At 41.6% G+C, this 288,358-nt stretch overlaps 1 protein-coding gene and 1 long non-coding RNA gene across 2 annotated transcripts; both read right to left on the bottom strand.

Annotated features, from left to right (window-relative positions):
* Window positions 1–52,451: 52,451 nt before the first annotated feature.
* CTDP1 (CTD phosphatase subunit 1) lies at window positions 52,452–240,194 on the bottom strand. Its single transcript, XM_014606698.3, has 13 exons — window positions 239,680–240,194; window positions 225,680–225,763; window positions 222,546–222,639; window positions 221,032–221,160; window positions 219,388–219,538; window positions 206,722–206,812; window positions 204,123–204,289; window positions 199,263–200,360; window positions 184,491–184,632; window positions 182,239–182,469; window positions 169,686–169,851; window positions 118,428–118,603; window positions 52,452–53,487 (listed from the first exon to the last, which is right to left on the bottom strand). Exons 1-13 carry the CDS (start codon window positions 239,991–239,993, stop codon window positions 53,346–53,348), a joined length of 2,985 nt encoding a protein of 994 aa, XP_014462184.2. The 5' UTR covers window positions 239,994–240,194; the 3' UTR covers window positions 52,452–53,345.
* An 8,545-nt stretch (window positions 240,195–248,739) lies between these two features.
* LOC109283812 (uncharacterized) lies at window positions 248,740–267,816 on the bottom strand. The gene is made up of 2 exons (XR_002091078.2): window positions 266,421–267,816; window positions 248,740–259,487 (listed from the first exon to the last, which is right to left on the bottom strand). It is a non-coding gene; the product is annotated as an uncharacterized LOC109283812 (long non-coding RNA).
* Window positions 267,817–288,358: the final 20,542 nt, after the last annotated feature.

Below are 288,358 nucleotides of genomic sequence, written 5' to 3'. Positions count from 1 at the left end.
TGATGGCCTTGTTACACTGCCAGTTCATTTTCATCTTGGAGTCAATTATGACTCCAAGATCCCTCACTGCCTCCGAGCTGCTGAGAAGGACACTCCCCAACCTATAGGTGTGCTGGGGGTTCCTCCTTCCCAGGTGGAGTACCTTACGTTTATTTTTATTAAATTGCATCCTATTTCTCTCTGCCCAGTGATCCAACCTATCCAAGTCGGCCTGAATCTGCTCCCTGCCCCCTGGTGTACTAACTTTGCCCCATAACTTGGCATCATCAACAAACTTGGAGAGGGTGCTCTCCACGCCCTCGTCCAAATTGCTGATGAAGATATTGAACAATATCGGTCCAAGGACCGAACCCTGCGGGACCCCACTGCCCACCTCCCTCCAGGCCGAGAAGGAACCGTCCACCACCATCATCTCTGTTGTGTTGTTCCTTTTGCTGCTGTATTCTCTTTCCAGATAACAACAGAATGGCATCAGTTCTTATTTAATTCCACATGATTGGCTGGACCAAGAAAAAATAAATTTACAATTATTTTGATTGGGGGGGGTGGGGAAGAATGCAGTTCCCTCCCAGGCAGCTCTGATAGTTCAAATGTCTGACTGGTAATCTCCAGTTTGTCTGCTACTAAACAAATGGCACATTCTACAATCTCCAGTTCAGGTCTCTATGACATCAAACAACTCATATCAGAGTCTAATGACTGGAAAGACAGACTTATTCCTTGAGCTCCCATGCCACCACATAAGGGCTCTTTCACAAGGGACTTACAATTCAGCTATCCTGAGCATCAGAGAAAAAAAACCCAAAGATGAAATTTAAAGAGATTCATATTTAGGCTAAAAAAACCTGACCTCGGTACCTTGGAGGACTGAGGCAGCCATGCAAATACTTACAGAGCAAAAGTGTATGGGAGAGAGAGAGAAAGAGAGAGAGGAATATATTTACATGGGATAGTCTATCATGTAATTTATTCCTGAAATATGGTCAACTCAGCTGGGGAAGCAGTAAAAGCATTTTAAACAGGTGGCTGCTTATTTTTATCTGTCAATTTAAAAATATGCACACAGAACCTCTTTTTTAAATATTCACTTCAACTTACAACAGAATCGCCACCCAGTAGCATTGAATACGCACACATAGGAAACAAATTAACTCAGTATATCACTGGCAAAAAACAAAACAAAGCTTCTTTACCTTGTGCTCAAAAAAAAAAAAAAAAAGGCTCTCAGCCTTTCCCCACAAACCCATTAAGAATGTATATGCAAATGATAAAGCAAAAGCTTATGTTTAAGGCACGCCAGTCCACATTAGTTTATTCATGATACAAAATCATACTCTTTATGATCCTTTGATGAAAATAAACATTTTTATTTGTGCAAAAATGTAGTAGGTTCTTCTGCAAAAAAGTAGATTCTTCTTACATACATGTGGCAGACCATTGCCTATCAAATAAGGAACAGCCATTATAGTACACTGCACACAGTTATCTGAACAAAGGACAGTGGGACAGTGTGCCTAATGAGGTGATCTTAGCAAATTTATTTAGAAGCAAGCAAGTCTGGAGTACTGAGTTCACAGAAATTGAGGCTGCAGGAGCACATTTCTCTTTTCCTCCTCACTTCTTAGCTTAGGTAGCCCAGGTGGCACCTACTCCAAAACCGTTCCACTTATCATATTCTTGGTGTCAGAAACTATTTATGACTGTAGAGGATATGTAGCAATGTAGTTCTGATTGGCCACAGCTAGGTTGGGCTGTGAGAAACCTGGGTTTGTATCCATCTGTATTCATATCCTGTGTGAACCTGGACAAGTGACTTGGGGAGAACTTTTATAAAAACATTTGTAATCCATCCTTTCACTCTGGACCCTCCAAGCCGTTGTCCCTCAGACTCACATCTGGCAAGAACAGATTAATTCCACTGTGGTAGCCAGACACATAAGAGATAGGTGGGATGGTGGTGAGCACAGCAACACCCAAGTCCCTTTCTGCGTCCAGCCCCAAGTCACTTGCCCAGATTCACACAGGATATGAATACAGATGGACATAAACCCAGGTCTCTCACAGCCCAACCTAGCACTCTGCCTACTGAACCTTCCAAACTTCTACCTACTGAGAGCTTAACCAAATTGCTAAATATTATATTTGTGTTTTAACTTGGGACCTTCTTGATCCGTCTGATCCCTCTTCGAATCTTGCTACATTCTTGGCTGTGATGACATCTGCAGGCAATGAATTCCACAGTCCAGCTGGTAGCGTGGGAAAAAAAGGATGGTCCATTATTCCATTATGATCAGGTATTGAGCATCTGACCTAACACTTGTCTTCTGAGGTACTCCTTCAGTTTGACAGTTTTGGGGAGTAATGTCACTGACTTATTTTTGAGACTGTTTAGTGATAAATAGATTTCTATGTGGGACAGAATAAATGACTCAGAGGCTCAGTACTGATGAGAGAAAGCATTGACTGGAATCATCTAAACAATGGCATACGTGAAATGAATTAGCACTCTGAGTTGAGGAGGTAATGGACAGGTGTGCAAACAGCAAAATGCCATTGTGACAATTGACACTAGCCTGGTTCAGCAGAGAGACCAACATGCCAGAAAACCTCTATGAAGAAATGAAGTGACAATTGAGGTTGAGGCATTTGAGGAGTCAAGACAGCTGGGAAAAGCATTGACTTTGGTGGTGGTAATCAAAAATGCATGGGGCAAGATGAGTTCCAGGCTTTTAGTGAGAAGACCTGGGATTCTTCCAGATTAAAAAAGGAAGAGCTCATTTTAATCATAATGTAATGTTACCATTCTCATGCAGAGCCTGAATTATCAGGGAGTCTGCCGGTAGGAAAACACATTTGCAGACAGAAGAATATACAATCCAGGAAAGGTCATCAAAAATATAAACCAAATACCTGAAGAGATGGTTGTTGTGTAAAACCCTGAGTTCTCACTGAAAAATAAGGTACGTATTAAACATAAAATGGAAAGTAACCCTCATCCATAAGGAACCTGATCCACTTATAAATTTATCTATGTATCATAAATTCCAAATTATGCATGTGGAGAACTTTACATGGACAAAATAATAGTAAAGTTTGAGGTAAAATTGTCATGAAGCTTTAAACAGTGATGTAAAATTGAGATAACATTTGTACATAAGAAAACTGGTAATTCAGAAGCAATTGAATATGAACAACACAAGGTGGAACACAAGGTGGTTCATTTTTTCTGAATTAAACTTAGTTTATTTAAAAAACAAAGAAAAGGTCACCCTTTTATAAACAGATTTCCCTACATTGTACTCCTATCTCTAGCCCTTGGGCCACATCCGCAGTGGTCACAGAAAGTATATTAGCACCTTTCTTTCAAGGACTGCATTTAACTACGGTTCACTAGCAGAGCGATGATGACAAGATATCCATATTGTTTAGACAATGCTGAAGGGCTGTTGGCATAAGCACAGAGATAGCATATTGATTCAAGGAAATGAAAGGATAATATTTTTAAAGCCGAATTCACCCCAAAAGGTGTTAAATAGCCAACAAGAAGAGACAGGTCCTCAAAGAGCAGTACTTAATAATTAGGTCAATACTTTATCTGAAAAAAAGTATTCTGAAAAAGGTCAATACTTTATCTGAAAAAAGCAGCTCAGCTACTTCTGAGCTAAGAATTTGCTTTGAATTAGGAAGAGTCAGGAACAGGCAAAAGCCAATTGCCAAGTTGTTTAGGATCCCTTCTGGATTCCTTGATGTAGTTTTCAACATAATTATCATTGCCAGAGAAGCTGATCTAACAAACTGACTATTAATTAAAAAAGTTGTTGAATTGCAGTCATGAGATTTACAAAAGTGTCTTGGGAAACAGAAGCTGCCGAAATGTTTCTGATTAGATAACTCTGTCGAGCAGAGAAAAAAGCAGGCTGTATAAGTTGTCGACGTGTTGAAGGGATAGATATTTCTTGCAAAGACCCACATGCATTTCTTGGGGCTCACAGAAGCTGACAAGCACTGCCTTTGTTGGGCACTAGCTGCATCTGAATTTAGAAGAATTTCAAATCTGAATCAGACAAGAGACTAGGAGGTTCACACATTGCCACCTAGAAACTATTTCAACTAGGTTATGGAAACAGAAGAAAAATATTCTTGACTGTGGCCCTGAGAAGTGCATCAGAACTTCTGTCCTCCTGGAGTTAGGCTGCTGCCCTACTTTTAGTAACCGTGTTTCTACTTCTTTTCTTTTTCTGCTGTTTAAATGTGCTTTGGTTTTCAAAAGAGGGACATATATTGGGAGGAGAATGAAGCATCCAGAATAAAGAGGGTGAGATGTTGCAGACATGTATCTTAAGCTGTCCTATAAAGCAGATCAGTTGCATCCATTATACTGTACTGAGTTGCTAACAAAGCTTAGCACAGGGACACCATTCTATTAGGTTTATACAACATGTAAGTAGTGCACTTGCTTTAAATAATGTCTTTCAAACTAAAGAGGCTGGGCCTATTCAGTTTAGAAAGGAGACGCTTGAGGGGGGGACATGATTAGAGTTTATAAAATAATAAATGGTGAGGAGAAAGTACATAGGGATTTATTATTTTCTCTCTCTCACAATACAGGAACTAGGGGTCACAAAATGCAACGTAGGTAGCAAGTTTAAAACTAACAAAAGAAGGCCTTTTTCACAGCGTATAATTAAAGTGTGGAGCTCATTGCCACTAGATGTTGTGGAAGCAGACAGTTTAGCCAGATTTAAAAAGGGACTGGACAAATTCTTGGAGGAAAGGGGCATCAGTAGCTCCTGAGCATGAGATTTAGGGGTACAGCCTCAGAACTTCCTACAGTTTAAATGCTGGAGACTGCAAATGAGAGAGAAACAGTAGAAAAAACCCTGGTCACTCTCCCTTTCAGCATACACGCTCTGCCACCATGTGACACAAGATACTGGGCAAGATGGACCAAGGGTCTGACCCAGTAAATGGCTGTTCTTATGTTGTCATGTATGTTTAGTGTGTAACATCATTCTATTTTGCAAGCAGTTTTGATGTTGGTGCACTCAGTGTTCCACATGACTTGAGAATTAACTTAGCACAGGCATCATTTGCATCATCATCCTCCCTATGCTGCACTGTCTCTGATGTGCAGGAAGCACAAGGTGCTGGGTAATTCCCTTTGTATTCCATTCCTGTTCCCTTTACCAAGATATACTTAATTTGTGCAGTATACATTAGTGATCTTGACTGGGATGAATGGATGTGCAGTGTTTTATGCAGATTCTTGTCCAGTAAGGCTCCACTATATTTTCAGTTTCCCTCTTCAATGAAATTGAGATAGTGTTTCCACATGTGGTGAGGAAAGCAGAAGGATGTAACAATGAACTTGGAAATTCTCCTCAGACAAAATGCTTTTATTAAACACACATTGTTAAAGTTATCATAAATATCTTGTGGAAATGCTTTTAAACATGGTTATATTTTAAAATACTGCTTTAATTATTTTAAAGTATAAATGCTTCAGGGCAGGGCTCACACTTTCTTTTGTGTTTTACTGTATTAGGCATAGTAAAATATAATGAAAATAAATGCACAACGAACCAGGATGGTAATAATCCTGTGCATTTGTTTGAAGGAATGTCCTTAATTCTTCTCATATATATTTACTTTTTAAATCTAATAGAAGTCAATAACTGTCTTCTGAAAGCCTTCACTGGACTTTGGATCAGGACCAGACTCATTGGACTGCAATATTCATTAAACTATAATTGGCCTCCATATCATTAGTGCAGGTTAAAAAAGTTCCACTTGCCTAAAGACATAACAACTCATCAGTTCACAATTCTGGAGTGTGATGTGGATACTCATTATTATGGAAGAAGCAGCAGCACTAAGTTGTTTCGCTGGCAAAATTATGCTTTATTATTTAATGTGCTCTCTGGAGCAGAAAATATATGCTAAAATAACTACAGATATGTTCTTTGTCAGTATAATCCAGATAATCAAATGTAATTATGGACTAAAACACACACACTTACACTAATGGCTGTTTATTACCAAGTATTTTGGTCCATATTAGTGATCATGGGCCACTAAAACTATAATCTTTTAGATTTCACTCTTTAGACTAATTTCAGTCATTTTTGGCACTGTGGCTAGGGACAAAAGATGCACAAAAACTGGTTTAAGTGATTGGAAACTGGTTGAAATCTGTAACAGAACAGAAGTTCAGTGCACATAAACCACTTTCAAAATGACCAAATCCAGTTTAAGATAAACCTGGCTCGATGTAGTATCAGACTTAACTGATTTAGGTCAAACTGATTTATGGAACTTCTGTCCCAGACTCATTCCTGGTTCAAGTTAAATCACAGTCCCCCAGCATCCCAGGATGCTTTGCAGCCTGGGGTTATGCTGCCTGCTTCAGGATGCAGAGGGAAATTCTCCTGCTCCTCCACAGCCAGTTTTACCTTAGCTGATGTGAGTCTAAGGCAAAACTAATGCAGGGAAGCAGAGGAATTTCCCTTCTCTACCTCAGCTATCCCTGTGACTCCAGCAGCTAAAGCAAGGGGTTGGTGTTGGGGCAGGGAATAATTCCCCTCAGCTCCCTGGAGCTGCCTGGGCTGAGGAACCCAGGCTGGAAAAAACTTCCTGAGGGGGGAGGCTCCCCAAGGTGGGCCAGCACCCAGACAGGAGGCTTCTTAATCCACTGTTGGGGCACAGCAGGGGTTTGGAGACACTTGGCTGGGCTGGCAATGGGCAGCAGGCTGGGAGACATGTTCTAGCATCCCCTGCCTACTGGCCTGAGTCAGTGCAGACCTCCCCCTGCCTTTCTTTATTGAAAACTGAATGCCAGTTCAGTTGGTTATTGGTTCAGCTATGCAGCTTAGAAGAAGTTGCCTAGATTGAATAGATTCAGCCTCAAGCCTTTTGACTGTCTGTACTTACCCTATGCATTTTTGCTCGGGGATCTGATTTCACAGATCTGCTGTGTTTTAGAAATGCTCACTATACCTGTAGGGTCTACAAAACCTTAATATTCATCTATTTTTGAGAGGAGAGATCACTTTGCATCAGGCCCTTACAAAAAACATATTTTTCTATTGGTGTTTGCATAAGCAATATTGCATCACTATGAAATTATTAATAAGGAACTTAAATTAATGATGAATAAAAAATGGTTGATAATGAACTCCTGCTTAGAAAATATGCCTTCAATAAGGAAAATAAAAAAATTAAACCTGGACAATTAAAAAGGGAGGGGGAAACCTTATGAAAAGGAATACTGATAAAAGACTGGTGTGTAAATTCTCCATGAATCTGAACATATACAAAATCAATCAATCAGAGTAAATTTGATAAGTTAGTATAAAGTTACATATATATGGATGCTAAGAATGTGGTTAACTTCACACTGGGCACATCTACACATGTAATTAATGTGACTGAATATACTACGGCTCAATTGGAGTCAGACTAAACTAATCCCGACGTCGCTGTCTACATATGTGTTTAAGTGCTGTCAGATACCATTTGTATCCAGCAGCGCAGTAAATTAGTCTGCTGTGCCCTAATTCCTGTGCATGTGTAGACTGTGATGCTTTACTGAACAGCAAATTAGTGTATCATGCAGTAAAGGGATTTGTGTAGACACACCCACTAAAATCAATAGAAAGACTTCTCTTAACATCAAAAGAGTTGAACGGGGCTCTAAGAGTATTAGTAAAGAATCTTTACACTATTATTTATTAGGGGTGTGTGAAGTAGGCAGTATTCGATTCAGATTTGCTCAATTTGGGGGACAGTGATTCAATTCACTGATTCGAATCACTGTCCCAATTTGATTCAGCTGAATCTGAAGATTCAATTCTGATTCAAAGAATCAGTGATTCATAGATATAGGGTCGGAAGGGACCTTGCAGATCTTCTAGTCCAACCCCGCCCTGGGCAGGAGAGAAAACTGGGCTCAAATGACCCAGCTAAGTAATAGTCAAGCCTCCTCTTAAAGACCCCCAAGGCAGGAGCCAGCACCACTTCCCTTGGAAGTTGGTTCCAGATCCTAGCCGCCCCGATTGTGAAGTAGGGCCTTCTAATATCTAGTCTGAACCTACTCTCTAACAACTTATGGCCGTTATTCTTTGTTACTCCGGGAGGCGCTTCAAGGAAGAAGGTCTCTCCCATTCCCCGCTGGTCCACCCTAGTAAGTTTATAGATGGCCACCAGGTCCCCTCTCAGCCTTCTCTTGTGAAGGCCATAGACACAGCTTTATATGTTTTTTCTACATACCTCTAGGTACCAGGCACAGCTCGTAAACGCTGAGATGGTGGGGGCAATGGAGCATCCCATGGGAGTGTGGGGGACCCCCCTCTGCCTCTCTGGCTCAGTGATCAGCCATAGGGGAACCCCGGGTGACCCCCCAGACCCAGGAGGCACCAGTTGCTGAGTTGGGGGCGGGGGGAGGGTCCCTCTCATACTCTGTGGTGGACCCAGAAGCAGATCGGAATTGCTTCTGGTCCACTTCTGGGTCTGCTGCCAAGTGTGCAGGGGACCCCCCCCTTTCCCCCATGCTCCCATGGAACGCTTCATCCGCCTCACCATCTCAGCATTCACAAGCCATGCCTGATACCTTAAGGTACGTAGAAAAAACATATACAGCTGTGTCTATTGCCAAATCTCTCCGAATTGATTTGGAGGGTTCCCATTTGATTCGGAGAGTTTAAAGGGTCTCTTGATTCAATTCAGATTCAGAGATTTGGCCACCAAATTGGGCCAAATCTCCTCCAAATTGAATCAGTGACTGAAGCTTCGCACAGCGCTACTACTTAACTGTTTTAATTTTGGAAAACTCAGGGCTTGCCAAAAGATTAAGGAAAAACAAATACAGTACTGGATTTTTAGAAAAAGAAAGAGCAATTCTCATAAATCCTATTTCCATCCCCAGTAAAAGAACAAATAATAGACAAACCGGAACTCATTATTTTAACAGCTTAGTGTCACCAGTGACAAACTTGGAGACCATGTTAAGTAATTTGAGGCTACAACTACAAAAGCAGAAAGTGCTGCTATAGTGAGAAGGAAGTACTCTGAGTGAGTTTAGTGTCTGCAATCACCAGCAGTAATGGAAGTAAAATGTTAAGCAATAAAACAGGGGAATCTTGAAAAATTGAAGTGAATGAGACAAATGACTCTTTTCCTTCCATTTTAAGATGGTGAGTTTCAGCTGTCATTGAGCTTTTCTCCAGATTTAATATCAGAAGTATAGAGAAAATAGAAGGAATTGGCTCTTCCTTAAAATGATTTTGAAGAAGAAAACAGCTCAGTACAGAATTCGCAATAGAGGGCAGAATGGACTACGCTGATTGTATGCTACCCGTATCTCCACTCATGAATCTGGGCAGCCCTGTGGCTTCACTGTAGTCCTAAATTACAGAAGCCTCCAAGTTCTGCCTGAGGGGCTGGAGCACTGCTCAAGACATCCATGCCGCATACTGTGAGCCTGCTCTGACATGACAGTCCATTTCTAATGCACCTCTCATGCTAAGGGGTAGGATAAAACTCTTGTAGGACCAGCCTTATGGCTGCCTTCCACAATTCCTGTATCACAGTTATCTCACTTCTACAAGGTCAAGACTCCTATTGACATTACTGGGACCAGTTTGTCATCTTGTAGTGTGAGGTTCTCAGAAGTGTTCAGCATTGGACAGACTCTAGGCTCTCACTTAAGTCAATGGCAGCTTTCCCACTGACTTAACTGGAAGAAGAGAAGGGCCAATTATCAAGTGTTTCTGGACACCCCAGCCATACATTTCTGTATGGAAGGAAGGAAATGGGATTCAACTGGGGGAAAAACACAAGCAGATGTAATTCACATGAGAAAAGAAAAGGACCGACAAACATCTACAGTGGAAGGAACCTCAAAAGAAGTAATGTTGAAAGATATTTAGGAGTGACAAGGGACTGCAAATTAATTTGCAGTACATAAACATGTGCATGTAATGCAATAGAGCAAAAACATTTAGGGCATCATATGAGAGTTGGATGTTAAGTTCCTTTCTGTGCAGTGATTGTGTAATCACATCTGAAATTGTTTGTTCATTTCTGAGTATACTAATGAAAAATGATAGTTTGGAGAAGAATAGTAATACAGCAGATTGGAAGAACTGACTATCAAGGAAAGATTAAAAGGCTTAAACAGATATATTTAGCCTCAGTGATTACAAGGGATAGGTGAATAATGGAATAATCTTTAAATATCTGAAAATCATAAATGCTGTAGTGAAAGAGGAATTATTTAGCAAATTCAAACAGAACACCAAGTTAGCAGGGATTGGATGAAGCTGGGGAAGGAAACACAAAGGGTAAATGTCAGGAACATTTTCCTGCTGGTAAACTGATAGCCTGTAGAACATGACGGAAGACGCACTTAAAATAAATGGGCAAAACTCTAAAAATCATGCAAGAGAAAATAATATTGCATTGGTGGGGACATGGACTTCTTTATCCAAATTGCTCTTTTCCATCTCTAGATTCCATGAATACAACAGAAATTGGATAGATGAGAGAGTCACAAAGCAACCGGCCCCAAAATGTTAACAGGAATTTTGCTTAGAAAACGTCCATATACAGGTTTCCTCATCCACCCACTTGTAAATGATTCTTTCAGGGATGAACTGGCTTCCCCAGAACTGTACCAGGGCACAGACAATGCAGGGGGCAGGGCTATCTGCCATGGTGTCAATGGTGAAGCTGTGGCCAGCTGCTGCTGGGGCAGCAGCTATTTTTGCACCCCTTTCTCTCCCCACCAAAAAGAAGGCACCCAAGGTTTCTGACCCAGCTATACTCCCTCAGGTACTCTTCTGGCCATTAGAAAATTTTGACTCAGAAGGCATCCAGTATCTGATGAGTAAGCAGTCCTGTGGCATGTGTGGACCTTGGGTTCTCAATACAAAGGACAACTATTCTACAATCTGCACTGGAAAACCTCTGCCTCTTTGCACTCCAATTTCTTCAGGCCTACAGGAAATAATGAATGCTAATGCAAAAATACTAAGTTGTTCATGTGGGCCACCCACATTGTAGTAACCAAAACCAATGGGTTGTCATCTCCTTGATGTGGCTAAACCATAACCTAAAGGAGACATTGTGTTCTGGTATCTGCACAATACACTTTGTTTTTTGTTTAACTTATAGACTTGGGCATTTTAAAGTCAAACCGTCCAACAGATGCCAATAGGATCTGTAAGTGTGGGAAATACAAGAGCTCTAGTCTAAAACAATGTTAACTTTGAATGAGAAACTATAATTATGCAATTATAGAAATGACCCTGCTTTTATGTAGAATAGCTGCTTTATGTTCCGTTTCACAAAGAAAAGATGAGGGCAGTGGATCAGGATTGAGTTTCAAAATGAGGGTACTAAAACTGGCAACATGGCTCAATGCACTGGTATTACTGAACTCGGAAAATGTTTATTTAACTCCCGTCATTAATGACTGGTGAACATTTAAGCCAGGGAGAATAAACAGTTATTGCTGGGGTAGTATCCAGCTCATCCAGCTTTCTGGTCCAGGAGAACATTTTCCTAGGAATTTTTCAAATGAAGTTTTATGTTTCTCTAGACATTTCAGCACCTGCAGTATGATAATGAACACATGACTATGATGCTCATTGGCATAGATAGACATACACCATGTACAACATGCCACAACACAACTTTCGATTCCTGGGACAATTTTTCGGTGGCCATTGGAAAGTTTATTATGTTATTCATTAAGCCCTTTAATAACACACCACTGGCTCTCGCCGACTAACTGCACCTGCTGTGTTAATGACCATATTGTGTACAACAGTATATGTACTTTGGGAAATTATGCATATAATGTGGGCAGGAGGGCAATTGATTAGACAGTTTAAATTACTGGTTTATACGCTTGCTACCATTAGGAAGTCAATATTATTGAGTGAAAATCTTGAAATATCATCTTATGAGGAAACTTGCTTTCAATGAGATTTAAAGAAGCAGTGAAAAGTAAAGCGAATAGGTGGGGAAACAGCATTTCCATAAAACTTTTTGATACTCAGATCAGTCATGCTATGCTTGCAAGTGGATATTTTCCATTTTAAGTTATTCCAAACCAGCAGTTATATATAGTATAACTAAATGGCTTTTAGATTTGTCAGTTGAATGAAATAAAAAGCGATGACCTTTCAGTATATTTTCTAGAGATAGGCTGAATCCAAATCCAAACACCCCTCAAATGCTGGAGGATTTAGATCTGATAGAAATATTAGCTAGATAGTGAAGGACGAGATTAGATATTTGTGGAGGAGGGCAACATAAAAAGACATTTCTTCTAGTGCTGTTACATTGTGCATAATAATGATAATAACTATGGAAAGAATGTACAGTCTTAAAGGGAAGAACGACTAATGGGAAAGAAGACCAGTACAAAGGAACAAATAGGATTTGAAGGACATTTTCAAGAGGATACTGCAAAAGGAATTGTTACAAAGAGCAGCCACTTGACCTAATACTAGTCTAAGATGTGAGTTAGATAGAAGTAAGGAAACATGCAGAGAAAACAACCAGGTGAAACGTGAAACTAAACAAAACGTTTTCATGTAGGGATCAATGAACTTGAGGAAGGCACTCCAAAGGGCAGCTGATTAAAGTAACTAGCCAACTGTAACCATAAGTTAAAAGTAAATAGACAGAAAGGCCAATGCAATATTGAGCTGAATCGTATTATTCAACTGGGAAAAAGACAACACTTACACAGTGCCACCTTTAAGCTCTTTATAGATTTGCCTTTGCAAGTGGATAGTGAATGGATATTATGACTACCACAGACATGGTAATTTGGAAGGGTTAGTCGAATGTTGGCCATTGATTCCATTAGTATCAGTCCTGCAATTCTGTTTTAATTTTCAGGCCTTTTGTTAACAGAAACATGCTGATGAACTAGGAGAAAGATGAACTGCAGAAGCTATGACGGGGGGTATTTTAAGGGAAGACAAAGGGCATGTCTATGTCATGTCTGACAATGTTGGAACGTGTTGCCATGAAAACACACAGGGCGCATCCACACATGCAGGCACATGTGCTTGCAGCAGTTCAAATAGGAGCAGCACAAATTTGAGCTGGGGATTTTTGCCTGAGCGCATGTGCCTGGACATGCACTTTGGTGTGGGGCAAGTTGTGCAACTTGGGGCAAAATAACCCTGCCCAGATCCTCCTGGATCTGCAGCCAAGGGGGGCTAGAGCCTGGGGCCAGCACCTGTGCTGGCCCCAGCAGTCTGAAAACCTGCCCTGTGCAAACCCCAGCAGTATAAAGAACTGCCTTGGGCAAGCAGCTCAGGGCTCCTTGCTCTCAGAAGCTTCTGGGGCCCAGCCAATTGGTATCTGGGGCCACTACCCCTTGTGCCAGTGGGACTGCTGAAGCAGCCCTAACTAAGAGCCCCCTGCACTTCTTACCCACTGCAGCAGTCTGGCAGTGGGGGCTGCTGCCTGGCTATGACCTGCTGCCACCTGCAACAGCATGTAGCCCCAAGGCTGCATGCCTGCCAGATCTGGATGGGGACTGCACAGCCACAGCAGAAGCATCTGCACCTCTGGGCCAGCTGCCAGTGGGCTGTGGCTACACATTTGGCCTTTGTGCGGTACTTCTGCCATGTGTGCTGCCACCCTACCATCTGGGCAGCTATCACCTGGAAGATGATGTTCTTAGTGTGGTGGCCTGCTTTGAACTGTCAAAGCATGTCTTCCTGGTCTTAAGTGGCCAGGAGGTGAGCCACCTCCAGCAGGGTCCCAGGTGCCAGCCCTGAGCAGGCTCCTCTGCTTGGGTCCTGCCACTTGCCTCACTAGCAGGAATTCTGGTGTTCCCTATTTAAAAACTGCAAAATCTCTGATAAAAAAGCCCAAATTTACTATTTAAAATACCCCCAAATCCATGTTCTTCCATAATTAAAACAAAAGATCACTATATATACAGAGAGAGAGAGAGAGAGAGATTGATCAGTTGGGCAATGTTTTATTGATACATTTACAATTTTAAAGCAATACGGAATCCTACCAATGTCCCACCATCATCATCATCAAATACATTCTAAATATCTGTTTTGATGTTTGCATTTCGTTTCCTTATCATACAAGAATTAGAGCTCCCCCTGATTCCTTCACTAACCAGGATGTCGGGACAGTTGCCCCTGGAGCCACAGCTGTTGCCAGCAGGTCTCAATCTGTCTGGCAGCTGGACATGCCAGGTGTGTGTTGGGGGGATGTGGGGTTTGCAGAAGGGGGGTAGAAAGGGTGTGGGGGGATGTGGGGGGATTGTAGGGGGACTGTGGGTGTGGAGGGACTGTGTGGAGTGGGTCACTCAGGAGGGGTGGGTACCCTGCCCCCCCACAAAGGATGCAGTTGCCCCACACAGCACATGGATTGCCCCCCCCCCACACAGGCCCACATCTCCCCTTACAGAGGCATAGCCCCCCTTGCAGGGCTCACAGCTCCCACCACAGGGCTCACATGTACCCCCCCCCCCCGACAGCAGCACCAGCCATCAGGGTGCTCAGGGCCCTCCTGGCAAAGCCCCCCTGCAGCGTGGGGCAGCATGACTCAACCCTGGCCACCTGGCACCCAGCACTGTCTGTGCCAAATCATGTGGGCCCAACCCAGCTCAGCATGGGATGTGTGCCTTCGGGCAGCTCCAGGCCACTTGGGCTGTCACCTGGGGCCCCACACTGCTTGTGGGGACTGCGTGTCATGCGGGGCTGGGTCCTGCATGCACAGAACTGGTCCAGCCCAATGGCATGTGGGGCCTGTGTATTCAGGGCCCAGGCCAGCATGACACGTGGTCCACACAAGTGACGCAGGGCCTCAGGTGACAGCCCAAGTAGCCCAGAGATGCTCGAAGGCGCGTGGCCCCACGCCGAGCTGGGCCAGGCCTGCGTGATATGGCACAAGCAGTGCTGGGTGCCAGGCAGCCAGGGCCAAACCATACTACCCTGCACCACAGGAGGGCTTTGTCAAGAGGGCCCCCAAGTGCCCTGATGGATGCTGCTGCTGTGGGGGGGGGGGGGGGGGAGGGCTGTGGTCTGTGGGGGGGGCAGGTGACAGAACCACCCCTCCCAAGCAGCCTCCCACACACCCACAGTCTACTGCATCCCCACAGCCTCCTTGCTCCAGTCTCCCTCACCCCCAGTCCCTTCTTACCTCAGGCAGAGCCAGGGTCCATGCAGGCTACACCACTCCAGACTGCCTCATACACGGAGGCAGTGTGTTTTAGCACCGGGGCAGGGGCAGCCACAGAGATGCTCTGGCTGGCTACCAGAGTGTCTCTTTGGAGGACTCAAGTCTCCGGTTGCCTTGGGGCATGGTCCTGGATTGTGCCCTGCCCCGCTTTTTTTGGGGGTGGGGTGGGGAGGTTGATACCTGGATAACCTGCTTTGAGCTGTGGCAAGAGGCATGTGTGGGGTTATCTGGACACACCCACAATGTCCACTTACTCCTGTTCCATGTACATGACAAGCCAAAAATCTTCATGAAGCCCCTTGATGCATGTCCAGTGCTGCTCTCAGGCCCCCACTCTCAGGTCCACTCATGAGAATGGCATTGGGTGTGTGCAATACTGCTCTGACTGCAAGTACCAGACATTTTTTAACATACAGTACCTACAGAGTAGAAGCAAGTTGGCAGGATGTGTTTTCATCATAATGCTCCTGAGCACTTTCTGATGGGACAGAGATGCCCAAGGAAAGCCTCAGTTTTGTTAAAGGGTTTATCACAACAACGTGCTTCACCTTTGAAGAGTGTAAGCACCAGGGGAGGAAGAGGAGCTATTTGATATCATGTAGGGAGAAATCATTAGAGGTAATGTGGTGAAATTAAGAAAGGAAAAATACAGGTCAAAGGTTCCTGATGCTCCTGGCACACATTTATTTAAGGGCACCATGGGATCTGATCTCTGACTGCAGCAATCACATCTCCTGCTAGGTCACATGTATGTGGCAGGAGGTATGATTTTGGGATCAGGTCCAAATCATACCCTTTCTATCATGACCCCAGGCTCTCTCTGCACTGGCAGGTTGAAAGGTGAGTGCCCACCACGCAGTGTGACCTGGTGTGGTCCCGAGCCTAACAATTAGCTAACTGTTGGTCCCACTCCTGGGACTGCATCGTGGCCATTCTGAGACCCTAGTGCATTTGGGGGCCAGAACTGACAATCAGCTGACTTCTGGCCCTGGGTCTCAGGCAGCTCAAACATGCCACTTGTTCAATTTAAGGCACCAAGCAAGACAGCCATAAAGAAGTTCTACACTATATGTGGCATATTTTTATGGCAGGTTTGCCATTATAAACTGAGTGCATGTGTAGCAGCCTTGCCATTCACACTGCATTTATCACCTTGGTTGTGACATAAATGTAACATGTAGAGGGGCTCCAAGAGAGGGACATTGGGCTGTGGAATGGTCCAAGTACATAGCTCACTTTCCATCATTTAGGATTCCTTAGACTAGGCGTTAGGTAATGTATTACAGGGAATAATGCTGCAGCAAGTGAGAGATGGGCTGGATGAATGAATTAATTTATCCCTGGCTGCTGTAACAGCTATTTGGAGTCCATTAGACCATATGACTGATGGGAACTGGTGGCAACCTCAGACATTTAGGATCTTATTTGCCTGAACTCAAACTTTGCATGTGTGCAGCTTTACACAAAGACCAGGACATCCTTACTCTGTCCCTGATGCCTGTGTGCATGGGCATTAGTGCTGGTAAAGTGCATATGCAAAACTGTGTGAACACATGAGGGCTGCTCACATTTATATTACCTGTAGCATGGAAGAACATACATCACTCTAGGGAGCTAAGCTGTACTATTGGGGGATGAACTAATGAGTCATTTCCATCTCTAACGTCTACGAGGTACTTAAAAATAGAATTACAAGCTACCAGGGAGTACAGCTGTTGTTAGGTAGCTGCAGGTTGGCTTTAAAAGCTTTCTTTTGGGCAGTAATGTTTTTATTAGTCAAAATGGTAAGAAAGGCAGTAAGCTAATCTATCTAGTTACTTATATGGCCTCCAGCACTGTAGTATCTGGGCACCAAAATAGAAACAATAATAACAATTTCTCCTTTTCTTTCCAGCCTAGAGAAGCAATAGCTTTGTGTGTGTGTGTGTGTGTGTGTGCGTGTGCGCATGTGTGTGTAACACAGAGAAATGCAAACCAATGAAAACAGTTTAATAAGTTATGGATTATGAAAATAATTTGTTTTTAGTTCCAAACATGGGAGGTCCATGATCACCCTCACCTCCTCATCTACAGAATTCTCTAGCATGGACTGCCCAGCCCTTAGGACTATTCTACCACCTACTTCTTCCACTACCTTGCAATTTCTTGGATACAGCAACCTAAAGCTGCACTGCAAGACCAGGGCTATGAAAAGGGAGGCAATCATTTAAGTAGTGAGGGCCAGCCTCAAGGAAAGCTAATAGCGAGGGAGAAACCTCGCATAAGAATCTGGACTCATACTGTCAACAGCCAGGAATCTCCCTACTATATATAAAAACAGCTCAGGTGCTGCGTGCTGACACACGAGGCTTTTTTCAAAATATAAAGGGCAAAGCCTGGTCCTACTGATATCATAGGAATTTTGTCATTGACTCCAGTGGGACTAGTATTTCACTGACAGCGTGTTAGACACAGAAGACAAAGTTTGCAAATCCAGATGCCCAAAGATGTGCTCTACACAAACACCTCCCGATTTTGCTGTGCAGTGGTCCACAGAGAAGTAGGTTGGCACGCTAGGAGCTGCAGATGCTCAACACCTCTGTGAATCCAGCCAGTTGTAGAGATGAATTGGGCAGCTTCTCTTTAGACACAAGGTTGGGGAAAATTGGCCATACCTTTTAGCCAATTGTCTTTGCAACTTCTGTGTCCTGTACAAGTGAGAACCAGAGTTCTGGTTTTAGCTAACATTATTGCACAGGACTTGGTATATGCAAAAATGCATTAAAAACAAACAAGAGAAAGCTTGTTTAGGTGAACCATGACGAGCCATTGCTGTTCTATGGACCTGCCTTGGCACCTGCTAATCAGAAGTTGCTGCAGCAGGCTAAGCTTTCTAATTACCAGGGCTCTCTTGGGCACTTGCCTCTGGGACCTATACCAATAAAATAACAATGAGAGTTACTGCAAGATGCAACTTCTCCTCATGTGTTCCTGGAATAGCTACCATTGTACATTAAACATATTTACAGCTACTTACCAAAGAGCCAAGTGCTGGGAAATAAGCTGTGGGTTTTAAAGCCAAGACTGCTGCAGAACAATCCCTGAAAAAGGCTTTGTAAAGGGAACATCAGGCAGGCTTTCTGCCTGGTGCACACAGTGCCTCTTAGAAATGATCTGTCTGCATCAAAAAAACAAAGCAACTCAAACTCATCAGTGTTATTCAGAGCCTTTATGGTCTACAGAGGAACCAAGATGTTGCTTTGACTAAGCAGCCCGAGGGAAAATGATTTGCCTTTCTTTGTAACTGCCTGGCCAAAATCCCTTCATGTCCTCTATTGTTTGCATTACTGGCTTTTCTGTCTATCCACTTATTAGGCCTGCCAGCTCTTTTATATTTTTCTAAACTCTTCCTATACCAATTTGAGAACTGATAGGCCTGAAATCTGGATAGGCAACAGAGCCAGCCCTGCAAACAACAGAGCTCATTCTAAGAAGGCATCATCTCAAAAGGCTTTGAAGCACGTACCATAATGGGATAATTAATGTTTGTGTCTCACAAAAGATGCTGGTCCACCTCCTGGCAAGGCAGGCCTCATGATAACATCTCTACATTTAGGCCACACAGGTAAAATGACATCATTTCTCATTCCCAGCTTACATCTAGAATTGGGAAAATATTTTAGTTCATTATGAACGTCAATAATTATTTACAAGGCTCTGTAAATGCACAAGAGAGAAAATTTGCTAAACATATAAGGCTGTAAACAGGCATCTCCTTTGACCTGGGACTGATTGTCCCGGGGTTTAATTCTGACCAAAACAGCTGTATGTACCAAGCTGGGCCAAGCCACATGGCTGCTTTTCTGCCAGTAGGGAGCCAGGGAGAGCACACATCTGATATGCTTGTCCCTGAAATGAATCATAATTAAAGTTAAATGAGATACAGTTAGCTTGCAGATGCACACAGCATTACCCCAAAGGGTTAGCCCATTTTATCCAGCCCACTTCACAGGTACTTGAAGAGGGAAAATGGGTATGAACCTCTGTAGGATCCAGGGACAAATGGCTTTCTTCTGGGAGAAATGCAATAATCTGATAGAACTTCAGGCCGAAGGAGCTCAGGTTTGGAAAATGCCATAACAGAGACTAACAAAAATGTCAGAGAGGAGTGAGGAGGGAAGAATAATACTGGCACTTACAGCACTAGATCAGGCCTCAGAAAGCTTGGGTTCTCTTCTTCTGCCATATATTTCCTGAGTAGTCTCACACAAGTTCCTTAGGCCCTGATCCACAAAGGTATTCAGGTGTAAAACTCCCACGCAAATCATTCACTGATTTCAATTGGAGTTGGACGCCTAAGTAGGAGACAAGGTACAAAACCCACCTAAGTCCGTTGATCACTTGAGTTTCTGTAGTAGTAGCTCATAACAAGCAGAGTTGGCACCTGGGGCAAACCCTGTGGGGGGTGGGCAGCAGAGGTGCAGGTAGGTTGTGACTGCATGTGCCCGGAGCATGGTTTTGAGATTTGGGGGAGTGTGTGGTTTCAAAAGCGAGTCAAAATGGGGGGCATGTGGGTTCTGAGAGCGGGGATGATGAGAGGCAGCAGCCTAACCCATGCCAGGAACTCCTACGCAGTCCTGGCTGAGCTGCTGCTGCCACGTGTGCTTTACATGCCCTGCCTCTTGGTCTTAAAGCAGCAGCAGCTGCCATCATCTCTGCTGTCACTGCCAAGGACAGTTCTGGAGTTCCCAGCATGGGAATGCTGTTGGGGTACACACGCTACAGGAATCAGGGGTGATTCAGGTGCCCCTCCTAGCTAGGGCCTGGGGTGGGTGTCTTTCTCACCCACCCCTACTTATGCTACTGTTCAGTAGCCAACAGCACCCAAGCAAGTGAAATGGTTACTACCATATCTGGCTGAAGGGACTCAGCAGCCCAAATGATCAAGTGCCATTTACAGCTGCGTCAAATGTAGGAATCAGTGATGTACAAACTTGTGCTCCTGGAGCCTCACAAAATCTTTATCAGTCTGCCACGGTGCCACCACCTGAACAGGAGTTAAGCACCTAAATGTCTTTGTGGATCTTGGTCTAAGGAACTTGTCTGAGACCACAGGAAGCAAGTCCCAGCCTCACATGAGTGTTGGGAAGTTTATTCCTTAACGATTCCTAATCACTCTGTGACTAGGAAGGCAAGTGCCATGGAGGAGCTTAGGCATGCCATCTTAGCAGGGATACCCTGTGAGAGATGGAAGGTGCTTACTGCAGAACAACAGACAGGCTGTTCTAAGCAGAGAGGGCAGCATGAATGATGCTGCAGATGTAACAAGGTGCTCTCACTCATGGATCATTGCATTAGGAGTTTCAAGTGTGTGTATACACTCAAAAGCTTTGTCTGGTCTTGATCTTTAGCAAATTAAAATGGCTGCTGAAAAAATTAAAATCAATTATGCAGTTCAAAGTTACTCTCTAAATTAATCCAATTATGCTGCAACTATCTTTGCATAATGCTTAGAAGATAGGAACTGATTGTTAGAGCAGTGGTTTGATGAATTAGCTGACAATGACATTAATCCACAACACTGGAAGATGCTATTACAATGATAAGTAAGAGAATGGGAGGAAGAAGAGAAAACATTCTATTATTTATCCTTCAAGTGCTGCATATCACCTCATCATTAGAGGATAATGCATTAAAACTAACCAAATACATTAGTGACTCTAGACCTCAATAAGAAAGAAGAAGAAACTTAACGTTCTTAAAGAAGGATTCTTCCCAACACTATTATTATAAAAGTATAGCTCTTAATCATTCTACAGTAGTTTTCTGGAACAACCGGCCCACACAATCTCCCTGCCTCCGTCAGGCAGGCTGCTAAAAACCTATTTTTATGTTTTCAAAATTTAGGTTCAGATCAACTTAATACAATAACTGAACTTCAGAGCATGTGCATTTTTCAATACAGTTGGCCAAGTTCTTAAAAGGACCTCTTATTTTGGGCCTGAAACAATACAGGAATTGCAGAAACAAACAATATTTAATGTCTAGCTTTCTGGTTATAGGTGCAAACAGACAGCTGTCTGAGATGTGTTGATGTAGAAAAGAGCCACCCACATGATCAAGGGCCTGGGGGATAGGCCCTATGAGGAAAGACTTTGGGATCTGGGTTTGTTCAGTCTGAACAAAGACAACTGAGGGCTGAGACTTGATAGCCACTTACAAGTATGTCAGGGGTGAACACCAGGATCTAGGGCAGCAACTCTTCAGAAAGGCACCCCTTGGGAGGACGAGGTCCAATGGGCACAAGCTAGTCAAGGAAAAGTTTAGGCTAGACATAATGAAAAACTTCTTTTCTGTCTGAGTAACTAGAATCTGGAAAACTCTCCCAAGCAGAGGTGGTGCAGTCACCACTGGTGTTCAAGAGGAGACTGGACAAGCACCTTATTGAGCTTGTTTGAGCCCAACTACCTCCTGCCCATGACAGGGGACTGGACTAGATGATCTTACAGGTCCCTTCCGGTCCTTCCATTCTATGATGCCCCCATTAAGAATTTGTAACTGTACTGAACAAGGGATTAGAAATTAAAGGATATTTTAAGGTAGTGTTAGAGTGATGTAGCTGTGATGGTCCAGGAATTATGCAAGAAGCAAGGATTTCTTAAGGTGATATATTTTATTGTATTCACTACGTAGTTGATCCAATAAAAGATATCACCCTAAAAAATCCTTGTCTCTAGAATATTTTAAAGCATTTGGCTGAATACGTCTTATTAATGAATGTTAAGTGGAAACAACATAGTTACTCAATTTCTTTTGATAAATTCTGCTTGGAGCCTGTATTTTGAATATTTTACTTTTCCCTCTTGAAGCAAAAACACATAAGGTGTTCATGAACTTTGCTAGAACTACGGTCAGTGCTCTCTGGTAAATTTAGAGAACCTCACAGACATCAAAGGTGGTTTAGAGCATATATAGTACACACATATAAGACCTTTGATATTGTGGTCTTATATAGCTTCCTTGTTTTTTACTGCACTTAACATTAGTGCTCTCATTAAAATTACATGCAATTATCTTTCAGATTCTGTCTTTCAGAAAAATGATGCACATTTAGTATCCCTCCAACAATCAACTTTGTGCGTCTTAAATAATGTAAAGATCATATTTATAAGATTCTGTGCTCTGCAGCTATTTGGATGGAATTTTTGAGGCAGGATGCTCACACTTCAAGACTGGAAGATTGTTCCCAATATGACAGCCCACATACTGTACAGAAACCTTTTCTTTCAATTGTGTCAAAGAAATTGAGATTTCACAAAAGAACTGAGGGATTCTCATTACAGCTAAATAAAAGAAACTTGTCAAAAACATGTAGGTTTGCTTATTAATGGGGGATTTGGAGTTCTAACAAAAGTATAAATAAAGAATGATTACTTACAGTAATCCTGTTTGCTGTAGGTCGGTCTTCTCCCATCCTACCTGGTAAGAACAAGGAGTGATAGCAATACAAGTCCACCTACCATGAGGCAAAGAGAAGATGGGGCAGACCACTTCCTTTTGCTCCTCTTCTATCTTGTTTTCTAGCTCTTAAAAGAGAGGGAAGGAAAAGTAAGGAAGTGATAAAAAGATAAAGAAAAGACGAAAGAGGAAAGCAATGGAGAGATATAGGGCTATCCCCTCTATTTCAAAGACTGTTTTCTATGCCGACAGCTCCACTTCCAATCTGTAGTTTGACAGAAGTCCTTTTGGAAACAGGGTCTGAACGTTCCATCGTTTGGAGATATTTGGATGCAAGGGTTTAGTTCAGACCCATCTCTAACATTGGATTTTTTGGGTAGAAAGTTAAGCAGTATTGCTGACCACAAGAATTCAGACACAAGTAAAGCCCCTAGAAATAATGAATTGGCTTAAAATAATCAAGTCTTTAAAGAAAAAATAAATAAACACAACCCCCCTCCCCCCCCCACACCCAAAAAACAAACCCCATTTGGAAGGTTCTTTTATTTGCTTTCTAGATGTTGAGCCCTTAGGGTGCAGTACAGTCAAGTTCTTGAGCACTTCACTACAACCAGAAGGCTTACAAAGACAATGTACTTTGTTTAAATCAATGTTGAAATTCTTACTTAATAGTCACTTGGTTTTGGGAGCTCCACAGCAAATATTAGCAGAGCTGGCAGTGTTGGGATTGTACATTTAGTATATATCATAACAGGTTGTATAGAAGATAAATTATACAAATACAAATTATACTAATTACTTATAAATCTCCAAAGAAACCAATGTACTGATTACCATAAAACAAACAAATAAAAGAATTAAGCCCTTAGTACCATATTAATAGGCTTTGAGCAAGTAAGAAATGCATGTCTTTATACTCTCAAGGTTCCCAAGTGTAGCCTGCTTTCATAATGGCTCAAAAGAGGATTCTAAATTACTTATGAATTTGATTTTTTTCCAGGAAATGGTATGTAACTTCTTTCAAAGATGCCAAGGAGAACAACCCAAGCTGGAATAAAATTGTCCTAGTTCATTTGATGTAAGTAGGTCTATGACAGTTTACACCAGTTGAGTATCTGTCTTCTTGATATGGCTGCTTGTAGATGTTAAAAAAACCAAACAAGCTACACTTTACCAAAAGAAGCAGCAGGCCGGTTTGACCTGGCTCCGCAGTGTCTGTATACATTGGGCACTTCAGTGGGGATTTTTGGCACTTTTATCTAAAGCTGATTCAGTCAGCTATTAGATAAAAGCACCAAAAAAGCTCCACTAAAGCACCCCGCTAAAGCACAGACATTGGGCAAGCTGGGTCCCACTAACGCAATGCCTTTTCTGGGCACGTGATGGGCTCGGCATGAGAGTGCACCGAGTTTCAAGTAAAGTGCCATTTTGGGTTTGTTGTTTTTTTTTTAACATCTGTCAGCCTTAAAAGTTTAGAATCCTGTTAACCCACAAGCAAGGAATGCTCTATGTTCCTCATGGAGTTTTACAGTGTAGCTGCAGATAAACTATTGTTAATGCTACAGGAATTAACAGCTTAGAAGTGTATTTGAAATGCTATTGATAAAACTCAACAAGTGACATTTAGACGCAACAAGTAAAAAAATTAAGTAATCTAGAATAATATTAAAATAAAGACTGAGTTGGGATTAGAATACGGGCACATTAGTCCACATCACTTACTGACATAGGAAGAAAGTATCATGAGCTCCTTCGGACAAGGAAATTGAAAACTCTTTGTTCTTCTGTTACAAGGATATAAAATAGAGATGCTGCCATCTTGTTAAGTCACTTTAAGTGCAAGTAGAGTCCAGTACCATTCCACATGGGAAGCATTTTCCATTTCTGTTCTCTGCAAAAAAATGTGCAGAGCTGAATGCAATTATATATTGTCTGCATCATAAATTATAGAGTGCATTGGAGAGCATACACACACACGGTGTGTAACAAGGCCAAGGGATCATTGCTTTTGGAATGTTAACTTTTACATTTTCTGACCCTTGGTAATTTTAACCTTGCAGCCTTCATGTTGCAATAATACAGTGTGGGTGGGGGTTTTCTTTCATTAATATTAATATCGCAACATACCTGCAGGCTACATCCTGAAAAGGATTATCCAGTGTGCTTCTCTAAGAACCAGTTTAGTTTGGCTAAGAGATAACTAAGTTAGGGGCATTGTATACAAACATATGAAAGGTGTTACAACAAAGAAAGAAAAGAATCATTCAATGCTGAAATATAATACAGTAAATATAATGGGCATTATTCATAGATTGTAAGGCAAAGGAAAATATGAAGTATTCATTAATTTGTTCCTTGTCACTTGTATCTACTCCAGGCACTGCATGGTCATTAATGTCCTACACTCAGAATTCTACAGCACATGCTATTTTTTAAAAAAGATGTTTTTTAGCTAGCAACATATCATTTGATGAGCGATTAGCAATTACAACTTTTAGCATCTAAATTACACATCATGCTGCTTTCTTCATCAGGTGCAGTGGCGGAGAGATTTGGAAGGAAATCTCTAATTATTATGGTAAAGATGTAATAGCGTTTCTTAGGTTGCCTCTGTGCAGGACATTTGCTCTATTTCTTGAAGAGAACAGCGAGTGCTTGGGTAAACATGTTTTCACTAAAACATTTGACAAATAACTGTTTCTTTGGTACATCTCACAGCCTTAGCCGTTTGCCCTTCTTCAGTTTAATTCTCAAACAAAGCAATGACCCACCAATACAGGAAAAGATGGCCCACTCTATAAGCTTCTACAATGTGAAGGACATCTATGCTCATCCTTCCCTTACTCCTGAAGGATACTAACTATGTAATATAGTGTCATCTATATAATGGAGTCTTAGTAACCCAACTGGGTATGATATGGGAAAATACAACCTTTATTTCAGACTTCACACAAAAAGGTGATCTTTGCTTCCACATTTAAGACAATTCTTACAGCAAAACCAATAAAAAACCACTGTTAATTAATTGCGGTGAAGTATGGCTAGAAGCACATGTAGTTTGACATATTGTATTGAAGTAATGGGCTATTTAAAGAATTGTTTTGCGCTACGTAAACATGCAAGCTAAATACATATTGGAGGCTATTCTTTTCATCTTTGAACAGTTAAATGGCTTCCATATTATTGAGTGGGTTTCTAGTCTGTTTTTTAACCCTGCAGCTTGTTTCAGTTATTGGTTTAGATGTCTGTGTCTTGCTTACTGAGCTTTAAAATGGATAGAAAGAAAATGTAAAGCAGTTCAAAGAACAGAACGTTCTAAAAAAGAATTGCCCTGCACGAAGAACAAAAAGAATCAGCATATAAGGAATGCTGCAACACTCTGCAAAATCAAGCTGAAATTACATTTCAACCACTACAAAAGAATAGGATTGCAGTATTTGGACTTCAATTGTTTTGGACATCTCTGGCAGATGTACAGCTATGGTTCAGGTACATATTCAGGCCAACTGCTGTTTTCTAGGACAGCAACCCAAGTCACAGCCAAAAAGGGTGTTAGTTGAATGAACTTGTGTTAGTGTGCTAGCACAAAATTTCTGCATAAGTGGATGCCACAGCGGGGTTTCCTTTGAGATCTAAGGTGGAGCATAAGAGCTTAGGCTAGGAAGGAGAAATTGTACCAACAAGCTGCGGGCCCCCTGGCTATTTGTTGTTAAGTGTCAAGGAAACTAAAGTTTTATTGTGGTTGGAAAAGCAAGAGTAGGAGACAATTGTTACAACATTTTGCAACCAGGTACATACTGAACCCTCCAAGAATCAAATACATCCAATTAATTACATCAGTGAACTTACCAAGGGCCATTTATTATGGCACTAAATGACACATTGAATGTCTGTGTCCTGAAAAGGTCATATACATCCTCTGTGGAAGATCTGACCTGAAAAATAAAAACTTTCCAGACTTCACATTGCATGCTTTCTGCTAACAGTTCCAGTGCTTGGTCTGAAGGAAACATGCTGAGGAGGAGGCTGATGCCTACAGGCTTTTGCTGCTGACAGCTGATCAACAGGGAAGGTAGGTTTTATGTTGGTATGAGCAGCTTGCCTCTTGTTAAAGAGTGACAATATACAAAATCTGGCAGACAAGGTAGTCAAATGTTCTTGGTCACTTAGAGATGCTGGCCTTATTTAATTCAGTGGGAGTGCAGGGTCCTTAGCTCTTCTCAGGATCATGACCTTGGCTAGTATTTTTTTCCCCTGAGCACTGACATTCCATTGTCATTCAACTTTTAAGAGTCACTGCTGAAAGTTTCTAAACAGGGGAATAGAAAAATACCTGTTACAGAAAAATCCTATAAAACTGAATGGAAATTGATACTTGAAAGCATATACAATTTATCAGCGTTTCACTGTTAAACTTATAACATTTTATAGTAGGGTTAGAGATAAATCGAACAATTATTTTCTTTCTGTGTTGTATAACACCTCTCGTTTGTAGACAATGCCACTTATTTAGTTATTACTTAGCCAAACTAAACTGGTGCTTGGAGAAGCACACTGAATAACGCTTTTCAGGATGTAGCCTGCAGTTATGTTGAGATTTAACATTAATGAAAGAAAACACACACACATATTACTGCCATGTGCAGGTTGTAAAGTTGAAACTACCAAGGGTTAGAAAATGCAAGTTAGTAGAGCTAAAGTTAGACAAGCTTTTGAGTACAAAGCCTTTTTCTACAAGTCTCTGAAAGTGATCTTCAGGTTCAGGTGATCTGAAGAAAGCTTTGCGTATGAAAGCTTGTTTAACTTTATCCTAACTATGCAGTTGGTCCAATTCTAAAGGGTATAATCCAAAAAAACCCCTTGCCTCTTGTATAAGTTTTTATAGTAATTTATCTCAAAGCCTGCTAATTTCTTTTGATTCTGATTTGTCTTTTCTTTTCAATTTTATAGGAAACTTCCATGAAGTAGTATTTGAATATGACAAAATATAGTGGGATGGGGTATAGTTTATGATCTACCCAAAAATGATCTATAGAAAATATTAGAAATTGACTAAGTGGAATATGGTCCTAAAAGACAGCCATACTACTCACCAAGAACTTATCTGTCATTCTCTTTTTCCACCTTATTCACAGAGTGACATGAGGACAGGCAGTAGGCAGGCATATGAATGGAGGAAGACTTTTTTCTGTGCTCCTTGTAGACCTTTGATATCTCTTAAATGGTAGCGCTTGACACATTCTGGATGTCTGGCCTGAGAATATGTCATTGATACATAATCTGTGACCAATCAGGTAACAGTTCCATGGCAGTTTTGCCCTGAAGACAGCTTTCAAAGCCTACTAGGTGTCACAACCCAATGATTTTGGTGCCTCGGCACGATGGAACTTTCCCGCCACATGAGAGCCTCTTGCACAGCAAAGGTTTTTCTGCTGCAACAGAAAACCCTGGTGCACGAGAGTTCCCGCCATTTGAATGCAAATTTGTGTCCCGCTATTGGGCAGTTCTAAATTATTCCTACGTGGCGGCTAGTAATTGGCTTGCTAGCCGTTTAAAATTTCATGTGACTTCCGCCCAAGTCGGAGAACTTTGAGCACGCTGCAGAGTGCCTCTAAGGAGATTTGACTTGCGGCCAAGCTAATCGATAGACTGATCACCTATCAATTCTTCTCCCCATCGCCGAGTGCAATCCTTCGACGTACCCTTTCCCTGCCGGCTTAATTTGTGGACGGATTCGCTGGCCTGAGCCTTGCCAGCTGGAACAACTCTTGGAGTTGTTTAAGTGACCGAACCACCTGCGTCGCAGCTACAAGTGGCGTAAGTAAAGTTTTTGCAACCAATGAGCTTTGTCTGCCTCTCCATTCACCAGCCCGCCCAGCGACCGAGTAATTTCCAAATCACCTCGAGTCGGCTCTGGCTGTCCGAGACATGGCGACGAGGATGGGATCTAAGGGCACGGTGATGGAGATGAACCTAATTGAGTGCTGCCCTTGGCGCACCGGGATTCGCCGCGTAGAGAATGCAAACGATCTATGGGCGCATATCGCTTACCACCAGGTGGTAGAAGGGGATGAAAGAAATATTAATGGCTACTTCTCCGTAAAGAAAGAAGAAGCAGTCGTAAAAGAATGGAGAACTAAGCTATCCCTTGGGGAGTTCGGGTGCATAATGGGGAGCGATTGGGTCTATTATCGACCCCCGGAGGAAACATCAGCCATATCCCTAGCCGGGGTGAAGGCGCGGAAGGCAGAGAAGCTGACCCACGCTCAGGAGTTTGCTCAATGCACCCGATACTTAAGGGAAGGAGGGGAACGCACCCCCACGGACTGGTTCAACTGTCCGGATTTGGTGCCTGGGTCGCGGGGCCATGAGCTCCTCGTTCAGCTCCAGGAGGACCTGGAAACCAAGGGCCGTCACGTGCCCAAATGGGGTTTAACTAAAAGGAAGAAGGGAAAGATGATGAATGTGCTGTTCCGTACAGTAGCGGGTCTACTAAGGGAATATGCAAATTTGGAGGCTCAGATGCATACGGCGGGTAAGGAGTCGCTGGAGCGGACAGCACAGGGCTCCAGAGCGACGCTTATCAATAGCGCTGGCCGCATGATGCCGCTGATAGAAAATGGCGCCGAAAGAAACGCGAGCCATCCGGGGAACCCGGAAAAGAGGGGCAGGGCTTTGGAAGACCCAGCGGGGATCCACCTAGCGACTCCGCCCCCTGAGGTGACATTGTTCCCAACGGCCCCGCCTCCTTGCCACGGGGAGGGGGCAATGGGAGGAGGGATGTATCCAATGCTCCAGCATGAAGAATTTAACTCTCTCTCTGCTGCAGCTCATCCAATAGCTGTGATGAAGCGTGTTGCGGATGAAGAAGGTACTAAGCGTACCACTGTTATCTCTCGCACACGCACCCGACCAGAAATTCAGGAACTTTGCAGAGAATCTAAAATAAAACCAGAAGAAACTTTGGCCATGTGGTTGGGACGATTAATAGTGGAGTTTGGATCTGACATTTTAGACAGGGAAGAAGCGAGTGCCCTGACTCGACAAGCGGCGTGGAGCGGAGGGTGCGCTACTGATTTGAATGTGGTCATGGACAGTGCCCACTGGCCCATCCCACTCCCGGCGCTTGTAGTGGGACGGGTAACCCACAAATTTCACACCTGGCATGAGGGTCGCCCGCAGAAGGCCACTGCGGAGCAACTCGTCTTAGCCATAATTGGAGTATCATATCTTTCATGGAGCCCAAGAGCGAATCCAATGGGGCTAACAGCAGCCCAACGCAAAGAGAGATGGGCTCATCGCCACCTATCGGACCCCGGGGCAATTCCAATGCCCCTGGAAGCTATAGACGTCTGTGTAGAGGTATACGGAGGAGCAAAAGCTGTTACGCTCCGACTCTTTTTGAGTCCGATGGCGGGTCAGCCAGTGGGAAATCTTTTAGGCCATCTCCCACGACTGCAGGCACTCATGAAGCAAGGTGAAGAAACTTCTGATGAGATAAGAGACCGATCTTCAGCATACCCAGTTGAAACACCGAAACCAAGACGTCAAGAATTTACCCCCCGGCGAGAGCTATGGTGGTCACCTCCAAGAACCCCGAAGGAAAGAACCCTGAAGGAAAGAAATATGTTTGGTTTTCTTCTCGCCCGCTCCGGACTTACAAAGTCTCATTTGCGAGTTTTGGGAGAAAGAACCCAATGTCGTCTGGCCGAAGCATTAGGATTCAAATTCGAAGACCCACCAAAAAACGAATAATGGCCGTTGGCTCTGCCGGCGGCCTTCTCCAACTCAAACCTGACCCCACTGACCCTTGTCCTTATGCCGAACTTACTGTTTACAACCCTACCGATCCAGATGACCAACAACAAGTATTTTTCCTTCTCGATACTGGAGCTCAAGTCAATGTGATTACCTCAACGATACCTCACCAGAAGACCACCAAAACGATCCAGGTACAAGGGCTTAACGCTATTTCAGTCACCACAAAGGTCAAATTCTCAGTCCAAAGCCACCGATACCCCCTAGAGGCTGTCCTAGGGGGCATCAACATTCTAGGAATCCCGGGGATAAGAGCGCTTGACCTTAAAGAACAAGTGCTACAAGCCTTACCCATTATTATCCCAGAGCAGGATTGGCATCGACCAACGCTTTGTAACACCTCCACCTGGCGATATCGACCAATCCCAACCAAGGGTCCCCTAAAAAAGTCCCTTACTGACCTCCTGCGGCAACTCGAGCAACGAGGCTGTATTAAAACCATAACTGCCAGCACCTACCTGTCATCAGGATGGGGAGTCGCGAAACCTGGAAAGCCTAACGAAGCCCGGCTAGTCGTAGACTATAGAGAGGTCAACAAAAGATGTCAAGTACTTCAACAACCTAATCCTTCTACTCTGCCACAATGCATGTTCGAGATGGCACAATTCCAGCAAAGTAAGTGGGTCGGAGTCACGCTGGATTTGAAAAACATGTTCTTTTCCATCCCGATAACTGACCCGGAAGGAATACTAAATATATGCATTGATGGCACTATGTACAGATGGACGGTTTGCCCGCAGGGGTATCGCAACGCTCTGTCACTAGCTACTGGTGCCATGACTAATACCCTGAAAAATTTTCAAACCTCGCACTCTCTTTCCCCAGAGGAGGAATTAAGAATCTGGAGTTATGTTGATGACATTGCTATCATGGGTCGTAATAGTTCCGTAGTTACTAGTATAGTCAACCAACTAGTCGCTCACCTTCAAAGTAAGGGATGGACGATCAACGAGGAAAAGTCATGCCTACATCCTGTAGATGACATCACGTTCCTTGGCACCCGATACATCGGTTCCATCTGCCACGGAATCTCACATGATGGTCCTAACATCGATCCATTAAAAACATCCCTCCCTGTTACTAAGAGGCATTTTCAACAGCTTTTGGATCGTTTAAATTGGTACCGGCATTATGTTGAACCCAATGATTTGGTGCTCCTCACTAAGTTGCAGCGACAGATCCGTGACAAATCCTGAAAATCCACGCCCTGGACGAAAGGAGATCAGCGGAACCTGCTTCGCCTTCTAGCCACAGTTAAAAACACACAGCTCCATGCCATCGATCTGGGTGAGTCATTAACCGTAACCCTTGGGTTCGCCACAAACTACATATGGGCTGTCGTGCACAACCCTCACGATGAGCTAGTATACACTGCCCACAAGACGCTTCAAGCGGCACAACATCAATATGGAGCTGTAGGAAAAATCCTCCTAGCTGAACAACTGGTGGAGCCATTAGCAAGGGGGCATGGAACGTTACGCGCTCCTGGTGCCACATTGTTACCCTTGCTGGATGCAGAAAAAGTCGACCCGCATTTTCAGGGGGAGCCTAAAACATGGAATACATTAGTGCTTACCCACCATTACAACTGGCACTGTTGGAAGTTAGAAGATATGATGCCTAATCCCAGCCCAGAAGATGAAGAAACGGTCCCTACATTGTATGGAACTTCTGCCCCGACATGGATGGCCTCAGATGGAACCTCCCGACATGGCGGAGGCTATGGGTATTATTGCAAGGCTTGTCACGATAGGGAAATATTTCAAGCCAACCCAGATGACAATTCAGCCCAAAAATGTGAGTTGTTAGGATTCCTCAAGGTACTAGAACATTGTCCGACACATCATGACGATACGCTCCCCCCGTTCCAATCATCGCAATCGATTCGCAGTACATTTATAAAATTCTTACTGGTACAGCCTTTCCAACCGAAAATTTGAATAATTGGCAAGACATCTGGAAAACATTAACCAAATTTGCATGACTCCCGTTGGTTAGGCACACTAAGTCCCACCGTCCGGATACTGATCCAGTACATGAGGTCATTGATAAGCTCTTATAAGATCCACTCCAGACCGACGTAGTTTTGCCCGTCACATCTATCTCTGGTCCTGAAGTAAATCCATTCCTCGTGTGGCTTCACGAAAATTGGGGTCACCCAGGACCATGAGCTTGCCATCAACGTTGGTGCCGAACCATTATGGAGCCGGCCTCATACGGAGTTCGGCGCGATTGGGGAAAGGTAGCTCAGGCCTTGAGATATGTGCTAAAGAGAAGTGCCATAGAACTAAGCATCAGCTCGGAGCTTTCGACTTTTCACAGTTCCAAGCAGGAAAAGTCTGGCAGGTAGATCTGCTAGGACCCTTCCCAGGGTCTAAGCTGCCAAATAAAGGATTAGTCGTTGTTGACTTGGGAACAAGACAGTTACAAGTTATCCCCTTACGAAAAAGCAATGCCACTGCTGTTATTTCTGCCTTAACTGCTGTATTTGCCACCTGGCAACCTCCTCATGAGATTCAGTCTGATGGGGGACCCCCATTTAACTCTAACGCCCTAGACAAATTTGCTCATCTTCACAATGTAGCATGGCATCTCCATCTGCCGTACCACCAGCAGTCCAACGGCGTTGTAGAAAGACATATAGGCCTGTACAAAGAGCAACTTTGCCTCAGAGGAGGAGGGACGTTTAAAAACTGGACCAAATTCAATCATGATGTTCTCATCTCACTGAACACCGCTAAACCGTTATGGGACGAAGCTAATGTCCAGAAACCCCCACCTTGGGAACCCAAGTTCCAGCCAGATGAGTTAGTGTGGATCTCAATACCGCACCCCCATCAGTCTCATCCACAGGTTCACAAAGGAACAGTTCAACGGTCGGGACAGTATCTTAATACCTATTTTGTCCAATTAGAGGAAAAGCCCGATCGTCCCCCTATTATCGTTCATCACAACTGGATGACTTGCTGTTCCAACGTTCACCCAGTATCCTTACAGTGAATTCAATTATAAGTCTCTTTTGTTTTGTTTTGTTGCTGCTTCCTTTCTTTACAGGCCTAACTTCAGCAAAGCAGTAATCTACAGCCGCTCAATTGTGAGATCCGTCGGGCACCAAACTGTGGTTCCTTCGAGTCAACGGAGTGACGGCTATAAAGGAGACACCGAGGCAGCAAATGTCCATCGGCCCAGAACTTGCTCTGGCGCTGCTCCTCTCTCATTTTTGCTAAGTATTTTAATTGGCATTGTCTATTGTAGGAGAAGACGGATGTCCCATGGTGACTATTTCATTATGCACTAACTAATAAATGAGGGGAGTCCCAAGCAGATGTTCTCCAATCAGACGATGATTAATAGTTGTTGTTATATGTTTAAGTTATTGTATTTTATAGTTTGTTAAAAGACCGGTCTGTAAAATTGTTTGTTTGTGTATATATGTTGGTTGCTTAAGCTCCGTCAGGTCAGTGAATCCTGAAACAAAAATTCCTTATAACGTGCTCACGTGTCTAAAATTCCAGTTGTGCCGTCGGCAAGGGAGCATGTCACAATCCAATGATTTTGGTGCCTCGGCATGATGGAATTTTCCCGCCACATGAGAGCCTCTTGCACAGCAAAGGTTTTTCTGCTGCAACAGAAAACCCTGGTGCAAGAGAGTTCCCGCCATTTGAATGCAAATTTGTGTCCCGCTATTGGGCAGTTCTAAATTATTCCTACGTGGCGGCTAGTAATTGGCTTGCTAGCCGTTTAAAATTTCATGCGACTTCCGCCCAAGTCGGAGAACTTTGAGCACGCTGCAGAGTGCTTCTAAGGAGATTTGACTTGCGGCCAAGCTAATCGATAGACTGATCACCTATCGATTCTTCTTCCCGTCGCCGAGCGCAATCCTTCGACATACCCTTTCCCTGCCGGCTTAATTTGTGGACGGATTTGCTGGCCTGAGCTTTGCCAGCTGGAACAACTCTTGGAGTTGTTTAAGCGACCGAACCACCTGCGTCGCGGCTACAAGTGGCGTAAGTAAAGTTTTTGCAACCAATAAGCTTTGTCTGCCTCTCCATTCACCAGCCCACCCAGCGACCGAGTAATTTCCAAATCACCTCGAGTCGGCTCTGGCCGTCCGAGACACTAGGGTCATCTAAATGTTCTGAATTCTTGGGAATAAGTTGCATATAAAACACAAGGATTTCTTTTATTGGATCAACTATATAGTTGGGATAGTTATACAAGTTTGCCTCATATCATTTCAGGATAATCATGGCTACAACACTACTCTTACGTTACCATAACATGAAAGATATCAAAATACAGCCTGCCATGGAAAATTCACAACCTAAACAAAAAAGAAACAGGGCTACACAGCAACATCTTCCTACAGCTGTTTTTCACTATGCTCTCCTTGGCTTGTTCTGGTCAGATCTGATACAGAATGTCTTGCATTCACAAGTTTGTCTAACTCTATCCCAACTATACAGTTGGTCCAATAAAAGATATCACCCTAAGAAATCCTTGCATCTTGCATAATTTATGGATCATGACTACAATATCACTGTTACACTACCATGTAAGCACAATACATGATCATAAACTAATATATGAAGATATCTGTAGTGTAAAGAAATGGGTTTAGGAAAGAGAGGGATGAATAATGGTTTCATCAAAGAAAGCCTTCTTTGCCATCACTGGCTAAGTACCAAACTTATTTCTATGCAGTCACAATGTAATTTGGTCAGGTTAATACTTGGCTTAAAACAGCAGGGGCCAACTTTTTGGCAGGAGTGCCACAAATTGGTCTTGAACCCTCCCTGAGTGCCACTCAGATTCCCTTCCTCTGCTTGATCTGCTTCTCTGCTTTCTACTTCCTGCTTTTGCTCCCCACCCAATTCCCTGTGCTGCTTTCTGCTCCCTGTCCTATTTGTCATTGTGGTGGCTGTCTGTTCTCTGATCTCTTACATGCCACACACACAGGTTGCCCATGCCACTTGTGGCACCTATGCTGCTGGTTGGCTACCCCTGGTCTAACATATGGTCTAAACAGAAACTATGGATTCTCATAGAAACATGGAAAATGAGGGTTGGAAGGGACCTCAGGAGGTCATCTAGTCCAACCCCCTGCTCAAAGCAGGACTATCCCCAACTAAATTATCCCAGCCAAGGCTTTGTCTAGCTGGGTCTTAAAAACCTCCAAGGATGGAGATTCTACAACCTCTCTGGGTAACCTGTTCCGGTGTTTTACTACCCTCTTCATGAGAAAGTTTTTCCTAATATCTAACCTAAACTTCCTTGCTGAAACTTGGGACCATTGCTCCTTGTCTCCACTGAGAACAGTCCAGCTCCATCCTCTTTGGAACCACACTTTCAGATTCATATAGATGTTAGGGGCTGGAAGGGACCTTACAAGATCATCAGGTCCAGCCCCCCTACACTTGGGCAGGAAAGACTGCTGGGGTCACATGATCCCAGCAAGGTGGGCATCAAGACACTTTTTGAAGATCGCCAGTGTAGGTGACTGTACCACTTCTGGGGGGAGTCTGTTCCAGACCCTCAGCATTCAAATTGTAAAGAAATTTTTCCTTATGTCCAATCTGAAGCAATCTTCAATTAGTTTGTGCCCATTGTTTCTTGTCTTTCCCTGGGATGCCTTGGTGAACAGATGCTCCTCTCAGCCCTGACATATGCCCCTAATATACTTAGAGCCAGTCATCTCACCATAGAAGGCAATTAGGTTGGTCAGACATGACTTGCCCTTGGTGAATCCATGCTGACTGTTCCTAATCACCTTCTTTTCCCACCTCCCCCCCCCCCCCCCCCGAGTGCTTAGAAATGGATTCCTTGAGGACCTGCTCCATGATTTTTCCAGTGACAGAGGTAAGGCTGATCAGTCTGTAGTTCCCTGGATCCTCCTTTTTTCCTTTCTTAAATATGGGCACTATATTTGCTCTTTTCCAAACATCTGGGACTTCTACCAATCACCATGAATTTTCAAAGATGATGGTCAGTGGCACTGCAAGCACATCGGCCAACTCCCTCAGTACCCTTGGGTGCATCCTGTCTGGTTGCAGGATTTGTATATGTCCAGTGTTTCTGCTAGATATATGTGCAGTTATCAGCTATCTTTCTTGGTAGGGATGTTGGAAACTTATGAGAAAATTTTGTTAATTTTTCCTAGAGGTGTCTGTATTGTCCTAGACCCCTTCAAGAGGATTACTCCTTCGTATTACAAGTGCTTATGCCCCCCTTATTAGAGAAGATAAGGTTTTTCTTCTGTCGTCTTTTTGGCCATGACAGCTTCCTACAAGGGAAAGATGGATTACATATAAAACATGCCTGGCAACAGTTATATGCATGATACCCTCATTAGGAAAACTTAAGGATGTGGTTTGTGCCTTTTTTCTTAAAACTGTTTTGGACTTTCATATCTTGCACAGGGAAAGAAAGATGTTTGTGAACAAACAGGAATGGACTCCAGAGTCTTGAGCGAGTCCTTGAGAAAACTGTTTCCTGAAGAACTGAACATCACTTTTGTGGTAGGGGAAACTTTCTCATTGTGTTAGAGGAGAAGAGTTAACCCTTGTGGTCCAGATCCTGCATCGCTTACTTACCCAAGTCCAAGAGCAGTAGGAGCTTGAATTTGATGCAGTAACCTACTGAGTGCTTGTGCAGTGAGCCAGGGTCAGGTCTGATGTGCTTGCATTATTCTGTGCTGCTGAGCCACACTGCCATATTCTGTATCAGTTATAGGTCTCTCCGCTCCAGTTTTCATGCTTGTATGCATGTCTGTATTACTATGAAGGCAAGGTAGATTTACACCTTGTAGAATGACTAAATCAGAGATGTACAGCATGAGCTATCATGAACCTGAGCTCACTTCATCAGATGCTGTGAAAGGACATACACAGAGCAGTGTATCAGAGAGTGATTTGAATACGAAAGGGAAAGGAGGGAGGGGGAAGCAGTGCTGGGAGAGGAAAACACATTCATCCATAGAGACAAAGGGGTAAAAAAACCCCAACTCATTCAGGTGATGGAATCAGTGCTTTGGCTTCTTTGACCATGGGGTGATGTTCCAAGAAGGATTGCTAGGAAAAGATGGGATCCACCTGAGGAAGAGAGGGAAGAACATCTTCATAGTCAAGCTCACTAACCTAGCGAGGAGGGCTTTAAATTAGGTTCACTGGGGGATGGAGACCAAAGCCCTGAGGTAAGTGGGAAAGTGGGTGACCTGAAGGAAGCACAAGCAGGAGCAGGTGCAGGGAGGCATTTTCATTCTTCCTGAGAAATCAGGGCAATTGGCTAGTTACCTAAGGTGCCTGTATGGCATGGAGCCTGGGAAAAAAATCAAATGCATAAAGTCTGGGGAAAAAACAGGAAGAAATGGAAGTCCTTGCACAATCTCAGAACTATGATGTTATGAGTACTGTCATGGATGTGTACAAACTGTTCAGGAAGGACAGGCAGAAGAGAAGAGGAGGAGGGGTTTTACTTTATGTAAAAGAACCAGATGATTGCTCAGAGCTCCAGTATGAAACTGGAGATAGGCCTGTTGAGAGTCTCTTCGTTAGCATCAGAGAGGAGAGCAACAAGGGTGATGTCATGGTGGGGGTCTGCTATAGACCACCAAACTAGAAGGATGTGGTGGATGAAACTTTCTTCAAACAGCTAGTGGAAGTTTCCCGATCATAGGCCCTGGTTCTCAGGGGGAACGTCAATCACCCTGACATCTGCTGGGAGGACAACACAGAAGGGCACAGACAATCCAGGAAGTTTTTAGAGAGTGTAGATGACAACTTCCTGGTGCAACTGCTGGAGGAACAAGCCAACTAGGGGTCATGCTCTTCTTCACCTGCTGCTCACAAACAGGGAAGAATTGGTGGGGAATGTAGTAGTGGATGGCAACTTGGGCAGCAACAACCACAAGATAATCTAGCTCAGGATCCTGAGGAAAGGAAGAAAGGAGAGGAGCAGAATGTAGATCCTGGACTTCAGAAAAGCAGACTTTGACTCACTTAGGGAACTCATAGGCAGGATCCCCTGGGAAGCCAGTCTGAAGGGGGAGAGGAGTCCAGGAGAGCTGGCTGTACTTTAAAGAAGCCTTACTGAGAGTGTAGGAACAAACCATCCAGATGCTCAGGAAGACTAGCAAGTATGGCAGACCAGCTTGGCTGAGCAGGAAACTCTTCAGTGAGCTAAATCACAAGAAGGAAGCTTATAAGAAGTATAAACTTGGATGAACAACTAGGGAGGAGTATAAGAGTTTGCTTGGGCATGCAGGGATGAAGTCAGGAAGGCCAAAATGCAATTGGAGTTGCAGTTAGCAAGGGATGTGAAGGGTAACAAGAAGGATTTCTACAAGTATGTCAGCAACAAGAGGAAAATCAGGAAAAGTGTGGGTCTCCCTTACTGAATAGGGAGGCAATCTAGTGACAGAGGATGCAGGAAAGGCTGAAATACTGGCTTTTTCACCTCAGTCTTCACAGGTAAGGTCAGCTCCCAGACTGCTTCACCTGGCAACACAATTTGGGGAGGAGGTGAGCAGCCCTCAGTGGTGAAAGAATAGGTTAGGGACTATTTAGAAAAACTGGATACAAGTTTCCAACATCCCTACCAAGAAAGATAGCTGATAATGCTAATGGGTGGACTTCCAGGGGGACAGATCCCAAAGTCACTTTTGGAAGTTTTCCAGAGAAAATCCAGGAGGTCTTGCAGCGAACAGGAACGAAACTGACAACAGGTAGGAACAGGCATATGCTCTGGATTGTTTACTTCCGTTCATTCAGCATTTCCCATCCCAGAAGAAAAGCCTTTCATGCTACTCTGGAAGGCTCTTGCTGGTGGAACGACAAAAGAGCAGAGCAGACATCTTTCTTGATCTTTTTTTCCTAGCATCTGAATTCAAGAAGGAAAATTGCATGATGTGCACTTATCACAAAGCTGATCACTCTGCTTGTGCCACTTCTCCTTTCCCTCACCTATACCTCTCCTTTTTAAGTATTTATTTTTGTATTTCTTAGAGGGAAGAGAGAAATGGTGTCTCCTGACCACAAGCTTTTCAGGCAGTGACTCTGTCTGCATATTAGCTCTTGTCCCGATTGGCATTTTGGGCATTATTGTAACAGACCATAAGAAATAATAATTAATGATAATGAGTGACAGAAGAGAAAGTAGTAGTTTAGTTCCCAACCTTAACCCCAAGGGAAAAATGCCAGTGCACAGGACCCAAATAACTGGGTGAAAAAGCAAGAGACTTTGGACAAGGTCAAAGCAAACTAGAGTCCATTGCTGGCAACTCTAGTTGGAGGCAAACGTGTGAAAGAGTTGCAAATTGAAATTCCTTCTCTTAGAGTTCTAGAGGTGACTGAATTGCTTTTCCTATAAAGATACTTAGTGAGGGAGCACCAGGCTGCTTGTGACAGTTAAGAACTCCCAAATGTGGGGGATGAGAATGATAATCTACAATATGAACAGAATTACACTATTTCTCGGTTCTGAGAAACATGTCCCTTGGGTAGAGTAGAAAGAGGTGATGGTAGTAAGAAAACTTCACTGTGGGATGTGGTTACATGACACAAAGTGAAAAAAGAGCAAGAGAAAATTAGTTACCAAGTAACAGGAAGGCATGCACCATGGCTCAAGATCAGACGTCCTCAAAACCAATGGACTTGATTTGGAAAAGGGAAAGAAAAAGGATTTAGGAAACTCCACAGCGGTGGGGAAGGAGGAGTGATGGTATTTCATCTTGAGCACAGGAAACTTTCCACTTTGCACAAACCTATGTGCTGCTTACAGGTTTCACACTGAAGCAGACAGAGAAGTAAACATATTTTACAGTTTTATTACACCCATATTACTAGCAGGTGGGCCAATGTTTGAGCTACAAATATTTCTACATTAAAATTTCTGGTTTTAGATATTTATTTCAAGCATTTCATAAACAAACATTTAAACATGTTTATATTTTAAATGCTTCACATATATTAATACAGTATTTTGGTATTAAACATGAACTAATGGCTTGTGACATCTTTTACCACTTTCCATGTTAAGTTTTCAGCTATAAGACCCACCTCCTTAAATGGACAGCTGTCCATACTGATTCATCTAACACAGCCTTTCATCCTAATAAAACCAGGCAGAGCTCAAAACACTTTAGAGACAGATCTAAGCTAGTGTCAGTTTTAATGCTTGAAGACACCTATGCTACAGACTGCACTTCTACAAAAGAAACTTGAGATTTTTCTTCTTCAGCAAATGATGTTGCCATATGACAGAGAGAAATTTGAGGCCCACTCCACGTACGCACAGAACCTGCTAGCAAAAGCACTTCTCACTTCTCAGCCTTGCTACACTGAGAACAGAGGAAAGTTCAAGGGTCATCTGAGACCCTCTTCATTATATGCTACAGAATTTAGATGCCTATGCAACAGTCTGTACCATACCCTTGATTTTTTATCATAGAGGTTTTATTTACAAGCAGTGCTTTAAAAAAAAGGAAGAAGCCAGAAGTCTTAACATGAACCATCTCTATCCTCTCCTCCTTATTGCTGGGAAAGTTGTCAGAGCTTAAGAAGGCTATCTCCCCTTGTGGTAGGAGGAAATGTCTCGTTAGAGAAGACACATGTCAAAGTGAGAGCCTAATAGGGCAATATGTTCTGTAGCTGCATTTTGTGGCCACTTCTGTGCCTAATACCATTAGATGAAATAGCACTGCATGGTCAGTTTAGTTTATATAATCTAAGCAGATTTTTTTTGTACATTAACATTAAGAGTGCACCTTCCTGGCAGCTCATTGAGGAGCTAATGCACTGAAGTAGGTCAAGAAGATAATTTGTTTTTCCTCACTTAGGCTGGTCATAGGGCTGTGAAATTATATTTAGAACAGTAAATTAAGGCATACGGGTCATATTTTTGTAAAGAATTGAAAAAGCCATTTCATAAAACACATTAGTTGCCTTTCTAGGATGCTTCCTGTACCTTGAAAAAGGCAGATGTTAATGGAAATGAGTGACAGCTTCATATATCAGAAGCCTTATATATGCAGTGTAGCCAGGACATTTTAGTCATCTTCTAAATGTTCAGTTTTCAGCACAAAAATGTCTGGTGAGACCAGTTTATTAGAAATGGCTATATATATGACCACGAGACTATTTTCAAGCAGGAGAAAAGAAAGGACAGGTGCCTACTAGATTTCCTTGAGAGAGGAAGGAGGTTGGTACCTCTGGAAAAATGTATTACAGGCAGCTCTCAACTTATGACAGTTCAAGTTAGGACAAACTGCAGTTTCAACGTTTAGAAATTGACAGCTGGGGTTCAAAGTTCTGACCTGGGTTTCAACTTTACGATGCTGGAGGCAGGTCTGTCAGTGGAAGGGGAGGGGGAAGGGAAGGGCCATGGGGGGGAGTGGGGGGCAGATCAGGGCTCCTGCCATGAGGGAGTGGCTGGGGCTGGGACAAAGGCTGCCCAGCCAGGGCTGTGCCAGGTTCTGCAACCGGGGGCTATGGGCGGTGAGAGAAGCCGAGACTCATCGGATTGCTTCCCCGGCTGCCCCGCTGGGGAGAGGCAGGCAGAGCTGGGCAGCTGTGGGAGAGGCCACAGCCGCCCAGCTCTGCCCGCCTTGCTCTGGCAGGGGAAGCCGGGGGAGCAGCCGAGCGAGCCATGACAGCAGCTGTGGCCGCCCAGCTTTCATAGATTTCATAGACATTAGGGCTGGAAGGGACCTCGGAAGATCATCGAGTCCAGCCCCCCGCCCAAAGGACAGGACGTCAGCTGGGGTCATAGGATCCCAGCAAGATAAGCATCCAGTTTCATCTTGAAGGTGTTCAATGAAGGCGCTTGAACAACCTCCGGCGGCAGGCTGTTCCAGACCTTGGGGGCTCGGACAGTAAAGAAATTCTTATGTCCAGCCTGAAACGATCTTGTAGTAGTTTGTGACCATTCGTCCTCGTCATCCCTTGGGGCGCTCTGGTGAACAAACGTTCCCCCAGATACTGGTGATCACCCCTGATAAACTTGTAGGTGGCCATCAGATCACCCCTGAGCCTGCGCTTTTCCAGGCTAAAGAGCCCCAGGGCTCTCAGCCTGCCATCGTAGGGTCTGCTTCCCTGACCTCTGATCATGCGCATGGCTCTTCTCTGGACTCTCTCAAGCTTCTCCACATCCTTTTTGAATTGTGGAGCCCAAAACTGGACGCAGTACTCCAGCTGCGGCCTCACTAAGGCCGAGTACAGGGGGAGAATGACGTCCCGGGATTTGCTTGAGAAGCATCTATGGATGCAAGCCAGCGTTTTGGTCGCTTTACTAGCCGCAGCATCGCATTGCAGGCTCATGTTCATCTTGTGGTCAATGATGACCCCCAAGTCTCTTTCTTCCATAGTGCTAACCAACATAGCACTGCCGAGCCTATAAGGATGCTGCGGGTTTTTCTTCCCAAGGTGGAGAACCTTGCATTTATCGGCATTGAACACCATCAGATTTTCATCCGCCCACTTGTTGAGCCTGTCCAGGTCAGCCTGGATCACCCGCCTGTCTTCTGGCGTGGATGCTTTGCCCCAAAGTTTGGTGTCATCGGCGAACTTGGCCAGTCCGCTTCTGACTCCAGTGTCCACATCGTTAATGAAGATGTTGAACAGTATGGGTCCAAGGACAGAGCCCTGGGGGACCCCACTGGTCACAGGACACCACGATGAGTGACTTCCATCAATTACTACCCTCTGGGTCCGACCCCGGAGCCAATTTTCCAGCCAGTGGATTGTGGGGGACCCAAGGCGACAATTGGCCAGTTTCTCCAAGAGACTATCATGGGACACCAGATCAAAGGCTTTTTTGAAGTCAAGATATATGACATTAATCTCATCGACTCCTGGAAAGACTCCAGCCAAGAACCCTTCAAAAAGTTCAACCAAGAGCCCATCAAAAAGTCCAGCAAAGTCACCTCAAAGAAGTCCTTCCAAATAAATGTTTGCTATTTATAATATAAATACATATAGACAAGTAATATAGCTACAATTATTTATTTTATATAATTGAGTACTGTACAAAATTCTGGGTTATTTTTGGTGAAAATAGGGTATCGGGCCTTGGTTGAGGAACCAATCTCCCATTTATAACATTGTTCCCTATGGGAAAATCGGTTTTGAGTTACGTTTCAACTTAAGATGCGGTTTTCAGGAACCAATCGTGTTGCAAGTCTAAGCGCTGCCTGTGCTTGTAGCCCAAAGCTCTGAAAGTATTCAGGATATGACAGCTATCTGACTCTGAATGTATTATGTCAAAGTAAAAGTATTCTATGATGTTAAGAGTAGTCTCTCATTTGGTAGAGCTGTCTGGCTTTGACTTTATTTGTATACTGTGAATCCAAATTTGGGGGGCCACATCGACATGATTACAAGGTAACATGTGGGTATTACAGTTAATTTCTTCCATTATTTACAACAGTGCAAATTAAAAGCAGAATTGGGCCTTTAGAGAAAAACATCTAACAAGCTAATAAATAGACAGACGAATATTAAAGAATGCATCTGGTACACAGTGTAATATTAAATATTGAAGGGGGAAGCAGGACCAATTCATGAATGGATCAAAGCAGCGTGCTCATGGACCAAAGCAGCGCGCTCATGGATCGCTACACCTTAGAGGAAACATTGAAGGGCAATCATACCGAAGAGCTTTTCATATTTGGCACATACAGAAATCACTTTACTTACTAGTCAGACAGGAGGTAGAGAAGGATGGCCCCTTACAGATTACTGTTTTTAACCAGTTTAACCAGTTAGTCTCAAAGGCTCAAAGGTGCTACCCTGCTTTGCCTTCTGCCAGACTTCAGACCAACATGATTAACTACCTCTCTCTACTTACTAGTAAGAAGCATATGCTTTCCAGTGGAATTTGGCATCCATCTAACTGTTCACACTAAGACTAAGTAGAGAAATTACACATAAACCAGTATAAGTGATTGGAAACTGGTGTAAACCTGTAACAGAACAGAAGTTCAATGCGCATAGACTGGTTTATAAATGATGGAACCCAGTCTAAGATAGACCTGTATGGATGTAGTATCAGATTTAATCAGTTTAGGTTAGACCAGTCTATTAAACTTCTGTTCCAGATCCACTCCTGACTCAACTTAGGTCACTGTTCTTCAGCATCCCAGGATCCTTTGCCTTGCAGGCCCCCCCTCCATGCTAATTTGCTCCAGCCCAGCTTTGGGGCCAGTTCCACTACCCAAGGCAGCAAAACCTCTGCTCCCCAGCCCTGAATCCTGCCTGAACCTGCCAGCTGGGCCAAGCAGTGGGGAGGGGAGAGGGTCTGGGAACAAATGCCCCCACCCCGCCCTGCCCTTGCAGATCCAGCCAAAACAGCTGGGGGAGGGACACGAGGCGGGGGCTTCCCCTCTGCCCCTGACTGACCCAGCGCAGCTTCTGTTCCCAGCTCTGCCCCCACCAGTTGTTAGTGGCTGGGGGTGAAGAGTGGGGAAAAGATGGCAAGGACACAACAATAAAACAGAGAACCCTGTGGACCACTTTAGGCACCCACCTGCATTCTCAAACACACACAGAGGGTTGTTAAGCCTCTATACTGTACCAACTTCCCTATTAGATTCAAGGGACACCAAAGAGTTAAATCCCCTTGGGAAATTGGCCTACTGCCCAGCCCCAACCAGAGGTGCAAACACTACCAATGAAAACTTCACACGCACAACTGTAAAGTTAACAAGAGTATATTATGACAAGAAACAACTACAACAAAGTACTATATCAACAGTGTTATAAACACTATACAGAAAATATACAGTTAAAAACCCCAACACCAGTCTGTCACTCTAAAGAGCTGACAGGCAGAGGAGGCCTGCTCTGCAGCCTCACACCCCTGGGGATTTCTATGCTGGTTTCTCACACGCATGTGGGTACTAAGCACCTCAGAAAAGGAGTAGGTGATACTTTACTTACCCGACCGACGTGATGTGATGACACAGGTGAGTGGCTGGCAAGTGCTCAGGACCCTCCTGTCATTGCTCCTGAACACTGTCCCACAAATGCTGTTCTCACTCGTTCAACAACAAGCTCTGGGTTCCAAACAACCAACACAACTCAAACGCTAAGTCAATTGAACGCTAGTTATACTCGCACACGCAGTCACACACACTGATCAGAGGGGGAGAGCAGGAGATGAAGCAAGTCTCAGTGAGCTCCAAATCTGTCAACAATGACCTCAAAAAGCCACCCTGACCCCTACACTGGACAGGCTTTATAATGTCCAAATCACGCCATCTGTCAATCATGTGGAGATCCACTCAATAATCTCTCATCAATATCAATCAAAGTCAAACACAGCTAGGCCCATACAAATCAAACTATTACAACAACCCATAATGACTCATTAGCCTAACAGTCCTAACTGCCATGTTCCCCTGGCTACCAAACAAGCAAGCTGGCCTTCAAACAAACAATCACTGTGCATGCTCAGCTCTTAAAAGCAGGTCATGACATCATTAAGGTTAGGAATTCAGATGTCCTAGAAGACTCCAACCTTTAGTATCCTACGCATACGTAACCACACCAGGGCTCCACTGTCTACAGGGGGGGCATATAGGGGGAAGAGGAGAAAGTGGAGGGGTGGGGAAGAGGTCTCCGCTCCCCCCCCTTCCCTCTCTGCCTGCTTTGGGCTACCTGCTGGCTGAGCCGGGAGCCAAAGCTGGGCAGAAGGGTTCTGGTCTGACAGAGCTAAAGCCTCCATTCCCTCCCACTTCCCCCTTTTCTCCAAGGACTAATGGGGGAAGAGTCTGTAGTAACAGCAGGGGGTTGGGGGGCACGTGCCTGATAGCCAATCACAGATGGCCCCTGTTCGGCTGTACTCAGCTGCTCTCGGAGGTTCTGGCATGCTGGGAGGCAAGAGTGCCCTCTACTTTCTGACCTCAGCCAGTGCAGGCATCTGCCTGCCTCCCCCTACTGAAGGGCAAACACATATTCCCTTTGCTCCCAATCCAATCTATACAGCTAAGAGAAATCCGTGTAGATTGAACTGATTCTTCTCAAGTCTTTTTGAATGTTTGTACTTAGCCTAAGAGAAGACATTTTTTAGCAGTTACACAAAAATATCCTTACTTTTGTTCACTGGACCTACTTACATTTAGACTGGGTTCTAGCAGGTGCATTCAACATAGCAGTCAGAAAGCAGATTCATCTGGTTAAGATTTACCATATTTACTAGAATACAAGATGGCCTTAAATATAAGAATATAACTCCCCAATAATTAGATTCTATATATTGAAAATTTATAAATTTATAATTTTCCAAGTATGGAATCTAATTATTGGAGGTTTGCCTTGAATTTGTCCCTTTCCCACTGCTACAACACGAAAAAATGAACCCGGGGGAGTCAGGCAGCCACTTACCCTCTGCCCCTCCAATTTCTTACAACTGCAGTGCCTTCTCCCTGCTTTACTGTCAGACCCAGCTTTCCCTGACCAAGTGGAAGTGAGGGGCAAATTTGAAATACTGACTTTGAAATAAACATGCCTGTAGCAAGTTAATTAATCCAGAATTAAGGCATTTTACCTTTTTGAATCTGCTGCAAGTTTTAGCACATGTACTCCATAAACAAAACTTTAAGCAGCACTTTTGCCATCATCATTGGCAGCCATTTGTCTCGGGAGACCATGGAGGTTGCACCTTTGGTGGGTTACCAGACACCACTACAGACTCTCCCTCAAGTTGTACACACAAACTCAGTTGAGCTTGTACTGGCATGTTGAGTACCATTTTGTCTTGCCTGCCTCTGGCACCTCTTCTCTAGCTCTTCATTGACCCTCTCCATTTCAAAGCAAAGTAGGCCCTGTTTCACAGTGGTTTCTACTTGCAGCAGTCCGAAGCAATTGATTCCTGGCGTCGGCAATCAATGCACACCTCGCAAAGGTCTTTCTTGCAGATGTCAACAAAACGGAGTTTGGGCTGTCCAAGTCAATGTTTACCAGTGGCCAGCTCACCGTAGAGTATATCCTTGGGGATTCTGCCATACAATTGACATGTTCTAACCACCAGAGGCATCTGTCTCAGAAGCACAAATGTACTGGGTACCTTGGCCCATTACAGAACAGCAGTGTCGGAGATTTTGTCATTCCATGTTATGCCTAGGATATGGTGGAGACATCGAAGATGGAAACTGTTCAGTTTTCTTATTCCTTAGCATAAGGAGCCCATGTTTTGCTGCAGTACAACAGAGAGCTAAGTATGGCACTTTTGTACCTACTTATATATAGTCTGAACTATGCATTAGTTTAAAGCCACAAGGCTCATGGTTTACCTTATAGCAAATTGGGCTGGGCCCCAGTGGAGTCAACAGCATTTCGAGCGATTGTGGGCCCATAGCTCAGAATGTGTGTGTACTCCAGATACCCATCACAAAAGATCCATGTACTACTTAGCCCCTGACTCATGACTGGAACTGGGTATTGTCACAAGTCCAGAGATCCTCTAAAAATGTATATGCAGATGAGGTGCAGGGCAACCTGGTCCACCTCTACCTCATGGAGGGCGGGGCCACTATAATTATATGCAACAGGCTGAGAAGGGGGACAGAGGGATTCTGGGTAAACTGTCTGGGGCTCTTTTTGGTGATGTCAGACATTTAAGGCTGATGGAGAAACAGCAATAATTGGAAATGGGAAAAAGGTGCAGCTCAGTTGGGGGAGCGAAGAGGAAGTGTAAATGTATTCAGTGTAGTGGCTCACCATGACCTGAAAGGGTTGGTGCTGAGGGGGACTGCATGCAATAGGCACTATCATATATCTTGTTCAGCTAGGCTGGTGCAGCCTATCTTAGTAGTAAGTTTCCATCAATATGTTTGCCCAGTATGGACCATGTGTTTTACAGTCATGTTCAGGGTTGGCTACAGCCTTATTGTTGGTTTCCATTACTGAGCACATGCTGCTTTGGCCAGCAGTTTAATCAGAGGCAATGTATTTAATGAGGTTTCCTTATATGGGATTATAAGGTGAGGGGCTCCTCCTATGCTGATTGGGGAGGGCGGGGGAGGAAATCTTGTCTTCTATTCAAATAATACAGTAGGTTTATGATATCTGCACATTCTCAGAAGACAACACCATTTTAGACTGTTGTAACTAGTTTTAGTGTGGTAAAACAACTCTAACATCATGGCACACCTAGAACTAAAGGGAAGTGTATGAATATCAAAGTTGACAAGTCTTTTTTTTTAAGTAAAAATATTGTGCTTTAAAAATTACAAGATATACTTTTGGAATAAGATTCCAGGGGTATAACCCAAAAAGCTAAAGCCCTGCTTAACTACAGGAAACGCTTCCTTCACAAATCTAACAATGAAAGTTAAAAATTATTCTGAAGAAAATAACCTCCCATTTCCAGACAAATTAGTTACTGATGATTTGTAGATACTTTTTCTATACAATCCAGGTGATGTAAAGGAGCATTCAGTGTTTTCCAAACATTGCTTTATTGGACAGGTCATGTTAGACTTCATGTATATGGCAATTGCATAATTGAGCATTTCTCTGAACAGGATATTGGTGGAAGTGATTATCACACAGCAAACATCTTTCAAAGAAACCTTTAAGATTGTTCATAAAAAAAATTTTGATACTTCCCATCATTAATAATGTCCTTGGCATCTTGCACTGAAAATGTAACATTAATATATCCAACAATTCCCCAACATTGCTTTTTCTTTGCTTGTGACATCCTCTGCTGTTCTGTAAATAATGAAACTCTGGAAAGTAGCTTTTTTCCTGTCAAAGATCTGTTGATTCTTATGAATACCTTCACCTAGCAAAATGAATACTTTTGCATTAAAAAGTACTACCTTGTATCCATGACAGCCAGACTGATGTCCTCTTTATCTTCTAAGTTTTAAAGGAGCTTATTTCCATTACAAAAGACATTCCCAATTGTTAACAACTGCAAATAAATCATTGCTTCATGGCTAGTTCATCAATTACTCCCTTAGCACGATTTAGTTGAATAAAGGTCAGTCAAAGAGATGCACATTTGTTACCTGATGGTGCAACATCCAAAGCATCAAAGCAAAGGCCCATTTTATCCTCCAAATTCAGGACTGTCTATCTTTCTCTTCCATGTCTTCTGGCTCTGGGTCATGCAGGGAAGAGCTGTCCATTTTGAGAGGGAAGCACTTCCTTCTTAAAAGACTATAAATACAATTGTATTACAACAACTCCTTTTTCAGAGTGATTCAGTCTAGTCACCTCTATGGTAAAAAAAGCCTCTTGAAAAAGACATTAGGACAGGGGTGTTAATCCCTGGCCTGCTGGCCACATCTGGCCCAGGGGCTGCCCATGAGTAGGTGGGGAGTCCTGTTGCCCTGTGTGCTAGATTGGGTGTAAAGCATGGGGCACGATCCTGATACATGGGGCTGGGTGGAGACAGGCCCAATCCAGGCACATGGGTGTGACACATGGATGAAGCCTGGCATATAGGATCTGATTTGGCCCACAGATCAAATCTGAGCCATTCATTTGACTTGTGAGGTCAAAGCATTTAGCATTGCTGCATTAGATGACTCCCATATGGTCGGGAAGTCCTTAATCCATAGCATCAGGAAGAATTTTCTCAAAGGTGATCTTTCCCTTTAATCAAGGATATGGCATCAGTTGTGGGTTCATCCCCATATCAGAACTACACTCTAGAGATACTCTAGCTAAATAATCACAAAGGCCATGTGGCTTGAAGCTTACTTCCACTCATTAAAAAAAATACTACAGCACCAGAGGGAAAGGAGAAGAGATTATGATGACTGAGTGAAAGCCCCAAATTATTACAAGCAGATTTTGGAGCAGTAGAGGGCATAATAGGGCAGATCAGTGATGCAAACTCAATTCAGGAATGCACTATTTGGAGTATGTATGAAAGACAATGCAGGGCCTTTAAATTTATGAGAGCTATGGAGATAGAGCAGTTATTCCTTCCAGTTATGGCAGCCTTAAACTAAGGATGTAACACCCGTGATGCTGTCTTTAACTTTGTTCCTTCTTTTCTTTAATTTAAAATCGAAGCAACTCATACTGGAAAAATATGGTTTTAAGCTCTGTGTATGGAGAAATATCTAGTTTTTATTTTGTGCCTGTCGATTTACTGTGGGTACCATGGGTGGCCACAGAATCAGCCTCTGTATCCTAGTGAAGCTGAACAGTTCTGAAGGTAAGTGGGGTATAGCATGCTTGACTACAGCATCTAATGATAAGCTTTCTTCAAATTCTATTTTTAGTTTTCCTCTTCCCATTCAAAGCCATTATATATCAATGTTAGTAGTGGTAATAATTAATACATCACTAAGACAATACTCTGGTCTGGGTCTCTGACAACTTTCTGATGCAGGCTAATGGATGGAGGGGACAGTTTCAAATTACTTTATGGAAAAAAAATCTTGAGTTCTGCTGACTTTCAGATTTGTTAGAATAGTTACATTTTAAATGATATTTTGGTTATTGTCCTGATCTTCTTAATCTGTACTGGCCCATGAAGATTTCGACAACCATGCCACGGACTACCAACAGGCAACAGAATTACATTTTTTGGAAACCAAACAATGGTGAAAAACAGCCGGTCAAAAAAAGAGGTAAGTTACAGAGGCATGCTCCTCTCTTTCCCACTTCCTCCCACAAGTTGTCTGTAGCACATGAAACACTGAGAATAACTGTGACAGAGGATAACAAAAAATTTAAAACATTGTGGGGATGTGACAGAAAAATAATTCCCAAGTATGTTACATTATTTTAGTAAAAGGTTTGAAATTAGGGACTGGAGATCACTATCTGCAGCAAAAGTTACTCAGAAAATGCATGAATCTGGCTTCTAAAAAACTAGGGTTGAGAAAAGAAATCCCTAGGGTTTTTTTGTTTTTTTTAAATAAAAGCCTTGCGTCTTATATCAAATTGATCTCTTTCAGTGCCACTTCCATATACTATTTACAGTTCCTTCAAGTTAATTTCCCTTTGCTATCAAGCACAGCAAAACCTGTGGTCAAATGGAGATGTCAGTCCTGTATTAGAGCAAACACAACACAGCAAACTCTTCAGCAATGTCAGTAATGCTCAATTTTTAAATAAAGGAAACTGAACAGACAATCTGTTCTGGAGCTGATGCTAAAATAATACTACGTGGATAACAACTAGTACAACTCCCATCACAAGGTGCAAATTTTTCAATTCAGTACATACTCTTTAAGAGGTTAAACAACTAAACCTGACACAGCTGCTAAAAGTTCATCTTTGACATACGGTAGCAGGCAGTTTTTGTCTGGGTTACTAGGCTGATGAATATCAATGTATTCAGTCTGAAATCCAACAATTAGATACCTGAAAGCAAATAGTAGAATCCAAGTGTTATTTCATTTTAACACAGTTCTTATCATTTGGCTGCAGTGCCTTGCATATACCTAATCAACATAAGATTTTGCATTGCAAAAAATGTATTTTTTCCCTAGTCCAAAAAAATCAGAATAAAACATAACTAAAATTATTTCCTCTTTTCTTAGATGCTACTTAATGCTTTTGGCTTCTTCAAATAAATTTGAATGTATGTATTCTACTATGCATTATATTATCTGCACCTTGGATACAACTTATTTTCTATATTCTTCATGAATCTTAGCAAAAATAACATTGCATTTTAAAATAATATTGCATTTTTTAAAGCAAAGAATAATATAAAACGCTCATTTTTAGACTTGACCCAAGTCAAGTCTTTTGGTCAAGTTGTTTTGTAATTGCTCTGTATTTGCCTGCTTGACTAATATTACAAGGTGCGGCACACTGTAAGACAGGATATTTGAAACCTTCAAAAAAAGTCTGAAGTTTTGCTGCTGTTTCTGATTATATGTATAATTATTTTATAGAGAGTAAGGCAAAGCTTAGGAAGTGAGTTGTTTTGTGTTTGATAGAAACAGCTGAATTACTCTAATCTATTTTTATAACCCATGAAAATGAAAACGATTTACAAAATGAATTTTTATTAAATGAAAGAAAATCTGTTTTGTGGGTCAAATATGAAATAGAATATACAAAAACTTTACATCAAATATCTTTTCAAAGAAATTAAATGCTATCTAGAATGAAGTAGCACTCATTCCTTCCAAAAACAACACAGATGGGTGAATAAGCTTCTTATGGCAGTACAGGATCACACAGTATGCTGTGCTAAAATTCCAGGTTACAGAGAGGCAAAGTTAATCTAAACAGTCTCCCTAAAGAACCCAACTAGTTCACAAAGTAACTTAAAAACATGACATTAGATCATTATGTATTCTCTTAGAAGAAAGTAACAGGTAGGTCAAGGTCAAGTGCAGAGTTCACAATGCTTGCATATCACATTCTCTCTTCCTATACAAATATAAATTGTTCTTTATTTAAAAAATCCTTTATATTTGATAGTATTTAATTGTGGAAAAAAAAAGGATGACCACATCATTAGGTTCCACTGTATTATCTACCCAATTCCATCTCCTTTTATCTCCTTTTTTTTTGAAGCCTGTTACTCCTAAACCACACATTTCAGTATTTTTTAAAAAGTTGTATGTTTAAATCATAAACCTTTGTATTATCATCCAGTATATGAAGGTTTTGCAGAGCTCATGTCTTTGGCATAGCACACCAAGTCCCCTTTAATACTTTTCCTTTTTAAAAAAGTATATTTTCCTTTAGTAAAACACCTTAAAAACATCTATTTTCTGATTCTGTAAAATAACACGTCACCTCTTGGGTTGCTTAGCAAAATATACACACACGTATTTTGGAAAAACATTGAGTACTGATATAAGGGGCTCATCTGAAGTCTGATCTGTTAGGAAGAGTAAAACATAATGACAAATCCCCACTGTTAGATGACTGTCACATGAAGTCATTCAATTCAGCTTCAAGTGCTGCTGCCATTTCATCTGCCTCTGAACTGCTTCCTTCCTCATCTTCATTGCTGGACTCTTTACTAGATTCACTAGCAGCATCATCTTCATCCAGTTTGCGCTTGTGACCTCTGTAAGTGAGGAAAGAGATAGCATACATAAACAATATGATCTGATTGTCCAGTAGCACAGGTAGTTATTTTCCAAAAAGAGAAAGAATGCAGCTTAAGGTTTTTGAAGCTTTTTCAGATCTGGAAAAAGATGCAAAACACTTGCTTCCCAACAGAACTAACATAAACTTATCTAATCTTGTAATCGCCATTATACAGTGCAAGCTGTGGCTTTGTAAATCTGCACTACTGTTAATTTATTATTCCCACTTTTCTGAAAAAGAAAACAAAAACAAGTGTGAAGGGCTTTCTGAAATTTTTCTGGTAGCTTCTTTTCCTCTTTAGCTGGAAACAAATCCATCAGCTGAATGCTACTAATAAAATAGTATAAAGGCAACTTTTCAGGGCAAGTTCTGTCTTAATATTAATTTTTGCAACATCTAAATATCTCCTTTTTATAGCAATTACATTTGAACTGATGAGGAAAATTAAAATCTGCAATATATTAATAAGGAAGCAAAAATAAGTAGAATGGAATTATATTAGTTTGTTCCTCACTAGGAAACAGAGCAGCAGGTATAAATAAAATGGCAACAAACAAGAATGATATTTGAACTGTCAAAAGAGTGGGGAGATGATAAAAAAAATGAGCAACAGTGATAAACCTAAAGGTTTTGCCATACCTGACAGTATTCCTGTACCCTTCTAATATGAATTGTATTTAGATATGGAGCCAGATGGGATGGACCTATTAACCTCTCCTTTCAAATTTCTAAAGCAGGATTACATACCTGCTTTTGTGGTTTCACATCTGATCTACAAGTGAAAAAAAGCATGTTTTTCCTGTTTCTATTCAGCTACCACTTAAAGAAAGGCCACAGAAATCTTGCAGAGAAAGATTTCTGCCACTTAATAACCAACTCTTTTTTAACTGTCTTTATGTTTCACTAACTAAGCTAAGCTTTTGCTGTCTGCTAGTTGCTCCTGGTCTCTCCCTTCCTGTTTCAAACCCCTGGAGACTTTTTAGTAATTTTCCAAATCATATGTTCATCCATGGAAACCAGTCTACAGCAGCAGATAGGGCTTCTGCTTTAGTTAAGCAGAAAAAGGGAGGGCAAGTAAGTTGAAAATTAGGCTATGTCTCTGCTCCATGTAGCCATAACTCTGGCAAAACCTTTTTCTTCCCCTTCATTCTGTCTGTCAAAACAAGGTGTGTATTTACTATAGGGTATGTTGTATGCAAGAAGCTACAGGATGACTGCTTAAAGACAGCAAATACTTTTAAAGAGAAAAAACAGCCATACTCTAGAAAAATAACTAATGACTGATAGACTATTTATAAATCCTCAGTTACTAAATAAAAAGAAAACATCCTTAAACAGACAAGGTGACGGTCTATTAATATGACAGTTCAAGCATTCCTTTGGGAATAGTAGTAAACACGCAAAAAGAAAACCCACTACAATTTTTAATTTTCCTTGTTTGTGGGAGGAACTGTGCTTTTCAGAGGATGAAGGTACACAGCTGGGATGGCAAGACATATACTAGCTCTGAAATGCTATGGTTGATATTGGGTATATATCTCAGAGGAAAAATTCTGACAGTCTTTAATAAATAACTTCGATCCAAAATCTTGCAAATTTCTTTCTTTAACAGAGTCCCTGGAAGGTAGGCATGTCTGAACTCTCCAAACTACTATCCCTCTGTCCAAAGGGTGAACATGTACACTGCCCCAGTGGGATTTTCCTTTCCCTAACTTTGTGTACAAGCAGCTCTCTCTTGTGGGGGAGATATCTAGTCTGAGGCCTCTGCATGAAAATAAATGTTGCCAATTTTTTGTTTAGGGGTTGATAATCAGATCTACCCGTTTGCTGTTGAACTTTCTAGCGAGGCATTATGTCAGAGAGGACTCACTGACAATTGCCTAACTTATAAACTTGCATGCTTCCCAGCAGGCTGACCTGTTTCTTCCTGTTATGTGCAGAGGTCACTGTCTGCTTGGATTAGTACTGCTGGTCTGCACATCAAACTTCTGAGTCTCTCTAGAGAATTTTCAGGAAGGTGAAGTGCATCATCCACTCCTAAAAGAATCACGTTCATGGGTATGAAAGCTCTCCAAGGTTTTACTGGCATGTGTATGCAATATTTGAAATGGTGAACAGTCCCAGGTAGTGTTGGATTGATGCTGTAGCTGAGACAGTCCAGGAAACATGCAAGAGGCAAGGATTTGTGGGGGGTGCTATCTTTTATTAGGCCAACTGTATAGTTTGGAGAGATCATAGGTATATCCTTCCTATAAGCCTGCTTAAAGAAAAATCTACTTTGCCATTTCTTGCAGAAGGGTACCTTGTACCAAAAGCTTGTCTAAGCTTATCTTTCTTAGCTATGCAGCTGGTCTGAAAAAAAGGTATCACCCAAAAATATCCTTGCTTCTCAGATAGTACTAGGATGTTTAATATTTTACTTTTCAGTAAAAAGGTAAAAGGGCATTGGAAAATAATTTTAACTGTACATTTCAAAAACATACTAATCCTAGCAAAGGTTCAATTGAACTTACGCAGCTAATCAGGTTTGTGTGGTTAAAAACACACCAATTTCTGCAGCCAGTGGCACACAATGGAACAATGTAGCTTGTATCATCCTTGGCTGCCTTTGAGTCCTAAACCCAAAAGACCAGCTGGGTTCTGGATGGGTGGACTGGGGTGGCCTTTGGTGAAAGTCCAGAAAGGCCTCACTAACATCTCTGAATCCACAGCAAGACGATTCATTGCTCTGCCACCATACCCTGATAACAGACTATGGTGCAATCATTTTGTACATGTAGGCCTAACAGAGATCCAGATCAATTAAACCACTCATCTGTATTTCAAATTAACTATTCATTCTTATTTATAAGGGGGATTTTATACTACAGCTGCTCTTACTGCAGCTTTCCCTTGGGCAAAGAAGCCTTAAGTCCTGTAAAGACCAGATATTTTGATTTGACGGGGCTTTTATCTGAGAGTAGTTTGGTGACCTTTGAAGCACGCCATTTGTTTTTTTTTCCTGATGAGACCAAAAGCCCTCCATTAGCAGTACTGCTGCAGCCACAACACCTGTTACCTGACTAAGAAGCGAAAAATCTGCTTTCCATTGCTGGTAGTGAAACAGGGAGTCATGCTGAAGAGCTCAGGTGCTTGCTGGGGTCTTTGGGGTCTAAACTGCAAATACAATGAAATGGAACAAGGCAACAAAGCTTTGCTAGGTACTGGCCTGAATGTTTTGCTCTTGTATGTAACCTCAGGTGTGGGTGGGAGGGAAAGGAGATTCAATATACTAAATGCAGCCTAACATTAAATTGAAAGGGATTTCTCAAACATATAGTATATAGAGATCATTAATACATTAGCCCCAACCCAAATGAGGAAGCACTCTAGCTAAAAATCCCCGTTAGAAATCTTTGAACATTTCCATTAAAAACTGCAAACATGGGCAATTAGAGTTTTACTTGCCCACTTCATGCCGATTTCAGCCTTTGAAAGCAGAGCTGTCCATTCCCCATTAGTAATACCCATTAGTTGGGCAAAATGACTTATAGAATTAGGTATTCTTTTTAGCACTCATATAGAAAGGTAAGTCACATCAATAATCTTTTAATTCTGAAACTGAAATATACCAGAAAAATCCCATAAAATACACAACTATAAAAAGTTGAGGGAAAAAAAATGGAAACTAAAATCTAAATAAAGAAAGCTATTACAAGGAAAAGACATGGAGGGCGAAGGCAGCACAGTAGTTAGCATTTAAATAAAAAGCTTGTGTACTTTCTTAGCAGTGCTTAAAATAATAGTGAGTACAGCAGTATTTACAATTATAAGTATAGGGAATGCCAGCTGAAAGTGGTAATAGCCTACCTTTTAGAAAAATAAAATAAGAAACATTTAAAAAGCAATCACTGTATATGTATCCTACCCTTGAGATTTGCAAATGCTGCAGTAAAGGAGCTAGCAAGACAAAAAAGCTTTTAGAACCAGCACATAATGCCAGGGTTTGGAATGCACCTGAACCAACAGTAGGGATCCTGGGGAAGAAGCATTTGTGGAGAACAGGCACCTCAATGCCAGTTACATTTTTCTAAAGGTAGGCAAGTATTCATCTGTCATATGATCAATTGATCGAAAAAAGTGGGGAAATGACCACACATGAGAATATCTTAGACTTCTAATTTAAAGACAGCAATCATCTACTGACTAAGTTTCAATGAGGAAAGATCTTAATCTCAATTCTAAAATAATGCAGATGTATAACTAGGGATCTACTTAAATCATGTTTTCGTGATTTTTATGGAAACCACAAAAAATGGCATTGGTCACAATTTCCCAGGAAATCAACCAAAAAAACAAACCTTAATAAAAATAAATGCTGGCTCCTCAGTGGGAGCCAGCAGTCCTTGATGCCACTGTGACCCAGCCTTGCAACCTGCCTGAAAGGGGGAGGCACGAAGGGCAGCCAGCAATCAAGATGATGGTTTTCCCCTTGTCCTTCCTCCCTCGGGGGCCTCTCTAACAATCGGCCCGGAGGGGTGGGGTCACTGCAAAATGACTACAAAATTGGCTCTTTGGGCTATGACCAAACCTGAAAATTTCTTTCTATTGCCAGTGGTTAGGTAGGTCCCTATGTATAACCCTCATAATGGATGGATCCATAATACTCTATAATTAATTAGAGAACACTGTTCTAGGCTACAAATGACTTTTCATTCAACTTTAAGGGACACTGCTGACACTTCTTCCTCCCTCTCAGCTGCACTGAATTGTTTTGATGGAAATCTGGAAGATTAAATGCTATATATTCTGCCTATTCTTATTCTGATGAAAAGCATAGAATGACAGCTCCACTAACCAAGATTTGAAAACCTCCTCACTCACTGGTGGGGAGAGGGGAGAAGACAACCACAGCTAACTATCAGTATACAACATGATTATATTGCAGGCCCAGTTCACTAATATTGTGACTGGATCGTGGTGGGGGCTGCCATTTTCATAGCCAGATCACGGTGTTGTCCCCACCCCCATGCTGCCTGGCTGGCTGAGGGGTGCAGGTTTAGGGCCAGGTTTAATTGCAGCAGCAGAGGCCTTACTCCCAAGGCCTCTAATCACTGCTGAAAAGACCATACCCCCATCCAGCAGCTCAGGAGAGGTGGGGGGAAAGGGGTTGCAAAACGGAAAGAGGGAGAAAAGGGCTTGGGGATGGGTAGGGGAGGAGCTGTTTGCTCCTCTGGGTGTGAAAACTGGGGTGCAGGGGGATTGGGAGTGCCTGGGGGCTGCTTTGGCAGGCTGCCCTTGCACCAGGTAGGGCTATTTTCTCCTCTAGGCAGGAAAACTGGGGTGCTGGGGGTAGAGGGAGGCCAGGCAGCCCCAACCCCCCTGTGCCCCCAGTTTTCTCATCTGGAGTAGCAAACAGCCCCTCCACTACCCATCCCCAAACTCTTTCCTTCCCTTGTTCCTTTTGCAACCCCCTGGACCCCTCCCCTGGGCTGCTAGGCTTTTGCTGCTGGCTGGGGAATGCGTTGCACAACCTGCAGCAGCTATTTTTTTTTGCAATGAAATTTCACCATTTGTCTGCTTGGGGAACTCCCCAGCAAGCAGCCATACCATGGCATTTTGTCGCAAATCACATTTTTTGTGAAAAATAACTTAATTTTGTGATTTTCATGAAAAATGAGAAATCACTATTTAAACCAGTCCCTACTCACAGGGTTCCATGGACCAGCCCCAGCCCATGGACTGTGTTTTTGACACCCCTGGGTTAAATGATGTATTACATTTGACAATCCACATGTAACAGTTTCAGTAATTGCAATTTAAACCAGGCCCTATATCAATCTTCTGCTACAACGTAGGAAAACTTCCTTTTAAGAATGTGCATTGTTTTCATTAAGATACAAATACCTTTCAGAATTTGTACACTGTAAACTTCAGCTTCACACCTATTCAAAAACATTTAAATTAGCAGCAGGAAATTAAACAAAGAGCTAGCTTGGGTAGAGGAAAGAGACGGAGAACATCAGTAAATTAATGCTGCATTTTATACTTGCAAATTTAGAGGACAGAGGTAACAACATTCAAATCATTTACCATCCCTTAGAGATAAGAAGCATATTCCCAGGAGAGAACAATCTATTAGCATAACAAGCAATTTAAAAGTATATTTTCTTCATAATTTTGTGATCACACCTTATTTCCAGTTTCTGTGCTATAATCTAATATGCTTTAAACCACCAGTAGGGTTCCTGCTTAATGACATTTTGACAAAGAAAGTATATCAGCTTTATGTAGGTAACTTAATTTTACTGTTAATAAATAACTTAAGCATATGCAAATATTTTCCTACATTGTAAGTTAATATGTAGTCCACAAGACTGGACTTAATTTGAACTCAAAAGACTGCCCCACACCATGAAAACACACAGTTCATATTTGATTCATCTTCATCTTGAATGCTTATCTTATGTAACAATCACTCATAACTGTAGACCCAGTTTGTGGTTTCACACAATAACTTGCTTTCTTATGCTCCATTTTGCATCTAAGCATCTGAAGCTGTAATTCTCAAGTTAAGAAAGTAATTTGTGGTATCAACTCAAGAAAACAATTCTCTTCTTTCTGCACTAGAAATGAGAAAACTTCAAAGGAACTTTATAGATGTCCAAGACATTAAAATGGATATTTAAAACAATTATCAATAACTAAACTATATTAAAAGTAACGCATCTGGAAGTAAACATGTCTTGTTAGTGTCTGGGAAAGTCTAACCTATGAAAAAGCAATATATTCATTTGAATTTTAAAAGGAGAGAGAGAAACATGGTAAATTTGTCTCCTCTACTGCTTCCATCATACATCTTCAATGAGCTATTCCAGTTTCCCTCAGGGCCACTAAGTTCCAAATGGTCAGTTAGCCTCATGGTTCTCTGATAATCGTATTTGTGCCTATGGTCACCGCTTCTCTACAGAGCCACACTGGGGCTCCATGCTGGAAAGTGTACCCTTCCATGGTCGAAGTGTTGTTTCTGGCTGCCTTTCCAAATGAGATATGGCATCATGCTAAGCATGAAGCAGAGCAAGTCTCTTAATATAGGCATAAGAAAGGCAGAAACGGACTTTATACCAGCAAGAAGGGTACATTGGAACTGGCTTCCTTCTAGAAGTCAATCCTGCCCTTTTCTTTTAGCTACACATGGGCATTCAGTTCTCCTCCTAAAAAACCTTCTGTAACTGATAAAAATGGCTGATTCCAATGGTAAACAATTTAGGCCTAGCCAGGGTCCTAAACTGCTGATGTTTGAGGGAGATATGCATAATGACCAAGTCTCCCTCCTTGCAAAAGGAGAATATGGGCATATTTCACTTGCATTAACCAACTAGATTTGCCATGGATAGGAACACATACATCATTACCTTAGAGTAGTGGTTCTCAACCTTTGGCACCTTACATACTCCCTGCTGATTGATGCAGCAAAAGTGAAACCGGAAGTCCCACTGTGGCACTTCCAGTTTCGCCGCTACGAGCTGACTTCCGCTTTTTCCTTCTGGACCATGGCCCGGGGCAAAGCAGCCTGCATGGGGCCTCCCTCCCCATCCCCTGGCACACTGACACTGGGGAGTGAAAGCCCTGGCGCACTGGACATGACAGGAGGGGCGGTGGCTGGAAGTTCTGGCCCAAGCAGACAAAGATGCCTCCAAGCAGCCGGGGGGTGGGGGTGCCAAACTCAAATTGCAGCACCCACATACCCCCTGCCTGGGTCTCACGTACCCCCAGAGGTATGTGTACTACTGGTTGAGAAACACTGCCTTAGAACACCTGATGTACTGTATGTTTATACCCTTAGCTTACCTCTTGGTAACTTGTTTTGGTGACCAAACCTTGAATTATGATTACTAGATACTTTTTTGTTCTAAAGTAATAACCTCTAGGATAAATATAAGTATACTGACTCTGCTGACAAGGGACCATAGATTATTAAGATAATTTAAAAACCAAGAATCCATTTGTCAAAGATTATACAAGGTGATGGGATGCAGCCTATAGATACTGGCTTTCAGTTCTGCATGGACCACATTTAGTATCTGCATACTGCATTACACATTTGCTAAGAATGAAAAACAAGGGAACACAAAGTATATGTGAGAGCGACAGTGTGTAGGGAAGAAAGGGCAGGGGAGACGAGAGAGAGCGAGATTAGTGAGTTAAACAAATAATAACAAGGTTCAATCGGATTTAAATCCTTTAAAATGATTTAAAAGTGTAAATGAAATACAATCTAGAACATACTTAACAGTGGAACAAGAAACCCCAACCTCACCATTTTTATTATTGCTACATTGATTTAAAGAATCATTTTCAGCAACAGAAGGCAATGGAAATAATGGGGAAAAAAAATCGAGTACTTGTTAATAATAATAATACTATTATTGTAGTGCTTTTATTTATAGTTGCTGTTCGCAGAAAATAGATGAAGTTGGAAATATTTATTTGTTATACTTTCCATTGATTGAAAAGCAGATTGTCAGATCTGCTTTGCATCAAAATAACTTCCTACTGAGACAGGCTCTGTTATTATTAAGTGAAGTGTCAGTTAAGTAAAGAAGGAGCAACAAGTACTTTCACCCACTCTTTTGAATACTTGCTTTAAAAAAATTATCTTCAGCAAAATATTTATCTAACACAGAATTATTCACAGAAGTTTCCCTTAAAAGTAAACTTTAGCTATCAACAGGAAAATGACAGTTTAATGAACAGTTAACTTCTAAATCTGCATAAACTGACCTGTTTTCCAGTAACTTCTAAAACTGCTTAGATATTATTTATATGTTGCTTTAATTTTTATAAGGCTGCTGCTTGTGCAAATAACACAGAAGAAGTCGATAGATTAAATGGATTTAGCTTTCCATAGTAATCAGCATGCATCTTCTGCATCTGAAATCAGAACAGTTTTTGGTTCCACCTGACAGTCAGAATCCTTGACTGCTCCCTTACCAACATACCCTTTTACCATTCTCAAGCTTAACCTCTCCCCCTTTCAAACTGAGCAATAGGGCTGTGTGAAGCTTTGGGCACTGATTCAATTCTGTCTGATTCAGCAGCCGAATCTCTGAATCCAAATTGAATCAGGAGACCAATAAAAAGGTCTGAATTGATTTGAAGCTCTCTGAATTGATTTGGAAAAGATTCGGAGAGCTTTGGAGAGATTTGGGCAGTCCCTGCTCGCTGCAGCAGGGAGCTGGACCCAGACTCCATGTCAGTAAGTAGGGAGCGGGGCCGGGAGGCTGGAGGAAGGGGGGGTGGGGAGGGACCATGGGGGGGACCCCTGCCAGGCCTCATCCCCTGCCTGCTCCCCCAGCCCCCCTGACCCATGCCTGCTCTCTTAGCCCTGTCAATGGCTGCCCCGCCTGGCCCCAGTGTCCCAGTTCTTTTTTTTTTTTTTTTTTTTAAAAGAAAGCCCCACACTCACCAGCTGCTGCAGCAGCTGTTGGGGCCTCTGGGGTCTTGTGACAGAGCCCCCCCCCATGCAGCGTGCAGCAGCAGGTATTGCCTTCTTCCCCCACCTGGCAGGAGCCGGTGAGTGTGGGCCTTTTAAATTAAGTGCCGGGATGCTGGGGCCGTGCAGGGCAGACATGGGGGGTGGGGTGGCTGAGACAGCGGGCAGGAATTGGGGCTTGTGGAATCACTGAATCGAATCACTGTTCCCCGAACTGGCCTAATTCAAAGTGAATACTAACTGCTTTCCACAGGCCTACTGAGCACGACACTTGCTAGACTATTACTGAAAATTCAATGGAGAGATTCAATTACTGTCTTCCAGAAGCCATTTGCAGACTTTCACTCAGTTTATTTTCTTGTTTAAAACAATAAAGTTACTTGGATTGTACTAATGTAAGCATTAACATAAAAAAATCATAGTCTTACTCTAAAATGGAAGCTGTGTTGTTCAGCTTAATTTTGCAGCTGTGGAAAGTAACTAGGAGCTGTGTAGTGGCTATGGATAACTTAATCCTGTTCAAGTAGGGAAATCCCAAGTAGGCCCAACATATCCAAAGCCTTTGTTGTTTTCAAGGCAGTTTAACAGAATTCACCATAGAGATGGTTTAATAAACTGTACCAGCCTGCACAATAGAAGTGCTTAACGGATCTGAAAAGGAGTTGGCAACTGATCTGCAACTGTCCTCCTCCAGGACACAGATGGACCATCAGGAAATGGAGAGAGAATTGTACAGCTGCAAACCCTCCAAAAGAACGGTTGTCTGTGGCAGCTCCATAGGAATTACTGTAATCCCAGAACTGTAGCATCATGCAAGAGAACTTGAAAGTGCAGGACATTCACAGCCTTGTAGTTAAATTTATTTTCATGAGCTTGTTACCCTCGATCAATTACAAAGGCCTGGATCATAGGGGTGTTATGAATCTATTCTGTTGTTTTACTCTACCAATCTGAAGATCAGCTCGACTAGTGTAAGGCTCTCTGGTACGTTAGTCAGGGGTTTCCAGATGGCTCATATTCACAGAGCAGAGTAAAAGATTTGCTCCTTAATGTCTCTGAAAAGCAAGGGACTGATATTGGTGACTGATCCTTCTTCCCAATGCATCCACCCATCAGACACTTAAAACCCAGGAACAGGAGTGTCACATTCCTCATACTACCCTAGTCATGCTCCTGAACTCTGATTTGGAAGGAATGCTTCTGTCTCTAGGTTCTTTTAGCAAATTTGTCCACAAAAGAGTGAATAATGATAGTAAGGTTTGTGATGTGACCCCAGTTCAGTAGGAAATTGAGAGATAACCAAAACTCATTTGGATAGGCCAGGCATTACAATATGGGCATTAAATCACTACTGAACTAGCATGGATTGCAACTGATGAACTAAGAAAATATTATCTCACATCTCATTACAAATTCCCCATGGCAAGATGCTTGGCTAACTGGGTTAAAGAGGGAGGATGAAATGATTGTTGACTGCAAATGCCATTAGTATCAACAATTTTTGTAAGACAGGCAAGAAAATTAGGCTTTCAAGTAGGTCTGCTAGAGTTCTCAGTTACATTTCCTTGACATGAGATAATTGGCAATGCCTTTCATATACGCTTACTAAAATGTTTGGTGATTATCTATTCTAATACTAACACAGACATGGTAACTTTCAATAAAGGAAAAAAACCCACCATATTTTTCACATTTTTTGTCTTATAAGCTTAACCAGCAATTCCCGCAGGACTATAGAATGACATACAAAGAATACTTATTGTAGACTACCAGCATCCTGAAACTAATCCTAGAGTTAGATCTATGCTATTAAGTCTCTCTGTTTTGCATGTTTTAACATACTTTAGAAAAAGGCTAATTTGTCAGAAACACTTTAATTCTAATTGACAGAGCGCATGTATCTATTTTAAATAGCAAAATGATCAAATTATTTTTCTTGTAGTTGTGCTTAAATGAATTCATCCAGGATAGCTGGCTTAAAACTTTGTAGGAACTGTAGCCTGCTCTAACATTAAAAAAATGTTTCTGTTGAAAGCTTTATAACATATTATTTTAATAACAGCATTATGGGTTTTCTAATACAAATTCTAACATAACTAAACTGAACAAAACATGTTAAGTCAGCAAGTTAGTTTATTAAGTCTGTTGTTCACAAAAACCAGAAAATATATAAAAGTTCATAAATTAATGCACCATATAGCTGCAATATTACAAAATTTAACCCAAATTTTCCCCTTTGTAAATGTAAACTGTCAAGAAATCTGAATCAATAAAAGTGTTCCCATACTGTAGAATAACCACAGTGAAAATGGTCATTCCTAAATAATTAGATATCCACCTGTCTGAAAACTGAACACTACAAGACTATTGTCTTTCATTTTCTAACATAGAACAGCAATAAGTAAACCAAGCAGTATCAAGTAATTTACATCTCTAAACTGATCAGTTCCTATTATTTGCCCTTTATTTACTTCTTGCAAAAATCCATGCTACTAACAATTAACATGTTTATATATGTTTACAACATTTTTAAAGTTGAAAATGTTCCTTTAAAGGAAAATGCAAAAATAACAAATTTAGACCACAACACAATCACTCAAAATATTTTGTAGGACATCAACAAAAAAAAAGAAATCCTTTTCAGTACCCAGAGCTCCACACTGCTCATCTGATATTTTCATAATAGAAAAATCTGGGATACATTTAGACATTTAATCTTTTTTATCCTACTTTATATAAACACATACAAAGATCTATTCACCTTATCTGTACACACACCCATTCCTCCCAAGCTGTTCTTTTTGAATGGATGTCCCTTGGTGGCACAAGCTAATGTTCAGACAAAAATGCATGGCAACCAGTCTGCCAATTTTTCCTTTAAAGCCTACAACTGACATACTCTGCCTTAACTCATTTCAGATGGTCTTACCCCATACCTTTAGCTTACAATTTTAGTGTAGCAATGTCAGCATTCAGATTTATTTGCCCTGCATGAAGCATTTTTCAGTTGTCAGAGACAATGAAAAGAATAACATTCCATGCTTATTTCTAATTGTCTATGAGCTGGAGTTTCAAAAGCAACGTGTAGCTTTAAAAAGTAACTTACAACAATTTTAAAATTATAAATGTGGTATAAGAAAGGTATAATGACCAAATTTAAATTTTGAAAGAATACTTGAAGACAGCGGAGTGGTGAAACAAAAAGAATGACCTTTTCCCGGAGATCATATGGAAAGAGGTAAATGGAGCCTAAAGGCACAGACAGAAGTGACAGATTTTGTCTGTGAAAGTGCTCTACAGCCCTGACCAAACACAAGTGCATGGTTGCACAGTGCTTGAAAAGGGCCTGATCCCACTACAATCTGAATCCTTATTGCATGAGGGTTCAAATGAAGATGCTCTGAAATGAAGCACCTTCATTAATGTCTACCTGCATGTGCTGGGAGCTGGGCTGATGCAACTGAGCCCTGCTCCTAGTGCTGTCTTAAGAATAACAGGGAGGGAAGAGAGTTGAGGGAGTTCAGCCTGAATTTTTTTCAGCCAGAGCTGGAGGGTGGGGCACATGGACTGGAGTTCCCATGAGTTCCCAACAGCGAATGTCTGTTGGGTCCGGGGGATTACTGTAACTCATAGCACTTTGCAGGAAGCACTATGAGTTACAGCAGGGAGCTGCACTTCTGTCTGTGCCTTAATGATCCCACTAAAACTGCACTGCAAGTATTGTGTCGGTTAGAAAGTTTCTCTAAGAAAGCATAAAAGAGTATAGTCTACATCAGTGATTCTCAACATTTTCAGGCTTAAGACACCCCTTAAAATGCTAGCTCTTAGTTTCACTCATTTTTTGAGTGCAGGAAAATAATAGGGCAATTCTTCTGTTGCAAAGAATTCAGGAAGACCACAACAAGGTTTCTGACACTAAGGATTTCTATTTGAAATGTCAGGGTTTATTTTATGAATCATGTGTTTCCTGTGAGGCACCCATAGCACCTTGGATGAGAATCACTGGTCTACAGTGTTAAGGTCCAGAGCTACAAAGCACTGTAGGACTAAAATCTTAATATCAGTCTCTCAGAGGTTTTTGCTCCTATTGTCTAGGTGTTGAGAAAATTGAAAGAGAAAATTAATTAGGTATGGCAATAGCTGGATAAGTAATTTAGCTTCAAATACATTTGAAGAACTAAAGTGGCGTCCACTAAAATTAGCTACATAACTATTTTGTGGATTTCATAAAAAGCTGCATAATGGGGAAGAGATTCTGTGCATTTGGAAATGGAAAATATTTTGTAGGTTGGTAGTGCTTTTCAGCTTGATGTCTAATCTCTTCCCTCTCGCCTCTCCCTTTGTAACTTCCAAGAAGAATGGTAGTCTGCTATAAACAAAATTATTACAGGTTTCCAAATTCCATCCAGATATACATTCACTGCTGTGGACAAACATCTTTGGTTTCCAATATTCCTATGCCACTTCTATAATTTAAAAGTCTTTTTGAAGGTTTACATCCAGACAAGCACAGCAAGCACTATCACATCTTTCCAAGTACTGTTCCTGGACTCGCAGGCTGTCTTGTTTTTCCACTCTAACAAAGACTGAATATTAAGTGTCCTTGCTAGCTGAGTTAACTTGAATCTCTCTCCCTTTGCATTCTGAGAAACAGGATTAACTTGTTTAATAATGACCTCTCAAGTTTATGTTCAAACAGGCTTTAAAACAGACAATAATGAAAGGCCTCTGGATTTCAATAAGGTTAATAGGTTTACTATTATTTTTCTTAACTCTGGTACTCTGGAAGATTAGAGTTGTCTGTTAATAATAATGAGTAATGAAACCTTGTAATCAATCATCACTGGTACTTCATTTGTTAAAGAATCTAGCTTCACCATCATTACTATCTTAACTACATACTATTTGAATTGCGTCTTTTCATTTCATTTTCTTCAGCAGTAGTGTTGTCAAAATATTTTTCTCTTCATTGCCACTCTCATGCACCACAGGTAAAACTTAACTGTATCACACATATATTGATTCAAATGAGAAAGAATAAAGTTTGCACTGATTTAAATCATTTTCCAAATTGTGATTTACTTGTTGAGTATCTCTTTGAGTATAAAATATATGACCTGCATTAAGGACCCTCACAGGACTTAAAGATGTTCTGCTCCTTCATTGAAAAGCTGAACTTTAGGGGAAACAAATCTTAAATCTGGAACACTCCTACTTTGTAGCTACCCAGAGAATGAAAAGTTGATTAATTTCTCAGTTGACAGAAAAAAAACCAAAGCATTCCGCCCCGTATTGCTCTACAAACTATTTTTGACTGGAGCCTCAAAATCATATCTCTGGCTGCTTTGACTCTTCTGTGTTTTGGCAAACTTTAATTACAACTTTTGTAACCTTAAGATAATAGTAGGAACACCTTGAAATGCAAAGATAATTTGAAAGAGCTAGGCAAATACATTCAAAGTAACATATATCTCAATATATCATGAGCAATGTAGACAAGGAGAATGAAAGCAATGCTTTTGAGAGCTTCACTTATGTCAGAGGGCATTGTTGCCTCAATGTGGTTTACTGTTAAACCACAGGTAACTGCTCAGAGGAAAAAGTAGATTATCTTTTGAACATGATGATGTTAAATCCTTACTATCTGAAAAATGAAATAATTGCCGAATCATATTTCCCTTTTTATCTCCCAGCTTCAGATAAAGTAAATACTGAATTTATTTCTTTTCTCATTTCCATAACTGTGCTTGAGCTACTTTGTAAACCAAAGATGCTCAACCTGCATATGTATGCTAAATAATTAGCTGTTAGAGATTGTTCTTTAAGTCACCCACACTGTTTAGAGGATTTAGTCAAGTTCATAAATTATAAATTTTTACTGGATTTTCCATTATCTTGTCATTATTTTGATGTATTCTTGAGGATTAATTGCCAATATATGAAACGTACAGAAAAACCATGATGTTCCTAGCATACTCATTCACTGACAGTAGTAACCTTTTAAGTAATAACCTTGCCTCAGAAGTACAAGATATGGAATTTGTTTAAACTTTATGAAGTATGATGAACAATACAAAGCATGTGATTAATGCTTGTAGGGAATTCTCCAGCCAAGCAGGGAGGTATGCTCTAGCACCCTCCCCCTCCCCCACCAGCTTCTGGCCTGGGCCACTGCAGGCATATGACTGGATGCCCAGAATCAACAGTGAATGTCTGCTCACTTGCTCATTGGTTCAATCTATGCAGTTTAGACTAACCAGCAAAGACTGAATCAACTCAGTCTTGGGCTCTTCGACTGTATGTAACCTAAGAGACCGATACCTTGTACTACTAAATGCAACTCAATCAAATTAGTCAACCCTAAAAAGACTTTGCCAATGTAACTACATTACATTCACTGATATACATCAAAAGGAATGATATACATTAAAAGGAATTTTTTTGCTGGCATAGTTAAACTACCTACATGATAAGGATTGATATAATCAAAAGGACTCATTTGCTTGCATAAAGCTGCATTACACAGGAAAGAAGGGTTTGCAGCAGGGTATGTTGGTTAGAGTTATGTTCCCCCTTCTGGACTTGCAGGTATACATGGGGAGGCATTCTTCAGCACGTGTATCTGCAAGCCAGAGGTGGAGGAGGAGGGAATGACAATGACTCTCACTCAATGCTACATTATAAGCAGCTTACAATATATGTGTCATGTCGCTGGACAACAGTATGTTATACATGAAAAAACTGAACTACTTAATTTAGCAGAAAAGGCAGGCAAAAGAAACAGAAAACAGATGGTTAATCTTATCAGATTGTGCTCTGAAATTATTTCAAATTTCCAGCTTGATCCTTTCTAGAAAACAAAACAACTCCCCCCCCAAAAAGGACATCGCTACTATGAATCATCATTCCAGGAAGTTGTTTTTCCTGCATGTGCTGTATGTGTTCTAGCATATCTTACTTTGACCAGAATCCTCAAAAGTATGGTGGAAAGAAATATAGAAACACTTCAGAAAGTCTAGGTATATGGTTTAGCACACTAGCTACAAATCAAAGCAAGGCCAAAAAATGAAAAATCGTTTAAAGAACCCAGGACATTTTTAGCAATGTCAATACTGCTCTGTCAAACAAGTTAGAAGGAGGTGGTGTTCCTCCTGTAGTTAAAATTGAGACTTGCATATTCGTAATGTAGCCAAGTAATGAAGAGAGACATCTATCTGATATAACTTGATCTTCCTACAATGTTAATGCTAAATACTATGCATAGTTTATAATAGAATTCTATGGCAATTGTTTGTCTTGTTTCTATTAAATTTTCCATGAAAAAGGCTATGTTTTGATATTTTTTGGCAGACAAAGCAAGGTCATATAAATGCTATTGTCTGCCCGTTACGAGACTTCAAAATATTCCCTTAAAAAGGGGGCACATGTTTCTTGCAGCATTACTTGAGAGAAGCAGGCTAGATTATTCACACTCAAGGAGCTCAGCTTGGGAGAAACTGCTGTCCATGCTCTCCCAATGCAATGGACCCCTCTAGTCAACTACAGAACTCTCTCCTGCAACTGCAAGTGTGCTACTTTTGGTGTAAGATTTTTAGGTGTGCTGGGTAAGGGAAAGCCTCTTAACATAACTGATGTCTTCTTAAAGAAGACACTTCCAACACTTTCCAAGCATGTGCCAGAGACAGACTTGGTCTAGCTTCAGCGTGCTCTTCCATGTGTATAAAGGGACTGTAAAGCTACCTTACCAAGGCAGATGCAGCTTGTCCTGCAAAGGGTACAGCTAACCGAATCAAGAGCTCTTGAAGCAGGTGCCATCATTTATGGGACATGCAACTAAAGCAGTGATGTTCTTCTGTTTCTTCAAGGATGGCCTAAGTCATAAGAAAGCTAATTTCATTTTCCTACCCAGATCCTGCCCCAAATTTAGCTTGGTTGGACTGACAGCATGCATCCAATATACTCAGATTCATAAAAACCATAAGATGGATAAGTCTCATCATTTTATAGGTGAAGAACTCATTTTAGCTCAAGCTGGATAGCAGTACCATACATAGCAACTATCATCTACATCTTCTGATTTTTAGGCCCATGTCAGTCTTCATACTTAAGATGAGATTAACCAGTTAATAACACCTTAGATAGTAACCTGGCCACAGGTTCAGGAAACTAATGATGCAGTAAAACAGGAAATAAGCCATAAAATTATTATACAAAATATGTGCAATCATTTTGTGGCTGGTTCCCACTGCACCTTAAGTTGAACACATGGCAGGGTCCCCACCATTTTGGGCTTAATGTTAGCTGCATAGTGAGGTCCCAGGACTGGCCCAAGTGTGGTCCCAAGGCTGGGACCCATAAACAGGTGATCCCACTAATTCACTGGGCACCCAGCTTTCTACTTGCTAGTGCAGAGAGAACCCAGGATCATGGTAAGTAGTCATTAACATCACTGGCAATCCCTTGCAGTAGAGCATGATCGTCTTTCCACAATTGTTTTATCTGTGGATCTGAAGATGGCTGATGAGGCCTATCCAGGACTGACAAACTCTGTTGCAGCTTAGGCACACGTATCTCTGCAGGGTGGATGGCTATGGGCTCTTGGGTCGGTCCACAACATGCTGTTTCTGCCACTCCAGTTTTTCCATCTCCAGTTGTCATCATAAGGTTTCAAAATAATGAGATCCTTGCAAAAGACTCTTCCTCCATTTGTGGCAGTCCTGGGTGATAGTCTTCCACAAGTTGATATTGATGTTACATTTTTAAAGTTGGCCTTGAAGACTCCTTGAAGCACTTTTTCTGCCCTCCTCTTGACCATGCAGCTTGATTGAGCTGGGAGAATAAAGCTTGCTTTGGGAGTCTAGAGCCAGACATCCAGACGATGCGACTGGCTCAGCCAAGTTGATATCAGATGATCATCGCCTCGATGCTCGTGGTGCTTGCTTGCAAAAGGATGCTAATGTTGGTGTGTTTTTCTCCTTTACAGGAAAAAATCCATGATATCCCCCCTTAAAGGAGAAAATCCACATTTTTCCATGGGAACCAGAAAACCCAGATCTCTGGTTATCACCAGCTAGCTCACAGCACAAAAGATAATAATGCTGCCACTATTATGTGCAATAATTTTGGGGCTGGCTCCCATTGCACCTTAAAGTGAACACATGGCAAGGTCCCCACCATTTTGGGCTTAATGTTAGCTGCATAGTGAAGCCCCAGGACTGGCCCAAGTGTGATCCACAGTCTACAAAGGGGCTGCTTGAGGCTGGAGGTGGTGGAAACAGAAGGAGAACCAGAGGCAAGTGGCACCACATGCATGTGCACGCACGCACGCATGCGCACACACACACGCGCACACACGGCCAGCAATACAGCCAAGCAGTGTGGTGGAGAGCAACTCCTGTAGCTCCCTGCAGGTAAGTCTACGAGGGGACATAGGTGGCACATGGGGGACAGAGAAACAGGTGATGTGTGGGGGGACACAATGGGGGACACAACTTGTGGGGAGATTGAGGGGATGGCAGTAGCTCATGCCAAGCCTGCATGGCGAGTGAGGGAGTGGGGTGGGGTTGGTGTTTGGAAACTGGGGCTGGGGGCACTATCAAGCTGGGGCAGTGGACAGTGCCTGGGGTGCAGGACCAGAACAGGTAGGTAAGTGTGGCCACAAGGCCTGGCCGGAGAGCAGGATGAAGCCACAAATGACTTGTCCTTGGGGGAGGTGGGGCGGGGGAGGCTCAGTGCTGCTGCGAGCACCATACTGCCACGGCTGTCAAGGTGAGGCATTGTGACAGCAGCATGGTGTTGTGCTCCCCAGACTGCAGCAGTGGGCAGGAGGTACCTCACCTTGGTGGCCAGGGTGGTACAGTGCTCCCGGTGGCGGCAGCACTGAGTCTCCTCACCCCACTCCACCCTCCCATGCTGGGTCCCGCCTGCTGGGCTGTAGAGGCAGCCCCTGCCTGGTGCTGGTCTGGTCAGGCTCCAGCTCATGCCCTGCTGTGGGTGTAGAAATCTGGGGGGGAAAAGGGGCATGTCCCCCATACCCTCCCAATGCATAACCTATGGTGTTGCCCATGCCCACACAACCCTTGCACCACACACTGGGGGGCTGGGGCCAGAGGGCATCAGGTCAGGAGTGAGAGGCAACAGCATGGGCAGGGGCAGGGCATTGGCATATCAGGACTGCTCAGCACCACAAAACAGTGGGGGCGGGGGAGGGGGAAACTGAAGCTGGACCCATGTCCTGGTAAGTACAGGGGGAAGACAGAGCTCTGATTTTCCATTATATATAAACCAAAATCAAATGCCAAAATATATAGGTATTTAGAAATTATTTTATTATAATGATTGAGGCACTGGTAAGCTTCCAAATTGCTTTAAAATTGTAAATATATCAATAAAACTTTGTGTTTGGCTGATAGACAGACAGAGGCATTTCATTTTAATTGGGGAAAAACATGGGTCTTGGGGGGGAGGGGGGGTTCAATTAGTGAATTCTGGTTGTTTTTTTTTTAAAACAAAGAAAACCAGGATCCCTGCTGATAATGAAGCTCATTTGATGTGATGCACGATTCAATCTGGACTGGAAACATGAGTAAAACAGTTAAATTCATGTACCTTTTTTCAACAGATTTGTGTGTTGTAAATTCCTGATCAGTCTTTCTTTTGTTTGCTCTTTTGGTCAAATGTGTTTATTAAGACTAAGAATTCCAATAAGACACATTTATACAGGATTTTTCCGGCATGTTGACACAAACAATTCATGCAGCATGCTGGACAGAGTTCTGCATTGTTTCCTGGGAGTTCTGTTCCTAGATTCTCAGCAGCCTGTCTTGTCATCTGCTTTTCTCTTGGGGATCCACAGTTTCCTGGGTCAACTGCTAAGGGCAGGCCACTAAGTAAACTGGTCAGCTGCAGACCTCAGGGCTGCTAGGGTCCATGCCCTTAGGGCAACTTATTAGGTGGATGGTCTGAAAACTTGCACTGCATTCCTGTTTAAACTAGTGCGAAAATTTGGCTTTCATTCCAAATCCGCAAACCAAATTTCAAAATAGGCAACCACAAAATTCTTTTCCTGACCCAGTTCTAGTGCTTGAATTATATCAAGGAGTAATGGAAACAAAAGTTGAAAGCTACTTTCCATTGTGAATTTTATTTACTAGAAATACATTACTTGTGTAAGATTTTGGAAAGGGCCGTCTGATAATTGAACAAGGTTACTCCTTTTTCAGATATACAAGGAAACCTCTCTTAAAAAATAATTCTGTTCCACATATTTCTTCTAGTTGCAATCACAAAATCAGCAGGGCCTAAAATTTTATGAGAATCCTCAATCTGTTGTGAAACTGAGGTGGCTACATCAGACCATGGAAGACAGAAGCAGCTGATTTTCATCTTCACTTCACACGTGTGCGCACACCAATAATTGAAACATTGGATCTCACAGACATTCATTCTGGCATGGCAAGACCATTATGACTCAATCAGGTGCCAGTAAATTGTGTTCTGAGTATAAGATGCAAAAGACAAGTTCCACAGAGAAGGAATGAAAGCTTTTTAAAGTACTGTATACCTTTCACCTCCCCAAAAAGCAGCTAGAGAGAAAGAAAGGAGTCAGCTGTTCTTTTCAAGGCTTTTATAAAATACTACTGAAACATAATTAAAGATTTAACACCAAGTATTTCTTCTGGTCTTACCATACCAGCATGAATGGTGGTATGTCATGCAGCTAGCTATGTATTCACACCTTTCATAGTGCTCTGTTTCTGCTGGCACTTGTTGAATTGACCCCCAGAATTCCTAGTTTATCACACTGGCTGTTTTGCACAGAGCTGAAGATCGACTTTGTGACTACAATTTGTAAAAAAAAAATGAAAATCAATTCTTTGGCCATGGAACTACATAAAACCAGGCCTCTTAGAATGCTACAGCAGATGTTCAGAGGTTAGCTACTACTGCTAAATATTCTTAAAATGCTGTTGCAAAGAACTCTGAATAAAAGCAAAATACCACCTCATATTATCAATATTTCAAAACCTCATGACCTCTGTTTTGCTATTAAAATGCACCTAGTCTTTTAAAGACTGTTCTGGCTGTTCTGCAGGGTTTTTTGTTTGTTTGTTTGTTTTAAATCAGCAATACTGGCTAAATATGTTCATTGAGAGACAGAGATACCCAGGAGATGAACATGTATTGCTTCTTAGCTGTTGTCCCTTCTCTAGCGATTATTGTTCTTCAACCAAAACTAAATTTAAATGACATCTACAATTTTTTCAGTGTTTGCTAACTATAGCTTGAAATATCTGATACTCTCCTTTCATAAATATTGTAGCATTTTAATGGACATGAACCTGAAGGAAAAAAAAGGCAAAGTAGCCCCAAATATTTTGTACAAAAAACTTTCCTGCCCAGATTTTTTTTTAGTGTCCATGAACTATAAAAGTACTGTGGCTTAAAAGATAAAGAGAAAAAGAATGTTAAATAGCTAATCTTCATTATTTGCTGGTTTTTACTTGAATTTATCAGATTTTAGAGACAAAAAACATTCCTTCACGAATTACACTAGAAGAATGTGAAGGGTGGAAAGTTAAGAAATGCCTAAGTTAAAACTGCAGGGCCAAGCTTAAGGGTGTCCTCTCACAGGATCATTGCGACCTCTCTACATACTAGGACTTACAACTTTTATGACAAGTACTTCTGAGGACATAATAAGGTTGACAGAATCTGTGACATGCCAGGGTGCACTCACATATTTAAGGGTGTTCTTCAGCCCCAAACCCCTCTCCATTGTCTGCTTCTTGGACGCAGAAAAGGCTGAGATGCACCAAATAGGCCAAATCTGTGGCCCAGGGTGCCTGAGCTGCAACCGGCTTCCCCAGGCTTTGCCAGCTCTTTGCAGAGGGGTTTTGCTAGCTCAGATAAGCATAACCCTTTTGTCTGGCTCATGCAAGAAATTATAGGATTCCTTTGAGTAGAGGCCAGTGTCTACAGTCAGATGCTCTGAAATCACACTCACAGCCAATCAGGTTATACAAAAGAGCATACAGGTATATGTAAACAAGAGAAATCATAAGACTCAGTAACTGTACGCTGAAACAGACAGATGTTCTGCTACCACAGCTGGGCAGAAAGCCGACAAGAGCTGGGTCCAAGTTTAGGGGATTTTGGCAACAGCCCCCACATAAAAATCTAGCAAAATATCACCTTTACTGGGGGTCCTACAAGAACCAACTTTCCTACTCACAAGCAGTTTGGATACTGATAGTATATAAATATTTATTAAATGTGAAAGAGGGAATAACTAAACCTGAGCAAACATAACACCTATAAAATACCCTGACTATTAAATACCTCAAAAATACAAAGTGACAGCCCAAACAACAGAAGAAAATTCCCAAATAACAACCATAAACACCCAGTCCTCTGGGTCTTTTGGTGCAAATTTCTTTCTGGGAACTTCCCCCACCCAGAAGATTGCCACCTTGCCCAGTAAAATGGGGGAAGAGGTGGCTCTCTTCAGTTCACTGAGAAAAATCTCGACTTGCTGGCTTCTGCTTGCCGTCGCCGCTGTTGGGGCAGGCAGTAGGACCGGCCAGGGTGAGCCAGAGGTGTGCCGTCTCATGCTGCTTTCTGGCTTGCTGCCTCTTGCTACCATGGGACGCTGCCTCTGCCACGGTGCGGCAGCATGCCGCCTGCCACCTTCTGAAGTTTTATCTCTGCTGTTGTTTGTCATCAGCACCGCTGGGGTTGGTGGTAGAGCACTGTCTGCTGCTCAGGCACCCCGCCTAGATTCCAGCTCTGGGTCTAATGGAGACAGCTCTCCCCGTCTCTCACCAGTGAGGGTTTACCAGGCTCTGTGAGACTGCCCTCAAAGGGGACTCCACTCTCGGGTCTTTTTGGGCTCTCCAGTCACAGCCCTGGAGCTTTCCCAGCTTGGCCTCTCAGGGGGCCCCCACCCCTCCCCTCTCAGGGAGCTTTCTGACTCTGCAAACCTGGGGCTCGCTGAAACATGGTGGGATCCAATGCACGACTGGGCGGTGAACATCAAGGGCTATAGGCTGTACAGAAGGGATAAAAAAAGGGAGGAAAGGCGGGGGTGTGGCACTTTATGTCAAAGAACAATTCACATTCTCAACAAGCAGCACTGGGTCAGAGGAGAGGCAGACTGAAGGGCTCTGGATCAGAATACAGGGGGGTCGCGGAGAAAGGGACTTAACGGTGGGGGTCTACTACAGACCACCCAACCAGGGAGAAGAGCTAGACTGGGAATTCTCAGGTCAGCTCGCGGAGGCAGTTAAGTCAAAGGATGTGGTCATCACAGGTGACCTAAACTATCCAGACATTTGCTGGGAGGAGCAGTCAGCCAGGTCTGACTGCTCACGTAGGTTCCTAGCTGTGTTACAGGACCTCCATCTAACCCAGGAGGTGCACGGTCCCACCAGGGGAAATGCCTCATTAAACCTGGTCCTGGCCACAAGCGATGACCTGGTGAGGGGACTGTGGGTGCTCGATCACCTGGGTGATAGCAATCATCGCCTATTGGAATTCACCATCCAGCACAGGGTGGCAAAGGCCTGCAGCAAGACAGCAGCCCTGGACTTCAGGAGGGCGGATTTCATTGAGCTAAGGAGACTAGTCGGGGAGGCACTGAGGTCCCGGAGGGGTGGGGAGTTGGGAGTCCAAGAAGAGTGATCGTTCCTGAAGAAGATGATCCTCCAAGTCCAAAGGGTGGCAATCCCAACACTGATCAAAGGGGGCAAGAGTGCTCAAGAGCCCCCATGGCTCACCAAAAGCATCCAGGAACATCTCAAAGTTAAGAAGGAGGCGTACACTCAATGGAAGGGAGGAGCCATTACCAGGGAGGACTATACCTCTATTGCTCGGGGCTGTAGGGGGGCTGGTAGGAAGGCCAAGGTGGAGATGGAACTGGGACTAGCAACCCGGATCAAGGATAACAAGAAATCCTTTTTTAAATACATGGGGGGTAAAAAGAAGGTTCCAGGTAACGTGGGGCCTCTGCAGGACACACTAGGAAATCTGGTGGTCTCACCAGATGACAAAGCTAATCTATTTAACAATTTCTTTGCCTCCATTTTTCTGAGCAGGGACCAGGTCATCCCCCTCACCAGGATCCCCAATGGTCCCAGGGGAGGCGCAGCCAGGCCCAGGGTCAGAGTGGACCTAGTCAGGGAACTTCTGGAGGGACTGGATGTGTTCAAGTCAGCAGGTCCTGACGATCTCCACTCCAGAGTGCTGAGGGAATTAGCAGAGGTCATTGCGGGACCCCTGGCACAGCTTTACGAGCACTCGTGGTGCTCCGGCAAGGTGGCAGAGGACTGGAAAAGGGCCAATGTGGTCCCCATTTTCAAAAAAGGGAGGAAGTTGGACCCAGAAAATTATAGGCCTGTTAGTCATACCTTGGTCATGGGGAAGCTCTTAAGAGAAAATTATCCAGGTGCACATCTGCGAGGGGCAAGCAGGGGAGTGTATGCTTAGGTGCAACCAACATGGGTTCATTAGAGGAAGGTCCTGTCAGACCAACCTGATGGCCTTCTATGGCCAGGTCACAAAATCCTTGGACGGAGGTGTCGCGGTGGACTTTAGGAAGGCCTTCAACACCGTCTCTCACCCCATTCTCGTTAAAAAATTAGGAGATTGTGGTGTCAATGCCTCCACAGTCAGATGGGTCACCATTTGGCTGGAGGGCCGCACCCAGAGAGTGGTGGTGGACGGGTCATTTTCGACTTGGAGGGATGTGGGCAGTGGGGTCCCCCAAGGCTCAGTGCTCGGGCCCGCACTGTTCAACATCTTCATCAGTGACTTGGGCGAGGGGGTGAAAAGCACCTTGTTCAAATTCGCAGATGACACTAAGATGTGGGGAGAAGTGGGCACGCTAGAAGGGAGGGACAGGCTGCAATTGGATCTGGACAGGTTACAGGGGTGGGCGGATGAGAATAAGATGGGATTCAATACTGACAAGTGCAGGGTACTGCACCTAGGGAGAAAGAACCAGCAGCATACCTACAGGCTGGGGAACTCCCTTCTCGTCAGCACAGAGGCAGAAAAGGATCTTGGAGTCATTATAGACTCCAAGATGAACATAGGCTGCCAATGTGGGTATGCAGTCAGGAAGGCTAACTGTACCCTGTCATGCATCCACAGATGCATCATGAGCAGGTCCAAGGAGGTGATCCTCCCCCGCTATATGACATTGGTCAGGTCAGAGTTGGAGTACTGCGTCCAGTTCTGGGCACTGCACTTCAGGAGGAATGTACACAACATGGAGAGGGTCCAGAGGAGGGCCACTTGCATGATCAGGGGACAGCAGGGCAGGCCCTACAAGGAGACGTTACGTGACCTGAACCTGTTCAGCCTCCACAAAAGAAGGCTGAGAAGGGATCTGGTGGCCACCTATAAACTGGCCAAGGGAGACCAGCAGGCAATGGGAGAGTCCCTGTTCCCCTGAGCACTACTGGGAGTAACATGGAATAACAGCTGTAAGTTGACCGAGAGTAGATTCAGGCTAGATATCAGGAGGCACTACTTCACTGTCAGGGCGGCTAGGATCTGGAACCAACTTCTAAGGGAAGTGGTGCTCGCTCTTACCCTGGGGGTCTTCAAAAGGAGGCTAGAAGGACACCTTACCGGGGTTGTTTGATCCCAGCATGCTTTCCTGCCATGGCAGGGGGTCGGACTTGATGATCTGCTCAGGTCCCTTCTGACCCTATCAGCTATGAAACTATGAAACTAATGAGGAATGAAAATCTGGTGAACAGAGCTCTAGTACCAGAGCACATGACCAAAAACATACATATGTTTTTATATCTATACAGGGTTACACAGATGTGAAAAACAATCATACAAAAGAAACTATTAAAGCTATCATCTTACCCATGTACCTTATTCCTCAAAAATGAAGCTTCTACCTCTGCCCCTCTGTCAGTTTCCTGCAAGTCAGGCTGTCAGCACAGCTAGGGGACTAAGGCATTCAAAATTTCTTGGATTTTTAGACAATCATTCGTCTTTCCAGGCATGCCTTAAGTATGTAATCTGATCTGCTCATTTACATTTTCCCTATCCTGTTCTGGAGAGTATGTATATATTATGCATATAACCTTCTCCCCCCTGTAGGCATCCAACTGACAGGCCAGCTGTGATTCCTGATCCGATTATATTTAGGTAATGTTTACATCCTTTTAACCAACAAGGTTACTAATCCCTTATCAGGGGTTTAGGTTGTAGCCGTAGATGCTTCCTCAGCCTGATGAAGGGTGTTTATGCCTGAAAGCTTGCTAAGAAGTATTTTTCCAACTATGTGAGTTGGTCTAATAAAAGATATTGGATTTGCACAAAGAACCATGTCTGCCTAATCCCTTATCAGAGAGATACAGTCTCTCATTCCTAATACTACTGGGTAGGAGACTATTTTCCCACTAACACCTTTTCCCTTTGAAATGTAAACCCCCATTATCTGTGAGGGTCTTGACTAATTCACATGCCTCAGCATAAGTCCACAGTGGCCCATCTGGCTGGCCGTAAAGACATCAGTGGCTACTCCCTGGATGTATGAATAGTATTACCAGGAGGGTAACACTTATATCACTACTATAACTGCCCTATACTCGGTATTCTATAAACACATAAAAATACACTCACATCACATACCGTAGTTCATACAAATATAACAATGGTAGAATTAAACACAGAGTGCTAGGAAGTGGTATGTGAGTGCACTGAGTGCTGGAAAGCAGGGATGTGGAGGGATACAGGATGCTGCTGGCACCCTACCTTCTAAACCTGCACCAGAGGCTAGTGTGCCACTTGCTTCACCCCCCATATACTACTGGCTCTAGATTCACACAGTGCTTCTAAAAACTGAAGGCAAAATGTACAATCTGAACAAGAAACCAAAATTAAAGCAGTTATTAACAACTAGCTTGACTGTACTCCTCAACTAGCTCTGTTTTCTGAAGATGAAATGGTTCAACCCATTGTAGGGCACCTGTGAACTTAAACTTGATAAAGAATAAAACATTTTTTCATTTTAGCATTCCTAGGAGGACACATTTATTTCAATGGAAATATTTTTGATTTTGCATATATACAAAGTAAAACTCAAAAAGACATGAAAATAAGAAAAGATGACTGTTTTTAAAAAAAAATCTAGCAGGTTAGAAAATGTAAATCAGATTTGAAGGCATAAGACATCTATTGCCTTTCTGTATTGAATAAATCAGGTGAAGCTTATTTCTGTGAGTTCCTCATGGACTCAAAAGTCTCTTCATTACCTACCATATGGGAGCAAATTAAGCAGGAAAATAATTTTCATGAAGAGATGGCATATTAATTTTCATTTGGGATTAAACCATTTTTCTGAAAAACAATAATCAAAAGCAAGGCTTTTTTATAATATGGCTGTCTCTTGTGATGGGCTACCTAATAATTTGAAATGTGTACTTTCTAATTTATATGTGGAGCTGAATTTTTACCTCAGAGGGATCTTTTTATCATAATCATTATTATAATACAACTTATCTCTAAGGAGCTAATGTTCCTCAGACATCTAATTTAGTCATTTGTGTTAGGAGTCTGACTTGCTTCTTGGAGCAATGTGTTTATAAAAAAGGTACAAAACTATGGAAAATAGTAATATAATCTATTTAGTAGTATCATCTAATAGTAATATCATCAAAACATTTACGCTCCTAAAAACACACCTATTTAAAAAATAGCTCTTGGCACCATCTCATTTATCCAAGCATTTATACAGGTTTAAAAAAAATAAATTGGAACAGTATACAGGCTTCTCTCCTCCTCAAACTCATCCGTCTCCCACAGAAAGCCCCTAGGACAAAACACACCTACCTTCCTATGCATCACAGTTTAAATACAGCAACTAGAATTTGTATCACAAATAAGAATCAACCTGTAATATTGAAGAGCTAAGAATTAAAAACAAAACAAAACAAAACAAAACAAAAACAATTTAAAGTGTTCACTGCTCTTTTCAGCTAAAATTCACTAAAACACTTCGGCGAAAATTCCTGGAGCATTAGGTTAAGTTCTAATTTTTTAGGTTGTAAATTTAATTTACCATTGATAATAGAAATAAATCGTTTAGCAAAAAAATGCATATTTATTTTACCTGGATTATATAAAAGCAAACCGTTTTTAATTATAGGAAACTCATTAAACCAAGATTAGCATAATTAAGCAATTGTGCAAAAATGATTGCCAAAATAATTTAACTTTACATTTTCAGTCATATCTATTTAAATTTCCTTGAATTCAAGTGAATAAATACTAATAATAAATAGATATGGCTGACTAAATAAAGTTGATGGCCTCCTTTGCATTTCTTCCAAGTCATTTTAATTCAGTCTGCCTATGAAATAATTCATATTCTTTCAGAAGTATGTCTTTTCTCTTCATTAGCGTGACTTCACAAGGAACATTATATATTCGATAAGAAATAGGAAAACTGAGGCGTGGTACACAGATGGAAGGCATACTGCACATAAGCAAAAAACCTGTTTAAAACCTGTTTTTCTAGAATAAATGATTTGATACATTTTTAAACAATGCCAAGGTACATGCACATATCTAGGACACTATTACTGTGTGTAAAAAAAAGGCTCTAAGGCTATTGGATAGCAGGGAATGCTTTGATACAAACCTTTTGGTAGATGTATAAATATTAAGAGGCTCCTGAATGGTTTTAGTCTATAAAACACTATGTTGCTACTAAGCTCCCTCTAATAAAACAAAAATTCTACAAAAACTATAGGAGCTGCATTAATATTTTGGAATGAGGGAAATGTTGCATGTGTGAAATTTCTCTTTTCTTAAGAATTCTCTAATGTTTCAAGTTATACTGCTCTTTTCCTAAATACTGTATTTCTCATACAACTTGCCTCTGAATAATATGCACTTTATTTTTGAAAGGCAGAATGAAGGGAAAAAAAGATCTTTCCTTGCAATAAGTTAACTGAGTAGCAGCAGCAGCTAGGGAGTGGATCCTGTTCACTGTTCTGTTCCCCCTGGGTCACTGAAGATTTTACTGCGTTTCAGCCAGCAAGTGGCAGTCCTGCTCTTACTACTGTATCTTCTTGCATATAACATGCATTCCAACTTATATCAGCTGTGAGGTTTTTTTTTTGTTTTTTTTTAAAGAAAAAATATATAGGCTGTATGTACAAAAAATATGGTACTTTCCTTCAAGTGGAACAGATTTAAAAAAAACCTAATTAAAATGTTGAAATTTCAAGCAAAGTAATTTAAATAGGATTGTAACCTTTATATAGATGTTATATTACTGTCAAGTACCCTGCACCCAATATTTCAAAGGAGATTGAACTGTAGCAATGCAAATAATATCTGCATTAGGTTTGGCACTAGTTCACTTATACTGCTGGTTACGGAATTTGAAAACTAACTTACTTCTACGCTTACTCTTTAATTCAAAACTACATTCTAGTGCTGAAATGACATTTTTTTCCTGTTTTAAAAACTTAAATTGACCTTTTCAGACCATACAATCTTAAAAACAGTTTAAGTGTACACAATTTGCAAAACCAACAAATAATCACAGTTTACATACTAAACAGCCACACACCAAGGCCAATATTTCTACAACAGAACCCTTTACAGAAAAGCATGAAAAGACTGTTCATTTGTTAATATTTATCATCCTAACCAATTAGATACCTATAAACTTTTAGGACAAGTACAGACATTAGAGGGCATTAGGGGGAAGTTGAATAGGTTCAGAATGGCTGCCCAATATCAGGTAAGTCAGAATGGGTGAGTTAGAGGGGGGAGGGGAAGGCTGGAGGTCTAGCAGGTTGAAGCGGATCAGGGGTCTGCTGAAGGATGGGGGGGAAGTGCAACCCATGTGGGGGGGAGGCAGGCATGATCCGTGATGAAGTGGGGGGCAGGCATGACCTGTGTGGAGTGGGGGTGGGAAGCAACCTGCAGGTGGGGAGGATACAGGCGCAACCCACAGCATTTTGCTGGGGTTCAAAGGTGTCTGGCAGGATCAGGAGGGTTCATGGGGTCCATGGAGGGACTTGGGGGGGGGGAAATCAGGAGCTACTTTTAGTCCCCTGATCCCTGCCAGTGAACCTACACCCCCATCCCTCCCGCCCCCTCCATCCAACAGGACTGACTTGCTCAGCTCCAGCAGCGGCAAAAGCTGAAAAAAGCAGCTGCACCTGGGAGCAGCTTGTGGGACGGGGGTTGAGAGGGCTGGCTGGTCTGGGGAGGGGTGGGGGGGAAGCAAGGGTCTGGGGGGTACAAAACATAGCCCAGTGTGGGAGGAGGGGAGGATGAAAAGAGCAGCCCCAGGGCTAGGAAAATCCAGGCCCTGATGCTAGCCCTGGGGTTGACCAGGGAAAGTGTACAGAAGTTCCATACACTGGTTTGACCTAAACAGAATAAAGTTTGATACTACATACATCCAGGTTTATCTTAAACTGGGTTCTGCAATTTTTAGATTGGTTTCAGGTGCATGGAACTTTTGTACAGTTACAGGTTTTGACTGACTGCCAGTCACTGAGACTGGGTCTGTAAGTGCACGGTTGGCTAAGTTTAAAATTGGGTGGCCATTTTGAACCCAATTTAACCTTCCCAAATGTCTGTACTTTGCCTTATAAGGCATGATTTCACACTTTCAATCATTCAGCTGATCAGCATCTGAAGTACAACTCTAAAAGGGCAGAGAGCTGGAGGGCAATCATTCCAAGGGGTAACCCTTCATCAGATCTGTCGCTCCTTTCCCAATACCCTCCACAAATTCACAGTCCCAGTCTGTGTTCAGCTTGTCCCTGCCTCCCCAAGATCTTCCAGGCTCATCCTCTGATCTGAACCATCTTCCTCTCCAGATCAATCACTCTCAGGTCCTTATAATCAGTTCCCAGTCTCCCTCCTTACTCCTAGTTGCAACCTGCTCGCCCTGCCAGTGTCACTCTCTCCAACTCCATGTTCCAATTAAGATCAAATGAGTATAAAATGGTTATGAATATAAAAGGTGAAAATAAGGAGATTCTAACCATCAGAGCAGGAAGGTTCTGGGACAGAAGGAAGAATGGGAACACCCTGAATGCTCTTAGGACAGATCTTTATGACTTCATGAAAGAGATTATATGACACAGTTGTCTGCGATAACTCAGAACTTTGAATTGGAAAGGGAGTTCCCAAGTTAATATTCCTTATTGCTTTCCCTCCTCTGTCCACTTTTCAAATTTGAAATAAAGTATGAATTTTGTATGTTTCCTTTGAGTGCCAGCAAGTAGATGACAACATTTAAGACTCTTTCTGCTCTTAGTTGCAGCATCCAGTCCCAGCATTTCTAGGATCAGCAATTACAGTAAAAGTCCTTGCGAGTCTTTGTAGCCACACATTCAGTCACTCTATGGGAACAATAAATGCATAATCTAATCATGCACAGGAACTACAAGGGGATGGAATCTTTTAAGATTTTTGTCTATTAAAATTTGTGTAGTTTTCTGTGCATATGCAAAAACTGCAAATATTGTAAATTGTCCAGATACTTTTGGAATTTGGGCAAATTTCAGAGACACTAAAAAAGGAAAAAAAATCCCTGGCAAAAATCTTACTAAAAATTATATATAAAGCATTGTAAAGAAAAAGTTTCTTAACATAATATTTCCCCATGGAACTGTTCTCTGAAATGGATGGACCACTTTGCCTGGTCATTTTGCCCTCTCCTTCCCCCACCCCGAAAAAAAAAGTGAAAAAGTTCAGCCTGGATACTTAATCTGTCAGAGTTGTATTCAACTGAAAATGAGATCTTATAACTGGAATTGTCCAGGAACATTGACAGGTGGGGCTACAAACTGCCTAAAAATAGCAAGGAAACCACCTCTCAGAATCTATTTTGTTCACCTGACAATCATTTACCAGTATAGCAAAATGTTTTGTAATATTTAGTAAAAATAAGAAAGTCTTACTAATATAATGGCTTGGTAAAATATTCTGCCACTGAAAATTTACAGAAGAGATGGGTGAGCATGATGAGTTTGGGACAAATTATGGGATATGGAAATTAGTAAGGTAGAAATCAGTGTGCGCATCTACACATGCCCCTATGGTGCTGTTGTTACTATGTAGTCATTTAGTACTTCCTTTTTAAAGTACTAAACAATGGTGCAGTAACAGCTCACACTGCACTGTGCCAGTGGTGCACTGTTATTTTTAGCTGCTACGTCACTGTAGCAACATGCTAGAGCGAGGGAGTGCATTTGCTACAGTGACATAGCTGCGCGTGGCATCACAGTTTGTGCCCACTCCACTGATGCCATGTTGCCATACCACTTTGCTACATAGCATCACATGTACATGTGCCCATTATTAATGATACCAAAAATTACTCAAATGTTTTCAAACTGACTTAATTCTTCATAGTTTAACTTGATACAGAAAGAACAAGAATCTAGGGATATAAAAGTTTAAAGTGAAAATTGGATTTCAAATGAAAACTTGAGTGATTAATTTCCCTTGCTAAATGAATATTTACCAAAGTGTTTATTATCAATAGAAACTGGGACGTAAGGATATTCATTGTTGTTTCTAATGCATATGATAATATGAACTCAAAGCAAAAAAAGTCAAGTATGACTTAATCCTGCAAACACTTCAGCATCTGTGTTTGCAAATGCAGAATAGGGCCACACTAGACAATAAAGGAAAGGATAAACTTTAGACTATTAAAATTATTTTTTTCACTCAGAGTTTAAGAGTAAAATATTAAGAAAAACAGGAGGTCAAAGATTTGGGTTTCTGAAATGACAATGCTTTACTCTATCTAATAGCATTTTTCTGCTTTTCCCCTTTCAGTCATTTTTCAATTAAATAATATTTAATAAAATAATCCCCACCTTAATGTAAGAAATGCTATCATATATTGTTAATTGAAGCAATCTGATATATTTCTGACTTTTTGAACTCAGCATCTAAACAAGCTATATAATGTTCCTCAGACCAAACTACATGGTTAAAATTACATTAGGACTATTTTAAAGACTTAGCCATGTGTGGAAAAGACTTACCTGATAAGGAGCAGAGGCGGCGGGACGCCACATCGGAAGATGAAAGTGGCGAAAGGGAAACTGCAGCGGGCAGAGACGCTGCGAGAAAATACAAAAAGGAAAAAAACCGGCCGAGCCCAAAGGAGCTGGGATTGGCACCCTCATCGGTGTAAGCATGCTTTATAACAGCGTGCCGGGACTGATTGGGCAGCCAGAACTCCAGATCCAAGATAAAAAGCCCAAGGCGGAAGACAAGCAGGGGGGACCAGAAGTGGTGTCCCCAGCTGGCCTGGAGGGGCCAGAGAACACAAGCAGTCCCAGTGAGGGAACCTGGTGGTTACCCCAGGAAGGGGTCTCCACAAGAGCGCAGGGCCGGACAGTGCCTGAGGATTTGTTTACAGGGCCAACGAGGACTGAGCAAGTCGGTAGCAGAGACTGGAGCCCGGCAGGACTCAGCGGAGCCAGGATACAGACGAGACAGATGGATGGCAAGTACCAAGCCTGGGGCTGAAGTGACCCATTGGGGGATGGACCGGTGTTGAAGCCGGATGTGTAACTGGAAAGGAAGAAGGCCAGGGGAAATGCTCGGATAGTAACATCGCCCATACCCGGTGGCCATCATATTCCAGGAACCCAAGCACCAAGAAAGCACAGGACATTAGCCTCAACAACGCAAGTGACAACATTGTGGTTGGCGTTAGGCAGGGTGTAGGGTAGGCGGAGCCTCACAAAGGCGCAACAGCGGGAACGACTGAGGGGAGATGCCAAGGGGAGTCGGGACCAAACATTGCCCTCCCAATCTAAAGGCAACCAAAGACGTAGTAGGAGAGGCCCTCCGGTGAACCAACCTGAAGTTGTTCCAATAACCAAGCTGTTCATCCCTAAGAATAATGGCGAGGCTCAAGAGAAATCCCCATATGCGACGCACCAGAGAGAGACGCAGAAGACTACACCAAGGTTACTGAAGAAGAGGGAAAGTGAGAGGGAGAAAAAAACCCCGTTACTTCTATATTAATGCTCATTTGCTGGTTCCACATATATTTTCATTTTCAAATCTTAAAATGAAATTATGAGAGCCAGGAGGAATGAATTTTGTATACATCCTTGAAGAATCTATTTTCTTCCTGAATGAGACTACTCTGTACAAAGTCTGTATGTTTAAACTTTTGCTTATGAAAAAAGCAGCCACTATAAATCAGAGGCTTGTCAATAAAATGGTATCTAGTAAAAACAAGCTTTATTAAAATTTTTACTATAAAGCCACTAAAAACACTAGTTTCACTCACTTTACAAAATAGAATACTTTACAGACACAACTATGCTAAAAAGCTGGATAGGCTATGTTATCAATAGGGGTGTACCCAATTCATGGAGGCTGCCTTTATATTTTGTGGTTCAGGCACAGTGTCAGGTGCAATTTGTGTGGTAGAGTGCAGCAGTGCTCTCCCCTCCCCCAATCTCTGATTGGCCAAGGGGCCCCAGAAGTCTCACCCCTCCCTGGAGACTGACAGACAGCCATCTGTCAATCTCCGAGGAGGGGTAGGAATTCCAGGGCCCCTTGATCAATCAGAGGTGTGCAGGCCCTCCTGCCCCTCCGGGGAGGGGTGGGAGTTCCAGGACCCCTTGGCCAGAGGGGTGTGTGGGGGGTGGGGGGGTGGGCAGGGGGCACCGCACTTTGCCACCCCCCCCTCCCCCCCGGTGCTTCAGGATGTCAGGGCTTTCTGTCATTTTGTTTTTTGCAGATCTCTCTCTTTTTTTCTTCTGGGTTGCTGCTGCTTTTTGCGCTTTTTTGTGGGGGCCAGAATTTTTTTACAGGGTACCCACCAAATTTGCAGTTTCCACAAAAACTGAGCAATCATGATTTTGGTAGGTCCCTAGTTATAAATGTAATTGCTCTGTACAATACATTATAGCCCTGATTCAGCAACAAAGCAGCCAATTTTGCCTTTGACTTCAAAGGGTCAAATATCCAGTGCAATATTGCCTAAGCAAAGGTCTAAGAATGAAAAGAATGCTATTTTGTGAGAGTATATAAATCAGAAGTTAAGAGTATTTGAATTGACTGATTTAATACCAGTGGAGGGGCTAACCTTTTTTGGCAGGCGTGCCACAAATTAGCTCTACACCCTCCCCAAGTGCCACTCCAATCCCTTTCCTCTGTCCAACATGCTGCTCTGCTTTCTTCTCCCTATCCTGTGCTCCCTGGATAATCCGATGCTCTGCTTTCTGTTCTATCTACCACTGTGCTGCTTATCCCCTCCATGGCCTGTTATGTGGTGCGGACAAAGGCTGTCTGTGACACTTGATGCATCTATACTGCAGGTTTGCCACCCCTGCTCTACACCACAGAACAAGACAAGCCAGGCAAAATGCAGGGTAAAAAATACATGGGTTTAATAGGCTCTGTACACATTAACACACAACTTTGTCTGTAAGCGTATGTGAATTTTACCTGTTTCAATTTCAGTGTATCCTCATTCCCCCATCTCTTTTCAGTTTGGTTCCCCTTCCTTCTACAAAAGCTACTAGGATCTTCTTGTGCGACTTGCAGGGAATTAGTATGCAGTGGTTTTTCTTGAAGTAATGACTTGCAAATGGTGCCAGGCACAAATTTTCCAGGAAATTTGCACAGAACTGAGTAACAAGCTAGGAATGACTTGTTCATAAGCCTGGTATTTGGAGCCTTTTTTGAAAGAAAGGTTTAAGAAATACACAGAACAGTTCCCATACATGATGGGCAAAAAGTTGAACTGGTTAGCTGTAGGGCGAAGTAATTAGGAGACGGAAAACCAAGTGGGATACTGTTAATGCATTTCATATATAATTATCTTAAACATTAAATATCAAGCAGCTACATGAATCAGTCTTAAAGGATAAAAAGAGATTCAGAAAGATTTAAATAAAATACAAAAACATCATCTTTGGAATGAGTGAAATAACATCAAAAGGAATGTGAAGGGGGAAAAAAGGCGCAAGATATTCAACAGGAATTAGGGCCTACAAAATGGGTTCAGAAATATATGCTTTCACAACTCCTCAAGCACCTCAACTTAAAGCTAAAGAGAATGTGCTCCCAAAGCAGGTTACTGCATTAAACAGTATAATCTTCCCAACCAAGCTTGGTTTTTTTTTCTGTTTTTGTTTAAAATTAAATAATGATGTGTGTCTAGGAAGAAAACTTTCTAGAACAAAACCAGATACCAACAGAAGTGAGCAATGAACTAAAAACAGACAAAGGAACATTCCCAAAAAATGAAGAGGTTGTGGCTGGGTGGGATATTTGGCATCAGAAATTAATACGGTTAACTGTTAATTCTCTTAGCTAAATTCACTAAATCTATCGTGACATAAAACAAATATTTACAATGAATGCTACTGAAAGTAAATTTTTCAAAGGTAGGTTTCTTTGTGAAAAAGTAAAAAATCTTAGGCTGAAAAAGAAAACAAAAATCCTTTGGTTCTTTTCCTCAGAAAGATTTATTTTCCTTCAACCTGATTAACCCATTTGTATTCACAATTAAGTCTTTAAAACATCCTTTTGATTTTGTTACAAGGCAATACACTACAACTGAAAGATAGATTACTATTAACACTGTCCCTTATTTTTCCAAGATTCAAAGGAAGAACCAAAAAAAGTAATTTTTCTTTAACAAAATGACCTGAAGCAGTGGAGACCAAACAATAAATAAAGTCTATTTTTGGTTTCTACCCTCTATACAGCTTTGTACTCTTCCCTCCCCTTATGTGCCCAACAAAAATACATACATAGCTACTGTCTGTAGATGGCAGTTTCCACAGATAATGTAAAATTAATGCTGACTCTCCCCATTTTGGTTTTTATAAACAATAATTTCTTTCAAAATGTTTCTTTGATAAGGCAACTTCTAAGAAAGGGTGTTTTAGTCTTTAATAAAATTAAGAATAACTAAGATGCACTTTTCTTTAGTATTATTCAACAAAATCCAATGCAGCTTAACCTGACTGCAATAAGAAAAGAATTCCTACTCATTGCCACACTAGTATAATATTTCCACTATTATTAAAATGAGACTGAAGGGCTGGTATGTACAGCCTATAACATTCAAAATGCTGAGCATAACAAAGAACGCTAAATGAGAAGTGTAAGTACAGTGGAAATCCTCTCCATTTAGGCATGAATAAAATTTTATAGTGCTTCACCAGTAAGACGTTACTAAGACAGCTGCAATTTCCCAACGTTGGCATTTAAGGCAAAACTAAAAACGCATGAAGATATACTGCAGTGTCCAACCTGACACACTTACTAAACAAGCCATTTCTCATCTTGGGTATTGAGCGTGTCATGACTTTCATTTATTCTCCTGTGCATTTCCCTTGGGTGCAGTCGACTACAAAACTGTCATGTCAATAATGGTGACATCTTAAGAATCAGAGCATCCTTGCAACTTTAATGCTCTTTGCAGTGACTCAAATTTGTTGGACAACATTTTTAGAAGTATCATGGTGCTTTTCAAGATGTTGAAATATTTAAACTCGAAAATGTCCGTCAACTGCTGAACAACCCCCCTTATTTCCACTAATATTTTAAATTGGTGGAAATTTCCACAAGATTTTCTTATCTGGAATTTGAGAGTCATGTCTTAATGCAAATAATTTTTAAAATCAGCAGAAATTAGAAAGGTCTAGCTGGCAGCATTTTGCAGACCCATAAGAAGGGATAACTTTAGAAAATGCATAATATAACCACGCTTGCTAAATGCCCTGTACAGTCTTAGATGAGAACACAGCATGAAAAAAGCTTCAAAATTATGTTTATGAACAGATTATGCATCCAGCACCTTGAAATGGGTTAATCTGTCATTTTTAGTGGTGATGTATAACGAAGAACCAAGATGGCTTTCGACAAACTAAGTGGCTTTTATATTGTTCAATGCAGCAACAAAATTATTGTTTTTGTTCTCTTCCCTCCTTCCCATTTTGGGATTGTGCATGGAGAACGACAAATACTTGGGCCTGGTTTTTAAGAGAAGACATAAGAAGGGAACACAAAGTTTAATTGGGAACTCCCTGTTTACAAAGGGAAGTCAGTTAAAAGTGATAATCAGCAATTTAAAATACATTAAACAAAGCAGTTTTTACACAAAAGGTTCTCACTCTCTCAAGATGCTGCTGTAGCATAGAACTTTGAAGAAAACAAAGAAATAGACATTTAAATAGATAAGAACCTTCACATGAAAGCAGAACATAAAATTCACAAGCCATCATGCTTAAGGTCGTAAACCAAACAATGAAATTAGAGATTAAGAAGAAACTCTCTTTCAGTTAGACTTCTAAGAGAACAGGTCCTGTACACATAAATTAAGTACACAGTCAAAAAGTCTGAGGCTGAATTGATTCAATCTTCTCAGGTTAGTCTAAACTGTGTAGATTGGACCAATAAGCAAGTGAACAGACATTCACTTTTGATTCTGGAAATGCAATCAATTGCCTGCAGTGACCCAGGCCAGAAGCTGGGGGGTGCTAGAGCAAGCCTCCCTGCTCAGTTGGAACAGACAGTTTGGGCCGAGGGGTTTGCGAGGAAGATGCAAAACATCCTGGGATGCTGGGACTGAGTTAACTTGAATCTGGAGGGGCTGACAGGAGTTCACTAAACCTATTTAACCTAAATCAGTGAAGTCTGCTGTGACATCCATGCAGGTTTATCTTAAACCAGTTTTTGGCCATTTGGAAAGAGGTTTAGTACACTGAACTTCTGCTGTGTTATAGATTTGAACCAGTTCTGATCACTGATACCAGATTATGTGCAATTTCTGTCCCTAGCCATACTCTACTAGTAAAGCAGGGATGACAAACTCATCTGGCCCCATGGGCCCACAGCCCACCCCTGCACACTGCATCCAGTACATGCCCTGGAATAGTTGGAGTGGGGGCCATGTGCAGCATGGCACCCACTTGGCTCCTCCACGGCTGTGCTGTATGTGGCAGCCACTCCACAACTCTGGGGCCATGCTGTGTGCACTGCTCTGGTGCCATGCTCGATTCTGTGATTGTTCCAGGACATACTGCTGGTCTGACATGGAGCCGACGTGCTGGAATGGGAAGCATGTGCAGCAGCATGTTTCCGGAGTGGCTGGAGTGGGCACTGCACGTAGTGTGTGGGGCCATCTAGCGCACCCTGCATGCTGCTTGTGGGTCAACTCCATGATCCACATGCAACACCAGGGGCTAGATGATAGGGCTCCTTGGGCTGCATCCCAATAATAAAACTTCTGAAGTGTTCTATGCCAAGCTAATCCAGTTTTTGTGTCTTCCTTGAATCACTTTTTTCTGACCTGCAATGTGTGTGTTAATCTCTATGCTCTCACATTATAAAACATTTCTAATTACAAGAATTCCATTTAAGAAACTGAAGCAAATTCCAATTAACAGTCAAGCTCAACAGCATCAATGCCTAAGGGTACATTTGAAATCTGGCCACAAACATGTTTTCTGAACATTACTACAAAGATTACAAAGGAAGAAAAAAAAATAACATTTGGTCCAAACTAATCTAGTTTTTATGAGGCAAAAGTTCCGAAAGAAAAAGCCACAAATGCTATACCTATATTTTATACGTAAACAGATGCTCTTTCCAGTTTAACATGAAGAACACTGTATTAGAACAGGAAGGAGAGGTGACATGGTTAGCTTGTATCTTTGATGTGACACTCATTGATGCAATGTGGATCAGCATCTGTAGGATGACAGCACAAAGTATTTGTCCTAATTATCACAAATACTAACTACACTTTGTTTTTTAACATAAGATACTATATATGTACCTGAATTGTATTTTAACATGGTAACATAACTGAATTCTAGTTTATACAGGACACAAATATTTGTGGAACGTAATTTGTAACATCTACATTATACTTGTATTAATACACATACACGCTAATCAACATATGTTAATACATAGCTAAGAATTAACTTGTAGAAGTATGATAAATCTAAAAAGTAAACTAGATTAAAATGTGTTAAATTATTTTATACTACAAATGCATCAACATCAAAAACAGAGTCATGTTGTGTGTTAATTTTAGGTGGCTTCTGGAGCTCTTAAACCTGGATTGTCCACACAAAACCAGGTAAAACTAGTCTGAAGCACCCTTTAGGCATTTAAAGTTACACCACTCCATGCCAGGTTTCTCTCTGTTCTGTGCTACCAAACTTGTGTTCCATTGATGTGTGGCCACTTCCCAGAGACAAGCTGTCTAAGTTTCAGTCCTCCAGCATCCCAGGATAGTGTCCCTCCCCAACCTCCTGCTCTGTGTAGGCAAAATTTCCACTCCTTGAATTCTACCTGAAAATTTCTCATGGCACAGATGTTGGTTGACCAGATCTCGAGGCACAGACCAGTCTGGAGGGGGAGGGGGAGGGGGAGGAAACAAGGTAGGTGGCCAGACTGGATCCTTGAGAGCTGGGGTTTCCTTCCTAGGGCAGGGCAGCAACTCCCCAAAAGTGCCTCCCCTCACTGTTCCCAGCCACCCTGAGAAGCATGACTAACACCCCCAGTCCCCCAATCCCAATTTATCAAAACATGAGACGTTCTTTAACTTACGTCCTCTTTATTTCTTTGATTTTTTAAAAACTTTTTATTTTATCCTTCAGTGGCTGACTTCCTTCATTTCGCCACATATACCCCATCCCCACTGCCTTTCAACCTCCCATTTCATGACCCACTCCCACATAGGTGTCAACTTTGTTTTCTGCAGGTGGGTGCTTAAACATCTGCAAATGTGGCTCTGTGGGTGCTAAGTACCTGCTAATTTTTTTCAGTGGGTGCTTAAGCCCCAGAGCACCCATGAATTGGTGCTTATGCATCCCCATTCCATTAACTCTCCACCTCCCACTACAGCCAGTTCCCCCCCTCCCCCCCCCCCCCATCTCTCCAACCCACCTGCAACTAGAGCAGGGACAGAAGTCCATCATGGCTCACCAGCTCTAGTGGCAAGTCACAGCTGTGCAGGTCAAGGACACTCAGAGAAGGTTTTAAGCTTTAATGTGCAACTGCTATAAACTTGAACTAGCAGTACTACGGATCAACATCTGAGCAGCAAAAAGTGCAAGGTGTAATAAGGCCCTCAGAGCAGTCAAGTCCAGGGAAAAGAAAATCCCAAGTAATTAAGGCTGCAGAAGCAAGCATTTGAAAATTCTGCAAATGCCAGAATTACAGATGTACATGAAAAATTATTTAGTCTCTCTGTGTGTATACACTATAATTTAATTACATATTCTGCTTTTCTATGCAGATGAGTTAACGAGCCAATTATGATGGGTAGGAGGTGTATGAGGTAAGGGGCTAGATGAAGTAAAAGGAGTTTCTTAGGATAAAGGTAGCAGCACAGCTGGATGCTCTCTCTCTGGCCTGGCCCCACTGTTTCCATCTGATGCCTGCTAAATTCCTTAAATCCAGCTTTTCAAAGTGTGCACTGCCTATCAAAATCCCTACTCTGAATCAGGAAGAATGGATCTGAAATTGGATCTCCCAGTCTTAGGCAAAAGTCTTAACCACTCAATTGCATGGTGTTTCAGGGAAACACCCTTTCCATTTTTCATTGTGGACCTATTTCACTTTGTATAAATTAAAATACTTCACTGGTCACAGAGAATGAGATAGAGTGACTCTACATACTTAGTCTCTACTAAGTAAATATGCATTGCAATTATAGCCTGCATGTAGCCGGGCAGATTTTCACATGGACAAAAAACAAAACAAAACAAAAAAAACCCCGATATATTCCTGACACAAAGGTTACTCTACCAAAATTTGAGTGCTTGCTTCAAAAGCACAGGTGAGCTCAAGTTTTCCAAAGAAAAAACATAAGTTTTTAAAAATATATATTTTAAAACAAAAGAACTTTTATCTCAGAAATGGCTGAGCTGTTTTAACTTATTTTTTCCACAAAACATTTATGTGATGAGTATCTACTTGGTAGGGAAGGGGTGAGGGTGGGAAACCAAACCAAACCAAACCCCCCAAAACCAGCACAAGCTGTTACATTTTTCAAAGCTATGAGCAACTAAAACCAGGGTCATATAAAGTTGCCCGGCACTTCTCTTTAATGCTGTGCCTATTAAAATAGGCATCTAAAAGGTCATTTCTGCAAAGACAAATGCCTTCAGCCAACATGATTAATTAACTTCAGGAGTCTCACTTTTGCCTATTTTTCCTTTTTAGGCCTTGAAGGCTCGCTAGGTCTAAAAGGTGTTGTTATAAAACAAGTACCTGAGTACTGATGTGTTTTGATTTATAGCTGGAAAAGCTTTTTTTTTTTTTTTTTTTTTTAGGTCCAGCTAGGACAATGTTTTAAGACACTTTTCCCAAGCAAAAAGAATCACTGATGAACTACTTTCCACAATTCTACAATAATTGTGCTTTTCACACCTTGTAGAAGACAATCTGGCACATTGGCAAAAGACCACATTATACACCCCAGAAAAGCTATTCTAAACAGCCTGATATAGTTTAATAGTCAAGAGGAGTTACTTGTGACACTAAATAAAGCTATTTAGAAATGCTACTCTGAGTACTACACAGCTAAAAAGTCCATGTGTAGGGGAAGATTAGCACACACTGCAGTGAACAGATCTGAGAACTGCAGTTTAGTTTTATATATGCACGTTTCTCCTTATTTAAAGATCGTGCAGTAAGAAAATATATTTTAATACCAACTGTTGATTTCTTATAAATTGGTTCTTTTCATTATATAATCTTTATGCATTTAACAGTCACCCCTGCTGTTTCTCTCACATATTTAACCCTCTGGCACCAGGATCTTCAATTTTCTGGTTGGCAATGAGTGCAAATTGGTAAATTTGATAGGACTCAAAAGATTTCCCTCTGATCTTACTGAGGATACAGCATCTTGGAGCAGAACCCCAGACTTATCTTTTATAGGAACAAATGGATTAATTTAAAAGACTTCAAAAAGTTTAAAACAGTGCCAAAAGCCAGCATTAAATCCTTTATGTAGAGATACTGGGTAAAAGGAGAACTTCTAAAAAGGGTATTTGTAAATGGTAAGTATTGTAATATTTACAGTGCATACTAATTCAAATGTGATAGCTTTCTTAATTAAAGCTAAGTATTTATGCAAATCATGTTGCACTTTGAGAGCCCCTTCCCATCCAAAAGTCCCCCAAGATTGTTTTCAAAGAGAAGTGACATTAAAATTCTGCAGAACAGCTTGATCATGTGAAAACAGCAAGATGTGCTGCCAACTGGAACACTTATCTTCAGAAGCTGATCCTGGATTTCAGTCTGGAATATGTCACTACTGCCTCTGGAAAAAAACCTAACCAAAGCTGCTTATAATTCTTTTTATATTTCTTATGTACTCTATGTACAAAGAACATAGTTCACTTCCAAACCATCAGTAATGTGAGGCACTAGTCATTTTAGAGCTGTCTGCCCCATCTGCTGCAATTCTTGTGAATTATGCTTAATATCAGGAAGATATTCTATAACCAAACAACAAAACAAGAATCTCTCCCAATGTTGGGTACTTTATGCAATATGGGAGGAGCCTGGGGCAGGGGGGAGGGGAAGAGTAAGCAGGGAATAAAAATATTCAGTTCTTCAGATCTCAGTATCATTTTGATTAGTCACTTAAAAGTCACACCATTGTTTCAGGAGTACTGGTACAAGACCTACAGGCCTAAATTCAACAGTTGCCATTTCCCAACATTTTCCACGTACGATTATCCAAATTACTCCAGTTTCCTATACTTATCATAGTAGGAGTTGGGACAACTCAGTGGCAACTTTCCACCACAAAAACAAAAACACTTCTCTACTATGACAAAATCTATTTTCTTCTCTTAAGCTGGTGAAACCTCTAATGCTTTCACCTATTTTAAAAATCATAGCCTACTAATGTTAAAGAAACAGGATTTTAAATACCATCACAGACATAAGTATTATTCCAGACTGGCCTTTTTGAAAGGTTCATCAACTATAATAGTGATGAATGATGACCTGTATCTTTTGAAGTATTTAACACTGAAGAAAGTTTTCAAATCTGTGTAGGAAATTGATAAAAAGGACTGTAAACTTAAAGTTATAAGTGATCACAGTAAATCCATTAATGCATCTAACTTTTGAAAACACCATCATCTTACCCTTAGACCTGAGCCACAGAAAAGCCATGGAAGGGAGGATCCACCCACTTTTTACATTAACTGTTTTTCAGATACTAACAGGGTAGAACAGAATTTTATTCCAGCATCTATGTTCACTTATGTGGTTAACAGGTGGAGTTAATAGGCAATCCAAAAAATGCACTACTGATTACACCAGCCACTATATATTTTCACTTGCAATAATGGATTCAGCATCCAATGCTCGTGCTTTCCATCCACCACGTACAATTAACCCTGAACTAAGCATTCATGCTGAAACCAAAGAGGACATGTAAAAAAATTAAATGCGAACTACCACCCTCAGCTCTCTGTAGAGCTCTTACATTGTGTAAAGCTGCAGAACTGAGCAAGTTTTGATTTGTATTGTTTCCATGACATGAAGGCAGACCTACTGCTATGCACTGAAGAACACCTCGAGGAATACCCAAATCCTCAAAATAAAATCATATTGGGCATGTCTATACTACGCTTTAGCTCTGCATGCTGTGCTTGCTCTGTGTATGACTAATCTCCTGAAACAGAAGTAATGTAAATATATTTTTGTGGTCCTAGATGTGTGCCAACTAACTCTCTAAGGAGAACGAGTGCATGTGCTTACGGATGCCCAGAGTGACACTGAAGTTTACTTCTGTTTCCCAAAGTATCATATTTTCTGGTGTATGAGATGCAGCCCCTAAAACATGGTCTAAAACTAAGGTGAATTTTTTATACACCAAAGCTATGTACAGAGGGAACACAGAAAAGGGCAAGGTCAAAATATGTATGCCATTTTTGTTTATTGTGAAATTATAGTATATATGGAAATTCTCAAATTGGAAATCTTCCAAGTAAAAAACATCCAATTAAAAAATTCCAGCAGAATCAGTACATGGAAATTGAAGTCCACAGTAGAAAATTAACTGTTTGAAGAAGATAATACATATATTTTTATACTGCATTAGCCATCTGATACTTCTTTGATAACATGATTATTTATTAAAGGAAAAAAATACTTCTGCACATACACAATTCCCACACATTTTATCTGGAATCCATGCATCTGAGAAGGGTAAGAAACCCCTGCCAGTACTGTAATAAGTTAAAAACTGAATTAGAGTTGCCTACATGTGAACTGAAATACTGCCTCAATTCTTATTTAGAATAGGCTGAATTGTTTAAAAAAACCTAAAATTTGTACCAATCTCTAAAGACTAGTAAGCAATTTTCCTAACTGTGCAAAGTTTCAAAGAAACATCTTTCCAAGCACCACATGAAAAGCTTATGCTTCCACATAAAAGCCTATACATTAAGAAAAAAAAAAAGAGATAGTTGAAAATGCTGCGTAAAAACTACTTTGTGGTTTGGAGGCAGTTCTTTTTGAAAGTGCAGGTTTGAGAAGCCACTGGTAAACTATTTGGGAGCAACTGTAATTTTCAGCAGCTCACATATAGACTTTCAGTAAGCTTAAATTAAATCAATAGTGCATTCACACCCTTGGGGAAAAAAATGTTCACTAAAATAAAACTAAGGTTCTATTAAAGACAGTAGCGTAAGTATGGTGGGGTGATCCTTGCAACCATCCTGAGTGCTCAGTGACCAGGGAGCCAGCAAACAGGGGCTGCAAACAGGGTAAGCAGTTTGCAGGCCAGTTCATGGCCCCGGGAAGTGCCCTTCAGCTTGCCATGAGGAAGCCGGAAAAAAAGGAACCCTTTGGGGCCAATGATCGATAAACAGGCCAGCTTCCAGGTGAGTTTGTTAGGGAAGGTGTGCTTAGAAGATGAGCAGTAAGAGACAGAAGGCAGATAAAGAGACCTAGGGAAATGGCTGAAGGATGTCACAGTGCCAGACTTACTGCCACTGCATCTGCCTGCACCTGTGAGGCTTCTGTCCAGGCACGACTGCTCACCATCAACACTTCCATCCTGGTCTAATTTTGGCATTGTGGGAACTGTGGCCTGAAGGTTCCTTCCAGTGACAGCCAGGTCAGGGAGTGTCTGCGGTGTGAGTGGTACCTCCTGGTGGTATGTCTCAGAGAATAGGCAAGAGAACTGCAGGAGGAGGTGGCGAGGCTCCAAAGCATCCTTCGCCATGAGTTAATTGATTCAATGCTGGAGGAGACCTCCGGGACTATGGAGGAAGAAATCCCAGAGGCAGTGCTCGAGAAGAGAGAGGACATGGATCCAACCAAGAGGGTGGAAGCTGGAGGCTTGTGACTTCTGGCAGCAAGCAGAAATTATCACCTCCACCTGCATGGTTTGTCTGCAGAAAAGATATGTAGCCCTAGCAGCAGAGGCAGAAGCACACTTCGTTGGTGGAGGAAGATGTGCCAGGCCTCACAGTGAGGTAAGGAGAATTGAGACAACCACCACCAAGAAGAAGTGATGGGTGGTGGTGGTTGGAGACTCCCTTCTACCGGAGATGAAGGGAGCCATCTGTTGACCTGACCTGTTGTCTTGAGAGGTCTGCTGCTTGCAAGGAGCCCAGATCAGAGATGTCATGGACAGATGCTACCTCTGACCACTACCCCATGCTGCTCATTCATGTGGGCACCAATGATACTGCCAGGGGAGAACCTGAGCATATCAAAAGTGACTACTGGGTTCTGGGTGCAAGGGTGAGGGGATCTGGGGCTCAGGCTATGTTCCTGTCAATCCTTCCAGTCAAGGTAAAGGGCCCAGGCAGGAGCAGGTACATGGCACGTTCTTCCGAGAAGGATTGCTGGGAAGGGATGGGATCCACCTGATGAAGTGAGGGAAAATGGTCTTTGCAGATAGGCTCACTAACCTAGTGAGGAGGGCTTTAAGCTAGTTGTGCCAGGGATGTATAAACTTGGATGAATAACTAGGGAAGAGTATAAGAGTTTGCTTGGGCATGTAGAGATGAAGTCAGGAAGGCCAAAGTGCAATTAAAGTTGCAGTTAGCAAGGGACCTGAAGAGTAACAAGAAGGGTTTCTACAAGTACAAGTCAGTCGCATCATACGTGCATTTAACTTGCGCGAATTCAACTATACGCGGGCTGGGAGGGGGGGCAGGGCTTGAGTCTGCACGCGGCGCTGCCGCTTACCTGGAGGCCTGGCCACCACCATTTGTGCCTGCAACTTCATTTATCCCCATAGAGAGTTGGGAAAATGTCACTTTAGGGTGGGATACAGAAACTAAATTTTTTACATCCCATAAATGACTGTTTTGTTGGGTTTTTTATTTGTTTTTAATAATTAGCAGAGGTATAACTAGGAATTCTGGAGCACTGAACAATGGTTTGGGAAGAGGTTGCAAGTGTCAGAGAGTTAAACTTTCCTATGAGCAGGCCACTTTGCTTCTCTAAATTAGCACCAGAGCTAGTGCCTGCCTACCTACACTGTTTATGCTATTGACAATTAATCCTGGAACTCACAAGAGAGACACCACTCTAGCTTTAATTCTAAACACTGTCCCAGATTAAGGCCAAGGTTTAACTGTTGTATAGCTACTCTTGTAGCAGTGATCACAAAATAATCAGGTCTGATACCCTTGCAGGAAGGAAAAACAAAAGAAATCTACCATCTCAGCATTTAACTTCAGAAATGGGAACTACACAAAAATAAGAATTTTAGAAAGAATTACAAGAAGGCTAAAGACTTGCAGGTGGCAAGGGAGGGGGGCATTTAAAAATACCATAATCGAAATATAAATTATATACATATAGAAGATAAAGAAAAAGCAAACAGACCAAGAAAGATCCAACATAGTTAAATAGTAAAAGTGATTTTGTTACTAAAGACAAAAGGATGTCATTCAAGAAATGGAAGTCATGCTTGAGCAAGTAAAAACAGAAGAGTAAACACTCTGGCAAGCTAAATCCAAATCCATAAGGCAAGCCAAAAAAAAGTTAGAAAAGGAATTTGCTGAAGACATCAAGCGCAATTATTTTTTTTTTTAATGTACATTAGAAGCAGGAAGCCTGCCAGGGATTCAGCGGAGCTGCTGGACAATCAAGGAACAACAAGAGTATTCAAGGAGGATAAGGAAATTGCAGAGAAGCTATATAACATCTGTGTATTGATTTTCACCATGGAAGATGTTAGGGAGATTTCCATACTGATGCTGCTCCTTCTAATGGAATTCTCTCACATTAATTTGGTATAGGTCTCAAATTAAGGTGTCAGTAGAAGAGTTTATAGAGGAAACTGATAAATTAGACAGTGGCAATTCAGTAGTACCAGATGGTATTCGTCCAAGAATCCTGAAGAAGCTCCAAAAGAAATTACTGGCTCTAGTAAGTAACCTATCATTTAAAACAGGCTCTGTGCTGGAGGGTAGCCAATGTAAGGCCAATCTTTAAAAAGGGCTGCAGAGGGGATCCAGAGAACTACAGATCAGTGAATGTAACTCCTGTTCTGGGCAAGCAGGTAGACTGCCTAATAAGCAAAACTGTCCATCACATACTAGGACTGGGAAAGAGTTGACGTGGATTTTGTAAATGGAGGTTACAGCTCACAAATCTACTAGAATTTTTTGAAGATGTCAACAAGCGTCTGGGTGGTCTAACTGATATATAGTGTAGCTGGCCTTCCAAAATGCTTTTGACAAAGTCCCACACCAATGGCTCTTACTGAAATTAGGCCATCATGGAATAAGAGGCAGAGTCTTACTTGTGGATCAGTAACTGGCTAAATTGGAAGCAAAGAGTAGGTATTTAGTCTCTCTCAATGAAGCAGTGGGGTACCCCAAGGGTCTGTGCTATTTAAAATACCTATGAATTATTTGGAAAAGGGCTGGGGGGCAAGGATGACTAGTGAAGCCCCCAAAGTTTGTGGATGGTTAAAATTATTCAGTGTCGTAAAAAAAAAAGCTGACCTTAAAGAACTGCAGAAGGATTTCATAAAATTGAATAAATGGACAACAAAATGGAAATGACTTTTCATGTTTGAAAGTGTAAAAGTGAAACAGAAGGCAGGGCAGAGTGGCACTTTAGTGAGAAGTGATGCACATGAGGAAACTTGAGATGCGTCCACAAAATGATAGCTTGTATTTTAGCTGTTCCTTCTCCAGAAAAGATAGCTGGGAATTACTGTCTTCAGAAAACTGTACACAACAACCCAGTGTTCAGCAGTAGTCAGAAAGGCAAATAGAACACTAGGAATTAAGAAGGACATAGAAAACAAAATAGAAAAAGTGTCATTATGCCACTGTATAAACCCATGATTTGAATACTGACTGCAGTTCTAGGGTCCCCCGGATTCCTTCCAAAAGGAGGAAATGGAAGCCAAAAAGATGCATAGAAGGGTAATAGGGATAATCAGCAGCCTACAGAAGCTTCCATACAAGGAGAGACTAAATAGGCTGGGACTCTTCCACTTAGAGAAAAGATGATTGAGGAGGGATGTGACAGAGATCTACACATTAATGAATTGTATGGGAAAAGTAGATAGGAATTTATTTATTTACCATCTCTCAATACAAGAACAAAGGGACATACAATCTAATTTCTAGGGAGTGGCTGAAAAAACAGAAGGAAGTTCTTTTTAACACAACATGCAATTAATTTGTGCAATTCACTGCCACAAGATAGAGAGACAAGCAGCTACACCAAGTTTGAGAGGATTATATAAATTCATGCAGGATAGGTCCATCAGTGGATATTAGACATATTGGTAAGGCTACTACATCCAAGTTAAGACTTCCTAGGTCTCTAAATGCTAGAAGCAGCAATGAAGAGGGCCAGGAGAGAGGTCAGTTTGCATAGGACTCTTATAAATACTGGCCCCCTTAGCATCTGCTCTCTGCTTCGATAGACCTGTGGCTTAACCCTGCATGACATTTCTTATTATTGTATAATAAGCTTATCTGCAAAAGGAATCTAAAAAGGTATATATATTTTTAAAGGAATTCTGAAAGAAACTGAGTTAAAAGTGCATTGTATAAAGCCTTTACATATTTCCAAAAAAGTGTCAGCAATCTCATTTTTGAGGTTTTAAGCTACACTTGTCTCCTACACATATACCCCTCTTCCTGAGAGCACTAAAACTCTGTTATGCCACTACTCACCAAGAGGAATCAGCATTTTAATTACGCTAGCTTTCTTATACATACCAGATTTTTTTTTAAAGTTACAGCTAAAAAAAAAACTCTTGAGTAACAATCCGGACTTGAAGAAATAGTGAAACTTTGAGGATATTTTGAACATAAAGAAGTTTTACAGATGTTTTTTAGTCAACAAATAAAATAGTTTAGTTTAAGCAAGATGAAAGTTTTATTCTGTGCAGAATTCCAGAGATTGAACCCCTTTTGGAAAGAAGATGTATTTGTTACTCTGTAGACAGAAATTTAGTAAATGTAAGACTGAAATATTTGAAGAAATCATTGAGCAACTTCAACTTTGGTATGTGAAAAGGAAGGAAGTATTTTTTTGGAAGAAAGAAAATAATTTTAAATTTTATATTTAAAGTTTTAGAGGTAACTCAGAGGAAATTAAAATGATCCTTTTTATCTTTATACTTTAGAGTTTACCTGTGTATTCCTAAATCAAAGATTGACATAAAAATGAAGTATGCATAGTTACTTTCTCAATAAAACTCCCTCAACAGGTGTCTGGAATGGGCATTTCATAGCTGCCCTCTAGCATGATTTTATACAAAAAACTTGTTTTTAAAAGACTTGTGGGGAAAATGTGCTTCTCCCCCCCCCAAACTGTTCGCCTATAAAGGAAGCTTTAATTTCTGAAAGGCAAGAAGCATTAGCACAGGACTGGCTATTATTGCTAGTGATGCAGCTTTCTTCTGGACAGCTAAGTCTGTAATATAAGAGCGGAACTCTTATTTTATGACCAGGAAGTACCACAAAAGATTAGGATGCATCTTGTTTCCTATGCAGTGAAATATATTCATTGACCACAAAATATCCTAATAAAATGTTGTAACTTCACCAAAAATGACTAATATCAGAAGCTGCTTTTCAGGACTCTGCACTACACTTCCTCAAAATGGCTCAGAAAACATAATTATTAATTGACCCGAAGAAGAATGCACTGCATTTGAAAGCTTGACTAAGTCTATCTCAAATATGCAGTTGGTTCAATAAAAAGGTATCACCCACAAAAATCTTTGCCTTTCACACTATTACATTTTGCTGCTTCTAAATGATACCAATATTATTTTTAAACACCTGCTGGAAACAAGGCTAGATAGTGCCCCTGTTGAGGCACTAGACAGTGCCCCTAGGCTGATCAAAGAAAGTGATCAGCCTAGTAGCCCTTCTTTGCTTTTCTTCCAGTTGGAGTTCATCTCTCTTGAATATGAGCGATCAGAATTGTACACAGTATTCCAGATGAAGTCACCCCAGTACCTATATAATGGTATTAATATGTCCCTACTACGACAGGGAAGACATTGATCAATGCATTCCCAGATCACATTTGCTTTTTTCCCCCCCTCAACCTACTTGTTGCTCTGTGGCCAACTAGTATTTCAAATCCTTCTGCTTCTATATAGTTCCCCACTGATTAATTCTAAGCTTATAGTAGGAATTCTTATTAGTCTCCAAATATACAACTTTGCATTTTTTACTATTTCATCCCAGTTCTGTTATTCCTGTCCTCAAGTTCCAGAGGCATTCTCTATATGATGTTCTTTGCAAGGTCTAGATCAGGCGGACTTTTGGCAATTCTTTATTGATCCAATTTTTGGTAATTCTTTAAGTGCTGCTAGCAAGTCCCTTTTCTATTCCATATAGATTCTCTGCCTACTTCCAATATCTTCCCTGAGGTGGTCATTCATTCACTTAGCCCTTCCCTGTATGACTCCCCCCCCCCGCTTGTTTGACAGTTAGTCTGATAGTTTTGGCACCTTTAGCTGGGCACCTCCGAGGCAATTACAAGTCTCTCCTATATACAAAGTCCCAAAGTTCTTCAGTCCAGTTGATTTGGCTAATTCCCTTAAGTCAAAGTTTGCCCATTTGAAATCAAGAACCCCAATGATAGGGGTAACTTCATTTATCATCCAATGGAATTTAAACTGAATCAGATCACAACTACATTTAAGGTTATTTTCTATGGCCAGCTCTCCTTTGAAGTCCTCATTACTAACCAACAAATTAACTAATTAACTAAACAAAGTCTAAAACATCATCATTTCTTATTGATCCAACAACTATTTGGTGGGAAAAAAAATCTGTTTACAGTCACATCCAGGATTCTCTGAGAAGCTTGTGTCTCCTACAAGAATGAAATCTGAGCAGAATTGACCTTTAATATTGCAGAAATTTCTACATTACATATCTAAATCTGATGCTGGTTCTAGACTAGACTCCCAGCACTACCCCAATAAAACTTCTCTGACTAAAGTGAGTTAGAATCAGAATATTTTATCCATATTATTTCTTCTTATTTCCTTACTGTCTGCTGCATCGTTAACAAATAATGTCACCCTCTCTCTTTCCCCGTTTTTGCTCTTTCTTGAACAGTACCAGACACAACTACGCTTGTATGCCAGTCCCAATGCTTGTCTACCCTAGTTTTGTTACCCTCAAAATAATCCTAGTGCATTATCTCCAGAACCTCCACATCCTGCACCATCAGTTTAAGTTCTTCCATTTAGTTGCCAAAGCTCCTTGAATTAGCATCCTAATATTTCAACTACTTAAGACCACACTCAGCTCCTTACTGAGATTTATGCAGACCTTTTATTACCTCACACACACCTTTTTATCAATATTAATACTTTCTCCTTGCTGTCCATTCCTCCAGCCAATGTTTTTTTTATTCAGTGGCATATCCTTGTTTACCTGATCTTCCTCACAGTATGAACTAAAATTACTTTGAGAACTTACTGATGTACAAAATAGCATTCAATACATTTTGCCCTTGCATGGATTCTAGAGTATGTAAATTTGAAGTTCACACTGGGTACAAGATATGTCAAACTAAGATAAATAATGCTGGCATTACCCATCCACTTAATTCTCACTGTAGACAAATAAATGGCAGGAATTGCTTCGGCTTTAAAAATAAAACAAAGCACTCATTTACCATGTAAACAAAACATCAAATCAGTCTACTACTTAGATATTTCCTGTTAATAAATTCATCAACTGAAGCCAAACAGTCATCTGTTGCCTCTACAGTGGAAAAAAGGTCATAATTAAATGTATACTACTCTCTTGAAAAGCTTTTTCATATAAGATTCCATTAATCATTGCCAATGCTTACTGAAAGTACCTTTGGATTTTTATAATTTATAATAAGTTATGCAAAAATTACAGTAACAAGCAATGCAGGATGTCTTTGGTACATTAACCATGTACTTCATTATCACTCATTGAATGGAAACATTTACTAGACACATTTGGGGTTCAATCCATCTCCTACTGAAAGCCTGTGGTAAAACTCCACTTCTGTGGAAGCTGGATCTGGTCTCTTACTCCAACTTCTCTCTTTTTTTTTTTTTAAAGTGAAATAACTGGAAAGAAAAATGCAGGAAGAATGCAACCAACAAAGAAAAATAAATATTTATGAACAAATATTCAGTTTGTATCTAGCTTAAAAAAAGATGATAAACAGCTGTTGTTCAAATTTATCCTTTTAAAGTATCTCATGCACATCATGACCTCATATGGCTGAACAAATGTAGAGGAGTATTATAATGACCAGGTTTTTCCAGTGATTGATTTCTATGTTATCTATTATACAGTACAGAGTCCAACTTCACTTTTCAGTGTGTGTAGGCAGATAGTAGTTCTTTTAATTGAAAAGCTGCCTATAGATAAAGGCCAGCATTTTATAAAGTTGCAGAGAGCACTATGATTTTTAAAGGATTCTCTAGACATGCAGAACATAGCACAGTCTACACCATATCTTGAATAAGTCATAAAAGAATGTGAAACACAAAAAATACTATTTTTCAGCTCTTAAAACTGACAGGCATGTTTGGAAAGCTATTATTTTCACAAAAGTTTGCCACCATTTATTGGAATTTAGACTTGATTTTATTTAAAAGTAAGTACTTGTAGAGAATTTTTGAATTAAGCTTCTAAATTTCTGCCAAACTCAATAAATTGAATATTTTAAAGTTAAAAAGCAGACAGTAGAAGGTGCATATACAATTATTCCTTAAAAAATGTATTAGATTCTGTAGCCAAAAATGAACACCCAGTGCAACAGCCCAGGTCAGCATCTCACCATGGTTTTCTACATATTTCATTATTGGAAGCACTGAGCTGTTAAACAAGAGTACACGCTTTGTAGTGCACAATAACAGTATGTTGGGTTATATTATCTGAAACAGAAGCATTGTTCTCTACTGCAGGTTTTCCACATCTTACTTCTCTAGGTATTTTTAGATAACTTGAATTGGGCTTTTTCTACATTACAATTAGGCAAGAATGATGCTATAATTACCAATACTACACTTTACGTAGCGAGGCAAGTGCCAAATGCTCTTATGTGCTATCCTTTATTTTTAGTACCTACAGCATCCTAGTACAATATTATTTATTATACAATCATAGAAAATTAGAATTGGAAGGGACCCCAGGAAGTCATCTAATCCAAACCCCTCTTCAAAGTAGGACCACCACCAACTAGATCATCGTAACCAAGAATTTGTCTAGCCGGGTCTTAAAAGCCAACAAGGATGGAGATTCCACAGCCTGTCTGGGTAAAGTAGGTGTTCCAGTGCTTTACTATCCTCCTAGAGAGAGTTTCTCCTAATATCTAATGTAAACCTTCATCACTGCAACTCAAGACAATTGCTCCTTTGTTCTGTCATGTGCCACCACTGAAAACAAGCCAGGTTCATCCTCTTTTGAACCCTACTTCAGGTAGTTGAAGGCTGCTATTAAATCCTCCCTCAGTTTTTTCTTCTGCAGACTAAATAAATGCAGTTCCCTCAGCCTCTCCTCAGAAGTCATGTGCCCCAGCTCCCTCACTATTTTTGTCACTTTCCACTGGACTCTCTTCAATTTGTTCACATCCTTTCTGTAGTGACGGCCCCAAAATTGAACGTGGTACTCCAGATGTGGCCTCACCAGTGCTGAATAGAAAGGAATAATCACTTCTCTTGATCTGCTGGCAGCACTCCTACCAAATGCAGATCAGCATGCTGTTAGCATTTCACAACAAGGGCATACGGTCAGATTCTTTTTATTGTCCATGGTAACCTCCAGGTCCATTTCTGCAGAGTTGCTGCTTAGCCACTCAGTCTCCAGCCTCTACTAGTACATGGGATTGTTTCATCCTAAGTGCAGAACTTTGGACTTGTCCTCAGGAGATTTCTTCTGGTCGAATCCTCCAATTTGTTGAAGTCTCTCTGAATACTAGGCCTAACCTTCAATGTATCTACTACTCTCCCTATCTTCGTGCCATCCGCAAGCTTGCTGAGGGTGTACTCCATGCTATCTTCCAGGTTGCTGATGAAGATGTTGATCTAAACTGGTCCCAGGACTGACCCTTGGTGTCACTTAATACCAACTGCCAACTAGACATTGAGCCATTGATTACTACCCTTTGAGCTCAATGATCCAGCCAGTTTTCTATCTACCTGTAACAGGTCCACACCCCAGGAATGGCTGTGATACTCCTGGTGGCTGTATGGTTCCTGCTCTGCTGTCTCCAAGGTACCCTTTGCTTTTGTCTGCCCTGCCTTGATATTCTTAACAGATATACAACGGGAACCTGCCCACAGGTCTTAGAGACAGTCTTGGTCTATTTTTCTGCCCCCCCCGACCCTGCTAATCCCAAACAGTCCTTCTCGTTAGGTCAGCCTTGCTGGCACACACGTGCCCCAGGGCACCCATCATCTTATGGGCTATTCACGGCCTCCAACCTCCCCTAAAACCATGCCCATACCTCACAGATGTTGCTAGTTCTTTATACCAGGGGGGACTAGGCCCTTATCTCCTCTCCTGTAATTCAGATCTCTGTAGCCCTATTAATCTCTGTCCCTCTTGGGCTCTAGGCCCTTTCTACTCTCAGCCTCCTCTAGAGGTGTGGGTTCACTGGCCCCGTTTAGTCTCTGTTCCTCTTGGGCTCTGAGCCCCTGGCCCTTGCTACTCTCAGCATCCTCTAGGGCTGTGGGCTCAGTGGCCCTGTTGATTCTCTGCCCCTCTTGGGCTGTAGGCACACTAGCCTCATCTATTCACTGGCCTTCTTGGGCTTTGTGCTCACTGGCTTGCTCACTCTCTGCTGTATTTGAGCACTGCTGGGACCCTCACATAACCCTAACAGTCCCAAACCCAAACTGCTGGTCAAAACTCAAACAAAACATAAGCACCCTGGCTCTAAAAAAACCCAAACCAAGCTGTATAACAAGCTTCTCCCCTGCTCTGGTTCCTATTCCCCTTGCAGCAAGCATTCAGTGCCTTACTGGATTATCTGAGCATTCCAGCAGTCAGCTGAGCCCCTTACTGCAGCTTTCCATGGCAGGAGCTCTTTACTCTGTAGCTAGCAGGGCAAGACTGCCTGCCCCATCCCATCATGTGACTCTGCAGACACTCACAGGAGTTTCCCTTCTGTGCTTGATGACATCTGCTCTCCCCCTAGTAGGATTTAGCCCAAGCTGTTTGCAGCCCACTGCTTCTAGGCTGTCTCCCTGCCTGCCTTCGTTCATTTTATTGTTCTGCCTCCATTGCTTGGGTGAGTTACTTTCCCAGGTTTAGCCTCTAACAATGATTTGCAGTCTGTCTGTTCACCAGCAGCCAGTTCATTAACAGCTAGCTTTTGCCAGTCCTCTCTGATTCAGCATATCCTGCTACACTTTCTCCTTAATGTAACAGGAGCCTTCTGGCTCCCTGTTAGTCCACATTCCAGTCCATTCATCCAACCCATAGTTCCTTATCTTGCTTGCAATAATGTTGTGGGAGACTGTATTAAAAGCCTGGCTACAGTCCAGGTATATCATGTCCACTGCTCTCCCTACATCCACAGAGCCAGTCATCTTGTCATAGAAGGCAATCAGGTACATCAGGCATTGCTTCCCCTTGGTAAATCCATGCTAACTGTTTCTAGTCACCTTCTCCCCAAAGGGCTTAGAAATGGATTCCTTGAGGACTTGCTCCATGATTTCTACAGGGTCTCAAGTCAAAAGCTGTCTCCTGGAGTGGATACCTATATGACTTTGCATGTTCAAAAAGCCAAAGCCAACTTCATTTACTAATGCAAGAGAGATCATTCAAAAATCTAATTTTAATTTACTTAATTTACAATTGGTTGCTATCCACTTGATGTTCATTTTGGGGATGCTAATGCATCTAGAGCTCATCTTCCAAGTTTTTTTTAAATGTATATATACAATGGAAAGGATGCCAAAGTGTTATCTAGTACTCTGGGGTCAAATCTCAACTTTAACAGAGATGCAGATAGAAAGACTACAGGATGTAGTTCAAGTAAGGTTGGGTAGGTTAGATATTAAGAAAAATCTTCTCACTAGAAGGGTAGTAAAACACTGGAACAGGTTACCCAGATAGGCGGTAGAATCCCCATTCTTGGAAGCTTTTAAAACCTGGCTAGACACAGCTATGGCTGGGATGATCTAGGTGGGGATGGCCCTGCTTTGGGCAGGGGCTTAAACTAGATGACTGCCTGAGGTTCCTTCCAACCCTAATTTCCTATGATTCTATGATTTGACCGGTCAAATAAAATTTTGGTCAACTGACTAGTCAAGTATCGGACATAAACTGTAAAAATTTGCCAATAGGTCCAAATAATACACAGAAAAAGCACAAATTTTCCATTAAATGTATTAAAAAAAAATTTAAATATCATAATTCTACTAGGGAAACTACAAAAGATGTGGCGTTTCTTGTAAAATTGCTATAATCTTTGACCAGTCAAAAAACATGCAGTGGTCAACTGATAATATTTGACAGGTCAATTGACCAGCTTGCCAACCCTAGGTTCAAGAGGTATCTGTAGGCAAACTGCTCTGTAACAGTGATCATAATATAAACACATTCAACATTTTAGCATGAGGGAGTTCATGCTGAAAAAATTCATCATGCTGACATTGAGCTTTAGACAAGGAAATCGTATAAATTGAAGAAGTTATAAAGAAGTTAAAAGAAGCAGTCAAAAATGTAAATGGCCTGGAGCCTGTTTAAAAGCACCATACTAGAAGCTCAACAGAAGTGTATACTGCAAATCAAAAAGGGTACAGCATACAACCCAATAAAATCCCTGGATTGTTTAATAACAGCATTAAGGAGTTTATAAAAGCTAAAAAGTTATCTATCATTCAAAAAGTGGAAGGCATGCCCTAATGAAGAAAATAGGAAAGTACACTCTGGCAGATCAAATGCAAAAACATAATAGGGCAGGCCAAGAAAGAATTTGAGGAATGTTTTATAAAAGAGAGACTAAACAATAAGATTTAAAAAAAATACAAACAGAAAGCCAGCCAGAGAATCAGTGGGACCATCTGATGACCCAGGTGTAAAAGGTGGCCATAGCAAAGAAGCCAAATTAATTCTTTCCAAGTGTCTTTACTACAGAGGATATTTGGGAAATTCCCACAACAGATCATTTCTTCCCAGGAGATGGATCTAAAGGGTTAAATCAAATTGAAGTGACAATAAAGGACTTTTGAGAACAAAATCAATAAATTCAACATTTGTAAGTCAATGAGGCAAGTCCATGAGTTCTGAAGGAACTAAAATATGTAATTGCAGAACTGCTGGCAATAGTACATAAGCTGTTGTTACAAAGAGCCTCTGTGCCATAATGCTGGAGAGTTGCCATCATTAACACCCATTTTCAAGAAGGGCCCCAGAGGTGATTCTTGGAACTACAGACCAGTGTGTGTCACTTCTATCCCTGGCAAATTGATAGAATCCATCATAAAGAATAAAAAAAAAAAAAAAAAAAAAAAAAAAATCAGCAGTCACACAGGCTACCTCTACATGTTACAGGTATTGCGTAATTAACTGGTTAACTGCATAATTACTTTGAGACCAGCTACATGTGCAAAATACTTATCACACCATAAAAAGTGGCACGAGGGCTGAGGCATGAGGGTCGTGTGGCTGGAATCTGTGACTGGGGTGAGGGCCGGCTGCGGCTCTGGGCCGGGGCTGTGCCAGGCTCTTCCCAGCGGAGGTGAGGGCTGGGCCAGGCTGTGTTTGGGGCGGGTGGCAGCAGAACTGGGAGGGAGGGTTACGGCGGGAGGGGGAAGGGGGTGCTGCAGCCCCCCCCCCAAATTCACCGCAGCCCCCCCAACCTCCCCTCCCAGTGCTACTGCCCCCCACCCCAAGCGTAGTCCTGCCCCAGCCTGTAGCTGACCCTCACTTCATACGAAGATCCTGGGCATGCAGCCCCCACACCCTCCCGGGGTGCATGCAGGGCAGGAGCCACCACCCCTTTCATGCACTGGGCACCCCCCGGACAAGCCACTCACAGCTCCATCCTGTGCCTTGATCTGCCCCCCCATGGCCCTTCCCCCACAGACTTATGTGCAGGACACACACACACACACAGCTCCCCCAAATATTTTTTTCTTTCTCCGCCTACATATTCGGTTTTAAATTTGCATGCATAACAGGGTCTTGCCTGTTGCTAGGAGCTCTGTCACCTGATGAGGCTCCCAGCTGCAAGGGTGTACCATGCCCAGCTGGGGCTGGAAGTCCCACAAATGAGGGGACTCTTGGCCTCAGCAGTTGTCAATTCTGGGTCCTGGTTAGAAAAGGTACACAGCGGGGTAGTCAAGATGAGGGGTATGTATGGAGCAGCTGCCATATCAGAAGCGACTCAAAAGTCTAGGACTTTTCAGTTTGGAAAGGAGAGGACTGAGAGGAGATATGATTCAGGTCTATAACATCATATAGGGTTCTGAATTAAATGAATAGGGAACTGTTATTCACACATCCCAGAACACAGGAACAAGCGGGCACCTACTGGAATTAAGAGAAGGTAGGTTTAAAACAAAGAAGAGGAATTACTTTTAAACATTACAAAGTTAACTTGTAGATCTCACTGCTGCAGGAGGTTATAGAAGCAGATTGCATAAAGCAGGTACATTAGGTTGGAAAGTAATTTAAACTTGAACCATACTGCCTTAATTTAGACACTTATTGCATTAAGCAGTCATTTAAGTGGTTTTTATTTAGTTGTAACAAAAAACTACCACAGTTGATTTGTTCTTAAATGATGTTCACTATTTAACTCATTGTGCATTATGATCATAATCTACACAAAAAACTAATGTATTCAGGGCATTATTTCAATGTTTTTCTAGTTTTAATGAGAAATACAAACCCACTGATTCTAGCCACCAGCCAACTCATTCTCGAGTATCAGAAAAGATGCATCTATCTGATCTTTAATTTTTGTATTTATTAGTGGTGCATAAAGATATAATTTATAGCATATAAAAGCTTAATGTAGAACTTAACCTGTTTGGGAAGACATTCTATTGCCAGCAATAAAGTTTTTAAGTATTGCAATTGGTCTCCATTAATTAAAAGTCAGCTATCATCTTCACTTGAGTTTCTCTCAAGATTATGTTAGTGGTAATATGGTACAAAATCTGATAAAACCATTTTGAAATGGCTGTTGATTTCTTAAGCCAACTGTGTTTAGAACACCATGTTGATGACAAGCTTTTGGAGAAGGGGACTGTATTTTTGTTTTGTGTTTATACATAGTGCAACACATTCAAGTCAGTGACCCCAAAGATTGCTACTGAGCTCCTGAAATTTCTAACCACCTCATCTAACTGAAATGTGGTTAAGTTCTTCTCCAGTACAGTAAAACTCAGGGTCAGGAAACTTAAATATACCAAAACTAATGCCAGAAAGATTGAAACCCTGGACTCCTAAAGTACACAATCTCACACTTATTTAACCCATGGATTGTGGCTTTCAGGTCAATCTGTAGTAAAACTGACCCAGCATAGGAACTTATTATATATAAAATTATCCAGATTATTTTTAAACAGGTGGTGCAGAGCAGAAGTAACCAACCTCTGACACAGGTAGTGTGGCATGTGGCAGATTGAGGAGGGGACAAGCAGCACAGTAGCAGATAGGGCAGGGAGCAAAAATCAGAGCAGCAGATCAGTCAGGTGAAGGGGACTGGAGTGACACTTACAAAGGAAGAGAGGCTAGTTTGTTGGACACCTGCCAAAAAGGTTGGTTCCCCACTTATGGAGAGGATCCTATGGGATGACAGGACTGAAATATATACATTAATACTCATTTTAAAAACACTATTAACTGCCAAATAGTAGCAGCATAAGCTTTTAAACTGATAACTAAGATGCCTAAGGTGAAGTTCTTGTACTTATAAAATAAAATTGAAAAAGAAAGCAAATGGAAGCCCACTGAGCACTCCCATCTTATACTTTAATCTTTAGCAATTGGTGATAGAAGGTTGTTAATTCTATCATTTTTAACTTTAAGAATACTACAACCTTTGCCTTGAAGGTGATACTGTATACTTTTCTATGAATCTTCAAACTTAAAGTATGAGGTACCTTATATTTTAGAGCTATTCAACTTCAGCATCATTCCTTCAAATAGTGTTGTTATTTCATTTAAAGCAAAATTCCAGTTCATTAGCTCAGGGTTCAGCAACCCTTCAGTAATGGGGGGCTGAATCAACACAAATAGGTCAAAAGGAGGGCCAGAGTGTATAATTTATCATGGGGCTCTTCAACAGCAATGTGACAGCAGGTGGTTCCTTCACAAAGCACACATACAAGGACTACAGAACTTGCACCAACATCTTGCATCTTCTCAGTAGTGGGAAATATGCATGCAGCACCCACCAGAGTAACTTCCATCCCCCTGGGAACTGTATGGAAGAGGCTGTCTTCAGCCCTGCAGACCAAAGGTATGTTTGGGGTAGGCAGCCCCTGCTCATACACTGACTGCAGGCAGGCCCCCCCTGTACTTCAAATCACAGCAAAAGTTTCCAACCCATATGGATAGACATTTAAAAAAAAACAAACAAAAAAATAAGCAGCAGCTAAAAATGCTTGCCTGTAAAAGTCTAAAAAAATTGAACTGTCCATAAAACAACTAAGAATCTGTGAGCTTCTTTGAAGATCTGTCACAGGAAGGAGGCTGGATGCAAGTGTTGATAGACAAAAAGCAGAGCAGTGCCACCTTACGTCTGAGAAGCAACACAGCTTGGTGCCCTGCTTGGAGCTCTCCATTAGGGCTTTGTGGCCCATGGGGCCCTCCTCAGTATCCCCCTTAACATCCAGCTACATGCTGTCTCTGCAACCCATTGCCTGTAACAGCTGGTCGCAAAGAAGGCAGGCAGGGCCATGTGACCCAGGTAGTCTAAGGCACCAGGAAGGACAGGGAGGGGGTGATGCAGCCGAGAAAGCTGTACAGCTAGGTGGAAGTGGTCTGTGTCAGAACAGGGGGAGCAGGACCAGTAGAAGTAAGGTTGGTGTGTGGGCTGGGGGCAGCATGATGCAGTCCTGGGTACCAAGGTGTGGGAATAAGTAAAACATGTGTCACTAATAAAGTTTGGTTGTTAGTAAGAAGTTTACAGATTTTCATTTAAAATTTTTTCTCGAGTTGGCAACTACACCCACAGAGTGCATCCAGTTGCTGCAACTGAACATGCACAGCACTGAACTGATCACTACCCAATTGCTCTGCCAGTCCATGTCTGGTTACTGATTTACTGGAGCGTCTAATCCTAGTCCCTGCTGTTGCACTGCCACCCAGTGCCCAGCACATGAAGCTCTAGGATCTAGGAGACAGGAGCATCCTAAAGCACAGTGTACTTCTGGGTGTATGAAAGAGCTGGGGGCGGCTGCGTGTGCATTCTATAGCACATAACAGATAGCAGCTACCAGAGCAGGCACTGGGACACACGCATCAGCATGTTCTAGACCAGCCTGGCACTTGGTCATTTGACTCCAGATGCATGGAGAAACTGCGACCACAGCCACCATGGCTCTTCTACAGATCCAAAAGTGTGCTGTGCTTCAAGATGCCTCTTTCAGTCTGCTGGGTTCTAGAGCTTGGTAAGCCACTTAAAAAAGCTTGGTGGGCCAGATTTGACCTGTTGCTGCATGATGCTAATTCCTGCTTTAGGCCAGAGGTGCTCAACCCCAGGCTATGCGCCAAATTAACAAGTGGAGCCCCAGCATTCAGGCCACAGGGCTCCCCTGGGTTGGGAAATTTGGTGGCAATGGAGCAGTGGAAATTAAGAATGCCACCCCTCTCACACTGCCAAATTCCCATGCCCTGAATGGCTGGGTTGGGGCCAAATCATGCCCCCTCCCCCAGTGTGGACAGGTCCAGGCTGGGGCATACTCCCTTCCCCCTGTGGCTAGATCTAGGCTGCTCCCAACCGCACTCTGTGGCCAGACTGGACCCTACCACATCTGCCTCACGCACCAGACTGAGCCCACTGGCCAGATCCAGCCCACAGATGGATGGAGCATTGTCCAGCCAGCTTGTGGGGCAAAAAGTTGAGCACCACTGCTTTAGACAAATGCTTGAAAGCCATATTATAGATGGGCTGGAGAAGGTTAACAGCATTTTCTTAAGAATAAAATCCCATTTTGATGAATTCCTAATATAAAAATTCATTCTTAAAATTAGGTTCCACAACTATATCAGAGATGTCAGATGTAAAATAAGTGGCTCCAAAAGAAACCTATTTCAAAGAAGATCCAGAACATTCCCTATGCAGTGTGAGTGCGTCTACACGTGCCCTTACGACACTGTTGTTACTGCGCTGTCATTTAGTACTTCCTTTTGGAAGTACTAAGTGACGGTGCAGTAACAACCTATACTGTGCTGTGCCAGTGGCACATGGTTATTTTTAGCCGCTATGTTGCCATAGCAACGTGGTATAGTAAGGGAGTGCGTTGCTACGGCAACATAGCTGTGGCATCACAGTTTGTGCCTGCTGACGCTACATCGCCATAGAGTGTTGCTACGGTGACATAGCATCACATGTAGACATGCCCTGTAGGTATCAGATTTAATACTAAAACCAGTATAGAATAAGCATGGCACTTCTTTATAGCCCATTCTTTTCAGAAAGATGAGAGACTAGTCCACCTCAAGTATTTATTATCACCAGCTCTAATAATCTACATCCATCCATCCCAAAGCACCATACTTAAACACTGTTTGATTTTTCCTATTACAAAAAAAAAAAAAAAAAAAAAAAAAAAAAAAAAAAATTATATTTTCTACAGTTTAATTCAACAATTACATAAAGGTTGTTACAACCTGAGAAAAAAAAATTCTGGGATGGAATCATCAAGTGTGAAACACAGACGTCATTTACACTTCTTTTTACATTTGAAGAACTCATACCTGGGTGCACTGCCCGTTAAGCTTTCACTTGATGATGACGATGATGATCCAGGCCTCTGTTCTGCTTTCATTCCTAGAGTCTCTGTTGTATTACTCTGCGATTTCTCTCCTTCCTCTTCTGGCTTCTTTTTTTCACTGTCACTATCGTCACTGCCTTCTCCTAAGATGTCATCGACCTGCCAATTGGTCAAGAGTCAGTACGTACTCTACTCTCAGAGCCGCAGTCTTAAATATGCATTTAAAATGCCTCAATAGATTGCTTGCTCCATTTTCTTGAAAATATAAGTAGTATTAAAAAGTATCAAAAATAAAAATGAAGACCAGAGTCTTTAAAGAAGTTTCCACAACAAACACAATGTTTTGTTTAAATTAAAAATTACAGAATTATTTCTAGTTTATGTTCACTTATGTAAGGTGTATACTAACTGAAGTACCCTAAAATCAATACATTCCACTTTAAGGTTGTTGATTTTTGTTTTGAAGGAAAAAGAATAAGGATAATCAGGAAATAAACAGAAATATTTATAGGAAGTGTGCAAGTTATTGAGAAATTAAATAGACAGATGCTTTAAACTACCAGAAAATAATGAACAGTTGGTCATCTATGCAAGAAAGATACTGAAGTCTCCAGTTAACAAGCAGTTTTATCACTTCAGATAGCCCTATTTAAAATCCTAACATTAAAGAAGGGCTTTCCCAAATGACAGGAACTGTGTGAAAGGAACTGAAAATACAGAAGATACTATTCTAATGAGGTTCTGTCTACTTGCTTACTAATTAAAAAGGCAAGTGTATCAAAACATTTAGACTTTTCATTAAACAGTAGTTTGAATGTTGCTCTTAAGTTAGCATGGCATTTTATGTTTGCCTATAACACCCTTATTCATTCTAGAGGTTTGCAGCTGCAGAAACCAGTAAAACAAAACTTATGCGATGTGTTGCAAGTCACATTTTCCTTTTTGAACTACAGGTGGAGGAGGAATAGGAAAGTGTAAGTGATGATGCTACATTCAACTTTCCATTGCAACTGGTAAAAACCATGAGAAGGGAGAAAGAAGATGGGATTACTTTTGGGGGCTAAGTGGCTGGAGCTTTGTTGAACCTTAAATTTTCTCCTAACAGTAATTTGCTGTGGCAGACAGCAAAAGAGAGGGAGTAAGACCACAGTAGCTCAGGTTTATAAAGAGTCCTTTCACTTTCCAATACTTTAATCCAAAAGGCCCTATTCAGAGCTATTGTGCAAGTCACTGTTTTCTCAACCCTTTCTGACTCGAGACATGTCTGGATAAACTTGAGGCACCCCTCAAAAAGTGCCAGCTCTTGGTTTTCACTTTTTAGATTACAGAAAAATAGGAGAGCAGTTTCTTTTGTAAAGAATGCAGAAAGATCACAACTATGGATTTCTATTTGAAATCTCTGGATTTACCTTGCAAATCATGTTTGAACATCTAAACAGTGTCTGGCAAGCTGCAGCACCTTTGAAAGGATCTCAAGCCACCCCAAGGTGCTGGGACACCTTGGTTGAGACTCACTGCTGTAAGAAAACCAACAAACCTCATAAAAACACCAGTCTTGATAGGATTCTAACCCCTTTTCTCTGGTAAACCCCAGCTAGAGGAAAATTGAAAGGAAACGAACATATTCAACTCTTGATCTCTGTGGCTTGGGGAACACATCCCCTTGCCCCCATTTAGTTTTATTTCTGCTTGGGGGAAAAAAAATGTACTCGTGATGCCAGGAACAGCCGCCAAGTCTCCAGTTCGTATGAACGCAGATAAACCAATGCCATTACTATAAGTTCCAAAGGTTCCCAGCCAGTCAAACAACTGCTACAGAGTTCGGCTGTGCAGTCCCAGTTCCGAATGTCTATGAATGCTACAACCCCTTCTAACTCAAACAAGTCCACAAAAGCACAGTGGCAAAACTTACACTTGTACACAACCAAACTGGAATATGGATTTTGCAGTAGCAGAGGGCAGACTAGAAGAGAGCCACTTGCTGCTGTTAGTACATAAGTGGGTCCTTCACCAGAAAGTCAAAACTTGAAAACAGTGCTGGAAATTAACCAGCATGTTTCATGACAAAGAACGGCCATTCTTGGATTAGCACCCTGGGCCGATAAATCCCTCATTCATCCGATTATATAACATGGATTGGCATGACGAGGGAGCCGGGTTTTCCGTTTCCCACTGAACGTAGGAGTAAAACGTGGATTTCTCCCCTCACCGAGCAAAGCGTGGATTTCTCATTTTAGCAGAGAAACCTATGGATTTTGCAGCTTTGCAACAAGGCCTCCGTAGACTAGCAGAGTTCCAGCCAGCAAGGGGCTGGTCAGACAGGGAATGCCATGTGCATATACCGTACATAGCCCCAGGCAGAGCCCCAGAGGAGAGCAACTCTCATGGGTAAGTGTGGGGAGGCGGGGGGGAATTGAGGCCCTCATAGGGAGGGAGTTGGGCTGGGCCAGGCTGGGCTGAGGCTGCTGCCCAGCCAGGCAGTGTATGGGGCTTGGAGCCGCAATGTGCATCTGCAGGGTCCTGGGGGAGAGCAGGATGGGGCTGCAGGTGGCTTGTCCAGGGGGTGGGGCCAGCTCCCAACTGCTACATGCGCTCCTGGAGTGCAGGGGAGGAGCTGCACCCGCCAGATCTGTGCGCGGGGTGGGGGCAAGGCAGGATGCCTGCTGTGGGCTTGGGCTCCTGCCATGCTGTCCTACCCTGGGGCCTCCACAGCTCAGCATATGCAACCTGACACTGCAGGTAACAGCAACACTGTGCAGGAAAGCTGCTTGCTGCTGTAAGCTCTGCACCACCCTGGCAACATGTCCCCTGTGTGCGTGGGACACAACCCTGTGCTGCTGTCCCCACTGCCCCCTGTGCACAGGAGACACGTCGCCAGGGCAGCGCAGAGCTCTCAGCAGCAAGAAGCTTTCCTGTGTGGCTCCACTGTTCCCTGCAGCACCAGGGTGTGCCCACCAGGCTGCAGAGGCCCAGAGGGAAGGCAGCTGGGTGGGAGCCTGAGCTCACAGGGGGCACCTGCCCGGTGCACAGATCTGGGGTGTGCAGGTCCACCCTGACCCTTGAGAGTGCATGCAGTGGCAGGGAGCTGGCCCTATCTCTGGCCAAGGCCCCAGCAGGCAGTCCCTAGCTGGGCTATGCTATGCTCCACTGCAGCAGCTGCTGCCTTCTGTTGGGGGCAGGGGGCTGCAGACCCGGGTGCCTGACCCCATAGCCCTGGCAGATGGGGAGGCCCCGCTCTGGCAGAGCTGAGGGGGTAGGGGCTGTGGGTGGCCTTTCATTTTAATCACAGATTTTGGGGTTTTTAAATCAGAGAATTTGCAATTTTTTTTATCAGGGAAAACCAGGATCCCTGGGCATGACAAACCAGATCTCTTTGCTAACGTCTGAAAAACTGGGGGACACCATTGTATCTCCACTTGATCTGGATGTTATTTCTTCAAGTTTAATTTTTCAGGACTTCAAGGAGTATTTTAGGTCTTTTTTTTATTCTCCAACAATATAAAACTTGACCCCAAAAATCTTCTGAAAGTTTGTTTCCTGACAAGTTGTGTCCTAACTCTTGAAACTCTTTAACATATGCATAGGATGGAACATAAAAAGGAACGAACTCTTCTGAAGTCTCAAAGTACTGCTTTCTAAGATGACTAACACCAGTTCTAGGAAGTGTTGTATTTTTAATACAGTTTCAGAAAGAAGTTTTATACCAATCTGCTTGCCAATATACCAACTCTATAGATTTTCCCAATTATGGCATTAAAAGAGAAATCATTAAAGAAATGGTATTACAGAACATTTTCTTTTATGTCTCTGCAGCACACAAATGCGACTCCTTAATTTTTGGTGGAAATAAATGGGAAAATTTAGGACACAGGTGACCAAAACTCAAAAAGTAGCTTATTCCTCATACAGAACATTCTCCGTCCCTTCCAAATTGGGCCAAATACTCTACTAAAATTTTCTGTATAGAATGATTCCTCTTGCAAGTCCTAAACAGGAGATGTGAATGTTTTAAGGACAACTGCTGTGATGATCAAATCTACTGAGAGCACTTCCTGTTCCAGTTACTTATTTTAAGTGTGGCTTGTATCACTGACTTCACTGGACACAGTAAGGAGCAGCAGCAGCAGGAAAAACATGTGCTGAAGACATACAACTTACTCCTGGGCAGTAGTGACCTGTATCTTGCTGATGCCTAAAATATAGTAGATGAAAAAGTAGTCTGCAGCTCTAGAAAACAGATAGCTGAAGTATGTGCAAGAGAGCACATTTTCCCTACCTATATCCCAAATGAGCTAGATAAGGGAGAGAGGGTAAAGAGGGAAAGCAGGGCAATTTTACAAGTTATCATGGAATTAATCCAGCATGCATATCTGTCTGTATGGAAAGGAAGTGAATTAAATGCCAATTTGCCTCCTTTAGAGGTAAAAGAAACCACCCCACTTTAGAAAAAGAGATCAAGCATATCCGTCCTTTTTGGGGAAGGAGTAAGCTATGGAAGATAAAAGACGGGTTATGAGCAATAAGATTGGAGGAAGAGATTAGGAATGTCACACAAGAATTATGGCTTGTTGTATCTACCCATCCAGCAGACTGTACAGGTGGGCTGGACAGCGCTACCATAGAAGCAAGGAATGCCAGTCAGATCGATGAAAGGAAGCTCTGTGGGGCAGTTTTACCCACGAACTAAGAGTGTTCCCCCACGCTCCTACTGAGGTTATCAGATGGGAAGGAAGCATTTCTCTGTTCCACACCTATCAAACATGTTTTAGAGGATAATAATTACTTCACATTTCCTATATAAACCTCACATCTAATTTCTTCAAAATAACACGATAACTTCAGCTGTGTAGGGATGCAGCCGGGGACCTTAGGCAAAGCAAAAGTGGCTTCTGTTTGCTGCTATAATCACAATTGTGAACACATGGCTGCCAGTAGCTGCTTTTTTCCGCCACTGCCTGTTCCCAAAGTTGGCACCAGGGCAGGTTGTCCCCCCCTAGTTACACCACTGCTTTCTGGTGGTTTCTCTGGAGATGGCTCAGAAGGAAATAAAAAGTGCAGCAAGCATGCATCTAAAACAGGGATAGGCAAAATATGGCTTGCGGGCCAAATCCAGCCTGCGGAGGGTGCCCACCAATTGATTTGATCTGGCCTGTGGCTGCTCCCACAGCACTCTGCATGGGGTGAAGCTCAGCCCAGGGCAGCCTGTGCCACGCTTTAGCCCACACCCACCAGCCTGCTCCCAGCCCTGGCCAGCATGTACAGTTTCCAGCAGGGCTTCTGCTGCAGCTGCCTAGGTACTGCTCTGCTTCCCTTGCCTCCAGGAGCTCCTGCCACACTGCTCCTGGCCAGAAGTAAGCTTCAGCTGGGTGACTCCTGCCCTACCATGCGGGCCTCTAGCTGCAGTTTCCTGCTGCCTTCCACCCACTCCATCTGCTGGGTGTGGCGCAGTTGGGGAGAAGGCAGCCAGGAGCTGGAGCCAGAGCCCTGGGTGCTGGGGAGAAGCCACCCAGCTGAAGCTTCTTCCATCCTAAGTGGTGCAGCAGGAGCAGGAGAAAGAGCTGGTAGAGGCAAAGGGCGTGGAACAGCACCCAGGGGGCTGCAGGCACACTGGGAACAGCCCTGCCAGAAGTTGTATACGCTGGCTGGGACCAGGGCTGGGGTGGCAGGCACAGACTGCCCTACCTGAAAGCAGCCCTTTGTGCATGTATGTTCTGTTGCATGTGCTCCCTGCCCTCCTCTTCCCTTCCCCACCCCTGGCTGGCTCCTAGGACCTAGTGCCCAGGCAGACCACCACACATGCGTGCTACCCTGCTTCCCTCACAAGGCAGGGACCACCCTGTGATCCTGGCCTTGGTCACTGGTCTCTCTCTTGAACACTGCACCGCTTCTGCCCATGGCCCAATCACACGCAGGGAGTCCTGGCGAGTTGTTGCCAGGAGGATGCTGACCCAGCCCATAACGCGACAAAATTCCCTATGGGGCCCTCAGGTCCAAATAATAGCCCATCCTTGCTCTAAACAATCTAAAACTAAAGTAAAACTGAAGAGATCACATCCAGTGAGAACATTTAAAAAGTGTATTAGTTAAAACCCGTGACAGCCATAATTTTTTATATTTCTGCTGCTTTAGGTTTAACACGTGACAAAAAGCTAGCGTGTTCAATGTGAACAGTATCGCACTTCACCTCTTCCTTTAATAGGGTCGTTTTAATAACCTCTTAGAAATAATGTATAACCTCTTAGACATAAACCGACTGCCCATTTTTTTAGTTCACTTTCTTTGCACTTTGCTGTATGATCTTTGCATTCAAAGATTTTAGACCCTAAAGGCCAAGTCCCTGTTGTAGCCGAACAGGTGAAGAAACCATAACAACTTACTGCAACACAGCAACTATTCAGGGCAGCTAAAATGTGACCTCAAAACACCAAACAGTGTCTTCAATATGACCAGAAATAAAAACATCAGAACAAGGAGAAGATGCATGAGAGCGGAGCCTGTTAAAAGAAGGCAAAATGTGCAGTGCATAGAAGGGAAATCAGGACCTTCTGTTCTCCCAGTCTTATAGCACAAAAACGAGGACAATGTAGCAAATTCAAGAGAGATGATAGGAAAGTGCCTAACTACTGAATTCATTATTCCCAGATAATCATGGGAGCAACAAACATAATAAGATTCAAAAAAGGAATTAAACATTTATTGTAGATTCTTGTATACAGCATGCCTCAGAGTAAGATGCAAACCTTGTTTATAAAAGGTAGAATGAAGGGGGGGGGGGGGGAGAAAAATCTTTCCTTGGTATTTAGCATATTTACTCAAATATAAGATGACACCCCCCCCCCCCATCAGTATAGGGTGAAAAGCCCCACGTCTTACATTTGCATACAAGGAAACTTCATTAAATACCCTGTTTATCACTAAACTGCTGCCAAAAGCAGCATGTGCTCACTATTGGGAACCAACTAAGAAGCTGATTAAATGCAGCCAGCACTGAGCATGTCTATAAAAACACAGGGCCCATACTGAGGAAACATACTGATGGGAACTTGCCACTAAGGTAGCTTGGTGTAGCCCATTTGAACAAGATATATGACAGTACTCATTGTATCAACTCTTTTTCAGGTTATGGCAACTCTAAATGTATTCAGTTTAGTGGCTTCCTCTTCACGCCCACAGCTGAGCTGCACCTTTCTTTCCCTTTCCCAGTAATTTCCTGGTCCTTCTTAAGTGTCTGACAGATACCACCAAATGGGGCCCCAAACAGTTCACCCAGAATCCCTGTAACCCCCTTTCTCAGTTTCTTGCATATGATTAGTATGGTTCTGGCCTCCATGGGGTGCAACTGAACCAGGCTGCCTTGCACCTCACTTGCATATAAATTTCTGGAGGATCTCAGGACTTGCAACAAGAACACCTGGTTCCTGTCATGAATTTGGGGCTAATTAATTAGCATATGAATCCTTTGTAGGGGGTATCTGGAGTACACACATGCTGAGCAGTGCTGAGCTGTGGAGTCACAATACCTTGAAACACTGTTGACTCTGCTGGGGCCCAGTCCAATGAACTACATAGTAAATCATGAGCCTTTTGGCTTTGGACTAGTTTCATTCATAGAACATGCTATATTAGAAGTAGGTACAAAAATGCTGCTTAAAGTCACGGTTGTGGAGTAACTCTGCTAAAACTTGCAGCAGTTTCAAAAAAAGGTAAAAAGCTCATACTTCCGGATGAACTAAATTACTATAGGCATTATTTTCAAATTTCAAAAAAGAGTCAGTGTTTTCAAATTTGTTCCGCATTTCCACATACGCAGAGAAAGCAGGGTCTGACAGTAAAGTGGGGAAAAAGGGCTGCGGCAAGAAGTTGGGGGGCAGAGGGCAAGGGGTCCACCTGACCGCACCAGATTTATTTTCCCTGCTGTAGCAGCTGAAGAGGAATAAATTCAAGGCAATCCTTTCATAATTAGATTCTATATCTGAAAAAAAACTATTACAAATTTATAAAATTTCCACATATAGAATCTAATTATGGGGGACCATCTTATATTAAAGTAAATATGATATTTTCTTATAGTAGAAAAACGCTCCTGCTACATCATAAATTAGATCATAGTCAATAAAACTGCCTGTATAAGCCATAAAACAAAATATTAAACAAAACAAACATGCTACAAAGCATATACTACACATACTGCAAGCGTATGGCTCCAATTCAGCTTTCAAAACAGACAAAATACTGCATTTACCCAAACCTAAGATTACTTCAAATTTAAGGCAATAATTAGATTCTATACATGGAAAATTAGAAATTTGTTATGATTTTCTATGTTCAGAATCTAATTAGTGGAAAGAGATCCCCCCACCCTTTGCTCACCTCTCCCTCATCTCCCCATGCCTTCCCCCAAGCATATGCCCTTCTGCACCTTTGCCTGACCACCTACCCCTTATCCCCCATGACTATGCTTTCCAATTCCCTGCCTCTACTGACCCCTGCTTCCCCATGAAGCCTGCCTCTCCACCCCTTGCAATCTCTGTCTGTCCTGCCACTCCCTGGCCATGTCCACCTTAATGCCTGCTAAAGCTCTATTCTTTCACGGCACTTAGCAGCAGGATAGCTCCAGGCCAGGTTGTCTCCTGTCCACCTGCACCCCTGCAGCCAGAGCAGAAAGTAAGGTGGGGGGGGGATACCTGGCAGAAGGGTAACCGGGGGGGGGAGGGGAAGGAAGCAGGAGGCAGGGGAGGTCTCCTTCCCCCACCAAATGAATGATTCCAGCCCAGGTTAAAAGGCAGCTCAACTGAGCTGCTGCCTGCCCCAGACTGGAACTCAATTCCAAGATGAGGGTGCCCCCCATGCTGATTGGGGAAAAAAATCCTTGTCTTGGATTCAAGTAAACATGATAGCATCTGAACTCAACAAACCTGTTACAAAGCTAATAAAAACTGTAGCTACTAACTATATGTTCTGTTTATAATGTTATATTGCCAGTAGCCTAACACAAATGCATCTCATGGCACTTCCAAACGAACTTTTAGCTGATATTAAGCCTTTATATTAATTTATACAGTCCAATGCTTTTTGTTTATTTAGTCACCCCTATAGTGGCTGCTTTAGAAAGTGTTATCTGCCTTACATAATATAGCAAGAATGATTCAGATCAAAAAAGAAAAGTGATTCATCCCTGAAGGTTACTGCTTCAGGGCTCCCTTCAAAATGACAAATAGTACCTTTTAGTAAAGAGAATTAAAAGTCTTCTGACAATTCCTATAAGCACTTGAATACAATAGCCAAAAAATAAAAACCCAGTCAGCCAAGACAGACAAGACATTTTGTTTCTCTTTTATGAAGAAACTAGCTTCTACTTCTTCATGCACATATTTCATATTCAAACAAAATATGCAAACAAAACAGCAGTTTACTTTACAAAATCTAACAGCATACCTGAGGCTTTGCCCAAGGTTGCTTCCACAGTGCCCAACAAACCATATTAACTGGAAAAGCATCTTGCACTCTAGATTAGTTGGTCTAATAAAATATATCACATCTACTCAAAGAACCTTGCCTGCCTCTCTGCCTCTCACTCTACAGTACTTTTATAGTCAATTTGAACTGAGTGGTCTATGAGCATTTAACCAAATTAAAGAAAGAAACGTTTCAAAAACCACTACCATTGTATTAGAAGACATCAGATTTAAAAGGCATCTATTGGGAATCCTTTATAGAGAGCATACATAAACCCACTGTATTGCTATGCATCTCCTGGAAAGCCAAAATTACACATACTTTATCAGTTACATCAAACACAAAAATCACTTCATTTGGTGGGGGGAAAATTCAATTTTAGAAATAAAATTTACAAGCAATTCAGACCTCATAATATTTAAAGGAAGATTGTTTAATAAAAAAACCCAACAATCTGAGCAGAACTGAAGAGAGAAATAGTTTAGAATCATGGAGCAAAAGCAACATAAGAAAATTACTGCTTCAGTACTCTCTCTCTTTTAATAAGGTATCTTTCTACCCATTAATTCTTCACTGAAAAGAGCAGAAACCTCTTGTATTACATATAAGTTTTAAAAAGATTAATTTCTCATCAGGCCTATTAAAACCTGGCAAAATGTATGAAGTATATTATAAATAATATTTTTCTAACAATCTAAAACAAAAGAGTCATTTAGTTTGGGTGTAAAGGCAAAGACTGAAAACAGGAACTGACACTGAGTCTTCAAGAGAATGCTCTAGCCTGGTCTACACCACTAAAATAACTTGGCAAGTACAGCCAAGGACAAAGTACAATTTAGTACAAAACCTATTAGTTTTAACTACTTTTGGATGGCACTGAATACAATCTGTCCCTGGTTATATTTGCACCTAAGCCATCCATGCTCAACATCAGCTCACTGCACCTGCCAACAACAGTGTTTTACAGTACATGAGCCCAAAATGTACAAGTTCCAACCAACATATATTGTATCTCCCAAAATTGCCACTGGCACATCTCTTTAGAAATTTAACTGGATGGTCGAAAATGGCATAGATAATGTTGACATATATCAACATTTATTTCTCATATGGCTAAGTCTATCGGGAATAGATTAGCTGGCCTGCTTTGCTAAGAATCAAGCACCCTTCAACTACAATGGTAGAGTTAACTTTCAACAGGAGAAAGGTACAGGTAACAACTTATTAAATCCCTTGAAAGGGATAAATAAAATAACTAAAATAGATTTGGAGGCCAATCCATAGTTTAGTAAGTATGATTTGACCAACTGTAGTATGAACAGGCAGAAGAGAAATCAAGAAGAGGTAAATGAAAACAGAAAAAATGGGAGTATTTGGGAGTCCTATAATCCAAGGTGTTCAAGGCTGTAAATATCACGTGCAATATTCACTTCATAAGACTAGTAAATTTATGTTTATTCAACTAAGTATTATAATGAATGCAGAAAGTATATGGAATAAGGCACTTAAGTCTTGTAAGTACTTTACCACTTCTAAAGCACTTTCATTGACACCTGGATTAATACATTTTACCTTCATGCACCTGTTGACACTGCAGTTTTGCTAGAGCATCAGCATATTTGTCTTCCATTGTAAGTGAAGCACATTAATTCAGTGTGTGGCTGTACTGGCAAAAAATGCACCGGAGAATATAGGTAAGCATTCTATTGAACCCTCCTGCCACCATACAGTGTATAACTTGTGACACTTTATAGCATACTGTAGGACACTATTACCTGAGGGGAACTGTGGGAGTTTGGGTTAGGAATTGGGTTTGGAAAATCTCAATTATTATTATTATTTCTTTTGCTTAGGACCGCCAGCGAATCTTAAAATAACCCAACTATTTTCTCTGCTCCCTGCCCACCTGTATTTAGTCATCAATTTGGGGGTGAAATGGGACAGCTCAAAGTCCATGAGGAAAGTAAAAATGCAAGTGTATATTAATACCCCTTCATGAGCTTCTCTCTCTTCATCAGCAGGTTGCTTCTGGGCTCATCTATTCAACTAGATCTTTGTGAACTGTTGGCTTTCTACAGGGTCTGCATCCTTCTCATCTCCCTTTTCCACAAGCTCATCAATGGAATGTAATTTGGTGGGGATGAGGGAGGAAGGAAGTGGGGGGGAAATCCTTTCACCCAGTGCTGTAAGGTGCACACTATCTTTTGTCAAACTACTTTCAACAAACTGGCAATTTTAGGGAGCAGTGGAGAACAGGCTTCCAGTGACTTAAGCTCTTTTGAAACAAAATTTAAAAATTGTTACAAGGACAGGGTGTTATGGGTTTTTTCTAGGGAACATTTTGTGCTAGTAGGAGTAATGCAGAATCCACATAATGCCAGGCCAGGATTTTATGCAGCTGGATCAGCATAAATTCAGGATGTTATCCTATGAACCCAGAATCAAAGGACAACATATCCACAGATGCCCTGAAATAAGGCAAGCTTTATCTGTAAAACTTCATACATGCTAAAATCCTGGTCTAATACTACATATTTGATTAAGAAAAGCCATAAAAAACAGTGGTCTCCAACCTTTTTAGGTCAGAGATCACTTTTAGAATTTAAGAGGAACCTAAGATCTACCCCCCCTCCCGCAGCAAGTAAGTTTGTGGGGAGGGGAGGGGAGGAGAAAGGACTGTGGGGGTGTGTGGGGCAGATTGAGGTACCAGCCCTAGCTGCACTCCCTCCCTCACTGCTGGGGCCTCGATTGGCCCCGCCCTCCCAATGGAGGAGAGGGAGGGGCAAGCCCTGCACAGCCAGGGCAGGGGACAGAGCCGCATGCATGCGCTCAGCCCCACCCGAGCCCAGGATCAATTTCAAGAGGCTCCAGGATCCACCGGTTGGTGACCACTGCCATAAAACATACGTAAAGAGAGGTATGTGTGGAATAAGTAACACAACACCCTGCTCAAAATGATAAGTTGTGCACTCTTGGAAAATATGTAGCTATAATTGACATTGCATTTTGCCAGTCACGCCATCAACCCTTCCACCTCAAAAAGAAACAAAAGACACAGGTCAGTCATACACTACAACTTGTGAAATGTTTTTGTTCCTGGTAAACCAAATGAGAAAAGTGAAAGGTACCAAAACAAAGGAAAATTACACTGTATTTGCAGGCAGAGTTCTGTAAAAAGTGTAACTCCAACCAAACAGCCCGCAACACTATCCTACAGCAAGAGTTAAGAAGCTTGACTTCAAATATGTTTATCTTTCTGATGATTAAAGCTAACTGCAATTGTTCACACTGTGAAAAAAAATGAGAAGAGAATCCTGGGATTTTCTGATGAGGTTTCAGACCTACCAATTAGTTTCAAAGCAAGGGGACCAGAGTGAGCTAGAATTGGTCTTTTTAATGACTTGCAGCTCTAGAAGAGAAAGAGCTGGATGACTAGTCTCAAATACCAGAGTCAGACTGGTGCTTAAGAGGAGAATCTGTTTTATAGATTACTGATTGTGTAAGCTGCAATTAAAACCAACGGGTGGCATTCTTGTAGTTAATAGAGAAAGAGCTATTGCAAGCTTTAATTTGTTGTAATTTCTCTCTCCTGCCCAGTGTTCCTCCTAAGGACTATAAAAGGGGAAAAAATTACAAAAGTGAGACAAAGAAGTTACAAGTTACATACAAGTATGACAGATGCAAGTTATTTTATAGTGATGTTTTGAAAATGTCACCACATGCAGGTCCTATAATCAGTTCACAGGCTGAATTACAAAAGAAGGACAACCCAATCAAAAAGGCACTGACCTAAAAATTAAACCAGCAGCAAGGTACCTCCAACTTAGTGTATCAGTTAAGCTGGTTAATACAAGTGGCATTTTCTATCGTAACAAGTAGTTTAACTGGTCTATATTAATAAGGTGCACTGATTCTTCCAAAGAGTAACTAGAACCACTTCTAATTTAAAACTTCAAGTAACAAAGAGGCAAGAAATTGCACAATGAATCTACAGCCATCTATTAAAAGAGAAGGATTATTTTGTAGTTTTATAAAGAACAATTATGAATGGAATATCATGTAGGCTTGCAAAGTACAAGGGCAAGATACTAAGAAAGCAGTCATATGGGGAAAAATTCTTCAGGCAGGCAGAGTTAACAGTTTATTTAACATAAAAATCAAAATATTTTCAGAAAATGACTGGATTTATTCCAAAACGTGAACAGGAGATAAATATCCTCTCTCATCCCCCAGTGTGGGCTGGCTACATATACACAATATATTAACAAAACTCACCAGTTGTAGTTAATTGCTTGTCTCTAGTTATATTGTGTGACCTTTAAAATAATATGCACCCCTGCACAGCTGAAGAGACCTGATGCAAACCTAAATGTCAGTTCAATCAAAGATATGATATACCATATTTACTCAAATGCAAGACAACTTTGAATTAAAGATGACCCAACCAATAATTAGATTGTATAAGATGGACAATTAAATTCAATTAGTTCCCATGCATAGAACCTAATTATTAGAGGGCTATCTTAAATTCATCCTCCCCACCAAAGAAGTAGCAGGTTGGCAGGCGGTGGGGAAAGCAGGAAGAGGGGGGAGGGGGGCACAGCGAGATCCCTGCCTTCCCCCATGACTGCGCCCCCTGACACCTGTGCCCCCCCCCACCTACATGCCTTTCCCTGGGGCCTGCCTCCCCCCCCGCACCAGCTCTGGCTCCAGCCATGACCCAGGGCCAGAGCCTGACCAGGTGGCTTCAGCCCTGGCCAGGCGGCAGCAGCAGCTCCAGCCCGAGCCCTGGCTCCAGCCCTTGCCCCAGAAATATAGCAGCTCCCCCCATGCCATTACAGTGTCTCTACACTCCTTCCCCATATCTCCCTGACCCTGTGATCTTTTCCTATTAATTCACCTCCCCTGAAGTCTCCCCTGGGTCAGGAACAGAGTCGGAGCTGAAGCCACAGCAGCCACCTGCCCCGAATGGTACTTGAATCCAAGATGCGTTTTCTCTCCCACAACCCTACCCCACCCCACTGAATAAAAATAAATCTTCTTTTGGATTTGAGTAAATACAGTAGTACTTTATTAAACCTAGCTACTGTAAAATATGTCTATAAAATAGGAACAGTCTCAATTTTACAAACAGAGTACAAAAAACACTACATAGCTGGCTGAAAACAGCTAGTGGGAAAACACAGCAAGAGTCAGTGGGAAAATTGAGATTAGAACAGGTCCTAGATACCAGCTTTGTGCTCAATCTTTTAGCTATCTCACCTTGCCTCTTCAAGTATTAACTACATACCAGATAACAAGAAGAAACTTGCTGGAACTATTGAAGATTGCAAATAGAAAACAGTATAAGAAAACTACTTTAGGATACTCAAAAGTGAACAGATGGGAATCGGAGAAAGGGAAAGAGACAAACGTTCATCAAAAGCCAATTTGTACAATGGCTACACTGTATTACTACATTGTGAAGTGGCTCAACATACTGAAGTACTGAAATAAGGGCCTGAAATTTTGGAATAATTTATAAACCTATTAAAATGTTGACATCCTGCATCACTCAATCCCATATATTGAAAATTGGAACCCTCTAACTCAGCACCCTTCTGATGCCTTTTCCATAACCAAAAAATATTGAGGTGTTATATTTGAAGATCTTAATTCTCAGCTCCCATTTTTACTCTTTTTCACTTTCTTTCAGATTACATTAGTGGCTTTTACCTAATGTGGCTAAACAGTACACGTTTAAATTCTGATTGCCTGTATTTCAGTGGCAATGAGTTGCTTCTTTAGTAATTAAAGAACTACCAAAAAAAATCCAAGTTTAGCTTTAAACAAATCTCTTTTGCAACATAGTTTCCAAAATGCCAACCACTCAACACTAACAGTTAGTCTAACCAACCAATTGCATTATACTGAATACAAAGAAAAGCAGTGCAACTTCTCTCCGAGTCTAATCTGCATAAAACGAGCTGTTCCAAACAGGAGATTTCTGCACACCTTCAACTCTCCTATGAAATATAAACTTTCATTTCTACCTAGGAGAACAATCTTTTTACAATCTTTTCTCCTATGCCTAAAGAAGGGTGCTTGTGCCCGAAAGTTTGCAAATAAATGAAACATTTTTTTTTTGTTGCAAAAATCTAGTTGGTCTAATAAAAGGTATCACCTCTACCATGAGTTTTGATTCCTTACATAATCTATTAACACAAGGGAAAACTGCTCAGGGAAAACAGGCAACAAGCTGGCTCATTAGTAACCACATGTTAAGCAAGGCAGGGGAAATCAAACATGTGGGCCATAAAGCTGCTGTTCCCTCCAGATTGAGAGGCTCTTGGCTGGCCAGGTAATTTTGGGATGGGGCCTGATGCAGAATTCAGGACTATAGGGCCCTGATAGCAGAGGCGAGTGACATCTCTGCCATACACCCAAGACTGCCATTGCAAACCCCACTGTCTTTAACCTCAGTAGCTACTGGCCCTGTCACCTCCACTGCTTGCCTTGGCACTGCCAGGTCTGGATCCAGTCAGAGGCACGCGTTTAATCTGACATTGCTTTGTTAAGGAATAACACTATATATATACACATACATACACACACACACACACATACATACTTATTTTAAAACATATTTTCTTTTAATAATTACAATGGAACTTTAGTCTACTACTAGAAACAATGAAATTCAAAAGGCACATTTGAAATTCCATCCAGTACATTTCCATGGCTGCATTAATTAAAATCCACAAACTGAATTGCAGAAAGAGTTAAATATATTTTGGACTGAGGAAGGGGAGGGGAGGAATATGGGATGGCACAGAGAGAGGTATCAACTTTTTTTTGGGGGGGCAGTAAAAAAAAAAAAACAGTGTTCCCACTAGTAAAAGGAAACCTACATTGCTGAGTTTCACGCCCTCTCTCTGTTACAGGCCTTGTACAATTAATAGATTCATAGATGCTAGGGTTGGAAGGGACCTCAATAGATCATTGAGTCCGACCCCCTGCATAGGCAGGAAAGAGTGCTGGGTTTAGATGACCCCAGCTAGATGCCTATCTAACCTCCTCCTGAAGACCCCCAGGGTAGAGGAGAGCACCACCTCCCTTGGGAGCCCGTTCCAGACCTTGGCCACTCGAACTGTGAAGAAGTTCTTCCTAATGTCCAGTCTAAATCTGCTCTCTGCTAGCTTGTGGCCATTATTTCTTGTAACCCCCGGGGGCGCCTTGGTGAATAAAACCTCACCAATTCCTTTCTGTGCCCCCGTGATGAACTTCTAGGCAGCCACAAGGTCGCCTCTCAACCTTCTCTTGCGGAGGCTGAAGGGGTCCAGGTACCCAAGTCTCTCCTCATAGGGCTTGGCCTGCAAGCCCATAACCATACGAGTGGCCCTTCTCTGGACCCGCTCCAGGTTATCCACATCTCTCTTGAAGTGTGGCGCCCAAAATTGAACACAGTATTCTAACTGCGGTCTGACCAGTGCCCGATAGAGGGGAAGTATCACCTCCTTGGATCTGTTCGTCATGCATCTGCTGATGCATGATAAAGTGCCATTAGCTTTTCTGATGGCTTCGTCACACTGACGACTCATGTTCATCTTGGAGTCCACTAGGACTCCAAGACCCCTTTCTGCTTCCAGGCCACCAAGCAGGTCATTGCCTAGGCAGTAGGTATGCTGGACATTTTTCCTCCCTAGGTGCAGCACTTTGCATTTCTCCTTGTTGAATTGCATTCTGTTGTTTTCCGCCCATATGTCCAACCTGTCCAGGTCTGCTTGTAGTTGTTCCCTGCCCTCCGGCATGTCTACTTCTCCCCACAGTTTTGTGTCATCCGCAAACTTGGACAGAGTACACTTCACTCCCTCGTCCAAGTTTCATAGATTTCATAAGTTGCTGATGAAGACATTGAAGAGTATCGGTCCTAGGACCGAGCCCTGCGGGACTCCACTGCCCACACCCTTCCAGGTTGATACCGACCCATCCACTACGACTCTCTGGGTATGACCCTCTAGCCAATTCGCCACCCACCGGACTGTGTAGTCATCCAAGTCACAGCCTCTTAACTTGTTCACCAGTATGGGGTGGGATACCGTATCGAAGGCCTTCCTGAAGTCCAAGTATATGACGTCAACCCCTACTCCTGCGTCCAGGTGTTTTGTAACCTGGTCATAAAAAGAGACTAGATTAGTCAGGCATGATCTACCTGCTACGAACCCGTGCTGGTTTCCCTTCAGCATAATTTTTCCTGCTGGGCTCTCGCAAATGTGAGCCTTGACAATTTTTTCAAAGACTTTGCCAAGGATGGAGGTGAGACTGACTGGCCTATAGTTGCCTGGGTCCTCCTTCCTCCCCTTCCTGAAAATGGGGACCACATTGGCCCTTTTTCAGTCCTCTGGGACCTGGCCCTTGTGCCACGATTGTTCAAATATTCCCGCCAGTGGCTGCGTAACAATGTCAGCCAGTGCCTTCAGTACCCTCGGATGCAGCTCATCCGGGTCTGCTGACTTAAAGGCATCCAGTTCTTCCAAGTGACTCTGCACCATCTCAGGGTCTACGCACGGTAGTCTGGCACCCTGCTGCTGCCTCTCTACCATCCCAGTGAGAGACTTGTCTTGCCCCTCACTTAGGAACACTGAGGCAAAGAACTCATTGAGGAGTTCAGCCTTGTCCCCCCTGTCCATCACCAATTGCTTCTGCCCATTTAGTAGGGGTCCTATTCCACCCTGGGCCTTCCTTTTACTCCCTATATAGCTGAAAAACAATTTCTTGTTATCCTTAAGGATAGGTTAATTGCACAATTATAATGAGAGTGCAAAATGTGCAAAGTACCTATCACACCATAAAAAAGGTCCAAGCTATAAAGTTAGACTTTAAAAATATGTACTAACTTTATAGCTAGCTGCTATCCAGCTTTAATTTTACATGTGAGATCCCAAACACAAGAGTGCCTCATGGCCAGCTGGGACTGGGAATCCCACAGCTGAAGGGACTCTCAGCCCTCACAGCACCTGGCAGCCACAGGACACTAAGTCCTGGCAGCCGCAGGGCATGGCTGCAATCTCCCAGCCATGGGGTGGGGGGGCTCCTTGCATCCCTGTGGCTGGGATACCACAGTAGCTGTGATCTTCTAGTTGCAGGTTGCCTACCATGCATGGAATGCAGCCGGGACTGTGAATCCCCTATTTGCCAGTGCAGGGGGAGCTTAAGGTGGCAATCCCAGGCTCCCCCTATATTGGCATAAGATACAATAGGATCATATGCTGGATCTCACAATCATGTGTCCTGCCATGCACGTGGCAAGGCAGGAGGTGTGATCGTGTGGACTGCGCATTAGATCCTATCATGCCTTTACCTGCAAATGCAAAGGGGGGTGTCAGTCTCTTCTTATGGAAGATTAATTTGTCCCCAGATTAGGTCTCACCTGTAGACCTTATAATTAAAACAAAAACAAACAAAAACATTTTTAGGTAAACAGATAAAATGCTCCTATTCTTCACTATGCGTAAATCCAATACAATAAGATTTTTAAAGCAGGGTACCTCTGGAGTAGGAAACAAGGTCATTGCCTTAAATATAAAATAACAGAAAAGTAGAGCTGGAAAGGATTTCGGAAAGTCATCTAGTTCAACCACCAGCTCTAGGCAGAACTGTCCCTGTTTAGACCATCCTAAACAAATGTTTGTCTTCTCTTCTCTTAAATTTCTAAGGATTTCACAGTCTCTCCGAGTAGCTTGTTCCAATGCTTGACCACCCTCTTAGTGACAAAGTTCTTCCTAATCTCCAACCTCAATGTCTGTTGCTGCAGCTTAAAAATCAGTGCTCCAGACCTAAGTGAACTGCCTGCTTCTTTAAATAGAGAAAAGACTAAAAGTTCTCTGAACAGATACACTAGTTGATTTAGCAAGAGAGAGACTAAGAACAAGAAGAAAGACCCGAGCTTGCAAAATGAAGAGGAATAACCCACTTTTAACAGGTCACAGAATCCCAACTGCTCACAAGGGAGAAGTGACACACCAGATGGACCTCTCTCCTCTGTATGTAATAGCAAACTAGAAGTACAATCTTTAATCCATTTACAACTCAGAGTAAGTCAGGTGTATGTTCAAAATACATCACTGCATACGGACAGGATCATACATACATGTACTACTGACATCTCGTAATGTAACTGGAAATAGCTTGGTGTAGTAGAGAGCTGACGAAACCAAACCTTTTTATATCTAGGAATAACTGGTAATAATTTAACTGGTCACTTTCTCTTCCACTATAGCTCTATTGCTTCATAGAACATGCCTTTCATCATCTTTCCGTGGATCTTTTTCACTGATGACTGAAACAAGGCTGAAAACATCAGCCCATTCAAGGCAAACACACCAACCTAATGGTCCCATTACAGGCCACTAATATGTGCACCAAGCTACTGAAATCGCTTTCCCCAACAAAAGCAACACCTTACTAATTCCCAATAGAAAGGGCCACATTAGGGCACATTTGTTTCTTCAAAGCTATATAGATGGCAGTTTCCTGAACACAGAAGGCATTCTTGCTGACTCAAAAGCAACAATGTATAAATTCTGGGTGACATTTTTAATTCAACATTTTAAGGTCCCTAAAGACAAATTAACGGTCTCAAGAGACAATGAAAGAGCTCAAGTGCATCCTCCATCACAATCAGCAAAGTAGCTGTTGCAATCTCACTGTCTTCACCATTTGATTTATATGGCAAGGTGCAGCCTTGATCTGATTATAAAGCAAACTGTACAGTTAATCTTCCTTTCGTTTGTTCTTTTTTCAAAAACCAAAAAAGCCCCCAAAGCCAAAACATTTGTTACTAGCAGTAATTCTGTAACTTTACATGCTTCATTTTAAAAATTCTTGAACAAAAAAACAGTCAGGAAAAATTGGGCAAGAATACAATTTGTGCTGGACTGCCATGCACAACTGCCAGTCCCAATTTACCAGCAGGGCAAGAGTTGGCCAGGGATGCCAAAGGTAACTCACCCTGCCCTACAAAGCCTGCATGATGACTGTACTGCATCTTATGATACAGTGAATAGGATCAAAGGGGTCCCTCTCCTTCCAAAATGTTTTCTAAGAAGGCATGTATCAAGTCATCTGCCTCTTTGGCAGAAGAAAGGTGTTTCAGGAGACTGCTTTCCATGCATGGTCAAAGTTCCACTACAGTAAACATTTCCCACAATGAAAGCATCAAAATCCATGGATTCTATATGTACCAAATTGTGGGATAGACATATCTCACCCTAGCATGTCAAATACCATCATGGAAACTACATGGGTGAAACTACACTAATACCACACTCCAGAATTAATTAACACTGGGAAAAAAAGTAAAGCACAAAAAACTTGAACATGTGTAGAAGAATACTTTTCACAGAACCACAGCTTACTTTGAGGTCACAATCCTTGGGTTCAAGGGAAATCTACAAAACACCTTCAAACATTCTTTTACAATTTGGAAGTGAATTTCAATAATTTAAAATGGTAAATTCTTGTAGTTCTAATTTTGCATTGCTGACTGTCAATGGAACACAGTTGTGTGTGAAAGCAATTAAGCTTAAAACTTAAAAAGTTTCTGATCAGTTCCCATAAGTATTTAGTTACTGTAAGAGAATAGATTTTCTAATCGCTGTTTCAAAAAGGCCTAAATAATGACATGAGTAAATTAATAAATATCAAGTAATAAGCTCTTCAGGAATATGGACATCCTATCTCTGAAAGCTTAGTGTTACTTTCCACATTTTCCTTTCTTTTAAAATATCAAGGAGGAAATGTTTTACCCACCACTACTTTGACACTGGTCAGATGAGAGCACGGAAGATGTCTGCTGCTCAGTTACTACCCTTTTCAGGAATGGGGTCGTAGCTACAGCAAACCTAGCTTCTGGGAACAAGAATAAAAAGGAAAGCTGGGTTTCACAACCACCAAATGCAAGGATACTTTATCAACTTTACTGATCAACCTTAGAATAAAAATCCAGTGGCCAGATACAGAACTTAGTTAATGTAAACACAACGCAACCTTTAATAAGATTCAAAATCAAACTCTTGAATGTCAAAGTTAAAAGCTGCTTGTGCAACCTGAATTTGTTGTCCCCCCTCCCCCAGCTTGTGCATGTGCACAAAATGAATTATTGCAAGGTTCATAAAAAGGACACTAAAATTACTAATAAAAGAATGAGAGTAAATAAAGGACAATACACATTATGCTGAAGTATCCAATGCCTCCCCTTCACAGGAAAGTTTAACTGTGCCCAGATGCATAACAATTTTCACAAGGAGCCAAGCAAAAGACACCAGAACAGCAGAACAGTTTTTTCTATTTTGGTCAAGGAGCAAGTTGATACAAGCTCTAATTTTTCTTACCCATCATCTTGGAGAGATCATCACAGAAAAGGTTTGACATGCCCAGAAAAGGGCAAGCACAGTTCCTTTCTTTTAAAGAAGAAAAAGGAGGGCCAGATAAAATATAGGCCAGTCTAGTTTAGACACCTAGGGTAAGTTTTTCTTTAAAACAATCAGTTTATAAGCACCTAAAGTAGAAATCAGTGAAAAGAAAGAAACACCATGAGTTCGCTGAGGTCTAATTACATTAGCCCAAATAGACAGCTGTGAAGCACTGGACAAGATATGTTAACTTTAAGGCTTCTGGCACTGTCCTATGACATTTACATAAGAACCTAAGGAACTATGGTCTGGGTGAAATCAGCACAATGACTGGGGAACCCCCCCACACATTCAGATTAAAGAACCTTTTTTTTTTTTTTTTTTTTACATGGGGCCTTGCAAGAGACTTTTCTTGCAAAAGCCAGTTCTATTCAATATATTTAACCACTTGGATGAAGGACTGGGAGTACAATTATGAATTTACAAATAACACCATGTTGGAAGTGTTGCTAACCCTTTGGATGATATGGTTAGAATTAAAATGAACTTGCTGAAATTGATCCTGCTGGTATTTTTTTTTTTGGTTGGGGGAGAAGGAAGATGCATTTCTTTAGTTTAACAAAAGACACAGAAGGTATTATATTTAGAGAAGCAATAGCAAAAACAAGAATACAAAATGGGTAATAACTGATCATGCAGCAGCATTACAGAAAAGGATGTAGGAATCATGCAGTGGATCAAACTGGACCTTGCAACAGCATCATATTATTGAATCAAAAGCAAATTGATGGTACTCAAATGAGCAACTATTTAATATTTTGTTTTATTCTCACTGCTCACTGTAAGGTCTGAGGAATTATTTACTGGACACATTTGAAATTTTACTCTTATATCAATTTCTTATGGATCCTCCCTATAAATCCAAGTGCTTCACAAACCTCAATTTATTAATGATTAAATAATTGACTAATTTATTTTCATAAAACGCTTATGTGATGAAATGGTATTAATTCCATTAATATGGAAATCCAAGAAAGAGTAAGATCAAATATGTATTGGATGTTTGAGATGCCTGAGATCTGATTTTTCAAAACTATTAACAGTATGTGGTACTTAGTATATTCAAGCACATCTCCCACTGACTTCACATAAAGTTATAAGAGTTCAATGATTCTGCTATTCAGGTCCCAAGGTGCACTGAAATGAGGAATATGCAATCAGTGATCACTCCTCTAAAAATAAATGTAAAGCATTATAATTGCTTCTTCTTTTCACTAGTTTTGATACAGTCAACAATTTAATCAGTTTAACTTAAAACTATAAAGTTATAATATATTTTAAACTTTCTGGAATAAAGCTATGATAATAAATTTTACTAATCTGAGAGAAGGATAAGTACTCTAAAGCAGGGATGGCCAACACACAACACATGTGCCACAGGTAGCACAGGAAGCTGCTGAGGTATGTGAGCAGGAGGCAAGGCATGGGGAGGGGCAGGGGGCAGAAGTCAGGCTGCTTGTCTCATCCCCCTCCCAGCTTACCTCCCACCACCTTCCCCGGCATCTGTCTCTCACTCACCCTCAACCCCGCCAGTACTTTCCCTGATGCAGTGGTGGGGAGGACAAATTTAAGACAACCCTTCAATAATAGAGCAAGTGAGGCATCACTTCAGGGTGCAAACTGACCAGAGTGGCATTCAGGGAGAGTTGGAGCTTAACTTCTGGAACATCTGCCAAAAAGGTTTCCTACCACTGTTTGAAAAGTTAAAGGAGATTTTGCCTTCTGGGATGTTCTTGCCCACTGCACACCTATTATGAAAAAAACCAAATCTATGCCCCACACAGGAATTCTGACTCAGAGATATCAAATAAATATACCACTACACATCAAATACAAAATAAAGTCCATAGAGATGGGCATTGAATGACCGTTATTAAATATGTGCGTGTATATATATCTACATCACAGACAGGGTTGCTGTAATTTGCATCTATTTTTTATGATTTAGAATCTATTCTAGGGAGTCTGAGCAGTAGTAGGGACAGTATATTGTAAATCAGTATTGAAGTGCATCAGCAGATATGGTAGGGAAGAATACACAGCAGCTGATTATATAAATTTCTAATTTAAATCAGGGTAAGTGTTCCTTCATAGTTAGTGCTAAAAAGAAAAAGGTATCTCTTATCAAGTACTGAAATAATACATAGACTAGTTCTTCTGAAGTCACTCAGAAGAGAAAGGATAAGTTATAACAGCCTAATTCTAACATACATTATATACATTTACCCAGAAACCCGAGATACAGAAGAACCTCCACATACACAGACTTTAATGTATCCTCCAGGAGACAGGCTTTTTAGAATGACATTTGCACAATGGAGCTTAATTTTAAATTCAGCGCCAGCTTTGGTACAATAGTGCAAAGATAGCTTACATGCATTTTACTTAACAGCTTTCTCCAATTATTTTAGTGTATGGAACACAATCTTTAACACACACTTCTTTTATATGCCCTCAGAAAGCTGTAAAAACCATTAAAATCTTTAAGACTTGAACAACAGTCTTTTTGAAATGAGTATTTCAGAATCCTCTTCTCTACATTCCTAACACTGCAACAATGCACAACTTCAGCTCACTGTAGAGTGATATAAAAAAGGGAAGGTGAAACCCATGAAATACTGTTCCTCAATTTGTCTGGACTGTACACAAGCAACAGATTGAAAAAAAAATCCTGCACCAAGATTCACAGAGATTATTGTAATATTTAGACATTTGCAACCCTCGAGTCTTATATAAAAGTAACAGAAAAGCTAAAATAGAACCTTTGCAGGGATGCTACAGATTAAGATGACCAAACAACAAAAATTGTTCATTGCTACCAATATCTTTGAGATGTATTTAACTTGAAACACTAAAGACAAATCCTAGATAATTTAAGAGAAATCTAAATATCTAATCTATTATATTTAGATTTTAAAAAATTAAAAAACCATATTTAAAGCTATAGGCACCTGAACAATTTGATATACAGTTGCAAATAATCCTTGTCTTCCAGCCAAATCTATTAAGAAATAATACAGGAACAAGCTTTACTAGGCCGAAAAGAGGCTCAGCATAATCAAACTGCTTAACTGATTTTGGCCTTAAAAAAAAAGCACAAACCATAATCACAACCAAGGCAGTTTCAGCAGGGAGGAGGATGGGACACTGCCTGAAAGATACGTAGCACATCACTTTTGTATCTGGGATAAGACAAGTTCTGTTATCCAAGTCATCTTCTCATAAGCAGAACAGAAGCAGGGACATTTGGACACTTACATCGCTGAGTGTTCATAAGTCTCATGTGACACGGGCTATTATCCCTTTTTTTTTGGAACCATGTTGCAGATTTTATGCAGGGACTCCTGGGAAATGATACATTTACTGTCATTAGTAGAATCAAGTGACAGCCAAGGATAAATGACTGATTCTTTACTCCAGCAAGGATATCCTGAGCAGAACTCATTTTCTCAGCTTCAAGTTAAAAAGCATATAGTAACAGAGCAGGCTGGCCTTTTAAGGGAGCAGTCAGCCTTGTTGAAGCAGCCCGGCTTTGGAGGTTTAGATCATGAGGGAGTGTCCCATTACAAGTTTGAAGTTCCAAAGGAGAGAGCACAGAGGGGCAAAACTTTGAAGCGGTCTGCAGGCATAACACAAACTATGGCCCAAGAAGGGGCCACGCTGCAGTGCTGCGGCCAGAGCCCAAGCTTCATTAGCAGATTTGTCTGTCTGTTTGTTGTTGTTATTTGGACGACTGGCTGGGGAGCTGGCTAAGCCACCCATATGAACCAAAACAAGGAGATAGCAAATTTTATTTTTCAACAAACAAGCTAAGACAAATATTGAGAATGAAGCAAAAGTGAAGAGCAAGTCACTATTCCTAACAAGGAAGGTTGACATCTCCCGAGGCTTAAAATCCATCCTGCCTTAACCACACTTGAAGCAGCTTCAAACGAAGCATGCTGTGGACTAGAAGAAAGGACAAAAGCTGACAAAATAAATAACCACATATCAGCAGTCCTCTCTCACCTCCCTTTGCTCAGTGCCTGAAGAGAACATATCTTGGCAACTACATACTTCTTTCCTAGCTAGGGTGAGGCTGTTTTCAATGCTGCAGAACTTGCAACAAACAGCCACAACCATGTGGTCCTATACTGGAAAAAGGTTTTGTCCTATACAAAAAAAAATCTTCTATACAGACCTGAATGTGAAGGACACTCACCATAGATATGCAATTCAAACACTGAAGCATATTCTAATTATACAATCCAATAGCAATTGTCCACCTTTAAAATGAATATAAATGTATTGACAATTTGTACCAAGCAACAGCTTCTAGATATAGAAATGAATCAATTGTAGGAAGAGTCAAATGAAAATCTATTTTTCTTCAGTTTCCTTTATTATTTTGACATCTCGTTATTGCTGTTAATGACAGTCAAGGAAGTCTAGTCAAGGGGCACTGAACAGATAGATGGTCTCTACCTCTAACAGCTTACAAACTCTGTCACACAGGATGCAACAAATTGGATAAAAATGGAAAAAAGGAACTGATGCTTTATGCCTGGAGGCAGACTATATTCTGTAATACTCCAGCTGAAAAGGAAGACCTAGAACCAATTTTATCTATCTTCAGAAATACAGCAGAAATTGTTAGCTTGAAAACACCAACCTGCTTCCAAATATTAAAAAAAAATCCTCCTACTATTTATCATGAACAAATAACCAAATCCTATTCTATTAACTTTTACAAGCCTCATGATACCTACTATAATTGGACTACATCAACAAAAATCCTAATTCTTCAAAAAAGTCACAAAGAACCAGCTCTCTCACCCCACAATTCAGTCTTTGAAAATATTTCACTCTACCTTTATACACCTATAAACACCAGTGTTTTTGTCTAGTTATTTAACCAATACAGGCAATGACAATATTTAAACACTGTACAAAATTCAGTGATCTGCAGGAGAACCTGAGAAAGTATTAATTCTTTACAGAATTCACATTGGGTTATTACTACTGCTATTTGTTCTGTGGTTTGTACTCAGACATGGGCTAGGTGCTGCACCAACAGAATAAAAGATTACTAGCGATCCTGTCAGAATTATGTTATAATATAGTTCTATAACAAGCAGCACATGCACAAACATGTGCAACAGAAAACACTTTAAAAACCCCCAACCTTTGGCATTCCCTTGCCACTTTCCAGTTATAGTCCTTTCTAAACTGATTCTCTGTGTGTAGTGAAGTAATCACCTTGGTATGGAACCAATACAGCTGAAGCGGAGCTTGAAAATGGGCGAGATCAGTATTTTCCAGGGCAGGCGCAATGTGCCACATGGATCTTGGGCCTGTCTGAGTGGGCCCTGGATCTAGAAGGCAGGGGGAAGGGAGTGACTCTGTGGGCCTGAACTAGCCCCCAAGGCTAGCTCCACACCACCCATCTATCCCATATGACCAGGCAAGTTTGACAGCCCTGATGTAAAACATCAGCTCTGTTGAATCAAGACACTGTAAACAAGATGAGATGCTAACCGTTTAATTACTGTTAAAACTGTTCATTCACTTCAGTCTTTCAGATGAACAAGGCAACCCTCTGAAATATTATCTGTTTTCTGGAGAAAACAGCCTCTCAACAATCCTCAGAATAACTTTACCAAATTAACTTGAGCTCTAGGTTTATCTGAGATACTTTACATTAAGTACAGATTTTCAGCCTGTCAAAGCTCTCAGAACAGTAACCCGAGCATGCACATAGCAGTCAGTTCTTCTCTTCACTCTCCTCCTGTGCTTTCTACGTTTCTCTTCTCTAACATATGTCAGGAAAGGGCAATTTCAACAGAGCTTGGCACCAAAGACTCCACTGCATCTTTGGGAAAAGCAAGCAGAGGTTCAAAAGTGATCACCAAGTAAAGTAGTACGCATGTTTTGGATTTCCTGCATGGCTTTTCCAACTAACTGAAGTCCACTCCATGATGGGATAGCCTGGGCTCTTTAGCCCTGGTCAATAGCCAGTCTTGGAGTGAAACCCTAACAGGTGGACAAATGGATGATCTTCTTTGCTCTGGCAGCCAAGCTGGTTCCAAATGTATTGGTACCTAACTTTTCTTTGGATTAAACCAGCAAGACTGAGAAGGGGACATTGGTGTGTGGGCAGCTCAGTGTCTCCATACAGACTGCCCTGGTGTTTGTGCCCTGGAGAGGTCACTGCAGCTTCACTTTATTTTTAAGCGAGGATTACACTCTGCGAGCCGACGTCTCACTCGGTGTAACTATCATCTTGAGAGATAGATCTCTTCTACTACTAGTCTATCTATAAAAGGTGCATATTTACCCCACCTTCTTTTTACCCCAACTTTTTTTTATGGGCCACCTGGAAGAATTCCTCAAGAACTGCACCAACCCATGCTATACCTAAAATATACAGAGGACGTCATCATTTGGACTGAAAACCTGCAGTCTCCAATTGATTTCCATCACAAAATTCAATAATCATCATCACCCCTCCATCAGACTCTCTTGAATTCTCCAGCACCAACATTTCCTTTTTAGCCACTATGATCAATATCCAGAACAGTAAAATACAAACCACCATATAAAAGAAACCCATGGACCAACATACATATCTACACAGAACCAGCAACACCCTAAACAACACCAAGAAAGCTGTAATATACAGCCAAGCCCTCTGATACCACCGAATTTGCACCGAGAACACCCACAATCATCACCTCCCCAATCTCAAAAGGGCTTTCACTCAACAAGGACACTCCTCTAGAGAGATGGATAACATTTTTGAAAGAGCGACCTGGATACCATGTGAAGAATTGCTGCAGTTCAAAAAGAAAATCCCCATGCATTGCACACCACTGTTTATAGCATACCATCCTTCCCTGGAACTTACATGGAAAATCCTCAAATTGCAACCCATACTAGAAGACAACCCAATTCTTAAAAGAGATCTTCCTAGAACCACCCACCCTAGTGTTTAAACAAGCACTGAACCTCGCCAATCTCATCACCAGAAGCAAGCTTCTTATGGCCTAAAGCACACCAAATGGATCCAGACCATGGTGGGACAAGAAATGTAAAAACCTGTCAACACATCTCCAGCACTCCCGCAATAACTACACCCCACAACAGTACCTTCACCATTCCTAGATCTTATACCTAAACCTCCAGAAATGTAATACATCTCATCCAATGCACTAAAATACCCTGATGGAAAATATGTAGGAGAAACCAAACAACTGCATACTAAAATGAACGCATACTGAAAATCCATCAAAGACAAAAATACTCAGTTACCTGTGGGTGCATACTTATCACAAGGCAACCACTCTCTCTCTCCAATCTCTCGTTTCTAATCCTCAAAGGGAACTTACAAAACACCTTTCATAGACGAGCCTATGAACTTCACTTCATAAATCTACTGGATACAAAAAATTATGGACTAAATGTAGACATTGGATTTATGGCACATTACAACCTGCCTGCCATTTGATAACCTCAGGTAACCTCTCTACATTTTTACCAGCTACATTCTATCACCAGGTCAACACTTTCTCCTACCCTCTCACACCGCACCTGTCTTACACCTATAGTCTCCCATCCCCTCTAATCTTCACTGCCACACATCTGCATTTTCACAGACCTGCATTCTGCATACGGCCTTTTATTCCACCCTAGGGAGCACACAAACACCAGTAGACTTTCCTTCTGCCTAAAGGGTGTTTGTGCCCAAAAGCTTGCAAAGAACAATTTTCCCAACTATTTAGTTGGTCTAATAAAAGATATCACATCTACCCAAAGAACTTGTCTGCCTAGGTTCTTAGACCAGGGGTAGGCAACCTTTTTTGGCCAGAGTGCTGAAAAAACCACAATGTCTACCTTGTAAGGTGCTGGAGTGCCAGCACGCGACAAAGACAAAACTGGGGCAGAGGGGGTACATGGCAGGATGCACTGCATATTTAATACAATTAATAATCTTTAATGTTGCTTCTTTTTTTATTTTTATTTATTTATTTTTTACAGTAAATAGAGAGCTGGTGTGAGGCGGGGAGTGGGGGCTGCCCCAGGGCTCTGCTACTTGGGCCACAGTGGGGGGCCCAGCAGCACCGGAGGTGGGGCTCAGCTGGCCTGCACAGCTCTGTGGGGGTGGGGCACAGCCACCCTGCCCACGAAGGGATGCTGCCTGGCTGGGGCAGGACACCAGGTTCAGGGAGCTCCCTGCTTGGTCTCTGTGCCAGCTGGGTACAGTGCGAGTGGGACATGCAGCTGCAGGATGTTCCCCGGGCTCTGGGAACAACTGCCGCAGCTGGTGTTCAGGGCCTGCCCCAGCACTGGCTGCTTGAGGGGAGAGGTAGGTGAGCAAGGCTGGGACCTGGGCAGGATAAGGCAGCCGTGGTGGCTGTTCCCAGGCTCCAGGGGGCTCCTGCAGCCAGGCCTTTGCACCGGGGATGGCTCTGCCCTGCCTGCACTGTGCCCACCTGCCCACTCACCATAGCTCGAGCCCACAGAGCCTGGGGCAGCCCTCACTTCCCGCCCAGACCCCACCTTCTTAAGGGCCCAACTGGGCTGGCTTGCCTGCGGTGCTTCTCCCCGCACTGTCCAGGCCTTGTTCTGACCACCTGGCCCCAGCACTTGGCACCTCAGTGCTGCCCCAGCTTCAAAAATGGGCAAGTGGGTGAAAATCTGACCCCTCATTGTAAGAGGTATCAGATAAAAATGTAGCGTCTTTTGTAACTGGTCTGTGGAAATCCTAGCATGTTGCTGTTTTCAGAATGGGAGGAGGGAAAGGGAGCAGAGGGAGTTCAGTGTGGTGGTTTTCAGCCTCCCCTGGAGGTTGGGATGGGTGGATTGGAGCCCTCCCCAAAGTGAGCGAGCTCCAATTCACCCACTGCACCCTTCAGCACCAGCTGGAGAGCCCCAAGAATGAGCTCCCTCTACTGCCTTTCCCCCCTCCCATTATGAAAACAGTGAGCACTGGCAGAGAGCCTGGCCGTTGCTGTGGGAACCCAGCAGCAGGCTCTCAGTTCCCAGCTAGATTCCCCTCTACCCTGGAACCAACAGTGAACTTCTGTTTGGTCTCGGGTAAAGTAACTCAATGCTTTGCAGAAATTGTTCTGAGTTACAGCTGGGAGCTGCTCTTGTCTGCACCCTTGGTTATTCACCTACCCTCCTCTGGCTGCTGCTTCCTGCCTTCACCTGAAGCAATGGGAGAGTATGTCACAGGGTTGGGGAGTGGGAATAGAGGAATAGTGGGGAGCTCACTTCACAGGGTAGCAGTGGGAGGGCAGGATGCCAATGAGGGCATGTGTTGCAAGGTGGGTGGGTTGCATGGAGGTGCGCAGGAGAATGTTTGCATGGTACAGCCTGTGTGGGGTGTAGCTCCAAGGATTTAAAAGGTGGATTAACCATGAACAAAGCCTTTTTTGCATCCTATACAGGACCTTTATATTAATGAGATCCTTTCTTCTCCCTCTTAAGGTGAGAAATCTTGGCTACTGGCAGTATGTACTGTGGCCCCTGTCAGATACTATAATTAAAATATGATAATGTGCTAATGGACCCATGAATTGCAACATGACCCAGGTTCAAGTAGTTCATTACCCTATGATGAGCTGCAGAAATGGTGATTAAGATACAAAGATGGTACTTGTTAAATGTACAATATTTTTGCAGCTTGTTTGTATTGCATTTTAATTTCAACATGTGGCATGTTACACACAGGATAATAGTGTTTTGCTAGGTCTTCCAGCAGCCCAGAGTGAACTGCTCTCTTTCTCCCACCCCCCCAACAACTCTCTGAAATCTCTGCTGCCCAGTGCAAAAGAGATCATGACTTGGGTCTCTCCTCCCTTTCCCCAAACAGCTTTCAAGCCTAATTCTTTAAGGAGCCATTTATCACAACTGAACCAGAAGTGGGTGTTTGCAATCTGTACTCCTAAACAGAGGGTTTGGCTGGTAGGAAAAATATACTGTAGTGCCTACTAATCTTCATATGCTCTTTCAATTCAAAACCCCCGGGTATTTGTTAATGCTGTAGTGAAGCTGCAAACACTTAGAAATTGGTAGTTTAGCCTTGAAAACTTTTAACAGCATTAGAGTTTATTCATATATTCTATTAAGAAATCAAAAAACAAATGTGCATTTGAAAGAATCACATTTCCTTTTAGCTAACTGGTATCTAAGTAAACTATCATTTAAACACCATTATTCACAAGTAGCTTTACTCAAATAAAATAGCAAATGCTGCAAAAAAGTTGTCCAATTCTAAAATACACATTATTCCACATATGTACATACAACTACACAAGTACAACTACATGCAGCTACTTTTCTATAAAGACATGCCTCTGGACTTTGCCCTGACAGACACACGAAATCAAATTTCTCCTCAATTCATACCTAATAATCTGAGGCAAAAGGCCGAGTCAGGATATTCATGTTTTAAAAAGCAAGCAGGTTTACACACCACCTGAGCCACCAACACTTTGTTGCCTTGCATACAGGTAGGTTGGTCCAAAGCCCACTTGGAAAGATTCCAAAAAAGTAACTTTAAAGGACTACTCATAAGGTCCAGATTCTACCAAGTTGCTCCCTTTTTTAATTTTGGAAAAAGGAATATGCATCCTACTCATATGGGCACAGTGAGAATTGAATAACTTTGAAAAGCTAGCTTCAACATGCAAAACTCCAAGTGTTACATACATTATTAATAGTATTACTACACAAGTGCATCAAAGAGCAACATGCAGTCAATTTGACAGATCTGTAATACAGATCAAAATCTGCACGAAAAGGTGACCCAAAAACAAAACAAAACAAAAAGTATTTGAACTGCCGAAGGATACCTTTACTACTTCAAATGATTTAAAATCCAAATTTAAAAAAAGTAGAGAAGAAAACCAAAATGAGAGAAAATTGCAGGGGGTAAGTGTATTATTATAGAAGCCTTAGTCTGTCTGTCCGTAACACTTTATTCACACTCCAGTTGGCTGTCTAAAACAACCAATCAGAGTGCAAGCATTCAGGCAGGAGATGGTGGCAATAAAGGTGGGGGGCAAGGCCAGCAGAACTGGCCTGAGGCGACAGTGGCGAGGGGGGGTGGGGGCAGGCGCCAGATCCAGCCTGAAGAGATGAGGGGGAGGGGGAAGACCAGGAGTGGCCCTGGCCCGGCCCAGAAGCGGCAGGGGGGAGGGGGAAAGCAGGTGCAGTCCTGGCCCAGCTTGAAGTGGTGGGGGAGACTGACCCTGGCCTGAAGCAGCAGAGGGAAGGGGGGGGGAGAACTGGCCTTGGTCCCAACCTGAAGCTTTGGACGGGAGGGGGAAAAACAGCTCCGGGGGGGGGGGGGTGGCCCTGGCCCCAGCCCCAGCCCGACCCAAAGCAGCAGAGGGGAGGGAGGAGTGACTGTGGCCTTGGCCTGAAGCGCTGGGAGGGGAGCAGACCTGCACCTGGCCCGAAGCGGCAAGAGGGGAGCTGGGGGGGGGGGGGTACAGACGCAGGTCTCTGTCCCTGCCCATCATTCTTGATGAGCAATTTGCTAGTAGATATATTAAAAGGAAAGATGAATACACAAACAAAAAGTTACGCTGAGGACCTATAAACTGAGGTGGACTGTATAAATAGGAAAGCAATACAGGCAGTCCTTGACTTGCAACATTTTGAGTTACAACACTTTGCACTTACAACTTCTATAAATTGACACCGTTTCAACTTTATGACGTCAGTTTCAACTTTACAACGCTTGATCCAATGCGACGTAATGCCAGAGAACAAGTTCGCTGCATCACTCACCTCCCTGGAGAACATCTGTCCAAACTTTCTTGGACACTTTCTTTAAGAAAGCAGACAAGACTCCATAAAAACCTGCAGCCAAGACTCCTGAAATGACTCCAGCCAAGAACCCTTCAAAAAGTCCAACCACGAGCCTTTCAAAAAGTCCAGCAAAGTCACCTCAAAGAAGTCCTTTCAAATCAATATGGATTACTATTTACAATATAAATGCGTTAATGTAGCTATATTACTCATCTATAAATTGATCGAGTACAAAATTCTGGGGTATTTTTTAGTGAAAATAGGGTATCAGGCATTGGTTCAGGAACTAATCCCCTATTTATAACATTGTTTCTTATGAAAAAATTGGTTCCGAGTTACAATGTTTCGACTTAAGACATGGTAGTCAGGACTCAGTTGTGTCTTAAGTCTGAGGACTGCCTGTATCTACAAATGCTTTTATTCATATCTTTACTTGCTATTACTTTACTAGGACACACATTCTTACTTGCTATTACTTTACTATAGATCCAAAAGTACAAGCTCTACTGCAGCAGTTCCCAAATTGTGAGCTGCGACCCCAAATAAGTTTGCAACATCAGTAGATGGGGTTGTGGGGGTGGGGGGCTCTGGGTTGAGACAGGGCCATGCTGAGGACATGGGGTCATGCTGATGAAATTGGGCCAATAAATGGGGCCATGCTGAGGAAAAACGTTTGGGAAACACTGGCCTATTGGCTTCCAAAGGAGTTTGCCTGCTTCTAAAGCCAGAGTTTGGCTCTTCAATCTCAATCTCAGTTTTTCTAAACATTTCCCAGACTTAATCCATCTCATGTTAGCAGATATCTTTACACAAATCTTCCACCATTAACATAGTACTCAGATTTTCTAATCCAAAAGTAACTGGAAAACTACTGTTTAGCCAGAAAGTAAACAAATCTCAGCACTGAACATTGAAAATTGCACATAGAAATAAATGGTGCTCTTAAACCAGAGACTGGATTCCCAAAAACAAATCTTTATGTTCAGTGCCACAAAAATATGCCCTTGATTCTTATTCTACCACTGTATTATTTTAACTGCTGTTTGTGGGTGAGAACAAATATATGTTAGCTAGTATCACTGTACTATAGCTAGATAAAATCTCTTTTGTTAAAGTAACTCTTACAAGAGCAGGACATGAACTATGCAAGTAGGGTATAAGGGCAGAATGGCTGCTTTACATTTTGACAGTGATTAACCCATCATCTCTAATTAATATGCTAAAATCAGAACTCTGATCACAGAAGAAATGACAACGTAGCACTGTTTCAGAGGCTCACTGATTGAATATTGCAGGTCAGAACAAGTACACTGTTATAAACAACGTAGGCCAGTTTGTACAGAACTGCCAATTGTATGCCTGGCTCTAGCTATCATTTTTTTTAAATGGAACCATATGTAATAAAAGAACAGAGTTAGATTTTGAAGTCTTCAATTTTTTTAGATGCATCCTCATTCACCATTTCAATATGAAGGTCACCATCACCCATTTGTTTTTGGTAGGATCTCTGTACCATGGTATGTCAGCTACAGCTTCTGTAGGACTCTGGCAAAGCAAATCTGATGTCGGCATCAGACACCCCGAAGTTCTATTTAGACAGGAAGCTTACTGGGCCAGTTAGTGGCATCTTCAAGCACATATTGCTGTGCCTGGGCTGCTTCCTGACCTGGAAGCACTGGCCATATTTTTGTGGCACAGGGCTAACTAGTACAGCTGAGTGACGGTGACAATGCCACGTGGACACAGCTATGCTGCTTCCAGTGCAGGACACAACTCATGCAGGGAACCATGGCTTGTCTGAGAACACCAATGCCATGCATAATATGTACACATCTAGATATGGTTGAGCAGCTTATTTAAAGTTAACCTCCATTAAAAGCATGAACAGCGCATTGACTCCAAAGAAATAACAGAATAATGGATATAGTGGACTAGAAACCTTGGCATCACTGGCAATCCCTCGCAATCAAGGATGATTGTCGTCCATGACTTATCTGGGGGCCTGAAGATGGCTGACAAGGCTTATCCAGGACTGACAGACTCAGTTGCAGCTTGGACACATTTCATTCAAGGTGGGTGGCTCTGGGTTCTTGGTTTGGTCCAAGATGCTGTTTCTGCCACTCCCGTTTTTCCATCTCCTGTACCGAGATCCTAGCAGCAGACACTTCCTCTATTTGGGGTGGTCCTGGGTGATAGTCTCTCATGAGTTGATATCAATGCTGCATTTTGTCAAGTTGGCCTTGGGGACATCCCTGAAGCATTTTCTCTGCTCTCCTCTTAAGTGTACGCTTCGACTGAGCTGGGAGAATAAAGCTTGTTTTGGGAGTCTGGAGATAGTTCAGAGGGTTCTCACAATGATCTTTCCTGCGTTTGACAGCGACGATTCCACTGTAATTTCCACAGTTGGACTCATCTCCTTTCTTCAAGATTGTTATGATCATGGCATTCCCGAGGTCATCTGGGATTTCCTAGATGTGGTTATCCGGGCAGAAAAAAGGTAGCCAGCCTATGTTTATGGCACCTTTTCTTGCCTCCTTCCCCCATGGATTGAATAGAGCAATCCTGAAGAGGGCTGCTCAGTCACAGTTACAGCTGCCGAATTTCACTTGTGGTTCCAAGTGCAAGATGACTTTCTTGCAACTCCTGCCTTCATGACAATTTATGACTAGGCGCTTCCAGATCTCACAATCCTCCTCCTGTCATCACTAGCTGGTTGCCAAAGGACTTGAAGAATGTGCGGGAAAAGCCATCCCTTGGTATAGAGACTATATGAAAGCCACCATGTACTTTTCCATATCAAAATTGTTTTAAACATTAATAAAAATAGTGGTTTCATAGATTTTTTTTTTCATTAAACTGGCAGCATGGCTCCACAAAGTGACTCATTTTCTGACTACATGGTGATGATAGTTTCTCCAAAGCAGCAGGGGTCTCTAATCCTACAACTCTTTATAACGTGTACCTAATGCAGAGTGCAAGAAAATCTTGATAATGCTGACAGTAGTTAGAATTCCTGCAGTTTCCAGGAGTTCATACTGAGAAAAGTAAGAGCTGAGTGGATACATTCAGTAAAATATTACTCTCAGCAACAGACAACTGAAAAAAAAAAAGGAATGCTGTAAGCATATCCAAAGGAACACAGAGCTCACCCATGTCTACTCCCCAAACTGCCTAATTATTAGGCAATTTCATCTCTGGGTGGTATCAATGTTGAAGAGGCCTTTGGTGGTGACAGATTTGACTGTAGACAGGTTCTCAAGTCCTTTTACTGAAAATTATTGTTCTACAGCATTCAACTTACACAGGTACCCTACAAGAGGACATCTTTATTTTAAACGCATACAGAATAATTAGAATAGTTTAATATGGCAAGGTTAGGAATAGTCATAAGCAGACAATTCTAGTTTGGATCAATACGCTACTGGAGCAGACATACTTGAAGTAGGCATTTCAACCGAATGGAATCAATAAGTAAAACAATATCGTATTGATAAAAAAAAATTGCTGTTATGAGATAAGACATATGGGCTTATTTATGGAGGCTGTGTAACTGTACTAATATTTTGAAAACGTTTAACTTGGCTCAAGCCAAATCATTTAAAATTGCTTGCCTACCTAATGTTGACAGGGTTAGCAGCATTCAGTTTAGAAACCAGAAGTGGAAACATATGCTGAAACAAAGTTTCTGAATAGTTTAGTTGTATGCATCCTCAATGAAGAAGCAAACCAAACATAAGCACATTAAAGTACTAGGGTAGATGGAACTAGATGGTGAAGTAATGCTAATTGTTCAACATTACATATCAAGGTGGCAACATAATCAACACCCAAATTGCACAAAATAGTGACAAAATGTTTCAGAAGATGTCAGAGCATTCAGATTATTATTTTCTTCTCCATGGATATTTAAAGGGGAGGCAACCCTTATAGAGCTACATGTATTTTCTTTGGTATATTCAGATTTCATATTAGAAATGAAAATACTGAAAAAAGATCCACTGCCTAAAGGTAATGTGGCATATAATCAGAGCTCCATTAAAGACTAGCTAGGGAAGAATCAAATTGTGCCTGAAGACAAAAACATATATGCACACTGACCTTAGCTGTCAACTACACCTTAAACAGCATATAATCATCTTACTCAACACACAAAAACCTCAAACTTCTTTTAGAATTACTCATTTAAAGTGTTGTGAGGAGTTTCAACATAAGTTATATTTTCTTCAAAGACAATTTTGAGAACACTGGAAGATTTACAGAATTACCTGCAAATACTCTGTTGAACTAGTGCCTGCAATACAAATGAGGTAAGAAGAATACACAGGAAGGCAAATCAAATACAGCTTTGGATGTTTCAGGAGGTTTAGTGTTTAGCATGTTGTAAAACAGGAAAATTCAGAGAAAAAGCCTACTATCAGGCACTATTTTGGATCCTGTTCTTACATATTTAAAGAAGTCCCGCAACTCTGGAAAATTAATTTAGATGAATGTGTGGCTGCTCCCTTGCCTAGTGCTACTGGGGTACCTCCATTAATGACACCTACTGATGAAGCATCACTCACAACAGTAAAAAATCCTCTCATGGCTTGCACACTATGAAAATACCTAGTAGTAACAAAATTAAAGATGCGTTATTAGCTCAATGTTATTTTTTCTTGTATTTGCTAGCTTTGGTTTGTAAAAATATTCCCTGCCCAGAACAAGGTTGATTGCTAATGAAAAGGCCTTCTAAACTAAAAGTCCGATACCCTTTATATTATATATATAAAGTTTTGATCATACAGAACCATATGCAAGATGAACAATTTCTAGTTATAGCAAACAAATAAGGCAAATATGGCAATCTTCCTTGAAATACTGAAACAAAAAAGCAGATACAGCAATACCATCCACGCTTAAAGAAAATAGATTTTCATAACTCCCCTAAACAAGACCTTAAAATTAAAACTGATGACAAATTGTAGCAGAAATTGTTCTCATCCTTTCCTGTGACAGATTTTTCTATTGGTATAAACAGAAATGTTTTGACGTTTGATATCTTGTTTGTAATAATGACAAAGCAGCTATCAAACCTATTCCCCTTTTTGATGCTTAGAGATCTGTGATAACTGGAAGTGTCAAACGTTTTAGTACAGGCTTGTCCAACATACGGCCCACGGGCCGTCATGTGGCCCACCAAGCCTTTTTCTAAGGCCCAAGGTGCTGGGATGGGAAACAAAAGTAAATACTGTTTACTTTCGCTCCCACCCCTTGTCCCTCCCCACAGCCCCTCAGCAGCTTCCTAATGGCTGCTGAAGGGCTGGGGAAGGAACAAGGTTCCCACACGCACTGTGTCAGTTTGACGTTGCTGACGTGGTGTGGCTCCTCCCCTCCCCCCTCATTTCAGTGTCCCTTCCTAGCCCCGCCCCTCCCTTCCTCATTTGCATGCTGGCCCCACCCTGTGCCAGTCCCCGCTGCCCGCATGAGCTGGAGCAGGTTGCAGTGCAGTGGGCAGGTGGGAGCACATGCTGGCTTGGAGGGATGCTGCTGCCGCTGGGGCTGTGGCTGTTGGGGTGGGAAGCCAGTGCTGCTCCCGCCTCCCCACATCCCCCCATGCCCGCAGACATTGCGCTGTGGGTGGTGAGTTGCGGGCCCCAGGGAGGGAAGGAGCCCTACTGGTCGGGCTCGGGCTGCCCCAGGGGAGAGGGAGCAGGGGGGTGTCCCGGCATGTCCTGCACCACCCTGTTAGGGTCCCTGCATGTCCTCCTGGCTGCCTAGTCCAGGCATGCAGGTGTGGGAGCATCCTCGAGGGCGCCCAGGTGGCAGGGAGGACGTGGCAGGGTCAGGTGGCACCCTTTGACCCCTGCGCCCCCAGGCCACGTCACCCGAGTGCCCGCTCCTGCCGGCCCACTGGGTGATAAAAAGTTCATGATCCGGCCCCACATTCAAAAAGTTTGGACACCCTTGTTTTAGTACTTCTAAAATCTGTTGTATGAATACATTTAAAAGCTACTTGCTTTGAGCATGTTTGAACAACGCTACCATCATATTAAAACAGCATATTAAACATTAAAAGTTATAAACCACTGAAAATTTGTGCATCTGACCTGGTAAACTGATGTACAGCAGATGAAATCTGCTAGGAGAACAGCAAATAAATCTTTCAGTTCCTGGTTATCAACCTTAAACTGTACTGGTTATCAACTTTACTTACTTTAACTGACAAAACTCCTGACTTCTAGCTTGGAGTCCCCAATGTTTCTATCAGAATGATATCTACAGCCACATGATCAATGCTGACTACTACTATTTTTTTTTTTTTTAATATATTCGATCTTTTACTATACATTTTAATTGAAGTGGAAAATTCATGAATTAATTAATGAATTAGAAATAGTTCCCATCTCATATAACATTAAATAAAATAATCTAATCAAAATTAAATACATGATATACCTGAAAGCAACAAGCTTCCTTGACTATTTTTCCCCATTTGAAAAATGCTCTTTTTACATTTGTTTAAGAACTGCCATTTACTGGGTTAAGCCATAGGTCCAACTTGTCCAGGATCCTGTGTCACATAGTGGCAGAGTGGATGCTGAAAGGAAGAGCAAACTGGATGCGACTAGGTTTTTTTCCACTATTCTTTTCTCACTTATAGCCTCCAACATTCTTTCCAATGCGCTCCCATGCCTGGACGCACTAGGGCTGTGCAAAGCTTCAGTCCCTGATTTGATTCGGCGGTTCAGCCCGATTTGGTGGCGAAATCTCCAAATCCGAATCAAATCAGAGGACTCTTTAATCTGCCTGAATTGAATCGGAACCCTCCAAATGGACTTGGAGAGATTTGGACATAGACACAGCTTTAAATGTTTTTTCTACATACCTCTAGGTAGCAGGTGGCTCGTGAATGCTGTGATGCTGGGGTGCATGGAGTGTCCCACAGAAGCGTGGGGGGCTCCCCAGTGTGCTTGGCAGCAGACCCGGAAGTGCTTCTGGTCCACTTCTGGATCCGTGGGGGAGTGCGCAGGGGGGCCTCCCTGCAACCCTTTCCCCTCCCCCCCAGCTCAGTGACTGGTGCCTCCTGGGTCTTAGGGGGGCACCTGGGGTCCCCCCACAGCCAATCACCGAGCTGGGGTTGTGGCCCCCCCCCACCTCTCTGGTGGACCTGGAAGTAGATTGGAAGTACTTCTGATCCACTTCCAGGTTTGCTGCTGAGCACGTGGAGGTCCCCCCCACACTCCTGTGGGACACTCCATCCACCCCAGCATCGCAGCAATCATGAGCTGTGCTGGTACCTCGAGGTATGTAAAAAACATTTTTAAAGCTGCATCTATGTCCGAATCAGCACTGAATCTTCAGATTCTAATTTGGCCGAATCGAATCAGGGACAGCAATCCAAATCAACTAATTGAATCACTGTCCCTGATTTGGGCCGAATCTGAATCAAATAGGGCCTAGGAAGCACCAACCAGCTGATTAGCTCTCTGAGCCCTGGGTCCCTGGATTGCTACTTGCCAAGTGCAGAGGTAGCCTGATCATATTCCCAGGTTTCCCATGCTCTGGCAACAGGGTCCAATTAGGATCTGATCCCACAGTCACGCCTCTTGCCATGCACATGTGGGATGGAAGGATGTACAACTGTTGTGACTGCAGATCAGATCCCTTTGCACCTTTAAATGAACATCTGCCAAGGGCCATACGTTTTCTCAATTTCACTTTTCAGATATTGAGCTCTCCTTAACAGGAAGCAGATAAGATGTGTCTTAAGAGACGCATGAGGAAAGAATGCTTTCTGCCTTTCTACATTTCCAGATAAATTATGTAATGAAGAGAACAAGAGGGCAGGTGACCATGGGGAGTTGAAGAAGTACTGGGGAAAGACAGCCAGTGATTTATGGCATACTGCATATTAAAAAGTATACAGACTTTCTTGTAATAAACATTTGGATTCAAAGTGGATTTAATACACAGAACAATGGTTAAAATTGAACTCGAGATAACTATCATTTTGCACTAGGTGCACATCCATCTGACCCAATTAGTATTTTAAGCTAACCAAGGGGCTAGTGTTCACTGAAGTAATAGCATTCATTAAACAATGTGGGGAATGTACATTTACTAATTTAGAGTAGAAAACATTAGCCAGATAACTTGTTTGTATATATAATGTTTAGCAGGATGAAAGCAGAAGGAAGCAGTGATAAAACAGACTGATGCATCTACATTCTGCTTACATAAACCTTTGTACGAGGTGTGTGTACCTTCTAAAAGAATAAGATCTAACACAGTCTTTCCCTCAAACAAGTGATCATGGCATAAAAGATGTTATGTATGCAGCTGCCACGCAGTTGACCCAGGACATCGTCCATCACAAAAAAGTCCCATTTTGCTGATCATATCAACTGGATGTAAACTGGTGTTGTCCACTGACTTCAGTGAAAAGATGGAGGAGCTTGGGGACTGACTAAGAGCAGATTCTTGTTCTTCTGTAGACAGTTTGTATATGAGAGGAACATAAATAGGTACTTTTTTTTTTGCTTTGAGAGGCAGAGATAAATATGGTTGAGGAAGGGGACCCTATAGATGGGAAGCAGCAGCAAAAAGGTTCCAAGTACAGACAAATGAAAGAAGATGAAATGATTATACAAAGGACAGGGCTGCTTACACACAGCTGTTTCAGGCTGTGGTTACTGCAAAGAAAAGTTCCCTTGACTTTTTGCACTCCATACAAAAGCCTTGCCAGTCCAGCTGCTACTGGAAAAACAAGAAAAAAAAAATTAAAGAAGATTGGGCTCTCTGCAAGCAGAAGAAAATGGGCATGAAAAAAAAATCTTGGTTTTGCCTGCCTTACTCAGAATCTAGCATACATACGGATATTCGTTTAGCAAGTAAGTAAGGTTATAAGAAATTATATTAAAAAAGAAAGAACTGTTTTTCTAAAAACAGAAATTGGTTGAAAGGATTTAAATATCTGACTGGGGCTGGAAACCACCCTTTTGTTCTCCTCTGCGTTTCTATATAGATGGCAAAGTAAAACATCAGAGGTAAACCTGAAATCAAGATTTGATTCTGGTGCCGCTAAAGAGGATAATCTTGTAAGTACAGCTTCCTAAAAATAGTTAAGTGGCTTTAAAATACTAGTCTATATGAAAGATGTGATAAAACTGGTATCTGAATGAACAAGGTTACTGAAGGTCTTGTCAAGTATTGTTCATTGGTAATTTTGCTAATGTTCACTTGTTTAAAGTAACAGACCTGAATAGAGTAACTAAAATCAAAAAAGGTACTTAAGATCTAACTGCAAGAAAATGTCATGGTTTTAGGTGAAGTTGAGCAGAGAAGCTGTGTTTAGTGCACTTGTTCTGAAGGAGGACTGTCCTGACAAGATGATCAGTGGATAACCTCTGGAAAAAGGATAATCATACTTCTTCCTGCAATGAGAAAGTCCTGAAAGACCATTAATCATGAAAGTATAAAGAGGGTGCTCTTATGGATTACACAAAAGTTCTTTTCAGCTTTTGTTTTTTCAGCTACTCATTCTATAACTTTTAGATGGGGATACATTTAATAAACATTTCCCACTTCTGGTTAGAGTAATCCGTTATGGCAAGGTTTGGCAGCACACTGTCCAGGGGCAGGATCCAACCTGAGGAGCTGGATTTATCCCAGGGAGCCAGAAGGTTTTGCCTCTGCTGAAGCTGGGCAGCAAAGAGCTGCGCTGGAAACACACAGCTGGCAGCTGTGCCTGCATTGCCACTGCTTCTCTTTGTCCCCGACTCCCCAGCTGTAGTGCAGGCACAGCTTCCAACTGGTGGGGAAATGACCCAGCGCTGGGCAGCTTCCAGGTGTGCCTGCACTGCAGCCAAGCAGGGATCAGGGGGCACAGGCAGAAACAGATATAGTGCAGATGCAGTTTCCAGCTGCCAAACTCTGGTGCAGCTCCCTAGTGCCTGAAAGTGAGGCAGTGGGGAAAGGCAGCAGCAGCAGAATGGGTGCAGTTCCCATCTGATTAATCCCAGTGCAATTGAAAGCTGCACTTGCACACTAGCTGAGGAAAACGAGGGGCTTGGAAAAGCTCCTAGCGATGCAGGAATAGCTCCCAGCTACTTGACACCAGCACCCGCACAGGCAAACTCCCCTCCCCTTCCCAGCTGCTGACACACCAAGGCCACCCAACTTCTGCTGGAGTGAAGCCAGTTTGTTCTGGTCCACAGTTTGAAAATGTGTAAAAGACATGTTCTCTATCGGCTCCAGTGAAAAGAAATATTTGGAGATCAGATCCTCAACTATTTAGAGATTTAAAAAAAAATTGACAGGTGAATTTAAGCTTAAAAAGCTGTGAGTTCACTCAAGCTCTCTGCTTCCATATGCCATCTAGACATGGGTGCTTTCCTGCTGATTTCTGTCACTCAAGCATTGGGTGAATGAAAAAGGAAAAAAAACACTTTTAGGTTGGAACTTTAGTAGGCAATTTCTTTCCCATCAAGGGTTCACTTGGTAACTCTCACTTGTCCTGATTTCAGGTGATGGCAAATTCTGGCAGCAGCATCATGCTTGGACTCTCGTACCTTGCTCATTTTGAGATACTTTAACACCTTAGGTTAAGAACAAACCACCACCAGAGGTGATATAAAGACGACTGTGAAATGGGCATGACCCTAACTTGCGTCAAATCATACAGCCCATCATCTGGTGCCCTGATCTTCACCGCTTGTGAGCTATTCTGTACCAAAATGAAGCTGGGAAGGTTAAAATAACCAACTGCTATACATAACACCTTTTCTATCTTTTAAGTGTGCTTGCAGAATCAGATTGTGAGACTAAATGTTACCTGCCTATGGATGTGCTTAGAAATGCAAGAGGGGAACAAAATACCACACATTCACAGGAAAAAGATACACAATTTTTAAAAAATTGTTCAGACTATGTAAACATGCATAATGAGCAGTGGTTTTTGGCTTCTGGCCACTGTCAAGGAAGTATAAGTTCTCTATTCAGACATCACTATGGAAACATCTTCCCCACCCCCCTACTCCCCTGTCTTGCATTTCTTTAACAAAGAACAAATAAATATCCTACACTTGCTTTCTTGGGCTCATGTGGCTTATTTCATGTTGAAATATTTTGAACATATTACCTTCTGCAGATGTCAAATGGTTGAGGGAATGGTTATTTACACTGATTAGGGACTGAGAACTTATCAGAATTTGTATTTTCATTAAATCAAATAACAACAAAACCTAAGTGACACAAGTGACTGAAAAGGTTAGAAGAAAGTGCTTCTAGAGCTAAACTATACTAAATGACTACATTCCTACCTCATCACACACCAACCCACTGTCACTAGGTAATTAAGACAAATGAATACCAGTTGAAAAGTAGTCAACCTATTCAGCTTTCACAGCCTCACTTGCAGCTCCTTAGCATAGAAATGAAAGGAGAGATGAAGTTCAAAATATTTTAAAAAACTTAAAATCACTATGCAGTGCAGCAGAAGCATTAATCTTGTTAAATATTAAAATACTAGAAATAAGTAATGACAAAAACCAGCAGGAAATGCTGAGTTATTAATCTGTTCACAGACAGTTCATTTAAAAGTTAAGATTAATTCATATTTAAGCAATGCACAATAATGAAAAAATTATTACTTATTTTGAAAAAATTGGCCAAAACAATGCCATTTAAATTAATGTTTAATAGTCTAACTGGGTGCTAGCAGACAGATTTTGGTAAAAACTGAACTAGTCACAGAATCTAAAGTGTGAACATCAATATGCAAAACCAAACAAGTTATTTCCAACTTGATGACAAGGTTACCATTATCAAACACAGAATACACATTTCACTAAACATGCACATTTTTGGTCTACATTAAAAACTGGTGTTCTTCCAGTCCCAGCCCATTGTATTGTTCCCTTGCATGTTATTTCACAAAACGTAATAATTTACAAGGGATTTCAGTCAATGCAAATTAGCAAGACTATATTTTAAATGGAAAACAATCCTTTTAAACTCATATACAATGTATTTGCATAAGTACAAGCTATTTGAAACTTCTGGATAAACTACTGAACATTAGAAATATTAAACATGGATAGACTATGCCAAAGATCTCAAAAAGGGAAATGTTGCATTATTTCCAACGTCTAGCCTTTTTATACCATGCACAGTCATTGGTAAATTGTACACCCTTTTCTCTGCGCACTATTCTCTATCAGATCACAATAAGGGACTGGGCATTTTAACCACTTTTAATAATTTTTAAAGTGTTCTTTTCTCCAGAGAACAGTACTAAAAATCAAGATTATCCATGTGGGTTGTCACATAACACTAGTTAAAGCAGTAAATTCAGGCACAACTTCACACTACAGAATTCCAATGCAATTTTTAACTATAAAGTTGTATAAGATAAGAGACTAAATGAATGTAACAAGTCAGAAGCCACCTATGGCAACTTCTTTCATTATAAGATAAGGTTTGAACAGAAACATATACTTGAAATAATTTACTCATTAAATCTGCAATGTAATACAAGGTTGCTAAAAGGAAGAACAGCTCCAAGTTTAAGAAACAGGGGTGTGTCAAGAGCTGAGATGAGCTGGGAGGCTACTCTGATGCACTGTAATTACAGCACATTGGAACAGACTCCATTAATCGAGTCTGCTGGAGCGTGGTAATTATTGTGCTCCACAGCCTCCATCTCATGTGTTAGCACCCTCACTCTTCAAAACAGCAGCGGGGACACTCTTAACTAAAGCTCGTCAAATGAGATTTGTTAAAGTGCCCCTACTGCCATTTTGAAGTGCAGGGACACTAATACACGAGATGCCAAGGCCGCTTTAATTCAAGTGGTTCTCAGAGCCACTGTAATTAAAGTGTTTTCTGCCCCCTCCCACAGCCCTGGAGCATGTGTAAAAATGTTCTAGGTTCCTAGCAAGATATAAAACTAGTTCAAAAGGAGGCCAACCTTTTTGGCAGGCATGTCAAGTTAGACATGGATTCTCCCAGTGTACCACTCCCATTCCCTTCCCCTGCCTGATTGGCTGCTCTGCTTTCTGCTTCCTGCCCTGTGCCCCTTGCCTCATTTGCTGCTCTGTTTTCTGCTCCCTGCCCTATCTGCTGCTGCATCCCCTCCCCAGTCAGCTAGGTTGCCTGTGCCATTTGTGGCACTCATGCTGCAGGTTGGCCACTCGTGCACTAGACAATTCAGAAAGAAAAAATTCTAAGAAGCATTCTTTGAATTGTCTTGGATTCCCTCAGCATTCTGTCAATAAAATTTTAAAAGCAACTGACTTTTTATAGTAGTAATGGATGATGTACATCATATTTGTAATCTGGCAGTCTCTCTGCAGCACCAATTGACTAATGTTTTTCCAAAAGAAATACTGACAGCTGATGCTATTGCATAAGGATGTAAACAAACCAACAATACCATCCCAATTTAAGATTCATTAACAAAAAAGAAGAACAGATGGTTCCTGGAACTGGCAATGCGACAAGGTAGACTTTCAGAGCTTAAGGTCACGAGATGATTCCAACCAAGCTTGTAATAATCTGAAGTTACTATTCGCAGGCTGATTATTGGCTTATGTGAAGCAAATTGGTGGCCTCAGATTGATTTTGAGTAAAGTAGTATTCACATGACAAACTACCAGCACAGCTGCTATGTTGCTCAATAGACAGGCAAGGAACACCTGGACAGGTTATCCTTTTGCTACCTGAAATAGCCCCAAAGAACAATGAAGAACCACGAGATATCCTGCATCACTGTTGCTTAATATGCAATGGTACTTTCCATTATGAGCCACAGATGTGACTAATAGACTTGCTGCCAATTAAAGGCATTCTTCATGCCGAATTGTTTTCTATTGGCATTTTGCACTTGTGTACTAGCTAGAAAGATTTTATTTTGATCAAAATAAAATGGTACGCTGATTCCTGGGGAAAAAAAGTTGAGAGAAACTGAAAGCTCCTTCCATGACAGGAATCAGTTACCTGTTAAACAGAAGGTCAGATTATTAAATCATCACAGTGGTTTTGCAGTTGTAAAATTACTTTAACTTGTTTTGCATTATTATCATTCTCTCTCTATCAGAATCCAGCATCTACTCTCAAGAGGTGTATTTTGCATTTATGTGGAAGGCACTAAAATTCAATTTCATCTTAATCTCTTCTGTGACCAGATTCCAGGTATCTGGTCAATTAATAAAGCATTCAGTTCACTCTTGAAGCCGAAAGCCCCACTGTTTTAATTAAAATCGAAAAACCACTGGAGGGCTCAATTGCACAGAGAAGGGTCTTTAGTTATCTTGTCATCATGGAGGACTTTGAAAATAAGAATCAAAACAACGTGTTTGACTCATTTAATGATAAGCCAGGTAAGCGAGATACTCTTGTTTTCAGCAGTCTATAACCCTGAAAGACAGGTGGTTGGTTCAGAAGTTATAAACATTTTTTTTCAGGGGATAAATATTTTTTGGAAATTAGTATCTTCTCTTTCCCATAACACTAATGTTATAATGTTTTGAATTGTTATGTTTACAGATCTCTTACATTTTTCTAATAGCATTCATCTTCTGTTACTGCCAGAGATCTTTCAGAAGCAACAAATAAAATCTAAAAAACAATTTAAAAAAATGGAAAAAAACAAACAATCTAAAGAATTGCACAGAAAAAATGTTTTTCAAACCCTGATAATCATTTTTAGCTGATTACTCTTATTTCAGCGCCATGATTGCTATGTTAGGTAAGCAAAGACATTGAAGGGGAAATTGCAAAAAACTTATTTGCTTGTAAAGCCATCTAGACTACTAGAATTCATTTTATTTCAGAACTAAACAAACAAAATCCACAAAAGAAAAAACTTTAAAGTTTTAAACTTTCAATTAGTCTGTCACTTGCAACTTTGTAATTTAACATGGCAGAGTTAATTATAGGCACTTGTCATCTCAGGGCACTTGAAAACCTTCAGACATTAAGCCAGTGACTTTGAATCATTATAGAAAATTATACAGCAATTTCCCTTATATTATTCTATCAGTATAATCAATTTAAATTGTTCATAATAACTACTACAATACCTTTACAGCAGTCCTCACAAAATCATAGTTCCAAATTCAACCCCAAATTCAATTTGATGTGGAGAAAAGAACTGTACATTAAAAAAAAAAAAAGTCAAATCACCCTGAACCCAGAAAATCCATTATGAATACTATGGGCTTGAAGGACTAAGTAACACAAGAAGAAATAAGTGGCCACTTTGGATAGGTAAGTGCCAACGTTTCCTTAAAATTTTTCTGATCATACATCAAATCACATTATTTTTAAGAGCATAACCAGCTCATTGTGATTTGATGTACAATCAGTCATTTAAAGGAAATATTGGCACTTGCCTATCCAAAGTGACCATTTATTTCTTCCTGCTCATCTGACCTAATTTTGAAGTTGCCTTCTTAAACAATCTGAAGGATAAAAAACCAAAAAAAAAAAAAAAAACAAAACCAAAAAAACTCCAAAACTTTTCTTCACTTTTATGCTCCTGCAGATCCATTCTCATCTGATCTGCCATCTCTCCTTCACTATCAGGATGCCAATTCCCTGCTTGGCATTTTCCATGTTCACTTGCTAAATACTCAAACAAGCACCTTCATACTCTCTCATTGTGCTTTTCATACAATGGAGGAGCTGCCATAAACACAGAAATAACTTATATTTTACCCTCTTTTAAAACCCTTTTAAAAATGTTGTTTTTCTGTGACAAATGGCAACAACCCAACTGCTGATAATGTTGAGACCATAGCTTAGCGCATTAAATCAACAATGCCTTGCTGCCTCCTTCAAAAGACCCCATGCGTTTGCATCTATTTGGTTGCCCCCCCCCTTTTTTTTTTTTATTAAGAATGTAAAAGCTCTTTGAAACAAGGATGGTCTTTGTTACGGGTCTATACAGTACCTTGACAATGGGATTTTGGGTCCACGAGGAGGGTTCCTAGGTGCTACGGTACTACAAATGAAAAGATACTGATCCCTTGGAAGAACCAACAAACAAATGAGATGTACTGAAATGGTTAATTTTACATATTGGATTGGAAGGTAAAACAGTGACCTAGTTACAGACAGACTAGTGACAGACTGCTGCCCAAGCTTCATGGAAAATGACATCCATCTCTAGAAAGTCATCAGCTGATCCCATGACCAGAACTGAAAATACAAGTCCCAGTTACTATGGCAAAAAAGCTATCTTAATGCAGTATGATTATGGCTCACTTTGTGAGACAAACACAAGAACGTGAAAAATATTAAGTCAAAAGTAGTGTTTCTCTCAGCACTTTTCATGAATTACGATCTTTAGGTCAAGTATTGACACCTTAAATTCTAACAAAATCCTTACCTGGAAAATTCAATATGCAACTGTAATGGTAGTTATTTTATTTCCTAATTAATGTAATAACTTAATGAAATGACACTTTGAGGAATATCCATTCTACAGAGTAATCAGCAAACACACAAAAATGCAAATTCAAGAAATTAAGCCCAAGCTAAAATAGGTATAGTAACATCTAAACAGAAATTAGATGCCAAAGTAAATCTAGCACTTAACAAAATGTAGATTAACTGTCGTCAATATTTATAACTCACTTCTCCCTTCAACAAGTCTCTGAAGTAAGTATCTTAAGGAACATTTACAAAGCATTTTCCCCACCCACCTTCCAAAGACCATCAACTTCCATCCTTAGTTCAAATGAGGTCTCAAATTTTAGAATCAATTTTACCCTTACTTAACATTTAAGGAAACAAAATATATGCAACTCTTCCTGAAACATAATACCTTTATTTCAGCCACATCTCCTTTAGGTAGGCATTATTTAATGTAAATTATAAAAGGTTGAAAAAGCTATGGGTCATTCTAAAAGAGCATGTATTAATATAAGTAGTAAAAATATCAGTGTTTTACAGGTCTACGTAGAACTTCATTTAAGTTGACAACAGTATTTACACTGCTAGCCTGTATCATCTTTCAGATTTCATGCATTTCTATACCAAAATTATATCAATACCACAAAATCATAGGAAAGCAGGGCTAGAAGGGATCTTATGAGAATCTAGTCCAGCCCCCTGCTCAAGGTAGGTTCACCTCTGACTAAACCATTCCAGCCAAGTGTCTGCTGAACATGCCTCTTGAAAATGTCTGAGGATGAAGATTCTATAACTTCTCTAGGTAGCCTTTGCCAATGCCTGACCATCCTCATAGTCAAAGTTCTTCCTAACTGCCAATCTAAATTTCCTCTGCCGCGGTGTTTTATAAGTCTACTTGCACAAACGAGTATTTAGCATGGTTTCAGTTAAGTTTGCATAATGGCATGTTGGATAGAAACTTAGCAGACCAAAAATGGTTCTGTTTCATATTACAGAAGCTTGTCTTTCACTATCACCTAGCTGCATGCAAAATCAGATAACATACACATCAGTTAACAATATTAAATACCGTTACAGATAACTGAGCAACTTGACTATAAGATTAGAATCCTGGCACAATTATGTTAGCTCACCTCTTTATCCATACTCTCTAAATCCTCTTTACATAGTGTGTACAGTGGCATTGTTTCGGACATACTTGGCTGGCGTTTCCGTTTGGATGGACCCGGCTGCTCTTCCGTCTCACTTGCTGGCAACTCTTCTTCGTCAAACAACTGCTGTTGATGTGGTTGAACAACTCTGTAAAATTCCAGGAGGTCTCACATAAGAAAAATTAGTTTCAACTGCAAAATTTCATAAGACTGAATCAAATTCTACTAGGAAGGTACGGTTACTGAAAGTCTACCATTTCACTTAAGCACAGCCATGCTTTTTTTTAGCAGGGCAACCCAGGCTGAGTATTTAAAAGTTGACTAAATCATCTTTGTCCTCCTTTGCCTGTGTGCTTCATAAGCTGATACTATATTTGCATATATAGTCTCTTCATAACTTATCTTTGAACCCAGTAAATTTTATATTCCCAATCCATGAAAAGCTCTCTCATTATGGCAGCTAATGCTTGCATCGTTTGTGATCGCAGATCATAAGAGGCTTACAATAGTATGGACAAAGCCTGGTTACAAGGACTCATTGATGCCGAGTCTGAACAAGCTCCAAAAACCACAGAAACTTTTTTTCCAGCTTATCAATACATTAAAATAAAAGTTTTCCTTAATTTTAGTACTTCATTAGTTTAAATGAACTTCACCAGTATATGGAAAAGTTACAAAATGAAATGAGAAGGAAATGTTGTAAATTACTGAAAAATCAACTGGATAAACACACTGCTATGGATTAGACACCTGTGAAATTATTCACAACAGGAAAAATCCAACAAGCCAAAATGGAAGAACTACAGGCACAAACAGGAACAGAAGGGACTACCCACACCTCTTAAAGCTATGCATTTTTTTAGAGTAATGCAAGCTCACCAAGAAGCTGTGGGATCTTCTGGTTTCTGCGAGCCAAATGATTAGGCTTTCCATAAAGAATTAAAAACTGCCATTAAGTTAAATACGGCGATGATTCTGAACCAGACTCCTTCTCTGGTACAAGGTTATAGCAGTCTAAGAACACCCAACTCAAAGTTCCCCAACTCTGTAACAGCAATTTGGGATCCCAACTATAACCTGGTTATGATATGCTATCTACAGCTATATCCCTTATACCAGCCAAAGGGAAAAAAAATCTTTACTATTTGCAAATTTCTGATTGCCTACTTGTCTTATATGATTAGGCGTTTCAAGCTGATAACATGCTGCTAACTGTGGAAAGTTAGATGGATTTAATAAATTTGGCTTTTTGGAGGGACAGAGACAGACAGACAACTATCCTTCATGATTATGTTTAGGGAAAGGAGACACTTGTTTTTCCAGACAATAAAAGAAAGTCAGCCCTAACTTCAAACTAGGGGCTTTCTCTGGTATCTCCTGCAGAGATGAAAGTTAAACAATACAATTGTGTTAGGCCAGCTAAATATTACAACAATAAATGTGAAGCTTGGGAGATCTAGAGTAATATCAAATCATTGTTAGCTTTCCTTTTTCATATTTTCAAAATTTGATACATTTGCATATGTCACGATTCCTAAAGTGGTTTAAGACAGCTTATCTGGCTTATTTACATAGCCTTGAGAGTTTTTACTTTTCTATAATGATTTGCCATTGAAGCTTTTTTCACTCAAGTATTTCTCCCTTCTTTGCCAGGTGCACACTTAAAAAACCCCAAAAACATTCTTCGGTGAAACTGCACTTTGAGAAAATTTAAACTTATGAGAAGGGGAAAAAATGCAGAATTCCACAACACCCCAAAGGCATTGTTTTCAGTATACATGGCTGCTCACAATTTTTTTCAATAAAATAACATAGCCAAGGCAAAAAACATCAATGCTATTTATATCCTTTACAAACCCTTCTTTCAGAAAAAAAAGGGAGAACGGCAAAAACAAGACAGGCATAGGACATATAGCAAGCAGGTGGACAAGCATGACCATTATCTTTACAGTTTATAAAATTAGGCCGTTTCTTTAAGGACAATTTCTTAGCTCTGATTAACCACAGACAGAAGTCTTTTTTCTTCTGCTTAGCTTTTTTACTCTTTTTTTACCATACCAGTTGATTTAAAAAGGAACAGCATTTACATACCAAATGGTGGTATAGGCAAGGACCATTTCATACCAGAATTATACTGTCATTTTTACAGTTTTCTTTCACTTGGTTCCAATTTTGTACCCAATAGAAAGCATCATTTGGAAAAAGTAACCCTCATCTTCAGAGAAGACTATCACCAGAAATATTAAAAGCAAACTCTTAAAATTGTCTCCACGCTCAAAAAAAAATAGCAAAAAGGAATAGTCTATGTTCCTGAAATGAGACAGTACAGAAATGGATCTTTATCTACACTCTCAATCATGTATGCTTACTCTAAAATCTTCATTTACTGAACATACATTTACATACACACACTATAAAATATATAGTTCATATGTACATATTCTATGTAACAAAGTATGTAAAGGTGTCTCATTCATAGGCCCACTGAGACCCAATGGGGCAGTGGAAGCAGGGCATATATAGTCAGTAAAAATGGAATAATTATCTTCTCTCTCTCACACATGCAACTTCTTATGTATTTGCATAAACTGAGATTCTCAAAGTGGCCTAAGAAAGTTTATTTGGCCCCTTTATATAGCTCCGGGAGTTTTTTACTTTTCTATTTTCTATCAGAATGATATATACTGCTTCTTATACACAAAGTAATATATTTATATATGTATTCTATATATTGCATATAAATATTATATAGGGTATATTATATGTTAGAATTACATATTAAATGATATTATATATTGAGAGAGAGACTGCTCAACACTATCAACTTTTTACCAATATAGTCCATCTTAATTCACTGCTGTAGCTAACAACTGTGACAGTGCAGTCATACCAAAAGACAGGACAAAAACACAAGAGCTTTCAGACTCTTAATGGATGATAAAATATTTTATTAGACATACTTTTGAATCTTTACAGTTTCTATCACTTCTTGTGCCAAAGAAAAATTAAAACACAGCGGAGATGTTACTGAAGTCTGCTCAGATTCATTTCAGGAGCACATTTTCAGCAAATGAATATCTTGTTCCACACATGTGCATTATTTGGATAGGAAAAGGGCACACATCTGTGAAAGTGACACATTATCCTTCTACGCTGCTACATATAGCAGTATAAGAACTTAAAAATGAAGGTAATTAATGTATTCATTAATAGCTTTTACCCCTTTAAATTAGTAATCATTAGGAGCAATGGCAGGAGACTGCTGCAAAGAAGTGTAAATTCTAAATATTCACCCAAATAGCTAGTAACACCAATGCTTCCTAAGAGGTGATAGATTTGTATTTTTGGTTCAGACTGTGTTCACGTGTCTACAACCCCACTAACTTCCACGGGAATGTTCATCTGTGTTAAGCTAACTGTAAATGCTTATGTCAGCAAAACTAAAATATACATGTTGCCCTTTCCCCACCCCACAAAACAGAAAGAAGCCAAGGGTTGATTTGTTAATTCTCTTCATTCAGTTCAAAGATGGACTGCGTAGCACATTCTTTTACATATGACTTGAGTTAGTCTTTATAACAAAAGAATACTTTAAAATAATAACTAAAAAAAATTGTGTGTAATGACAACAGATACAGCTTCAAAAGCAAAAACTGCACACAGCACGTAAACAAAAACCTGTTTTACAAATGAATTACCATTCTAAATGAGCTCCAAAGCACTTATTTTCACCATAAATACTCATGTAACTTGTACCTCAGCAAACAAAAATATTTGGTGCCTCTCAGTGTCACTTAAAAGCAAAAGTGCTACTTTTAACTTTTTACATGTAAATTATACCCAATTTTTTTTCAAACTCATCTACCCTTGTCTGTTACTGTGTTATTAGTGTTCTCTAGCATAAAACTTTCCATATTATTTTTGCTTTATTTTAGCCTAAGATGCCATCTGCAATTCTCCTTTCAGACAACATTTAATTAATTCATCTTAAGAATAGTTATAATTCTAGTCTGTTAACTTATACTGTAATGTTTGCTGAATATCTTTAAAACATCTCCCCATTAAGCTGCAAATTGTCAAGATGCTTCCTTGTACGTATGCTATTTTAAAAAAAAAGAATTTTTACTAATCTCTACTAGAAATATCCTTACTTTTACTGCAGGGACCAGCTCTCACTAACAATCGGTATACTCCTGGAAGCTTCCATTATACTGAGCATGGAACATGCTGGTACATCCATCTTTTTATTAGACTATGGTGATCAGGACAGGAAGCAAGTGTTCCCACAAGTCTCAGAGGCATGAATGCACTGCCAGCACACTGGACTTGTCATATACAGCAAACTGAAAGAATTAAGCATGTCATTTATACTCAGTTGTTCCAGTACAAATGTGTGTAGACACTAGGTCTCTTTTTTAATTTTTGATTTTTACTAGATTAATCAAGACAAAACATGCTTAATTGCATCAAAATAAAAATGGGTACTACTCTGTTATTTCAGGTTCAATTTAGGGAGCCTCAGAACCCACTTCGTTATAAATATTATATTTAAAATAAGAAACCTTGTAATATGCTCTAAAAAGTATTAGATCTGTTCTTGTAATTATTAAGAACCTAAGGCCATTGCTACTATAAATTCATAATCACCTTAAATGAGTTCTCAGGATGGTAACAGAAGATTCGATTTTCAGAGAAAGCCACAGCATCAGGTGAATCAGAGACAGACTCCAAGTTGTCTTATTCTATTACCTGAGGCTAGTACAACCAGAAAAGAACCCACTACATATGGTTCTGAATGTTCCTCTGAATGTTTAAAGGCACAAACCAAATTTTAGGAGCAGAATTAAGTGCATGAGTTAACCTAAAGCAGTTGAGGCCAACCTTTTTGGCAGGTGTGCCACAAGTTAAGCGCTACACCCTTCCTGAGTACCACTTTGATCCTGTTCCCCTGCCCAAGCTGCTGCTCCATTTTTTATTCCCCATCCTATCTGCAGCTGTGCTGCCTGCGCCCTCCCCGACCTTCCATATTCCACACATGAGGCGTCCCATGGCATACACGCCATGGGCTGGCCAGCCCTGACCTAAAGTATGTCCCATCTCTCTATTGCCTCCTGGATTCATTTACGCTGGGAAGTTTGTCTTTGTAAGATGAAGGGCTAGCAGGCTAGTTACTTATCAAATAAAAAGCATAATAACGGGGATATGTTTAAAGAGATTGTGGCAGTTATCAGCTAACCTATTTTCACGTTGATGACTTTATCCAGTTGTTGTATTTAGCTCATTCAACAGTAGCCCCATGCCACATTTACCCTACACCAGTGTTTCTCAACCCGTGAGTCGCGACCCAAAAGTGGGTCACAAGAATATATGAAAGAGTCGCGAACAGACTTTAAAAATGGATTCTCCTGTTAATGGAAAAAGTGGGGAACTGGTATTTCCCTTGCAGGCTGGCAGAGTACCACCCTGCAAGGGGCTACTTGAAGCCCTCCATGCCTTACACCTACCCTCTGCCCCACATACTGCGGGGCTGGGGCTGGCCACTGTTTACAAATGGGTCCTGGTACAGAAAAGGTTGAGAACCACTGCCCTACATTACTCAAACACTGCTGTGATAGCAGAATTGTTCTTTCCCTTCTGGTACTTGTGACAACACTCATCACCACGATAACCAAGTTCTACACATATGGAGATACGAAACATCTTACCAAGAAAGCAGCAAAATTCAAGATTCCGCTTGCCATCAGACACCTTTGAGGTAAATCGACTGCTCTAACTTTTACCTGAGCCTAATTTGCATAAAATGAACTTTTTCAGCAAGAAGAACTTACATCACACTCCAGCTCTCCTGTACAATATGAATTTTCATTTCTACCTAGGAGAAACTTTTACACCCTTTGCATTCTTCTATGCCTGAGGAAGGGTGCGTGTGCCCAAAAGCTTGCAAATAAAGACTTTTTTTTGCAACTGTCTAGTTGGTCTAATAAAAGATAATCGCCTCTACCACACTGACTGCTGACACATATCAAGATGAACTCAGTAAGGTATCTTCCCTCCGATATGAAAAGTATACCCATTTTACTAACAGGGAGACAGAAAACTTGCTTGAGATGCAAAGAACTGCTGACGGCCAGGATTAAAAAAAAAATTCATGACTTTGCAACTCTGAACCTTCAAATGATTCTTCAAAACACACTGCCCAGACACTGAATGGACCACTCTGAACAAGCATCAGATATGAAGGCCAGTTGGAGAAATGAGTGCCAAGAAGAAGAAAGGGGGGGAGAGGGTCATAAGACAACAACAGAGCAGATGGCTGCCTAAGCTAGCCCTCTATAGGAGAGACTGCACAATCCACAAATTTGCTGATCCCTGACTCCCCTATTTGTAGAGTGCCAATCCCATGCAAGGCATTTGAAAAGCTACTTCTCCCCAGAAGAAACTCACTGGAAGATCTTCATTTAGAACTGCTCAAGGATCTGTAGAATCAAAGATGGTTGCTTCAAGAGAATACAGAGCAGAGAAGGAAAAACACAAAACAGCCACGTTAACCAGACAGGGCTTTGGTGAGTTATTCTCAGAAATCAGAGCTTTAAAATCCTTTATGGAGACACAGTTTGATAAAAATCAAGGCAGAGATGAAAGAAATTGGGAACAGTCACAGACCTGGACATAGAGATGGAGGGAAACTTGCACTTAGCAATAGATCTGCAAAATAAAATAAAAATGATTAAAAATGGAAAAGAAAGAGGAGAAAAAACAAGAGAAGAGGAGCTTTGAGAGAAAATTAAAACTACAGAAAACTGTGAAAGAAAGCTTGAGAATAAGGACTCCCGGAAGAAGCAGGGGAGATCCATAAGGATACTCCATTTACCTGATCCAAGACAAATTTGAATTTAAGGTGACCTTCCAATAATCAGATTCTATACATGGGAAAAAAAGTTATAAATGTTATAATTTTCCATGTTTAGAATCTAATTATTTGACGGTTGTCCATATCTCATCCTCTCCACCACTGCAGTGGGACAAGGAGTAGCAGACAGTAAATAGGATAGTCAAATGGCTTGAACCCCACCCCTTGCCCCCCATTCCTCCCACTACTTCCCGTCCCAGAGACTGACAGACTTCGAAAAGCAACAATACAATACAGAAAGGCAAACTCTTAAGCCCAAGAGAAAGAAGTTACCCAAGTACCAGGATAAGTAGACTGGGAGAAGACATAAAACTAGGGGAGGTATTCAAGAGGGTTCAAGTGGGACTGAATAACAGTATGAGGGAAAGAAAGAAAAATGGAAGGGGGGGGGCGGGGGGAGATAGTGGGAAGAGCAGGAGATGGACAGCGCAACATGGGAAGAGACTGAGGAAAGGCCTAAAACAAGGCTCTACATAAATCCCTTCAGAAAACAGTATCTGACTCATTATGATATAGTATCATAAACTTCCCTAGGATGGGAGTTAGGAAGCTTCCAGGAAGAGAAAATTCACTACCCAGGTGCAGAGGGATTAACTATCTATCTGAGGGTAAGGGTGAACTCCACATTTTAAGAAAGGGGTAATGGGTACAAAAATAAGGATCATTTGGGGATCCAAATGGGAGGTAAATTGGACTGGGTAAATTCCAAGGGGGGCAGGGGGGGAGAGAGTGAGCGGGGCTTTGATAAATAAAGTTTCCGAGCAAGAATGTATGAACAAATGCACAAACACTAAGAGTACTGCAGGTATATTAAGTAGACTAAACAATGTGGGTATACTTTATTTCTTACTTTTTTATATTATAAAGAGGTGAAGGCAGTTTTTTTATATATATATCTAACAGAACTGCTTTTAGATGCACACATTTTATATATGCAACTATAACATTCATGAATAGCCAGGCAATCTGGCTACAGACACAGGCTTACTGGCTGGTGATTATAATATATATATAGATAGATATCTATGCCATCTGTACTATATAGATCGATAAGTACTATAAATTATTATATATTATTTCTTTTGTAAATATGTTAAAACTCCAAACTCATACAATTCCCATATACTACTCCAGTGTTGGAATTTTGTTTTCATTTACCTGAATAAAAACAGTTAAAAAGAAAACAAGAAAGAGAAGTAGAAAACTTACAGGGAAAAGACCCGTTAGTTTACTTAAGTGTAAGCCAAAATGTTTAATGGTAATCTTGATAGATTTTTAAATTTTCCATAGTTATTTTTCATTAAGGAAAAAGTTAATTCTCTAGCACTTGTAATCGCAAAAGAGACCTTTGAAGCAAAAGTAACTGGCGCAGATATTTGAACTGCTCCAAAATGAGCAGCTGCTGCTCTTTCTATATGTTAAACATTTCACTATTCTAAGCATGTCAGAAAGAAAAAAAAATGACCATTGAGAGACTTTCCTATAATGGGCTGTCTTGGGCATGCTTCAAGTGTTCTAAAGCAGCTATGCTGCCTCATTTCTGAGAGTGGGTTGGGTGTGCATCTGGCAGCAGTCCTGGGCATAATGTGCACAAGCTCTGGATTACTGTCTAATTTATTTTCTCCCCATTGCATTACCATTAATGCACCACTAGTACTTTTGAAACATTTGGAACTAGCACACAGAGGCTCTGAATGTTAGTCCAGACTCATTCTAATTTTCACAGGTTTCCCCTTCTGCCTTTGGAGAACCTGAAAAATAGGCCTATTTTGATTTTGAATTTGACTTACAACCAAAGCTACAGGGATAGGCTCACACTAAGTGGTTGGACTCAAGTCTGAAGTGTGATGTCAGAATGATACATTATTCTACTTTCTTACCTCATCTTTAAACTGAACAATAGAAATAACAGACAAAAACAAACACAGCTTTGACAGCCAGGCACCTAAACATAGGGAGAATTAGCCCATATCAAGTACCTCAATATAATGGTCAGATTTTCAGAGGTACTGAGCAGTGGCAGCCGTCCCATCTTTGTAGTATGTAGGGGCATGTCTGTATGTGCGCTTTAATTCACATTAGCGTATTTTAATGCTCACTGAAGTGTCACTAAAAACCTGTGCTATTTAGTTAATAGACATTAAAATAGGTTAATGTGCATTAAGCATAATTTAAAAACTGTGCTCTTTAGTTAATGAGCATTAAGACAGGCTAATATGCATTTTCCTAGTACTCACAATGGAGGTACTAGATTTAATGTGCATTAACCAAAGCGTGCTAATGAATGTGTAAAACGCCTTAGATGTTTAATTTGAAGCACCACCATTTGAACACTAGACTATGACTTTCTAAAGTATTCAAACAGTATCACTTCATGTTAACTGTAATCATCCTGTTTTCAGAAACAAAACGCAAATGTAGACCAAGTGGTTAAACAACTTAGGTGTCAGACGCATGCAAGTTGCGATTATTTCTTCTGCTTGACTAAGGACTGGGCAGTATAGTACATCTATTTGTACTAGACTGTCTCTTCCTCACAGCTTTCGCTGACCAACTCATTTGTTTCATCCACCTTTTACATCTCGTCTGTCAGACTGTGAACTGTCTGGGGCAGGGGCTCTGTTGGTCTAACAAGGTTGGCCTCCAGGTGCTACAACCATATAAGTCACAAAGAGACTTTTCATTTATAAACTGACACAAAGCCCGAATTTCCCAGGAAAAGTTGCTCAATAACTACCAGACAGTGCCTTTATCAAGCCCCTGGAAAGATATATGTTCAAAATTGAACAAAATACCTTTAATTAGTGTTCCCTGCCCCAGTGGACCATTCAGAAAACAATTAGTCAAGGCTCTATAACTTTTGTAAAACACATCTGGATACAACAACCAAGTTAACTGAATTTTAGATTAACCAGTTAATAATCTGATTCCTGTTAACTAAATGAAAGGAATATATTTGGGGTATCTGGAAAAAACAACAACTCCAAACAAAAAACAACCACAGCTTACCGGTCTATACCCTATTAGTGAACACATGCTGCTCTATGTCAGGGCTGTCTAACTGGTGCCTATGGGTCACATGCAGCCTGCAAGAGGTTAATTTGCAGCCCCCAAAGCTCCCATCCAGCTACCACTCCTCCATTGTTCAGGATCCAGGAGCAGCTGGGAGCTCCAGGCTTCACTTCCTTGCAGCTTCTCCTACCTACCCTTGCCCCAGGGTGCAGAGTGATACAGCCTTCAGTGCAGGGGAAAGCCTGCAGCCTGGGGCACCCAAGTAGTGCAGTGCAGCAAGGAAACAACCAGAAAGCTAATGGTGAGCAAGAGCACATGGTGCAGCAGAAAGAAGCAACAGGGAATTAACTGGTGCAGTGGGGAAGGGGTTGCAGCCCTGGGGCTCATGGTCCCAGCTGGTGTATCCTTGGGCCACTGCAAAGTTGGGCAGCCTCATTTTACATACTTGCTTACTTTAAAAATAGACATGGCCACCAGTTAACTGAGAAATATGCATAATATCATGCATATATAGAAGTCACTTCTCTCTTAAATTTTTGCCCCTTAAACTAGAAAATGATTTGTGGTGGATGTGTAACACAAGACCAAGATTTGACCTCCAAAACTGAAATTTAATTTTTATAAGTGATGGCTGGATTTTTATTTTCCTTCTTCAACTTTAAGTTCGTAGTTTTTCCTTGGGCACTGTTAAGTTCTTAGATTTTTTTTTTTCCCCCAGGACAAAGTTTTGCAGTTTTTGAGTGTGATCAGAAACATGCTATGTTATGTGGAACATCCAAAAGCAACCCACTTGCATCATCACTGGCAGTCAGAAGTGCTAGAAAACACAGCAGACATGAAAGAAAACAAAAACAGAATAAAAAAAAGTTTCCCAAAGGCCTAGTTTGGGAATGTATCCACACTAGCTCATTTTAGACGCCAGCTGAGTTATCTTCCTTTTCCAAAATTAATCAAATGAATTACCACTTTTGCATTACATGGGGAGAAAAAATGGTTCAAAATAACCTTTTGTCCAGTAAATGTGTAGAAAAGGACAATTTTTTTGCCATTTCCCAGTTGGTTTAATAAAAGGTATCATTTTGGAACCAAAAGTTCTAGTTTTTTGTATATCTTCTTAAATTGGGGAGGCACAAGGGAAAATATGGAATTGGAAAAATATATTCTTGGAAGTGCTGCAGATGCAACCCTTTCCAGTCAATTTTAGAAGTCAGACTGCAAGGTATATAGTTGTAAGTTTAATGAAAACCCAGGGTTTACAAGTTGCTTGAAATTCCTCTTCCACAACACATTAGATAAAAAAGAAGAGGTCTTTAGCTGTTCTTTGGAATACTTGCTGTCTTAACAGTTCAAGTTTCTCTCTTCCCTGATCATTTACATCGTGTAATAGAATGGAAACACAATAATACAGAGTGATTGTTCAGAAAAAGAGCTGAACCCCCCCCCCCCCCAAATAACAAAGCCTGTTCAAATAAAAAAGTGGAATAGGAACAAGTTATGTAGAAAACAAAATGAAATGAGAGTCAGACAGACTACAAAAAGAGGGGAAAAGAAACAGGTTCAATTCCTTTGATAAAAAAGAAAAGTGTTGCAAGTAATTTCTGTAGCACAGGAAGTCTTAAAACCAGTAAGGGACCGGGGAGGGGGTGGGGGGGAAGAGATAATAAAAAAAACCCTGACTTTGAATCTCAGCATTTATGATAATACTTTGTATTTATTATGAGTGCTTTACAGCTCATTTAATCTCAACATCCTGCCAAATAGTTTTATGGACAGAAAAACAAATGCAGAGAAGTCAAGATTTCTAAAAAGTGAGTGATTAAGCTTAGTCACTAAAGTTAACAACAGGAGATGTCAAGTACTTGGCATTTTTGAAAAATTGGGTCACATAAGCATGGATTTTAGGAGCTGACCTTAATAAACCCTTTTGAAAATCTTGGTTTAATTGACCTGCCTAATCCTGACCATAGATTTTGCAGTCTCCCTAAGGTTATGATTTAAATCACCAATCCCATCCTTTTTATTTCAGAACCTTAATTTACCAAAAGGGTTGTCAGTGGTTTTTAGGATTAACTAACACACTGGTTAGTTAAACCCCTTAAAAACACTATTACCTCATAATAAAATCCCAAAAGCAGTCAGTCATCCAAGATAAACAGAGGAAACAGTTCTCAAACAAGACTGCATACTGTACTTTATTTTATAGCCAAACAACAAAAACAAAATAATTAATAAAAACTGGATTGAAGCGGATATTTGTATAACATTCACTTATTCTGAGCTGTAACTTATGCATTCTAGAACACATAAAATAACAACACAGTATATTAACTGGGTTTCACTAAACACCTAATTAAGGAACCCATATAGAGGGTCAGGTAGTCAAAAAACTCATTTACATCACTAAAGCCAATATCAAATGAAGTGAGCAGAAGAAAGTTACGATATTCTAAAAAATTGTTTGGTTTTTGTTGTTTTGTTTTTGCCTTTATCGTGAGCTGGCTAAGCCCAAAGACAAGGCAGCTACATTGACCAGGTAAAATGTTATCACACAATAGAAAAGAAAGAAAACTCTGAAAATAAGCTCAAGTAATCCTTAGCTACACCTTCATGTACCTGAAGGATGAATGCTCCCCATGTACTGGTAAGGTGAGGGGAGGAGCTGGAGACTGGATGTACATAGACTGGCCAGAAGACTGAGAGCCCTTTCTGATTAGCTTTCCAGTGTTGGGATCATAAAGCCGAACTTCAGGACCAGGTTGAGACTTCGGATGGATAGGTGTTGGGTGAAACAAAGCTGTCTGGAACGCACTGTGTGTATCAGGAAACACAGCAGGACTGTTCTCTCTGTTGGATGAAATTTCAAAACAATTTAAATGTAGCGTTTGTAACTGGAGTTACATTAATATTTCTCTTCCACTGAAAGAACACACCAGACTCCTCTAACTTGTAACAAACTGTATTACAGCTCCACTGCTTCATGACAAATTGAAACTGCTTTTTTTCTTAAGCAAGTTATTTAAGAAAGATCAAGGATCTACACTTCCAAATGCACATAAGAAAGATGCACTGAATTTATCATAATATGTACATAAACAGACAATTACTATAAACACCTAAATGTCACTCTCAAAGTGTCTCTTACAAAGTTTACAAAGTTACTGAAATGGTTCCGTTACATATAATACACCATTTAAGCCAGGAGCGTCAAAGACACAGCCCATGGGCTGGATCTGGCCCATGGAGCCCTATGATTAGAGCCTGGTTTAAATCACGATTTCACATTTCTCATGAAAATCAAAAAACTTAAGTGATTTTCATGAAAAAACAATTTGCAACAAAATGCCACAATATGGCCATTTGCTGAGGAGTTCCCCAGCAAGTGGCCATGTCATGGCATTTTGTTGCAACAGGACGGCTGCTGCTGGCTGGGGAAAGCATTCCTCAGCCAGCAGCAAAAATCTAGCAGCCCAGGGGAGGGTGTCACAAAAAGGAACAGCAGGAGGAAAGAGTTTGGGGATGGGCTGTTTGTTCCTTCAAGTGGGAAAACTGGGGCACCAGGCGTTGGGGGCTGCCTTGGCAGACAGCCTTGGCACCAGGTAGGGGAGGGGCTGTTTGCTCCTCTAGGCAGGAAAACTAGGGTACTGGAGATTGACAACACACGCGCTGAGAAGCAAACAGCCCCTCCTCTACCCAGTGCCAGGGCCGTCTGCCAAAGCTGCCCCCAACCTCCCGCATCCCAGTTTTCCCACCTGGAGGAGCAAACAGCCCCCCCCTCGCCAAGCTCTCTCCTCTTCCTCAGCAATGATCAGAGGAGCAAGAGGCCGCTGCTGCTGCAATTAAACCTGGCCCCAAACCTGCCCCATAGCCAACTGGGGGGAGGGGGGATGCGCCATGATCTGGGCATGAAAATGGTGCCCCTGCCATGACTTGGCCATATTAGCAAGCACTGCCTGCAATTTAAACCAGACCCTGCCTATGATCTGGCCTGTGGATCTCAGACAAACCCTATGCAAGGCATACAGCATGCACTGACCCAACTCCATGGGCATTGCATGGAAGCACAGGGAACCAGTCTGGGGTATGAACCTCATGCAGTGCCTGAGCCAGAGAGGTACCTCCTTTCAAATTATGATGCATCATGAAAAACCTTATTTATGGTACAACTTAATCCACATGCTAAATTACTCCATACTTTCAGTGAGTTAAACATCGTACAGACAGAGCTCAACCTCTATCACAGATTTTGATAACCCTTTAGTATTTTTCTTTAAAGACAATTCCTAGGTTTCTCTTCAAGTTGTTACCCACTCTGTCTCCATTCTGTGTCCCTTCCTCCTTCAATTTGTTCTATTAACCTATTTCTTGTCCAACCAGTTTCTATGATTCAAGAGTATTCATTCCCTTTTTAGTTCCATTTCCTCCCACATTTTGTCCCCTTATGTTCTGCTTCTGCCTTGAGTTTCTCCCCCTCATCTCCCTAACTTGTCATCACTCAGATCCATTAACTTGGGCTTCTCCCAGCATTAAGTTTTGCATGTACATCTCAGCTCCTGGCCACTAATGATTTTCAAAAGTACATCATCAAACCTGCTAATGAATTAGTGGCTGCCACGTGCAGTAGCCCCAAAGAATTACTTGGGCCAGAAGCTTTCTTCAGCTACAATAGACTGTATTGTTTCCTCTAACCTTCCAAGGGACAGCTCTGCATTCATACAGCTAAAAGAAAGGGTTACTTTCATGAAACCTTGCGGACTATTTTGGGTTTCCCCTGTGCTATCTTTTCTATAAAGTAAGAACAGATCAGTATAACCATGAGCAACACATATTTGGTCCTTTCTACCCCCCATCCCCCCAAAAATGTTCACCTGTGTGCCTTGATATAATCATCCTTCAAAGGGAAGAGCTGCTCTTCTACTTTGTCCCAACGCTCCAAACAGCTCCACAGCCAATCAGGGTTAACAACATGGAGATCTTTGCAGTCCTGAGCTTGCCGTACTTTTTCTGTGCCTATTATGAATTCAAACAGAACAACATTACAGTGTTCTGAGTGGAACAGAAAGCAGCAGTTTAGGTGCACTGTATAAGGCAACTGGCTATACTAACACAACTTACAGGCTATGTAAAGATTAAAAAAATCATATTATCCACACTGCACTAGGAATACTATTTTGTAAAATCCCCAGCACCATTTGTACTTCATAAGCATTCTGCTGAAATTCACTCAATATGGGAAGTACAACCAATGAATATATAACAACTGTGCAAACACACACATGATCAATATTGAGTAAACGAGAAAAATAGGAACAAGAATTTGAGTTGCACATTTCCACAAACTTCCTTCTGTATCAAATTTATCAGTCTAAAGCAGGGGTGGCCAGAAGCAGCTGCTTCAATACTTCTAAAAGCATAATAAGTTACTTAACATTGACAAGTGCAGTTAAGACTGAGTATGACAGTCAAGGCCAAAGCCACCCCCTTTCATTTGCCAGAAGTTTGGCACTCATAAGGCAAAAAACAGAAGCATGGACTACTTAGCATAAAAAATAAAATTACACAGAAAAGATCAACAAAGAGTTAGCATGCACTTTAGGCAAACTTGTAAGCAATGGAAAGAAAATGTTTCTCAGAAGAAATGCGGTCAGAAAGTGTATTTCATAATCCAGCATATAACTAAGCAAAACCTACCACCACAAAGCAAATCACCTAAGAGCAAAAGATCAAGCAAAGCTCTGACAGTTCTTTGGTGAGATCTCTAGCAAAAACGACACCACCATCATGTACAAAAATAACGCAGCCTCAAAAATATACGATGAAAAAACTAAGAAGGTAGAAACAGGAAGCACATTTAAACTCAGAGACAAATAAGTCTACAACAAAGGTGACTTGAGAGAGAACAAGAGAGACTTTCTACTCCAATGTGTGATATGTGAAGGAGTGAAAGTCTGATATTTTTTTTTTTTTAGCACTGACCAAAAGCATCAAGACATGCAGATAAACTCCCTAATCCTTGGACTAGGTACAGAAATTACAGAAACTGCTTTAAGTGATCAGAAACTGGTTTAAACGTGTAACAGATTATAAATTCAGCACATATAAACCAGCTTCAAAATGGCAGAAACTGGTTTACGATAAACCTGATTGAATGTAGTATCAGACTTAACTGATTTAGGTCAAATTGGTTTATGGAACTTCTGTCCCAGACCCCTTCCTGGTTTAAGTTAAATCAGATTCCCCCAGCATCCCAGCATGCTTTTCAGTCCTAGGCTAGGCTGGGTTGTCTGCTCCAGAGCAGACCAGGCCTGGCCCTATCCCTCTCCTCCCTAGCTGGAGCTCCAGCTGCCCAAGGAGGTGGAGACTGCAGGCACAGCAGCATCTGTCTGGCTTCCCCCTGCTCCCCCCCTCCTTGCTGCTCAAGAAGGGTTTTCCCAGCACCAGGAAGGGGGGGGGGGTAGGTGTGTGTGGGTCCAATTTATTGGAATGAATGCAGACAGAACAGTGTCTGCTTAAGGCTTTTTGGAGCTAATCAACAGGCCAGCTGGTAATGTCCCTCTGTTCTTCATTAAAAATGCTTTGCAAAAAGCTATTTAAGAAGAGCTTAAACTAATGAGAGAGGGGCTTTGTTTGCTTGATGGGCTGATAAGCTTTGTGTTCGATAAGCTCCCTGCTGGCTTGCTGTCAGTGTTCAACTGGGGACAGAGAGGTGTGAGAAATTACCTGGTTTGCAATGAATGCAGTGCCAGTCAGTTTGCTGCAGATGGTATGAAGAAGCAGGGACAGGGAAACTGAAAAGCTTGGTATCATCAACAGATGCACGTAGTCCCTATAAGGAGTCCTTCTCCCCCACCTCCCAGCCCTCCGCTTCAAAGTCCTAGCTGGGAGCTGGCAACACACCCTGCCTCTTGAGCAGCAAGCAGAAGGGTAAAGCCTGGAAAGGACTGCTTCCCCTTCCCCCTCCCCCTCCAGGCACACCCCAGCTGGGGACTGTGCAGGCAGGGTTGGAGTTTAAACCGCTCCCTAGTCATAGTGTCCTGCTAGGGCCTGGCCATGCACTCCCTCAGCTCAGCATTGAGGAAGGGAAGGGAGGGCTACTCTAGCACCCCCCAGCTTACAGCCTGAGCCACTGCAGGCATGTGCCTGTATTTTCTGAATCAAAAGTGAATGTCTAGTTACTTGCAAATCGGTTCAATCTCTGAAGGTTAGACTACCCTGCAAGGACCGAATCAATTTAGGTTCTGGCTTTTTGAATGTCTGTCCCCAGCCTGGGAGACACAGCAGAGAGAGCAAACTAAAGAAGAATCTGTCTGCAAGTCATATATGAATGCTAAATAATAAAACGAGGGACAGAATGACACCCACTCCAGACAGACAACTGAAAAATACTCCTGAAATTATTTTTACACTTTGTAAATACTTCCAAAAAGAAAAATTAGTTTAATTCACATATCTGAAGAGAAAGGGCACTTTGTGCTTGAAAGCTTGTCTCGTATCTCTCCCAAATATACAGCTGGCCAAGGATATCACCAAAAAAAGCCCTTGCCTCATTAAAAACAGCTACAGTCCTCTTCCATGCCACTGGTGACCATTGACCAATATTCATTTCTAATGTCAGCTACACAGTGGTAAAAACAACATTCATATAAATTTTTATAATGCTACTTTGTATCATTTGGAAACCAGAAATAAAGCACACTCACAATCAGCAAATGATATTCAAACTTGGCTTAAAATTTACATTTCAGCAACCATTTTCCTGGGATGGAAAACCCAGTTCTTGAAGGTAAGGAATACAATAATGCACCAAGGAACTTGGGGATTCTAGTCATGGATGCATTCAAGTAGCTCAGATTGAGAACAACACCCTCCCCATATCTACTCAGCTTGTTTTGTTCCTGTGGAGAAAATGTGTGAAGTTTAAGAATCCTTGAGCCAGCTCTACATCTAGTAAATGGATGTGACCCAAAGAAACAGAAAAGTTAAGCTTCTGATGAACAGCAGAAAGCTTAGAATGTGGAATAGTGAGGTTAAAAAAAAGAGTAATATTTTCCAATTTCTAGACCTAGAGTTAAGAGGACAGCAATTAATTCGGTGGTTTTAACCTAGTTCTCAGGTGTTTTATCTGCATGACTAACCATCTAACAATCTGACTTCACTTTTCACTGCTTAAGGCAGTGGCAAGATCTGAAATTACAGTTTGTCTGACATAAGCGCAAAAAGCTTGAGGGGGAAAAAAAAAAAATCTCACTATGAATCTTTCTGAATTTAGCTATAATGGTTTCCCTTCCTTAGCATTAAAGCTTACATTAAAACTGTAATGAACCCTTTGCCCAGTTCTCAACTGTTAGCTTATTAGGTTACAAAAATCTTATAGTTTGGAGCAAGAAGAAAATTAATATCACTAGTACATTGAAAGAGAACATCTAACCTTTGAGAAGTCAAACAGTAAAGTCTTTTCCCCCTGTACACTCCTACCCCCTCCCTTTTTTTTTTTTTTTTTTTTAAAGATTAAAAAAAAACCCCAAAGAAACCAGGAATACATCTTTGGAGATAAATTCTAGTCATATCCAAAGAACATTTTTCACAGATTAGTGGCAGCAAAAGAAACATTTCAATGTTTGGGGATTACAAACTGAAGAACTATAACAAATTAGGTGTCTTCTCCCACACAAATCCCCCTGATACTAAAAAACTAAATTATGTTAGATTCTGATCCTAAATTAGTTTTTTAGTTGCATTTTATCAGGGCTTTCTAATGGTTTAGAAAGGCTTTGTTTTAATTTCTGGACATGCAGGAAGTAACACTTTATGGCTGAGACTCCGCTAGAAAATTTTAATCATTAGAGATCCAACAATGCTGATGCCAGCAAGTGGTTGCTGTGCAGGAGATTGTAGTGATTCCAGAAAAGACATTCGGACCACTTTAGTTTCCTGTTTAGGAAGGAAAGTTATCAACATCTACTGACAACTCACACTTACAAGGATGCTATAGCATGCAGAGTAAGCATGTTTTCAAGTCTATCTTTGGTCATAAATTAGTAAATTTACAGCATCATGCAGACAACTGCTGTAGAAGTGGGTTTTTTTTTTTTTTTTGGTTTTTTTTTTACAAGATGGATACTTCAGAAAGGCCAAGGATTAGAGCAAAACCCTTAACTTCATTAAAATTATGCTTCTACGCAGGCCATATGGGAGAAGAATCAGGTTTGGATTATCAGATACAGGTTTCAGGAAGAGAAGATGGAGGAATTAGTTTAATTTGAAAAAAAATGCCAGATTCCAGATAGTGAGACAAAAGGAGAGCAACTCCTAAAGTCCATAGTAGGAATCAGGGTGGCAAAATGAACGTAAGTCTGAGAATGAGAAGAACAAATTCAAAGAACCTGATTTAAAAAAAAACCAAAAAAAACCCGAACAGGTAGCGAGGAGAAAGTTGGAGCATTTGAATGATACATTCACTTGCATGCAAAAAATACTAGCTATAGTCTTTTGGCTATATTAAATTTATCATACATACACTGTGATAATTACAAAGGATGAAGTGACTTCTTGTATAAATTCGACCAGATTAGGTATCTCTGGCTGATGCAAACGGGACATGAACGTAGGAAGATAAACAAATTCCAAATATCTGAGAGGAATGAAGTCCAGTGCTCAGATCTCAAATGACAAAGGACATGCCTTGATTTCATTTTCATTTGTAACAGATTTTAGAGGTTGTTTTCTCAGGCATTTTTAAAATAAAATTCTTAGAGTGAACACTTGCCAGGCTCCTCAGTTTTATTGCCAGTTAGTGCTCAATCAGTGCTCAAGGTCTCATGCAATTGGTTTGGTAAGCCACTGCCTATACAGATATGTCTAGTGCTCAAGGATGCAAAAGCTTTAACATACAGTACAAACCAATATAGCAGTGTTTTACTGAATCTATGGAAGGCCTGAAACAAGAGGAGCCAAGCACCTCAATAGTGTTTAACCCTCAAAACTAAAGATAGCAACATGAGCAGTGAGCTTGCTTATCCAAAATTGCTTCTTTACCCACTTTTCCCTACTCAAGTACCAAGGCTTTCTGCTTCATCCTTGACAAGGTTTACAATGTTGAAAGGACACTGCATGTTTCAGCATATTTAAAATTAAAAATAGCACAAGATAAACTGTATTTATTTAAAATTTCAACTGTAGCCATTTTGTGTCCCGTCTTCAAGGGATACTCAGGTCAGTCCGTAAGACTATTTTACAAATCTAGATCAGAAAGAAATATTTCCACAATTCCTCTCCTTTTCCTTTTGGCATTTGCAGGATAAGAACTCGGTATTCCTCAGAAACCTCAGCTCTGCAGCACCTGTGGAAAATGGGACTCAACTTACCTATTTTTTTTATCCAAGTATTACCTTGCAGAATTGAACTTTCTATGTTCAGAGCTAACTATCCACTGAACATCTGCAAACCTGTGTCAAAGATGTATTTTAAACCTGACACCCCTTTAAAAGCTATTAAACTAAATGAGAAACCAGCTTGACAATTCATTTTACCCTTTTCATTGACAGACAGTTTTGCCTCCTTCAATTAATTAATTAATTATGGATTATCAGAGCCAAACTCAAAAGGAACACAAGATTTCTGAAAGCCTAAGGGCAAAGGAAGTGCCAGGGTTCTAGAGTCCATATTGCTGTTTGATCCGAACTACCATTTTCATATTTTACTTGACATCCCAATTTTAATATATCCTATTCGTGACAGTCATTTTGTAATTAGGTTATATGTTTGTCACATACTTTAAGAAAAGTGTATGGACTTTAGAAAGCTACAAAAAAACAAAAAAAACTAAAACAGGATGAAACAATTAAAATCCTTATTCATAGAAGTGGTGGCACTTTGTTTCTTTGTTTGGGGTAGAAGGGAGAGGGGGAAGGGAAGGGAGAAAAACATTGGGGCCTAAACAGATTTAAATCTTCCTATTTTATGTCTACTCCACTAAAATGCCACAGGCAAGTTTTTTTGTTTTTTTTTTTAAAAACAAACAAACTAGTTTTTATCTTCTAACTAAAACTCAAATCTAAAAAGCCAACTAAAGTACTTCACATTTAATAAAAGTAGTAAAAAGAATACAATTTATTTTCTGCAACTGGTAGTTCAGTCATTCCTTAATAACCGATTTGTGAAAACAATGCCATTATCAACAGCTACCCAGTCCAGTAGTAACACGTATAGCTGACGTTAGGTATATCTATCATCCAAAACATATATACACTACAGATTTATACTAATTGAGAAAAATTACAAGGAATAGGTTTGGTCCTTTCCTCACAGAATTAACAAGTCATATTCTGAATCATTAAGACAAAGTTTCTGTAATACTCCAGTCCATGTAACTACAGATGTTTTCCCTATTACACAAAAGGAAAGCCCCTTTTTTTCCTTAAGGAAAAAACAATGATTTTAGACATCAACATTTAGAGTCACACAGGGTAAGATCTAAGGATACCTTAAGTTTCCTACAACATCTTATGGAAAGGATGTTTCAGCTGAGTCTTGAAAAAGTATCCTAGAATTCTTCTTCACTGGAATAGTGAACGTAGTTGTGTTGGGCATAGCAACACCTAGATCTTTTCCCTTAGCGCACTCATCCAAAAGATTCCAGGCTTAGCCAAAACAGCATGGTTTTTTGGCACCTCACTTCACTGGTTAATGAAAATTTTTATTGAGAGAGAGTATTATATCAATAAACGCTTGTGACGTACTTCCGTATATAGTTCATTGTTCTGCTGGTCAGGCATAGAAAGAAACAGTATGCAATAATGCATACACTTAACTACATGGTTTTCTTTTTCTTCCTTAAACACAGAGAGATAGCCTAAGGAAGTATTTCCAACTCCTAAAATCCCATCAATAAGAATATCATTCCAGCTAACTCCACACAAGAGACACAAGGCAATTATTTCCATAAACTTGTCCCCAAGGATTTTGAGCTTTAAGTGCAGCTGGAAAACTTTGAGATTCCAAGCCTCTCACACCTGATTTTTTCTTGCCAGTTTCCTCTGTTAAATGTTCCTGCCTGACCCAATGAACATATAATTAAGTCTACTTTAACTAGCAATGTCCTCTGAGAATACCAATGGTGATGGGCATTCTTGCTGAGGGGTGTCCTGGAGTACTGGCCAGATAGACATTCTTAAAAAGTTTAATATTAAAGTGTTGGGACAGACTCATAAAAGCCACTTTCCTCCCCACCCCTGGTAAATAGGAAGCTTCCCTTGATGGGTTAAGAAGAAGTTTCAATCTGTAGAAGGTAAGCTTTCATTTTAAAGAGCTTTCAGAGACTGAATTAATGAAAAGCTTTTCTTCCCACCGAGAGGTTGTGGACAGAAAACTGCCAGCCCTTGTGATGCTGTCCATCATCTTTCCAAACTGCAGAAGAGGAAAAAGTAGTTAGAACTATCAGAATTATTAGTGGGAAACCCATCAACAAAGCAATGCCAAAACCATTTATTTTTAAATTACCAGGTTCACTTTCCCAATATTTGAGAGAAACACTGGAGCCATTCTTTGGGGAGAACCAAAAACTGAGGCTGGATGGAAGAGATTCTCTTCCAAGTGGGAAGAAGAGAAAGCAAGTAACCAGGACAATGAGTTTTATTCAAACGTTAAAAGAGAAACATTTTTGTTTCTCCATTACTAGCAGCCCAGACTTATCTGGCCTCTTTTGCCCAGATAAATGACCTAGCCCTTCAGAAGCAGAACCTTGGTTGGAATCCATGTGTTCTGGAGTTCCTGACTGAAGAACTGCTCCGTGACAACATGCTCCTACCCTGCAACAGCCTTTGGCTTGCTATCAATATTATATATGGATATTTTCTCTCTTTTTGCACATGGATATTTCTCTTTTTCAAAGATACTGATAAAAATTATTTGATGACTGTTGTGGTTGTACCAATGTGCACCCAAATTGTCAGAAGCCTGGAAAACCTCCAGTGAAGGATATTTTACAATGTCCTTTAAGCACCATACTTTAACTTATTAAAGTTTTGCCTCAGATTTAATCTAAATTTGCTTTTCTGCGGTTTCAATCCCTTGGCTTCATGTCCAGGCCCATGACAAAAGAACAGTTCTCTCCTGCTTCTTTATAGCAGCCTTTCAAATATTTGAAAGCTGCCCTCCCATACAGTCTCCTTAATCTCCATTCTCCAGCTAAACATACCTAGTTCTCTTAAGCTTTCCTCAGATGAATAGACTTCCAAAGGCTTGTCCTCTTTGTTTCTCTATATCCTTCTTAAAATGCAGACACCAGATCAGCGCAAACTATTCCAGCTGTGGCCCAAACAATGCCAAGTAGTGGTACTATTATCTGGCATGTCTTGCTTGCAATACTTTTGTTAAAGCAGTCCAAAATTGCATGCATTGTTTTGGGACTGCACTGCATTGCTGACTTGCATGAGTTTGTGATCCATCATAATACCCAGATGATTCTTGGGTTAGTTGTCTGCAACAGCCCACTGTATGTGTAGAAGAACATCTTCGAGTCTTTTGAAACATAGACACTCTGCTGTTATTACTCGGGATAACAGCAACACTCTTCCTAAGCAGCACACCAGAGCCCTTTTGTATAATTACAAGTTTCCCTTGCCAATCACGGTTTTGAGTATCCATGATTAATATTCTATATACCATTTTGGCTACCACAGTATATAGTTTTGAGCAACCACGGTTTTCCGTGGCTACGCATCACGGTTTTGCCAAGCACAGGAACTTTCAGAAACCTAACCTTAGTGGTTGGCGAGGGAAACCTGTATATTGCAATACCACCAACCTGTCTTAACTTGATGTGATGTGTGTTGGTCAGAGGCAGCCCCAAAAGGTTTACCAACAAGGTGAAAAAAATTTTAACATTGCTTCAATGTGAATATAATGGACAAAGTTTTAACTGATACTCTGAACCTGCAGCTGCTTCTCTGGCTAAATGTTTAATTAAATAAACAACAAAGTTTAAACCATATTTCAGCACCTTCTGAGCCGGTTCCTTTTTGTTGCTGCTGTTCACTATGCCTAGGTACAAGATGACATCTGCCATCCATTTGCAAAGATAATCTACAGAAAATCTAGAGCTACAACTTGACTTGTAACCTACAGAGAGATACACCTGGAGAATTCACACAGAAAGCGTAGCAGCACGCACAACAGAATGAGTACAAAAAGGCATGCAGACAGCTGCATAAGTACATGGAATACACTGATTTCATTTCATAGACATTAGGGCTGGAAGGGACCTCATAAGATCACTGGGTTCAGCCACCTGTCCAAGGGGCAGGAAGTCAGCTAGGGTCAACGGATCCCAGCAAGATAAATGTCCAAATATTTCTTGAAAGTGTCCAGAATAGGTGCTTGCACCACCTCTGGGGCGAGTTTGTTTCAGGCCTTGGGGGCTTGGACAGCAAAGAAGCTTTTCTTTATGTCCAGCCTAAAATGGTCTTGCAGCAGTTTGTGACCGTTGGACCTTGTCATCCCCAAGGGTGCTCTGGTGAACAGATGTTCCCCCAGATCCTGATGCACACCCCTTATGTACTTATAGGCTGCCACCAAGTTACCCCTGAGCCTGTGCTTCTCTAGACTGAGGCTTCTGCAGCTGAGCTAAGTCCCTCCCACCACAGGCCTCCACTTACTTCCAGCTAGGCTGGGGGTCATCAGGGGTCCTGAGGGGTCCCAGGGACGCAACGGGCTTCTAACTGTACTGCAAGGAACACATTCACACATAAAAACCCTGGACCAGAAGCTCAGAATTTCTACTCATAAGCCCAAGATGACATAATAACTACTCCGGTCTACAAATGGAAGGAAAAAATGCAAGTGTTGGAGTGGGGTTGAAGTCATGATGGTCCAAGATATCACTCACAAAAATCCTTGCCTCGTACAGGGGGAAAAAAAGAAGTAATTTCAGCCTCATGAAAACTGTGCAACTTTTAAGTGTCCACCTGTAGGTACAAGGAAGATGGCACGACTGTTCTTACATTACAGAAAACAGCCTTTCCGTCTGACATGGCTACAGGCATTTGTTAGACTAGTATGAAAAACAAGATGTTCCTGTTTAAGCAAGTAAAAAAAGATGACCTCATCTAAACATGCAAAGTTCCATGGAGGGAAAGTTATCTTTTCTGATTTACAGGATTCATAAGACAGTTAACATTAATAAAAAGAAAAATGTCAACTTCCAAATACTGATAAAGATACCAGCATAACAGCTTGGTACTGGTATTCAACTCGTGACTTCCAATAAAGCTAGCTACTTACAATTGGAATAAATTTCCTAGTATTAAGCCTCAAGAGCAGCAGTGAAATTTTATGCATATTCTGGGGAAGACACAAAGCCTTTGCAAAAATAAGAGAAAGAAAGATGAATTAATCTGCAATCATAAAATTGTTCCAATACAGTGTTGTGAATTAATTTTCAGTGTGATAATACATGTTATTCAACTGATGCAACAGCATATTAGTATAATTAAAACCTAAAGTTAAATCTATTATTTATATTAACAACTGACAGCAGTAGATGACTCACTGAAGGACGCACAGGCAGTGAAGACATTCGTAATAAAACAGGTCTTAGAAATTGAGTTCCACTTGTATTATTTTCCAAAGTACCATATGCTCATAACAAGATTATACACTGAAAACACTTTAAAGTGCATTAAACACTTCAGCTATCCTTTAATAACACTGAATTTACTAAATCACAAAAATTATAATTATACAAAGGAGGGTGATTGTCCAAGAGAATACTAAATATGTCCAGACATTACCTATTCAAGCAAGTCAAGGAGTATTCAGGTCCACTGTATACATATTTTTTAAACTACTACCAAGTTTACAAAGAATTTAAGGATATTTTCTTGGCTCCCTAGTATGTGACGCTGGTTTTGTACACAAGGAAACACCATAAATAAGACCTATCATTTGCATTGCAGTAGAGCCCATCAGGGGAATCCTAGAAAAAGTACTGCCCAAACATACTGCTCTTGTCCAGGAATTTACAATCCAATTTGAAATGTGGTGCAACTAAGCAACAAACAACAACAAAGACAAGAGAAGGGATAAAAAGGTGATGATTAAAATTTTGTAGGTACATTAGTTATTGCACAACTTTCATACCATGGGCGACTGGTGCTGCCTTAGTCAACGACCAGTTAGAGACCGGGGGCAGGGTTCCCCCGTGACCAGCACTCTCGGAAGTGGCCGCAGCACTCCCACTCCCCAGCTGGCACTCACAGCAGGGGGCACCGGCGCTCCCGCCTGCCCATTGCCTGAACGGGGAGCATGACCCCCTATACTGTTTCATGCAAAACAAATAGAAAAAAAGTGTTTGATCTGTGAAGCCTCCTGTACAGATCTTCCCTCCCTCAACTCAGATACAATTGTGTATCACTGGATGGAGGACAACAGGCAAAGCATAAATGGGTATTAAAGAAAGATGTAAAGAGTTGTTTAGAAAGCACATTCATGCATCAAGGTCAGGACATAAAAGTAGATGCCATACAACTAAGAATGGGTATTATAAAAAAAAGTGCTGCTAAAGGTAGGAAGCCAATTGGAAAACAAGAAGCACACTTTTAACTGGAGGAACAAGTTAATACAAAATGTATTTAAAAAAAAAAAAAGAGCTCAAGTGCATAGACAGATATTGCAAGGGTTTCGGTTGTAGCCATGTTGGTCTAAGGACATAGGCAGACAAGGTTCCTTGGGTGAATTTGATATCTTTTATTAGACCAACCCAAATGGTTGGAGAATAGTTATTAAGCAAGCTTTCGGGTTCAAAAACCCTTCGTCAGGCTAAGGAAGCTTCAGCAGTTGGTGTGTGCTCTTCCTGGATGGAGACAGACTCACACTTTGCAAAGTCACCAGAGATATGCAGAAAAATCATGCACACACACAAGCTCAAGTACTAAATTCATTATCACTAGTACACATTTACTCTTGTGGTCACACATTTCATAAGTAAAAGGTGCGAATCAAAAGATTTGAACTAACCAGCAAAACAAATACCCATAACACAGTTTAACTCAAACTGGGTACTCAGAGCAAATGTAATGTCACAGCCACCAGAACAGGAAGTTCTCTCCTGGTGGATGTTGGGATACAAAACATGAGGTTCCAAAAAGCTAAAACTTTCAGTTAAACTAATTAATTTTCTAGCTCTGAGAGTTCACAACAGCCTTCTGAACTGCAAGCTAATGAATGTCTTCAAGTCTTCAGACAGCTCCTATGACAAAAGAGTTGTCAAGTGGCAGCAGAGTGAACAAGAGCCTTGTTGGAAGTTGAAGCACAAGTTCTGTACAGATGCAAATCAATGAGAAAGCTTGAACTAGAAAACAGCCAATTCCACTGGACTCCTTCCCTTACCACCAACACATACACACACGCATGTGCGCACACACACAAAAATCCATCAAACAATCAAGAACACACTACTCACTAAAGCCTTCAGCCTTTTAGAATAGCAAGGTAAAAGGAGTAGCACATAAAAGTTTGGGTTGGGTTTTTTTAAAGAAAAAACCCCACAAAAAACCTCAGAAACCAATACTTAAGTTTTCTTTCATTATTTTCTACAGCCTCTTAGAAATTAAGAAAGTGTCCTCCTACAAATGGTGGGTTGGCTTTTTCACATCCACAAGGAAAAGACAATAAATAGACAATACAGTTACACAATTGCATACTGTAGTTACACAATATAGTTACACAACTTTATACTGGCTTCAAATACTAACTTACAGTGTTCCCCAGCGTCTGTTTAAATGTTTACCTCTTGTTAAGTTGTTAGCTCTCGCCTCACCAACCCCCTCTTTATCCCGCAACAAATGCAATCTAAAGCCAAATTGCCATGGAAGTATTTGATCCTGATCATATTCAGGATTGCTCTGCTGCAAGATCAGAGAGACCAGTACTCATAGGAAGCAGAGTCCCCTCGAAATAAAACGTTATGAATTAGACTTAGGAAAACTGAAGTCGCAAATTAAAACTTAATCTAGTAAGTGTTATGTATAAGACACCATAACATTTCTAATGGTGTGACAAATATTGTTCAATTCTTAGCTGATGAAAAGGAAAATCACTAATATCACAGAAGTTCTGGAGCAAGATATTTTCAACAACTATAGCAGAACACTATGAAGCATAAACTGCCATGGCCCTAAATTTTAGGGCTGCAAATCAAATACTGTACATTCACAATTTGTGAACTATCTACATGGGAAGCCTTAACTCTCATACATTCAAGCACCAGGGTCCCCAACTCCAGCTATTCTATGGAATATGAATATGGTATATGGAAGTGCCCATTGCATGTAATCCCCACCCCAGCGCCGACTCTTTCAGTCAGTGAGCCACTACACTGAATACATTTTTATTTCCTTTTCACTGCCAGAGCTGAGCTATGCCTTTCTTTCCCTTTTCCAATGATTCCTGTTATATCACCAGATTAAAATATCTGGCAAACATCACCAAACAGGAGCCTCAAACAGTTCATCTAGAATCCCTCTGCTGCCCCTCTCACAGCCTGTTGCATTTGATTAGTGTGGTCCCACCCTCCATGAGGTACAGCCAGACCAGGTTGTCCTCAACTCAACTGCATGTACATTTTTGGAGGCTCTCAAGACTCATGACAAAAACACCTGGTTCCAATCATGAATGGAGGCTAATCAGCACATGGATCCTTTTTTATTTTTTTTGGGGGGGGGGGAAGGGATCTGGAGTATGCACACATACTGAGCAGTGCTGAACTACTGATAATGCTGGATCCCAGCCCAATGAACCACATGATAAATCATCAGCCTTTTAGCTTTGGACTAATATCATGCATGGTTTGCAGGATATTTAAGTAGATACAAAAGTGCTGCTTAAAAGGGTGTTTATGAAGTACCTGTGCTAAAAAACTTTCAGCAGTTTCAAAAAAAGGTAAAATGAATTAGTTCTGGGTGAACTAAGTCTGTGGACAATAGTAATTTGCCTATATGCAAGTTACTACAGGTATATTTATTTTTAAAAAAAATCAATGTTTTCAGATTTGTTCCTCATTTCCATGTGCTCAGGGAGAACAGGGTCTGATAGTAGGGGGTGGGCAGGATGGGAAAGGGACTGAGGGGGGAAGAAGTTGTGGGGGCAGAGAGGCCCCCCAGATTTAAAATTTTCCCTACTGCAGCAGTGGGAGGAAACTGCAAGATAAAAGTAAAATTATGTTATTGAAACAGAATAATAATTGGGTAGCTAAAAGGTTTTTAGTCACAACTTCTTATAACCTATTTGTTTTTATCAACCCTTTAACTTTGACTACTCAATTTTTTTTGAACGGATGGGTTTGTTCGTTTCAGCCCCTCTGCCTCTTTAATCAAAGAGTAAGAACCACAACATGCTTCACGTGAGCCCTTTGACAGATCCTCAAACAAGATCAGAGTGATGTGTTCTTGATCACGAAACAGCAAAATACCTCTAAAGTGACTTATAGTTAATCCCAGCTCTTTTCCCTTTGTAATTCCTCCTTTAAATCAAGTTCTGCCTCAATTATGTTGAAACCTATGGTGGTCAAGTGTTCAATTAGCATTTCATATAACTAAAAGCTTAAATAGAAGAATACTGTTATTAGATCAATTTCACTTACATACCCGCCCTTGCAGCAATAAGGTGAGTTGCCTTGTTGGGATCTTCACCACTCAATACTAGGTTCTTCACGATCTTAGCACCAAGTGCTGTAGCATGGTAATGTTCCCGTGTTTTTTCTATGGGAAAATTTGTAGGATAGAGTCCACTAAATAGTATAGTTACATCTGCCAACACCTTGCTTTTCAGTTCTGGAACTATTTTCCTGATGTCAGGAATTTCTTCAATCTCTTTTTTCAAGAATTTATCATATTTTGTATAATAATCGGTGTGTACCCGAACAAGTATCTCTTCGAGGTATATTAAATGATCATCTTGATCTGTATCTTCTTCTTCTTCCTCCTCTTCCATACTCTGGTCTAAAGATTCACCCATTGTAATCCCAGATTGTTCACTATTTTGGGACTCTGTTTCAGCTTCCTTCTTGTCTGCACACCCATTTCCTAGATCGCAAAGGCTGTCCTGTTCACTTTCTTCTTGCACTACAAGATCAATTGTCTTTTCATGAGGATTTATGCTAGATGGACATTTTGCATCCCCAGAATGGTTCACCTGACCATCTTCTCTCCCACTGACATCAGTGCAACTTTCTTGCAGGAAACTTTCATCTTGGGTAGGTAGCTTTGACTTCTTCCAGCTTCTCTTTTCCTCATTTTCACTATCTGAGGCAGAAGTACTGGATGACTTCCTAGCATCTAAACCACTGTCACTTTCACTGTCACTAGAAAGTTCAAAGTCCAAGTCACTTGCTGCCTTTTCTTGGGTCTGCTGCTTGTTCAGAACTGTCCTATCATCTTGTTCTGGTGAAATCTGAGGCTCTTTAACAGTCACCAAGTCATCAGTCACTATACTGTCTGCTTTGTGATCAGTAGTATCACTTAAGGAATCTTGCACGTTAACTTTATCATTGGAATTCAACCCGCAGTTGGTAGATTCATTGCTTACAAAGTCACTACCATTTGTAGTACAAGTTTCCTTTGCAGAATTCTTGAGACCATTATTTTGCTCTTCCACACATGTAACAACATTCTTTGCTTCTTCAGAATCTTTTGCTGTTACCATTGTTGTATCTGATCCTTCTGGTGTTTTTGAAGAATGATTCACTAAAACACAAAAAGAATAAAAAGTTTCCCATTTATCCTTCCAATTAGATTTTTATGAAACCTTTATCATTCTCTCACCTACAAATTACTCTATTTACTCAAATATAAAATGACCCTAAACATAGGATGATCCCTAACAATTAGATTCTATATATGGAAAATGTATACATTTATTATAATTTTCTAGGTACAGAATCTAATTATTGGGGAGTTGCCGTGAATTTGTAACCTTCCCACTGCTACAGCAGGGAAAATAAATCTGGGGGAGGGGCAATTGCCCCCCAACTTCTTTCCTCCGCAGCCTTCCCCACCTTGCTGTTAGACCCTGCTCTCCCTGAGCACATGGAAGCAAGGAGCAAATTTGAAAACACTGACCTGTAAATAAACATACCTATAGTAATTTGCATATAGTACACATAGACTAAGTTCATCCAGCATTAACGCATTTTATTGTTTCTTGAAACTGCTGCAAGTTTTAGCACACATACTCCACAAACACTTTAAGCAGCACTTTTATACCTTCTTATATACAGTATGAACTGTGCATGATATTAGTCGAAAGCAAAAGGTTCATGATTTACCACCACTGGGCTGGGCCCCAGCAGTCAACAGCATTTCAAGCCTAGTCCAGCTCCATCTCATGGAGGGTGGGGCTACACTAATACGCAAAAGACAGAGAGAAGGCAAGAGAGATTTTGGTTGAGCTGTTTGGGAACCCCTTTGCTGATGTTTACCAGGCATTTAAGGCTGGTGAAGAAACAGGCATCATTGGAAAAGGGGAAAAAAAGGGTGCAGGTCAGCTGTGGGAGTGAAGAGGAAGTAAAAATATACTCAGTATAGTGGCTCACCACAATTTGAAAAAGCATCACCACTGAGAAGGACTGCCACAATGGACACTGAAACATCTTATACAAATAGGCTATCCTAACCTTAGTGGTAGGTTCCCTTCAGTTTGGCAGGCATCCTATGTGCAGGCCCAAATCCAAAAGCTTAGGGTTAGGATGCCCCAAAGTTTTGCTTGCTCTCAGCTGTAAGGCTGCAAGAGCAAGCTAGGGAGGTGTCTCCCATTTCCATGATGTGGGCATAAATCTAAGATCTTCCCACTCAAGTAGCAAGTGAGAGATTAACTATACATTACCTCTGCAGGTACTACCCCATTCCAGAAAAGCGGTTACCCGCAGTGACTAGGAAAGGCCCCTTAGTGGTCGTGGTATTTCCCCTGCCAAATATTTGAAGCCCCAGGTGGGGATGGAGGCTGTTTGCTGGTTGTAGGGCCACTTATGGTTCTTGACTGACTCATGGATTTTGAATCTATTTGGCTTGGAATATGAAAAATGTTCATATTTAAAAAAAGGTAGGTTTCCTTCAGTAGGGGCCATGTTTTGTAAGTTATGTTCTGTGTTAGCTGTATTTAATCAACTTTAGAGTTGGTTTCTGTTACTGAGCACATGCTGCTTTTGACGGCAGCTTAATGACAGACAATGTACTTAATTAGATTTCCTTGTAAGCAAATGCAAGAGGAGGGGTTTCTTCCCCCCAGCACTGATGGGGGAGAACCTCGTTTTGTATTTAAATAAAAACAGTAATTGTCTATATATACATTGGATGAAACATTTAAGTGCAAATTCAACATTCATAATTGGGATTTGTAAGAGGTCTTAAGGGACATCAGGAGGCCAACTTTTAATAAAAGTGCGATGTCTAGCTACCTTTAGACCCTTTTGAAAAATTCAGTTTATACCACTCTCATCACCACATTGTCCAGTTGACTCAAAAGTATTAAGTTCTTGTTAGACAGATTAGTATTATTCTTCTTGAGAAGGTAACCTACAGCCTGAAAAGGGGCTGATCCATTCCACATTTTATTAAAAGGGTGACGATTCCCTGCTTCCTTCCCAGCCATCAGATCCATTCTGCCTTTTACAAATAATCAGCCAGATCCCCAGCTCAGCTTACTCTGTCCAAGGGCTGAACCCACTGCACTATCTACTTACTATTGCCACTTAATTCAAGTCAAGTTAGTCTTGAGGCCGCTGCAACCATTGGGGCACCTTAAGATGCTGTAACAAGTCTCCTAGGTTAGTTGAATTGTTTTGTACCATTGATGATTCTTTGGGCAGAGTAACATGGTGGCACCCATCTCCTCTCTAGGCATGGATGGCCGTTGGCTCACAGGGAGCTCATCCACCCTTCAACGGGTCTCATTTTAAGTGCTGCTGCATGCCCACACACCCTCCACACTCAGGCAAGCCCAGGTGGGGGCACTGGTTTAGCTACCGACAACCCGACCATTGAATAGGCTGTACTGCTTTACATGGTACCAGATAGCAGATCAAGAGACTCCTGGCCTGACAAGGGCCACTTAATTAGCCAATCCAAACCGCTGTGCATCATACTTTTTGGTGGCACATTTTTCGGGGGGGGGGGGGGGGGGTGGTGGTGCGGTGCTGCATTGGTGTGGTAAGGGGGACGTGATGAAAGAACAGCCCTCTGCATACAGCAGGTACAACTAGAGTGGCAACAGGAAATTGGAAACCTGCAGTGGCAGCCAGTTTCAAGTACTAGCTTACCCTCAGAAAAACTGCCAGGGATTGCTACCCTCTGAGCTAACATAAAAAAAAAAAAAAAAATCAAGTGTTTATCTCAAGGTCATATAGGAAGTCTATGCTATGGCAGTACAACAGAACAGTCAACAAAACTTAAGTTCCACCTGTATTTTTTACTTGCCAGTTTTTCATTATACTTTAGAACACTTTAAAAACTGAAAAAAAATATCCTAATAAAGATAGGCTAATCAATCCCTTTATTATTGTGCCAGTGAGGTTAAATGAAGAGAGCAAAGGGCATAAAAAAGAATAAGTTTTTAAACACCTTTCAGAAAAGAGAATTTGTAAATTTATCTGTAACTAGAGAAAAAGATTTATCATCTAAATGACTATTTAGTTCTGCATCAAAAACAATATTAAAGGGTGGAATTATGAGCAGAGATTTCCATCCTTTATGAACAAAATGTGGTAATGTAACTTGACTGATTGTTGATTCACACTGCCAGTTAAGCATAGTGATCTCACACTTTAGTGCACAGAGGGACTACATAAATTAGACTGCTGATGCTGTTTAAGTTTAACTATACTAGCTACTATATAGATATACAGATAACTATGTCTATATCTATTGAGAGAGATGGATCTCTCTCATTAAGTATACTGTAAATCTCATTAAGTACAAGGTAATAAATAAATGTATGTAAGTGGCTGAAAAGTAACCTACCAGGCACTGGCTTTTCACCCCTATTTAGCTATCATTTTTCAAATTACTTAAGACTGCTAAACTTAAAATTCTGGTCTTAAATGCAAAAGGGGAAACATTTGATAGACAATGAAATACAATCTTGCAAGGACATTAATTGTATGCCTAAAATTTGCTTCCTTCCCAACTAACTCAGTGCCTTTGCCATCAGTGCTTTGAGGACTTGTTAGGTAAGTGCTAGTCCCTGAATGCAGATATACTACCCCAAAGCTGTGCTTTTACCAGCCCAGCTAATTCCAACTCTGTTGCTGCTTCCTTCAGCAAGATAAAGCTTTAACCAGCAAGAGAACAAGTCTGCCAGGAAAATTACATCTGCATTTGGGGGCTTTTGCTGACACAGCTATGTTGGTCACACCTCTGACCAAAAGAATTCTGTTGGCAAAAGCCCTTCCCCCAATCTGTACCCCCCAGTGTAAACATATGATGGAAAAGCAATTTATAATGCAGAGTTACCCTTCTTTCTCATTTGGGCTTCTCTTGGTCCAGGTGGTGCATTGATATCTCCAATCCCCTGGAAATATACATATTTCTTCACAGTTATCAAATTGGGTGCAAACTTCCAAACATCTTCTCTGTCATCAATAATGCAAACCATGGAATCCCCACATGGGAAGAGATTCCTAAAAGAAGAGTGGTTTGTTTACATTACCCAAAGACACTTTTGGATGAAACGCACAACTAATCAGAATATTAACTACCGTACGCATTATAGGCTACAGTAGGAGACAGAAATGACCAAGCAAGAGAATGTCACAAGGCATGAACTATTTTTGGAAAACTCAAGAAAGATGGATTGAAAAACTAAGGTAAATGTTGCAAGGTCACCTTGAGGTACATTTAGTGGTTTGATGACAGACAAAGCTAAGTTTAGACAAGATAAAGCTTAAAGAGGGGATAAGAACAGGCATATACATATTGATTAGAATGGTACCTATTAAGAACATTTTTTGACCTTATTTAGTATGGTTTTTTGATATTTTAGCCAAGCCATAAAATATAAAACCAGGTCCACTTTGGAATGTTTGCTTTTTGGTCTTGAACTACAGTTCTTGCTGAATTGTCCATCTGCAAGCATACCTAGTTAGCGCTATTTAGCAACCTAGTTTTTGAAGCCTTGGTAAGAAGTTTCTTTCCCTAACAAGTTGGCCATCTGTTAGAGGCTTTTTAAGACTTAAGAACTTAGACATTTTAAGATTAAATTGCATGCAAATACCCATAAGATTATGCCTTTAAATAAATGCACAATTTTATACATTTTAATAACTTGCTTGATATGCCTGATCTATATTATTTAGTCATTTAAATAGCAACATACAGAAAAGATATAAATTTGTTATTAACAATTTAGATATTCTTATGTTGCAAGTATCTTATTTTGGTGGGACTGGCTCTTTGAACCTTTCTTCATTTTCAGAATTCACCTGCGAGTCAACAGCATGAAGGCTAAATAAAAATGATTTGTTAAAAGATACGTTAGGAGTCTCAAACGTTAATTCATTTATCTATCATCTACCACAGTTCTTACTGGTTAGCATAGCAGTCATTTTTATGCATCTTAGTTTTACAAACAATTAAAATTATTCAAAGCAGTTGGACAATGTAAAAAATAGTAGTTAAATGCTTTTCCTTGTTACTTTCAGTACTTAGACATAGGAAGCCTCTAACTTTTAAGTAAACAGACTATTGCAGAGTGTTTCAATCCAGGTTTAACATACTTAATTCACTTCGGACCAAATAAATAATCTAAAAAAAATCTTGTTTTGTTTTAACCTCTTCTATTCTACCCAAATGCAAAATAATTTTGGAAAAAGAGGAAGAGGAACTTTTTGCATTTTTGCATGTGCTTAGATGCACACATGTGCACACAAATACACACATGCAAGCACACCCCTCACATGAATTAATTCCAAAGATATTAAAACTAAGTAAAAAGTCTTGGTATTTCTTTACAAAACACAAAATAATTAACTGTACTGAAAAATGCAAAAACATTACTATTGGAAAAGAATATTTGCCACCCTGAACCCTCACTTTCCTAGCAGTACTCATATAGCTATTATGAGCTCCAATAAAAAATTGGAAAGCTGGAAGATCATCTCATAAATCCATATTTAAGTGCTTAAGTCAGGGGTGGGCAAAATACAGCCTGTGGGCCAAATGTGGCCTGCCAGGCCATTCTATCTGGCCCACGGAGCCCCTAAAAAATTTAGAAAATTAATATCTGCCCTTGGCTGCCTGTCATGCGGCCCTCGATGGCTTGCCAAAACTCAGTAAGCGGTCCTCCGCCCAAAATAATTGCCCGCCCCTGGCTTAAGTGGTCTAATCTGCAAAGAACCTAAAGAAGTTGCTGAACATTCAGCATATCTGGGGAAAAGAGTCCTGCTTTTTAAGTAGCTAATCACAACTATACATGTCAAACTTTAGGTTTCTACCTTGGAAGTCTCAGTACAAATTTCTAAAACTACAAAAAATGTACTAGTTAGATAACACAGGATCATGAACAATAAGATAAAACAATCTGTGGCCTACAAATTATTGTAGGGAGTAAAGGTTTATAACTGTAAAAGTGACTGTAACGTCTTTATAAAAATGTATGTTCTGTGAGCACTACAAACTAAGTCTCAGTGGGCGTATCTACGTGAGACACTAAACGCACAGTACACAAATTCTGCTGCACATTAGTGCATCACAGCAAAAGTTGTGCTAATGTGCAGGAGAATTAGTCTACCGTGTATTAGTGTTACTTAAAGACCGTGAGCTGGCACTACTGCACAGTAGCACCAGTTACTGTGCATTGAGTTAGTACCTGTTATGACAGGTACTAAACTTAATGGACAGTGACAATGGCACAAAAGCATGTGTAGATGTGCCCACTGAAACATCAACTAGATTTGATCGCTGTAATAGCTGGCTAGCGCCCATCGGTTCTATTGTGAGGGTGTGAATAGCAAGGAATGAGTTCAGAAGGTTTAGATTCATACTCGAGAGATGTTCTTAGGTTTAATTTCTTCTCCTTTGTAACCATTATAGCACATTATAGCCACATACATACCTAAGATTCCCAGTCTTAGAAAATGGATCAATACATTCATCCCTTGACAATATCCGATGGGAAAAAAGTTTCTTTTCGGGATCCAAAAATCCTTTGGAAAGAAGAGAATAAAAAATTAGTGTTTCTTCAATTAGATATTTATTCCCTGTTAATATTCTATGTATTTTTTAAGTCACCCGTTTATTTTAACTTATGTAATACAGTGGTAATGCTTGTTACAATCATAAAGAAAGATATATTATTAATATGACTTGGTAAAATGATTTTTAAGAGGAAAAACAGCTGGTTAAATACTGGTCTCATTCAGTGTTATTTTTATCTTAAATATCCCACTATAATGCCTTTAACATAGTAGATACTTTTGAAGTTACAATGATTAAGTTGTGGTATCAATGAATGAGTTAGCTTGAAAGAAATGGATATAATAGGTGATTATATAAGTATATATATATATACACACACAGTTCTGGAAACTTACATTTATACCCCTACATTTGGTTCTTTAAAGCTAAACCCTGTCCTTAGCTCATTATGCAAAGGGACTGCAGAGAAGTCTCACAAGAGTCGGCAGTATGCTGCAATGCGTAAGCACATTGGGCACGTTAAATGGTAGTGTCAGCCAGAGCTCTTGCATTTGTAGGTTTTAAGTTGTACCTATAACACTATTTTAACACACTTGTACCAACAGCAAATATATCCTGGATTTCCTTAAAACTGGCAGGCATGTGTTCATGCTAACAGCATTCTAAGACTGAATGAAAAACTAAGCTAGCTTCGCTAATTTTAAGGCAAGGAAAAATGTCATCAGTTTGGCAAAGTGGCAGATTCATACATACACAGGCACACATGCATGTGTTATTATGCCTAACCTTTTTAACAATGAAGTTTAATCTTTTAATGAACAGAAGCTGTGGCTCTACAGCTGCTTTGAAAAGCAAAAAAGGTGTTTCATATACTCATCTGGATTTGACATTTTAGAGAACTGATCATATTCTCACTTGCTTTGAAATTAGCTTCAGCTTCTCACTATTGCAGATACTGCAGTCATTATTCATACATAAAAGATTTATATTTAAAAAGGTAGCCATGGTGTATTCTACAGCAAACGTTTCAGACTGACTATGGATTCTAGGGACCAAATCTAAGTTTCTATCAAGGGGCCTATTGGATTTTCAAAGGACATAACTCAGGAGTTTCTGGAAGTTCAGCTCGTTTAAGGTGCTTCAATTTGGGCATCCAAAAAAAAAAAAAAAAAAAAAATCTGAGGCATCCAGAAAAATATCATTTTTCATTTCTAAAGATTCAGGCCTAAATATGAAGTGTCATTGGAATAACTTAAAACCCATAAAAGCAAGAAAATTCCGAGTTAAGGACCGAGGTTCAACCTTAACTCACCCGACTATGCTTAAGAATTGCTGCAAACTCGTAGAATCATCCCCTGATGTGAGACCCTTGCAGTACCTAGGCATAATGAATTGAGAGAATTAGCTACAGAGAACCATTGCCAAACACTTAAAGATACTTTGACAAACTACATGTAAACTATCACGTTGCATTATTTCTGTATAACTGTCTCACTCCTGTATCCCCTACCCCCATACCACCTGCCCAGTATCTGGATGTATACACAAAGGCTCTCCACTCTAATCATTATATTCCTGCCCAATTTCTCACTGAAACCACAACCAACTAGAGTTTGATTAAAATTGGAAGGGGACAAAATTAAACAAAAGAAATATGGATGGCAATCAGGACTTCTGTATAAGAGAGACAAGTAATACAGAGTCACTTGCCAAAGTTCTGTTAAAACCCAATTCACTTGGGTAACTAACAGCAAGTAAAACATTATGGTCACAGCTTACTAAAGATGCAAAACTGCATCCATAGAAGTGAAAGCCCAGTTTGGGGCACAGAGGGGAGGAGGGAAATCAGGCCATGTTTGCATAGGTCCTGGCACAGGTTATGTTTATTGCACAATGGCTCAGTAAAATCTAACATGCCACACATTCTGCCAATTTACGGTGTGATAAAGTGGCAAACCAGCCACAAAGATGTTCCATGTTTGATGTGGAACAGCTTTGTAGCTGGTTTGTATTGTGCTTTAATTTGAAAGCCTGCATGGCATTGTTTAAATATCCTTGGTGCTTACACATGAATGTGGAGGCTGCTCCAACGTGCTGGAATTAATTGAGTCTGCTGGAGCATGTTCAAGTGTCCCCATTGCTGTTTAAGCATGGGGATGCAGATACATGAGACGCAGCAGCACTTTTAGAGTGGCTCTGAGAGCCTCTAATAATTAAAGTGCAACCCCCACAACCCCAGAGCAAGTGTAAAACTGCCCCTTGTGCACAGGAAGCCCAACTACTCCCCCTGCAATAAGGACATGTAAAGCTACACTGTGCAATCTGTTGCTGGGTTGACAGGTCCAGAACATGGGCAGTCTCTTAAATGCCTGGGTACCTTGGGGCTCCAACTTTGGGGACTCTTATGTGTCTGGACCTTGAAAAGGCCCTTTAACTGTTCGGGTGCACAGGGAGATCAGCTTCAAGGACCCAGTCCCAGATGCTGGACTTCCCATGAACCAGTAGTTGTGCAACTGGGGTCTGATTTATTTGGTTTTCAATGCCAGAAATCACACTCCATGCCACACACACACACACACACACTTCATCTGATATAACAGGAAACGCTCTTTTTGGAATCCAGGATAAAAATCTGTCATGTCCCAAAAACACAACTAAATTAATGTCTGCCAGGGCACAAGACAGAAACAATTTCAAGCTTTCACATGACCTATTACACCTCAATATTGAGTAGTCAAACAAAATTTCAGTGATGTTTGTCATTAAGTAATTGAACAATCCAGTTTTTGCTAGGAAACTTCTATTTGCTACTTTTCTAAAATGGTGAAAAGTGGAATGGTCAAAAATATAATCCAGCTGCTTACACGTTTCAGAGAAGTGGTGCACAGGTGAAAGAAAAGTATTTAGCTGACAAACCAAGATTCATTTGCTTTAGTAAAATGTTAATATCTTCTTAAATCTTTAAAAAGGAGAATAAGTTTTTTTTCTACTAGTCTTATGTGGTGAGATTTTTTTCTGTACAAAACACTTGAGACACCCAGTGGTTAAACCACATACTGTCAAATAAAATAGCAACTGATTCCAAAGGGATCACTGATTAAAAACACAGTTCTTTCTAGTACATTTATAGAAAAAAAATCTTTACATTAGTAAAGCAGAGATGTCATAGGCTCCTTTTGAGGATGCTATTAGGTGAAAGATAAGGACTCACTCATTCCCAGGCACTTGCCTTTCCCAACCCATCCCAGGTTCATCTCTGGGTAAGCTTATGCTCGTCCCTGCTGGCCCCCAATGTGAGGAGTTCAGTGCTTGCCCCACTCGCCTTTCCCCTCCTCTTATGCAAGGAGTTATATACTGACTCCTCTGTTCCTGCTCCAGGGCTGGAAGGTAAGCTTAAAGTCATCTCTGCCCTGCCGCTCTGAGGGAAACTAAGTGCTTGCTCCTCCCCTTTCCCCCACATCAAGAATGAAGTGCTGTAATAAAGTGGTGATTGAGCTGGGGTGCTGCTCAACTTACAGGAGTTATGGAGGGGTGTCAAGAGCCTAAAAAGGTTGAACACCACTGTTTTACAGTAAGACCTAGTTTTATGCTACAGAGTTTTGCTGGCAGAATTCTAGTTCTCCTGGCAAAACTTAGAATGCATTTATTTGCATTCAGAGCTTATCTGTAACAAAAGAGCCCTTCTTTCAGCAGTCAGTTAACTCTTCTCAGCAGAAGAAAAGTAAGTGGAGATAAACCCTGCATCCTCAGCTAGCTCCTGCAGTTCCTTCAGCACCTGGTGCCATCCTCCTGTGGCCAGGATGCACTCTGACAGGATAGGTGCTGCAAGAAGTGTCTCTGGGAGGAAGACAGCTGGATGCACATGCACTCTGGCAGCCTGGCATCATCAGTTGCTGTCTGTCTGCTGCCATAAGTTCTGGCAGCAGCACAAGTAAGTATAGGCAAGACCTAAAAATGGAAACTGGACATTTTCTCCTGGACAGCATGTCTAGGAGGATATTCAATTTTACTTTAAAAAGATGATAAATTAAAGTCTTGCACAGTGATATAAATAGCTTTGTTTGAATTATTTTGCTTTTAATAAGGAGTGAAACTGGGTAGGAAACTAGATTTTGAAGAAAAAAAAAAAAATCTCCCCATCTTGGATCTGGAACAAAAAGCCAAAAAATCTCATTCTCTCTTACAAACTGAAAACCACAAAGAAGTTTTGGATTGTGTCAAAAGCTTCATTCTGAAATCAAGTTAGGATTCCACTTCTGTTTACCTATTTTATAGCATCTGGCCATTTGGTAAACAGAACTGTTTTTCCTAAATAAGGTTAGTGTCCCTTTTTTTGTAAACAAATAGAAAACAGCTCTCCACACTTACTTCTCAGAAGTTTCTAGAAACCTCCTTATGGCTGCAAACAGACTTCTCATTCAACTGGGGACTGATTTTCCCAAGATTTGACTGGGATTATACATGGTGCTGCACCTACATATGTCAACATGTCACCCTTCCAACTGGCAATGCTGCTGCTTTGTTAACAGGTGGCCAGCAAGCACACGCAGCCTGACCTGCTTGTCTAGAATTAACTGCAATAACTGTACAGACATACAACAGGATATCCCAGGAAAAAAGTGTTAGTGCATTTTATTCAGCATATTTCAGAGGGACTTGAGGCAGGATAATGGATGTATATGTCTATATGATCCCAGGAAAAAAGGCTTTCTGCTAGGATAAATGCAACATAGGTTCATAACCTGTGATTTGAAGACAACTTACCAGACTCCACTCTTCTTCCAACAAGGTGATTTTACTAAACATTTATAAAAATCCCACAACTTAAATGATATTCACTTTGTTTTCACATTTCAGCCCATTCAATTTCTTCCCTTGCTATGGAACTTTTTCTCCTTCTTCCCTTTTATTAATTTTTTAATAACAAGTTAGAAATGACTAAAATAAGCATTTTAAACTCCAAACAATATCATTCTTGATGTTGGCAAAAGGAATAGAATACCAAGGATAAAATCACCACAAATTTTTCCCTCTCCTCTCAAAAGTTCTGACATTATAGTAATGGACACAGTGTAAAACAAGATAAAACACAAATTTTACTTGATGCAAATTAAGAACCTGCTACCAAGACTGAATTAAAAACAAGTGAGCTTGCTCAATTGATTTAAATGCTTACTTTCATTTTTTCCCAATAAATGTATTCAAAGCAAAATGGTATTTTTAAATATTAAATATGCATTTTAAAAATTGAAGACTCTTCTGATAGACATGAGCAAGTAAAAATAAAATGATGCCTGGGTTTACAAGCGCAGTCTACTCTTTTTAAGTAATGAAGTTCATGGCCTTCCCTACCCCATTCCCTTTTAGGACCCATTTCAAAGAAACAAACATTTGAAGAAATTGTAAACAAGCTGGAAAATGGGTGCTGGCACTGGATAATCATCAGATAGTGGCCTAAAACAAAAACAAAATAAAAAAAATCAGAAGTAAACTAATAAAAAGAAGGGCAAGTCACTAAGAACATATTGCAAGGACTTGCAGGGACAAAAACCAGGAAAAAAAAAAGGCACAATGACAATAAAATGACAACCCTTGTCTTATTGTTAACATATATGTCAGAGCAGCGGTTTTCAAATTGCATCCCACAGAACCCTGATGTTCTGTAACAGATCATCAGGGGTTCCACAAAGATACTGAGGATAGTGGCAGAGCAGGCCCTGAGACCATGTGCCACCATTGCCAGGGCGGGCTGCTTGGCTTTGCATCTGCTCTCACAGCCTGCAGACCCAGAATAGGGGTTCTGACACAGAAGTAATACAAAAGGGTTCTGTGACTTCAGGAAGTTTGAAAACCACTGCATCAGACAGATCAAGGAAATGGTGGGTACACTACTCAGTATTAACAGAAGATGCAAAGAAAACAGAGCTGCTTCCATCTTGGGGGAAGGAGAGGAAGAAGGGGAGAAAGAAGGCTAATAAATAGAAGCTACAGACAAAGAAAGAGAAGGGCTACAAAAAATAAGAAACAAGAACTCAGAGAACTTCTGACAAAAACAGAACGAATTTAAGGTAGCGGAGCCTAACAAAAAAAATTAATCCCAGGGTGCTGAAGGAACTAGTTTAAGAAATCTTTGAGCCACTGGAAATATTTGCAAAGTCATGGATGATAGGCAAGGTCCCAGGGGACTGGTTTCCAATCTCCCAGGACTTTGTCCATCTTTGGTAAAAAGTGCAAAGGAAGGGCAGGGGCAAGTAGGAAGATGGAGTTTTATAGACAAGTCAGCCTGACTTCAAAAACTTGGCAAGTTACTAGAGCAAAATATAAGAATATTCACTTTGTAACTACCAGGAAGAAAAAGAGATCCCAAGTAGCCAACATGAACTGAACAATTCATAGCAAACCAACTTCGTTTCTTTTCTCTGACATTCCTTTATTGCTGGATGAACAGAACACAATGGGCACAACATACTTTGACGTTAGTAAAGCTTCTGACACCAGCTATCCTGTATAACACTCTCTTAAATAAACTGAAGAAATGTGGGTGAAATTACCTTTGGGTAGGTACACAGTTTTGGCTGAATCACCACAAATAAAGAGTACTTATGAACAGATTGGTATTAGACTGACAAGAAGTTCCTAGACGTCAAGCTGCATAGGAGTCTGTTCTGGGTCTAGTGCTGTTCAACGCTTATTAATTACTTGGATGCAGAAAAAGGGGGCTTCATGGTCAAGTCTGCAGATGACAACACAGAGGATTTTGAAATACTTGAGGATAGAAGTAAAAAAAAAATCTTGATAAATTTGGAAACTGAACTCTGTCTCTCGCTAGCTATCTCTACATACATATAATGAAGTGCGTGTGGGTATGTTCGGATGTATGTTTGCTTATAACTCGAGAATGGCGGGTCCTATCTACTCCAAACCTTCCAAAAAAAAAAAAAAAAAAATTAAAAAAAATCACTGAATACCACCCAAATAAAATTATAGGCAGGTTATTTTTCACTTGACCCTTGTTGGGGCTTCCATTGACTGGGATTACTTTGCTTCTCAGATAACTAACTGGTACCACTCCATTTTGGATGCAGTGAATTCAATTCAGTTGTCATTATTATATTGATGCTTGTCTTTTTGCTACACGTGGAATATTAAATGTTAAATATGTTGCACTAAGTTCTTTGAAAATAAACAAACACTGCAACTACAAAAACAACAACCTGGGAGAAGCTAGTAGACAATAAAATTAAATTCAACAAACAAATGTAAGGCCTTCTATGTAAAGGAGAAAATGCAAACATACCAATACAGAATGAGGGGAATAACTGTCCAAAGCAGTAACATTGCCAAAAACAATCAGGGTGCTATGGTAGAGCATACATTTGAGACGACAATGCAACGCAATCACAAAAAAAGCAAGTACAGTTTTGGACTTCATTAACCAATATATTGAATGCAAGACATGACAGGTGATACTACCACTCCACTCAGCACTGGTTAAGCCTCTGCTGAAGTAGTATGTACAGTTTTGGTGTCTGCATTTTGAGAAGGCTGTAGAGAAACTGGAGAAGATCCAGAGGCAAGTAACAAAGATGAAAGGGCTTGGGTCAGCCAAGTGACCTTCAGGGTTCCTTCCAAGCCTATGATCCAGTTCTGACCTGGGGCTGGGAGATTCCTGGTAGGAAAAGAAAGGATGCTCAAGCTGCCTAACTTAGAGATGCTCCTTATCTCACAGAGCTGGAGAAAACCAAGGCACCTGGATTGTGGAGAAAAATCCTATTCGAGGACAGCTTCCAAAAGGGTCAGAATTAAGGACTCTGCTTCCAAGAGTGCAGAGTCAGCTGGAGTAGTTTATTAAACTCAACCCCCAGGAGGGATTGAGAAAGACAATGTTATATTAAATCCTCTGGACTTGGCCTAAACTGAAACATTGCAGGGAGAAGAAAAGCAGGGTGCCTGTAACTTCCTCTACTAAGATCGACTTCTCTTTAGGAAAGGGACTTCAGTGAAAGGGACTTCTCTTTAGGAAAGGGAGGGGAGAAGGGAAACTGTAGAGCCAAATCACAATTTAGTATTTCTTACAAACTAGAAAGCCTTAAACATGAAAGTTACCACACGAGAAAACAATCATTTTGTTAAAAATGTGCAACTAGGCTGTAGTCAGCGAGAAGCACCAACAACATAGGAGTAGTCGGTGAAGTCTCTGAGAGGAGCTTGCTTATTTTATCCAGTCTGTTAGCATACCCACTGCTGTCGTATTTAGATGACTTGTGTGACTTTACTGTGGATAAAGTGAAGTCTTTATGGGAAATCAAGACCACATGGCAGAAGATGAAAAAGCAAGTAATTATAGCAGATGCTTCCCAGTAACACACTCCTGTGCAATGAGAATATCTATGTACTAGTAACACACTCTTGTGCAATGAGAATATCCATGTAGTATGAAGCATGGGAAGAATGGAAAGACATACTGGCAGTCTAAACTAAGCCATGAGAAGGGTCAGTCCATTGAACCAATCAGCAATAAAACACTGGTGCATTTCTACTGGTGTTGTCTCTAAACATTTCTCTAATTTAAACTGTAAAGAAGTTATACAATATTAGTAACATTTTATGTTTAACATTTGGAACAAGTCAGTGCCATGTATATTTGTGACCAGATGCATTTGAAGGTGTGGACTTATCTGAAAAGCTCCTATGCCCTGTACTTTGCATTTCTAGGTAAATCATGCTAATTTTTGTTCTGCTTTGAGTGAACAGCCAAGTATACTTTATATTATTTAAAATCTATTGCCAATGCAATTTAACTACAAGAAGCATTCTAGCTTCCAATTCAAATTAATTCCTTCCAAGGCCAGAAATCCAGATATTGTACACAAAAGACTTATTGCCCTAATCTGAATATTTACCTAAACCACAGATAAGACAGTAATGTTAGAAACATTTGCTCATTCTCCAGCTCCATCCGTCCATCCCCTTTTAATTATAATTATTCCATCCTTTTTCATTACGACAGGAAGCAGGCACTTGCAACACAAGCAAGCTGACCAAATAAAACGGAACATCTGGACTGCCTAAAGAGGGTTTTTTTGTTTTTTTGTTGTTTTTTTTTTTTATTTTTTTAAGTCAAGCTGCTACGCACCAAGGCCTTTAGAAACTTCAGTACACAAACTGTTGAAAAAAGGCAAGTCTTCTACCATATTCTAGGCCGCATATTGCCACTTAAAAAATCTCTTCTGCATTCAGTGAGCATTGCCTTTCCCGAACACTCTAAATGACTACTGCACAATACCTTTTCCATTCTAATATTGCTCATTCAACATAGCATGCGACATATCAGTTGTCATCACTTGCATTTGCTGGAACACACTGAAATCACTCCCATCTCCAATGTCTGGTCTCCATGATTCCTCCATGTTTGTGATAACTTTCTGGGAGAGAGGCTGTAATGGGAGCATTCTTAGCAAAGTCTCTCTCTATGATTCTTTAAAGGGAGTCTCCAACACAGAACTCCCTGTTCTTGGGGGCTCCACAAGAGCAGGAGAATTGGCAGGTATTGAGGTATCACAAAGATACTTCAAAACTGAGAGCAGGAGGAAACCAAGAAGTTCAGGCATACAGTCAGTCCAACATCAAGCAAGCAAAAAAAACAAAAAAAAAACCAAAAACCCCCACATGCTTCAAATTATTGATCCCTTTTCTATTTTCACTGTTTAAATTATCCAAAGGCAACACAATTACAAATTGAGCCCTACTCCATTCTGTAATTTAGGAAAGCAGGAACAATGATATTTTGCAGATCAGTCCAAGATACATCTTCCAAAAAAAAAATTCTTAGCAGAACTCAAATATTTTTTAAAGGTTATTTTCTCCCCCTCCCCCCTTTCCTTTAGTCTAAGATATTTGTTGTAGCTTTCTCCAAATTAGATGCATTTGCCTTACTGAAAAGATGGATTTTAGTATTTCTTGGAAAATTAGCAAGAGGAGAATGCTAAGAGGAAACAGCTTAAGTACACACCTAGGGGACTACTTTTAGATATCACTTGTCCTGACTGCACCTATTGCCTCAGTCGGAAGCAATAGCTGGAAGATGTGGAAGGGCAGGAACTGACTTCTGAGGGAGATGAGGAAAGATACCCATCAAGCAAGAAACTATACACAGAAGATGTTTGCAAGAGATCGGGAACAAAGATGTAGAAACCTAAAGGGTAAGCGTTAAATTCTTCATCCAGATTAACATTCCCAGTCTCCTCTTGCATTCCCAAACTAGGTACTACCCCCACTGTTTAAGTCTTTCCACTATAACCCATTTCTTTAAACAATGCTGCCATCAAGTGTTCAACGTGTGCATTGACTAGGCTTATTTTCACAATCCTGCAATTTTGTAATTGTGGTTTCTATGCATTTATCTGAAGCTCAAATTTCCTCATTATTCCAATGCAGGATATTGAAATGGTATGACACATGATGTCCGATTAGTTTTTATCATCAAATGTAACCTGCAGAAGAACCAAATCTCAAGTCATAATTCTACTCTCCACTTGGGGCAGGGGATGCTTTCTGTTAACCAACAATTTGTTCTGTATTATGAATATATATTATTTATCAAGTAATCTGGCAGTGACATCCATTAGCTTTAAATGGAGCTTGGTATATCTGCCACCTAAACAATGCTGAATGGTACAGAATTGACAGGAATACACTTCATGGTTCTACCAAAGTAGATTAGATACATCTACCCCTTCTCTTAAGTAAGTGAATAATGCCCCTCTAGCCCTTCTCTCCAGGAAGAAAATAATTTTATTCTTTGAACTAAGCCCATTTCACATTAAAAGGAATCTCTTGCAGTTTTTAAAAATGTGTCAAATTGTATTTTCTGTTCCTTACTTAACTTTATCATCAACATTCTCTATAACCCCCTACTTTGGAGGCTTCCTCTCTTGCCAAGAAAAGTTTATTGCTGTTGTTGTTGTTACTATTTTGATATCTCAAATGGTGCTTGGAAGCCCTATTCAAGAAGCTAGGACACCAGCTTGTCTTGTCAGTGGCTAAGCACCTTGGGTACTTTTTTATTGCATCTTATCATTTAAGTAAAAGCTAAGAAATGGGCTAGAATGACGCAAAGCCAGCATAAATCAAATTCTACTCACAATACTTATTAGACACAGAATCTATGCCTTTTTCCTCTCCTAAATTATCTTGAGGCCACAAATTATTAATTTACTGCCAAGTTAGTTGCCAATTACTTGATCATAATTTATGTTGACTGTATTTTTAAAAGCAATATTTGAAACTAGTATTCAGGAATGAAAAATAAATTTAATAAAATTAAATCTGGTCACATTGCCCTAATATGAAAACATCTAGTTTTAAGTATGTTTTGTTGGGGGGAAAAACAATATCAATTGTAAAAGAAGAGGTAAACTGAAGCATTTTAGAACAAGTTTACATGAACTGGTCAGAGTCAAGAATAGGATGTTTCCAGCTGGATAGAACAAGATGCGATCTCTCACACCCTAACTCTTCCATTTACATGTTTGCTGACTGGCTTTTTTGCACGCATATCAGCCTCTGGCTTCTTTACTATTCATTCCATCCAGGAAGAGCACACACCAATTGCAGATGCTTCCTCAGCCTGACAAAGGATATTTATACCCAAAAGCTTTCTAAAAAAGAATTTTTCCAACTATTTGAGTTGGTCTAATAAAATATCAGATTTACCAAAACAACCTTGTCTGTCTATGTCCTTAGACCAACAAAGCTACAACCTATACCCCTGGTATCATTGGCGACATGTAGGGAGTGCACCTGGGTGCACGTGCACCCCCTGAGATTGGCCGTGCACCTCCTGGAAGCACCAGCCATGAAACCAGAAGTGCACTTCCAGTTTCGCCAATGGCTCAGCAATCGGTCGCTGAGGATCCCTCCCCCATTGGTGATCTGGTGCCCCCCCCCAGACTCAAGAGACACCAATCACCCACGCCTGTTATTAAACTATATTAAATCTAGAAGAAGTGAACTCCAGCTCCAAGAGGCTTTACACCACACAAACCCCATACCCACAACCACACCCTGCCCACACATGCATACACCCACACTTTCCAACATACCTTACACCCCCCCTCACATAGCCATGCCTCACAAACCCTACACACACGCATCCACATATACCCTACCATACACACACCCACCCACCCACCTTCCATATACATGCCATACAAGAGTACAACTATTTGTATGCAATCACCTCTACATATACTATGCAAACATACATAAATCAGGACAAAAATATTTTTTGAAATAAAATTAAAGTGTGTTATAGTAGATGTTTGACTTTTAGTATATGATTTGGTTTTTTTCTGGTTCCAAGATGGCAGTCCCCAAAAGGAGTATTTCTTGGGGCAAGGGGAGGGCCTTCCAGTGGCAAATCTCAGGGGAAGAACTTCTGGTCCCAAGATGGTGACTAAGGAGCAGGTCACCTGTCAAGGGGCAAGGCTACCCTTGCAGCCCTCGACAGCTCACCAAAACTCATTAAGCAGCTCTCCAGCTGAAATAATTGCCCAGCCCCAATCTAGAGCATACTGCTTACCTGCAATAGTGTGTGCATAAAGTCTACTACCAAATGTAAAAACGTGCAATTCATACAGTTTGGCAATCTTTTCTAGGAATTCCTTGCAATGAGGACGCAAACGGGTATGCAGCATAGGCTCTCCTCGGCCTAACTGGAAATGGAATATTCCCTAGAAAAGAACAAATAGTTAGTAAATAAAGAAGTCATATTTTGTACTCAAAATATGCCCAAAACACCTCTCTGTCTCTATTCTGTTCATGGCTCTGACTTCAGTCTGACAATTTTTTAGTTAGAAAAAAATTCAAAGAATGTTATAGCGACATGCGACCTTTTTTTTTTTTCTTTCCATAAGATCACAGGAAAATAGGGCTGGAAAAGACCTCAAAGTCATCTAGTCCAAGCCCCTGCTCAAAGTCAGGAACATCCTTGACAAAACCAAATCTCAGCCAAGTGTCTGTCTAACTTGCTCTTGAAAATTTCTAAGAATAGAGATTCCACAACTTCTCTAGGTAACCTGTTCCAATGCTTGGCCACCCCCATAATGAGAAAGTTCTTCTTAATCTGCCAACCTAAACTACTTCTGCTGCAGCTTGAGGCTATTGCTCCTAGTCCTGTCCATTACAGCCACAGAGAAAAAGCCTATCTCCATCCCCTTTGTAACCACTTCTCAGTTATTTGAAGACTGTTACCAAATCTTCCCCAAGTCTCTTCTACAGACTAAATAACCTGAGTTCGTTCAGCTTTTCTTCATAAATCATGCTTCCCAAGCATCTATAATTTTTTTTTGTTGCTCTCTGCTGGACTCTTTTCAATCCATTCACTTCTTTCTCGAAACATGGGGCCCAAAACCGAACTCATTTCTCCAGTGGAGACCTCATCAGTACCGAATAAAGTAAATCACTTCCTTCGATTTACAGGAGACACTCTTGTTAAATGTAAACTGAAGAAACTGCTGGATTTTTTATTTTTTGTCACCTAACATCTATGAATATGATCAATTTCTTTAACTTTGCCCTGTCTTTTCCAGAAATACCATGCAACTTGCTTAACACTTTAATCCTTTCTTTCTTGCAAGTAAGGATTGACTTGCTTTTTTCAGGTGCTAGTAGGAAAAGTTGCTTTGCAGAGAAGCTACTAAGCTTCTGCAGTAATGGAAATTATCGACCTGTGTTAATATTGTGTAACAGAAGACTTAGTTCACATTGTCCACGTGTCTGGCTTGATTACTGGTATATGATTTTACTTGCTAAGAATGAAGGCCTACACTTGGGACACAATAATTGCATGCCCAAATGTTAACTTATTTTATGTTAAATTGAAGACTTTTTTAGCCTAAAGCTGTAAACTTAAAAATACATAGAATTTTTCTGTTGTGAAAACCTGTGTTTTAAAGCAACTAAAACAGGGAATGGAATATAGACGTGTACAAATGATAGAAATGTTCTAATATATTCAACTTAAATAACAAATGTGTTTAAATAATTAAATGTTTTAAATATACTTTTTATTTTGATAGCGTCCTTCATTTCTTTGAATTCTTCACTTCTTTTCATCAATACTTTCATCACAGTGTATATATTCACAAACCTGATTCAAAAAAGTTTTAAGCCAAATTTCAAGCAAAAGTAATTGCAAAAAACTTAACAGCAAAAAAATATTTACCTTATTAGACATCTGCTGACAATGCTGTTCTGTAGTATGAATTAATGTCTGGTCCAAATCTACCATCAGTACAAGTTTTCGGTTCCGGTGTAGTCGCTGCTGATCTTCCCTTCCGAGTTGTTCAGCTTGCTATAAGAAAAGATTTACAGATCAAATTTACTTTGAAATAAGTCACTAATTTAGGTTTATTTCAAATTTCAAAACTAATTGAAAGTGTTGATTCTAACCAATTTGTGGGGAGGGAATAGGACCACTAAGCCTCTATTTTAGTATCTTTGCCAACCATTTTTCAGTTAAAAATTCATAGCTCATAGAACTAAATGTTTCACAGGTTTTCTAAAAGCAGCTAAGAATAATACACACTAACCACAAGTCATGAGGCCAAGATCTAGAAAAGAAACTAGGAATGTTGATAAACTTGAAACATGTGAAATGGACCCAATATTTCAGAAGTTCCTCAGTTGTCCACCCAAAAACTGAAGCACATGATTACTGGTCAGTTCTCGAAAAAGAAATAGCTACTAAATTCAGTATACAATCTACTAACTGTAGAAATTGAAAATACAAAATAATACTGGCTAGATTACAACACTAAACTGAAAATATTAACAAGAAGAATCAACACAATTGCAAATGGAATCGACTCTCTAGAAAGACATGTTTGTTTGTACAGCTACTTTTTGTACTCTTGATCCAGAAAGAGTAATTAAATAGTCTGTGTTTATTTCAAACAACTTAGTTGCTCAAAAGGTTTATTTCAATAATCATGCCTCGCAAGGACTTGGAAGAGAGAGGTCTGTCATAGACTACAATATTACTAAAGAAATAGCAGGTCATTTCTATCATCTTCTACACTGTTCTATGAAAAGAAACTGGGTTTCAAAAAGATGTTTCTGTCTTTTGAGTATATTTTAGGGGGCAAGAGTTATACTGTCACAAACTTGTTATTTCTGAAGGAGACAGAAAACCAGAAAGGGTTCATTAGATTTTGAGGTTATAACTAGGGATCCTCGTTTTCTTCGATTTAAAAAGATCCCCAATTTTCAGCTCCAATCCACATTTTTTCATGATTTAAATGAAACACCACTAATATATCGATGTGGATATAGCGGAGTTTCATTTGAATTCCAAAAAATGTGGATTTGGGGTTACTTTTTTAAAACTGAAAATTGTAGATTTATTTATTTTTTTTTTTTTCCAATCGGAGAAAACCAGGATCCCTGGTTATAACCACAAAAACATCTCACCACTTCAGCAAGTAGCAATGCTGTACAGCAGGTTCCAAGGGAATTGGTAAGATGTACCAATATCAACAGTGTTATGGGAAAAAACCACAAACCTTAATTATTCAATACATGGCTAATTAAAGAACGACATGTCTTAGTTTACTCTCACAACGTAAGGCCAAATATTTTATATTAAACATATACAATTTGAGGGAAAAGACTTAATTTAGAAAAGATAACCATGAAACTATACCAAGCACATGACTGAAGAAGTGCGATTGAACTTGCCTCAGAGCTAACCATCAGTTCCGGGACACTATGAACCATAGACACAGTTGCTGTGGACAGTGGCACATTCTGTTTTCCATTCTTGCTTGGTAACCTAATCAGGCAGGAAAATGTCATAAGTTTTAGCAGAGTATTTTAATGCTAATGGTTTCCATCAATGAAAGCCATACATCGTTAAAAACTGCAAAATCAAACTAGTCACTGTCAAATAAAATCAATTTCATTTTAATTTACAATTCAGTAGAATATTTTTCTGTCATAACCTCTTTACTGGAAGTTTGAGAACAAAACTGATCAGAGAACCCAAGCAGCTTACTATGAAAATCATGTAAGTATAACTTTTTGCTGTAATTTGTTCTGACAGTTTCCTGAACAACGACATACACAAGATCAAGGTAAAAGACTAGGTATTAGTCAGCATTCAATAATAAGGATAGTTTTTAGATCATTATAAAATTTGTTGCACATTAGAGGAAATGTAACCACTGAATTGAAAACAGATAAATAAGGGAGCCTCTGGAAAACTAACAACATGCCATTCAATACTGTTCTCTAAACCAGCCTATCTATCTGCAGGTCTTTACAATGGCCTGTACACATGCTGGAGAACATGGGAAACATTTACTTCCCAGTGGTATGCAAGCATATTGCTGCATTTCTTCCTACAAAGCATGCAAAGAACTATTAAGCAGGCCTTACTTCTCTCCACAGCTTTTTATTTTTAAACAAAAGCAATTAAAGTAAAATTCTCTGAAAGCTGACCAAGAATGACACCACACAGTTCCATGCTCAAATCGATTTCCAGATTAAATAGATCAGTTTACAAGCAACTGCTATACTGCCAAACCTGAGTTCTAAAAGCCAAGTTCAGATTTTTTTTCAGTTGTGCCGTACATGACTCCTTGTTCACCCTTTCAATTACAGTAATTGCCTTGAATCAGAAGTGTTACTGAGGACAAAATGTGGTGCTGTAACAGACACCAGAATTCAATACATTCTCCTGGAATGTATAGTTTTGGGCTAAGAAAGGTGTGCGAGGAGGAACCGTGTACCATAAAAAAAGTGAGCCAATGTAGGCTGGCAAGTCCTGCATACAGCACATAGGGCTGGTCAGAGACTCACAGGTAGCACTGCAGGCCAGATGATAGGGCTCCAAGGGCCAGATTTTTTACTCCCTTATTTTATATGGTAAATGATGTAAGCAAGTGATATTTAACATTACAGCAAATAGAACCAAACAGAACATGGGCAAGCTCAATGCAAGCTTTTCTATATAGTTTTACTGCATCATGAAGCAGTGCTGATACTCTATTTTAGAGGTGCACCAGTCCCATATGGGATCGGCATCAATATAAGGAAAATTGACTGAATCAGCAATAGGTTTTTTTTGGCTGATGCAGAGATGTGGGTTTTCTGGAAATTTTTTAATTGGGAAATTCAACTGGAAAATTTTCCAGTGCTCTGACTAGAGCATGATCTGATTTAATATGTTTATTCAACTTGTATTTAGTAAAAAAAACTAAAAAAGCACCCCCATGTTAAATTTTATGTCCTAATAGTCACAAGTATTTGAACTGAAGTATTTGATTAGGAAAAAAAATGAAATACAGCACACTTGATGTGGTTTAAATGTTATATTCAAACGAATTCAAAGCTTTATGAGGAAAGAAATAATTTTTATTGGAATACTTGTAAAAACGTAAAGATGTCACACAATAGCATGTACTTCCCTTACATTGTTTGTTTAAATTTAAGAACAACACAAAAGGCACTGAAAACTGTTGACAATAATTTCAGCATACTCAAAGAACTATGCATGATATGCCGTGGTTGTCCACTCATCTACTTCAACAGAGTTTAACTCTCTTCCACTGAGGTCATTGTGGAACCTCCAGTTTCACTGTCATTATTTGCAGAATCACTTGCACTACTTATTAGTTCCATTTCAGAATCAGATTGAGGCAAATCTGATTCAGAACTGCTTGAACCACATTATCTTTTGCTAAAGGATGATTTTACCAATGAGTCTATGGGCAAAGACAACTTATCACACTGTATCTTCTTCACTAATTGTGCTTCTAACTGATTCTCCAGAAGCAAGAGATTTTGAGAAAGAGAAACAAGCATAGCAGTGCGTTCATTTGATCTGCGTAGCCAATTAAGTGAATTCATAACTTGATTTTTGGTTTGGATTATTATGCGAGTGTATTTACCTTCCTGTTTACAAATCAATAAAACATATATGTACTCTCTCTCACATTTCCTAGGGATAATCACCTGAAAAACATTAATTACAACTTCAAAACTGCCAAGCTTGCCTAATATTGTATTAGCATCCATTCATTGCTACTAATGAATTTTATGAAACAATTAATTTTTAGAAATGGAAAATTTCCCACAGAAAAATAAAGCACTGGAAAGTTTTCTGCCCTACATCTCTGGGCTGATGAGGCTGTTAAGTGGCATGCGTGTATGCTCAGCTGCAGCACAGCATGCAAGTAGCCAGGAGTGCAGCCTGGAAGCATGGGGAGCAGCCAGGTTTGGCTGGTGAGTCTTGTTGAAGGGGAAGGGAAGGGGCATGGGGGGGGTGGCAGATTGAGGCTCCTACAGTGAAGGAGGAAGTGGGGCTGGGGCTGAGCCACGCACAGGGAGATGAGGCACCCCCCCCGGAAGAACTGCTCATGGCTTCGTCCCATGCCCTGCCCCGGCTGGGCAGAGCCTGTCCCTGTCCCAGACCCGTTCCCTCCCTCACCGCGGGGGGCCTCTATCTGCCCCTCCCCATGCCCCATTCCCTACAACAGGCTTACCAGCTGGAAGCTGCTCGGCTCCATATTGACAACTGGATTGGCATCCACCAATATGGCTCATTAAAAAAAACCCAGCCATTGGTATTGGCCCAAAAAAATCTCTATCAGTGCACCCCTACTCTATTCAAATACTAAAATCTAAAATTCTGCATATGAATCGGAAATGCAATAGAAATTATCTTAACCTAATTCATAGCCATTATTACCAGCCAAGTTTCCTACCTTTGAAAGGGACAGAAGAGTGAAGATGAGAAAGATTTGTAAGATTCAAGTTCTCTGATGGTCCGTGTAAACGGAAAAAAGCTTAAATGATCTGGCAATACTTACTGCGTCAAGTCCTGGCCACATTCTGCACACAATCCTTTCATAACAACAGGATGGCTACATCCTTCTAGTTTCACCAACACACACCTGGAAAGGGAAAGAAGAAAACAAAACAATAAACAAACCAACATTTAATTATTTCATTTATTTCAGGACATATGTACTTTCTGACACAGATTTAAGTATATTACTTAATGGACCATCCAAAGCAATGGTAAATCATAACTAAACTTAATTCAGTTTTTCTACTTATGGCAAAAGCAGTTGATTTTGAGGGGGAAGAAGTCAGCTGAGTCTCATTTATCAAATTATTTGAGTTAAACCTTTAGGACAAAAAACATAAAGTACTTCAATCTTCCACAACTGTATTTTAGTTTATGACAGATGCCTCTGGAGTCGGCCACCTTTTATGTGGATGATAATTTATAATAATTACACATAGTATTATTTGGCTTCTTGAGCAATGAAAAAAAAGGGTAATTGTATAAGTTAAAGATGAATCTGGAAAGAGAACACAGGCTACCTACTAATTTCCCTGTAGAAGGTAGATTTCTACTTTACAGAGGGCAGATCCTACAACTATGATTTAATTAAAGCACTAAATTATTCAAATCCAGTTTTCAAGTTTCAAAAATGTTTTACACTATAATGTAATGGTTTGAATTTAAATACAAAACTCATCCTGACATTGCCAATTGCTCTTCCAGATACAATCCAGAAGTACAAACCATTACACCTGCCACCTAAGAAAAAACACTAGCATAGTATAGTATTAAGCCTTGCCAATAACAGGAGGTCTCAAATAAGGGGTTTGGGGAGGGTGGGGGGAAAGCTAGTCTATTCTTTTCTGAGTGCCGAGACAAACAACTCTGGTCATCTAAGTCACAAAAATGTAATTTACATACATGCCAAACATATAGCTATCCATGTGTATAGGGCTATTTGCCCAGAAGTAAGAGTGCCACCCTGTATATAAGTGGCATTTTTGGAAGTTGGACAGCCATGCAGATGACCAAATCTGGTCATCCAGGTGTGCATAAAAAAAAAATTTAAATGCCACACCAATGTATCTCTGGTACACTTTAGGAATACCAGAAGCAATAAGCTTATAAAAGTTTGGCATTCCATGTGTATATACTGCCACTGGCATTTGTCTGTGGCCTGAAATGTATGACTTCATAAAAGCAACTATCTACTCAGAGTGTGAAATCTTGTTTGTGCTCACAGCTTTTCTCAATGACAAGCATGTATATTATAAGCTTTGGAATTTCTACTAAGAATTCATTAAAAAAAAAACAAACAAACCCATAAAAACAACAAAACAAACCAAAAAGACATCTACAACTGCCTACTTTGAGCAGTATTCCACATTTACAGTGACCCAAAAGGAGACAGCTGTACTAAGAGAACTACCATCAATGCTGTAGATGCCACCATGATGATGCTGATCTCTCCCCTCCCAACACCTTTCCTCATGGCAGAAATGTTCAGGGTTCAAACTCATGTCCTACCAAATGTTGGGACCAGTGGGATAGTAATCAGAGAATGTATTAGTGCAAACTCTCACCTACCACTAAGGAACATCATTTATGTGCAACTGCTTATCTATAAAAAACAGGGGTATGTTCCACTTTCTTTGATAGCATATGGTATTATTATCCGATTTAGCAGTCCCAGACATGAATGCTGTGCAAAATCCCTGCCCCACAGATAAGCACATCACAAACTTCTGTTCTTCAGATCATTTATTATCCCTTCCCAACCCCATTTGTACTTTTTCACCACCGGTTCCCCATACGCTGTTTAGTGGGTCTTTGCTTTATTTTGTTTTATTTATTCTAGGTGCCCTTTTAGGTTGTTCTATTTCTCCTACTGTAAACCATCCAGAGTCCCTTGTTGGGAAGGGCAACATATAAAACACATAAGTAAACAACAAATAGCATATTTTATTCCTGTACAAACTTGTCTCCTCTCCCACGCACCCAGGTCCCTTCCACCAACTCCTCATCCCACTTAACGTTTCCCCCACCAGTTGGTAACACCTTCAGTCCCACTGCAGCCTGAGAGCAGCTACTTCTAAATCTCCTCCTGCATAGTTCTTAGCATCCATGTGGGAAGACCTGGAAGAGTACTCCAAATTCTACAGAACACACAAAAGTAGTAGCTCAGATGGTTCTGCTTGAAAGACCCGATGCTTCTGATGCCACATCAAGCAACTAAACAGTTCAGGCCATTTCTATTATGCATCCAAGAGTTCCAAATTCTAAACACGCTGTAGGGGTTCAGACAGTTCTGGAGGACAACGGATACAAAGTAAAGTGCTAAATGTCCTAATGTATCTTTCCCCCTTAACCTTTGCTCTATTAAAAAAAAAAAAAGTGTGCAGTTTCTTGAGAACTTAAATTTTAAAACTTGAAAACCCAAGTTCATAGGTATTATTCTCTGATCACAAAGGCATACATTAAGAGATGTGCAAATTGTCACACAGCCAGGATAGCAGCATAGCACACAACAGCAGCTTATTTCCTGATATTTGAGGTGCAAATACGACATGTTCAAAATCCTCTTGTTAATCCAAACCTCCGTGAGGCTCCTTCTCCAAATCAGTAGATAGAAGATTTACAAAACTTGCATACATAGCCAACTAAAATTCTCTACTAGTACAACAGCTACAAAATGAAGGTATTTTGTTTATTTTTTAAAGGTGAACTTAAAATATTTTAAATATGAAATGTCTTTAAGATGTCAGATCGTAAGCAGACTATACAGAAATCACTGAATTCAAACATATTTCTTAGCTGGTGAGGCCCAAGTTCAGATTTCTGTATTTTCCCTTTTGAAACTGGCAATATCTAACTTGTATAAGTAGAGCACCAACTCTCTAGTCTATTTTCAATGTTAGAGTAGCTGGCACTGTCAAGGAACCACAAAGGGCCTCAACTCTCAGGTGTTAGCAGTTAATAATGCCAAAAAATACAATGCATCTATTTAGGGCACATCCCTTTTCCCTTTCATTGTCCTTACAACACAGGGAGCAACCTATTATTTGGAGGCAAGCAAAGATAATTATGATCTAACATGGAAAAGTCTGACACAGGAAATCCCCCAAATTGAACTGATTGAAGTATTCATTATTCTGTAGTCTAGGTACAGAACCAAGCTAACAAAGAAAGATGTGTGTTGCTTCTGGGACTTGCACCAATTTATTCAGTACTAGCTTGGGAATCTCCACATAGCAAAGACATACCCTTTGGGGAAAAAAAAAAACAAACTTTGTTCAGGGAACCCTAAAGACCATACTTTCAATATGGGGAATAAAAAGCAAAGTCTCCACATAAAACTGATTTCTCCAAACAGCAAGAATCTCCCATTCTTTCTTAATGACCTAGATTGAACGAAAGGTGTCAGACCATTCAGGACATAAAAACCTGACAGTAGCAGCCAAATAATAGAAAAACTATTTGAAGAATCCATTAAAAACAGTGACTGGTAGCAAATTCAGGACTGGAAGGGACCTTTTGGGTCATCAAGACCAGTGCCCTGCTACAAGAGGCAAACAAAATCTTATTCAGGATTTACAACAAATGATTTTACTAACTTTGGCCATAGCCATCAAACTAAATCCAGAAACAAACAAGAAAATAAACAAGAAACCAATGCAAAAGTATGTATATGTATTGGTAGATCTTAAAGGCCCTGCCAAAGGTGGCCACCATTTCAGTACCACACACAGCAAAAGACAAATAGATAACATCTGGCAACCACAGACAAATCACCATGAACATGAGTGTTCAGAAAACACTATGCAGACTTCAAGGAATTTTTCCAACCCTTCAAAGTCAAGTTGAATGGGAAACAGCAGGATTTTTTGGTCATAGAAATTAAATGCAAACTATTCACAATTCCAAATCCTTAAAACATGTGTAGACTTAAGACAAACAGCATTTCAGGAAAGAACTTTGCAAGTCATTTCAGGCATTTATACACATGCTCTGTGAGTGAGGGGGCACTTTGATTAGTGTGGCTCTTGAAGCTGCTCTAATTTAAGTGCCAGTAGCGTCTTGTGTATCAGCGTCCCTGTGCTTCAAAACGGCTGCAGGGGCACTTTATAGCTCGTTGAGCGAGCTTTAGATAAAGCACCCCTGCCATTTTGAAGTACAGGGATGCTGATATACAAAACGCTGGAGCACAGTAATTACCACACTCCAGCAGATTCTATTAATTGAGTCTGCTCCAATGTGCTGCAATTGCAGCGCCCGTCCTCCTTTAGTTTTAAGCTAAGATGCAAGTTCAAGTTCTGATGCCATCACTAGCATCTAATTATTTCATGATATAATTACAAGAAAAACAAAGCCCAGAATGCAGGAACAATTTCTTAGCTTGCCTTTAAGGTATCTCTGCAGTCCAAATCTATAAATATTAAATAACTTGGGATTTTAAACAATATTTCAGTTCATATCTCTGAGACAGCCTAGTGTTTTGAAAACATCTTTGAAGGTGGGAGGCAGGAGATATGTTATTAACTATGTGGAGCTATGTGTGCAGTTACCTGAAAGGAATGTTATCTTGAGATTGAGACATTTTTCTTCGGAGGGAACTAAAAACCAAAATTGAATCGGGTTTTAAAAAGTAATTAAAAGTAGGGCAGGGATAAGTGCATTACTTAAAGTCCTGTGTCAGTTTTGGAAAATGCGATTCTAAAATCCCCAAAACTTCTATTTTTGTTCTCTTTTATATGATAATGCTCAAGAGAGAGAAACAATGAACCCAGTTATATCGAAGTACATAAAGTTCACAAGTTAGAGAAAAATCATTCTCTCCAGTCTTCTATTTAGTCCTATTAGGTATCAGTCCTAATAAAAGTTCAGTTAAGCACAGTGTGGTTTTTAAGTCTACTATAACCTTTCAACTCAAAAGGGTCATGTTGACAAGCTGACATGTAAAACAGGAATGGTTTTAATTGTTAACCTGAGATATACTACATGGACTATCTAGTTTTAAAGTTTAAAATCTGAACATCCAATTTTGAGTATTATAACCTGCAACTTCTCCTCCAACTAAGGAAAAGCCTGGGACAGGGGTTGTATAGGCACCATGGTGCACAGCTGATGCAAATCTGAGGCCACAACAGAAACACTCATGGTGTGGCCCATTCAGATTCCAATAAAACTCAAATTCTGTTAAATACCTTGTCACAAGGACACAAAAAGGAAGGAAGGAAAAGCCTGTACCCAAAAACAAATTTGTGGTTATCTGCCCAAATCTTTCTATTCATAAAAAAGATGACATTTTGTTACTTTGCGCACACTCATGTGCATGTGTACATATGCACACATTTGTTTGACTAGAAAGGGAAACATGATTAAAGGAAGGCTTGCCTTTTCCATTGAAGCAAGCAGATAACACCTATGCTCTAATTTCAGTGCATTACAACTTCCATAGCCACATAACGACATTAACAGTATCTGAAGTAAGCTTGGACTCTGGAAAGCTTATGCATCTCTGATTTAGTATACAAGGTACATTTCTACCCTGCCTTCCACATTAACCAAGCATGTTACCACTTGGTTTCTAACTGCAGCTAGCTGTAAGATGTATATAAAAAGCAACTGGTATTTCATAGAAACTCAGCCTTACCATCTCCTTCTACGCAGAAAGGCAAAAAAGGAAAAGTCTAACTAGTAGCATATAAATCAAACAAGAACCTGAAACAGTAATCTTATACTACAGACAAGTTTCCTTCCCTCACACCATGGTGCACACAGCAAAGTCAGTAAAGTATATAAAACAAGAGAAGTACAAGAGATGACACAGTACTTAAAGAAAAAAAAAAACGAAAAAGCTTGTAACTTAAAGAAATTGTACTTATACGGAAGTGTTTTCCTTCATAGTTAGGGACTACTCAAATAGTGATTTCACTGATTGTGCGGAAATCATGAAATTGGGCAATCTCTGCAAAAAAAGAAAAATAAAGTGCTGGCTTTCTACCAATCAGCAGTGGGAGGCAGGGCCACTAGGCCTCCTTGGCCAGAGACGTGGTGGGCCCCCACCATAATAAGCCCATGAAAATGGCTGCAGGGTCCACAATATTGGCTGGCCCCTGCCTCAAGTTGAGTAGACACCTATTCATAGTATAAGTGCTCCAGGTTCCTACAGCTAATACACACTCAACACCTCCTCTTCTCCCATATCATTTTCCACTGCCCCATTACCATTTCTCCAAGGTTATCTATCCTATTTCTACTCCAATCCTATGGTCTTAGAAAGAACAACCAAAGTAAAGAATAAGAGTTTAAAAAACCCCTCAAGTATGATTTAACAATGAAACACTATGGAGAAGCCAGGGAAGGGGGAAAATAAAAATAAGAAAGATTTAGATCCTAGAACCATGATTTTAACTCAGTTAGCTTTCTAACTCATTGTCCTATGAGAGCTACACAATATCTGAAATCTTTTGCCATTCCACCTGCCAGTGTAACAAATACTTGTTCCACACTTTGTGTTGAGAAAACAAAACTAGTGTGCTCCAATACTCCAAATTTAAATGGAACGTCACAAATGAAGATTCTCAGAAATGCTATTAAGTAGTTATCTACAAGTCAAATTTAATATTCATTAAGCCTTATAAATTACAACAGCTTCTCCATATAGCCTTGAAGTAGGCTAGTACAAATCATTCAAGCCTACATGTGACATTTTTAAATGTAGGAAATAAGTCCACCAATTAAGTTGCATCTTACTATCTTCAGGCAAGTGATTTTAGTGGCAGAGTACTGATGATAATGCACACCTGAGAAGTAAGAAAAAAAAAAAAAAAAAAGAATCAACCAGAAACTGATCATGGAGTTTCCCCTTAATGCTCTTACCAATTGATGAGAGTAGTGTTCATAACTATGCTGCTAGGCAACTTCGCACTTCTCTGCCACAGCTGCCAGGCTACATCAATCTCCAACCTCCCCAAGCGTATTCCATTCAAATCTCAGGCCTCAAGCAATCATCTCTCTCACAAGGTAAAATCATACTATTCCTCCCACTCCCAAATCAGACCCCATACGCAGTTCCCTATAATCACAACTAGCTCAGAGGTCCAGCTCCTCTTTGGTTCCTACAATTTTATTCCCACAGGTTGATAAGTTATGCAAGTTAAAACAGCATTCTTCAAAAAACAAACATACAATCACCCTCGGCTCAATATAATTAAAGAGATCCCAAACCGACTACATGCCTATCTATCCATTTTCTGCATGGAACAATCCATTTTTATAACCCTTTGAGTCTAATGCAGTCTGAGTCGCAGTCTGGTCCAGAAGCAGGCGATCACACACACACACACACACACACACACACACACACTTCACCAAAATGGCCTTCCAGACTGGGTTTAAGGGAGAACCTGCCCCTATACTTCCTGTAAGGGAAAAACAAATACAGCATTCCCAACCTTTTTTCTAGGTTTCTGTATCCATTATAAGCAGGAAAAGGAGGCACAGTATATACATGTGCACACATATTTTAAAAATATTTGCAAAATGATTCAGTTGTTTTAGAATAGAAAAGCTGAGAAATACAGTGTACAGTTGACCAAAATTTAAAAAAAATGCAGATCTCTCTACCTTTTTTCTTTTTTAAGAGCTCTATCCCCCTTTATATTTTGAAGTAGAAATTTAATACAGGGAAACCTTCTGAATAAGGAATATATATTTTACAATGATCTAGTGAAAACCTGTTTTGGTTTAGCAAGTAAAATGTAGATATGAACATGAGGCAAACAATGGATTTTTCCAACAATCAGTGATTTTTCTTTTTCATCAAAACTAACTAGAACAAAAGCACTGAGAGATTTACTACTGGATGCACAAAACCATTGAGTAAAAATAACATGCTGTTGTGTAAGTAATTTATTGCGTGTGTGCCCCCTGAAAGAAGCAAGTCTTTGGAAGTTATTTAAGTGGGATGGTCATTAATGTAGAGTGCTCAAGGGACATCTGGATGCTGAATGAAGGCAGAAGCCTTGTAAGAATAAACTTGCACACAACTAAAGGATATATTGCATACCTAAAGGGTGTAAAGTAAAGGTTGAGCAGGAGATCTCCACAGTGCTAGTTCCCACCCTGAGTGAATCTATTTGGATTCCTAACAAACGTAGGTGTTCTTTTTTCCCTTTCTGGGGGGTTTCTTGTGCATACTCTGCCCCATATCCAATTTCAATTTCAATCCAGTTAATTTCCATCAAGTTAACAACTTCCAGCCTTCCCAGAGGATGCACAAATTTCCAGCAATGCATTATTTTTCAAGTCCATGTGCAGATTCATAGCCAGCTTAACTTTTATACCAAGACAGTCTCAGCAGATAACCATGAAAACAACAACAACAAGAATGCATACAACAGCAGCCTTGAAAGGGATTGCTCTTCAGCAGGTATTCCAAGGTAAGAGGGAAACATTTAAGATTCCAGGACACTTTGCATATCGCTATTATCATCTCTTCAGACCAAAATACATATCCATAAGAAACAGAGAAGAAAATTGTTGTCCCTTACAGCTCCAGGCTAGGAGAACAAAAAACAAATCCCATATCACATACCACATTACTGTCTCTTGGCAAAGAGAAACTATTGTTGGATATCACCAGTTTCTACTGAACCCTAAGCTTTCACTGAAACCAATTCCATTTCTAACATTTGTTATATGAAGATAATTTTTCAAATGAAACTGCTCCAATTTGTATCTTCCTATGTCTGTGAAGAGGCAGCTTTTCAGCACCCCGAGCACACAGCATGGTTGGTTTTTATGCTACTGCAGCCCAACAAGGCTTCACTGCTACCTTTTAAAGTTCTGTTGACAGTGACATTGCTGCCCAAATCAGGTAATTTTACTCTGGGACAAGTTTTATTCAGTGACAGAAGCAGGCACTAAATCTTTATGCAGACCACCATAAAAGAAGAGAAGGCTGGAGAATGAATATACTGCTTGTACATCACCTTGGTAGAAATCTCAGTAGTTTCTGCATTCCAGTCTCACATAGGTACTGCTCTCAGAGAAACCCCAATATCTTTCCCAGTCATACTTGATGAGCAGACCTAGCTCTCTAGGTAGACACCTAGCAAAGTATCTAAACCAAACTAGAGTCCAAGTACAATTTAAGGGTGGACATGTAAAAGGAAAAAGCAAATGGCTCAAGCTGGAGGAGTATGTATTTTCTTTCTTCTCTCTCTAAATGCTGAAGGGGTAAGAAGGCAGAAGAAACTGTGTAGGGAAGTGGAGACAATACAGCATAAGAAAGAAAATGAAGAAAGGAAACACTGAAAATTTGAGACAGTATAGATCATGATCTATTACTGGAAAAAAAAAGTGGAATATAAAGCCAAGTTAGAAAAAAAAGTAGTCAAGAGAGATGTAAACATGGATTGTCAAATGTTATTTGACAAACCTCATTAGTGTTGCATAAATAATGTATTAAAAATTTTTTTGCACCATTCAATTAGTTCTACAACTGGTCAAATATTTGACAAATACTAAGGACATGTTTTGAATAATACAGCAGAAAAATATTTGTCTGCGGCAAATGATGTTTTCTAGAGTTTATTAGAACTATAAACATAACACTGTAAATAGCATGTCGGCAGACAAGGTTCCTTGGGTGAATTTGATATCTTTTATTAGACCAACCCAAATGGTTGGAGAATAGTTATTAAGCAAGCTTTTGGGTTCAAAAACCCTTTGTCAGGCTAAGAAGGCTGCAGCAGTTGCTGTGTGCTCTTCCTGGATGTCAACATTTTAGCCTTTTAAATTGTAGCACATATGGTGCTGCAGGATTGGGAGTATAGCAGTTTTTCATCCAGACTACTGAATTAAATCCAGGAACCCTTGCACCACAGATAACTGCTTTCGATCCCTGTTGTTTTTAGTTTTCGTCAAGTCAAATTACACTTGAAATAAACACCAAATAACAATGCTTTACAGTGTGAAATATTAGGCAGACTTCTCACACTTGACTGAAGTCATTGCATTGGAATGCAAAGTAGGCTATCACTGCAAGTGAGACATATTCTGTAGTTTACTGCACAGTGTGAGTTAATTAACAGGGCCAGAGACTAAGACAAAGCAGGCAAGTACCTTGGAATTATGAAGTAATAATTCCATTAAGGAGTTCACCCAACAAGTCAGGAGAGCACATTCAGAGTGTACATAGTAACTGGGGACCAATAAAGGATGTAACAGCATATTTACAAAGTTGCACATAAAATATTATTCCAGCACAGAGTGTTGACATATCAGTACTCCTTTTAAATCAACTAACTTTGTGAAAACTGCTGGCAATAATAAGAATACCCCTTAAAAAGAGAGCAAGAAAGCAAGGACATACCCTGATACTATAGACAACAAGTGAGCAATTTTTGGCATTTTCTTATTGCTAGTACAATACATGAAAGTTGTGTTAAGATCAAAGACCTTAAACCCATGTCTGCTGTCACCATGGCTGTTTACAGTCCTAAGGGAACAAACAGTATGCTCCCTCTGGTAGATGACCTTAATTTACAGGTGCAATATCACATCCACATACTAAGAGATATCAGAACTCAGTTTGGCCATTTCTCCTTTAACAAAAAATCCCAAAAGCCATCTTTATAGAGACACTTGCATTAAAAAAAATCCTTATTTGTTTTGTTAGTCCTGGTTTAGGGAAATGCATGCTATTAAAACTAGTATCATTTTACAAATCTAGTCAGTCACTCTGTTTACTCTGTAGCTAGTTCAAATGATATACTAGTGGGTTTTTCTCATATTTACATTCTCTTACAGTAATCAGGTCATAAGATCAAAGGACTGCAAGCAAGTCTTTCTTCAATTTCTTTTCATAAGAGCAAATTAAGAACATTCTGATGGAAATATTTTTATATACTTTTGTTTTTTAAACAAAAAGTTAGGAGGCAAATTAGACCTAACTGCATTTCTCTGGAAGGCTGACAAATCCAATCTGACATTTTTATGGAACATGGATATACAAATGCACATCCTTCCAGAATGTTGAAAGGAATACTTCTGTATTGGTTACTTATACAGCCCCCATTACAACACCCCTGATACAAAAGATACAAAAATGCCTCCCCCCATTTTGCAAATGAGGAATCAAGGCAAAGAGACTAAATGACTTCTCACATCATGCAGCAAACCTGTACTTGAGCAAGGAAATGAATCATTTAAGTCCTTAAGTGCTAGCACAAAAACTACTAGACCATCATCCCTTCTCTGTGCATTAAGTTGCCAATTTCTTTTTATGGTGATCCATAAATACTGAAGTAACAATAACCTGCAAGAAAATGTACCAGTCCAATATCCAAAGCTCCAGAAGAGCATTTGATCACAACCAATGTTTCAAGACTGAATGCAGCTTATGTAGCTTCTAGGTACTTTACTAAGTCCAAAGCAACCAGCACCAGTCTATTTCTTTTTAAAAAGGAAAAGTACATGTCTGCTAATTGTGATCAACTGGACTAAGAGTGAGAGAATCCAGCACAAGTACTGAGCATACCAATTTCCACGTAACAAAATGAAGTGTTTATATTTGCTGGCATCAAATCTAACATAAACCCATATTCCAGTGTATACTGTTTTCTAAAAACCCTGCTGTCTTAAACCACCAAAGTCTTTGTTATGTTAGGTATTAAAAGTAAAAGAAACAACTGTTCAACTTTTTAATACCCAGCAGTGCCACAAATGTTCTTGATTTTGGTCCAGACACATAACTATGTCTGCACCTGACCCTCAAATTATATTACTGTTTCCAGGATTTAGTTTTCATATCCTCTTTTCATGGACTTTTCCAAAGCCCCCAAGGAAGTAAGCAGTAACTTCTGAGGTACCTTCTCTCCGTCTGTTTCAGATGAATAGCCATAAAACATTCATCACCAATATATGCTGCCTTGTGCCAAAACAACACTTGTAGAAGCCCACACTTTTTCTCTTGCACAATCATTTAAAAAAAAAAAAAAAAGTGTGCTTTCAAGAACCAGGAGCACACTTCACTGCATTTATATATGCATTTCCTATTACTATTTCTATCAAAGGTTCAGCTTGCTTACATGTTTTGACACATATTTCTTGGAGCTTTAAAAATATCTAGCTACACAGGTTTTCTACAAATACCACTTTCTTTCAGTAAGACAAACTCAGGCCTTTATGCATCCATCTGTCTCAAAAGAACTGCAGTAAAAGAAAATAACTTGCCACCATAAAACAAAGGAAGTAGAAGCTTTCAATGGTTTCCTGTTGAGAAGATCTGCTTGAAGTGAAGGGTAGGAAAGTCATTAGACAAACAACCTACAGGGCTGAAAGATCCCATTCAAAAGTTGAAACTACTTTTAAGTTCTTAAAAAAAAAGAAAAAGAAAAAAAAAGAATAGTAAACAAGTCACTCAGGAGAAGCTTGTATGCAAGGTTACTGAAACAAAGTTTCAGATTCAGTAACAAAGATTAAAGAGTAAAAAAAAAAATAACCCCCAAAATTACCACACATACTTGCTCACCCAAATACAGAGAACTGGTCAACCCAGGTATTTATAAGCCACACCCTATACGTTAAAATATCGTAGTGTTCATGGTAACGACGTTGTAGTAAACACGAGTCCCACTAAGTCGTGTCATCATACCGCTAAAGACCTGGCTGTCAAGTGACAATCCAACATTATACAGCAAAAGTTTTGTTATCTGGCACCCATGGGGAATGGGGGGTGCCGGATAACAAAAATATGCCAGTTAATTGAGAGGCCCAGCATTTGCCTGTTTGGGCCGCCGCTTCTCCTGCTGCGTCCAGGGCGTTGCCGCCCCTCCTGCAAGACAGAGGCAGGCCCCGTGCAGCCTGCTATGCCCTCGGCTGTGGGGGCTTGGCAGCGTATGGGCTGTGGGGGCTCGGTGAAATGAGAAGTGCCACGGTGGGCACTTCCGGTTTTGTTTTTACCTTAACAAGCCGGCATGCCGGTTAACTGAGCATTCCAGCTTGCAAGGTGCTAGTTTAAGGCAGCTTTTACTTATTAAGCCAAACAAGAATCATGAAGAAGCAAGGCTGGAAGGGACCTCCAGAGGTCATCTACTCCAACCCCCTTCCTGAGGCAAGATCATCCCTACCCAAACTATCCTGTGCAGTCCATAATCTAAATGGTTTGTAAAACCACTGTCAACCCACAACACAGACCTGACACCCTAACCTGACACAAGTAAAGCAGGGGAACCACGGCATCCCACATCCTGCTTCTGTGAAATGCTGTAATACTTGCTCAAGAAATCCTGGGTCGAGGGCCATGCCCCCACTACAGAGGAAGGCAAAACCTACTGCAATCAGTATGAGTCTGAACGTGGGGTAGAAAAAGAAGCTGGAGACTTTTGCTGTTTGATCCCTGGTGCTCTTCTAGGACACAAATTACAAACAGAACTGAATAAGCTGCCTGAAGATGAACTCCTAGACAACAGCATGGACACGCTGTGGCAGCTCCCAGATCCTTACATCAGGGGCCAAGAACAAGCCACGTGCAAGTCTGCTTCAGCTCTTCTACAGCGTGAGAAAGCAGAGCGCGCTGCTCTGCGGATGATGTGCCAGCCCTGAGTGCCCCATCCCGGGCCAGGGGAATCGCTCCAGCTCTGCTCCTTGCCTGCCCCAAAACACCTCCTCAACCTTCCCCACTGGCATCACCCACTAAGCGCAGCATGTGGGGCCAGGCCAAGCCACCCCAGTGAGGTGGGACGCGAGACACAACCTGTCATCACCATGGGGCTCCAGTCGCTCTGCAGCCGAGTGGAACAGGTCCCAGCGGCGGCTGTCTGCCCACCTGCCTATGCACCTGTACCCATCTGTTTGCCCGCCCACCCTTACGTGCCTCTGTGTCTGTCCCCGTTCTCATAGAGTGGCTCAATGGCAAATGAAAAGAGCGCAAGTCTGTCTACCTACCTATCCGTCCCTGCCCATCCCCGTGCGTGTATGGGCCCTCCCCGCCCCGCCGCAGCCGCTCACCCCGGGGCGACGACCTGTCCGGGCCGCGCGCACAGCTCCCGCACGACGCCGGGCCGCTCCGCCTTGAGGCGCAGCTCGCTGCCGGCGCGCTGGGGCCGGGCGCTGGCGCCGCTGCGGGCTCCCTGCGCCGGGGCGGCGGCGGCGCTGGCGGGAGGCGGCCCCGGGGCGCCAGGCCGGGGCGCGGGGGGCAGCGGAGCGCAGAGCGCCAGCACCGACCCGATCTGCACCGCCGCCCCCAGCGGCACCTTCCACTCCAGCAGCCGCAGCGGCCGCGGGCCCGGCACGCGGATCTCCGTCACCGCCGGCTCCGCCATGGCCCGTCCGTCCTCCCGCCGCCGGGGGGGTCGCTATGGCGACGCTCGCGCCGCCGGCTCAAAACCGGGACTCGCGCGCTCAACTGCCACCGCCGCGGGGGGAGGGGAGGGGACGGGACGGAGCTCAACAGTCACGAGCCACCGCCTGAGCGTGAGGTCACGGTGCTACTGCGCAGGCGCAGCGCCCGGCCACGCTTAAAAGGGACAGTAACGCGGAACGTAAGTCAAGGGGCATCCACGCGCACGGAGGAACCGCCGTTTCCCGGCATGCAACGCTCCCGGGTACTTTTTTTTTCCCTCCTAACTCCCCGCTTGTACACCACAAACTACCAGTCCCAATCTGCACTGCGGCGGCGCGCACAGACGCGCGCAAGGGGCAGGCGCGGTGCATGCTGGGTCCTGTAGTATCCAGGTGGGCGCCAACATAGAGCTGCCAGGCGCGGTGCATGCTGGACACTGTAGTTTCCAGGCGGGGCGGGGTGGGGGAGCTCGGAGATGAGCGTGCTCAGCGGGTGGAGGCGCAGTTCCAAATGCGCGGGCGGGACCGCGTGTAGCACGGAAATAAAAGCCCTGCTGGGGTACAGCACGTCTTAGCGGCCGCTTCCGCCGCCCACACATCTCAACCCAAGCACGCAGGAAACTGGAGAGCGGGGCACCCTGGTCCTAGGCACGCGTGCTCGCCTGCTGAGTGGCAAGACTGCGTCTGGCGCCTTTTGTTGCTATGCAGGGGGCAGCGGAGGGAAACTGATCACAGCCCTTGTTCTAGTCTCAGTGTTATGGGCGCGAAGGAAGAAGAGCAGGAGTTGGATATGAAGAAAACTGTCACTCAGAGGGTGGTGAAGCACTGGAACGGGTTACCTAGAGGGGTGGTGGTGGTGTCTCCATCCTTGGAGGTTTTTAAGTCCTGCTAGACAAAGCCCTGGCTGGGATGATGTAGTTGGGGATGGTCCTGCTTTGAGCAGGGGGTGGACTGGATGCCCCCCTAAGGGCCCTTGCAACCTTAATTTTCTGAGGAACCTGCTCTCTCTTTCCCCTCCCCCCACCATGCCAGAAGGTAGAGGCTGAGACTCCTGTTCACCTGCCGAAGCCTGCCTTGCCAGGGATGCCTGCTGCAAAAATCACCTGCTTCTGGCCTTCTCCCAAGACCATACAACATGTACAGTTGCAGACTTGGGGGGGGGGGGGGTGCGGTTCTTAGGTGGGTGGTTCTCAGCCTTTGTCAACTTGCAGCAGACCCTCGGTGCTGGGGAGTTGTGAAGGGCCCTCGCCCCTCTTGGCTGTATCATTATAGTGTCCTGGAGGAAGACTGATCCTGGGAGTGGTTCAGTCTGAATCCTAATGCTTAGCCTGAGAGAAGCGGATTGTAAGGGACAGTTTCTAGGGTGTCAAGACGCCCAGGCCAGTGATTATCACACCCCAGGCTAATTAAAGTGCTCCTAGGAAAGAATATAGGTCACAGGCCTTGATTCAGTTTGCCTGCTCCCTCTTTATCTGGCCTAGAGATCCTCATCTCAGAGGAATGGGCAGGAATGCAGAAATCAACCTGAGCTGCATGTAGCCCGGGTGTACTCGGGTAAGTACTCCCTTCTCCAGTTGAAGGGGATTGTTAGCAGGTGCGCTGTGGGTGGAAACTGCACACTGAACAGTTTCCCTCCATTCCCTATAGAGCCAGGCCAGGACACTACAACTTAACTATTTACACATTTATTAAGATCATGAACCATAAAGAGAAATATAAATATATATGTAGCCTGGGTACACCTGGGGCGGTGTGCCCTCACCCCCGATGACAGTGGTGGTCAGGCAGGGTGCTGAGGAAGGGGTCAGCTACTACAACAGCTTCCTCCCCTCTCCATAGAGTTCGGGTGAAAGCAAATACTTAATTATGTACAATTTATTACAAGAATAAATACAAACAATATAAAGCATAGAATATTTACAAGGCTTAACATATAATACTATATATAATATTCCACAATTAACATATAATACCAAATATGAACCAAATAACTTACAACCTATACAGCACAATTAACACACAGGGATAGTAACTTAACCATAATATTTCTTTAAACCTTCAGAAATAAGAATACTAATATACACATTGAGACATTAAAACACATAAACCCCCTTAAAGAATACCTCTAGCTATATAGCCCCTAATACAACACCCTCAAAATAGGGAGTGCACTCAGCACCTCCCCAGGGGGTTTCCCTGAAGCACCCCTAACCTTTAGGGCCCTTAGGATGTGGACACACACCTCCTGCAATGGAGGGTGGAGGTGGCAGACCCTCCTCACCTGTGTCAGTCTCCCCTGCAGGGCCTACTTCCCCAGTAACTTATGCTTCCTCTCTGGAGAAGTCGATGCTCATCCCCTGGTGGCCAATCCTGCAAGAGCCTCTCCCCAGCGGTGCCTTCGGCTCTCCTCGACAGCCTGGTGCCCTGCGCTGGGCACCCAGGGCTCGTTCGCTCTCTTGCAGGAGCCAAGCCCTTGCAGGCTCCAACTCCCCAGTCTCACACTGGGGGTTCTCCCCTTTCCCAGGCCCTGCCCTGGGCACCAGGGCTCTTTTAGTTTAAAGTGGAGCTGCACTGTGGGGCTCCGGTCACTCGGCCTAGGGCCGGGGCTAATGTGAGCAGCCACAAGCTGCTTCCAAGGCGGTTCTCCATGCGCTGACCTGTGTGCCAGGTGAGCCCTCCTCCCCTGTGGGAATCTCTTGTCTCCTGGTAACTCACAGCGAAGCATCTCCTCTTCTGACAGGCTCACCACCCTCCTAGTCTCCCCAGGGCCACCTGCCTGCCCATAGCCCTGTGCACCATTAGGTGCACTGAGAGCTCTACCTATTGCCCAGCTTCCTCGGGCTTTCTCTGGGATACTGCCCCCTTAGGACTCTGTGCACCGTCATGTACACCAAGGGCTTGGCCTCTTGCTTACGGTTGGAGAGCTGGGCTGCCTTGTGCAGTGCCAGGGTCTCTGATTGCTCGCAGATCCTCTGCACCGCACTGCCTGCACCAAGTTCCTGGCCTCATGCCGGGGTGGAAGACCCGAGCTGCCTTATAAAGCTCCTAGGGTCTGGGTCCGCTCATGGACCCTCTGTGCAGCGCTATCTGCACCAGGTTTTCTGGCCTCATGCCATGGGTCGGAGACCCAAGTTGCCCAATCAGCTCCCAGGATATCTTTCCATGCACCGCTTGTGCACCAAAAAGCCTGGCCACTTGCCAGGGATAGACCAGAGCTGCCTCCAAGGTTCCCTCTAAAGTGCGCACGTGCATGGCCACGCACAACTAAAAGTGTGGCCATGCACAGCCTTTTCAAGGCCGTGCACCAGGAGAGGAGCTGAAGGTCAGCTCCTAGGCAAGGTGGGGGTGGGAGCCTGGCGCAAGCTCCGGGAAAGTGCTCTGCTTCCCCACATCAGGCCCGGGGAGTGGAGCACTTCCCCAGAGCTGGCGGAGCCCACACCAGCCACCCGCCCCAGCCCCTATCCCTGCCTTGCCTCACCTCGGGGAGGAGCCACTGCCTGCCCCGAGTGAGGGTCTGCCAGCTCCAGGGAACTGCTCTGCTCCCCTGCATGGCCTCGGGAGATGTGGCATCAGGGCCGGGGAACGGAGCAGTGTCCCGGAACCGCCAAAGCCTCACTTGGGGCAGGCAGCGGCTCCTCCCTGAGTTGAGGCAAGGCAGAGATGGAGGCTGGGGCAGGCTCCACCGGCTCCCAGCCTCTAGCCTATCAGCTCAGGGACTAGCCTCTAGCCAACACCCAGCCCCAGCCTCTCGGCTCCAGCCCCCAGGCTCTCGGCTCCAGCCCTTGGCCCCCAGCCTCTCAGCTCCAGGCCCCAGTCCCCGGCCCCCTTTGGTAAGTGTCCCACACCAGACCGAAGCAGCGTGCTCATGGACTGAGGCGGCACACTCACAGACCACTACTCCTTATAGGGAGCATTGGCTGCCTCGTGCAGCTCCCAGGGTCTTTTGCTCTGTGCACTGAGCTGTACACGGTTTGCTGTGCTCAGCAGCAGGACTGGGGATGCAGCTGCTTGCTACTCCCGTCCAGTGAGGGCGTTTTTTGGGGCTCTTGGGGAAACAGCTCTGCCCTGCTGGCCAGCTCTCACCACCTCTTCTTGTCCATCCTCTTCTCCGTTCCTCAACAGCAGTCCCATGTGCCAGGCATGCTGCTCTTTTATTCCCTCCAGAGGTTCTGCCCCTGGATTGTGAATGGACCAATCAGGAAGAGGGGATGTGCAGTCTTCAACCAGGTCCAGCTCTGTGCCTCGCGCCCCCCCCCCCTGCAGGGCAGGCTCCTCCCCTGTCATCACCTGATTGGTGAGAATGCCCCACCAATCACTTAAAGCCCTTTTTGAGCTGGCAGCCAGGCTGCTGTTGGAAACCTCACCACATATATAAAACTCCCCCACAGAGTCCTTACCACCTAGTAATTTGTATGTTCACATATTCTCTGTTGTATGTAGCTGCTCTTGGTCATGTTGCCCAATTGCTAATACCTCAATAAAACAGTGTATAGTTTGGAGGAACATAGTTTTTTTGACTATGGAAAAATAATAGAGCCATTCTTCTGCGTTACAAAGAACTCTGAAAGGCCACAGCACGGCAGAATGGTTTTCACACAGTGGATTCCTATTTTAAATCTCTGGTTTATCTTGTGACTCTTGTTTGTACACCTAAGAGGGCTAGCACCCTGTGGCACCCCTAAAAGGAACTTGCAGCACCCTGGTTGAGAAGAGAAGTCTGATCTAGACTTACCTGGTTCTGCCTACATAAGTTCTGGCAACAGACAGCTGCTGCCACTGCAAACAAAGCATGTGACCATTTGTGTGTTTCTGGCAGCTCCGGGTGACCTGACTCAGCAGCTGTGCTTTGCTGAGATATACCAGTGCACCTAGGAAGGCACCAACTGCCTTTGGGACAGGTTTACACTGGAGGACCCAGAAGGATATCACAGGGATACCAAATTGTATAGAAGAATCTGGCCTGGAGCAACCTACAGCCCACAGACAGGATCTGACCAAGGAATCCATTTTATCCAGCCCATAGCATTGCGGGGAAGGGAGGCAGCTTCTGCAGTGTTTCCATGGTGCAAGTTTTTGTCTGGACATCAAGGAGAAGTGGTAACACTGCAGAGGGGAGCAGCGACTGGAGCTCTGACAGCAACAGTGGCAACAATGGTAACTGGAAGGCGTTCCATCCATGTGAAACCTATATGTGGTTTCAGTGCAATGCCTACATCACAAAACCATCAAGTCACATTAGAAAAGCCACTAATAACACCATTTTGTGGTGTCAAGAGAAAGGTCAGGTACTGAGAAGGAGGGAACAAAGTTCCAAATGGGGCAGGAAGTGTGCTATATTTCTGGGGTAAAACACAAGAGGTTGTTATAGGTGTAGATAGACTTCTAAGTCACCAGCCCAGGATCTTTTGATGATGGTTCAGTCTCACATTGACTGCAAGACTTTGTGCGATTGCCATGTTTACGCAAATCTAAGATGACCCTAAATGTAAGATGAACCATCCAAGAATTAGATTCTAGTCATGGAAAATCTATACATTTATTACAATTTTTCATGTATAGCATCTTATTATTGGACAATCATCTTGAATTCATCCCCAACACTACTGCAGGCAACGGGGGGACAGCTGCGAGCCAGAGCTGGAGCTACAGCAGCTGCCTGCCACCCTGCTGCCTCATATTTGATTCTAAGATAAGGGGGACCCCCCATGTTAAATGTGGGAAGAAACATAATCTTTTAATCAAATAAATAGCTACACAGCTTATGATCTGACATAACTTGAATATGTTTCTTGTTCCTTGAGTAAACAGAGAAGGCAGAAAATTCTGGAAATGGATCCCTGGTTAGGTAAGTGGTATAAGGTTTTTGTGAACTATTGGACCACTTGCTTTGGGGAGAGGGTCCACATGATTTGGATAGCCTCCATCTCAGTAGAAAAGGAACCAATCTTGCAGGGAACAGACTGGCTAGATTAGTTAGGAGATAATTTAACAATAAAAGGGAGGCTGAAAAGGGCAAGGAGAAGAAAGCACACAGTCAAGACAAACTCAAGATGTGAAAATAAAGTTAACTAAGGCCGTGTGTAGACAAAACGAGAGCTGTGTATGCACGACACTTTAAAGAGGACTAAATGCTTTTGCACTGCTTTAACTGTGTCCGTGTTTGCACGCCTTGGCAGCATATTGTGTATTAATTCCAGCTGCTGTAGGAAATTCAGCGGCGTAATCCACCTTAAATGACTTGGGGCGCAGCAAACTAAAACTCCTTTAAGGGGTTTTAGTTTGCTGCCCCTACAGCCGCGGAGTGAAGCATCGGGCTCCATTCAGCTCAGGGGCTCTGTAGGAAGCCCTGCAGACAGCCTGACAGCAGCCCAGGAAACCAGCTCCATCCAAGAAAAGCGGTGAGCCTGATTTCCCCCCCAGGAGCCTGCCTGCCTGCCTTCCTGCCTGAGCTGTGCCAGGGCTCAGTGCCTCCCCCGGAACTGCTCCAGACGGGTGCTTGTGGGCGGGTGCCACTGGGGGGGGTGGGGGAGAGGTACCACTGCCATGGAGGGAAGCACAAGCTCCTCCCCACCCCCCCAGCCCAGGGACCACTCTGCCCACTGGCAGCTTGCCCCCACCCCTCTCTGCCAGAGAGTCAGGTAAGTCAGCAGGGTGTGTGCATGACATGGGGGTTTAATCAGCCCTAAATTGAAGCGGTGTTTTTTAAAACCCACCACTTCAATTTAGGGCCCCCGTTTCCTCTACACATGCCCTAAAAGAACAAATCCTTTAATTGCCTACATGGATTGCATTAACTGGAATTAGAATTAATGTATTCTACCTAGCTGAAACCTGTGTGGGAAGATCCGCATGATAGGAATATTAAAATCTATCATTATAACCTGTTTTGGAGAGACTGAGTGGGCAAAATGGAGATGGGGGTGTAGCTCTCTGTCAGAAATGGTATTCCTTGTTTCTGAGTCACTGACAACTCAAGAGCAAATGATCTCGGACAGTTATGGATTAATTTTTGAACATATAAGATCAGGTGATAGTTGGCATCTGCTCCAGACTACCCAGTCACACTTGGGGACATGCTGTCTGGCTCCTTAAATACCCATCTGTAAAGGGTAGGAAAACGATGCCTTATCATGGGGGTCTTTAGTCTGAGTGACCTATGCTGGAGGTCTCATGATACCAGTAATAATATGAACCTGGGTATTTCTATGAATTCCAGATGACCATTTCCTAAATCAAAAAGTGTCACTCCCAACAGAGTAGAATTTTATATTAGACCTTGTAGTGGATTGACAGTTCATATAATACAGGCTTCTTTTCTCTGGACAAACTTGCCCCACAGAACACAGCATAAACCATTAATCAACAGCCAAATAATAAGGGTATTTGTTCGTGCAATTGTTCCATACCAAGTACAGGACTTTGCACTTGTCCTTGTTAAATTTCATTTTGTTGATTTTGGACCATTTCTCCAATTTATTACCTCAGCATTTAGCAGTGTTGCATCCACTACTAGAATGCTGTGAGGAATACATTTCCAAAGGATGTTGAAGACTTGGAATTGGTTCAGAGGAGTACCATGAAAACAATCACAGATTGGAAAACATTCCTTTTAGTGAAAGACTTAATCTATTTAGTTTATCAGAAGATGCTTATGGTGTCATATCACTGATCCCAGTTTTGATCCATAACCTATTTGGGAACAGAAATTTGATAACAGAGGGTTATCAGTCTGATATAACAAAAACTGAACAAGAGCAAGAGGGCAGGTTGAAAACAAATTCAGACTAGAAATAATGCACACATTTTTACAGTGAGGGAGCTAGGAATACAAGACTGGAAGAACTCCCCTGGGCAGTACTGTAACTAGTGGTGGCCTGCTGCAAGCACCAAATTTGGAGGGACGCTGGAATCGCACTCTACCACCCTGGCAGCATTGCCATGCTAGGACTCCAAAACAGAGAAGAGCAAGAACCAGGGAGGGCAGAGAACACCTGAAAGCAGCAGCTCTGCTGAGACTATTTTGGAGTCCCAGCATGGTAATTCTGCCAGGGGGTGTATTCTGTGAGGGTGGGGTTGTGAGTTGGGGGGGCAATTTTGGCACTGCTCTAGAGTTGTGTATTCCAACATTTGAGATTGCTGTTCATCAATCTAGGTAAAGCTGTTGCCCCCCACCTCCACTGTCAGAACCTGTGTGCCTCCTCCATGGGCAGATCTAGAATTGTGAAAAGGGGAGGTGAAGATGGTATGATGCAGTAGTGCTCATCCTTTTAGCCCTGCAGGCTACATGAGTGGCGTGGGTCCAGTCATGGGGCCTGGCACTGCCTCCTTCTGCTCCCCATGTGCCAGGATTGGGTCTCAGAGACCCAATGCTACTCCCTCCCATGCTGGGATTGGGTTCCAGGAGCTCAACACTGCTCCCTCCTGCCCCCTCCCCCACACCAGGATTGAGCCCAGGACCTGGTACTGCACCCCGACCGCACAGCCCTATGTGCTGAGATTGGGTGCCCTGTGAGTCTGAAAATTTGGCAGCAGGGGACTACTACCACCCCATCCCCCACTGTCAATTTTCCAGATCCATGGGGAGCCGCACAGGCTTGATGATATAGCACTGCAAGCTGGCTCACAGCTGGGGGTGAACACCTCTTGTATGGTGCATCATCATTCTTCACATATAACACAATGCCTATTTTTATCAAGTGGAAAAGAAACAAAAGCTTTACTAATAAGTAAGGGACTAGGGCTGTATTATTCAGTTTAAGTTGGAGCAAAGACAAAATACAAACTTATTAGACTGTGCATTCATTTGCTATATTACATATTATGTATATAAAGAACTACAACACATTGGGCAAAAAATAATTAAAAGTTGTTTGATTAGTCCTGCCATCATTAGGATTAAATGGACATCTCTTTTTCAGATTCATAAAACAAAACCTAGTCTTCTTGAGTATCTTGACAGTGCATCTGATGCTTCACCCAAAGTTATTTCCACATCTGATTTAATGCATTTAACTAGCATTAAAAAGAGCTTACAGAATTGCAGAAGAAAGGATAGCTTTATTAACTGAACATCAAGATCTTTAAAAATGAGAGACAAGTCATTAACACCTGTGGAAAGAAGAGTTTAGAAGGAATCTGGTAGATTATAATAAACTATGAAGTCAGTTGATTCCCTCACTGCTGCCCAAATAGAAATGCTTCTGCTGTCATTGCAGGCAGTTGGTTTTAAACTTTGGAGGGAGTCAAAGTGGCTTGTGACTACACCACTGCACCCCTTGGGTCCATCATGGCCTCCTGCTCTCAGAACTGCATGCCCCCCTGGCTTCCCCACTCTCCCACAGGGTTTTCCCCAGGTACCAACTCGGCTTGTTATGCCACTGCCCCTGGAGACTGCACCCTTCAATGCAGGGTTTGAATAATGTACAATAAATGCTGCACTAGGGCCACATATTGAACAAAGCTAAAACAAAATAATTGCTGCCTTCTAAGTGAGCACCCATCCATTCTGCATGCTGAATTACATGCAAGAAGGTAAATAAATGCTGTACAGACAATCTTCAGGTTTGCATTTTCAAATTTCTGGTGCTTGATTTTGCAGTCTTAATAATTATTTTTTAGCCTAGTTCTGGGTGTGTACTATAGCTACCAGACTGAAAGGAGATAGGACCATTTGTTTTTCTGTGCCCTGCACCTTTACAACGTATAGGATGCCCAATTTATGACACACAAGTAGTGGCTTAAATCACAGTTTAGTGGAAATCATGAAATCCAGCATTGTCTGCAAAATCAGGCAATGTTAATGAAATCTATGAAAAAAAAAGAGAAAAAACTTACTGAAAATAAAATGCTGGCTTTCCAGAGGGAGCCAGCGGTCTTCATGGCCAATGAGGCCCAGAAGCTGCACAGCCCCCCAGTGGGGAAGGGAGGAAGGGGGCTACCAGCATGAAGCGGAGCCCAAGATGGCTGCCACCCCTGCCCTCACTGCTGATTGGCTGAGAGACACCCCCCCCCCTCACCTATCGGACAGCTCTTTTGGCCAATCAGTGGTGAAGGGCAGGGCCATATGGCGGACAGTCCTTGCAACCAATCAGCAGCAAGGGGCAAAGCCATGTGGGCCCCTTGGCCAATCAGAGGTGTGGGAGGGGCCCACTGCAATAAGCCCACAAAGAGGGAGGCTGACCTTGTAATCTGCGGTGAGGTGAGGTTGGCTGGCTGCCTCTGTGAGTTGGGTAGATTCCTACGCAGAACTGATTTTTCAGAGCACCACTCAGTGCATGTGTAATCCTTGCATTTAAACAGAGCTCCTATTGACTTCAGCAGAAGTTGTGAGCTTCAGCTTGCACCCGAGGGAGCAGAAAAAGGAACCCTAGCAATGGGTAGGCCAAAGAGCTCGAAGGAAGGAGAGAGACAACCCCAGAATGAGGGGAAACAGCTCAGGAAATTCCTGGGAAATTTTCAGTAAGGCATGCTAGGGAATAGAGAGCTACTGTAAAGCCCTCTGCCCCATGGAGAGAAGTAGGCGGGGGAGGGGGGGGCAGGGAAAGAGGGGAGGAAAACCACCTCTAAGACCCAACTGGAGAAACAGCTGCTAGATAGAAGTGGAGACCAGAGACCAGCTCCATGTTCAGGCCATAATATTTTGTGTTTCAGCCACAAGCAGTAACCTTTATTAGGCAATCATCTTCTTCAAGAAACCATTCAGATTATCTCCAAATTCACTGAGTGTAATTCTGCTCCATCTGCATTAAACAATCATCTCAGTTAGACCTTTGTAGTCCATTATAATGGTATCCTCATGGAGGTGAGATGAATTTAACAAAATGGCAGAACTATGCAATGAATGAATATTTCACAAGTGGTTGTCTCTTGCATCTTCCCTCACAACTAATTTCTCCCTAACGTTCCAAACAGCTTCCATTTGTTTTAAAGTTGATTCATTGCAACACTCTTACTTCTACCCATGATTCCCACATCCAAACCATTACACATGCCCAGGATGAGCAAGATACAGTCTTTAATAAGTGACAGGTTTTGTGGATGTAAAAACGTAATGACTTTAAAGTCTGATACCTTGTGGACTTGAAGGGCTAGAAATAGAAGTATTATTCTACTGGGAAAGAGAGATTCCCAGTAAGATAAAAAGAACCTCCCTCACTCTTGCTAAGTATTATGATGTTGCTAATTCTTAACAATAATGCTAAGCTCAGCAGCCTTTTGTTTCCACCCCCACACAGACATACAACTGAACAAAACATAAATTTGTGACTTTTTCTGCACCTGTAACTGTGCAGAGCTGAGGCAGCATCTCAGCTGGGAGATTAACAGTTGAATCCTAAATAATAATAATTATTATGGTTTCTGGTAATTTTGAATTCACTGACAAAGACCTTTACAAAATAATTGCACTGATCAATCCCAAATAGGTGCAAGGGAAAAGCCCTGAGCTGGTGTGAGATGAGATCGTTTTGATGGGAATCTGTCATTCTGTTCTGTTAAGCAAGTGTAATTCTAAGCAGTAGACTGTGTTAAAATGCCTGACTTTATGTCTGGTAATAGCAGATGGTTTGCATCAAGAAGCAGATGTTTTCCCCAGTTTTTCCTTAGAAAAGGACATCAGAATTTAACCACACCCACATATTTAACTGCATTGCTTGAACAAAAGCATATGCTCCAGATATCAGCTTTGTATAACTGTGGCATGAAAAAACTGGGCTGGTAGGTACAGCCATATGAAGAAACACATTTTGAAAGTGACAGTTGAGTTTTGAGGAGGAATAAAGGAATTAAGTGTAATTGATTTGTTAGAAGGAAACTATTTATAGTTTTTAACTTGTTTAATCAACCCCTCATCCCATAAAATGAATACACCTTAGAATCCTGGAAGTATTATATCTTTAATTAAGCTCAGGTTTTTTCTTAAATTCTGCTTCCTTAGGGTGGCTGTCTCTTCCTGTCTAGATGGGGCGAGCGCCACTGTATAAGTCTGTCATGTCTTCACTGTACTAATTCTAGGGAGGTAGTTGTTGTTGTTTATATATTATTTCACAGTGGTTTAGCACCTGACCATTTATTGGGCTATTTAAAATATCTGAACAAAACCAACAGAACATTCAACAATTACAGTCCTCATAGTAGTATTACTCCATTCATATGCACAATTGTGTGTTGGCCCAACTCACTGGGACAGTCTGATCTCAGCTGGCATGAGTCACCCTGAGAGAGGGCATGTGGCAATGGTTCTCAACCTTTTTAAACTCCAGGCATCCCTCAGAAAATGCCAACTTTTAGCCTTTACTTGTTTTTTTGACTATAGGAAAACAACAGAGCAATTATTCTGTTGCAAAGAACTCAGACCACAACAGAACAGAAATGACACTATGGATTCCTGTTTGAAATCTCTGGGTTTACCTTGTGAATCGTGTGTAGATATCTGAACATCTAACAGTGTTAATATTGCTCAAGACTCTCACAACACCCCAGTGTCCCATGGCATTCTGGCAGAGAATCACCAGTATAGGGTAACATTACTCATTCCTTTCCTTGGGATTTCCATTAAAGGAAGGCAGCTTTAATTACAATCAAGGGCACTTCAAAAGTCACACTTCAGCCTTTATCCATTTGCAGTCATCTGAAATTCAGGCAGTGGTAACTGGCTGTGAGCACCCTGTGAAGATCAAGGTGAAGAAGCCTTCCACTCCTTCAATGTCTCCTGTGCTACTGGCAGGCTTTCTTCAGCTAAGGTTTGTGCTGGCTTTTACAGGTGCAGACTCTGGAATTAATTTGGCGCATTGTACATAACAAAATGTACATCTGAGACCCAATCCCACTCATACTGAAGTCATCAGGAGTTTTGTTACTGCTTTCAAAGGGAAAATAAATGAACTCTTAATAACATCATAACTAATAATCAGACATTACATATGTACTATGTCAGTGACTTTTACATTGCCTCACGTTTTGTGTTTAAAATGCAGTCTTCATGCTGTGTTCTCATAGTTTCCTGTATTTAATTTCCTTGGGCCAGAGTCATCCCTGGCAAAACTCTCTAGCAGAATTCTAACAGACTAGTTTGGCTTCTTGATCATTGTTTTTCTTTTATGAAAACTTGAAAACAAAAGAAGATGTTAGCATTTACAATGTCCCAAATGGGCCTTCTCTACCCCTGGTTTATTTTTGCAATGGTCCAGCTACATAAGTCTGTCACATCAGACCAGGTGTAGTGCATCCACACTGGAGACTGACTCCGGTACATCTACCTAAGACTAGCTACAGCTAATTTCCAGTGTAGTCCTTAAAGTCATGATCTTGCAAACCCTCATGGAAGTAGTTTTTACTCAGAAAGCAATCTCATTAGCCTCCTCAGGCTGTGCATATCAACCTGCTAAGATCTAGCTAGACCTTACAAATTCATATTTCTTTGAAGTGCATAAATCAAATGCATGACTCACTGTCTTTCCTCTCCCTTTAGTGGGTGGGCTGGTGGGAGGGGTATATGACTTAGCACCTTTTTCTTTATAGCAAGAAGAAAATTGACTCAGCATCTTCTCCTCCCCTCACTTGGGAGAAAGGAACACATGCAGCTCAAGATACAGGCTCCAGTAACAACATTATGTAGGTTGACCACAGTTTGAGAGAAAGCTGTTGACAGGCCAGATGAATAACAATGAGGCCTGTCCATAGGCAGTATCAGGCTCTGGGGCCCAGCACCATCCTTGCCCCATGCACCAGGGTTGGGTCCTGGGGGCCTGGTATATCTCCCCTCCTCGCACATGCTGGGATTGGGTCCAAGGGCCCAGCACCACCCCTCCTGCCCCCACACACTGGGGTTGCGTGCCAAGGACCCAGTGCTGCACCTCCTCCCAACTCCCCACAGCAGGATTAGGCCCTGTGGGCCCAGAGCTGCCTCACACCCCCCTAGCTCTGTGTCCTGGGTTCAGATTCTGAATCCAGCACGCAGGGCCTATGGCTCCACATGGGTCAGAAGATTTGGTAGTAAGGGAGCAATGCCACTGTTTCCACACTGCCAAATTTCCAGGCCCATGGAAAGCCCCATGGGCCAGATGACATGGTACTGTGGGGCTGGATCTGGCCTGCTGGCCAGAGGTTGAGCACCCCTGTGATAAAACATCTTTAATTCCACCATTGTTAGCAGCACTAGGGGGACACAGGAACTTTCTGCATTCTGTCTCTTGTGTACTTCTCCTAAGTGAAATGCTTTAGGCAGACAGATGTTGCCCTTGTCACACCAGAAAAATGTTTATGGTAGTATAAACATGACCAAATAGATGCCCCTGTTCCTTGTTGTGTCCCAAATGTTCTAAGATGGGAGCACAACAATTCATATCAATAGCTTGTGCTGCCTTATTGCAATGGCTGTCTGTTCAGTTATGGCATGATCTCTGCAGCCCATGCTCTTCAGCCCCTCTGAACAGAAGATTTTGGTGTGTGCCTTTCACACTGAAGAGCAAGGGAACCCCATGAGATTCCCCACTCTGCCCTTGACGACATATGGGATCGGGTCCCTGAAGCCCCAGGAGTGGCAGGGGCCTGATCCTGTGAGACAACAACCCTGGGCAATGCCTGTACCTACCAATCAATTGGATCAGCTGTTCTAGGCCATATCCCAGCAGAGCTGATCCCACAGCAAAACCTGTGTCAGTTGGTAGCCTTACAGAAAGAAATAGACCTTGTATTAAGTTTGTATGAAGGATTCAGTTACTTAACAACGGGATTTGTCCATAAACCACTGAACTCTCCAGACTCTGAAATAAAGAAATTTTTGTTTCTGAAATCATGTTCAAGACAGGTAGATGGCAGCAACGTAACTAGACCCAGCAACTTGTGCTGTTTTCTATCCCCACAAGATGGCACAACTGGATTTCTTGAAAAGTCTGAATCAGATAAAATACAGTTGGCGATAGCCTCTTCCACCCAGAATGCCACAGAGCGCTCTACAGATGGAAACAAACATGCAAAAATATTAAACAAAACTACTCCTTTTTAAACACAAAGAGAAAACAGCACGAAACAGTAATTAAAGCAAAAGAAAGCATTAAAAAAGGAAAGAGGCAAGTGGGTTTTGACCCTACTCATTTATTTCTTTGAACAGGAAGTTTTTAAGGTCAAATTTGAAGTGGTCCATAAAGATAAAAATATGGTGCTGTTTCATCTGCACAGATATGATGGGTCAAGCTGAAGACAAGCAACGAAACATCTTGGAATGAAAAGGCACTGTAGCAGGAGCTAAGGCCAAGCCCCTGCTATACCTCCAGAGCCAGCTGTACCTACAGGAAACTTATCCAGCAGGTCTGGGAGAGCAGCACATCCCTGGTGTGCTGGAGAAAAGGTCTGGAGAAAACTCAGGAAACAGGCAGGCCCCTCAGGGCATAAGAACACATGCCCCAGGAAGCCTGCCCTGATTGGGCTGGAAGGAAGACTGGGCAGTTTAAAGGAGGACGCTAAAGAAAAGCATGGCATTCGGCATCTCCTGGAACAGGGTCCGCTCAGTGGGACCGGGAGCTGGGAAGACCAGCAGAGGTGAGAGGCCAGGCATATGAACCCCTGTAAGTTGTCTAGACCCAGGCGAGCCACAAGCAAGGATCATCTCTGCCCTCCCAGAATGATAAGTAACTGTGGACAGCAGGGTAGTGTGGGTTGTCCCAGCAAGCCCGTAGAGCCGGGACTGAGCAGGGGATACCCCATGGAATGGTTGGCAAAGACTGACTGGGAAGAGGGGCTGTATGGGCCCGCCGAGAGAAGCAGAACCTAGAGGGAAACTGACGCAGCCAGAGCAAAGAAGAGATTTGCACAGCACGCCGGAGAGAAGAAAAGCAGGGCTTAAATCAGATGGTGACAGCCTAACTGAGCCATCAAACTGTGAAAAAACAAGAGTGATCAAACCATCTTTTGTTTGTTAAGGAGTTAGAAGCATGCACACAGAATCACAGTCAGGTGTCTAAAATGGGATTAAAACCCTTCCCTTCTCTTGTTTTTGCCATACATTTTTGTTTCACACTTGAATGTTGCTAGCTTGCATTCCATTTTTTTGGAGAACTTTTTTTGAAGATGTGAGTTTTGCATCATACCCTGAACACGGGAAAAATCTGGACCCATCCTATTAACTTGGGGCCATAATATGAAGTAGTTTTGCTACTGCTCCTTAGTAGCTTTATTCTGGATTCTCTCCATTGCTATCTGCCAGCTATCTATAGCTCCTGCAGTAGAGCACAGCTGGGGATGTCTAGCTTTCTACATGTTTTATAGAACCAGTGCTTTTAAAGGAGACATGGTAGGGACTGGGAAGTCAGTCCTGGCATACAGTGTCAAAGGTACATAAATAAATGCATATGTTATTCATATGTTGGTTGGAAAAATGCCTATAAGTCACAGTTTGCAAGAGAAGAAAGTAAATCTTCAGGCAGTCTGTTCACTATGATAAATCCACACTTTTTTCTGAACCATTAAATTATGGTCTAAAAGCTTTAGTTAAAAATCAGGCCTGAAGTATCAGAGCACGCATTAGAGCTGTCCCTAGGCAAAATTCAATTATGAACCAGACATTCTGGTAAACATTTTACTTTTTTATTGCATATTTTGCACACTGTTTACATGACAGCTCTTTTTCTCTCTTTCCCCTTTTGGCTGACTTCATGCCCTTTTGGTTGGCTTGTTCCTTTTTTTTTTTTTAAGCCCAGCAGTGATTCATTGGAAAACAATCCATTTATCCAGTGAACAGGAATTTATGACATATTTACAAAGTAGACTCTACTGTATTTTTTCATTAGCGGAAAAAAAAAATCTCCTATCCTAAAAATTGCCATTAGGACCTGATCTTACAGAATAATAATAAAGTCAGCTCCCACTGCCTTCTATTGAGTCTCAGTCCCATCACCATTCCATGTCTGAATTAATTTAGCTCTTCTCAGAATTAAAATAATGCCCTAGCAATTCTCTCTCTGTTTTTTTTAAAAATGTGCTCTCTGTGAGGCAGGTGTTTTGGAAGGTCCCTAGCAGATTTTATGTGCAACTGTAGAGGCAAGATTAAGTGAATCCATTACATGAGAAGGCTACAGTCTGTTCTCAGTTATACGGGTATAAAATGTGAGGTAATTGCAAAAGTCAGTTGAGTTGCTCTGGATTTATATTGGCAAGATATGTCCTTAGGACCTCCCACCCTATACACAGATCACAAATGACTTGTGGTGTTTTGCATGATGGTTGTTGACATCCAGGTTCTAGCATAGTTTTCCTGAAGTGTGGAATGAAGGTTTTTATCAAACTGTAAATGTTTTTTGTTATTTTTTTCATGGAAAAACTTTCCTGCCTGTAGGATAAAACTCTGTAAAAACCACACTTGAGCTAGCACGGCTTAGATTCCAGCAAAGACATAGAAAGGCTCTGGCTGGGATTTCTTCTTAGTAATACAAAGTCAATCTTCCTCATTTCATAACATTCCTTATTCTAATCTTACAGAGAATAGGAAATTGATTTTCATTATCATTGTTTCAATACAGAGCTCTTGATAAGTCTGCCCCCAGGCCTCCAAACTGGTCCAATGCTAACATTTCCTAAAGACGATTCCCATGAGTTAGACAACGTAGTATTTTTTTACCTTTCACCACAGGATGGCAGTGTAAGATTTCAGTTTTCAGCCTCTGTGTTTGTACTGTGTGTGTACGTGTCTTGTGCGTGTGGCAATGCAGTTGGACAGCAAATTAAAAACAGTGATGCCTTTTTCCATTTTGAAAACAAGGATATAGTAATCTCCTCTCAAAGACAAGTTGTCTATAATAATCCCAAACTCAACAAGGAACTCTGATGCTGTTGCAGACACTGAGGTGCTGTCACAGTAAACTATTTCTCAGAAATGCATTTCAGCTCTGATTTTAGAGTCTATCTAGATTATACATTTGATCAATTTACAATCCCCTTACAAACTATTTCTGGAGAGATCCAAAGACCCCAAGTTACATTGCAAAGGCTGTATAGATTATCAGATATCAAGTGCCTTTTGAGTTTAGGGAAGTGGCTTCCAAAATTAGGTCTTCAGTTTCTACATTAGCACACATACCTAGAACACTTTCAACCCCAGGTTCTATTTATGTTAATTTCATTGATTTGTCATTGCACATGCTACTTTGCAATCCTGCTTTTCACTGCTGCTAGCAGGCTTTCAATTGCTAGTGACAGAGACTGCCTGCTGACACATTTAAAAAGTAATTTTCATTCAGGTTAGTTTGCAATACAGAACAGATTAGGTAAGGCTATATTAATACCAAGGGTAGTTAACAGTTATATCCTTGCACACTGCTTTGAAATTTTACTGAAGCAAGTATGCCCATATAAACACCTTTTTACTGGTAAAAAATGGGTCCACAATAGAAGGGAGTACTTATTTAGTTAAATCAGTACAAAAAATTGTGTAGACAAGCTGCTGAAGACAGAATTCAGAGTTCCCAACTGCGCTACTTTATTAAGTTATGTGATATTTTGTTTTTTTCTTCAAATTATAGCTCCTTTGTTAACAGATCGTACCTTTTGTTTAAACACAAGCAAGTGTCTAAGCCTCTGTAGTTGCAGAAAAAAGCTTGAGAACATGAGCTCTAAAGGCTTATGGTCATGAAATAACCCTAAATTCAGTATATTTTAAAATGTCACCATTTTAAGATAAATCTCTTGAGCGTTGGTGGGAACCGTGTCTGACTGGGCACATCTACATGTTCATTAATGCGTTGTAGTTACTGCACATTAAGTTCAGTACTTGGTTAACCAAGCACTAAATCGAGGCTCAGTAACTTATGCTACTACGCAGTAGCACCAGTGCGGTAGCCTACTACTACTGCACAGTAGTGGATTAGTTTGGTTTTTGCCCAGTACACTACTGTGCAGTGTTAGTAAGCTACTGCCCAGTTAGCATCTCATGTAGATGCACCCACTCATGATTTTTGAACACTTGAAATTGGATTTCTTGTGGCTTCTCTCTTTACGAACTATCCCACTAGCTCAGGTTTGCTGGAATGTATTTGGTAACAGACCTCAGATTTGAATATAAAAGACTGGAAGTTGGCATTCCAGGGCTTTAACTTTGGAACTTTATATCGAACCATTGACTATAAAAACTCTAAGTGCTGGGCTGGCATTGCTTATGGCAGGTACTCAGAGTTTTAACTGTGATGTTAGAGGTGTTCTTTTAGTAATGGATATTTGCCTATTTTTGCTACTACAATTTTTGTTTTTAAATTGATGGACCCGTGTCCAGCAGTCTCAATGGACACAGTAAGTCAGCTGAAAATAAAAAATATACAGCACTCAGCATTGCTGACAGTGTAACAAAAAGGCACCATATCCAAAACATAAGGGCTACACTTACCTTTCCCCTCCTGTAAAGGCCAGCTTCACATTTAAGAGGGTCTCTGAAGACTGTGATCAGATCCTAGTGCCTTCAGCTTCAGCCTACATGGAGTGGGGAGTGTACACTTCAGCACATAAAAGAAGAGAAATACATTTTACTTACCAACATGACAGTCTTAAATTGGCTGCCAGTTTTAGACTTCCTACTGGGGGCATTTGGTAAATATTAGTAGCAGAACTAGAATCTGGTATTTATCTGTGCCAGACAACTGCAAAAAATTTCATTCGTGTTTATAAAGAGAATTTTCCTTCTGGACACCTCTCCTTGTCGGCCAGATATGGAATAACTGAGATTACCTTCTTTCATACACAGGGAGCAACCGCATGCCTTCAGCCAGAATTGTTTTTATTATAGACTATGGAAAAAAACCTAAAAAAAAAGACTCTAAACAAAAACACAGTGAACACATTTCTCAGAAACAGGCCGTAGTCATTATAATGACAGAATGGCTATTCTCTCTGATACATCGTCTATTAGATGTTTAAAGATGCAGTGTCCCTACAAAAGAAAGAGAATGCAATTTGATGATACAAAGACCACACACAGCATTCCACAATCTGCAAGGAATTAAGCTTTACAAAATCCATCAAGTAGGGAAATATTTTAGCAGCAATTTTATAGATGATTCTTACATATATTTCACTGGAGCCCAAAGGCCTCATCACTATTGGGTGCTTAGTACTATTATGGAAACATAAGACAACAGAACCTACCTCAAAATGTGTGTAATCTAAAACATAAAAACAGACACAGAATGTGGAAGAGGGTATGAGATAAAAGCAAATTGATTGAAATGCAGGCAAGGCACACATCTAGGCACCACCTGTTTACTATGTACTAGTTTTTTATGTTATTTTTATTCTAAAATGATTTAGGTTTGGGGATTATTTTTAGTCAGTGAGGATCTGTGGGGCTGAAGTTGTAAGAGGAAGGAACTATTGACATAAGAGGAAGAAGCAGCAAAGGAGGAAGAAAGAAGAGGAGCAGACAGGGGCAGCAAACAGGGAAGTTTGCAAACAGTTCACAGGTCAGTTTGCAGGTCAGTTTGCTACCTCCTCTTTGAAGGGGAGCCTTTAAGGTAAGCTCTTTCTTTAATTAAGAGTAGTTAAACTACATATATTGAATGCAAGTAGCTAAAACTCAGGAGTAAGACCAATACCTAAGCCCCTTTCTTAACTAGAGTCCTGCGTGAGAGGTAGTTCACTAGGGAGTATGCCTGGAAACTCTCTTTCACCTCCTTCACTGTAAGCTTGGTGAGGGGAAGCAGGGAAAAGGGAACCTTTTGGGAACAAGGAGCAATGAACAAGCCATCTTACTTGGGAGTTTGCTAGGGAAGGTCTGCTTGGAAAGAGGAGCAGGAAGAGAGAGGTGGCAGATTAAGAGACCCAGAGAAATGGCTGGAGGATGTCGCAATGCCAGTCACTGCCACTGCCAGTTCTTCCTCTACTCGCACCTATCACATGTCTGTCCTGGCAGGACCACTCGCCATCGTAGCTTCCACCCAGATCTTAGTTCGGCACTGTGGAGACTGCAGCTTGTAGGTTCATAGATTCATAGATGTTAGGGTCGGAAGGGACCTCAATAGATCATCGAGTCCGACCCCCTGCATAGGCAGGAAAGAGTGCTGGGTCTAGATGACCCCAGCTAGACGCCTATCTAACCTCCTCTTGAAGACCCCCCAGGGTAGGGGAGAGCACCACCTCCCTTGGGAGCCCGTTCCAGACCTTGGCCACTCGAACTGTGAAGAAGTTCTTCCTAATGTCCAGTCTAAATCTGTTCTCTGCTAGCTTGTGGCCATTATTTCTTGTAACCCCCGGGGGGTGCCTTGGCAAATAAAAACTCACCAATTCCCTTCTGTGCCCCTGTGATGAACTTATAGGCAGGCACAAGGTCGCCTCTCAACCTTCTCTTGCGGAGGCTGAAAAGGTCCAGTTTCTCTAGTCTCTCCTCGTAGGGCTTGGTCTGCAGGCCCTTGACCATACGAGTGGCCCTTCTCTGGACCCTCTCCAGGTTATCTGCATCCCTCTTGAAGTGTGGCGCCCAGAATTGCACGCAGTACTCCAACTGCGGTCTGACCAGTGCCCGATAGAGGGGAAGTATCACCTCCTTGGACCTATTCGTCATGCATCTGCTGATGCACGATAAAGTGCCATTGGCTTTTCTGATGGCTTCGTCACACTGCCGGCTCATGTTCATCTTGGAGTCCTAGTGGACTCCAAGATGAACATCCCTTTCCACTTCCGTGCCACCCAGCAGGTCATTCCCTAGGCTGTAGGTGTGCTGGACATTTTTCCTTCCTAGGTGCAGCACTTTGCGTTTCTCCTTGTTGAACTGCATTCTGTTGTTTTCTGCCCACTTGTCCAACCTGTCCAGGTCTGCTTGCAGCTGTTCCCTGCCCTCTGGCGTGCCCACTTCTCCCCATAGCTTTGTGTCATCCGCAAACTTGGACAGAGTACATTTCACTCCCTCGTCCAAGTCACTGATGAAGACATTAAAGAGTATTGGTCCAAGGACCAAGCCCTGCGGGACCCCACTGCCCACACCCTTCCAGTTCGAAACCGACCCATCCACTACGAATCTCTGGGTGCGGCCCTCCAGCCAATTCGCCACCCACCGGACTGTGTAGTCATCCAAGTCACAGCCTCTTAACTTGTTCACCAGTATGGGGTGGGATACCGTATCGAAGGCTTTCCTGAAGTCTAAGTACACAACATCAACCCCTCCTCCTGTGTCCAGGTGTTTCGTAACTTGGTCATAAAAAGAGACTAGATTAGTCAGGCATGATCTGCCTGCTACGAACCCGTGCTGGTTTCCCCTCAGCATAATTTGTCCTGCTGGGCTCTCACAAATGTGAGCCTTGATAATTTTTTCAAAGATTTTGCCAAGGATGGAGGTGAGACTGACTGGCCTATAGTTGCCCAGGTCCTCCTTCCTCCCCTTCTTGAAGATGGGGACCACATTGGCCCTTTTCCAGTCCTCCAGGACTTTGCCCGTGTGCCACAAGCGTTCAAATATTCCCGCCAGTGGCTCTGCAATGATGTCGGCCAGTGCCTTCAGCACCCTCGGATGGAGCTCATCCGGGCCTGCCGACTTAAAGGCATCTAGTTCTTCCAAGTGACTCTGCACCATCTCAGGGTCTTCGCATGGTAGTCTGGCGCCTTGCTGCTGCCTCTCTACAACCCCAGTGAGAGACTTGTCGTGCCCCTTGCTTAGGAACACTGAGGCAAAGAATTCATTGAGGAGTTCCTTCCAGTGACAGCCAGGTGGGGGAGTGCCTGCAATGTGAGTGGTGCTTCCTGCTGGTGTTCCTCAGGGTGCAGGCAAAAGAATGACCTGAGAAGGTGGCAAAGCTCCTAAGCATCCTCCGCCATGAAGACTTCTATGCTGGAGGAGACTTCTAGGACTGTGGAGAAAGGACCGCCAGAGGTGGCACTAGAGAAGAAAGAGGACATGGAGTCCTAGGAAGGTGCAAGCTGGAAGCTTGTGACCTCTGGCAGCAAACAGTAGTGTTCAGCTCCACTTGCAGCAGTTTGCCTGATGAACAAATATGGAACCCTAGCAAGAGAGGAGGAGGAGCACATTCTGTTGGTGGAAGAAGCCAGGTCAGGTATCTTCAAGGTTGGGAGGACTGAGACCACTGCCACCAAGAGGAAGCAATGGGTGGTGGTGGTTAGAAATTCCCTCACTCGGGGAACTGATGGACAGGATCCCCTGGGAGGCTAGTCTGTGTGGGAGGGGAGTCCAAGAGAGCTGGCTGTATTTTAAAGAAGTCTTTCTGAGGGCTCAGGAACAAACTATCCCAATGCACAGGAAGATTAGCAAGTATGGCAGAAGACCAGCTTGACTGAGCAGGGAACTCATCAGTGAGCTAAAACACAAAAAGGAAGCTTATAAGAAGTGGCAACTTGGACAAATGACTAGGGAGGAGTATAAGAATACTGGTTGAGCATGCAGCAATGAAATCAGGAAGGCCAAAGCACAATTTGAGTTGCAGCTAGCAAGGGATGTGGAAGGTAACAAGAAGGGTTTCTACAAGTATGTCAGCAACAAGAGGAAGATCAGGGAAAGTGTAGGTCCCTTAGTGAATGGGGGATGCAACTTAGTGACAGATGATGTGGAAAAGCCTGAATTACTCAATGCTTTTCTTACCTCAGTCTTCACAGGCAGGGTCAGCTCCCAGATTACTGCATCTGGCAGCACAGCTTGGGGAGAAGGTGAGCAGCCCTCACTGGTGAAAGAACAAGTTAGGGACTATTAAGAAAAGCTGGATGTGTACAGGTTCATGGGGCTGGATTCAATGCACCTGAGGGTGCAGAGGGAGTTGGCCAGTGCGACTGCAGAGCTGCTGGCCATTATCTTTGAAAACTCAGGAAGACTAGGAGAGGCCCCAGATGATTGGAAAATGCCAAATACAGTTCCCATCTTTAAGAAAGAGAAGGAGGATCTGGGAAGTTACAGATTGGTCAGCCTCACCTCAGTCCCTGGAAAAATCACAAAGCAGGTCCTCAAGGAATCCATTTCTAAGCACTTGGAGGAAAAGAAGGTGATTAGGAACAGTCAGCATGGATTCACTAGGGGGATGTTCATGCCTGACCAACCTGATTGCCTTCTATGATGAGATGACTCACTCTATGGATGTGGGGAAAGCAGTAGATGTGATATATCTTGACTTTAACAAGACTTTTGATATGGTCTCCCACAACATTCTTGCAAGCAAGCTAAGGAAGTACTGGTCGAATGAATGGACTGTAAGGTGGATAGAAAACTGGCTGGATCATTTGGCTCACAGGGTAGTAATCAGTAGCTTGATGTCTAGTTGGCAACCAGTATCAAGTGAAGTGCCCTAGGGCTTGGTCCTGGGGCCGCTTTTGTTCAATGTCTTCATCAGCAACCTGGAAGATGGGATGGAGTGCACCCTCAGCAAGTTCACGGATGATATCAAGCTGGGGGGTGTAGTAAATATGCTGAAGGTTAGGGTTAGGATTCAGAAACCTCAACAGATTGGAGAATTGGACCAAGAGAAATCTCATGAGGTTTAATAAAGACAAGTGCAAAATCCTGTATTTAGGATGAGCAATCCCATGCACCAGGCTGGAGACCAACTGGTGAAGCAGCAGCTCTGCAGAAAAGGACCTGGGGGTAACAGTGGACAATAAACTGAATCTGAGTTAACAGTGTGCCCTTGTTGTGAAGAAAGCTAATTGGATACTCGGCTGTATTAGTAGGAGCATTGTCAGCAGATCAAGGGATGTGATCCTTCCCCTCTATTCAGCATTGGTGAGACCATACCTGGATTACTGTGTCCAGTTTTGGGTCTCCCACTACAGAAAGGATGTGGACAAATTAGAGAGAGTCCAGCAGAGGGCAATGAAAACGGTAAGGGGGTTGGGGAGCATGACTTATGAGAAGAGGCTAAGGGAACTGGGCTTATTTAGTCTGACGAAGAGAAGAATGAGAGGGGATTTAATAGTAGCCTTCAACTATCTGAAGGGTGATTACAAAGAAGATGTAGCTAGACTGTTCTTAGTGGTGGGAGATGACAGAACAAAGAGCAATGGTTTCAAGTTGCAGCAAGGGAAGTTTAAGATGGATATCAGAAAAAACTTTCTCAGTAGGAGGGTAGTAAAGCACTGGAACATGCTAGAAGTACTAGGCTTTCCAGTGCTTTTCTAGGAGGGTAGTAAAGCACTGGAACCCAGAAAGGTTGTGGAATCTCCATCCTTGGAGGTTTTTAAGACCCAGCTAGACAAAGCCTTGGCTGGGAAGATATAGCCAGGGATGATTCTGCATTGAGCAGGGGATTAGATTAGATGACCTCCTGAGGTCTCTTCCAACCCTAATTTTCTATGATTCTCGGTTTCTATGATTCTCTAAGTACCTAAAGAGCAGAGAGAGCCTGAATCACAAAGGGCAATGACTATAAAGCTGGTTAGGTGAAAGGCTGCAGTGGTGGGAGAGGGATACAATGAGGGAAGCAACCACCCATGGCAGTAAGACACTACACACTTCCAAAGAGCATGTTTCAGAATTGACTGAGCTATGACATGTCAAGGCTGGGAAAGTTTCTCTGGTTGCTATCACTTCTCAGGAGGGGGAAAACAGGGTGGCAGGATTAGTGGTCAACTTTTTCACTCAGTAGTTGACATTGCTGGCAGTCTTATGAATCCTAAGAATCTGGAATTTCCCAAACTCTGCACTCTGAGTGTCTTCCAATAGCTGTAGCAATGTTATATGTAGGGACTTGAGAGAGGTAGCCAATGGTACCCACTAAGGCAGGAATCTGAGGTGCCCTAGTGGGCACCAGTGAAGGAATCTGAGGCGCAAGAAGTCCAGCGACCTACCCATCAATATCTATAGTAGAGTTCAGAATAAAACCCAGATTTCCTGAGTCACATGTTTGTGCTTTATCCACATGGCTATCCTTTCACCACATGGTGCCTTCCAGTACTGGATGTAATGCAAAGCCACAATGAAACTAAATTAAGGGTACAGTGGGCATATGTCTGACATGCAATGTTTCCCTTCCTCTGCAAATTTCTCATTTAAAGTTATTTTAACATAGGCTTCTGTGACTAAATTCTCATAAAGTGGTCTCCTGCACCTCAGGCAGTTATTAGAGAAAGAGTCCCTAACCCAGTCTGTGCATGGAAACTAAAGACAAACAGATATAGCGCAGGCATATGAGAAGGAGACTGCAGCACTGGAAGGGATATGAACCACTTCAGCACAATTCAGTTGTTAGGCAAATGATTAAGGCTAAGAGGGAGAAAAAATGAACCACTCTCCAAGTTGTGTACTTAAGCCAGGAGAGGAACCAGCAGAGCAGTTATCACAATAGGGGTAATAAAAAGATAAGATCTTTGCATTTCAATTAAAAGAAAAACATAGCAAAAGGATCAGATGTTTTCACTAGATCATCTCTATGAAGCAAATGATTTCTCTCCAGGCAAGAGACAAACAACACTTTCCCTTTCCATTTTGTCAAGTATTAACTCACCAGCCTCTGAAAGTAAAAGGCACTGAAGCAGCGTAGGCATTTCTTTTGCAGATTAGAAACATTTCTAGTTTATTGCACAAATCCATAGAAAGACTGGATCAAACCATCACCCTGGTAAGAGAGTGGGGGAGAACAAACTATTAGGAGATTAGCATCAGGGAAAACATCAGCACCAGATGACTTTTCTGATGGAACTGTGTGAGAAATTAAAGAAGTAAATGCCAGTTTTGTTTCCCCTTCTGTCAGGTTAGGCAAAGCCTTTCAAAATATGTTACATGGCGTACATGGATTCAACAGCAAGACCAGCTTTTGTGATGAAGACCCTTCTGTCAGAGTTTTTCAAAACTACAAACAGTGAAAAATAATTTGCAGTTTAAATGACCTGACATGTTTACATTAGTAAAAGTCTAAGTGCTGTATCTACAAATGCTGGAGTTAGTTGAGCCAAAAAATGTTCGGAAATGTTTGCCTCTTTCCTTCTACTACTAAATGTTCTAAATGGCTCCAAAGCGATTAAAAGTCTGACTCTGTCTAATGATATACTGCACTTGCACGTTCACTGGATAAGAGCACAATTCACTTAATGGCATAACACAATGCTTGTCCCAATTCTTTGTTTACTGCTTACATTGTAACAAACTCTATTTGCATATGTATTAAATACAGACATGGCTTACGTGCATAACAACTCTTTGGCCCCACTACTTAATTTGTAAGGTCGCTGTGCTCTGTTTAATGGTATAATTTGTGAAATTAAGTAGAAATAAATTTTAAGGCTGCTATTAGAGGTATAAGACACTCCAGGACACAAGGTAAGGAGCCTTAATGAGTTCTGAAAAGCTTAGTGCAGGCTGTTCCTGTACTTAATGAGCATAGTTTACATTGAATTTGGTACCTGCATGTTCCCAATAAGTGCACAGCCTTTTTTCAGTCCCCTAGTTATGCACTTAAAAGCAGCACACTGTATTTGTACAATAATACATTTACCAAAGAATATAGTGGCCAGGTTCTGGTTCCATTATTGCTTTTTTTTCAGTGTGGCAATGCCAGGTGGCCACAAAGATAGTTGGCAGCACCTTTTTTTAGTTTACTTAAGCATAAGGTACCTCAGTGGAAATCGCCTCTTTCCTACAAAAGAGAGAGATGTCAAGTGATTCATTGCTTTGGAGGCCTTTTAAAAAGTGCACGTGAACTTTTCAGAAGTCTTTTGAAAAGGAAAAAGTACTTCATGATTTCTCAGCAGATGTAAATATTTACAATGCGTATTAAGGCTGTTTGAAAATGTTCTGTTAAAACTGTTTTGGCTGGAAAACTGGGGGGTTTATTTATTTATTTATTTATTGAAAGAAACATCCGTTTTCCCAAGAACATTTTAGTTTTTGTCGAAACCCAGAATACCTGAAAATCAAAAAGAAAATGAAACATTTAATCTGAGAATAAAACACTTCGATTCAGAACAAAACATTTCATTCACGCTGCGATGCCTCCTTGGAGTTGTAATGCTGCCCAGGGGGCTGTATTCTGCAGAGCTACAGGATCTGTCCTGCAGAGCCAGAGGACTTTTCCTATGTCTGTGCCCACACTGAGGCTAGCAGCAAGAAACTGCACCAGAGCTAGGCAACTTCCAGCTGTGCCCTTGCCACTGCTGTTCCTTCCCCCTGCCCCCTAGCCTCTCTCCTAGCTGCAGCATGGAAGCAGATTCCAGCTAGGCAGGAGCTGAGCCAGGGTCAGTAGCTGGAAACTGCTGCTTGTCCCTCCTCCTTTCCCTGCCTCCCAGCTGTGGCACAGAGTGGAAGCAAATTGGACACAGTTTCCAGCTACCCAGCCCTGGCACAGCTCCACCCTGGTTGTAAGCTGATCCGCACCCAGCTGAGGAACTGGGGCATGGGAGAAGTGGCAGCAGTACAGGTGCCGCTTCTAGATGCCTGACCTGGGTGGGCACAGGGAAAGCCCCATGCTGCTGATGTGCTATGGAAGCCACCCAGCCTGCATCGGACTGAAGCCTGGTTGTTTCAGCCCATGGCTTGAAAAGTTGCTGGCCCCTGTAGTGGTCTACCATTCCTATGTCTTTGTATGGGTTGGTCTTCCCAGCTTGTCTTCATCACCCATGGTGCATCACTTTCCCTCACCAGAAGGAGATACCTTTGTGTATAACGGGAAATAAAGTCAAATAAGGGTTTTAGCCCATATAGAGGAAGGAAAGCACGAGGTACACAAACTACAATTCCCACAAAGCATTCAGGTGACTGTTGGTATCAACAACTTTCAGTTTTCATCCAAAACATTTAAATTCCAAATTTTGGCTGAAAGTTTGAAGTTTTTCAATGAGAGTAGAGGGAACAATTTTCTCACCACTCTTATGTTTATCATTCTTTTAATTCTAGTACCTATTCTCCAGTATTTCCTTTCCTTTGACAATTCACTAATAGCTTCATTCCCTTCCATATCATTGGCTCATCTTTCTTCTTATGCACTGGCATAGGTCAGCAGAAATACGTCTCGTCTGCTGCCTCTCGTCTCCTTCCAGTATTAATCTGATCCTTTACATTGCTGTTACATTTCAACCATATTGAAGTAAAGGGTAAAAGGTTTCTGTAGCTGTCATTTGTTTCAGGCCAAGAATCTAAACAGAAATTTAGCACATCCTCTTATTTTATGTTATAAATGAATGTTTAACTGTACTTGGCATTACACATATTGGCTAGTGAATAGACTTTCCAAAATAAATTCTTACAAGTTTAAATCCCATACACAACAAGGTGGATTAATGCCTAAATCTACTGTTCATGACCAGTATGCTACTTCTGAAAAAGCAGGATCTAAATTCCATTGTATGAGTCCAACCTGTAATCAGTCTGTTAAACATTTTCTAAATTCAACTGCTGTCCCAGATACAGATTTAGATGTGGATCCCGCATATGGGTACTTGAAAGGTTTTCTATTCTATTCTTTCATTGTGGTCAATGAACGCAGTGAAATTATCTTAGTAGTAAGATGACAATTACTTATCCAGAATGGGCATTAATAGATACCAGCTCTAGTGGAGCTGTCTGCCCTATCTGAGCCTTTGTTCTTCTACAGAAGTAGCCACTGAATATTTGCACGTTTATTTCAAGATGTTTTAGAACATGTAAAAAAAATATTCAACAGCTACTTCTGCAAAAGCCATAAATATATGATAAGAAACATAACTTCAAACAGTAAAGCCATAATTCCCTTGAATATTGTTACTACATATGTAAACGTTCCCTGCTTTTTGTTAAATAGATTTTCCCTGTATTTTTATTGAAAGGTTGGAAAGTTACTGGGGTTTTTTTTTCTTGTTCTTAGTTTATTATAAATGCTAGGACAGAAAAACTTCTTCTCAGACTTTAGTCATCCACTAGCAGTAAATACCCTGCACTAAATTAAGTACAAAGCAGTCAGACACCTTGTACTCTGGAAATATGGTTCTAACCAACAGAAGTGTGATAATGCAGGAAACTGTGTACTAATCATCAGCAAGAATTCAGTCCTGATGAGTAACGGGAGAGACTTGTCATTGTCTTCTACCACTAAAGTATTTACAGATGAGCTCTTGTTTCAGAGACAATCAAGCACTGTGTACCCTTGCACACAGGCAAGTTTTCCTCTAAAATATGGGAAGGACATAACTTCTGAATTAAAAAAAGGGAAATTTAGATCAATCATGCTTATTTTCAACTTGCTTTAAACACGTTGTTTCCCTTTTTCTTAAAATAGTTTTCTATGTGGTTGGTGAAGAGTACTTACAGCCTTTGCAAGAGGGGCTGTAAGTACTCAGACCAGGAAATTCCCTGCTGGTTTTGAAATACCATTTTACTGAGATTTTTTAAATAAAAAAAAAAAAGGAAATAAGCACATTAGCCAAAGATATGTTTTATTAACCTGACTATTGGTGAAATTTTATAAAGAGCAACATGAAAGACACAACAGGCAAACAAGAATTATTCTACTGAATGCCACCTTGTGGGCTAAATTGCCAAAGTTAGAGAGAGATAATTTTAGAATAGGAGACTCGGTGCCTGTGAACAACTGCATAGCTACATTTTCACTTGTCAAATCAGCTGATTATACATGCAAGTGATTAACTAGATGCCTATTTAGCCATTTGTACATTTAATCACTATTGCTAATTGTGCAATCAGAAGAGATGCACATGCACACACATGTAAATCTGAATTTGCACGTGGTGTTTGCACTTTACACCACTTTTAAAATGCATTTCCCTACAAATAATCTCTGTCTCTAAGGAATGGTGTACTAGTGAAAGTAATAGATTGGCAGATTGGAAGACTGGTTTCTGTTGTCTACAGTCCAGGTACAGCATAAAACAGGGGTTCCCAAACTGTGGTACACACCTGAGGTACGCAAGACATCTCTGAAAGGTATGCAGGAGAAATTGTGTAGTGGTGGATTTAATTTTCATTATAATAATAACTGGCATTTAAGGGGCTAAAATACAGCTCCTGGAGTTGGGTGCCTTTGCAGCATTAAGCTAGGTGCCTGTGAGAGATGGTGACATGCTGAGGTATAGGGTAGGGGCTTGTGTTGTCCCATGCGTCCCTGCGTGCACATGCTGGTAGGGGTACGTGGGCAGCTGGTAAATCTAGAAGGGTTATGCAATAAAAAAAAGTTTGGGAACCTCTGGCATAGATACTGGCATGCATATGCTTTCAGCGCTGCCTCACTATTGCGCTCACATCCTGTTCTGGACAGAGCAGTATACTCTCCTGACAAATTCTTAAGAAAATTTTGGTAGAGGCATGTAAGGGACTAGTCCCAGGGAATCCATTAATAGTTACATACTTACATATTGTGCCCACTTTATGTTGAAAAAGATTGTTAGCCAATGGCAGATAGATGCACAGAAAGTGTAGACATGATCAGCAAAGCTCATAGTTGAGAGTTTCAATAATACGAAGACAGACCCTTGGGGAATTCAGATGTAGACTCATGGGTGGATGAAGTCCATTAACCGCGTTCCTTCTGATAGGAGAGAATATCAGACCATCTGAGACATGCCAATTGTCAGTTTCCACTTCAGAAAACATCATTTCACTCCAAGGACCCAAATTACTGCCAAAGGCTTACATTTCCTTTTTCAGAAATGTGATAGGTGAGCAAATCCAGGAATATCTGAACAGAATCAGGTTCATTGACATCTACTCTGTTTTCAAGGCAGGGTAGAACACAGAGAGGCTAATGATTGGGATGACTTTGTCTGAAAGCCAACTTTCCATAAAAGTAATGCCAAATCTGTCAGGCAGCTTTTGATACCATTGACCATGAGGTATTGATGACCTGACTGCATCAATTAGCTGGGTTGGACAGGATCAATTTAGAATTCTTCTCATTTCTTCATAGGAGGTTTCACTCAGTGATGTTGAGTAATAAATCATTTACCTTAAGAGCCCTTCTGTATTTAGTAGTGAAGGGGTTGGTTTCACGATCTTTTGTTTATTATGCATACCAATCCACACAGATAATATGACATAGCCTGAAGTAACTTCAGCACACTGAAGTATCCAGAATTGTATTATCATCTGTTCTGACTACAGCAGTTCCATTTCTATGCCATTATGCTGCTAGGCTGAGACAACTAGAGTGGATGTAAAGCAGATTAACTGAGCCCAGATAAACAGAGGCATAACTTGTGGGGAATCATGACGGAAGTGTTTGAAGATTGGCATCTTTTGGTACCTGCCCTCTCTGTTGAAGTGCTCCTAAAGGACATTTATATGGTTCACATAAAATTTATGAGGATTTTTTTAGTAACTTTTTTGTTACCTCTAAAAATGTTGGGAGATGCACCTTTATTTCAGACATGCATCTCACCACAATGCTCCATACCTATTATTACTGTAAACTAGATTACTGTAATACACTCTACATCAAGCTGTCCTTGAAAACCCTCTGTAGACAGGAACTAGTGCAGAACGTGGCAGTATGACTGTGCAAGAACTGTATGCATGAATCAGCAGTGCTGGCATTGCTCAGCAAGCTGCAATGACTTGCTGAGTGCTGGCAGGGGCACTTTGAGATCAATTTTAGTATAAACAGTTTAAAACAATGAACAAATCTGTGGTATAATCTACTGACATTCCTCTTGCACTTAAGATCATCAGAGTTAAAACTGCTGACCGCTAACTATATGGTGCCATTTTGGGAGAACAGGATTAGAGCTTTCTCCAGTAGTATCCAGTGATTGTGATCCCTAATGTACGTGCAAGTGCAGCTACACACTCTTTTTTGTTTCCTTCCCATTTGTCTGTCTGGGGCTAGAAACAAGTGGTTATTTATGGCTGCTGTGGTCTTACTGGGGGGATTTATTTTCACTGGTTTGAGTATAAAGATAATTACGGTCAGGTAAGCACCTAGGCAGGTAATATAGATTTAGGACAGTTCTACGGTCTGTTTCTTGAACCTTGCTTTACAAAAAAATACTGATTTTAGTTGTATTTGTGGTGGGCTTCCAAGCAGAAGTCCTTTCTTTACTAGCAATAATTATGGCAACTATAATTGTTCTTTTGTATTTCATTTGAGCGGGAAGCACACCAACACTACAAATTATATTGCTCCTGCAACCTTGAGCAGCAATGTGGCCTCATAGGACCATTCCCTGAAATATAAATAGCTATACCTCAAACATGAATGTATTTTTACTTTAATACTAATTCACTTACCTAGGCACTCATTCCATGCTCCCAGAGGCAGCATAAGCAGATACAGAACACCTGCATCTGGTTGTGAACAGGGCAACGCATCACATTTCAAGTCTTTCCTGCTACTCGGCTTCCATGTTCTGTGGTCTCCAGCTAAGCCAGGAATAGATTCACTGAGCAAAACTGCAGCTCCACAATGACTACTTCGGCTTCTCTTAAAAGAATGTGAAATGGAGTTGTGCCATTTTGTTTGTCTCTTGATGCACAACTCAGTTGCCTCCTTCAGGGTGTAAACAAAGCCTGTCTCCTGTGGCTCAGTCTCCTTCTTAGTGTGCCTGAAGTCAGCTCCTGGCTGAACACCCAGTTTATTTCAAAACCTTCAACACAGGCATACAACAACAGTTATAATCCAGTGCTGTTAATTTGTATAAGTACAGAAAGCCCGAGGCAGAATCAGTCTCAGTTATGCAGTTTTCTGTAAGCAGCATAGCTTACATCGACAGTGAACTGAACACATTTGCCCTTTGAGGGAGGGGGCAATTGTTAGACTCAGTTTGCCATTTTTAACACAGTCTGTGGGCACGTCTACATGTGTGCATTTAATGTTCATTAGCCTGATTTAAGGTGCATTAAGGGCCCTTAATATGCTTTAAAAATGGTGACTTAAGGCTATTTAAGCCTAAATTTGATGCCTGCATAGAGCAGGTATCAAATTTATGTGTGTATAGCTAAATTACATTAGCGAACATGTAGATGTGCTAATGCGCATTAACATGGCACATGTCCATTGACTTGGGAAAGTCATTCTACACACTCGCGTTAATGCATATTAGCACATGTACGTGTAGACACAAGCCTAAATTGCTTTGATGTTCATTAGGCTAATGTGCATTCAATTTAAGCATGCTTAAAAGCACTTGTAAACATGCCCTGTGTGTGCAAAACTTCTGTTGTGTTATGGGTCTAGGTTGGTTTCTGACCATATATATTGGTAAGACTGTAATGTCTGTACCTGGCCAAAGTGCCTGCCTGAAACTATGAACTCAATAGAACATGGGAGTCCAAGAATTTTTTCTGAAATGAGCATTTAAATAAAAATTCTGACACTGGCTGCTCTAGACTGTGTTCTGGTGAATGAGAGCATTCCATTAGAGTGCAAGCAAATCAGTAGGGCTGGGCTGAGTAATCAAGCTAAGGCAGCAAGGGGAGATGAATATTGCTTCGTGTATACTAGATAGCAAGGAGTAAAAGGAATAAAACAAAGACTTGATGATAAAATAGTCCTCTGGGGGCGTTTCTGAAACAGTCTGAGAGGGGGGAAAATTCTTCAGTTCCTAGATTAAAAAAAACAAACAAGGAACAAGTATGATCATTTAGCCTGACTGCCTGCATAGTACAGGCTATAGAATTTCACCTTGTGATTTTCCTGCATTGAATGCAATCACTTGGCATTAAACTTCTGATATCTCATTAAATCTATAGAACTCTGTTTCTCCATCCAGTGTCTATAGATCTCCAAGAATCATCCCAGCAGCAGATCACACTTTAAATCCCATTCAGATATGTCTATTAGAAGGAGTTTCTAGATCATAACTTCCCTCACACAAGGTAAGTGCTCAATCAACAGACTAGACCATGTGCTGCTGGGTTGTATTCATGCATGTACCAATCATTCGAGGCTTTGATCCGTCTGGCAAATCCAGACCTCATTTCTTTGTTTTTCCTCACAGGCTATTACCTTAAATGAAACTAACGTTACTTGAAAAGCATGTTTTTGCACTGAGAGACTAGGATCATACCTACTAATCAAAAAGATTATTCCACACTGGATTATACCAGCCAATGTGTTCCAAAAATAAAATAGATTCATATGCCTGCGATCCTGTAACTCATCTGCAGAACCACCAGACTAAGTGATGTTCACTATCAGTTGGGGGGTTAAGTTAAAATACCCATAGGTATTACAGCGCTTTAGTGTTATGTTACATTAATTAATAACATGAGATCTGAAGGCTTGGCTCAGTGTGGATGCCTGGCTGAAGCTTCCCTGAGTTAACCAAATACTTGTAGCACATAGCAGGCCTCAAGTCTGTCCCACTCCACACAAGTCTCTCAGCTCCATACACTTCTCCTCTATCTGCCAGGACCTCTTGGGCAAATGCTCCATTTCTTCTTCCTCTCAAACCCCTAGTCAGAGTTGATGCACAGAGGAAGCCGTAAAAAGGAAATGATTTACAGTGCATGCAACAAATTTAAATGGTTTTTACAAAAGCAAGCACTATGCTACATTTTCTTCACTGAGACCAACTGGTAGCTCATCTGTTTGCATGTACACAGATGCCAAGCACTTGTAAGGACCCTCACTCCCATTTTCTCCAGAGAAGCACAGGAATCTACTGTCCTCCTGCAGCACTGAGTCATGCACCAATTAGATGGCTCTAGTCTTTACTCTGGCCTTGGGATGATCAAGCTGCTTGTTTTACTGTATCGGGTTTCTCCTTAGGAGCTCCTGCTTCAGTGCAACAAGGATCTGTGCAATGTTTTTCTGATCTTCTTTCTTTCAAATTTGAAAGGCAGCCGAGGGGGGGGAGAGGGGGCAGACTGTACTTTGGTATTGTGAAATCCCAGAGTATATGAAGGTAGTAGCTCTTTAATTTGTTTCTGAGAGTCTTTCCTCTGAAAATTGAGTCTCATTTGGGAGTGTCAGCGTAAGAAACATGAGTGCAATTTCCTGAAGTTTTGCATGAGACGTGGAGCAAGGCTGAATCTTTTGTAAGATGCCAACTTGATTTCCTAAGGTCTTGGAGAAAGCAGTCTCCAGGGAAAGTTGATAGCCAGTTTGCTATTCTGTATTGCTAGATTTGTTAGGTGACCTGTGCATCAGCAGCTATAGGGTATAGGAATATGTATGGATCCAAGCATTTGTCTGCAGTCCATAGCTTATGGGGCTGCTCTGTAACAGTTACTCCATTTATCCATGCCCTTCATTTCCATACATTTTGTAGGGCCCCATGCTCACAGGCTGGGGAACTGAAAATCCTCATATGTGGCTAGATCACCTGTCACCTTGGGGACATTATGACCACCCCACATTCCTCCACCAAGCCCCAAGTGTACTGAAAATGTTTGCTATCTGGGCATTTAAAACATACTGGAGCTGGAAATATTCATAGTCATTTCATTTTCACTGTTTCAATAACCCATTAAAATAAAATGGTAGTGACAACTACCAGAGCTTGGCCGGAAAATGCTCCTATAGGCCTACTTATTAGCTACACCCAAACTGGATAACAAAGTAAAAGTTATGATTTTGTGCTTTCCATTGTCATAGTGCTGTACAAAAATACTAACCTATTTGTTTCATAATTCTTACAGAACCATTCTTGCATACTTGATTAAATGAGCATTACTATCCACATTTTATAGACTGAGTAAAGTAAGGCAGATAATTGTAACTGATTTACACAATGTAACACAATAAATATGTGGCACAACCCAATTTCTAATCCCATGCTTAAACCATGCTGTCTCATGTGGAAAACCATGTCCTTCATTGCTGCCCAATCCCTCAAACATGGCGAGGGTGTGCTACCCACTAGGCAGTGGGAACAGGAGTATGCTGAGTTCTAGGTGGACTACCTCTCCCAAGGGTGTGAGATGCTTACAGGAGAGCAAATAAAAACATTAGTAAGACAAAAACTTGGTATTTGAGAGACAAGACATCTACAAGTGCTTTAACTGAAGCTCTTCTTTCAGAGCCAGCTTCTGTTATGCTGAATAGTACCTAAGTCTACAATAGGTCTAAGAAATGAATGGGATTACGTTTAGGTACAATACTGCTCACCATAAGAAAGGATAGCAGATGCTGGCAGAAAGCAGGGTAATTTGCACCTTGTAGACCTGTGGCTGGCAACCTTTAATATATCACAGGCAGTTACAACTTGGCTCTGGTCTGACATGAGCTGGGTGGCTCTAGTGGTGCATCAGTGATAGGGTTGGGGGGTGGAGAATGGATCCCTGCACCCATGCCAAGGCAGACAGCTGGGAGCTGTGCCTGTGCTGCTGTCTTTTCCCCTGTTCCCCTACCCCACTCTCTGGCTGTGTGCAGGCTCAGCTTCCAGCCAGTGGGGGGCTGTGCCAGGGCTGAGGAGCTGCAAACCGCATCCATGCTGCTGTTGTTTCTTTCTGCTGTTCCTCTCACAACTGCCCAGCTGCAGATGAGCACAGCTGCTGCATGGCCATGACACAAGTCCTTGCTGCTTGCCCTGACTCAATGCAGACCTCAGGCAAATGACCTGTGCAGCATCCAGCTGCACTCATGCTGCTGCTGCATCTCCCTGCTCTCCCCAGCCCCACTTCCCTGTGGCTGTAGCTCAGGCACAGATTCCAGCAGGGCTGGAAAGTTTCCAGCTGTTTCCATACTGTGGATGTGAGGTTTGGGGTGGGGGGGAAGAAAGTGGGAGCAGGAATACAGTTCACAGCTCTGCCACCCTAGCACAACCCTCCGCTGGTTGGAAGCTGAGCCTGCACTCCATCAGGGAGCAGGGTGGGCTGGCAGAAGCAGTGGTGGCACAGCTGCAGGCAAAGTCCTCTAGGTCTACCAGCTCGATCCAGTGGCTCAGTATGCTGCATCTAGTCCATGGGCCATATGTTGCCAACCCCAGTTATAGACCAACTAAATCAGAGAAGTATGGTATGAGTGTTCATGATCCTGCGCTCACTTTTTTGGAAGCTGTGAAAGGCAGATTCTGGCCATAAAACTTCATTTCATACCATATATCATCACTAGGAGCCAGTTCTAATCAAAGACTGATATCATATCCCTTCCACTGTTTCTGTAAAAAGGATCAGCTTTGAGTGAGTGGGAATGGATGAGGCTATAGACAAAATATGCAGGACTGCCTAGAAAACTCTATTATCAGAGAATTTAGCATCATTAGCCACACAAATACATCATTTGTATAGGATGGGCCAAACTAATCTCTGGCCCACTTTCCCCCAATGTATTCAATTTCTCTGTTTTGCTAATTAGTCCCAAAGTTAGATGTTTTTCCATTTCTCTGTCTGCTACCATTGAAGCAGCAAGAATTTCATTAATTTTCATGTAACACAGCAAATTGCTTCCAACAATTTAAATTCCCATTTATCTTATGAAAAAAAGCCAGGGAGTTTTAAAGAATATGGAATTTATGCCAACTTGGTCAAACACTACAATCCAGATAAAGCTTTCCCTAAGCCAAGACGTATATTTCTAAACACAACCCTGAAACTTTCTATGGCATTTAACAGCACATGAAGTCCATCTAAGTGGGTTTCAAGCATGTTTTCTGAGTATATGTTCTGCTGGCTGGAATAACAGTGGCAATTTGCCATGCTGGCATGAACAAAATCTCTTTAAAGTCATCTAGATAAAGTCACCCTTTGACAGAAGAAGTGAACCAGTACATTTACTGACTGTCCTAAGCAGAAACCATTTCTTTGTCATTGGATTGAAGGGAAGGGCAAGTGGTGGTAGCTATTCACAGCTATCCAGAACTGACTTGCATTAGTCTTAGAAAAATGAAAAGTTATTCATTTAATCTTTTAGGGTATTTTTACACGTGCTCTGGGAGGCATGGGGGAGGCCATAAACGACACATGCCCCTGGCAGCTGCGGGGGGCATGGCTGTGCTGGCTGCAGCAGGAGCGAGGCGGCGGTGGGAGTGCAGCTGTGGTAAGCGCGGAGCTTCTGCAGATGCCACTGGCACTGTTGGTGGCAGAGAGGGTGGAAGTGGCGAGCACCAACCAGGGGTCAGTGACCACCCACAGATGCCAGCAGTGGTGGTGGCAGCCAGCAGCAATTGCAGAGTGCCTGCAGATGCTGCCAGTGGTGTCGGCAGCTGGGTGGCAAGCAGCAACTGCCCTATCTTTTTGTAGCGGGTGCACTGCCACACTCAGGGGGTGCATGTGGACCCACATGCACTCCCTACGCATCGCTCCTGGCAGGGGGCACTTTAATTAGCGAGCACTTTTAATTAAAAGAGCCCAAATGTCATGTGGCAACGCAGTGCTTTGAACTAAAGCTCACTGAATGAGTTTTAATTCCAAGTGCCCTGCTGTCATTTTTTGGTGTGGGGATGCTGATACACGTGATGCCAGAGTCTGTTGGAGTGCATTTATTTCTGTGCCCCAGCAGACTCAATTAATTGAGTCTGCTCCATTGTGCTGGATTTTCAGTGCATCAGAGCTGGCTCTCTGTACGTGTATAGGAGCCCTTAAATGTCTTACTGTCAATTAACTTTGGAGCAAACCCAGATAGCAGCCACATGAGCTGAAATTTGAAAGGTCATATCTGCAATTTTTCTTTTCTTCAATGTATGGCCCAATTGCACCCCAAATACTACATAAACCAGGGGCAGGCAATTATTTTGGGTGGAAGGCCGCTTACCCAGTTTTGGAAGGCTGTTGAGAGCCGCATGGGTAGCCCCACCCCTTGACAGGTGCCCCGACCCCGGTCACCATCTTGAGACCAATGTCCCAATGTCTTGGGGCCAATATCCCAGGGCCAGCACCAGTGGGGCCCAAAGTGGGGTGCAGGCTGGCAGCGGTCTGTGGAGTTGGGCTGGACTGCACCAGCAGGGAGAGGGGGGAGCTGGCCCAGCTCCATAGAGCCCCTGCCAGCTGGGACCCCGCGCTCCTAACACCCTGCTCTGGCCCCCGTCAGCACTGACTCCGGGGCACTGGTGTGGGCCCTGTGCTCCCACTGGCTCCCCATCCACTCACACCCAGTGCCCCCCAGCCCCACGGTACAGGCGGGAGGCAGCGCACAGCCCTGATCCCCTGCTTGCTGGCAGGGAAGAAGCTGGTGCTGAGCATAGGGAAAAGCGGCCCCTCACCCACCCCATGGCTGGTGCTTCCTGCTGCAGGCGCTCACAGCCCACACGGGGCTGTCGGGAGCAGGCACAGGTAGTCCCAGGTGTGCTGCAAGCGGCTGCAGTGCAGGGCACCAGCCACACGGCAAGCGAGGAGCTGCTCTTCCCCACATTCAACACCAGCTGGTAACCCAGCCCTGCTGCCAGCCTGGCAGTGGGGCCAGGTTACAAGGTGGTGCTGACCGTGGGGAAAGCAGCCCCTCGCCTGCCCCATGCCTGGTGCCCCATGCTGCAGCCCGCGTGGTGCTGCCTATGCCTGCTCTGGACAGCTCCACATGGGCTGCGAGCGGCTGCAGCAGGGAGCGCCAGCCATGGGGCAGGTGAGGGGCTGCTTTTCTCCATGCAGGGAAGGAGCCCAGGGAAAAGCTGAGCGCGGGGGGAAAAGTGGCCCTTTGTCTACCCCATGGCCAGTGCTCCCTGCTGCAGCCACTTGCAGCCCGCACAGGGCTGTCCAGAGCAGGCACAGGCAGCCCCACACGGGCTGCGAGCAGCTGCAGCATGGGGCGCCAGCCACAGGGCATGGAAGGTGCTGCTTTCCCCCCACCCTGCCCCCCCGGTGCTCCTTCCCTGCCCAGGGTCCCTCCCACCTTTCACCCCACCACTTACCTGCGGTTCAGGCGCGGAGCAGGCACGTTCTCCCAGGCCAGAAGCCCTAGCTGGGGCTTCTGGCTGGGGGGTGGGGCCGGGCGGGCCCACTGTTGTTGATGCCTGCTGGACTTTCCCTGGGTCCTACTCCCCTTGGTTCCTGTCATTTTTTACAGGAACCAAGGGCCAAGAAATATTAATTCTCTACATTTTTTAAGGGCCTCGCGGGCTGGATAGAATGGCCTCGAGGGACGGATCTGGCCCGAGGGCCGTATTTTCCCCACCCCTGACATAAACAGACTTATTGAATCAGACAATGTTCTTCTTCCCCACACACCTCCATCTAGAGATACATACACAAAAATAACTTAAAAGCAACAATTACAAAAATTACTCCCCATTTTTTCTGATAGTCCCCCTTTGACAGTGACCAGCCTGAGACAGTTGAAACGAGTAGAAAGCCTCTATAATGTAGCTCCTTAACTGTGTAAAATCACAGGGGCCCATTTCCATCTCATTTAGCTGGTGAACATCTTATATTCACACGTTTAAAAAAATGATCAACTTTGCAATTTAAAAAAAAAATTCTCAATCACTTGTCAAAGCTTAATATTTTAATTTATTTTTGAATTGGCAAGTAAATTTATATAATTTTTAAGCAGCTTAGTACAGCATGGACAAGCAGATTGTGTTACATTTTCATGGCAAATGTTTGAAGTGGTACTACTAGGTAGTACAATTATAAATTATAATTTTATTCCTGTAAATGCCTAGTCTTTTTTTGTTTTTTAAAGGGAAATTATAATAACATTCTATGTAGGACCAGGCCACAAAGTCTGGTTCTGCATCCTAAATTCCAGAATAGTTGGGAAGAGGGAAGCTCATATATAAGTTCATATAATATATTTTAGCCACAGTTTTCTTATGTTTGAATTCAAGGTTTTGTCTACTAAACTCAGTTCTCAGAGCTGTATTTTTAATTACACACAGCAAGAAAATATTTCACTATATGTTGTGTAAGAAAAATATTTAAATCACGCTGCTTTAACATCTATTGTCTTTTATTTTCTCAGGATGTCCTCTTGTTCTCATGCAACTGCTATTCCTGAATGACCTGGGGAACAGCCTGATATAATTACATTTTAAATTAGATGATCATAATAACTGTGGAGTCACTGTCAGTGGATTTAAGCAATTTAGGGAGATTTTTGAGATTGTTGCAAATTTTGAGTCTTTCAAGCAAATACTCAGAGGTTGGAATAGGTTCCCCTAATGTATGTGTTTTAGCAAATCTAAATAAATAATCTTGAATTGTTTGAAACACATCAAACTAAGCTAACCATTCACATCTCAGATGCAGGCCCACTACTATACTTGAGGATTTGACATGTCCATCTAAGTGGAACCTCTGGTTTACCTTATACAGCACTAAACAGCAAATCTAATTACTGTGCTTTGATGAGAAATGTCCATGTCAAATCAACTGGACACTAGAGACAAGCACTGAATGTTTGTTCCAAGTCCAACCAGTAAAAAAACAGAATCTAGAGCTAGTGAATGTAGAAGTCCAGTAATAATTTCTTACTTTCTACTGTGTAACAGATATGGCCAAAAATTTCAAGGGCTCACATGATTTGGGCGACAAATGAATTGTGTAAGTGACCCCAGTTTACCATATACACTGCTAAAAGAAAATGCACCGATGCATATTAATATAGGAAAACATTGCATGTTGAATAGTAATAGGACTCAAAGCAATTCTCAGACTTATAATAAAGCAAGAAACTAATAGCAAAAATAATGGCTCTCTCACTGCAGCGGTGCCTGCTTTTTAGTAACAAGCTAAGCAGAGCAATAGCTATGTATTAGAATACTCCAGCACCAACATCTCCTTTTTAGACACAATGATCAGTATCCAGAAGGGTAAAATACAGACCACAGTATACAAGAAACCCACAGACCAACATACATATCTGCACAGAACCAGCAATCACCCTAAACACACCAAAAAAGCTGTGATATACAGCCAAGCCCTCAGATACCACCGCATCTATACTGAAGAGAACACCCAGAATTGCCACCTCACCAATCTTAAAAAAACTTTCACCCAACAAGGACACTCCTCCAGAGATCACACGTTTGAAAGAGCCACCTGGATACCACGTGAAGAACTGCTGCAGTACAGAAGAAACCCCCCCACAAATCGCACACCGCTGGTTATGACGTATCACCCCTCCCTTGAACTGGTACAGAAAATCCTGAAAAAATTGCAACCCATACTAGACAGAGACCCTATTCTTAAAAAGATCTTCCCAGAGCCACCCATCCTAGCCTTTAAACAAGCACCGAACCTCGCCAACCTCACCACCAGAAGCAAACTTCCTCAAGCCCAGAACACACCAAAAGGATCCAGACCGTGCCAGGACAAGAAATGCAAAACCTGCCAACACATCTCCACTACTCCCACAATTAGTACACCCCGCAACATAGCCATCAGCATCCCTGGATCTTACAGCTGCACCTCCAGAAATGTAATATACCTCATCCAATGCACAAAATGCCCTGATGGAAAATACGTAGGAGAGACCAAACAACTGCGCACCAGAATGAACGCACACCGGAAATCTATCAAAGACAGAAATACCCAATTACTGGCGGGGGCACATTTCTCACAGGAGGGCCACTCTCTCTCCAATCTCTCAGTCCTGATCCTCAAGGGAAACTTACACAACACTTCCCAGAGACGAGCCAATGAGCTCCATTTCATCAACCTGCTGGATACTAGAGATCAGGGACTAAACATAGACATTGGATTTTTGATACATTATAATCTGCCTGGCAACTGACTCCCCAGCCCAGCCCAGCCCAGCCCAGCCCAGCCCAGCCCCTGGCTTCTTTACTTTTCGTTCCATCCAGGAAGAGCACACACCAAGTGCTGAAACTTCCTTAGCCTGGTGAAGGGTTTTTGAACCCGAAAGCTTGCTTAATAACTTTTCTCCAACTATTTGAGTTGGTCTAATAAAAGATATCAAATTCACCCAAGGAACCTTGTCTGCCTATGTCCTTAGACCAACACAGCTACAACCTAAACCCCTGCAGCTATGTATCTTGGCACTCGTTGGAACGGGGTGATGGTGATGCTGCAACTGTAATGAAATTCCATGTGTAATGAAGCCAAATTCAAGTCTGAAAATCTTTCAGGTAAAATTCACCCCTTGTTAGGTGAACTTTTGGTGGCACAAAGCTTGGACTAAGTGCTCCTAGCATCTTACTACATTTTTATGTTTCTTACGCAGTAGAGCTGGCTCTCTACACATCAGTAGGTTTTACCTTCTGTGAATAAAATACATTCTTTGAAAAAGGGATCCATTATAATTCTATACAATGCTTGGAAAAGGTGCTATAAATCAATAAATAATCATAATACTTCTTACCCATTCCACCTCCACAAAAGTTTATGTCGGTATGTTAAAGACACTCTTTGAGAACCTTAGAATGCATTCACTGTTTTTTTATTTGTTCAGCTGTTGTGGTAGATACTTTCACGGTGTTGCCACCACTCACAAAATACAGCAAAAACTACATTTCCAGAGGCAGAGGGTAAGAGGGCCATATTTTTTTAAATACTTCATTTGTAGCTTTGCCATCAAAACAACATGTACTAATAGTAGCTATGTCATCAAAAAATATCTTGACAGCAGTTATGTTACCCCCCACTGGACCTCCTTTCCACTTCATTGTATTGATTGACTTAACATTTTCCACATTATACATAATCAGCCTTAAAAGACTGACTGTCTTAAGAAGCTTCTCCATTACAAAAAAATGTAGTGAGCAGATATTGCTGAACACCTCTCTAGTACTTATTGTTTGTCAGAACATCTTTCATACGTAGACCTGCCACATCTCCAAAATAAAGGTCTATTACTCCAGCTTTTACTCTGACATGTGATAGCCCAACGGGATTATGCAAGCAGTTGAGGCAGCAGAATCAGGTCCCAAACCTTGCTTCTTCCATTATAAGACAACAGGATTGTACAATGGTAGAGAACACCTAGTAATTAGATTCTGAGAGCCCTCAACTCCCACCTAAACCTGTTGAGGTTGAGAACACCGGCATTTTGCAGGATTAGGTAGTTGGTACAATTTGTATGATCACTGGCATAAATTTTCCTGTGAAAATAATATAAATCTAACCCTCATTAATCCAATCTGTGGGAAAACACCTCTTACAAAAAGTACAGCCTTTTATTGCAAGCACAGCAAGGTTTCTATAGTTGCTGCCTGGACTCCTGTTTAACCATGGTAAAAACTGTGAATTTTCTCTACTTTGGACCACAGCATAAGTTATTTTACAGAAATATTTCCCTAGTTTTGGAGTTACAGAAACTGCCTTTTGTTTCTTTAGAAATAGGCCAAGGATTAGAGGCAAGGCCACAAAATATTTTGTTTTATTACAAAACCACCAAAACGTGATTTCTCACCAGTTTAGCTGGCAACAAAAATATTTCACACAGCAGTACCATGTACGGATGCTCTCCTGGGGAAGCTTAGCTACATTAACTTTGGCTGAGATTTAGGATTATTTTTGGAAGCTTCAAAAGCATCCAGGGAAAGTGCATTTCACTTTTATTCATATCAACCGTATCTCTATTTATTAAAAAAGTGAAAAATGGCTTCTCTTCAACATCAAATGGCTTTGACAATAAAACTGCAACCATACCGGGGTCTTGGGGGACCCATGAAGTCTTTTGATAAATGGGGACTTAGATGATGAAGAGATGATTTGAAGCCTTTGTAAAGGATGCTTTGGGTTCCTGCCCCTAGAGCACAGTGAAGCAAAAGCTGGTACATTCTAACTTTGCAGCACACACCCATTTGTGCCCTTATGTCCTAGCAGAGGAATGGATGTGCTGACCTGCATGATCTTTTCTGTCTCAAATTACTAAAATGCAAATTACTAAAAGTCTGAATAAGGCCCATTTCTTGCAGCAAAAAGAAGTGGTAAACAGGTCTGGCTCCCTATCCTTCAAACTGCTTGAGCGTATGTTGGGATCTCACTGAAGTCAACAAGTCAACATGGTTAAGTGCTTTGCCAGGTAGGGATGCTTTGCTGAATCGAGGTTAAGAGCATTTCAGTAGTCCAGGAGCACACAGTGGAACAACTCACATGCTTAATATTAAGCTTGTGCTTACATGCTTTGTTGTATAGAGATGGATTTTATTCAAGTTCAAAATCTACATAACTGTTTTGCTGAATCAATGTCTTAGAATAAAGTGTAATGAACAAAAAGGCCTAACTAGGGATGGAAATACAGTAATGGGGTAAGAAAGCAACCATTTTCCTGATAGCTTCACTATTACTGAAAACTTTAAAGTTTAATGGACTTGAATGTACCATCAGCTCTCACTCAAAAGCAACACAATAAGGATTCCAGTAAAAAAGAGAAAATAGATCTAGGGCTGAGCAAAAAGGCCCGCAAAAACCAAGAGAGCCTTTAACAGTCACAGGGAAGATCCTCTGCTGGTGTAAACTGTTAGAGCTCCATTTTCATGGCACGTTAACAATTTACACTGGCTGAAGATCTCCTCCAGATGTTTGCTCTGGGAGCAGACAGCAACTAATGGTATGAATGTCAAGCAAAGATCCTTTAATGTTTCCTGCCAAATACATTTAAAGCATAAATGTTTGAACTTCGTAATCTCTATTTCTCTATCCTTATTCACTCCAGCCTCTTTTCTCCCATCGTGACCACAATAAACTACAGTAGCACCATGGATCAATTCCACAAGGTGCTGAAAATTCACCAAAGTGAACAGTCCCGCTGACCTCAGTGTGCCTAAAATTAACAAAGTGCTCTTGATCCAAACATTACACTTTGGGATTATGTCTCATCAGAAGTAGTTAGACAGAGTGGGGCCAGACAGAGTTCAAAGCCCACCCATTCCAGCTTCAGCTGTGTGATGTGCAACTTTCCTGGACCATACTCTTGCCTTCAATGTCTCTCGTTTTCATCTTTGGAAGCTTCAGACTGTGTTCATGATATTACAGATCAGTTACATGGAAAACCCCCCCACCTAGACAGGATTTCTGAATCTTATTCCCTTTTGTATAGGTTAGTTGCAATATAATTAACTATAAAGCAAAAACAGCTATTAGATAATGTCATATAACAAATAATACAAGTTAGGGAGCACGAAGGGAAAATATGGAGATAGTCTTTGATGTGGCATCAAATATTTCCACATACAAAGGGTGCATCTACACAAAATGTTTAGTGCGGAGTTGCCTAATCAACTCCACAGTAAACGTCTCAGCATCCACATGTGTGGCCCTATTAGGCCTCAGGAAACTAAAACTCTACAGCAGGGTAGTACTTGTAAATACAAATACTATCCTGCTGCAAAGTTTTTTACTCTGCAGCACTGCATGGGTAGATACTGATTTGGCTGGCTGGCTGGCTGGGGCACGAGGGTGCTTCAGTGTGGGAACTGCCCTTCCACAGCATGATGAGCTGAATCAAAGCAGACCCAGGCTGGCAGGCTGACCCCCTGGACTCCCTGCCAGCTGGGGCTGCTCCAACCTGGCTCATCATGCTGTGGTCCTGGGCACACATGTAAACACAGCACCTGGGAGCAATAAACTTTGGGAGCAATAAACTCTGGCATGATGTGTGTCAGTTTATTGGTCTGCATTAATTGCACACGTAGATGCACGCAAACACTGGTATCTAATATACTGTTCGTGTTTCTCAGTGTAAACTTAAACTAAAGCTTTTGTATTCACATGACCACTAGGGGCCCTGCAAGTACTTCAGCATGAGGGCTTTTGGCACCTATGCATAACAAATTATTGAGATAGACTTTTCTTTCTTTTATTCTTTTTTTTTTTTTTTAAAGAGTAACTAATAGGGGAAGCACTGCTTTACTGTGCTTAAATATAAATAAAAGTCTTAATCTAGTCCCTCTTTTCACAATCTATATACACAGATAAACATCGGCAATAAACACTTTTAGGTGCTAACTACATGGGATTTACGAATGAGAGAGGGAGTGTAAAGTAGTGGAGGAGACAGCTCACACAAGTGTGTGTTGGATATCAAGAGGAATTTAGAGCACCCAATATTACTTAAGACTGAAGTAGCCACAAGCAGGGGTGGATCCAGAGGAGGCGCAGTAGCACAGCTGCAACACCCTTTCGGATTGGAGCACACAGCAAGAGCCTCCGGGGACTAGTCCCTAAAGCAGATGAAAATCCTTCTTCCTTTCTTCCCCTTGGGGCTCAGAGGCATGTCCCCTCCTCTCTCCCATTTTGCTGCTGCTTTCCTCATTGCCCTGCAGATGGGGAAAGCTCCAGGGTTACTTTTGCTTGCCTCAGCTGGGCTGTACAGGGCCTGAGCTCACCTAGGGATGGAACAGCAGCAACAGCACAGTGGGAAAGGTTTCCCTCCCTGCCTGGTCCCATGGAGGAGACTTGAAGAGGGGGAACCTTTTTACTGCTGCCTGGTCCCAGATGAACCCAGCCTCTGCACAGCCTTGCTGGGATGGGCACAAGCAGCTCTGGAGCTTCAGCAGCAGTGGGGGAGAGGACATGTCTCTGAGCACCATAGGGAAGGGAAGGGATGTTTTCACCTGCTTTAGGGACTTTACAGTCCATGGAGGCTGGCACCAGCACCAGTGGGGGGAGAAGGCTTGGAGCATAGGGGGGCAGCTACCCCTGCAGTGTGGGGTGCTGCCCCCACACCGCTCTTTGGGAAAT

Source organism: Alligator mississippiensis, chromosome 3 (assembly GCF_030867095.1).
Source record: "Alligator mississippiensis isolate rAllMis1 chromosome 3, rAllMis1, whole genome shotgun sequence".
Classification (NCBI taxonomy): domain Eukaryota; kingdom Metazoa; phylum Chordata; order Crocodylia; family Alligatoridae; genus Alligator; species Alligator mississippiensis.
This window is presented reverse-complemented; position numbering and strand designations above follow the sequence as displayed.

Bases quoted from the DNA above. Each gene is read 5' to 3' on its own strand.
- CTDP1 (XM_014606698.3), bottom strand. From the start codon at position 239,993: ATGGCGGAGCCGGCGGTGACGGAGATCCGCGTGCCGGGCCCGCGGCCG. The intron at 219,539-221,031 runs GTAAATATTTTT...GTTCTTTTCTAG, and splicing joins GTCAGCAGATGTCTAATAAG to GGAATATTCCATTTCCAGTT. The intron at 206,813-219,387 runs GTAAGCAGTATG...TTCTTTCCAAAG, and splicing joins TTATGCACACACTATTGCAG to GATTTTTGGATCCCGAAAAG.